The 249,903-nt window shown below is 45.2% G+C and overlaps 8 protein-coding genes across 14 annotated transcripts; 6 read left to right on the forward strand and 2 right to left on the reverse strand.

The window, feature by feature from the left end:
- The first annotated feature begins 670 nt into the window (after nt 1–670).
- Nucleotides 671–21,325, forward strand: SAV1 (salvador family WW domain containing protein 1). Its single transcript, XM_075104377.1, has 5 exons — nt 671–948; nt 2,807–3,253; nt 12,313–12,583; nt 13,586–13,729; nt 20,070–21,325. The coding sequence occupies exons 1-5, from the start codon at nt 855–857 to the stop codon at nt 20,269–20,271; spliced, it is 1,158 nt and encodes a 385-aa protein (XP_074960478.1). The 5' UTR covers nt 671–854; the 3' UTR covers nt 20,272–21,325.
- Nucleotides 21,326–21,845: 520 nt separating this feature from the next.
- Nucleotides 21,846–53,505, reverse strand: ATL1 (atlastin GTPase 1). 2 transcript variants are annotated; one of them, XM_075104374.1, is made up of 14 exons: nt 53,333–53,470; nt 42,123–42,370; nt 41,627–41,761; nt 40,736–40,840; nt 39,935–39,985; nt 38,027–38,083; nt 33,816–33,908; nt 32,765–32,903; nt 30,691–30,818; nt 29,958–30,014; nt 29,114–29,185; nt 27,648–28,079; nt 25,280–25,294; nt 21,846–22,650 (listed from the first exon to the last, which is right to left on the reverse strand). In XM_075104374.1, the coding sequence occupies exons 1-14, from the start codon at nt 53,364–53,366 to the stop codon at nt 22,540–22,542; spliced, it is 1,677 nt and encodes a 558-aa protein (XP_074960475.1). In that variant the 5' UTR covers nt 53,367–53,470; the 3' UTR covers nt 21,846–22,539. The 2 variants fall into 2 exon arrangements, with proteins under 2 accessions (XP_074960475.1, XP_074960476.1); XM_075104375.1 differs by lacking the exon at nt 25,280–25,294 and having other exon boundaries at nt 53,333–53,505.
- Nucleotides 53,506–62,884: 9,379 nt separating this feature from the next.
- On the forward strand, nt 62,885–134,389 carry MAP4K5 (mitogen-activated protein kinase kinase kinase kinase 5). 3 transcript variants are annotated; one of them, XM_075104372.1, is made up of 33 exons: nt 62,977–63,089; nt 63,436–63,649; nt 87,273–87,330; nt 101,347–101,437; nt 102,609–102,673; nt 103,805–103,860; nt 105,112–105,159; nt 105,254–105,296; nt 107,017–107,089; nt 108,028–108,159; nt 108,667–108,729; nt 110,051–110,132; nt 110,759–110,875; nt 111,234–111,312; nt 112,378–112,436; nt 113,465–113,529; nt 116,298–116,342; nt 117,048–117,090; nt 117,550–117,760; nt 118,533–118,630; nt 118,732–118,773; nt 119,386–119,470; nt 119,561–119,640; nt 123,214–123,274; nt 124,327–124,441; nt 124,576–124,634; nt 125,981–126,084; nt 126,478–126,655; nt 127,621–127,689; nt 128,370–128,462; nt 130,321–130,391; nt 131,108–131,163; nt 133,600–134,389. In XM_075104372.1, exons 2-33 carry the CDS (start codon nt 63,542–63,544, stop codon nt 133,685–133,687), a joined length of 2,637 nt encoding a protein of 878 aa, XP_074960473.1. In that variant the 5' UTR covers nt 62,977–63,089; nt 63,436–63,541; the 3' UTR covers nt 133,688–134,389. The 3 variants fall into 3 exon arrangements, with proteins under 3 accessions (XP_074960474.1, XP_074960473.1, XP_074960472.1); XM_075104373.1 differs by lacking the exon at nt 63,436–63,649 and having other exon boundaries at nt 62,885–63,089; XM_075104371.1 differs by lacking the exons at nt 62,977–63,089; nt 116,298–116,342 and having other exon boundaries at nt 63,439–63,649.
- A 4,106-nt stretch (nt 134,390–138,495) lies between these two features.
- CDKL1 (cyclin dependent kinase like 1) lies at nt 138,496–156,736 on the forward strand. Of its 3 annotated transcripts, none has more exons than XM_075104378.1 (9): nt 138,496–138,777; nt 144,690–144,811; nt 147,149–147,221; nt 149,495–149,585; nt 150,355–150,555; nt 153,153–153,235; nt 153,765–153,821; nt 154,538–154,693; nt 155,630–156,736. In XM_075104378.1, exons 1-9 carry the CDS (start codon nt 138,610–138,612, stop codon nt 155,735–155,737), a joined length of 1,059 nt encoding a protein of 352 aa, XP_074960479.1. In that variant the 5' UTR covers nt 138,496–138,609; the 3' UTR covers nt 155,738–156,736. The 3 variants fall into 3 exon arrangements, with proteins under 3 accessions (XP_074960479.1, XP_074960481.1, XP_074960482.1); XM_075104380.1 differs by having other exon boundaries at nt 153,153–153,208; XM_075104381.1 differs by lacking the exons at nt 144,690–144,811; nt 147,149–147,221.
- A 912-nt stretch (nt 156,737–157,648) lies between these two features.
- On the reverse strand, nt 157,649–162,426 carry DMAC2L (distal membrane arm assembly component 2 like). The gene is given in 6 exon segments (XM_075104382.1): nt 157,649–158,222; nt 159,840–160,011; nt 160,864–161,031; nt 161,034–161,071; nt 162,142–162,254; nt 162,411–162,426. Coding segments are annotated over 5 exon segments (603 nt in total). The 5' UTR covers nt 162,252–162,254; nt 162,411–162,426; the 3' UTR covers nt 157,649–158,107.
- A 120-nt stretch (nt 162,427–162,546) lies between these two features.
- On the forward strand, nt 162,547–178,369 carry L2HGDH (L-2-hydroxyglutarate dehydrogenase). The gene is made up of 10 exons (XM_075104376.1): nt 162,547–162,659; nt 162,884–162,999; nt 164,835–164,986; nt 166,895–167,026; nt 169,194–169,356; nt 169,908–169,942; nt 171,437–171,604; nt 173,516–173,673; nt 174,895–175,026; nt 175,993–178,369. The coding sequence occupies exons 1-10, from the start codon at nt 162,577–162,579 to the stop codon at nt 176,186–176,188; spliced, it is 1,335 nt and encodes a 444-aa protein (XP_074960477.1). The 5' UTR covers nt 162,547–162,576; the 3' UTR covers nt 176,189–178,369.
- A 1,785-nt stretch (nt 178,370–180,154) lies between these two features.
- On the forward strand, nt 180,155–235,934 carry SOS2 (SOS Ras/Rho guanine nucleotide exchange factor 2). The gene is made up of 23 exons (XM_075104383.1): nt 180,155–180,435; nt 193,084–193,209; nt 196,446–196,577; nt 198,414–198,578; nt 199,250–199,453; nt 200,955–201,098; nt 205,433–205,543; nt 208,309–208,407; nt 214,458–214,585; nt 214,974–215,629; nt 218,467–218,548; nt 219,233–219,355; nt 222,775–222,878; nt 224,091–224,310; nt 225,288–225,407; nt 226,127–226,289; nt 227,213–227,330; nt 227,937–228,109; nt 229,736–229,852; nt 231,351–231,612; nt 232,543–232,584; nt 233,665–233,774; nt 234,140–235,934. The coding sequence occupies exons 1-23, from the start codon at nt 180,349–180,351 to the stop codon at nt 234,647–234,649; spliced, it is 3,996 nt and encodes a 1,331-aa protein (XP_074960484.1). The 5' UTR covers nt 180,155–180,348; the 3' UTR covers nt 234,650–235,934.
- Nucleotides 235,935–240,093: 4,159 nt separating this feature from the next.
- On the forward strand, nt 240,094–247,999 carry VCPKMT (valosin containing protein lysine methyltransferase). Of its 2 annotated transcripts, none has more exons than XM_075104384.1 (6): nt 240,094–240,355; nt 240,548–240,658; nt 240,867–240,939; nt 241,874–241,993; nt 243,526–243,630; nt 247,433–247,999. In XM_075104384.1, the coding sequence occupies exons 1-6, from the start codon at nt 240,144–240,146 to the stop codon at nt 247,643–247,645; spliced, it is 834 nt and encodes a 277-aa protein (XP_074960485.1). In that variant the 5' UTR covers nt 240,094–240,143; the 3' UTR covers nt 247,646–247,999. The 2 variants fall into 2 exon arrangements, with proteins under 2 accessions (XP_074960485.1, XP_074960486.1); XM_075104385.1 differs by lacking the exon at nt 247,433–247,999 and adding an exon at nt 244,214–244,671 and having other exon boundaries at nt 240,103–240,355.
- Nucleotides 248,000–249,903: the final 1,904 nt, after the last annotated feature.

A 249,903-nucleotide genomic window follows, 5' to 3' on the forward strand; every position in this document is an offset into this window, starting at 1 on the left:
ACTCAGCTTATTTTCAAGCACACCTTCCCCTCAACTGAAGTCACATACCTATTCCTGGAATCACCGAATCATTAAGGCTGGAAAAGACCTCTAGGACCATCAAGTCCAACTGTCAACCCAACACCATATCTCCTAAACCATGTCCCCAGGTGCTACGTGTAACACCCCCAGGTGTTGACCAGGTGACTCCCCCACCTCTCTGGGCAGCCTGCTTCAATGCCAGACCACTCTTTCAAGAAAGATATTTTTCCTAATAGCCAATCTAAACCTCCTCTGATGCAGTTTGAGGCCATAAAGGCCATTCTTCACCTTTACTTGGAAAGTATTGAATGCTTCTTGTATGCCTCTCTTTAACCTTCTAAAACTTCCTCCTTTGGTAACAGGTGTGGAAGGTGGGGCGGTGGAAGCACAAGGAGCGCCTCAGCTTCCCCCCCGCTGGTGAGGCAGCGCTGCCACCCCGCCCCTGCCCGGCCAGGTGAGGGGCCCCAGTGCCAGCAGGGCGGAGAGGCCGGCGGCAGCCCCCCTCAGCCCGCCGGCACAGCCCTGAGGCGGCTCCCTTCCCGCCATCCCCGCCCGCGTGCGCCCTCCCGGCCGCGCGGGGGCGCTGTGAGAGCCGCCCCCCCACCGCCCCGCGGCCTCTCCCCGGAGGCCGCTTCCCACAAGCCCCCGCGCGGCGGCCCCGCCACCTCCCCTCAGCGCTGACACCCCCCACGGTCCCGTCCCGGTGTGCGGCCATGCGGGCGTCGAGCTACCGCCGCCGGGCCTGAAGGGGGTCGGGCCGGCCGGGCCCCGCACCCTCCGGAGCGGGGAGAGGCGCCGGGCATGCGGGCGGTGGTAGCGGGGCGGGAGGTGGGATGCTGTCGCGGAAGAAGACGCGAACGGAGCTCTCCAAGCCGGGCGAGGTGCAGGGGAAGTACGTGAAGAAGGAGACCAGCCCTTTGCTTCGCAGTGAGTGGCGGGGACGGGCAGGGAGGACAAACCCGAGTCCTCCCGGGGACGGCGGGGGGTTGTCCTTTGTGTGCTGGGACGGGGGGCCAGGGGGGCTCTGGGGGCCTGGCGCCGCTTTGGGGGTCCCCTCCCCTCAGGAGGGGGGGACACTCCTCCTGTGAGACCGGGGAACTGTCAGAGGGAGCTTAAACCTGCATTAAAGGCTGAAATAAAAGGTAGCCCTACGCATAATATACCACCAGGTGCTGACGATCAACAAACTTTTGGGGTTTTTTTTGGTCTTCTCAGCAGCCGTTGCTCACTTTTCCACAGGTAGGGCTTAAGATAGTCTCCAGACAGATATCTTTCAGCCGAGCAGGACAGATCACCTCTCTCTTTTTTCCAGAAGTTGGTGGTTGTTTTCCCGATCTAGGCTGTGTATGCTGCCAAAAGGTGTGTGCTTTGAAAATGAGATAACTGTACATAGACGGTTGCATAAAATCCCTGCGGAAGCAAGTGCTCCAGTTCTAAACCATAAATCAGCTCGATGAGGTCACCACTATGTACCTTGGATGCGCCGGTCTTCGTGTGGTTAACCTGACGCCGGTGCCACAGCCCTGGTTTTGCTCGGACTTTACAGAAGGCTGACAAAACGCACATTGAAAGAGCGCTTGGGTTTCTTGTTGTTAATCTCGGAAAACAACCTGAGGCTGAAACCTATTGTGTTAGAATTGCAGGATTAACTTGGAGACCCCAACTAGCAGCAACTGATTTACTGGCGGGAGTAGGCACTTGGCTTTTCTGGATGAATTTGCTGCACGAACAGCTGGTTCCCCAGTCAACGGGCAAAATCATTTAGTAGTCTGATTACATTGACCTAGTCTTTAAAAAAAGAAGAAAACCTAGAACCCACAAAGTTTTTTCAAATTAAGCGGTAGGCGTGTCTAAGGGGTTAACACATGCTATTTGCCATGATGTAATGACTAGCCATTACATGCCTGCTTTGTAATGATTATAAATTTACCAATGACACCTTCTGGGCTGCACTGAATTTTTATGCTAAGTTATAAGAGTTTATTAATAAGAAGGAATTAACAATAGGCATAACCTTGTCCTAAATGAAAGTCGTAGTTTCTGTTAACTCACCTGGAGGGAAACGACTTACTTATATCATGTTGAAAGTAATAGTAAGGAGAGGAGTAAGGTATCACTTACGGAAGGGAGGCAGTGAAATTTTACAAATAGGTGTCACTGTTCATGTGCGAAACCTCTTTAGGTAAAGGAGAAAATGAAATATCTTCACAATAATTTGAGAACTTAACGTGTGCAGAATAACAGCGTTTTGCTGGCTGAACTCCATGATTAGTGGCGAAAGCATGAATTCTGTTTCTGATTCTGCTGTGGATTCCTGTGAGCATGTAGGCATTAACATCTTCAGCTGTTCTGAGTTCATAAAGGCAGTGGTCCTGATGAAGTGGTAGGGTGGTAGCCAGGATACTTGGATTTTCTTGACCCTTCTAGGAGAGGGGTATGAAGCCTGGTGGATGCAGCCACAGTGCAGTGTGGGGTGGGTTTGGAGGGGTGTTTTGTGTGGGTTTTTTAATGGGTTTTGGGGTTTTGTTTATTGTGGTTGCAGTCAGACTGGCAAAACTTCACTCTTTGGCAATAGTTTGTTGCTGGCAGAGGGCATGATTGTTTCTGTTGCACCAGTGCAAACTGCAGCAGTACCATTATACTTGCATATGCATTAGAGGTGACTTACAGGGGTTCTAGCATTTGGATTTCCTCAGTTCCATGGTGTAAGTCAGCCTTGTGGGTGGCCAAGTGCTTCATGTGTAAGTACAGCCAAAGGTCTTACTTCTCTTTCATGCTCTATCAGATCTGATGCCTTCGTTTATCCGTCACGGTCCAACCATTCCAAGACGAACTGATATCTGTCCACCTGACTCAACTTCTTCTGCGTATGCTTCTGGTGGAGATGGAATTGTTTCCAGAAACCAGAGTTTCCTTCGAACTCCAGTGCAGAGGCCGCCTCATGAAATAATGAGACGCGAAAGCAACAGACTGTCTGCACCTTCCTACCTTGCAAGAAGTTTGGCTGATGTCCCTAGAGAGTATGGCTCTTCCTCCCAGTCCTTTTTAACAGAAGCTAATTCTGTTTTGGAAAATGGAGATGCTGGTGCCCGTTGTTATTATTACGATCATTTTTATGATGCCCAGAGAAGACGTCAGTTAAATGATCGCCTACATGAGGACTACAGGTATTATGAACACAACAGCGATCTTTTCCAGAGGATGTCACAGAATCATGGGAGGCACACTTCAGGTAACTATTGATTAATTGCTGGGGTTTTAAAATATGTTTTTGATAAGACTGTAGGTGCAGAGGTAGAGCTGGATGATCAGGGTCATGTTTTCCAGAGTTAACGCTGCATGGGACAGAGCTGCTTTTTAATGACATTCCTGTGATCAGAGGACACAACGTGTTCATGTTTCTTATGGAGTTTGACCACATGTATCCAGAAAAGAAAAAAATTATACTTAAACCGTGATTTATTTATTAAATAAGTGGGGTAAGGTTGAGCAAGTTTGGGTTTTTTAATGCCAAGCATATATGCAACTCCTCATGACAAAGTTGATTCAGTTGCCAACTAGCAAGGAATTTGATTCATTAGGGGACATCTACTGTTTTCATGATGTAGAGAATAACCAACAGCTCTAAATTACAGCATTGCCATTTTATTTTATTACGCTATAACTATGGTTGTGTTATTGTTTAATTTTATTGTGTTAATTTGACCTCAATAATTAAAATAATTTATTATAAATAGTCAAAGGGAGGGACGGCTGCTTTTTGTAATTAGCAAACTGACACATAGTGCAGAAATTGACTTCTGAGTCCTTGGGTGTTTTTTTCTTTCAGCTTCTAATAGCATTTTTAAATATTCCTGTTTCCTCCTCAAATTCACTGGAACTTGTCTTTGTTTTCTAACGGAAGAGCAACATAAGAAAGAAGAACCCATTAAATACTACTTTTTGAAATAGTTGATTATATCTGTGATGACACTGGGGAATAATTCTTTGGTGCAGTGTGCTGTTGTAAATCTGTCAGTGGAATAAAAAGTCTGGGATTACAATATCACCCATGGAAAGGTGACCTTAAAAGTAGTAAATTTGGCTGTGTTTGAGCACTGTATATACTACAGAAACTATGTTCAAGGAGGAGTCTTTAAAGGTCCCTTCCAGCCCAAATCATTCTCTGATTCTGTCATTTCAAACCTGTAAATAATGTACCTTCACTATGAAATAACTTGCTGGTTTGTCATTACTTGTAATCTGTAAACAAAATAGTCTCTAGTAAAATAAATCTCCTGTCTAGAAAAACAAATCTGCTGGGAAGAACATCAACATTTAAGGCTGCTGACCTTGTTTATGGAATTATAACCTGTCAATGCTTTGTGAGTTTTTCTTACTACAGAAACATGTCAATGAAAAGTGACAGAAGAGTAATGCTTCTGTATTACTGCTGCCAGCCAGTAAACTCTGGAATGCTGAGATTTAGGACTTGCTACTTTATCCTTGTTTATTCTGCTAAATGCTAATACATCAGATGTACCTAGATTTTGCGTGGCAGCCCTGCATCTCTGTCAGCTGTTGTTTGGCCGGCAGTCATTAAACATTCACCTGGTCCAGGTAACAAGCACCTGTTAGCGTGTGCGGGGTTTTTGTGGGGAGGATTTCATAAAGCGATCCATCAGTTTAACATTCAGAATTTCCACGGTAACTGTGTATGCTGAGGAAGACTTCAAAAATGGTACTGCTGCTGTGCAGAACTGAAACAACGTTAGGTGGAAATGGAGCTGTAGCTGTTAGTTTAAAAGTAGAGTTTAGCAAATTTTTAAAACAAGCTAATAGTAGGGCTTTACAGCTGTATTTTTCTCAATTGTAGCAAACATGGATTTCTTTCTAAAAATACTTTTTTTCCAGTTTGTCTACATGGCCCCTTAGCCACTGGAAGTCATAAAGGAGCTGCTGATATTTGGTTGGTCTTTGTCATTCACTCATATTTTCATATTTAATAGTTTGAACAAATTCTACACATTTTATAATGGGTGAGTAGTCAGTCTTATGCATTTGTAGGGAGAGACAAAAAAAGGTGAGCCCTTTGTCTGCCAAAGTGTTTCCCTTTTTCCTTTTTTCTTTCATCTCAGCATGAAATATGAACTCCTAAATTCCTCTTTCAGTTTCACTGCAATAAGAATACTGACCTCTGTCCTTAACTTCTGTATATCATTTCAAGCATTGCTGTTACTTTTTCTCAGTAAAAGAACTATGTGGCCAAAAATAAGAAAACCTTTGATTTTCTTACTTCTGTCATCTTACCATTAAGCTGCTTTTTATTTGAACCATCCATTGTTTTCAAACCTGCAGTGTTTTCCTTGACCTACACTGATCTTTTTGTAATTTCTGGTTCCTCTTGTCCTGCATTTCCAGAATACTGACACAGGCCTTTTACTTTCATTGTCTTTGTCTAAATTACTTTTTCCTTACGTATCTCCATTGTTGTTTCCAAATGTTTCACCTAATCAAAATTCTTCATCGAGATAATGGATGACAAATTGCCTAATACCTACAGTTTCAACATATAAGTCTGTTTTATTAGCTAGAATCTGTAAATGCTGCCTTCTGCCTTTCCTCCCCTCCCACCCTCCCTCAGAAGGTCCCCTCAGTCGGTTCTGTTACGGTTTGGGTTGATTGCTGCAGAAATGTTGCCTGATGAGCACAAGGTACACTTGCTGTGGGTGAGCGATGTTTTGTTCCGTGTTGGTTACACCCGAGATGACATTTGAGAAGCAGTGATCTGGAAGTGGAGAGGTGCTTGTGAATTCCAGCTTTCATTTAAAATACTCTCCTCTATATAATTGGGAGATAAAGTCAAAAAAGTGTTCTTACTGAGATCTTCATGCTCAAAGTGTTCAGCAAAGTATTTTAGAAAGTCCCATGATTTTTCAGTGGTTGATGTTGACAGTGTTGATATGTTCTTTCACAGGCATTTCTCTGAAGTCATGTTTTCTCTCGCAGTATGATTCAACTCTACCATGTCCTCCTTTTCTTATTTTCATTAGAATTGTTTTTAATTAGCAACCTGGTGCTGCTGGGTTTCCTGAAAAACGTCTTGAGTTGAGATACTTCCTAGTTTTGTATGTTTAGCTGCCTTTGTGGCATTTCTTGAAAGTTTTCTTTAGTGTCCATTTCAAACTTAATTCTAAGAGACTTTACCTGTCTTTCTTCGACATCTCTTTCCTGTCTTCTAGGTTAAAGGTTTGGGGAGGTCTGTGGTTGAAGTTATATCTTCAGTATAGGTTGGAACTAACTTGTAATCAAGACCTCAGAGTTATTTGTACCTGTTTGAGCGGTAAGCTAAAAAATTCTTACGTGTATGTGAAAATTGCTGAGATTAAAATCACAATGTAAAGGGACTTTCTGCTGCTGGATTGTAAAGCAGTTGACTGCAATGTCAGAGGAGAAAAACGATTGATCCTGCGAAGAGAGCATCCAGTGCGCTTTAGCGAAAGTAGGCTCATCTCGTGTGAAATTGTACCCCTTAAAAAAAGATAAACTGGTGTTCATATTTAATGTAAGAGCAAAATAAAGAAATAGAAAATATTAAATGAAACCTATTTAGAGCTAAAGTAGCAGGGCTTTTCTTTTTAGGTGTGTACACTTTGCTTATTTTTAAACAAATGGCAATTCCTGCCCTTTTCTTCCTTTGTGCTGATTTTGCAGTAATTTCTTTGTCCTATACTTTTTGAAGCTGTCAAAGTATTTCCTGTTGTTTCCTTTTGTGAATTTATGCTTACTTGGAACGCCCCGTTCCCTCTGACAAATGAGGTACTTGGGCTCAGGCAGTACCTGCAGATGCTTTGGAAGGGGTTAGGAAGGCCTAGAACCTGCAGACCTATCTAAACAGGGTAGTTATTGGAACTTCTTTTTGCTATTTTATTGTTACTTACTCCCTTAAAATTAAACAGTTTGTTCGTCTTCTCTTCCCATTCACCATCCTGGTTTGATGTGGGGAAGGGAGAGGATTTTGGCGTCCTGAAAAAAGGTTCTCTAGACAATTGACCTAATTAAAGACAAATATGAAGGCCTTTTGTTTGGCTAGATTTCTTCTTCAACACTTTGAAATTTGGTTGAAGCTGGTTGAGGGGAGTTTGTAGGCTCTGAAACTTCTCTGCCTATATCAGTGCTGTATCTAATAAACAATGTGAGGCTTTTGCTTCAGTGTTTTTGCTCTTTTCCCTTTATGCTGGACTGCTCTGGTGATACAGTTTTTCTCCAGTGCTTTCTACGAGGCAGGCTGAAAAATTGCCCTTTGCTGACCTGGAAACCTTTCCTCCTAAGAGTTTGGACTTCTTTCCAGGCAGAATGCCTTTACAATAAAACAGCCTCATTGGGCTGTGAAAGCATTAGCACATACCACTTATGGTTTTCTTTGTTCCATAGTAATGGAACAAACCAAACAGGACTTCCCTGATCAAAGAAGATACTACATATTTGTCACGTTTGTGATATTATTAGCTTAAGATATGTTTTTAAGAGAAGAATATTAAATGAAGGAACTCTTTGCATTGATATCTCATAATGCACCGGAACGTGGTGCTCAAAGTTAAAGTTTGGCTTCTGCTATTGGGACACCCTATGGTTGGAGATGTCGAAAATAAGACTGAATATAGGGCCTGGCCTTACTTAAAACTCTGAGTATTTTAAATCTTGTTAATACTAGTAATAAGTGGTTGCTGTTCCTTTGTACTTTCTTTTTTCAAAGCATCAGGAACATACACAGTGATACTCCTTAGCAAACAAACTGCATTGAACAAGATTTTCCTTTGCTTTGGAAGAGCATATAATGCCTCTTGGCCTGGTTGACGGTTAGTTCAAGACCTTAAACTGAAGATAAAATATTTTACAAGAGAAGAAAGAAGGCAACCTGGAAAGGAAAAGTTGCATAAATTTAAGTTCATTGTTGACCATTCTTGAGATTTGATAGTGCCACTTGGGGGTTTATGAAGAACAGTGCTCATATTTAAGCAGAGGAAAGGAGACTTAACATTTGGAAGAAGCAGATAATTTAAACAACTCTGTTCCTTGGGAAAGCAGGAAGAATGAGAATTTCTGTCTTGTCACAGATGAAAGTGTGTGTGAGAAAGAAAACCCTGAGTAGTTACAGTGAAGTGGTTCAACTAGTCTGCTTTTGCTTATCCTATGATAGAGATCATACCCTCCATCAAGAGCAAAATTGCAGGTTTTACAGTAGATGTTTTGATAAAAATGGTTCAAACTGCAAGTTTGGGGGGTTTCTGTAGATATTTGGCATTGTGCTACGTGCACCTGGTACCAGCCCATGGTTCAGGGAATATCCTTGGTGTGTGCAGTAGGATCCTGTGTGAAGCTTTGGGCTGCTGCAAAGATGCTTGAGGGCTAAGACCTCACCTGAAATTTAATCACGTAAGAGTATCACACTGGGGCAATATGACACAGAAACGGTGGCGTTCACAGCAAAGGGTTTTAGGCTGTCTTGTAACTTTCTTATTTGGTTTATACTTCTTTGGCAAAGATCACATACGAATTTACTCTTGGAAATGTTGTTCAGTCTTATTATTGATACTTACAGGTGTGTGTAGATATGAAAGTCAATTTTAATCTTCTGGTATTGCTCAAAATTGTAGCCAGAGCTATTTCTCTTATGTGTGTATCCACTCTGCCTTGAAGGAAGCATCCTTTATAAGGATATAAGTTTTCCTTTCTAAAGAAAATCAATATACAATTTCTTTTGTTCTCTAGTAACTCTACTTATATAAATAAATTTCTAAATTGTACTGATTGCCAGTTTGAATGCCATAGTGGGTTGGTGGTTGTCAGACACTACGAATATCGCCTGACATATTAAAACTTTCCGCACACAGAATATTCCAGTGTGTTCTGTGATTTTAACGGGAAGAACACACATTGAGACTATATGTGACAGTCTACAACCCGGCGTGTTTACAGCCCTCTGTTTATGAATTTAGCTTTTGATTTTGTAATTAGAGCTTGCTAGTTGTAGAGACTTGGAACACTTTGAAACTGGTAACTGCTGCAGCCGTGGAAGTTTATCTTAATGGTATGGCTCTGCTGCTTCACGTACAAAGTCAAAATGGTAAAAGGAGTGTGTAATGGATTTGCGGTCTGGTATTATTTTTGTTCTTTGCCTCTTGGAAATTAAAAAAAAAATAAGCTGGCATTGGGAGAAACCACATAGCTGGAATTAAATGACTGTGCAAACGCAGAACTGCCGGTGTTGCCTTTCCATTGGGTACAGCTTTACTTTTTAGCGTGCTTTCTCTACGTAATCAGATTTTGGTTTTCCTTTCTACCTGAGTCCATCTCCCAGTCTTCTCTGGCTTTTGTACAAAGACATTGTGTCCAGAGAACTTCTGGTGCAGAGGATGGCTTGTGCATCTTTTAATACCAACTTCCAAATGTTAGAAAGAATTAAGCTTTACCCCAAGGGATAAATATATGTGTATTTGCTGCTGGAATCATGCGAGAATTTAAGTAGGAAGAAATGTAACAAAAATACAGGCATGTGCTGGTTTTAACAGTAAGCAGAAAAATATGTTTATGCCTTTGCAAAAGTTCTTTTCCCCCCGTCAAGTGTGTGTCCCCAGATCTTCTGGAAGTGGTGATTTAATAGTCACTGTTTATACGTACATGAAATTATAACACAGCGGTCCAGTTAATTGGAGCAAATACTGAATTTGTTTACTCAAAGTGCAGTATTTTCAAGAACCTTAAATGCTTGTATTTTGTCATTGGAATGAAAACAAAACCAGTGACATAACTGTAGCTAGGGTCTAAAATAGCGGTACTGGGGCAGGGATGCTAAAGGTCAGGAAGCCTCTAGGATGTTTCTTCTCACTGGAAGTAAAGGTCTAGGTTGCTTAATCCTCATGAGAGATGGGAGCTATCACATGAACACAGCCATCAACTTTCCTTTATAAAGCTAAAAAAGAGGTAAGTACTGTAACAAGAGGCAAGAAACGCTTTAAGGCCAAATAGTTCAGGACGTGACGCGGCTAGAAAAAGATCTGTAGCTGAGCACAGATGTTTTAAAGAGCAATACTAAGGAGGAAGTTTGTGAGAATCTTTTTAGTTTATTTTTTATTTATTCAGTTGCTTTGGAGCCTGCCCATTACTTTCTTGTTGATGACTGTTATCTTGTATTGGGATGAGAGCCTGTCCAGTTTTCAGTAATAGGTAAACAAATGCTTAAAGCAGATGACACCCCTTGGCTAGCATGCTACATTGAAACGGACTTTTGCCTATGTCAGCAAACGAGTATGAAATCACCTCAGAAATATAACAGTTTTGCTGCTACTTCAGTATTATTGTTGTCTTTTGGAGTTAATGACCACACCTGAAACCTCTTTATAATAGTATGCTTTATATGAGATAGACTCTGCCTTTTTCTTCCACTCTTTCAAAAAACCAATCACACAGAAATGTTATTTCTGAAAAACAGAAGGGAAGGGGTGTATTCCCCGGTCAGTGAACATGGTGCTCGCGATGGAGTCACTTTCTGACTTTGAAGAAAGTGGAAAAAGTGTCTCTCATCCCCTTCTGGCTATGGGAAATAGTAACACACACACTCTGGTGAATACTGTGATAGAATAGATGCATTTGATTGTGGATGAAAAGGTAATTGGAATGTCTTTAAAGCCAGAGACTGCTTAACTGTAGAACTGTGGGTAACTGAAGGTAACTTCTTAAAAGGCATTAAAAAAGAGAGTTGAATTTTGGCCAGCACATCCCATAGATAGTAGGCTTCCAAGGAGTGGAAGGAGACCTGCAAAATTCTTGATTATGTCACTTGGTTTTTGCAGTTGGGGTTTTGGATTTTTTTTTTTTAGTTGTTGTTGGTTTTGCTCTAGTTTTCTGTAATTATTATTATGGCGCTTATTTCAGTTAGCTTCCTAAGTATCCATAGCATAGAGAGGGAAGGAAAAGATGAAATTGGAATTAACATTTCTTCAGTGCATCTCTCAGCATCCAGCACGCTAATTTTTAAAATGTAAAAACTGTGTGCATGTTACCACAAATCACGTATTTTGAAATGCTAGTGAACAGTCTCTTAAATCCGCTATTTAGTGATAAATCTGAAATGTGCTGTGTTTCCAGGGTGGAGGTGGGAACTCTATAAACTACTGATTCCTGTCAGTTCTCCTACCGCCAGTGCACCTAACCTAGGCTTTAGCTCTCCGCTGGAGAAGCCCTTCTCCTAGTGCAACCCACAAGGAAAGCTGGAAATTACTTTTTTCCACGTGCCTTTTGAGCGTTATGAAGCATAGGTGCTCGGGTCTAGAGAAGAGCAAGATGTAGAGCCTACTAGACAATGAAACTTCCAAGATCTGTGGGAGGGAGGAAGAGGGTGGAGGGGGATGCAGAGAAGAAATGAGGAGATTTTGTTCCTCACTCTGAACAAAAAGTCTGTAAATCTTGTCTGGATTGCATTCAGAAGGCCTGACTGTCCCACCCAGCCGTGCACATGAACTAGCTAGTCTGACAAGCGTGGGTAGTTTTAGCAAAGAAGACTTGGCAACGTCATCTTCAGTTTGCACAGGATGACTGTGTTCAGCAAAGGGCTTGTGCGGGATCCTGTGTGGAGGCAGCTTTTCCCTTTGTCTTGTTACTGATGACGCTTTCTGGCTGTGGTTGCACGCACTTGAGTAGTAACAGTCCGCGCAGCACAGTGCTAACCTTCCCTGTCCCTCCCCTCTTGGTTTACTGGGTCCCGTTACTGTTCTTGACTGGAATCTGAAAAGCTTTGTTAGTATTCAGTGATTGGTTTTTTTAAGAGAGTTGTAATTTCTGACTGTAACTACAAAAAGAAATAGCTATGGGTTTTGGTAGGTAAATAGTTTTGATGCAGCTATAATAGTGTATTAACAGAAACTGTCATTTATGTGAAGCTTTAACACTTGTAATCATGTCAGCTCGCTCTGCTCAGCAAATTGAGACAGGAATAACAGCTTCACCCCTGTTATGTATGCTAATATATGTCTCTAACTGAACAAGCAAGGATGCTTTAACTGTCTCTGAAGCTGTCTGGTGAATCTGGAGTTGTGGGAGAGCAAAACAAGTGAGCCTTAAAAGGGAATAGCTGTCTTGACTTGATTGTGCTTTTTCGCTCATGTACGAGGGCCTGCACCACAAACGCCATGGTATTGCTCAAAGTCCATCGAGTGCCTTGGGTGGGGGCCGGGGGGAAGCTGACTTTGTACAGAATGTTGGGTTTGGGTATTCTCAGTTCAGCTAAACGTTGCTTTCCCTGGTTTTTTTTAGGCATCGGTAGAGTTGCTGCTACATCTCTAGGAAACTTAACAAACCATAGTTCTGAAGATTTACCTCTTCCTCCTGGCTGGTCAGTGGACTGGACTATTAGAGGCAGGAAATACTATATAGATCATAACACTAATACAACTCACTGGAGCCATCCCCTTGAGCGCGAGGGGCTGCCGCCAGGATGGGAGAGAGTCGAGTCAGCAGAATTTGGAGTGTATTATGTAGATCACATCAATAAGAGAGCTCAATATAAGCATCCTTGTGCTCCCAGGTAAGACATCCACCTTCTCTTCAGTGATTGTTCTTTTTCCTAATCTGGTTTAGAAAGTGGAACTGTTTTTTGTCTCATATATAACATGCCAAAAACTCCTTATTTTTAGAAGTAAGCTTTACTGGTTCTTGACTCAGATTTTTAGAAGAAGTTGTAATTGTTAGGGTTTTTTTCTCATCTGTTACTGTCTTAACTTTAGAAACAGGATATTGTTCCTAACTCCCTAAAACAAAGCAGCTATTCTCTTCAGCTGTCGGTAAAACAACAAAGTTGCTGAGAGGAGAATTGAATTGTAGACTGAAAAGAAACTTGATCTGATGTTCCAGGAGACTGTCTGGACAAACAGCACATACCATCTGCAGCATAAATTAAGTCTCCTCTAGAATGAAAATCAGTATTTTAGCTACCCATAAATTAAAGGTAAAATAAAGTTAGTATACTTTTATAAGTATATTTATAACATAAATTAAAGGTAAAGAAAGTATACACCAAATCTACCAGTTACTTTCTCCTACTCGATCTATTTTGCTGTTACCCAGGAAGGGAAGGGGTTTTTAACATGTGGCACAAAAGATAAACATATGAGGATGTCCTTTGTCATAAATGGAATAACTCTTATCAGCTGCTGCCTGAATACATTTGTTCTAACATACTAAATGGTGGATTATTTGGATGAGTCAATACTTGCCTTTTTAATCTTTTGAAAACAGATACCATTTTTTGTTCTGCTTTGGTATCCAGGTGGCAGGCACTAGGTGAATAGGGCTAAGGTGAATTTTAGTGTGCTAGCAAATAGCAGCACCGCTTAGAGTCGTGATTGAAGCACAGGAATAGCAACAGAAAGTTGCTCTCAGTATAGGCGTGCTGAGGCAACGCTCCGTCTGTGGTTGCATCATCAACCTTTGCATGTATTAACTTGCCTATTAATGTTAACGATTTAATATCGATATGTCCAACTTATTGCTTGGAGGTTACGGGCTTTGTCTGTCTTCCTTTGTGCAGCGTTCCCCGTTACGACCAGCCTCCACCCGTGACTTACCAGCCGCAGCAAGCTGAAAGAAGCCAGCCTCTCCTCGTCCCTGCAAACCCCTACCACACTGCAGAGATTCCAGACTGGCTGCAGGTCTATGCCAGGGCTCCTGTAAAGTGAGCTTTTGTGTTTTGGTTTTTTTTATTCCCCTGTTCATTTCACACCATGCATGCCTTGCTTAGAAGGAAAACAAATTAATTTTGATGACGGAAAGTAGAACTCTAGCTGGTATCTTTATTCTTCCACATTATAGAAATATTTCTTTATTGCATAAGAACTATTGCTGACAGCGCATGAGGAAGTTGTACCAGATACTCAGCACATTAGTTTGCTTTGTATTAGGCATTACTTAAAACCATCACAGGAATTCTTGCAGTTCATGTGACTTGCAGAATGATGTAGTAGAGAGCTGAGGATGTGACTTACTTTCAGTGTACGTGTGAGAATGGTACCACGTGGCTTATAAAATATGTGAAATATTTTAGGGTGTTAACTTCTATAACGTACATCTCACTCCTTTATAAAAAAGATATACAGGTTCTTCACAACCAAGAATTTTGAATACAGACTGAAATCTGTATTTCTACTCAAGAACTTGAATTAAAAACTCAGTGGTAGTAAAAGGTCTTTTTTTTTTTTTTTTTTTTCAAAGAAGCAGTGCTGTAGGAGCAGGGAGTCTCCTCCAAGATTTGAGTCAGCATAATGAAACAAATTACATTTACTAATGGGTGCAGCTCTGCAGAAGAGTAACGCTAAATAAAAAAAAAAAAATGCAGATATGTTTTAATAATTATGAAATAATGTGCTTTTTCATAAGGAGAACATGGAGAAACTTACATTTTACAGCTATAAGCAGGTCAGTCTGTAGTTGCAAATTTGGACTGTGTGTGATGTTCAGCGACTTCCAGCTAAAAAATCCTCTCTTTTTTTTAGCTGCTTCTAGTAACTATAATTTGAATGGATTTTATTACTCCTTGTGGTTATTGGGCTTGCCAGCCGCCCATAAAGATTTAAATTGGCCTAAAATCCACCAGTACGTTTACGCACCAGGGACGTGCTAAGTTCCTGTAACCTATGGGACGACTTCTTTCCTAGAAATACTTTTAGGTTTTGGCTGCAGCTGCATTTCTTTATTTAGGTCTTTGGCACATCTGGACAATGTAGTTTTAAATTTGCCATATGTATGGACTCTTGTTGGTAGTTCTCTTGAAACCTGAGAAACAAACTTAAGACAATTTAAACAATTTATCAGGAATTTCTTTATATCTAGTAGGCTGAGGCAAAGTAAAAACAAAAATTTATTCAAGCTGTTTGAATAGAATTTACATTGTTCAGAAGAATAAAAAATGGTGTATTTTCCAGTATCCTTTAAGCCTTCTGTTAAAGTAGCGCTGGTGATAATAGGAATTTTGTTGTAATTCTCAAACACTTGTGTGAAGAGGTAAATTCAGGTTTATGCTGATGTCATATTGGGAAGGAAAGGAAGAGCTGTAGCAGCTGGCTTAGTGTCACCTCATCTTGAGGACGTCTTAAGGAACAATCATTTTCACTGTTTAAAAAAATCAAGATCACTTATATATTTTCAATGTAATTTTAATAATGAACCTCTTCTCTGTTGCCATCCAGTAATGTTACATCCAGTAATGCCTGTAATTCCTTCAGTAGTGTTGTTCAAAAGCTGAGTATGAGAACTGTACGCGTATCCTCCTGTGTTCTGGGGTGAAAATGCAAGTAAGTGGGCAGAATGCTTTCGTAATAGTAGTAGAGGATCTTTTTACAACCTGCTATTTGAAATATAGGGTAAAAATTTGTTGACTATCAGTACAGTTTTGCACAGAAATGATTGTGGTGTATTTTGTTACGATTTGTTACTTAGACCTGACTCTGTAGCTCGATTTGGCTGACTAAAGGCCAGCGGTTTTTGTTGAGAAAAGTAGATAATGATAGCAAAAATGGATAATGTTAGTAAGTTTCTCTAAAGGATAAGAATTCTGCCCGCTGGAAGAGTCTAATGGAGCGTTTAGTAGGTGTTAGCCATATCACTTATCTAATTTCGTGAAAATGGTCCGTTAAGATAGAAGATACTTGGCTCACTAAACAGTGGAGAGGCTTTGATGACTAGTTTGATGACAAAGAGTGTCAATGGAGACTCCTTGATGACTAGTTATAACTTGAGGTAACCATTTCCAATATCAAGGTATTTATGGTACCTTGAAGCATCCTTTTCCCCTCTCTTCTGGCATCTGTCAGGATTTGTTTTGAGAGCCTTAAGTGTGGGTATGGGAACCTTAGCATGGGGGAATCGAGACACCTGGCTTGCGTTTAACCCTTTGCTAGACTCTAAACATTGAATGTTTCTCCACCTTCCAGGTTAGGTAGACCAGGCAGGTAGGTGTTCCCACAGCATGCCAGACTACATGCATGGGACTTTGACGGTGAGGAGACCAAAAATGCCTTCCTTGTATAAGAGAGAACGGTTCAGGCTCTTCCCCCACCTCTTTGGAGCCAGGATTTGAACCCAGGACTTCCTTCTTCCAGCCCTAACCAATAGGCTGTAAATATTCGGGGCAGGTCAGTGTCTCTTGTGTTGAAAGTGTCCTATTTTCTATCAAATACTCATTATCTACTTGGGAATGCCCTCGAGTCAGGGCATTCTGGCTGTGTGTTCTGTCTAGTAAGCTCCTGCTTTCACACCCAGGAGGGAAGGCTCTGCGCTTTGCAGAATTCTGTAGAAACATGGTTTTCCACCTTAACTTCTGGTTCTGTGATTTTTAAAAGCGCCTGGGGAGTCTAGGTCAGGTACTGGTTCTCTGCGCCCTCTCGGCGTCTCTGTGGTGAGCGTTCCTAAACCTATGACCTTCTGGATTTGAATGAGCCTGTTCCCGTGAAGGCATTGCTGATGGCTTAATCTTTAATTAGACTTCTTCCCCCATTCAACGCTGCTCTTGGCAGGTGAAATGAAACTCTCGCGCTCAAGAGCAATCCTGATGTGCTGCTTTTGTTGAGAAACTGTCAGCGGTGACAGCTTCAAAGAGCTAAAGAGCCATCAAGGTTTTAGCAGTCTGTGGTGATGCTTCAAAAACTCAAAAAGCTGCAGGCTCCAGAAGACCTGCACACGTTACTGCATGTGATGGAGCTTTGTATGCTTGTATCACCACCTTAATGAGAAACAGTCTTTCCATCAAGGATCAGCCTTGCTATGGAGTGTATTTTAATAAATGCCTTTGCCCCAGAATGTTTGAAAGGATACATTGGTGCAGGGCAAGCCAGGGGAAACCCACCTGCAGTTGAATTCGGTTCATGATGAGTGGGAAAGGAGCTGACATGGAAAGGTGTCTTTCCCTGAAACTCAGTAATCAAGTGCTTACAAAGATATTTGTACTCGACAGACCTTCAAAAACAGCAGCCTGCAGCCCGCCTCTCGCTGGAGCTTGACTGGCAAACAGCTGCCATTCAGTTTTTCTCGCTTTTGGGGGAAAAGTGACTTTTAGCAGTGCAGCCCTGTCAAGACTTGGGATGACTTTAATGTAGAAGCTGTTATGAAGCTTACAGAAGCTGTGGTTATTTAAGTTCTTAAAATTCTTCAAAAGCCTCTTTGGTAGTCATCTGCATGTCTTGGTGCTTCTCTGATGCATTCAGTCTTCTGCATATAGCTTTTCAATATGTAATGTCGTTTATCTGCATAAACTCTCTGATATTTTGGCTTCAGCCTCCACTCAAGTGAATGTATTTTCTCATGTAATTCAGTTGGATCAAGTAACTCTGTTTATTGTATGAGTTTCTTCTATTCTTTTAATAACTGTGGTAGTCAGCTGTCTATTTCCAAGTTAAGGAAACAGGTAAATCGTATGTCTTTAGAAGCACTGGGAAAAAGCAGGAAATGAAGGGGTATGGCAGAGATGACATAACTGCATCAAGGCTTTCTCTTATGAAAATAAAGTAGCGTTAAAATGCCTGTTGCAGGGCAAGACTTGGATCAGACAAAAATCAAGATTAAAACTGGGTTGGGAATTGCTGTCTTCTCACCTTGCTTAGGAAATTCCGTGGCTTGTCCCACTCCCGGAGCTGGCCAGGCCCATGCCAGGACACTCCATGCTGTTCAGGTCCCCGTAGCAGGGGCAGCATTAGCACCCCTGCTTGTTTTGGGGTGAAACTCCTGAAGTTCTCTCACACAAGTCTCTTCAAGCTTAGGGTAGGGTTAGCCCAGATCCTCCCACGAGTGACAGCTGTGCTTACGGTCACATCACGCGTTGTTTCTGTGTCCCGTGTTCCCCCTGAGCCTTGGGAAGCGTGTCTGTTCCCGCAGCCAGCAGGTCTCCTCATGGCTGCTAGCTCATGTGCCCCTGCCAGACTTCTCCAGTCATCACGCAGAGGTGGAAGGAGGCCATCAAAGACAACAGCCTGTTTATTTTAAGCTTTGGTATCAGTCTAGCCATCCGAAGTCATTGTACCACTTTATTTAAGCGTACGGGGGTAGGTCTGCGCTGTGGGCTGTTAACGCCCAACCGATGCACTGACTGACACAAGCCAGATCCCAGTCAGTAACCACTCGGACACGTGGGCTTTGGAGCCCGACCTAATGTTCTGTAAGTCGCTCACCAAAACAGTTTTCTCGCTGTTGGCCCAGTGTCCTTGAGGAACACCCCGAATGCCGGCGTCTCCTGCTTAATGTCATCCTGCAGCAGTTGGCCCGTGGGATGCGGTGGTCTGTGCTGGGTGCCTGGCCACGAGCCAGTGACCTTTAATCCCATCTCCCATTAGTTACAAGTGATAGGAGGAAAGGAAATGGCCTCAAGCGGCATCTCAGGGGAGGTTTAGATTGGGTATTAGGAACAATGTCTTAACTGAAGGAGTGGTCAGGCATTGGAACAGGCTGCCCAGAGACGTGGGGGAGTCATCATTCCTGGGGGTGTTCAAAAAACATGCAGACGTGGCACTTGGGGCCATGGTTTAGGAGGCCTGGGGGTGTTGGGTTGGGGGTTGGACTTGAGGATCCTAGAGGTCTTTTCCAACCTTAATGATTCTGTGATTCTAAGGGGGCTTACACACAGCCCGGCTTTGTTAGGTGACTCCCCCACCTCTCTGGGCAGCCTGTTCCAACGCCTGACCACTCTTGTGAGTAGAGAAATTGTTCCTAATACCCAATCTAAGCCTCCCCTAACGCAGCCTCGAGGCCATTTCCTCTCCTCCTATCACTAACAACTGACGGGAGAAGAGACCAACCCCCACCTCACTACAACCTCCTTTCAGGAGCACCTTTTTTCTTTTTCTTCTTTTCAGGAGCATCTTTCCTTTCTTGCACCCGTCGGTATTTTCTCAGCGAGCTTTCGCATTCCGCGCTGCTGACTAGCATCCATTTCCCTCCGCAAGGAAAAAGCGGTGACAGTGCGGGTGGTGCTCTGGTGACCCAGGCTGCTGTGTTTTGCCTTGCTCAGCCAACAGCTCCTTGGAACTGGTGGAAGTGGGAAGAAATACAACAGTAACTGGTTGACTTTGCAGCTGAGCTTGTTCCCTTCTCACGCCGGGAGCAAGATCAGCTGTACCTAAAGGGGGAGTTTGGGGTGGCAGCAGCATGTTCCAGGCTCGTGGCACGTGTCTCCAGGACCCCCCAATGCCCAAAGCAGCTCACTTTTTCCAGTGCAGGGAGTGAGAACACGTAGGATAGGTAGCTGTTGCCGCTTGTATCGCTCCCTTGACGCTCCCCCCATGGCACATAGCTCGCCACCAGGAGCTACAGGGTGCTAGGATGTCCCTTGCTGGTGTGAGGATTTGCAGCCATTAATTAGGGCCTAATTGGATTTCCCCCCCCTCAGTCCTTGCTGATGCAACATGACACCCCCTTCCCCAGTCCGGGAGGGGGTCCAGCACCTGCTGTTTGAGAGATGCTCATGTAGGTTATTGCTGCTAATTAATCAAGGGGGAGGGTGTCCGAGAGTGCTTGTTTGGAAACAAAAGTCTGTTGTGAGGGGAGGTTTGCAGGATTCTGCCTTCTGGGAGGTGCTTGCTGTAACAGGAGCGTTAGGGTAAGCTGTTGAAAGAATGCCTTTTTTGTGTGTGTGAACTTTTCTGTGCTTAATTTTAAAATATGTTTTACGACTAAACCGTCACGGGTTGGTGAATGGAATTGCTGTTTTAATGCTTCCAAAATGCAGTTTCTCCGTTGGCTTATTACAGTCAGTTAATAGGATCTTTAGTATTTCTAGAGTTTATCTTGAAATATGACGAGTGATTCTGCAGTTTAGCTGGAAGTGCTGTTTCTCCGGCTCGCTTTGAGATGCGGCTCCATGTCTTTTGGTGTTAATTACCGTAGTTCTTCACACAAAACATGCTAACGTGGATTGCCAGAAACCTGATCGGTGCCTGCACAACCCTGAGGCTAGTTTTTAAGAAAATGCGTAAAACGCCTCGTATTTGCTTGCGGCGGCGTGTAGATAATTATCTTTTCTACCAAACCAGATACGATCACATTCTGAAGTGGGAGCTCTTCCAGCTGGCGGACCTGGACACGTACCAGGGGATGCTGAAGCTGCTCTTCATGAAAGAACTGGAACGGATCGTTAAGCTGTACGAGGCGTACCGGCAGGCCCTCCTCACCGAGCTGGAGCATCGCAAGCAGCGGCAGCAGTGGTATGCCCAGCAGCACGGCAAGAATTTTTAAGCTAACAACTCCTTTATTTTTTTTTTAATAGACTTTCATGAGGACATTAAGAGCTTTAAACGGTTTTCACACTTAAAACTATGAAAAAGTGCTTTTGTTGAAAAGGCAGCTTATTTTTGTTGACGTTGCACCTTTGTTATTATCCTCTTTAATATTTTTCTACATGTATTATGTATTGTTTATAAAAATGAAAACTGTTTGTTAATCTTTTTTCCGTACAAGAACTAGTTTATTATTCTGAAAACCAGCACAGAGTTTAATCAGAGACTTGATTCTGGTATCTTTTTCTAGCCGTCAGCTGTATTATTAAGAAGCTGACTATATATTTTTAAAGGGCAATAGATGCAACTATATGAAACATCCTGGATTCAGAACATTGTTACGATCCAAATGACTATTTCTGTATATTTCCCTCGGGATTTCCTCTCCCTCTCTCAGGAGAGGTCTGCTCTTTGTTTACAGCTTTAACGTACAGAACACGGGCGCTGTTACTTTTCAATAACACCCAGTGCTGTAACCAGACCGAAGTGGATTTCTTCCGTCTAAACCACGTGCTTCGTGCAAGTGAAGCCCGAGTTGCCTTATTTTTTTACTTTAACGCATGACTACTTTAGATTTACTACTAGTTTTCACAGAAATTAGTCAGAGGGGAAATACTTGTACCTTCTTAAAGACCAAGATCTCTAAGCAAAGTTTTCACAGGTTTTGAAATCCCAGGTGAACCGCGTTTCAGAAAACGTGACCCAGTCTCGGGGGAAGGTGTCTAACCAGCTCGGCGACCCGCTGCACCACCCCATGGGAGAAGTTGAGAAAACCAGGGATGTAACAGCATTTACTTTTTCTTTTAACGAGCCTTTGTCTCATGTTGAAGCCTCCTTTCTTGGGCAAAATTTTGAATTGTGCAGTTACCCTCTCCAGTATTCTCATTTGGTTCATTGATTGTCCTGAAATGTTATTTATGGATTCTTTTTAGTGCAATAAACATTGTTGCAGACAAAAAAATACATTTCTTGTAAATCCTATTAATTCAATAAAAATCATTTTGTTTAATGAAGGGTTGTTCCACTGAATTTTCTTTTTTTGGGGGGCCTTTTAGAGGGTCAGATAAGATGTTCTTACAGCCAATAAAAAGATCTAATGGGGGTGGTGACAGTCGGCAGCTCGGGCTCCCGGCGTACCAGTGCAGTTCCGATGCTCTGGGCGTCGCTGACTCGGTGACGGGACACGGACCCGGTTCTGCTGCCAGGGCCCTGGCGCACGGGTGCCCCTCCAGCTTCGGCCTTGCTTTGCTTAAGCAGCTCTTCCTCCTCTGTTAGAAGCTGGAGACTTTATTTTGTCTGAGACTTAATTTCGCCAAAGACTTGTAAAACCCAGCTCTACCTTCGGAGTGACAGAAGCACCTCCCGGAGCTCACCCCCGGGCAGGAGACGGGCCAGAGTATTTTCCAAACACCAACTTAGCATTAAACCACCCATTCTGAAGGCCAAAAGGAAACCAAGAGTGTTAAAAAAACAACCCAAGAGGAGAAGCTCTCGCCTCGTTAGCCAATAACCGCCTCTTGTATAACCAACCTCTTAGGAACCGAAAGCAAACTTTAATAGTTCTGACGATAAAAGAATAGAACTGTTGAACACACTTTCTATGCACTATAATGGCGATATATACAGAAATACAGTGAAACTTTCTCCAATACATCTACAAAGTGATACTTTGTGCATCGGTTACGAACAGAAAAGTACGCTTTCCATACAGGATCGTTAATGTACCATAGCAGGAGTGCCCTTACAGTTCCCGATAAAGCAAGTTAATACATTCTTTATTATGTTTATGTAATTAAATAGTTAATCGAAGAAAAAACTTGGTTACATGTTCAACTTGTTCAAGTGTCTGAAAAGAAGTTGGCTTTTGAATAAGCTACGGTCTGGAAGATTTTTTAGTTGCAGTATCATGTAAATTATGAGTTCTTCAGTGACTTTGTAACTAATTAAAGGGAAAATAAGGCTTCATAAATTAGCTGGGAAGTATGCTGGCTATTACAAATTAAAAGCACTTTGCATTTGCGGCAGTACCAATATGTACATATTAACAAAACGAAAACCATGCCGACGGCTTCCCGTCGAACAAACACACCGAACCACCTTACACGTGACTTGTTCTCCGCTCTCCCTGTTCCACGGCGGGAGCGTGCGATGGGTACGAGGACGAGGGTACTGCACCGGGGAGGAGGCGGCCGCGCCCCGTTCATGCAGCGACGGGAGCGCGCCTGGCTTACACGGTCTTCCTCTCCGAGCCCTCGGCGGGCTCCGCTTTCTGTGCGGGGAAGGCGTGGTGGTACAAATGTCTGTGCGTCGCCGCCGCGCTGTACAGTTTGTACAAAGCCTGGAAAAAAAAAGAGACCAGATGGTCACGTCCCCCTCCGCACGTACGGGCTGTGCTTTCGCAGGTTCCAACCCGTCACGGCGCGCGTTTTGTTTTGCTTTGATCGTGTCAAGTGTCCAACAGGGAGAGGAATCGAGGTCAAGAGTTGGCAAATCTTTCAAACATCTCGGCTATGAGAGGAGCGCTCGCGAGTTGGAGTTAATTAAGGGCTACCTGGAGTATGAGGAAGGGACTTAGGTTTTTTCCTACAGGTTTCACATAGAGGTTAAATTTCTGCATCCTCAGCGTTTTGCTTTACACCACCAGGCAGATACAGAGTGCGTCATACGGAGGGCTTTGCTGTGGGATGGGTATCTGGTTTGGCTCTCTTATTTTTCTGCAGATTAAGGCAGGTTTGGTTTGTTGCCGTCTAACTTTACCATTTTCCATTTGTATCCTGGTGCTTTTTTCCCATCTGCCAGAAAAGCCTGGCCTTCACAAACAGCAGCACCACAGCGTAACACCTGTGTGTTTCTGCAGAGCCTCAGCATGACCAGGCGTGGGGGGGGGTTGGGGGGGGGGTGGGGGGCGGGGGGGGGTGTCAGTGCGACAGCTAAACCCCCGGCGTCAGCGGCTGCGGTGCCTGTACCCACACAGCTGAGGTCGGTGTGCACATGAGCTGCGTCTCCCAGACAGACCCAGCGTCGGTGCAGGCGCAGGGCCAAGGCGAGGCTCTGAGCCCAAAGAGCTGCTGGTACGTGTGACTGGCAAGCCCACCCTGTCCCCTGCCCCGCGGTGGGCTTTATATAGTGAGGGCAAATGGCACAGGAGAAGCCACGATACAGGGTCTGGCTGCACAGGCTTTGGCAAAACAGCTGTCACAGCGCTGATGGTTCGATTTCAAATGGGTTTGTCATTTTGGTGGGGGGAGAGGGAAGCAACCAAGCTCCCCCCAGGCTGCTGCTGGGGACCTGAGGGCTGTTGGTGAGCCAGGATTAGCTCAGGACGGGGTGGGAAGAGGCAGACTGGCAACTGCACACTCACGGCGTGATGGCACCCTCAGGTGGGTGCTGGATGAAGCAGGCGGGGTGAGAAGACGCCAGGGGTGCTCAAGGCAGTGCTGACCACATCCCAGTGGGGCCGCAGGAAACGGCGGTGGGGCTTTGCCTGCCAGGGTTTTGGGACTGGTTGGGAATGTAGTGGCCCGGTGGAGGTGTGTTCGTGCAGCTTCCCTGAGTGTCTGTCTTGAAAATACACTTTCAAATCCTACCTAAGCGGCCTTGCAGCATTTTGTGCTCTGAGGCTTTTTTTTCATGCCTAACTAGTCGCCCAGAGCTGGCTTTTACATGACAGGCTTTGTTCAAGCGCTCCTCAATAGCACAGACCGTGTTCTGCCACTTGCTGTTGCGCGAGCCAGAGCAAAGCCCACGGACCCAGAGGTCAGCAAGCTTTCAGCTGCTCAGCACGTGTGCCACAGTGAGGTACCGAAAGGGCCGGCCTGCGCTGGCCGCTGCGGGAAGGAATGGTTTTTAACTAGTTCTTCTTTGAAAGGTTCTTTTGGACCTGTGGGAGCTGCTTCAACTTTTTCTTTTTTTAGAAAGTTTTAAGAGGAACTCCCCACAGTAGCTGAAAAGCGTGCCGACACTGACCGCCGGAGCCGTCGGGCTTTGGCGACATCATAGAAGATGGAGCTGGCTTTTGTTAGGCCTGGGCCGGCACGTGGCTACAATGCAGGATTAACAATAAGCGCGCAGTAATACCAACTTGTAAGGGTGCCTTTTTTTGTTGTTTGTTTTAATTAGATGCTCACAAGGCTTTGCCTAAACAAGGTCCCAGTCGCCCTCGGCGCAGGCCTGGCCAGCAGCTCGGTGTTGTGCCACCGGGCAAGCGGAGCCACGACGCGCCCGGCATGCGAGGGCTGCTGCCGGGGCCGACCCAGGTTTCCCTGCAGGTCTGCACGGCGAGCACCAGGCAGGGACCGGCTCCTCTTGGTGCAGTTCTCATGCCATTATGGGTGAGGGGCTCTACTCAGCCTGCTGCCCCAGGAAGAGGCTGGGGAGATAAATGTGCCTCCCAGGCTCTGCATTCGGCTTACTCAACGGGGTATGGGGTGTTTTCGCCCAAAACACAACACACGGCACTTCTAGCGGCACAGAGAGGCCTCGCCAAGTACAGGGGCTGCTCAGCTGCCGGGGCAGGAGCCCTGCCTGCGCGCCACCTGCACAGCTGGTGCTACAAACCAAACTGGTGGTTCAGTTTGATCTCTCAGCACGACAGGAAAAGCCCCAAAGAGAACCAATGGGAGAAAGATGAAAATCCCCATCACAACAAACGCAGCCCCCACCCAAACCTCTCCCCCACTTGGCTTCCAGCACCGCCTGGAGCGCAGCGCCCACGTTTCACCCCCTTCCCCGGGCATCTGGCTCGCAGGGAACAACCAGAGCCCAGCCGCCGGGACGTGCCCTGGTGCAGGGCCAGGATGCCAGCGCTGCCCAGAGCCCTCGCAGCTCCCCCGCCCTCTGCAAGCCCAAAGGCAGCAACGCGGCTGAAACGTGCATGGGGGTCCGAGATGCTTTTCCCTGGGAGCCCATGGCCCAGCTGGCCTGTGGGAGCCAAGTGATGCCACATGCGGAGAACAAGAGCCACTTACCTCATTCGTGCTTCCCTGGGGAGAGGCATTGGGAAAGGGGGAGACAGGAAAAGAAAACAAAAAAAAAAGTATCTCTGTGTATCACGCACGCCCATGGCAGCGCACGACGCTCACGACTCTGGCCACAGTCGCTTGCTGGTGCCACCACGGTCGTCTGTTCCCCAGGGGGCTTGGCCCACAGAGGCTATCCCTCTTGCAAGACCCCTCACAGCTCCGTCCACCCCTCCTGCAGCCGGTCCTGCTGCCACAGGACACCGAGTGCTGACATGGGACAGAGCCCCGAGGGCTTTGAGCCCACCCGGGGCACTCGGGCACCAGCCCTGTGTACCACAGCGGGCAGTCACGCCGCCCGAGCCCCAGTGCCTGCAGCGGGGCTAGTGCCACCCATCTGCACAGCTCCTTCTCAGGGAAACTTTCCCTTCAGTTGGAAAGCTGCGCCAGGCAGCCTGCGGGGCCAGCCAGGCACCGGGGAGCAGCTGCAGGCACTTTAACCTCTTTATTTTTCCCCAGCTGGGCAGGTTGCAAGCAGGCAGCATCTCTGGCTTCCTGCTGGCTGCATCCTGTCCTTGCTTAACCCCCCCCACACTCCCTGGTTCGTGCACAGGGATGGGCAAATGCTGGGCTTAAACACACCAGCATCTCCCAAAGGCACCCAGGAAGGGTCCCCAAGCAAACGGCCGCGGCACAGACCCTGGCAGGGGGGTTTACTGTGGATGCTGAGGACAGGGCAGCCCGGATGAACCCACTGGGACGCAGGCAATGGGCTGCTCTTGCTCACAGGCCACCTTATTTTAAAGGCAGCCTGGCTGAGCAACACCGCTGCCCAGCTCTGGGATGAAGGAACTGAATAATAAATGCTTCCTGTTCTTCCCCCAAAGCTGCAGGTTTCACTCCAGCTGCAGCTCTCTGCACAGCTACGGGAAGCAGGCAAATGTGCACACTCTTGATCAAAGAACTCGCTGGTGGTTAAAAAGCAGGGGAGGAGCAGGTAAAGCTGTTGAGAACGGCCCTTTCCCCCTCCGAGCACTACAGAAATGAAACCCACAACTGCGGCTGGTGGCTTCTGAGGGCCGAGCAAACAATGAGCTCGCCCCGGCTCTGCCTCGGGAGGAGCAGGAAGATATCGCAGCACTTTAAGTGTTATTTCGGCACACGGGCCCACAGCTGCGGCTGCGTTCCGGTGGGCTGCTCCCCTGGCCAGGGCGAAGCGGGGCAGCGGGAGCCTGCAGGGTCCGGGCTTTCCCCGGCAGCTCTGCAATGGGGAGAGGAAAGGGCTGCTGCAGAAGGGGAAACAGGAAGGACTGAGTGTTAAAAATACTGCAGCCGTGGGCTGTGAGATAACCCTGCCAGGGCCGGGAGCCGCAACGGTGCCGTTTGGAATGCAGACAGAGCAACACAGCAGGGCACAGGGGGGTGGTTGCTCACTGTGACCATTTTTAAGATTTTAGAGGTGTTCTCTTTGACATGGCGGCCCAACCAAGACCTTCCCATGTTGTTTGGAAAAGAAAAAAGAAATTTAAAAAGAGCAGGTGAGACCAACTGACCCAGCACAGCCGCGGCTGTAATGGGGAAAGCAGGGCCTGGTGCCAAACAGGCAGAGGCAAGACCTGGCCTCGGTCTCCAGCAGACCCGGGGAGCGCCAAAATCCCTGCCCTGAACCGGGAGAGATGTACGGGTCTGTTCTTTTTGACATACACAGCAAAATGCACACAAAAGCCACGCACACAGGCTCTGAGAATGCCTCGCCGGTGGGACCCTAGGCAAAGCTGCACCCCTCCCACTGAGGCATTTGGTGATGGGTTACACAAGAAGGAAAAAAATAAATGCAGAACAAAATAGCTTGCTGTGAGTTTTCTCATCCCCAGCCCGGATCTACATGGCTTGTCTTTCACACTGGGCAGGAGTCAGAGGCTCGGGCTCGAGCAGGGGAAGGGGTGGGGTGGTTCCCAGCTCCAACCTTGCAGTTCATGCCTGCTCTCCAGCCCACCTTGTACTGCTACGACCACAGCGCGGTCCCACCCAGACCCACCTCCGCTCCCTACGATACCTCCCCCTTACAATCAGCTCCACAAACTGATCTGAAAACATTTCCTCTGTCCCCACTTTCCCCACCTAGAAGGTCTAAGGAATGGCCTAAAACTCGTTGTCCTGCTGACTGAAGAAGACAGGGCACAGGTCATCTCTCGCTGATCACAGCACAACCAGCTCAAGCAGCTGGATCTACCCAGGCAGAGCATCTAACAACCCTAAATGCAAACGCCATTTAAAGGGGAGGAAAAGCCCCAGGAAACTCAGCGCTTAAGAACTTGGTGGGGTATTTTTGTTTGACTAGGTTTTTTTTTTTTAAATCAAAAGCTCTTTATCCTACCTGGTCCCATAACGCTGCAGCCACTTGGTCTATTACTGCGCCCAGTTCTCTGTACTCCCCAGAGTATCTGATATATGCCCAGGTACACAGTGTGATAAGTGTCAAGCCCATGATCATGTTGCACAGACTGGCTATGATGTCCAAGCCAATGAAGCCGGTCACTCCAGCTATCACGTAAGTGATGAAGATGACCACGAAGAGCGTGGCGGGGGTGCGGGCAGCGTGGAAGATGTTCTTGCTGTCGTTGTGCTTGATGTACTGGATGTAGAGCTCATCTATCTCGTTCTCCAGCTGCTGGAGGTAGCGACGGCTGAACTCCTCCCCACCCATCTTCTTCACCCCGCGGAACAGCTTCACAGCCTCCTCCTTCAGCTCCATGTGTTTGGTCTGGAGGTCACTAGGTGCAAGGAAGGGTTTGTCCCCACCACAGACCTGCATGGAAAACGCAGTCCAGTCACTCCAGAAACCTCAGCACCCACAGCTCCTGCGCTCTGCCGTGTAAACCACTGGAAGTAGGGCTCTACTGGCTCCTGTTTGGCACGGACCACTACATCGTGCAGGAAGACCTCCACGACTGTGCTGTCTATCTGGGACAGCTCTGCAGGGTGCAGGTTAACATGGGGAAGTGGGTGTCTGCACTGGGAAGCTGCAGCCCACAGCTCTTACTCAATTCACTCGCAGCCTAAGCCAGAATCTCGGGCAACACTGACAGCTGAGCTACACTGACCGGCAGGACCCTGAACCCCAGCATTTTCTAGTGCTGGAAACTCTGCGGCATTTTTCTTCTGCTTCAGCGTACGGACACAGTAGTTTTAAGGCCCAGGGCAGACCACAGGCAGCTTGGTTACGCAGCTCCATACCTTTTTCCTGCCAATAGGCAGTGATCTCCAATGCTGATGAACGAGTGGGTGCCTGGAAGTGGCCGGAGACAGGCTGGGGTCTGAGCTTCACCTTAAACCATCACAACCATCCCCTCGCCAGAGCTGAGAGATGGGCTGACAGGGCAGGGCATAGGTGAAAAGCCAGTTATAATGACTTTATCCCCTAATTAGCACCAGCCGTAGGACAGGTTGCACGGTAACGCAGCGCTGCCACCCCACCACATCACATTTTTGGGTTGCTGGGGAACACTGGGAAGACGATGCAAATTCAGCAGAGGCCACGTGGTCTGCAAAAAGCTGCCATAGGATGAAACAGTGACCATTTGTCAGTCACCCTCCCCTGTTCTGCCATGGTACCCTGACCAGGCATTGCTCTCCTCCAGCCTGCGAGTAAGCCCCTTTTCCACCACCAAGAACACAGGTGAGACTCTTTTTGGGACCCTGGATGTGCAGCACTGTAACCAGTCCTGGCCAAGCCCATGCAGGATGTTTTCTACCAGGAACCCAGGCAGGGAAGTTTCCCCACGAGGACAGGAGAGCCAGGAGACACGAGTGCTGTGAAGAGACGCGCTCAGCACCACCTACCTCTTCCATTCTCCTGCTGTAGGTGTCTTTGGCAGTGGCAACTGCTGCTAAATTGTTGGCTTCTGCTGTGGCCTGCAAGAAGAGTAAAAAGGGTACAAAGTTTAGCTGCAGAAAGACAGGTTTGCAGAGAGTAGCAGCCACTGGCTGCCTGGGTGCCCACAGTCCACACGTGTATGCAGCCAGGACACGTGCATGGTACCCTGGTGCACATGCACAGAATTAAACAGCTCCTTTGTCTTAGCCAAGTGTACTCTCCCCAGCCTCTGACCAATGCCAAGTAAGATCATCCCGTATTTACAGGTCCAGTCTCCTCAGTCCCTCCAGGCAAAAGCCTGCATGAAGAGAGGATTCCTACCCTCCAACTTTGGCTTCGGCTGTGGGAAACAGCAAGAAAACAGATAAAAGGCTCAGTCATATGTAAACAGCTACAGCTGCAACCTCCCGCGAAGCCGCCTGGCTCAGACAGCAGAGCTGCAGCCCAGCAGCCGCTGCCCGTGTGTGGGGACACATCACCTCCATGTGCGGTCCCGCCGCAGCCAAAGACGATGCTGTTTACCTGCAGGGGAATAATTTCAGCTAAGCTGGCTGACGCTACGTGCACAAACACCACAGTCCAGCCGAGATGCACAAGCCGTGCTGCCACAATTGCTAAGCTATATCAGACTCATGACTGCCAAATACTTCCAAAAGGGCTGTTTCTTGGGTGGTTGCACTAAGGCGTTTGAAATAACATCACAGAAGACCCAATGTGCTGCACTAGCTGGACCCCTCTGACAATTAACTGGAAATCAATGGCAATTACAGTGCATGAATGCCCACCAGCTCATAGCTCACACTCACGTACCTGCAGCATTGACTTTGGGTGTGGCAATTCTTCCCCTTGGTAGATCTTTATGTATGCCTGCAAAACAGTGCACAGAAAATTACAGCGCATTCAATACTGCATTCACGAGCAACAAGCAAACACCCCCACCCAGTTCCAGACACAGCTTTAACAGGATGTTAAAAGCACAGAGGAGGAGGACGTTCCTGGCACAAGACGGCTTCAGCAGGGGATGCTCTGTCAGAAAACGCTACGGCTTGAGTATGGCTCGAGGTCGACTCCTTGGGTGGCCTGGGTCAGTCACTCACTCAAGACTCTCACTCCACCACTTACGCTAAGTATCTTTACCATTGGATTTGCACCTACCTCCGTCCTTCAGTGAAGGAGAAGGAGCCAGAGTCAGGTAGCCCTGGAGAGTAGGTGGTGAGAACTACTCACTTGTGTTAAAAATGTCCCAGTAGTCATGACAACAAAAATAAGCTTTTTCCAAAGGCAATGGGAATATGGCCCTCAGCCTATCTCCCCCTGGTCCTCAGCTCTCCACGGGAGGAAAACAGCCCTGCCCACTTCTTGGGCTTACTGCGCGGTCAAATACGTGACCGTGAGGTGTTTGCTTTCTGCAGCGATGTGAGTCAGGGCTATTAGCTAGACCGAGAACATTTCCTCCAGCCATCAAGTACTGGCCTGCCTGCTGCTGTTTTCCCCTTTAATTACACCAAAAGTGCGAGCATGCCACAGACGAATAAGCCAATACCTTAAAATACTCCACAAGGCCTCGACAGGTGATATGGTTTCCATTGATCTCCTTAACATCCAGGCTCTCGGGACTAAGAAGCCAAGGAATCAAAATCTTCAAGTTCTTGATGAACTCATCGTCTATTTCTGGAAACAAAACCAATGTCATCAGTACCAGCCCAAGGTCAGACTCGCGCTTCGGTGTGCACTCACATGAAACAACAGCAGGAGAGTCACGCCAGAGGCTCAGGCACCCTATAATTTAGTGAAGTGAGCACTCAGAAATGATTGTGGCCCCAGTTAAGTTGTTACTTTACCCACAGACAGAATATACAGCTGTGCATATATCCACAAACCAGCTTCATGGCTTCAAAAATACTTGTGCAAACACAAACGTGACTGCAGGGGAAAAGAAACCTGCTTTTGCTGGTAATGTGCACACATCGCTGATAGCCTGAGAGCAGCATCTTCTTGCCTAGACACATACACTCTTTGCAAACCATGACCTTTAGTGTACAGGGCACAGACATATGCTGTGTCTTCCCTTTGCTCTGCTCCACAGCCCCCGTAGTGGAAATCTTCTGCCAGGGCTTTGGCTCTCTGGCTCTCAGCCCTGCCACCTCCTGTGCCAACAGTTCTTGGTCATCTACGAACCCATATGTGAAATTCTCTTTGCCAAGCATTTTAAAGCTTCTGCAAACCATGAGGCGCTTGGTACAGGTACACTAAGGACTCCTGCAAGTGACTGTGCGTTTACATTGCACCATTGGCCACCCCTCGGCGCAGGTACCAGGAACAGGCACAATCTCTGCTCCTACCAGCCCGTCCCCTTTGCCAAAGCACAGAGCTGGCACATGGCGCTGTTTCAGGAGTCCATGGGCTGCTTGTGGCACTTCAGCAGAGGCAGACTCATCTCCCAGCAGTCATTCTTGTGGCTTCATAATGTCTGACATCCTGCCATTTATATTAAACCAGCCATTAAATTAAATTAAATCTCTGACTGGAGACAGAAAAAAAACCCAACACAACATCCAGGCATTTGGAAGGTAAGGAGAGAGGGGAAGTTTCCCCACATTTCTTCCATCAGAGCACAAAAAGCTGAGTACAGCTCTGAGGGAACAAGAAAATGGTGTCAAGAAGCTGCTGCTAACTCCTGTACCAGTTCTGCACACACCCCTTGTTCAGGACTGCTCAGCACCTGAAATTAAGGGGGGAACTAACAGAGATCAGCTCAGTTTCCACCAGCACACCTCCCCACCGCTGCCTCGCTGTCCTGCTCGCTGGTTAGCATGGAGTTTGCCAGAAGAACAAGTCTTATCACTAGCCAGACAAAACCAGAGAAAAAGTAACAGTTTTCTGTCTGCTGATTTATTTTACGTGACTAACGGGCCACTTTATGGCTAAGATTGCAAGCAGCCTGTAACCAGCGATGCTGGTAAGCAGCTGGTTCACAACAAACAACTAAAAAAAATCCACAGCATGTGGCTCCTTTGAGGGTGGAGAATCTCACCATGGCTTTTCATCCTTCCCCTTTTTGTTTTACCTGTTGAACTAAGTCTGCCCTGTAGGGAAACCACTGATCAGATAAATCAGGAAGATTAAATACTCCTTGGAAATCTTTTCAAAGTGAAAGAACATTCCCTTGAGAGCACGTGTAACCAGCCTTCCACCCTCCACAAGCACCAGCCTGCCTTCCAGCAACCAGTCCTCACTGCTCTGCATCTGTGCTGAACTGCAAGTGAGGCATAATTGGTTAATTACAGGCTTAACGCCGTGTCCATAAACTTCCTATCTCAGCCCTGCCCTTCCCCAGATGCCTATCGGCCATCTGTCCTGACAGTGCAAACTGCCAGCGGCTCTGAGTCCTTTTTGGCCTCCACCTCTGTCTTAGGTTAAAAGCATCCTGCAACAAACAGGCAGCTGCTGGACTTGGAAGAATGAACGGAGCGTGTGTATGTCACTGGGAGGAGGATCCAACTCCTCTCCCAGAAGTTTCTTCATGGAAAACACTTATAGAGGTTTCAGGAATCAGCAGGACAGTCTTCCAGGGCATCTAAGGTATCCACTTAAATAACAGACCTTTGCCTTCGTACCTTTCAGTTTTCCATCGAAATTAGGGTTGGTGGCGACTTTCAGGCCCGGGTGAGGTAAGAGGAAGCAGGAGATTTTGGTGAAGCAGGAATGGATGTGCTTTCTGACATTCTGCAGCTCTTCATGCTGATTTCCCGAGACCTGCGAGAGACCAGTTTGGGATCAGGGGGTTTTCTTCTGATGAGGACACCGGTAATGCTGGGCCAGCAGTGCTGGCAGGAGCACGGGGCACCCCACACTATGGCTGCTTGCAGCGGGAAGAGCAAGCCAAGGACATCCCTCATGAGGACAAAGACAAGGCTCCTCCAACAACCAAGGAACTAGCATATCTCTGACCACACGCCCTGGGCATGTTATTATCATTTTGAAAATGTGCATGTCCATGTATGACTGGAACAGAAAAGCATTTGGGATTTCCCACTAGGGCCTTTCTTGTCTCCCCTTTAATTAGGTCTCTCCACTACCAAATCACCCATGTATTTCCTGATTAATCCCAGTGGAGCCCTTGCCCATGAGTTTTACTGTACAACTACCTATTACTAAAACATCATCCCTGGTCTCTAGGGAATCTGCTGACTCCCACCTCTAACGCCTCTCCCAGCTGCTTCCAGCAAGAGAAGCCCCAGAGAGCCTGGGCTTGGGCAGAAGCCTAGCACAGACGGCCTCAGCCCTCCACTGAACAAGGAAATTCAGCCTTATAAAATGCCTCTTCTATGATTTTTAAGGCACAACGTTTGACCATAACCACCATCTCTGTAGGCTGCAGGTCACACCTAACAGCCAGCACCGTGGCCACCAAGCTGAACCCTCACCGGTGCCGGTGCTCTGCACCCCATTCCCTGCTCCCTGCCCAGGATTACGCTCGCCAGAGTCGGCTGTCCCCCAGATCAAGGTCTCACCCTCGTGCCCTGCGTGCTCTCCATCCGCACAGGTGATGGCAGCGTATCATCCCTGGCTCACAAGCCAGATTTGCCTCTTTGCCCTCCATCACCCACGAGCGTACACCCAGGCTAGCACTGCTCATTAAACAAAGCCCGGTCAGGAAGAACGCACCTTCAGCCGCTTCTCCAAAAATCTTGCACCACCATCAGATCCGTAGGAAAATTCATAGGGGAAGCTCCAGTCACGAACAAGGAATATAAGGGACTAGAAGACACAGAAACACAGTGGGGTCAGTGCCACACCATGACGCCCCTGCCCTGAGGCCAAGTCACCAGCTGCTCTAGCTCGGAGAGACTCATCTGTTGCTCTGCTGTTTGCTGCTCATCGCAGGACGAGGAGTGGCTACGTGAGACGCGTAACTCTGCTGTATGTTATCAAAAAGGGGTTCACAAGGCAGTTCTGGGCCTCCTTCCCCACTGCCACTGCTCGCAGCGGCTGACCACACTCAGCTGTCAGAGCCTGCAGTGATTGCGGGACCCCCTCGCCAGCACCCTCGTCCCCACCGTCATGCCGCAACAAGACCTGGCCCTGAGACTCTACCCAGCTCCAGCAGCAACTCATACCTTTACTGGTGGAAATACCCCTCTGTGCAGGGCCATCCCAGCGTGGTGCTGAGACCACGCAGGCTCGCTGCACATGCGGCTGTGTCCTACCATGGGGAAAAGGGGGAAACAAACCCTGGACTGCTGTATGGGTTTGCTGGGCGGCAGTTCGATTCCCTAGCTTGAAGAATAGCATCAATTATTTAAACTGCAAAACAAGAAAGAGATTTTTGCTAACCAGGACAAAAGGCAATGAGCTCCCTAATTCCAGCCACATTTAGTTCCATCCTATGGGAATTTTACAGGCTCATTTTTTCAGCCTTTTTCACCGGGCAGCCTTCCAGACAGACTTTTAATGAGAAGCAGATGCAGGATTACGAGGCTGAATAAGAAATTACTGGCTTTTGTAATCTTTATTGAGGCATTCAAAGCTCCTATGCAATAAATAAATAAATACCAGTATGGCAAACTTTTAATGTTTTAAAAAAAAAAGTTTTCAGAAAAAATCCTGTCTCCAGTGTCTCATCTGTGCAAGAAACCTGTGTCCCATATAGCAAATACATGGTTTGGAGGGGGAAGCCCTGAACGCCAAAGGCCAAGGGGGCCTGTCAGGGCTGCCAGGGTTTCTCTCATGCACATGAATAAGCAGGTCAGCAAGTGGAATGCGTTTCACTGGAATTTCCCTAAAAATTGTCTATGTTTAGAAAAAAGATTTAGGGGAGGGAGGGAAAATATTTCCCCTCCTTATCTCTCTTCTATAAAACATCAGGAAAAGGAAAAAAAAATAGAGAAGAGTGAGTTGGCCATTCCTAACTGCATGACAAGCCACAGCAACTGCACCCAGTTAGCTGTTACAGGACACGCTGTTCTAAGACTGTGAGATGCTTAGGAGACATGTCCATGTTTAGGACTTTTCCACAAACATATCATGCATGTCTTGCGCTGTTTGACTCAGGAATTATTTTCCTTCTTCTTAACCAAAATTGTTCCAGCCGTGCTGCCTTCACCACGCCTCATGCCCATGCTCAGCCCCTCCAGCTCAGCAAACTGCCAGGTACCATGTGCAGCCTTTGCGAAGGCATCACGACCACAACTGGCACCTGGCGAGGGCACATGGGGCGGCGCAGGCCATTATGCTTCAGCGCAAGTGTGAGGACACACCGAGGAGAGGAGGGAGCCAAAGGGCAATGTTAATTTTCCACTGCCAAATATTACTTCCCTTCCAGCAGGATCAATGCAACTGCCTCGCTATGGACACTTTCGGTGCTCTCCCTGCTTGGCAGCATTTTCCTACAGGAGCTGGTTTCCAAAGCCTCCTTTGCAGATTTGTATATTTAAGGACAAAAGAGGTTCAGCTTGTTTGACTTACAGGCCTGGAACTTCACCCAAGAAACACAGGCTGTAGACTCTCTTCTGCAAAGAGAACTGTCTTGGTTTAAAGCCTGCAGCTACCAGAGAAGCCCCTGCATCTCTCATTAAGCCGCCCTAACCATTAAATTGCCCCCTCGCTAACAGCGCGTTCCTCATTGCTAGTCTTCGTCCAGCCTCAGCTGCAGACATGGAGCTGCACGCTGCCACGTCCTCCCCACTGGAAAAGTAGTTCATTTACCATCTCCCTTCTCCTGCTTCCTCATCAAAACGCTTGGCTGCCTTTAGAAACTGCTTTGCAGGAACAAGCCCACTTTGCGATGTGGACAGGAGAACTCCATTGCTGACCTGGACACATCGCCATTGATCCTTCTACCAGATTTTATCACATCCACAAGGGTTACCACCAGTCGTTTGATATTTTTCCCCCGATCGTTAATGAAGATGACAAGGAACCAGGGAGACCCTGGGGGGGGCCCCAAGGAAACACTTCTGAAGGATGATGATTCCCTATTAAAATTAGTTCAATGCACTCTGTCATCTATCAGTTAATGAGTTTTTAATCCATTGTAAATGGATTAAAAAAGACAATGCTGACTTCGTATGTTGTTCACTTGCTTTTAATCAGCATCGTAGGGAGATAAAGCTTACAGAAGGCAATGTATCATGGTGATAGTTACCTTTATCAACTGAACTCTTGGTCTTTTAAAAATTGTTAATGGGATTGTTTGACAAGACCAGCTACCCACATATCTGTGTGACCTGGCAGCAATTACGGTCTTTGGTAAAATCAGAGCCTATTATCCAGTCCTAATGACTTAAGCATATTTAAAAGTTTCCCCTTACAGCCTCCTTTTTACAGATGGAGTAGGAAGTATTTCACTTTCGCTGGAATATTTGGCTACATTACCCTGATAGCTTTTAAATAAGGAACAGGAGTATTTATTTAATGTCTGGCTTTTTTCTGTGCCATGTTACAATCTTCTCCTAGCTCTTGCTACTACGTATTTTTACTGGTAGCTTTCACATCATTTATCAGTCATCTGCCCACGCCAGAATCCATATAGCCTCAAAGCTCCCCAAAATCTCAATTTGTCCATTTGTTGTATTTTTTTACCTTTTAATTTTATTATTTCCACTTCCTGACCACAGACACCCTATAAACCCCGTAGACCTTCCAGGATGGTGGGGAAGACGGCAGTTCTCTTTTTATTTTTGAAGGCAAAAGTAAAACACTGTAACCCATTCCCAACTACTATTTGCATTTTACAGCATGTTTTGCTCTCTGCTATTTTCCCCTTCGGGAGGCTCACAAACCCTCATCCAGCTACCACCTAACCTACCGTGAATGCCAGCTGGGAGTTGGACCAAGCCATTGGGACTGCCAAAGGACATCTGGCTAAAGGAACAACTTGTACAGGATAAGGCCAGAGCCCCACAGAAGGTGTTTTCCTTCTATCTACCACCCCGATCATGCAACGAGCCCCGCAGCTCCACTGCAGCGTGAGAACACGTGGGACTCCACAGCATCGCTCCCTCCACCCCCTTAGGCCCTGCTCCCTGCCTCACACCTGGTCCCAGACCCCAAAAGCTTCAAAACCTGTTCAACCACCTTCCCAGCCTCCCAGGTGCACAGGATTCGGTGCAGCCATAATCAAAGCCACATGAAATCGTTACTTGATCTGTTAAAGGACTGGAGCTTTAGTGAGCTGCCACAGCCATGTCATGGGCTCCCTCTGCCCCCCTGCCTTCTGCTTTGTCTCTTTCTGTTCATATTCACTTTCCTATGGGAAGGGGCTGTCACAGCCCACCATCCTCCCAGCTGCTCATTGCTCTGGTGTCCAGAGCAAGTTCTTGTCTGCCCAACACACTTTCTTTTTTGAATGCCAGGTTTTCACAGGTTGGGAAGCAGCAGGGCGAACAGATGTCCCCTATTTGAAGTTAAAACCCCACTTAAACCGAGCCTTCCCACAGCCCTGCTGTTACTTGCAAGAGCTCTGAGCTAATCCTCGTCCTTTCATTTTGCCAGGAGCAGGGATTCCTGGGGCAGGCGGGTTCAAACCTCGCAGAGTGAAGGCTAGGCCGAGTCCCCAGGTAGACACGTGACAAACCTGCTGCAAAACCCGACTGCTTTCCAAGCCTGGCAGGACATCTGGCAGGACAGGACAGAGCTCTTGGGACAGCAAGGGTTCAGAGAGGGAAGAATGAGGGACGTTGGATGTATTTGGAAGCCTCTCTGGGGGCAAGGAAGCACAAAGCCTTTCCTTCACACAGCTGAGCCGGTCCCTAGGCATCCCCACCTCCTTCCCATCCTGCAAACTGCAGTGACACCTCGTGGTGAAGCCAGCCGGCCCGGGGCCAAGCCACCTCTGGCTGAGGAGGATGTGTGCTGGCCAGGACCCTCAGACTCACCTGGAAAGGTTTCAAGAACGTCTCCTCCATGGCCAGGCGACCATACTCAGTGAAAAGCTGGAAGGAGAAGCAAAGAACAAGAGGACTGTTAGCTTGTCAGTCTGTGCAGCCGGGCAGACAGCTGCGGGCCACAGCGAGGGATGGTTGTTGACTTAGGGCTAACAGCACCATTTGCAGAGCAGGAACAGAAACTGGCTGGCTGTGTGCTTTCGGTTCACATCTGAGAGGCACACGGAGCTGTTACAGACAATCACTAAGCTGAGCCCTCATGTGAAATACCTCAGCCTGGAATTTTTGGCTGCCAAATCTGTGAAAAATGGCTCAAATCAGCCGCTTGCTGTTGCTTTCATACCAACCAGAAACTTCACGTGCTACAGGGGACTGTTGGAGCCCCGCTCTCTTTAAACACTCCAAGAAGCGGAAATGAATTCAGAAATAAGTACTTTCCCTGCAAACCCCTACTGTGCAAAGACTGTAACATCAGCCTCCCAGCAAGATTTGAAGGCTCTCCAGTCTCTCTGGACTGTAATTTCTAACTGAAGGCACAGTAATGTATTTCACAGATGCCTAAAAATGGGTCAACATGTTAAACAGTACTGGCTTAAAATCCAAACCAGAAGATCAGAGTTGCATTGGGTAAGTTCTATGTTAAAAAGGTGTTATTGTTAAAAATATTTACTGACCGAAATGATACAAAATTCTTCAAATGCTGATTTTGCCAGCTGGACTTTTGCTTTTTTTTCCTTTTTCTTAAGATCCTGGAAGAACCTACCTAACCAATCAATCAACCACCTAAATAGGAGAGAAAGCTAGAGGTAATACCAGGAAAAGGGCAGGACATGTGTGCCACAAAAATCCAATTAGCTGCTTGTCTTCAACAGTCAGGGCTGCAACTACCCTTAGGGGTCACCTGTATTGAGCCAGTACCAGATGTCAATATCCAGGCTTATAAACAGCTACCCAGTTTCTTTGGGCTTCTCCTAATAACCCAGAGATCCCATCCTACAGCATGTATAGTGCAACTTCAGCCTTCAGCTTCCCTATCACCTACGTCAAACGATCACTTTTACTGCCCCTGCTCATGGAGCGCTGGATGGACACTCACAGCAGCAGGAGTACAGCCAATACAAGGTTAACCCACCCTGGATCCCTCCCTATTACCAGTCACTTTAGCCCCTTGCTGCAAGACACTGCGTGATTCCAGCCCCACGGGTCAGTCCCAGCCTCTAATGGGTCTCTCCTCCCTGGGGAACCCCAGTATAATCCCATGGAAGGATATACAGCGTGAGCTGTATCCAGACTGTTCCTGGCAGACCTGTGATGGGTACTCCCTACACAGTCTGTTTGATGCTTCTCTAACCTCACCATTAGAAAGTCAACTTAACCCTCTCTGACTGCAGCACCACCCGTGACAACTGGTCCTGTGCACTCTCGACATAAGAAGGGATGCTGCCCTCCACTTTGCAGTGGCCTCATACACTGCTGAAGACCATCACCACCTCCTCTCTCAGCCACTTTTGTCTCAACAGCATTGGTTCTTTCAGCCTCTCTGTGCCCTCCAGCCACCCACTGCAGCACAAAGCACAGCCATGGGCCATTTCCAGCTCCGCAGGTGATCAGCCTTGAGGAAGGCACACATCCCAGAGACACGAACAGTCCCTCCTGGCGAGTCTCCCACTGACTGCCCTGCCAAAGGACCCACACCACACTACAAGAGCATAGGCAAGACAGGTTTCAACCCAAGTGACTGATCCTCCACACCCATGAATGAATATAAGCATTGGAGAACTGAAAAACCCTTTTATGGCCCCAAATGTAAAACTGCCTTTCCAGAGCAACACAACTGGCAAGCACAGAACGTAATCCAGGCACACCAGTGCCGTGGAGCAGCAGAAACAAGGGTCTTACCTGCAAGTGCTGCAGATCATCCTCCTGCACATTCTGGGACAAGTTATAAACCTGCATTTAAAAACAAAAGCTTCAGAGCACTCAGAACAGCCTGTCCTTTGGGCCAACATGCGGGTCGGTATGGTTAAAGCCTACGACATTACCATGGGGACACAGCCAAAGTCCCAGCTAGCCTGTGGTGCCGGTACAAGACAGGCCCCAAGCACAGCTGTACGGCTGGACAGACTCACACTGTCAGACAGGCAGGCACTGCTGCTCCCTGTGCAGCAAAACACTCCCCATGGGAGCACCAGGGGCTGTCATGTCCCAGCCTGAAAGCCTGTCAGGTGCATATAATGTTCCTTCTCCATTTTTATGATGTGCTGAGCTCTGAACCAAGACACAGCCTCCCTCCCATTCACACTGTCCTCCAAGAGCAAACGCCAGCTGTCAGGAAGGGAAGCCCTAACAAACAGTCCATGTGGTTACTGGTGTGTGAACACCTCCAGCCCAGAGGTTTCTCCAGCAGCATTGAGACAAAAGGACACCCAGTTCCCCAGACCAAGGTTCTTTCCTCTTTGGTAGCTGAAAGCAAAGGGCTGCATCTGCTGCTGGCCTTGCGCTTGCTGTGAGATGAGGAGATGAGACTGTTCCCTGTGATGGCAGTCATGTGTGAATCCTGCACTCAGTGCAGCCAACGTGATGGCCTTTGCCTCTCCCACCAAAGGCCCTGGCTAACTGCTGTGTTAGGCTGGTGCCAAGCTACAGGGTTTTTGCCACCGCCTTTTAGGAAGTGATGCCCGGAGACATCCCCCTTCTTACCTGTATCGAGCTGATCATTGTGCTAAGGGCAAACACGGTGGCTGAATCCCGCAGGGTGGACTGGCTGTCAAAGGTCCCCTGCGTGTCCATCAGCAACACTGCAACCTGAGAGGCAGAAGGCTCCATGTCAGCTTGGACACGCCCGTTCAGCATCTACATCCAAGCAAAACCACTCTCAAATGCCAAAGGGGGGGGGGTTAAATGTCAGCTGTGTTATCATGCTGGGAATCTCACTGCTTCTGCCTCAGACTTAAAACTGGTGGAGGACAAAGGAAAAGAGCAGCCCCAGTCACTCCTGACAGCATGATGACTCCAGCAGGCAGCGAAATGCATGTTATGCAATGCAGAGGAGGGAAGTGCTCTGCTCCTCAAATACTTGCTGTCAGTGCAGATGCGTCCTGCGTCTGCGTTAGCTTCACGTCACAGAAGCCAAACACAGCAGCATATCGCACCTCTTTAACCCAAAACACATTCAGTCAGTATTAGAAATCACACTGTGAATAATTCAGTGTCACTTTGGTGTTGGGCTCTTCATTAAAGAGTAGATGAATACAAATATTCCTGGCTATAAGCTGAACTTGCAGGATACCCCAAAATCCACTTTGCATTGTATCTGACCACCCTGAATGAAGACACTCCATTTTACAGCTACTGCTCTAGGAAAGGGGAGTAGTTTGCAAGGACCTTAGATTCAAGATCCCTGGGAATAGAAGAGAAATAAACCGTGAGATGCCCAGAACTCACTGCACTAAACCCATTCATGCTAAATTAGGGATGCAGTATTGAAGATCTTCTCTAAACTTGCACAGGCATTTCAGCCACCTAAGAGAAGGCAGAAAAGTCTTATAAAAGCTGGAAGAGAAAAATGACCAGCAACAGAGAAGCACATACCTTTTTACCATCAGGCTTGTCCACCAGGAAAACCTCGCTCCATATCTGAATGCCAGTTGTCTCCCGCTCAGACCCTCCCCTCCAGGAGAAACCAGTCAGAGGCTCATTGTAATCTCCAACCCAGTCCACTGCCTCCTGCAGGTAGGAACAGAAGAAGTTGCTGGAGTTCTTGTTTCACTTTGGTTTTGCACTTATCCTCTGTGCTGCCCCCACCCCAGTGCCAGAGGGGGGCAGCCTCAAAAAGAGAGGTTTCCTACAGGGCAGCAAATGTGAACATCTCTGCTCCAAAGTCAAGAGTCCACTAGAGACCCACTGGTGCACAAGGCTGTGGAAGCATCTGCTCTATTTTATTTTGTGAAGCCCATGCTAATGAGAGGCTTGAGCATCCCTAGAGCACCAAGCCAGTGTCCTGTCCAGCTCATCCCTGTGTGGTACATGGGAGCAATGAGCAGCAGCACCACACCCCTGGGAAGAGACACCTGACCTAGAACCGTACCTTATTGTACATGTACCGCAGCATGAAGTCCATCAGGAATGATTTTCCTTTCCTAAAAGCTCCAGCAACGGACACAGCCACAACCTCTTTATCTCTGACAGCCTCTGAGAGAAGGATGCGGTTCAGTGCCGCTTCATCCAGTTCAAAGGAGTGGTCATCTTTGACAATGAGGACTTGCACTGGTCCTGCCTTCCTCACGGACTCCTCCTCCTCCGAGCTCCACTCGTAAGTCTTCTCTGCAAAACTACCTGTGTAAACAAGTGAAAAAAAGAGCTGTTAGGTTGCTTCTTCTGCAAAGTGCAGAATCACAGACAGCCAGGCTGGACAGGGTGGTAACAGGCCAGCTAGCCTAAATATCCATCCCAAAACAGCATCTTTCAGGGCAGATGTCTGTTGTACCTGTCCTCAGACATCTCGATGGAGACTCTGTGCCACTTTGGGGCCATCTGTCCGCGTGCTCCCTGCAGGCAGAGAGTTCCCTGCTGGAATCTCCCTTGACAAAACACACCCGTTACTTGTTGTCTTAAAAGAGTTAACATAGAGAACAGCTCACTCCCTTCTTGCCTGCAACAACTTCTTGCATACACAAAGACTGCCATAACACCTCCCTTAGCTTTTTCTATGCTAGAAAAAAGAAGTCCAAGTCCCGCGACCATCCCTTGCTACCATGGCATCCAGGCATCTGATTGCTGTCCTCTGGACACTCCCCACCAGGTCCTTCCTGAAGGCTGTCTCAGAAGTGGATGCAGCATTCAAGCTGAGGTGTCTAAGTACCTCATGTCTCTATCAAAGGACACTGCTGTAATGCATCCTCTGCGACTGCTGTTTCTGTAGCAACAGCAGAGTCCTGCTCCACCTGCAGCCTGCACTAACGCTCGAAGTGTAATATGCTGCTTCCACCATCAACCTCATCGAGAGTCTCCCCCGAGACAGCCCCAGCAGGAACCAGGCCAAAAAGACACATGCCCGTCCTGATAAAAGCCACTTCTTCACTCCCAAGTGGAAAGGGTATGCAAAGCATGGGCACTGCTCACTTTCCCACTTTGAAATGGCAAGGTTCCCTGCGGGGCTGCTCCCCGGCACAGAGGTGAGAACTGCCCAGGATGCGTAGCGTCCAAGGGCCTTACAAAAGGGTCTCACCTCCCTGCCGGGACAGGGGACAAGTGACAAGCACGATGCTGCAGCAGGAGCCTTTGGAGGGGACAGGCAGGGACCCAGCGTTTGGTCACTGCACCCATGCTCGGCAACGGCAGCGTGCCAGACAGATACGTATCGCCTGCATGACCCTCCAGGCCAACGCAGCTGAGATGATTGCAGCTTTTAACGGCCTCGTGGTCCGTTTGGGCTGCTTTGCGTACCTGCCGCGATACGGGAGAGGGATGCGTTTTAAGACCTGCCATCCACAGACACCGCAACCCTGGTGTTTGCAAAGAGCAGGCCAGCTCCAGTAATTTTCCTTTCATTGTCTCCAAACTTCCCAGCACAGGAAAGAGATGCCAAAAGTGATTAATCATGCCAGTCAGCTCACCTACAGCCACATGAAATCTCCTCGCCAGGAGGGAAGGAAGCGTGTGATGGAAAGTTCCCCCACACTTCTACAAAAACTTCCTGGTTTGTTGGCTCAGGCTGCAAGTTTCTGAAGATGGGAGCCTGAAGTTAAAACTCCTCGGTCTCTGTTTCAGACTCTGACCTCAGGGACCCAGTTTTCAGTCAGTCCCAGCTGTTTCAAAGCACAAGGACTATGTGTGCACGTGCTAGAAGGCAAGCTATAAATACCAAGAGGAATGGGGTTTGCCCATTCTGGGCCTCTTTATAAAGAAGCCCCCAGCAGCAACTTCATATTTTAAATAACAGCAGTGCTTTTGTACGAGTTCCTGATTTCCTATGATCCTGCAATGAAATATCAGGATCATTAAGCCTGGTTGCTAGGGGATTTCTGGTGGCTCTCAGACATATACTACGAGCTTTCTTTGCTCACAGTTGAAAGACAAAGATCTTTTCTTCCCAATGCTTGGAGGTTTTTTAGCAAAACAAAAGTCCCAAACACTCTCAAAAGCTAGATTCTCCACCAGACTGCAGCAGCCGGGCACGAGCAGCACCAAACTCCCTTCAAACACCAGCCCCTGCCCCATGTCACAGCTTAGGGGCCTCCAGGAAAAAATACCCTTCCCATCCCAAATACAGAGACCCAGGATCCAGGCGCACATCACCAAATGCCTTGAAAAATGAAGGCCTCTGAGAGCAGTCAGTCCTCTTGCTGCACACACCAAACACCATTTCCAGCATTAAGATCCTCGCAATGCGTAAGTATGGACAGGTGCCAAAGGGCCACAGGCTTGCGTGCGCTTTTTAAGCACTGCCGTGCTGCAAGTGCCATATAAAGTCTATGATAGGAAATACCTCCTCTCCCACAGTTGCCCAACACCCTGCTCAGCTGAGTCCAATTTTTTTTCCTTTTTACAGCTGCACAAAAAAGGACAGTGCAGGGATCCTTGTATAGGATGTGACTCATAGTGGAGGCAGGAAAAAAATTAGTAAATCAAATTAAATCAAAACATTTCTGGCTCTAGCCAAGCCATCAGGAGTCCAGGTGAAATAGCTGTGTCACCTCCCCAGACCAGACAAGTCCCACCTCCGGACATGCAGAGAGAGGGAGAGGGGAATCAGCATTTTAGTCATGCCACACTAGCAGTAATGGGAGCTGCAGCCAGAGCGCCCAGCTGGGTACCAAGACAGGCACAAACCCTGCTGTCTGTGGGCTTCAAGCGTAAGGAAAAGCAGCACGATGCCCCCAGCTCAGGACAGCTGGATGTCAAGGATCCGAGCACCAGGAGAGAGGACTGAGGATAATCCCTCCTATCCTACTACCAGAGGGACAGTTGGTGCCAGATTCCCTCTCCTGCTGCTTCTGGTGCCTAGAAGGGATTCTCCAGGTCTTCCACTCCCTCCAGTCCAGCTGCTGGGAAGAGCAACAACCAGCGTAGAGGTGGAGAGATGGTGATGTCCCTTCAAAACATCAGAGTCTGTAAGGAGCACAGGGCTTTTTTAGCAGGTATTGACAGATTTTGGGAGAATGTCTCTGGACACAGGCATGTAACCATACAGCCCAAAGTGGCCACGGTCTCCTAGGGGATGTCCTTGCTTCCATCATCTGGACGCGAGGAAAGCTGGGCTGTTTGCACAACACGGGCAAAATACAAAGTATTATGAGCAGGATATGTTGACTTCCCAGTTCACTGGAGATATCAGGAGAAAAGGCATTATATTAAGCAGGTCTCTGAACTAATTTCAGCCTTGTTATCTCTGCTTCTTTCATGTATGTCACCTGCAGACAAAAACCTGCCTTTCACATTTATTCCCATGTGATGAAACGTCCATGCCCTCTTTATTAGATTACACTAGATCACACTGGAGAGGCATTTTATAAGATGGCTGTGCATTACTGGAAAACAATTATTTTAATTGGTCTTTCTGGCATAAATTAGTTATCTGCTTTGAAGGAAGTTGTACCTGGCAATGACAAAACATCATGTGGCCAACAAGGAAAGAAAGGAACGCTAAGCTTTCCTAAACACACTCTTGTTTTCACTCATTTTCTAACTTGACTCCTCCTTTTTGTTGGCTCTCTCCTGGCGCCTTGCAATTACGTCAATTCTCAAGCTGCTCATTCAGAAACTACCAGGATACAGTTCCTTTTCCCCATTTCATAACAGCTCATTTCCATGACTCTAAAGCCGGGTGGAATCTACATCTCTTTTCCATATGGTGATTCAAAGCGGAAAGGTGATGGAGATCAGAATTTGCCTTCACACATACTGGGCTGTTGGACAGCAGCAAGGAAATGGCCCAATTCACGCAGACAGCCCCATAACATAAACATACAGCTCGCTTTATTCGAGTCTAAGGGAAAAACAAAGCATTCTTCAACTGCTTTAGGATTTATTTTTGGTTAAAATTAAATAAATTAAAACAGTATATTTCACATTGTGCCTGTGTATGGAATGACAGCCAATGTCTAATGTATCTAAGCTCCTACAGAAGACTAAATTAGCTAAATTACATGTCACTAATTATGCAACGTAGCTTTGGTGAGTGCTTGCTTAAGCCTGTTCTTCCTTAGCTATGGAAGAACAGGTCACAGAAACGCTGACTGCTTTCCAGACACCAACTAATAAAGTCAGTTTTTTGCTTAAAGGAATTTGCACAATAAATACATTTCATTCCAGAGAATGAAATGCAGCCATGACCCATGGCATCATCTGTGCAAACACAGGCTGCCTAACCAGACCCTGAGAAAGCAAATTTGCCAGCCCAGCTCTTGTGCTCCCTTGGATCCCAGGAGCCCTACCTATCCAAGCACTGCCCATGAAAAGCAGGGGCTGCCGCCTGGGCCCCAATCCCCCCTGCTAAAATACACAGCCATCATGTGGTGCTGCTGTTCTGACGGTGTTTGAACCAAGTTACTTTACTGCATGGGAAACCAGAAACTACCAAGGAGAGAAAATACAGGCTTGATGGGAAGCTTTAACTTGTTATTTCCCTGGAATGGAGCATCCCTATATCGACCAGGTTAGGTTGCTTATCAGCAGCCCTCTAGGGATTAATTCGATCACCAGCATAGCTGTGCAGATCCTTTTTGAAGCTGTGTTCACCCCAGCTGTTTACATTACAAAAATACTACGGTGCCACTGACAATACCACGAGCCAAGCGCTGAAAAGACCTTACAGTCAGGCTTGATCCCTCTGCACATTCTCCAGAGAGTTTCAGCTTCCAGGAAGCTTATCTGGCCTCCGCAAATGGCACCGGCAAAGAAAGACATCTCTCTCCAAGCTGCAGTCACCCATCACATTCAGTGCGGCTGCCTCTGTGACATGAGTTCTGCTCACTCTATTCATGCTGAATTACCTCCGCCACACAACAAGGAGCCAGCAATCATCAACAAGGCTCTGAGGAGGCTGGGAAAGGCAGCATCGCTTTGAGCATGCACCAGACACCCTCTCCTCCTCTCTGAGACAGGCTTGTGCAGAGCTCTGCATCTTATCCAGCTAATAAGGGAAAAAGAAGAAATAAAGCATTGAAGCAAAGTGTATATACTGGACAACCAGGGCAGAGGGGATGCTATAGAGCAACAACCTGTATCGATCCTGCACAAAGGATGCATGGCAGGGCACAGCTGCATCTCGAGGCGCTGAGACTGCCGCGGGAGCCTAGCCTGGACAGCTATGAGTTAGCAAATTCCCTCAGCACAGGGCTGCCATAAGGTGTCTAGACTGAGCTGCTCCTGGGAGACGGTGTCTTCGAGAGGTTGAAGCAGGGAAGCCTGACTGGGTACAGCCCTCTCTCACACCCATCAGCACTCTGCAGCCTTGCCTGCGCCGTGCTCTCAGAAGGTTCCCAGCCAGCGGGTCAGAAAGCTTCCCAAGCTGGGTTTAACAACACATGCACATTCACCTCCCCTTTCTATATCCTACCTGCACCTCCTACGCCCAGGGCACAGCTGACCACACAGCCACATGATGCTCCCTCCACCCTGCTCACACCTCTGTTGGTATTTCTGACACCCCACAGAGACAGAGGACCCCAGGACCCAGGGAGGGGAAATGCCCAGTGCTAGCCATCAGTAACACCCACCGCCCAGAGCCACCAAGCCCCTCTGAAGCCACACATGTACCTCCCTCACACCCCAGCCCTGCTCGCTGCCTCCTTACACGTGGGGCTGGTGGCCTGGAATGCAGCCGTGAACGGGAAGGCAGCACCAGACCTTCTCGTGCCCAAGTGGGAAATCACTTGCACCTCCCCAGACTGGATGGACAGATGTAATCACAGCTCTGATTCATGTACCAAGGTGCAAAGCAAGCTCTCGATTTCTGTGGAAATGATGGGTAAGTGGCACAGCCCACGATGAACATCTCCACCCAGGGAGCTACAGGGCATTGCTTAGAAGCAAGTGAAGAAAACCATCATGTTAAAAATTAGCCCTGTCCTTCCACAATCAAGAATGGCAGTTAAAAGGCCAGACTTGATAGTCATCTGGGGTCTCACTTTGTGATCCCAAGCTATCCTCTCCAAAGTCAGGGCGAACTCTTATAACCCAGCTGCAGAGCAGTGCTAACACCTCTGCCCAATGCAATCCGCACTCCCATGTGCTCCTGGCGAGCACCCCACTCTGCACCCCAGGACGCTTGCAGCAGGGAAGCGAGTAGGGTGGCTAATGCTGCCAGGCTTGGTACTCATCCTTGGGGTTTTTTTGAGCAGTGGTAAGATGTAGAGTGCACCTTCTCCCCGCCAGCCCTGAGTCATCCAGCTGGCAGCACAGCAGCTTCAGCTAGAGCGTGGCCAACTCAGCCCCTTTTCCCTTTGGCAGACGAAACAAGGAGATGAACGATTATGCTGATAACACGAGTGGTTTGGGACCTTCCTGCATAAAAGCTTGCTGACAGAAACAAGAGCTTGAAGGATTACTGGCCACCAAACCTGTCTGTTTAACAGACACATCTCAAATGCCAAAATCCAATAGGAAACTTCTTAATGAGGACACCTACTACCACTTACATGAAGCTATTGTGCCTTAGCTGGCTCTGAAACAGCAGCCGTGCCCGCTGCTGTGAAATTCCCAGGCTGAGCTCGTTATTAGCATGCTTCAGAGACACAGGCATACAACTACCTTGAGAAGAAAGCAGATCAGGCAGAGGTTTTTCTAGAAGTTTTTCAGGAAGTCTGAGGTCACATTAGACAGTTATGTGGTTACAGCTGTGCCAGTTCACATGCCAGGATGGGTTGACTCAAAGGCAAGGTGGGCAAATCCCAGAGGGAACCTTATTCTCACCAGTGTGTGTCAAAAGACCATCATAAGAGAGCTCTACCAAAAGGCAATTACCTATTTCTCTATATTTGAAAATCCTGGGCCTGCTCACTTACCCACACTTAAGCCTAGCCGGGCTCAGGTGTGACACTATGACTGAGATGCATCTTGCACGAATGCATCTCCAAAAACCCTCGCTTCACCCCCAGCATGAATTTTCTGCATGGTCCTTCATCCACTCTGTCAGCAACCAGCCTCCCTCCACCACCAGTATTTGATTTAGTCATTTCTGACATGAGATTCTTTTTACCCTTCTGTTGTTACAATTGCCTGAAAATAAAGTTTGGCAAATGTGCCATGAAATCCTAGGATACAGCATGAAAAGCAATTATGCTCTGGAGAAATGTTTATATATTATTGAGTGCTTCAAATCCGTTTTACTGGCTTGGCAGAGTTCAGCGCCTTCTCTGGAGCCTCCACCCCATTTGGGAAATTGGTGTTCAGTCACTTTATTGCTGTAACACTTAACCTTCCTTCAAGTGATAGCAAATGTGAGTGTTTCTGGCAGGACCAAAGGAGCTGGGGTCCATCTGGAGTGAAGTAACCCTTTCGAAGGTGATCTATGGGACATCCCGTGCCTCCCAGAACACGACAATACCTGCACCAGACACACTCCCCTGCTGCAGAAGGTTCCAGTCCATGATGCAGGGGAGTTAATATAAGGCCCGCTGCCTATGAACATCACCTAGGCCCTAAACAATACTTATGCATGCTGTTTCTCACCCATGGGCTCAGCAGAGAAAATGCAGCAAGATACAGCCAACTCCATACACCGCTTCCCCTCCCATTAATCAGGCAGGCAGCCAAGGCCGAAGCCTCTCGCGGCACGGACACGACACGAAGCACGATGAGGGCGCCGTGTCACCGCTGCGAGGCAGGCTCAGGGCATCTCGGTTCTCCCCCCGAAAGGAGAAAGGCAGGCCGATCTTGCTCCTGCTCATCTTGTAATAGATCAGACCAGGCTATTCAAATTCCTTGTACAATGCTGCCGCCTCAAAACCAGAGGCACAAAGACCAAGCATCATGTTCAGCGATTTGGGTCTCTAGCTCGCAATGTTGTCTCGTCTCTTCTTTCAAGTCCCAACGCTTCATTTTCTCTTCTCATTTACAAGCTAGTAATCTGGTTGTGAATCTTCTCATATCTAGTGGCTTTTTGTGTAAAGGCCCGCCTGTCTGAAACATCTCAGCTTTCACTTTTCAGGAGGTTCCCAGCGTTTGCAGTCACAAAGAAATGCCACTAAGTGGAATCTGAAAATCCACCATAAAAGGTCAGAAACCAAATAACCAACAGAAAGGATGTTACAACTATTAGTTAAAAAAAAAAAAGACTATCAAAATCATCTTTTCTTTCCAGTTTAACCCTTTGCTGTGCAGTCTGAAAGCATGGTGATGATGATCTCAGCCTGGCCCATGCTGGAGAGGAGTCCCTTCTCCCCGAAACAGTCGCTCAGCCCTTCCTGGCAATCAGGCCCCTTCAAGAGCTCTCGTGAATCTCACGTCCAATTCAAAAATCCTGCCCAAGAAGTACGTATAGCCTCTGTAATCCCTTCTACAGTTTTGAAACGGAATTCTTGATGAGCGAGTCATTCTTATTACAACACGAGCCACGAAAGGAAACATGAGAGATTTCACACAATTTGTTCCAGTCCGTGCTGTTTACATGAGTGACTGGGCGCAGAGATCTCCAATGGCTTTACTGTAATGGGGGAGCAGGCTGCTGAGCATCTGCAACCCCCCAGCACAAAGAATTTCAGAAAAAAAAATCGGTGTAACCTACAGCAAATCTTTGTCAAGCTGGCTGGACTTCACCGATCCAAGCAGGATTTAGACTAACAATCCTTATTTCGGGAAAATTATACATCTGCAGCTCCCTAGGCCATTCACCCAGCAGCCAACAGCAGTTGTGAGGTCTATGCACCACTTAGCACGTTCAGTACGAGCATCTTAAATGATGCATAGCCTTATGCTGACCTTCTGCCCAGGGCTAAATCCTACGCTTGATGCGCTACCCGCCCCTACACGAGCTCCCGGGGATGTGTGTATGTGACAGTAACCCAGCTTTGACAGCTGACCGGCGGCAATTTCTTCTGGGTGTCTAATACTCACCCTGATTCGCTCTGTGATCTTTAAAACAGCAAACTATTTTTATGAAACAAAGGAGAAGGGTTGCACTAAGCAGTTGCCTGTTTTCAGGCCTGACTAACCAGACAGTAACTAGGACAAAGTTTGATCTCTTTCAAAATAGCGTAATATTTTTAATGACCCTTAAGCCCATTTTTAGAACAGAGCGCAGACTTTCTGCCTTAGTTTGAGTAAAAGCCTGAGACTCCTCCTTTGCCAGCAAGGCTGAAAAACGTAGCAGTGGAAGAGTCACCCCACGAACTGATGTCTCACCAGACAATGCTGCAGTCACTGGATGTAAACACATCTTTCAGGGCAATGAGGTTCTGTTGTATAAATGCACGCTTTTATTAAAGGGCCATTTTTTTCCTAGTAAAAAATACAGGTATTTTCCTCCCTAATTTATTACCTGCAATGTCAACCAGCCTGGTAAAGCACTGGGAAATAATTCTAGGAATACGTAAACCTCTGTGGAAGGCAGGGTATGATTTTGACCCGTGGACGGCTTGCAGCAGAAGGTGGCTGATCCCAGAGATCCACTTGGGTCCACGGATGGTTTCAGATTCTTGCAAAACTTACAGAGGGAATCTAAGGAAGAGTTCAGCAAACCAGTGACACATCACATTTCACTCCAGTAGGGCTCAGCAGCACATTTAGACAGAGGGATGTGCTTAATTGGCTCGCTGGACCAAGGCTGTACTTTCCATGATGATGTTCTCTCCATTTATATCTGTTTCGGCATCATTTGCATTTTCTTCTCATGCTATCAAGATCTGATGGGAAAACACCAGCGCATGTACGTGCGTGCAATCCTCAACGCACACAGAGACGGGACTGACAGCTCTGCGAGACAAAGCTGAGAACGGCGGCATGTTCACTGGGAAGTTTTCCCTCCAGTTCACCCAAGGGTCTAACGACCTTCGTCAAGAGCCACAGCTAAAAATGGCACTGATCAAATGAGCGTTGCTCATTTTCTCCTCGCTGTCTTGCAACAAGACCGCCACCCGCTCCGTTTGCTCAAATCCCGCACTCCATTATCCAAATGCTGCCACACACCCGTCCCTGAACTGTTAATCATTATCATGGGAAATACTACGCTCGTCTATACAAATTAGAATGCAATTTGTGTACCTAAACATCACAGCTCAGGTCAACCTGTTCTGCGTGACGAGACAGGATACCGCGAGCACCAACGGGCGAGTTCACACGGAATGCAACTCGGGGAAAATGACAAATTAGGCTCCTCAGCCACCTCAAATAGTGGCAGATGGCTGTATAAAACCTGATTTTCTACAAAACAGGCATCATGTCGGTGGACGCCAGCAAAGCGATAGATGGCTGGGCGCTGGTCACAGGAGGCTCGGCCACAGCCCTGGCTGTACCCGTGGCAAAAGGCACCAGGAGCCCCTTTGCTTGCTCGGTGCAGCCCACCCGTGGGACCTGCTTTGGCTGCCGTGGGGAAGCGGCTGCCGGCGGATCCAGCCCTGCTGTGGGCAGGTGGCTCTGGAGGAGAAGGGAATCCTTGAAGGAAGCCACCACAGAACGTCCTCCTCCCCGAGACCCCGGCGATGCCGCTACCAGCTCCCCTGGGCTCGGGCGGGGTGTGTGAAGTGATGGATTTAAAATGGCCCCTCTGCGGAGGGTCTGACACACCGACAAAGCCCTACAGCCCCCCGAAAAGTGACGCAACCCGCCGGGGGAGGCCGGCGGCTCCGTCTGAAGGAGAAGGTGGGGTGCGCGGGGGTCCTTGTCACCGCCTGAGGCGGGGTGGTGGCCGAGGTGACACCCCGCACCCGCTGCGGGCCTGAGGGCTGTGCTCTGGGGACAGCAGCCATGGGCCGAGCCGTGGGGTGGGGTGGGGGGGTGCCGTGCTGGAGGTGCCCCCCACAAGTTATGGGGGGGGGGGTAAATGACGCCCGTGCGGCCGGACGGAGGGAGCGGGAAGGGCCGCCCTCCGCCCCCGCAGGCCCCTCAGCCCCTCCCGGGCCCGCCGAGCCCCCCCCGCCCCGCTACCGCCTCCCCCCGGAGGCCCCTCGCCCGCCGGCAGCACCGCCCCGTCCCGGCGGCCCAGGCGGGGCCGGGCGCTCCCCCAGCCCCGGCGGGGAGCGGGCCGCGGGCCGCGGGCCGCCGCAGGCCCGGCATTGTTCGCTGCCGCCCAGAGCTCCCGTCCCGTCCCGCCCCGCCCCGCCCGGGCTCGCCGCCCCCCGGTCGCCCCCCGCCGCCTACCCCAGCTGCTCCTCTCCCGGCGGTTCCGGGCCATGGCGGGGCGCGGGGCTGCCCGGGCTGCGGGAGGCTCCGTGCGCTCTCCGAGCCGCGCTGCGTCTGCCGCGGTGGCGCGGGGCGGGCGGGGGAGCCGGCGGCAGCATCCCCGCCCGCCGCTACGGCGTGGCACGGCACGGCACGGCGCGGCCCCTGGGGCACCCGCCCACGGGTGTGCACGCCCGCGGGTGTCCGTGCGTGGGGCATCAGGCGTGGGCAGATGCGGGGCACCCCGCTTCCAGGGGTAGCAACACACAAGGGGTGCCCCCACACCCAGGGCACCCGGCACCCACCCACGCGGCGGGGGGAGGGGCGTGCGTGGGGGAACCCAGCACAGCCAGGATGCACCCACACCCTGGAGGCATCCCCAGCTGGGGCGTTGGGTACCCACACGGGCACTCACCCACGCGGGGGGCATGTGTGGGGGACCCAGCACAGCCACGATGCACCCACACCCTGCTGACTTCTACCCACTGTGGGAGTAACCACGTGGGGGTCATCCACATCTGGGGAGCACTGAGCGCACTTGTGGGCACCCTGGGGGCATCCCTACCTGGGGCATTAGGCACCCACCCACGGGGAGGGACCCAGCACAGCCAGGATGCACCCACACCCCAGTGACTCCTACCCACTGTGTGGGTACCCACATGAGGGTCATCTACATCTGGGGAGCACTAAGCGCACTTGTGGGCAGCCACACCTTGGAGGCATCCCCACGTGGGGCACAAGGCTCATCTGGGGCATTGGGCACCCCCACGGGCACCCACCCACGCTGGGGCACTGTGCACACAGCTCCCCACTCAGCCAGCCCAGTGTGGGATGAGCTGGGGTTCAGGCACACACACCTTTCCTGGTGGAACCCATGCACAAACACCGACCCCGCTGGGGTCACAGAGCACATCGGTGGGACGCACACCCCAAAGCAAAGCCACACACACACACGGCACAGAGTTCGGACACGCTACGCACCCTTCCCAGAGCACGCGGCAGAGTGCACAGGCACATGTGGGCTGAGAAATCACCGGAGGGATCCTGCCCAGGGGTAAGCCAGCTCCCGCCCCTGCAATTCCACCTGTGCCAGCAGTGTCTGCAGGCAGCAGGAGATGCACAGTATGAAAGATGTAGCTCAAGAACCTGGGCTTGGGCACCCCTGGGGAAGATTTAGCTGTAGGACAACTGATAACATGCACCTTCCCTCCAGATTTCCCTCTTACAGCAAGCGCTTGCCCCTTCGTATTTGGGATTGATTCAGCGCTCTGCCACGTGAGACCGTGATTCAGCCCAAGCACATGGGAATGCCCAGGTGCAAAACTTCAGCAGGGGAGCAGCGGCACTGGCCCCGTGCCCCAGCTGCCCCGAGGTGCCCCTTGTGCCCTCAGCCAAAACATCCCACCTGGAGGGACACAGCGATCACGTTCTGATTTCTTTTTATTTTGCCTTCCCGCGCTCCCCCGCCAGCTGCAGCCTCACAGGCCTGTGTTTATTGTGCAAAACCAGGAAAAGAGTCGAAGCCTTTTGCAACACCGGCCACAGAGAGCTCGCCCACTCCCACCCGCGCACCACAGGCTGCCATGCCAGTGAGCACACTTGTCCTCAGCGTGCCAAACTAATGCTTGTCCTTACTTTTAATGCCAACAAGCTGCTGGTCAATTCATCTGAAGCTGTAGCCCTGTGCTGCTCTTTGGAAGACGCACGGCACAGTGCTTGAGGCATGATCTCCAAACTGGAAACATGGCAGTCGCCAGAGGTTTGTACGGACCCCAATCTGGAAGGATGAGAAGGGAACTGAGCCCCAGACTGTAAACTGCAAAAGGAGATTTTGGGAGAGTGCTGCTCATTTCTGCACACTGGCCTGCACAGGTCAGGGAAAGCCAGTGGCCATCCAGCCTTGTTAGATGCACAGGAATCAGCAGGATCCGCTCTTCATTTTTGAAAGCAAGAAAAGCATTCAAAAGTGAACTGATTTTCAGTTCCAGGTGGCTCATCCATGCCAAAGCCATGTGTTGTTGCACTCCCATTGATAGGCTGATACTTAATTTCTAAGTGCCTTCTCCAATACTCAGCAACTGCCTCCTGTTGGCTTCTTCCCTGTGTTTACAGCATCAGAGCGAAACATATAATTTCAGCTCACTGAAGTGCCGGCTCACGTGGCAGGCAGCTGAATCCTCCTGCCCGTGGCTGCCAGGCACCACGACCATGAGGAGCTCAGCCGCTCATGGCCTCAGTAGAAGCTTCCTTATGATTTTTATAAATAATCCCTAAAGTCGCACGTGCCTGTTGTTTCTTCGAAGCGGCAGAGAAGCAACGGGCGTTGTGAGCAGGGATTTCTTATGCTGGTATCTATCAGAGGGGTTCACATAGGTTGAAAGGGGAGATTAAAAGAAAAGCAGCTGGGAAGCGGAGAGGAAAAAAAAGGAGGATGGAAAAGGAGATCTGTTAATTTGAAAGTCTAATTAAACTGAGATGGGCTCAGGTTCTGCCTTCCTCATACCCTTTGAGAATTGCTGCTTAGGTCAAGCTTGTACTGCCCCATTTACTGGCATTTTTTTCCCTCTCCCTTTCCATTATGGCACGTGGCATCAAAACGGAAAAGGAGCAGAGAGGTTTGATCCTGTGCTGGGGGGATTGTCTGTGTGAACTCCCACGGCTTTTTCCTGCATTATTTCCTATGACCCCAAATCAGGGGGGTTTGCAGATGATTTCGTTTCAAGGGTGTGACTCAGCATTTCTTCATTTTCACCCACCATCCATCCCTTTGCTCCACTGATTCATCCTCCCTTTATTTCTCCAGTTGCAAACAGCCCTTCCTAAGAAGTATCTTTACATTCCTGCTGCCCAATTTGCCAGATCACAAAGAGCTAATTTCACAGCAGACATGCTGAACGGCACGCGATAGAAGGGTTCTTGAGGAAAAACTATGCTAAATGGGGGAAAGGCAAAAAGACAAAATACCCCGCAGAGAGAGACAGCAGCTGGGGGTCCCCAAGCCAGTGCCCCAGGAGATGCAGTGCTGAAGAGGCCCCAAAATTAGGAGAGAACCTGGATTTATATCCATCATGTGTACCGCTCACTTGCAGGGGCAGTTTCATAATTCACCTTGATTCGGCTGGCCCACTTACCCAGGCAGCATTTACAGTTGCTTTTCATATCCCCAGCCCTTTGCAAACAGAAACCAGCCGCATTGTGCAAAACTTACGTAAGAGGTGGGAAAGGGACACTACAAAACCTCTGCTCTTTCTCAGGTGCCACCAAATACTTGCCAGGGCTTGCTGTTGAGGGAATCTCTGCTATTCACGTGAGTTTTCTTTGCCATGACACAGACGATGCACTGTCTTAACCCCAAGTGAAAGATCCATTCTTAACGGTGGTTATAGAAGGTTCTTGAACATGTTTGCCTCTTCCCTGCAGTTATTATTATCACTTCTGCCTTCTCAGTCTTCATTCTCTCATTGCTTCTGCTTAACTGCATGGGAAAGTAAAAGCAACATAGATCTCAACTGTGTTTGAAGAGCAGGTGACCTCACCCAAGCAGTTACACTCTGCGGCTGTGATTTGTCATCGCTGTTTTAATTTCTGTACCTTTATTCTTGGGTTAAGAGGCCACAATTCCTGGCAAATATCAAAAAGTGATAAAACAGAATCAGCTTTTTCCCCCACTCTTCTTGAAAAGCTGGCGCCTTCCTAACAACTTTCTGCTTTTTTCTTACTGGAATATTTTTAAGTGAAGCAGATCTTAGTTGCTTAGGAAATCCTTCTATTCCTGCTGCTCCCGTTTCTCACCCCGAATAGTGTTATGACCGCCTACGTTTACATGGGGTTTGCAGCCCGAGGAATTATCTTTGCTGCTGCTGCAAACATGATTGCACACTACGGCTGTAACAGAGCCATCGTATTTCAGTCATAGAGGAGACAGAATTGCAGCGGTTCATTAAATGACTTGTTTAATCAGTCTGTGCGAAGGTTCTTCCTTCTGGAAGATGCTCTGTAAACTGAAGGAACTACTTAAGAATACAAAAAGCCATGTAGGTAAAGAGCCCTCACCCCAAAACTTCAACCAAACCAACCCCAGCATGCATTCAGAGACAGGCTTGGTTTTTACCTCAGGGGCTGCCTTTGCACCGCCAGCGTCTGGTCAGCACTGAGCACCCAAACGACAAGAAATTGCAGAAGAATAAAAAACTGCAACTCTTCTAACCTGAATTAGACTATCAGACCGGTTTCCAGTAGGTTGCTCACCCCAGACAGTATCCTCAGGACTCTGGCAAGGTTTTGCTGGATTTGAATAAAACACCCCAGTCTCAGCTGTGGGTTCAGATAATACTGCAGACCCATCTGCACGTGCCTTGGTGCTGTATCCAGAGCCTCGCTGCCTTGCAGCCCCAGGTTTTTCCCTTCTGTCACTAAGACACACCAGCATTGCAGGACTAAAACCTTCTGAGATTTCTCTTCCTTCCTCTTACTTCTCTTTAGAGGTCAGTAAGATCTCTTCTAAGCCCAACTTCCCACCTATTCCCAATATAGTCTTTAATTTGTTCTTTCCCTCCTGCACTGGCAGGCAGATGGACGCTATATTCAAAACATCCTTCCTCGCCAGTCTCTTTTTTTGCAATGTGGCTTTAGTAAATCCAAGCCAAAATCTGTGCGTGCCAAGTTTGTTTCTAGGATTTCCCCCTGAAGATACACCTCATCCAGGGAAAGGGTTCCAGCTCCTCTTGCATCTTGGCAGAAACAACTGAATCCACCTGCCTGCGCGATTCAGCAAGACGCTTGCAATATGTTCCAGCCAGGTTTGTGCACCTGGAAACAGGGGGAGCAGCCGGCTTTCCAGGCAGTGCTCTGAAGTCCCCTTGTTAATGCTGGTTTTAATTGAATGGTCACATTTTCCTGCATCCTCGTGCTGAGCTGTTACTGTCAGTGGAGCTGCCTGCTTCACCTCTGCCCTCCTGTGCGTGCACGTGGGAGGGAAGGGCATCCAGCTAGTTTCCTTCCTTTGAATGCAAACACCATAATCAGCTGCAAAGTCTCCTGAGGTTCATCTACATAAACAGGGTGACACAAAAATAATGTATAGTCGCTAGCACTCCTGTCCCTTCCGTGAAAAACAAATCCTTGCACAAGGACCTCACTTAAAGCTGGCATGAGGGTCTCAGCTGTATCTTATTTAATTGTCCTGCTCCTGCAAGGGACACAAGTCTCCTCACAGCCTGAAAAGGCTTTGCTCTCCCTTAGTGACTTTTCTCCCTTCCCAGAGCATTTCAGCAACAACCCCTGGAGAGATCCTCAGTCTATGGCAGACTGATGCTTTCTTGAGCAAGTACGTTCCCACATCGGACATAAGAAGCATCTAACAGGCCACATGCCATCTTCTCCTTCTTCTCTTGCCCAGAGCTACTCCCTTGGCTGTGTTCTTGCATCCGTCTTGCCAAGACCTCTCCCTCTTTCTGCTCTTGCAACAGAAATAGCATGTTCCCTTCAGAGCCCCTTTACCCAAGTTCTTTAGTTTCTTCCAGGCATCTTTTGTACTTGTCATCGTATGCTTGCAGCAACTGCCACCGCAGCCGCCCTGAAAGGGCCATTCCAGCAGCGAGAGACCGCTCTGGCCCCTGTGAAACCTGCCCTGTCCCTCTTCCTCTGGGTCCCACTAGCAGAGCTCTGCAGGCAGGTAAAGCGGCACTAACAGCACTGAGAGCGGCCGAGGTGACACCGAGAAGCTTTAGCAGGTTCAGCATCCTCTCTGTCGCAGGCAGGATTGGACTCGGTGGCGGGAAGCTGCCCACAGAGAGCCTGGAAATAGCTCCTCTGCAGGCCTCTCAGTCATGGCCACAGACAGGGTGTAGCAACAGTGTGTGTTTCATCAGGGAGGAAAACCAGCCTGAAAAACCCAAACCACAAACTTAGAAAAAAGAGCTACATCTCAAATCATAGGCAAGACGCTGCAGTGTTTCTTGAGAGCGTACTCTGTCTCCTCAACAACGAAGGTGGGTGTAAAATACAGTGTACTGCAGGAATCAATGAGCGGGAAAAGCTGCGGGCCCTCGAGTTGATTCGTGAGTCTTTGGCCTCAGCATTGCCCTGCAGCTGATCTATTTTATTATTCAAACACACCACAAACATGAAGCAATCCCACAGAATGGTTGTGAATACCTTCCGTGTGAGATTGTTAGACTGTGTGAAATCAAAGACATTTTAGCAGTCTGATAAAAACTAGGGCTGAAGTATTTTTATTCCATGCTGCTGTTTCATAGCTCAGAGTTTCTGAGCTTCTGTTATTTTCTGCTATATTCTTCCATTCTAATAGTTTCTACTATTCATTTCATTTGACAATGAACATGCATTCACACGCATGGCACATTCCGCTGCTTTTAAAACCACCTTTATTATATTATTCAGTTAGAAATTTCTACAGTGTCGCATTTGCTGTTACCAGATGAATCTCAATGTCTCATTAAAATAACCTTGGCTGTTCCTCCTCTTAAGACTACAATGCAAACAGATCACATTCTCTAATCCTACGTAATGCCTCATGTAAAACCACTTAACATTCCTTTTAAGGCTGGGACTCATCCAGACGAAAGATGCTGCATAAAAGCACATTCCTTAACATGCTTGACCAGAAAAGCAACGTGGTCTAGGGTGGAAAATACAGAGTGGGAATCAGCGTGTGTTCAAGGGTACATGCCTGGCAGCGTACAGCGTCGGGCCATGTCTTGCACTGTACGCTTCGCACAACTCATTGACCTCCATTTATCTAACTGAAATGGCAAGAGTAATACAGTCCTGGTGCAGCTATTATTTACGTGCACTTTCCAGTAGTGCTTCCAGCTGGGACTGAGACCCAGCTGGGGAAGGTGGACTCGAGCTCGGATCACGAGGCAAGCTCTGAGAGCTCACTCTTCACCACTGGCTGTATGGGATGGGAAAATACACCTCCAGGTGGGAAACGAACCTTAACCCACCCAGAACAACATAGTGGTCAATACAGGAGCCTTTGCATTGAATTGCAGTTGTTGGACAGCCCTTGGATCTGTAAGACGTTCTAGGAGGCCAAGTCTTAATGCACCATCTGCTACTGGAAAACAAAACGGCCTCTTTCCTGTGCTGTCATCTGATGGGTTGTCAAGAGCGGCAAATCAGCAGAGTGAAAAGCAGTGTTTGAACGCTCAGCTGAGGAAGAGAAAAGGAAAAATGACACAAACAGCTCACTATCAGGAGTGCAGGAGGCTAATTGATGGGGGGAGAGGTAATTGTTTTGTTAAAAATCGCTTGAGGAAATGCAGCTCCCTAAAGGGTAAATACTTCCTTCTTTATTTGCTGGGTGTTCAGGAAAACTTACGTATTTATGTTGGAGTGAACACACAGGATGTAGAAGGCTTTCAGAGAACAAGGGGAAATCAAACACGAACCTCTTTCAGTTAGCAGTCCCGGGCTCCCCGTCTCTCTGGAAGCAGGGCAGTTTACATTTTGGAGCCTGCTTCAGACAGACACCATTTCAAACGAGCCCATAAATAAAAACACAATAAAATCAAATGCCACTATGCAATTCCTGAGAGTCTGCATACGTTGGCTTTGAGTTTAACCTAAAGCAACATGTCAATCCTAACGAGTTATGCTACAGAGCCTGCGTTTTGAAGGAAAAGCTTATGCCACCAGCACCGCTGTTTCAGGTGCTTGCATGTGGGATTTCTAAATGTGCTGGAGTAAGCTTAGAACCCAGACTCCATTTTAAACTGACAATCAGTATCCAGCTACTTTGTCAATAGACTATATCGGACCTGCATGGGCTCTCTGACTGCCAAAGAGGCGGATTCTGTTCTTAAATAACCAATGCAGAGTTCTGAACACCAGAGACTAGTACATCTGGCTTTCATTTAATTTTTTTCTACCTAACTTCTGCAAACATATTTCCTGCGTTGAATATGTGGTAGTTTTTGTGCCTAGAAAATAACACCTCCTTTTAGGCCTTAATGATTTTACGTGCAGCGAATACTACTGCTAATTCCAGCGTTCTTCTATTCCGTATCCCCCACCTTTGGGTTTTTTAAATTGGTTAGCACTCATTTGAGAGAGCATAGGTGAGTTTTGCTCAGAATTCTAGCTGCCTTGCTGAAAATAATAATTCTCCATTGAGAAAAAGGCAGGTATAGAATACTTCCCATCTTGCAGTTTCACAGAAGCCTTTTTGACATTAGGAGCCCAAGGAGACGAGTCCCAACAAGTCCAAGTTAATTAATGTGACTATCATTGCACTGGCTGCCCATAAAGCTAGATACTGTGGTGCTTGATTAGCGCACAAAAAGGATTACATGATGCGGCTGCAAGGTTGCAATCCAGATGGCAAAGAATGAGACTAACTGGCCCAGGGAGTCCTACCCAGCCCGTGTCCCTGTTCCCCCCAGCTGGTACATCATCATCCCCCTCTTCTCTGGGAGCAGGTCAGCCGCCAGTGCTCAGCTCGGAGGGAGGCTTTGCCCTGGCAGCTGTGATAACCCCTACCAGGATGTACATGAAGGAACAGCTCTGGTATCAAAGAAGGAAAGCTCAGCCTGGTGTTTGGCAGAAGCATGCATATGGATATAAATATATCTAATATATATGTGGTGTAGGCAAGCTGGGGGCTTCCCCTCTGCCTCAAACCAAGGGGCACAAGCCAAAAGCCATGCCTGTCCCCACACTTGTCTCTCCACAGCAAAGACATGGACTTGCTGGAGCTGGTCCAGGGGAGGACCCCAAAAATGATCTGAGGGATGGAACAATTCTCTTGTGAGGACAGGCTGAGAGGGATGGGGTTGTTAAGCCTGGAAGAGGCTTTAGGGAGACCTTATTGTGGCCTTCCAGTACTTAAAGGGGGACTATAGGAAAGATGAGGGCAACCTCTTTAGCAAGGCCTGTTGTGACAGGACAAGGGGTGATGGTTTTAAATTAAAGGAAGGTAGATTTAGGCTAGATATAAGGACATTTTTTACAATATGGGTGGTGAGACACTGGCCCAGGTTGCCCAGAGAGGTGGTTGATGCCCCATCCCTGGAAAACATCCCATGTTGAGCTGGACGGGGCTCTGAGCAACCTGATCGAGTTGAAGATGTCCGGGCTCATGGCAGGGGGTTGGACGAGATGGCCTCTAAAGGTCCCTTCCTGCCCAAACCGTTCTATGGTTCTGTGGCTCTGTGAGGCGGCAGCCCCAGGTTCAGCACCGTTACCGGCGGGTGATGGTGGCCACCCCCGGGACAGGCAGTGGGCCCTTCAGCCCCGCCGGGACCTACCGGCGCCGGGGCTCTGCCTCCACCGGGCACAGGGACCTCCCCGCTGCCGGGCCCGCAGGGACACCCCGCCCCACATCCCCGGTCACCGGCGCCGGGGCAGCGCGGCCTTGGGGCCCGGCGGACACCCTGCGGTAGGAGCCATCGTGACACAGGCTTTACTAACGCCGAAGGGCGGCCCGCGGCCGAGGCGGGGCGGGCGTGGAGGGAAGGGCCCCGGCGGTGCTCTCGGCCGCGCTGTGGCGCTGCGGCGTCGCGGAGGCCCGTTGCTGTCTCGTCTCGTCCCGTCCCGACCCGTCCCGGCTCGGCTTGGCCGGGCGGTGTGTGCGTGGGGGCCGGGGCCGCGGCGGGCAGCGGGGCCGCGGCCGGGGCGGGGGCAGCGCGGGGCCGCCGGAGGAGGAAGAGGCGGCGGCGGCAGCGGCGGTGCCGCTCCCTCTCCGGCGGGACAAAGGGCTGTGGGCGCGCAGGTAGGAGCCGGCCCGGCCTTGCTGCGGGCCTGGCTGCGGGCCGGCGAGCTGGCAGCTGCCTCGGCCGGCGGCGGGCGGGCCGCGGCGCCTCCTCAGCGCCGGCGGGACGGGACCTCCCCTCTCCCTCCGTCCCTCCTTCCCCACGGTTGCCGGGGCCGGTTGCTGCCCGCCGGGTTCGACGCTTCCCCGTTACCCCTGGGGAGCCGCCGCGGGCTGCGGAGGGCGCTGCCGCCGGGCCGCCAACAGCCGCCGGCAGCCCGCCTTTGTCTCGGCGGCCGCGGCCCCGAGCCCGCCCCGGCAGCCCCCCCCGCCCCGCTCCCGCCTCAGCAGGCGCTTTCCGCCGCAGGAGCCATGGACCGGCTGCCGCGCTAGGAGCGAAGCCTGGCCGGAGGGGCGAGGGGGAAAGCGGCCGCTGCTCCCCTTCCCCCGGCGGGGGCGACGCGGGGCCGGAGATGGAGCCGGCGGCGCGGCCGGGCGGGGATATCCTGAGGAGGAACCCGCAGCAGGACTACGAGCTGATCCAGCGGGTGGGGAGCGGCACCTACGGCGATGTGTACAAGGTGAGAGGCGTGAGGGGCCGCGGCGAGGGCCCTTCCTCACGGCTGAGCTCAGGGCGTCCAGGGCCCGGCCCCTGAAAAACCTTTGCACTCGGGGCATCTCTGGCAAAGCTTGACGTTCCCCCACCCCCCTTTTATTTAGAAGGATTGACTTCTTGCAGCGTTGGAGAAGGGTCCCTTTTCCTGGCCCCCTCGCTGATTTCTTAGAGGTTTGAATTAGTGAATATTGCAGGTGATAGTTTCCACCTCGCTGCTAAAGAAGGTGAGGATATCTACTTGCTGTACCCGTTTCAAGAGCGCATCATCTAAAGCACCTGATTTAAAAAGGTGCAAGTTTATCCCTGAGGTTAATAATAACACGCAGGAGGCAGAAGCAGATTAAAGCTCTTCAGAAGCTGGAACGGAGTTACAGCTCGCGGTAGAGTCAGCGTTGCAAGTCGAGTAGATGCTCTTGAAGCGGTGTGTACTGGTGCTCACATTGCCAGAGCCACGGGAACCCAAAGGTGTAAGCAGGGCACGTTCCCCTCCGTGTGCATCCCTGGGGGGTATGAGCCCCTTCCCCGCACCTCAGGGATGCTCGGCAGCATTAAGGCTTGGGTTGCTTATAAAGAAAACCTTAAAGTTTTCGGCCTCTGTTTGGTTATCTGCATTTTCAGCTGCATGGGAACAGCATCTCTGATGTTTTGCTTTGTAATGCTGTTGAGTGTGTTTTAAAATAGACCTGACACAACCAACTGTACAAGAAAAGGTGTGTTACTCTGCCACATGAAAGGCAGAGGTAATTGCTCATGCTGGGGGAGGGCTCTTTGCTAATGTTCAAATTGAAGTTTTATAGATGGATCTTGTTCCCACGACCCCTTTGAAACGGTTGCTTATGGCCTTGGGGAGTTATTTTTAAAAGTTTTCATGATGCATAGTTACCTTCCTTTTTTCTTGTCTTTTTTTTTTTTTCTTTTTGTAATCTTAGAGTGCTGCCCACAGATCGGTCAGCTTCTTTGCTAGGGAATCATAGAATCATCACAGAACGGTTTGGGTTGGAAGCAACCTTAAAGATCATGTAGTTCCAAGCCCCCTGCCACGGGCAGGGACACCTTCCACTAGACCAGGTTGCTCGGAGCCCCATCCAGCGTGGCCTTGAACACTTCCAGGGATGGGGCATCCACAGCTTCCCTGGGCAACCTGTTCCAGTGCCTCAGAGTGAAGAATTGCTTCCTTATATCTAATCTACATCTGCTCTTTTTCAGTTCGAAGCCATTCCTCCTTTCCTATCATTACATGCCCTTGTAAAAATCCTAAATCCTTTAAAAGAACATTTCAGGTTTCATAAATCTGAAACTCAGCATTATGTTGAGCTCATTTATTCGGGTATGCCCGCATAGTACAGGGCAGAGCATGATAAGAAATAACTAGTTGCGTTGCAGAGAAGTCCTTTTGTGTCATCTCTTTGTGGAAAAAGAAATATTCTGCTTCTCATTATCCTGGTAATTAGTGGAGAGCTGTGCTGACATGTCACACAGCTTCCGTTTCCGGAGCTGGTTTGAATGCATGGCTCTGCTCTGTGCCATGTAAACATATCTCCTTTAAAAAAAAAAAAACCAGAACCCTCCCCCCGCCCCCCCCAATTCTTTGGGTAATGAAAAATGTGCCTTCTGTTCCTGAAACAGTTCCAGATAGGAATAAACCCAAACCTTCTCACAGTGCAACCTGGCAAATCTAAATCAAAGTCTCTGGCAGTCTCTTTCAGTGGTTGTTATGAGTCTAAAACAAGTATAAAGTTAACGAGTTTAAAGTAGTTTGAGAGCCTACATTTGTTTCTAGGTCATTGGTTTGCTCTCTGTTTTTACAAAGCCCTGCAACAGGGAGGAACTGTATCGAGGGAATACCGCGTCGGATGGCACCGGCTGTTACGACAAATATGCAAAGCAAACTTATTTTTTAAAGTCATTGATGTTACGTTAATTTTAAAAGTAACTAAGGTAAACCTCTTCTCTTGAAAGGACTTGACGTGTAAACATTTTACTTTTATTTTTCTAAGTCTGCTCTAAGTCTCTTCTTCGCACAGATGGCACATCTTGTCCTTGCTGAGGGCTGTCAGTGGTGTTTATAAAACGCATTTCTTAGTGAATATCCAATTGTTGTGTTGCAGAGCTTGGGCAAGGTTTGCTAGAGAGCGCTCTTAAATAAAAATGGAATTTTCCTCTCACCTCTCTAAGTGGTTTCTCTGCTCTGTCGCTACTAATGAGTCACCACCGTCTCCAGCACAGTTGTTTTTAGGATGTCTAAACGAGACAGCCTTTCTGATTGTGGGAGATCTGCCTCTTCCTCAGATGCTTTTTGGTGGTGGTGGTTCATGCCTCAAATTCTTCTCAGGGCGTTTGGTAGCTTTTAGAGTAATTAGTTCTTTTTTGGATGTTGAAGGCTGAGGTTAAGCAAATATTTGTGTTCACTATTAGGTTACAGAAGAATATTTAAGACCTTTCTAAAAAATCTCCTACCCACTTCGCTTTTCATTACTACTATGGAAGCTTAAAACTGAAATGTGTTTTCTTAGTGTTTGTGGGGTATTTTCCTCTTGTCTGTCACATGGCACACAATGCTTGATTGTGAGGTTGCTTGTAAAAACTGGATTGTTGATGATGTTTTAATTTTTTTTTTCCCAAAAAAATGCATTTCAGGGTAGGGGAGAAACCATCTGTAAATAAACTATTTTCTTACCAATTCACACCATAAGTAGATCCAAGTTTGGGTCTGCCAGTCTTGAAAGCACGCTTTCCATTATAATCCTAATGTGTTAGTTGCCTCATCTGTGTTGGGAAAGCTTTTTTTTATTTTTAATAGAAGTTATTACTCTTAAGCCAATTCTAATTCGTTGGAATAATTTACCTCTCAAAGCATTGTATCAAGCTATCTTAAACTGCTGACTTCTGAAAGGGGCTGTAATAACGAAGATTGGGTACCCACCGGAACTTAATAATAGGCTGACAGTATTTTTGTCGTCCCCTCTCTCTGTCAGGTGGTTAGCATCCTCAGCATTGTGTCCCTTAACACTCCGAAGGCAAGATCTGCAAGAGTGAGGTTTTAATTTGCCTTTCCCAGCAAGATTTCTGTTTGCCCTCCTTGGTCATATACATGAAAGTCTCAAAGCAATATGTAAAAGTGATGTAAGTTTGTTCATGTGTCTGCACCATTGTGCTGAAATAGACTTTGTGTGTCTGGTTAATGCAGAAACATCCAGCTGACCGGTGTCTCAGGGCAGAAAATTTAAAAAGCCACTAGGAACTGTAAAAGGAATTTAATCTCCAGCACTAGGAATTGTTCCGTCAGGCCCTATCCCAGGTAAATTCCCACAGTGTGGTTAGATCCCGGCTCTTGATGAGCTGTCAAGGGTGCCAGCATGACTTTGTCAGTGAACCTGCAGCTTTTCAGTAGGGCCTTGAAGTCTAATTCATATAAGGCTGGTTTTGATAACAAGTTCACATCGTTGGCTCTCTAAGCATGTGTTTCTGCAGTCCATGTTATTTTCTGGAAGTACTTGGAATAGTGTGAGACCGGCCTGTTCGGGTTAGCTCGTGGGATTCGGTTGCATCGGAACAGCAAGTCATTCAGTGTTACATGCTTGTAGATGTTGGTGTCCTGATGGGACTTAGAAAACAAGTGCTGTATTAGGGCAATAATTTACTCTAGCTGTATCTTACTGGGATTTCCTGCATGGAGCTTTTATTTGACTATTTATTAATGACTCAGAATAGGTTTGGTGGAGAGATTTAGGGGAGAGAATACCCTATGTTGTGGTGAGAGATGCGGGGTCCCCAACCCTTTCACGTAAATGGGAATTTAAAGTCTTATACATGCGTGAGTGCCTGTTGACTCTGCTGGGGAACAAAAGAGTTCCACTCGCTATTACCTCCTCTGTCTCCTTCTCCCGCAGCTACACAGGGCTTGTACTTTTGTGGTTTTTTAATGCAAGTGCCCCAAATAGAGTTTTAACTAATCTTTGAGTTTGGAGAAGGGGAACAAAAGGATGGTTTATGTAGACTGTCTTTTTGAATGCTCTTGTTTGGCAGCTGAGCTGAAAGATTGTGTATCTGCCCAGCCCAGCACCCTCTGCAGGCTGCTTTTGCGGGATGAATAGCTGGATGTCTTCCTCACTGAGAGGCAATGATCAAATATGATCTTGTGCAGCAATTCTAAAGCTGTCTTGTTTGGGTTTTTCCAAGCAGGATTGTGAACAGTGCTGCAGCAGCTTTCTTTGAAAGTAAGCACAGGGGGAGAGAAATGTACCAAATTAATAGCATTAATACAGTCTCTGTAAACAGGAGTTGCATTTTTATTAAATATAATGGAAATTTCATTTCTTCTTGAGTCACCTGCTCAGTCTTTCTTATTCTTTTGGGATTTTTTTTTTTTTTAATCTCCTGCACCAGGTAAAGGCATTAACTTAGAAGAAACCTGTACTGGTTTGCCACTGGTCACTGCTGCAGGAAAACAGGGAGCAGTGAAATTAGATAGTAGCAGACAGAGACTTTTGCTCAAACGCGGCTCTGAAAAAAAATATATCTTTTTTTAAAGGTTGCCATAAAAGTGGGAGTTTGTCCAGTCTGAGTCAGGTTTCAGCCCCGCCTGTGTGGTCAGTGCTTTATTTGTGGAGCTCTGGGGTATAATTCCTGGTGAAGTCAAAGGCTGTTGAGAACCTGTATTTGATATTTTGAAAATAATTCTTAATGTCGGTCTAATTTCACAGATCTTGAGAACTTACCGGTTAAAGCGTGCTACTACTTAAAGTCAACAGGTTAAGAATGGAGTATTAAGGCTGTGTTTTAATACCAGAGTACAGTTAGGGCTATGACAGTGTTTAATCACATACTCCCAACTTCATACAAATATGTTTTGGCAGCTGCAGACCAATTGGCCTGGCCACCCCTGATTCAGCACTTCTGTCCCTGGTGAATATACATTGCTTGCACATATAAAATACCATAACACGTCTGTCACATCGGGGGATTCCACTCTTCCTCTCCAGATCAAACCCGTCTGGTTAGCAGTGTTTGCTGTAGCCATGCCTGAACTCTGCGTACTCTTGTTTTTCCATATGAAGGGTGTTTAGAATGGCATCAAACCAGAGCTGTTGAGTTTCTTCTTGTTGCTGTGGCATCTCTCTTCTGGGAAACGGCATGCTTTTCTTTTAGGACGCAGTCAGTAGGATATATATATATATAGTGGAGAACTAAAGTGCTCGGTGGCTTATTGACACCTTCTGATAGGATATTCAGGAGTTGGGGGGAAGCCCTTGCTTTTCCATTTGTAATCTTGTAGGTTTGTTGTTTTGATGTTGTTGTTTTATAAAGTATTTGGTGTTATGGAACATAGAAAGCTGTTTGGCTTTTTTTTGTAATATTTAATTATTATCTCCTGTTGCTCAATTTTTCTGTCATTGGTAGGTTATGTGATGGGAATAGTGTCTCTCCCTATATCTGTTTTTTCATGTCTCGTACATTCAAAAGCAGGTAGTCCCTAAAATCTTAAAAATAAGGTCTGATTTCTTTTGCAGCTCTTTTGAAGAGTGGTGTCCTCCTGGGTTGGGTCCTCAGAGGAGCCAAAGAAAGAGTGGTAGCAACTTTTCAGTGTGCTGCCATCAGCTAGTACAAGGCTGTACCCAGCGTCTCTTAAGCCAAGGAGGCACTGAGAGTCCGTTGTATTGAGTTTAATGTTCTGTTGGTACCAGTCCTGTCTCTGATGTAGTCTTCAGTTGCAGTCTAGTACTGATCCTTCAGGAGACGGTCTGCTGCATAGATGATTTTGTTATTCCTCATTTATTCGTGGTACAATCAGCGAGGGAGGCTGAGGCATCCTGCGGACTTGCACAGGAAGGGGTTAACCAGAGCATGTTCTTTAGTTCCCTGCATGTTGCACCCATTTTTGGAGACCAGTCTCGAACTCGAGAGGTGCTTCACATGAGCTGTGCCTTTTCTGCCTTCCACCCCAGAGCTCTGTTTCAATGCAAGGTACACATTCAGAGGAAGTGAATGGTGCAGTTCATACACAATTTGAAACGCACACACTACCCACCCCCTCCAACAGCAGAGGAAATCTCTGAGAAGGAAGAACAGATCAAAAATCAGGACATTTGCATACCAGTGTCTACTTTGTCTCCAGAAGATGCAACGGTTGTTTGCATTGCCAACGCATTTGGATAACTTTGAATGCACCCAAGATTTATAGCATGAGGTGTCTGAGTGATTCCCAGTTCCATCAGCGGAGGTGCGTGGTAGAAATACGCAGATCATCCATGTCAGAGAGAATAGCTCTTCCTGTTAGTAAGGCCATAACAGAGTTTGCCAGCATATTTCGCTGACACCAGCAACTGTCCATCCGCTCTGCAGCTGGGAAAACAAATATGCTTGCTGCCTTTACTCATGTTTGGCACCTGGCTTCTTGGTTATGGCTGTGAATGAAAAGGCAGCATCAGCCCAAGGTGATGCCATTTGGGAACAATGCAAAATGGGTAGGTCTCCATATTCATAAAAGTTGTTCATCAGCTCAAGGCAACCTCAGTGCCTTACGTTCTAGATTGCCAAGACTTTCTCACACTTTGCCATTTTGTTAGGATTTCAGATTTTATATTTCTTCAAGGTGTTGAATAGTTTTTTTTCCCAATTTCTGAAGGATTCTTAGCAATAGGAGCACTGAGCAAGGTTTGCTGGGCGCAGCAGCCTTTGGTTTGTGGTTTATGGCAGTTTTGGTGGTCCTGAGTGTGTTCTGGGATTCCTATTAAAAAATCAATGGCAAGGGCAGGGTATTTTGTTCAAGATTTTGCATTTGTGATCTGTAAAGCCAGAGGCTACCTTGTTTTTAATGGGAGTAAGTAAATAAGGCAGACCTGACGCTGACAGTAGTTAAAAATAGCAAAAGACAATTTATTCCACCAGGCCTTCCCAGAATCTCCTTGGAGAATGTACCTGTGGAAGAGGGATTGCAGAAGATCATTTATCTGAACTTCCTGTCTAGCCTCACCAAGTAGCATAATCTTTCTGACAGGTTAACTCAATGTGTCTAACTATAGTGAAGGGGTTTCTGTATTGTGCACCACCATGTTTTTCTCCAAGCTGTGGTTGCTAGACTGGAGAGCATGTTTACACAGGCTGCATCGTATAGCATTATTTATTTTGCATCTCCCATGCCCTTTCCCGTGTCTCATTTAGGGAACCTGTTCAAGAGTGGGTTGGCTAAAAAATTGGAGTCCCTTCTGTTTATCAAAATACCAGAGAAGTGCCACTGAGAATGAAATGCCTTTTAACTCTGTTCCCAACCTAACCAGCTCTGCAAAATCAGTATCTTCATTTGCTGGATAATTTTGAGACCCAGACCTGCCTGCTCATGTGTTCCCCTGTGGCCGGCCCGTGGGAAATGTCTCCATCACGTGAAGGTCTGAGCTGTTGGGATCTCCTCACATACAGAGGCTGGATAAACTGCTCTTCCTTTCTGGATTGTCTGGGGGAAAATTTCAGTGTTTGGCACAGAGAGGTTTCCATTCTGCTCTTCAGCTTTCTAAATTCCTTCACCCAAGCGTTAGAGTAATTCATTTTATTCAGCATGGTGGACAGTGTCTGCAAGGAGCTTCTCAGCCGCTCAAAGAGCCAAAGTTTACCTTCCCCTGTGGCAGATGGAAAATGCTGTGCCGAGAAGCTGCAGCTTCACTGTCTCTGGAGCTCTCACACTTGGTGCAAAGAGCGCACGGGAGGGTGAGCAAAGGAATTGCTTCCTGGCTGCTCTTTCAGTTGGGACTGGAGGTCAGGGGCAAAGCTGTTTTGTGGGTGCTGTTTCCATCCTGCCCCTGTCACATCCCAAGGAAAGGGATTCAAGAGGAGCCTTGCCTACATGGAAGCATTGCGGGGGGGAAGCATTAGGGAAAGGGCTAAGTCCTTATTTCTGAGTCAGTGACCACTAACAGAGCCGTCGGACACAGGATGGTATGTTCCTCTCCACTGTGTCAAGAGCTAGCCAAATTATGGGACTAGTGATGTAGTCTTCAGGTGCTGTATTACTGTCTAGTACTGATCCTTCAGGAGATGGTCTGCTGCATAGATGATTTTGTTATTCCTCATTTATTCGTGGTACAATCAGCGAGGGAGGCTGAGGCATCCTGCGGACTTGCACAGGAAGGGGTTAACCAGAGCATGTTCTTTTGTTCCCTGCATGTTGCACCCATTTTTGGAGACCAGTCTCGAACTTGAGAGGTGCTTTACATGAGCTGTGCCTTTTCTGCCTTCCACCCCAGAGCTCTGTTTCAATGCAAGGTACACATTCGGAGGAAGTGAATGGCACATTTAGCACCACAAATCTCGTGAAGCAGCTCACTTTTGAGGCTGCGGGATGCTAAGATGTGGTTTGAGCAGACACCAGTCAGTGTATCAAAAGCAGGCAGTAAAAAATCTGAAATTTTTTGCAACAGAGGGCGAATAAGAAGCGCCAAGGCTTTTGTTTAAAAGCCTTAGCTTCTTCCAGTACTTTTCCCTAGTCTGTTATCCTGTGTGTTGCTGTATGTGTTTCTGCTGACTTCTCTGCTCCTGAAGATAGTAAAAAGATCATGAAGATGCGTCAGGGATACCCCTGAGAAGTTTGAGCTGACCTGTGGTCCTGGTGGCCAGAACCACTGCATTTACTGAACTGATCTGTCAAAACGGTATCTTCAATGCCACATTTGGTATTTTGGCATGTCGGAATTACTCTTCTCCCAAGTCTGTTTTTGTGTCTTTCACATGAATATAGCATATAGAAGGTTCACATTTTCATAGAGATGAGGCAGATTTGGCTGGATGTTTCCAGAAAGCTGAATAAAACATATTTTCAGGTGAATGCAAACAGCTGGATTTTTTGCCTGTTGAAACGTGAATTTTGAGACACTCCAGAAAGGCAGGTGCTGTTTGTCTTCAGAGAGTGAAGAGGTCATTGCAGGGAGACTCTGCTGGCTTGTTGGTAAGAAATCGTTCTTGAACTTTCTTTGTGTAGCTCTTTCCTGTGCAGTATTATGGGTTATCTCATGGGTTCATGAAAGGCAGGTCCTGTGTGACTAACTTGATCTCCTACTATGACCAGGAGACCCACCTTGTCATAGTTGGGTAGGTGAGGGAAAGGCTGTGGATGTGTCTGCCTGGGCTCCAGCAAAGCCTTTGGCACCGTCTGCCACAGCACCCTCCTAGAGAAGGAGGCAGCTCATGGCTTGGACGGGTGAACTCTTCGCTGGGTAAAAACTGGCTGGATGGCCAAGCCCAGAGAGTTGTGGTGACGGAGCTAAACCAGGCTGGTGGCCAGTCACGAGCGGGGTCCCCCAGGGCTCAGTGTTGGGGCCAGTCTTGTTTGATATCTTTATCAACGATCTGGATGAGGGGATCAAGGGCACCCTCAGTGAGTTTGCAGGTGACACCAAACTGGGTGGGAGTGTCGCTCTGCTCAAGGGTAGGAAGGCCCTGCAGAAGGACCTGGACAGGCTGGATCGATGGGCCAAGGCCAACTGTATGAGGTTCAACAAGGCCCAGTGCCGGGTCCTGCCCTTGGGTCACACCAACCCCAGGCAACGCTCCAGGCCTGGGGCAGAGGGGCTGGGAAGTGCCCGGCGGAGAAGGCCCTGGGGGTGCTGGCTGACAGCCGGCTGGGCATGAGCCAGCAGTGCCTGGGTGGCCAAGGAGGCCACCAGCCCCCGGGCTTGTGTCAGCACTGGTGTGGCCAGCAGGAGCCGGGCAGGGATGGGGCCCCCGTGCTCGGCACTGGGGAGGCCCCACCTCGAATGCTGGGCTCAGGTTTGGGCCCCTCGGGACAAGGAGGCCCTTGAGGGGCTGGAGAGTGTCCAGAGAAGGGCAGCGGGGCTGGGGCAGGGTCTGGAGCACAAGTGTGCTGGGGGGCGGCTGGGGGGGTTTAGCCTGGAGAAGGGCAGGCTGAGGGGAGCCCTTCTCGCTCTCTGCAGCTGCCTGAGAGGGGCTGGAGTGAGGGGGGGGCTGGTCTCTGCTCCCAAGTCACCAGTGACAGGATGAGAGGAAACGGCCTCAAGCTGCGTCAGGGGCGGTTTAGATGGATGTTAGAAAAAATGTCTTTACTGAGGGAGCGCTCAGGCACTGGCACAGGCTGCCCAGAGAGGTGGGGGAGTCACCATCCCTGGAGGTATTTAAAAGACATGTAGACGTGGCACCTGGGGCCATGGTTTAGGAGGCCTGGGGGTGTTGGGTTGGGGGTTGGACTTGATGATCCTAGAGGTCTTTTCCAACCTTAATGAGTCTGTGAGTAAAGGCATCATTTCTCCTTATGTGTAATGTGATGGCCGACCCCAAAAAGCTGTATTCTTGTTCTGGTCTCAGCTGTGTGCTATTGAAGCAGTATAGAATTGTGGTGCAATTGCCTTAACTCGCTGTTTAATGTACAGACATGCAAGATAATAGTTGAATTATAATCTTTAGACTCCCAAAGGCGTTTGGGAAATGTAGTCATTAATCTTAAGGAAAGATAAGTGGTAAAGTCTCTTGCACAGGCATGGAAATGTAACTGTGGTAGGTAGAAAGAATAAAGGTGTGGCTGTACCATCTTTTATAGATGTACTTTTTATTGATAGAACTTAAGAGTTAGAATTTGACAGGAAGCAATGCTTGATGAGTGTTCATTGCTCTCCAGTGATTAACAGCTGCAGGTATTTGTGTTGTATTTATGAGGGGTTTGAAGACAGCAGCAGCTGAAATTTTTCTTTTGATGCACTTTGTCTACGGTGGGGTAAGGGAGAATATTTGATGTATCCCTTGCAGGTACTCACAGTTGCGTTGTCCGTCAGAGGGAGGCTGTTAATTTAAATTTAATGATGGACTCTCTTAAACAGCTGAGATGCCTTTTCATTTAAAACTGTTCTGGTGAAAGCAGCGTTGTTGTTTTAAACACCCCCTGCCTTAAGAGGATGATTTCCATTGCAGGGGAGAGGACGATTCTATGACACATGGAGGGGAGGCAACTGAACTAGGCTCAGCTACACGGGCATCGCTTTCGTAGCATTAGCAGCTCACGAGGGGTGAGGGTTTCTGAGGCTTGACGGAGTGTATCTGCGTAGTCAAAATACCTTCACCAGGTATTTAGGAGGAGTCTGGGTCAGTAGTTGGACAGGATAAGCAGTTTCTGATAATGCTGTTTTGTGTCAGGCATGTCTGCATTTAAATTTAAAGCACTGTTTGAGTTCTAACCCTCTGCTGCTTGTGTAGTTGTGAAGAGGCATGACTAATGTTTTCATTAACATAGTGCCTTTAAAACTTCACCAAACAGTTCCGGTCTAGAGAGTCTGTTTTTAAATTTGTTTCACAATATTAAACCTGGGACAAAGGGAGTTATGAGGATGGGTAGGGAGATCTTGAGAACGCTTTATGATCTGCCATTGCTTCAACTAACTGCCAACCACCTGTTCAGGGTACATGAACATAAATTTTTCCTTTTTATCATTCTGTGGGTGTTGAGGTTTGTCTAAATCCTACGCTGGGATGTCTTGAGTACAGATTGTGCTGACCTGAGCAGCAAAGTTAGCTCCTGTAGGGGTGGAATGTGAAAGGAGGAGGAGAGGCAGGCAAAGAGGAACAAGGCAAGATGGAAGAGGTTCTTTAGTATAATAAAATTGAAAAAAAATTATTTCTTCAAAATTCCAGTTGAATCATCAGGCCTAATTTACTGTAATAGTCTAATTTCCGTAGCATGCGTAGTATTCAAGCAGTGTGGTTTTGGTCCATGTTTTAAAGAAAGTTGAACTGGTAAAGTGAGGAAGTCACTGGCCAAGTGCTTGAAACTGGGCTACTGAAGTGAAACCAGTGTTCGACACCTGTAGATTAACTTGTAGAAAATAATGGTTTCTTCTTTTCAAGTTATATAATTTAGATGAGTGGATGAGTCAAAACTGAGAAAACAATTGAAAAAGAAAAAAAAAGAAAAAAGAACTGTGTTTCCTCTCCTCCATTCTGGGTAAAAACAAGGTGTGAAGAGGATAAGATAGCTGTAAGATCGTGAAAGATATAATGTGTAATGAAATGGCAGCATATTTCCTCTCCGTACTTAATCAGCGTAAGTGCAAAACATACATGAGAAAGGTTAAGTAGAACTTTTAAATGTGCGAGATAATTTTACATTTTAGTAAGTTTTTAATGAGGAAAATTATATTTCTATTTATTTCAACAGAAGTCCAGGCTGCAATTTTGCATTACTTACTGAATTAGAAATATTACTGATCACTACTTCCTCATCATCAGATACGAAATTAAGATTGTAAATAAATATTGGGTTTTATTCTAGTGGAAACAGCTGAACAGTGGTACCGTCTCCATAGTCAGAAAGAACCAGGCATTGCTGTAGAATGCATATACATATACACAAATGAAATGGAGAGGAAATCATTGTGTCTTACTCATCTTCCACCCCAAGAAGGTGAAAATTGATAATAGTCCAGGTGCAAGCCAAAGCTTAATCTTAGAACAGAAGAAGAATCTCACTGCTCCTATTTTAAACTATTTTTTTTAACTTCTTTGATTTACACAGCTGGTTTTTTATTCATTCTTTCTATTCTCGTTGCTGTTTTAGTTGACAATAACAACAACAAAGAACAAAACACCCAGACCTGTTTTCTTAATGAAGACAGCTTTATGGCTTGTTCCTTTTAGTTTTGTAACTTAGTTCGTTTCTGAGGAATTGAAATTTAAGGAGGCAATTACTGACCAGCTTTGTCAGATTTTTCTACTGAAATCTACATTTTTCACCTGCGCCTGTGTAGATTCTCTCAATTAATTTACAGTAATGAAAAGGAGTCGGTACAGACTTGTACCCTGTGTTTGGAAGGCTTGGTACTGCAGAAGAGCCTGTGTATGACATGAAAAACTCAACAGGTTTGCCCAAACACTTGGTCGTTAAAAGTGAGCTTGCACACACTGCTGCGTTACAGCGTGAAGTACTGCAATTCTAGGCAAAACAGCTTCAATAAAACAAACAAAACCCCCAACAAATGCAAACACTTGGGTGTTTTGTTCAGACTAATCTGGAATTATGTCCAAAAGTGTTTCTGGTGTTTTAGGAAGTTGCATGCTGATAGTGACAGTATAAGAGTTGCAATCTCTGAATTGCAGTTTCTTCTCTTTAGGATGCCGACAGCGGTTCCTCAGTTCTGCCTTTCTGAAGAGACACATCTTATTGTGTGTTAGCTCACGGCTGCAAAGCAAAGCTGTAAAAAATTTCTTCTTTGGTGTCAAAAAAGTGAAACGATGGTCTTAAAGTTCTCTAATGCAACAGAAGTGGCTTAGTTAGAAGGAAAAAATTTTAAAAAGGCAAGCCATTGCCTTTTCGTTCAGAAACTTCTTTTTCCTCCCTGCCTAGAAAGCCAGATTCCTTGCAATGGGAAAGCACAGTCCGGTGCTTTGGACCCCAGCCATGGATTTCCTGCGTGACTATGACATATTGCTTAGCAGTTCTATCCTTGTTACATAAAAAAAAGCATAAGTTCTTCATAGCTTCCCTGAAATAAAAAAGTGTTGGTGTCTTCCATGTGAGTCCCTTATGTATGACATGGTTTTAGTGGTGCTGTCTTGACTTGGTGGGGGTGTCAGCAAAGCGAGTGCTGTCTCTGATCAACTCACTGATTTTTCTTTCCAGTGGAAAGAAGAGACATAGATGCTTTGCTCCAGCTATTTTGGTTGACATATTTCTTAGTTCTTTCATCTCTAGGGAATAAATAAATTCCCCTGCAGCTGATACAATGTGTGATCTTTTAACGCTTCTTGATTTTTGTACTCCATAATACTGTGGGGTTTTTTTTTTCCTGTGTCGTGATCTATGCATTCAACGTAGGAGTAAAATAAAATTGTCTTACATTTATTGTTCCTATCTTCTGGTGAATAAACCCTTTTAAAACCCATCCTGTTTTTTTAGTGTAATAATGTGTTTGAAGGTATCTTTATTTTTCTTTTTTCTTTTCTTTCCCCCACTTTATACCGTCGCCAGTAAAGCTGTCAGACAGCTGCTCAGCTTTAAGTATGCTAGCAGCTTCGTGGGCATTCTTTGATTTGTGTGATCTTACATTAAAAACTGTGCATGATTCCTCAGGAAAGTGAGCTATTTCTAGTAGCCTTTCAAAACAATCTAATGCACATAGTTGTAACTTGAAATGGTACTTTTTTGTTTTGGTTCTTGCCAGCAGTCTGCTCCAACTGAGTCAAAATTGGGCTCTTTTTTTTTCCTCACGTGGTATTTGTTTGTGTCTTCTGTGCTGCATTAGTTGCTAAACAGTACTTTTGTGGTCAAGGTCTGTTTCTAGCTTTAACTTTTCAATTTTGGAAGGATTGTGCCAAATATTTTGCAAATGATGACCTGCCAAGAAGATTTCATAGGAGAATAACCAGACTCTACTTAGAAGCATATAGCTGACTTCCCGCCCCCCCCAATAAATGTTGTGAAGATGTGCACTGTCTTTGCTTTGTTATTCTTGTTGCCCTAAGTCTTTGTTCTTCAGTAGTTACTGCTGGGAATGAGAATTAAATGTTTTAGTGGCCGCAGAGATCTGTAGCAGAACTGTAAAGCCACTTTGCTTATACAAATCCTTAGTCTGGTTTTCTGTGTGGGAGTAAAAGGAGTTGGCCTAACATCGTTAATGAGCTTTTAATCCCTTATTGCTTGAGTTAATTGGCCTTGAGTAAGAAAGTGTCTGAAGTCTGTGAGCGAAAGGTGGGTTCCCCTCCTCCCAGTTTTTTCTGCAGCAGATACACTATCTAAATTTCACCAACTGCCAGCAAAAGTAAATACATTTAGGCCTTATTTGCAGTATAGCTATGCTTAGCAGTGCCAGTCACAGATCTGACTGCACTGGGTTCAGGTTTTAATGTGGTATTTAATTAAACCCTGGTACTTTCGTGTATTCTAGGTTCTGCTCCTTCAATAAGGCAAACTGCAAGTGCTGTATATGTGGAAATAGGGAGTGACAGCTGTGAAGTGTGCCTCCTGCTTTGTACTGTTGCCTGCTCCTTGTCTGAAGGATGAGAAATGGCAGCGTCCATCTGGAGAGTACCCACAGAATCAATATTTGTCTGTGTACAATACTGAGATCTGAAATCCAGGGTGATGGCTCTCTTAGTAGTGCCACTGCGGTGCAAACTAGCTGACACAAGGAATTCAGAAATACATATAGAAAGTAAAATTAGCATGTGAATCTTTATTTTTGGTTTATCCCGAAAGGTAATAACAGTGATGGCTGTAAGAGACAGTTCTCTTTTGGTGTATTGAATCTATAAAGTGTCTGTTAGGGAAATGGTTTCTGAAGTCCTCTGTGCCCTTTGCTATAAAGGAGCCTGGTACTGCTCTCCCTCTCAGAAATCCAGCTGGAAGGTTGCGGAGTGAACAATTGCCTCTGGGTGTTTCTGCCTCCTAAAAGACCAAGAGCCCTGAAAATTAGAAATTGCTGTTAGGTATTTTTTTTTTTCCAGAAGCAAAGACTAGCTGAACACCTGCTTCACCTGTGAGCTTTCCTGGCACAGCTCGGGGGATGAGCGGAGTGTTGTGAGGACTCAGGACGGGAGGGGCAGTTGTTCCTGTCTAGCACAGATCTCATCCCATTCAGTAAGATTTGTGTTAATATTTGAGAGTCATCCCACTTTTTTTTTTTAAACTATCCTCTTTTGTTCCTTCTACATTTTTAACCCATCCATAAACCTTCCTGCATGAAGGCAAAAAATGTGCTCAGCATCTGTTATGGAGATGTGCTTGGTGCTGAGCAGGGGAGCCTTTATTCAGTCCAATACTCCTTTTAGGTTTTCTCGGGATGGGGCTGTGGGGAATTTTGGGTAGATTTCACTTATTTTGTTTTATATAAAAGAAAAGAAAAAAACCTCACAAACCTCTGCAGTAGCTACACCTATGTGGGATTGGTACATGTATCTATCCAAAGGTAAGATACAGGGGAATGCAGGAAAAAAATACAGAGGTTGTATGCCATTTCTGCAAGTTGTTTGAGGATGCTTGTGGGGGGTGCTGCCTGGTACTGGGACCGGAACCAGCATGCTCTCGACTCAGTCTAAAGCTAGAAAGCAATAGTGGGAGCTACTACTTTTGGCAGGAGCCCGGGGAGAGGAGCTCTGAAGCTGCTCTGTGGCCTGTACAAGCAGTTCTCTCCCTTGTGAACATCCTGACACCAAGGCCTGCATCTGCTCTGAGCAAATGGCAGCCTTTTACTCTCTTTGCAGGGTGCTGCTCAGGGGAGTGTTTCAGGAGATCCTGTTCAGCGGTGAGCCGTCAGAACTGGCCACTCTGCTTGGGTTAACCTTTACCTGCAAATTTTAAAGTATTTTTTTCTCAGAGCTTTCAGAATCCCAGGTTGGAAGGGACCTCAGGGATCATCTAGTCCAACCTTTCTAGGAAGAGCACAGCCTGGACAAGATGGCCCAGCACCCTGTCCAGCTGAATCTCAAAAGTGTCCAACGTGGCTGAGTCAACCCCTTCCCTGGGGAGATTATTCCAATGGGTGACTGTTCTGACTGTGAAAAATTTCCCTCTCGTGTCCAACCGGAATCTCCCCAAGAGCAGCTTGTGTCCATTCCTCCTTGTCCGCTCCATGTGACTCCTTTTGAAAAGGGAATCTCCATCATCTTTGTAGCTACCCCTTAAGTACTCGTACACGGTGATGAGATCCCCTTTAAGCCTCCTTTTCTCAAGGCTGAACTAACCTAGTTCTCCCAGGCTGTCCTTGTACAGCAGGCTTCCCTTTTCAAAAGAAAGTTTGATTTCTTTTACAAAAGTGGTTTTCTAATGTTGTACAGGACTGCAAAAGGTTGCAGTATCCTCGTGAAGGATAGCATTTCTAGGCTCACTCAGTGGGGATTAACTCTTGCTGCTTTTAAGCTGCATTTTCTGAGAAGCTTTCTGGTTATGTATTGACCTTTAATTAACACCCAGCTTTATGGTTTGGGTATTAAACTCAGCTGGTAAAAAGATGATGTTTCGGAGTATTTTAAGAGTACGTCCAGCATTGCTGGTCTTTGCTTTAGCTGCCTGATAGTTTTCCAGCTCTATTTGCAGAGCAGTTTTTAAAAGTGACAGACTGGCTTATGTAAATCATAAGAGTAAGGAAAATTGTGTAGCTAATTATGGTGTGTAGTTATTATGATAAACACTAGGAATGCTTATTTGAACTTCTGCATTAGGACATAATTCAAGTTCTGGTGCAGACCAGCAGGTTGCCATCCACCAAGACCTAATTCTTCTCTAACACATCAGTTGCTGCGTATTTGAGGGATAAAGGGTGAACTAGCACATCAGAAGCCTAATTCAGTCTGGCAGTTCCGGTCAGATTTAATACTGCATCTTGGGTGCTCATTTTTAAGAATGTTTGTTTGTGTGTTTGCAAAAAAACCCCAAGTAAATGATGAAACCCCCAAAAGTTATTGTTGTGTTAGAGTTACCAAGGCCCCTTGAGGACTTGCTGTCCTTCATGGCTGGCCTCTCTGTTGAGGCTGCAGCGTAGCATGAGACCTCAGGATCCTGGAGTTGGTCTTGAGGGCTTCTTCTTGTGTGCTGGGAACAGCAGTGGGGGACCGTGGGTTTCGTCTTGAGAAATAAGACCTTCCTTTGCAGAAATCTTACGTACAAGAATGTGGTGCGTTCATGGTAGCATTTGTATTGTATGGGAGAGGGATACCACACCAAACAGTGAAACTGAAGTCCTCATGTAGAAAAGCTCGCAGCTGAAATGTTGCTGAAAGGGCTGGTGGTTGTGCCAACCTGTGGCAGTTGTTCACTTAAGTTTTACTCCACAGATGGGCAGGTTCTGGTGGCATCTTTGAGATCCCACCTTCTGTTTCAAGGTCTCTGTGCACCTGCCTTCTGGTACATACATGCAAGAGTCTTGGTTTGTTTCGGTATCCTGTTCTTTTTTTATTCCCCTGATGCCCGTAATGTTTTGAATTCTCTTTTTTTTTTTAATCACAACTAAAATACTTACTGTGCTTCCTGCATGTAAGAAAGGAATCTGTGTTCATGGATTTAGAGCAGCCCAGGTGAGAGACGTTTCTTTGGGTCACCTTAGTTGGCTGAGAGCTCAAGGCAGTGGTAGATGTGAATTCAGAGATGTAGGTAGGTGAATTCAAGGGTCTGCTTGATGATACTGTGAGATATGGAAAGAATGATGCAGCATAATGGGAATTTCAAAACTGCATAGAGCAGGTTAAGAGTTATAAAGTGTAAGAGGTCAGAAAGCAGATGAGAAACTTCTGTTTCAGTCGCTGGGCAAGGATGTCAGGGTACCTTTTGACGGTATAGGCAGTAACTGAGGAGAAGAAGGCAGCACTTGAGACAGCAAAACGTGGTCACTGATGAGTGAAGCTTGGCAAGGAGTGAATAAGATGGGGACGCATGGGAGGGTTGCCACAGGAGCTGCAATTATGATTAAATTAAATGAAGACACAGTCAAACAAACGGCTCTTCTGGTCAATTGGGCTGTTGATCCAAGGCTGGAGACGAGACGACTATGTTGGGGTGAGGAGGGGATCTCACTGTGGAAATTGAAAACACTAATCTGGAGGCTGTGAGAGTGGTATTGCTGTGTGAATCTTCCCCTTCTCCTCCTCAGTGTTGAAGGAGAAAGCGGCGGGATGAGGAGACTGAGCACGTAAACTTGCATTCAGATGTCCAAGTGAAATGATTCTCCAATTTTTGTCCATCTCACACAGCTCGGTGCTGCGGATGCCCTGGGGTGGAATTGTCTGGCTTGCACTCTTAAAAATAAATGAAACAAAACTGCAGAGTGCACAACTGGTTCTGAAACCAGTTTTCTGTGTTATTTCTGGTCATTAGCTACAGAAAGTGTCCTACCCAAACTGTGCTTTCTCACATGTATTGTTTGGGTGTGTGGTGGGAAGCGTTGTACCCAGGGATTGCCATGGGTGTCACGTTGGGCTCTACTGTCCCACGACAGGTTTTTGATGCAGCTCTGAGAAAAAGTTCAGGCTCGGTGGGAAAACCCAATGATTTTTTTTGTGTGTAATGTCATAAAACTCTCCCAACTCCCCCAAAACCCCAGTCCTACTAATAATGCACCTCTCATTTTGGAGTGCGGCGTTGGGGGACACAACTGATATTGTGCCTAGGTTGGAAGAATGTGTGTTGCTCCTGGACTGACAGCCTAATGCAGGCTGTGTCTGCAGCTAGTCCTTGTTGCAGAAGGCACTGTGCAGATCCTGATGCCGTTGCTGGGAGAGTGCATCAGGAAAGCGTCACCATTTGCTTGCTCAGCTCTTAACCACTTTCTGAAGCACCTGCTGTTTGAGACAGGACCATGGATTTAAAGGAACCTTTAATCTGCTCTGATACAGGTGTGGGTATGCTTCAGGGAATCTGGGTTGCGGTGGCTGGTGCCGACATACGCTGGGGAAAAAAGTGTGCTGATTATTGTTCCATCACATTAAACTAATGATGTGTAATCTCCAAGGTTGCTACTACTATGCAGTGGGTTATTAAAAAAAAAAAAAGGGTACTTGTGTTTTGTTTTTATTTTGAACACAAACTCTGGGATGTTCTGTAGCATTAGTATTTAGCTGCTAAACTATTCTGGAGGAGCTGCACTGAGTGGGATGCTGTCACTCATCAGGCTGTAGGACAGCTGAAGAAGAGGTGACCAAAAGACTACTACCTAGCTCTTCTTTCTCGGTAAATATACTCTGTATATGGCATTGAGCAAATTAAATTTGACTCTGTGGCTTACCTCGTTCAAATATACCCTTGTTCTGGTCCCGTTCTTGCATAGGTCAAGTTTTCTGTTGGAGCTTTGCAATCCTTCTGCCAAAATCCTATAGTTTTAATTTTCATTCTGAGTAATGTGGGACGTAATTTTCAGTTTTGAGTCTTGTGAACTAAAATTAAGATCAATACTAACATAGCAAAAGCTCTGTCTTCCTCTTGGGGAAAGTCTTACAGCAAGTCCCCTGGTCTGCCGGGGAAGTCGGGCTCCACTTCTGTCACGTGGGAACCAGACCTCATTGCTGATGGGGATGTGGGCTCCAGTGATGGAGGGAGCTGTGCAGATGCTGAGCTTTGTCTTTTAGCCTTTAGTGTCGAGACGAGTTCTTAAGAGACTTCCTTATGTATTGAAGGAATCAAGACCAGCAGAATTAGAGACAATAAGAAGTCTAACAGGTTTTATCTTTCATTAGACTGAAATATTAGAAATATTAGAATTCAGAAGAGATTATCAGAGTTCATGATATGTATGTCATCTTTACGTGATAAATGCATATAAATGGTAATCTGCTATGTCAGTAATAGCTCATGAGGTACTGAGGAGCAGCTCTACTTGTTAATTGGCAGGTCTGGATTATAGAATCATAGAATCATTAAGGTTGGAAAAGACCCTTAAGATCACTGAGTCCAACCACTAACCTATCACTGCCAAGTCTACCACTAAACCATACCCTCAAGCACCATGTCTACCCTTCTTTTAAATACCTCCAGGGATGGAGACTCAGCCACTTCCCTGGGCAGCCTGTTGCAATGTTTGACAGCCCTTTCGGTGAAGAAGTTTTTCCTAATATCCAGCCTAAAACTTCCCCTGGATTACTGGGTGTGGAGGGGAGAACAGCTCCCCTGGCCTCTGGTTGCTTTCAGCTAATCCTGAATTAAAACTTGAAATACTGAGGAAATTTAAGGAGATGGGAAGGAGGCAAGTATTTTGCTGTTGGGCTTTAAAAATGTAAATAAGATGACTAGGAGAACTATAATTTCTTAGCTTTACTTCAATTCCATCCCCTCAGTGAAGAAGTATATCAATACGACAAATTGATACATCATTAACTAATTCTTCACATTGGGGAAATTATGGAGAATTTCTGTTTTTGTCAAATATCATTTGTAGTAAAGTTTCAGGTTTGATTCACAAAGCCAGCAATGTTGAGGTGGTGCATTCCTGTCTGTGACACTTCCTTGATTCTACACAATCCTTTTTAAAAAAAAGTAGAATGATGCAAACTGTAGTCACCCGTAGGAAATGAGAACTTCTTTGACCTGTCTCAAAATGATTTAGGAATCCTTATTTGATAGTTTTTGTATCTAGGTGTGTACCGTGGAGAACCAGTTTTTTAGCCCTCACCTTACATTTTTAATGCTGCGCGAGATAACAGTAATTCATTATTGATCAAGTTTTCAGCTGACGGAAAGGTGTGGAAAAGTTTAAAGAACAAGAGTGACAGCAGAGAGAGATGTGCATAGCCATGTAAAGCTGGTGCAATCCAAGAAGAAGGAACAAAAGCCATCAGTTGCTTTTGCAGGCAGGTGACAGCTCTTGGGAAGCAGTTTGGGTAATTTGCTGCATGCTTGCAAGATGATGTCTAGACTGAAGATCTAGCACAGCTGTTGTATCTGCGAGCATCCAAGCGAGGATATTGAGGATCAGGGAATACTCGGCATTTTTGCCTTTGGTGCTGGCACAATAGGGGTTAAGTAGCATGAGTGGTCCTGGTATCATCAACTCAGGAATGTGTTTGGTTGGAAGAATAAACTGTAGGACCAGAAAACTGATCTTAGGGAGAGAGGCTCAGATAACTTCACATGTTTAGTTCATCAGTACCAACCCTGTGGAGAGCTTTCTGCTCCAGCAAAGTTCAACAGTTGAAACATGAAATAGTCCATGTCCAGGCTATAGACCACATGCAAGAACTTAATGGTAATAGTGGATAGGAGCAGGACACAACTTGGTGAAGCTCTATGGCCTATTGTGTGTGAGAGCTGAGAGCCAGTAATCGCAGTGATCATCTCCGTCCCGAACCTTTGAGCCCCTGCCAAGCAGTCTGCATACCAAAGAGCTTTTGCAGACTGCATCCATTCCTTCAGGCTTCAGCATAACAGTAGCAGTGGCAGTTATTGCTTATATGGAAAGGGAATATCTGTAAGGGATGTGATCTTCTTTGTACTTCAGAAATGAAGCTGATCTTCTGGAAACCACGCAGTCTCCTTTATCTGAGCAGCGTAGCTGCTTGTGGATGGGTAGTGGATTGTGGATGTTCCCTGGCTTCACCAAGATAGTGTGCTTGGTCTTTTGTGGGAACATCTGTGTTTCATAACGGTATTGTTAGGTGTAAGTGCCAGAGAGGTCCTAATCCTTTGTCCGTGCTTGGGTGCATGCTTCTTCTGGACATTGAAGAATACCAATGATTTTTCTGTGGTCTGAAAACACCTCTGGAATGAAGGTGCTTTAAGTGGTAAAGAGTTTCCTTTGTCGTTAGCAGGTAATGATCTGTTTCTGTGTTCAGTGATTTGGTCTGTTGGCTTCAGATGTTTGATTCTGTTGTACAGTCGTTCAGGTTCTCCTTGACTTTAGTTGGGTCATATTTGTGTCCTTGACATGCATTTTGACACCCACCTCTTGGCTGAGCACTACAGGGTTTGAAAGGCCAATTATTGTCGTTTGTTTTTGGTTTGGTTTTCTTTTTTTCTCCTGGCTGGAAAGCCTTTCCCGATTTGGAAGCTTAACTAAGTGTTGACAAAACTGAGGGGTTCATCTTTCAAGTTCTTGCTCTACCCGTTGTTAAATTAAGACTACTTCTTGTCCATACGCAAGAGAAGAGTGTTTGGTCTGTAGTGGCTTCCTTCGGTTGAGGCCATGGGGGCAAATTTGCTTTGCATACTCATCTTAAGTAACTGCCCAAATTGCTTTCACCTAACCCAGTTTTCTCTCAAATTTCTATAATCTGCCTCTTAACCAGATTTCATATGTTCAGAAGACTCTGCATGTTTGTTAGGGAAAGAATGAAACAGTTGGGTTTAGGCTCCTGTAACTTCTGGATGATCAGCAAAAGGGGAATGCCACAGTGCCTAATGGGATCAGGTTGTGTGTCAAAAATAATACAGCTTATCCCTGGTGATGGTGCCCAAGTGATTTAGAGCTCGTTTTACTAGAGTTAACAGTGTTAATGAAATCCCCTCTTAAAACTTTCTATATCTGATGTTCCTGTAACGTTTTCCTCCAGCACTGAATTCTCGGTGTGAAGTTTACGCTGTACCTGGAGAGGGCAGTTCTGTAAAGGTTTAATTGGAGCTCCTTACCCTGTTGTCTTCTCGAGGGTTCTGGGGACTGCTTGCCTCTGACAGGATCTGCTGGAAGGAGTTTGTTTGCAGAGTTAAGTTGTTCGCAGGGAGCTGCGACTCATCCGTGCTGCATCTGCCCCTCCACCTATCGGTTCCAGTTTCAGAGCATGCTGAGATTTAGCACCATGAGATGGGTGGTTGAGCACTGCATGCTCTGACAGTCTCTGCTGCAGCACAGCACTTTCATACCACCTCAGCGAGCATGGATAGCATAAACTTCTCCGTTTCAGCAACCCTTAGAGATGGTGTTTGAGAGGCACGAACTCTCGCTTCCTGGCAGATAGCTGGGGTTTTTTAAAGTCTTGAAAGAAACTGCCAGTAATACTTTACAACTTCAACTAGGTTGGTGCTGTGCTAATACCCAAACCAGAAAATCCTCACCCAGGTTGCTCTCAGCTAACTGCGTTGTGCCATATTTGTAACACATGACATCATAGCGAATCTTTTCAGTTTGTGAGATGGTGTGAGATGCCTTTGCAGTATAATTAAATATGTCTTAACTCTCTTGTTTCAGGCTAGAAATCTTCATACAGGAGAACTGGCTGCTGTAAAAATAATCAAGTTAGAGCCGGGTAAGTTTTACATCCATTTCTGTATTTTTGAATTGTGTTTTCATTTTTACCACATGTTTATTTTCACACGGCTGTGAAGCTCCAGACAAAAGAATTATTTGGGCTTTTTTGTAGTTTCAGCAGTTAGGTGACAGGAAGCACTACAGGATGTACCATTACTTTTGGCTATGTCCTGCTCACTGTTTCCTTGTTTGTTCTTATCTGCCTTATAGATCTGTTGCATAAAAAGATGTTGCCGTTACCGTGTGTTGTTAGTACAAAGAGAAGATTAAGGGCAGATGGTAAATTGTGAGCTCTGCAAGCAGGGAGCTGTGTGGTTGAAAAGGGGGAAGGGATCAGGCAGTGATGCTGATGCCCACCAAAGGTGCACTGGAAAAACAAGAGTCCTGCGCTTTTTATGTGTCATCTTTTTTTTTTAACCTGTTCTGAGGGAGGGGGGTGAATCATACTATCATTTCCCCATGCGTTTTCTGCCACTCCTCCTAAAAGCAGGAGATGCAGGAGAAGCTCACTTGCTGCCTAAGAGATTTGCTGAGTGGAAGCCTAATCTGTCTCCTGCATAGAGAGCTGAAATCAGAAATTGTGTCCTGAGTGGAAGTGAGGAGAGGAGCTTTTTATCTCCTCAGTCATAACTCAGTCCTGCCTGGGGATATGGTATTTGTTCAAAGAAGTAATCTCTCATTACTTGGTCATTGGCATACCGTTCAAATCCCTCCTTACCATAGTCCTCTTCTGTGTCTCTGTGGCAGTGGTTTGCCTGAACTCCTGTGCTGTGCATTTTCAGGGTCCTGGCACTCTGGGATGGGGTGACAGAGGCTCCTCCTGTGAATGCATGCTCGTCCAGTGCTTGTGGAGTAACACAGGTAGCTTATGAAGCAATTAAGGGACACTGGAAATTAGTGTACAGTCACAGAGCTAGGAAGTAGTAGGATTTATGGAGACACGATGAGGTAGCTTCCTTGAATGGAGTGCTGCAGGGAATGATGCAGGGAGTCGTTTAGGCAGGAAAAAAGGAGGAAAATCTGGTAAGACACTTGATATAGGAGAGGCTGAGAGAACTGAGTGTTTTTCAGTCTGGAGGTAAGAGGTACTGAAGAGGGGTCTAACCACTGTCTTCCATGATGGACTGGCAGAGGAGCTGGAGCCTGACTCTGGTCAAAAGTGCCCAGTGGAGGGGTGAGAGTTAGCTGGCGCAGGCTGAACCAAGGGAGAGTCCAGCTGGACGTGGGGAAAAATCTTCACTAGGAGAGTTTGTGCTCTGGGGCAGGGTCCAGGGATGTGGTGGGATCTCTGCCCTTGAAGATTTTTCTGAAGTTGAATGGGCAAGGCCCTGAGCAACGTGACCCGACTCTGAGGTTAGCCCTGCTTGGAGCAGAAGGCTGGACCAGAGACCTCTGAAGGTCCCTGCCAACCTGTCTCCTATGATCTTCGGTTTTGGTGACCAGTAGTGAAATGTCTCTGGTCCCTGAACACCAGCATCCATTTGTGACTGGCCTGGTGAAAAGACTCATTTTGATGAGGAGCTCACAGTGTCAGTGTATTGCGAGCAAGTGAAGTGGATGCAGTCTCTTCCTCCATCCTTCTTAAGAAAATACATTGTCTCATTTGCTTGTCATTGCTTGGGTCTGTTCAGTCACTTGGGTCAAGAGGCATCATGGGCGCTTAAACACGAAGGGTTTGCTGATATTTGTAGGTCTTTGACAAGCGGAAAGGCTGCCCTCTCTTCTCCTGGTCTCTCCAAAGCTGCATCCCTCAGGAATTGAGCCCTGACCGATGGCTCTGCCCATCCTGCTGTTGTATTTTGTAGTTCCTCCAGCTTTATGTTAAATCTGGGCTAGCAGTACTTTTTCATATCTATGGTGCTTACCCAAATTGTCTGACCGGTTTGAGCACCTGTAACTCCCCATTGAGGACTGCGACTTGTGGTATATATAATAATCAGAGAGTCAGTCTCAGAAACGATATGATTTTTAAATTTTTATTTTAGCCATATGAATAAAGTTTCAGAGAAGACTGTTTTTAAATAGCGTAAGTAAGTTCATTTTTCATAAAAGTTTAGTATTGTCCAGCTGACTTCTAGGCCAGCTAAATTCTTCCAACATGTCTGTTACCCTTGAATAATAACTTTCAAACCTTTGATGGGAGGATCAATGCTTAATGCCTGTGCCTCACCCCATATTTCTTGGTTGTGAAATCCCAGATCAAAATTTTAAGGGAGGAGGGACAGTGTCTTTCCAGCTGGGTTTTTGGTCTTCCAAAAATTCCTTAATGTCTGTTAAAAGATAACAATCTTCCATGGAATCTCTCAAATTTTTTGTTCTGTTTTGTTTTGCTATTTCAGCCATTTTGAAATGGTCAAGCAGCTATGCATGAATTCAGGCTAACTCACCGAAGTAGTTTTTATCAAAACGAAAATGGGGTGCAGGAGGAGAAAAGGGCTGGGAGTGTTTCTAAAACGGAGTGCTTTAGTGGCTTCACCCCATCCCTTGGTTTCTTCCTCTCGAGCTCGATTATCAGGGAGACTGAAGTGCTGGTTATAAAGTGGGAGAGGAAGGCAGCGGGAGTCCCCGCCTATCACGTGGTTAGAGAATATAGGCAAAGAGCAGTTCAGGTCTACCTTTGTCTTATTTATAACGAAGACCAGCAGTTGCATCTCCCTCCTCATGGGATGTTGCTTTCCCTACTGCCCTATGCCTCTCGACCCAAGCAACTGAACAGGTCAGTACTGACCCTGCTATAACGCGTTCCAAGGCGGTTTGAAGGATTTCTGCTGAAACTTTTCATATACTTTTTGCTTTTTAGTATAAATTAAACAGGAATTGATTTAGACAGCACGTGAGAGTGACTCTCTTGCCTGGTGTTCAGGGTGATGGCTAGTCTCTTTGGTAAAACGATCACAGAAAAATCAGTTTGGGGGTTTCCACATCCAAGAAAAGTATGTTATCCTCTGGACTGCTTGGTGTAAGATTTCCCATGAGACTAGTGGTTCATTTCCAAGCGATTTTTTTTTTTAATGGTTAAAAGTTCCTGAAATCCGAACATTTTTTTCAGTTGGAAAATTTTGAAAAATTCCACTGAATAAATTAAAAGAAAGGCCTAGATTGATTCTTTAGCTTTTGTTTTCCTTCTTTCTTTAAGTTTCCACTGAAGTGTACCAGCACAGGTAAACAAGCAAAGAGCAGCCAGGCAGTGCTGGTGTTACCGCTGCTTCTGCTGCGGCTCTCATCGTCTAGAGTCAGCAAGGTCTGCAAATCCAGCTTCATGCACGCAACACAGTTCAGGTGTTGGTGGCTGTGGCTCTGTCCCTATTAAATAAACATCCTGAATTTCTGAACCTGCCTACTCACACCAGAATTAATGGCTGTATGACCTGGAGCATGGTGGTCAGCGGGCAAAACCTCAGGCCTGGCCTTAGCTCCCACCAGTGTGACCTCTACAAGCTATTTTGACTCCTTCAGCAGTCCTTTCAATCCTCAGCTGTTTGATCTCATTAGGTGGTAACCCCTTCAGAGCAGAACTGCCTATTGCTCAAGTCGTAATTATTTGATGCGGTGCACAGCATGGGTTTTCCTCTTGTTTGGGGATTGCTTGTATCGACTGAAATGCAGTACACAGCAGTGGGCAGGGTAGTTCACAGAATCACAGAACGGTTTGGGTGGGAAGGGACCTTTAGGGGCCATCTCGTCCAACCCCCTGCCATGGGCAGTGACATCTTCAACTCGATCAGGTTGCTCAGAGCCCCGTCCAGCTTGACATGGGATGTTTCCAGGGATGGGGCATCGACCACCTCTCTGGGCAACCTGGGCCAGTGTCTCACCACCCATATTGTAAAAAATGTCCTTATATCTAGCCTAAATCTACCTTCCTTTAATTTAAAACCATCGCCGCTTGTCCTGTCACAACAGACCTTGCTAAAGAGGTTGCCTCTGTCTAGTCCCCTTTAAGCACTGGAAGGCCACAATAAGGTCTCCCCACAGCCTTCTGCTCTCCAGGCTGAACAACCCCAACTCTCTCAGCCTGTCCTCACAGGAGAGGTGCTCCAGCCCTCGGAACATTTTTGTGGCCTCTTCTGGACCAGCTCCAACAGCTCCATGTCCTTCTTGTGCAGATAGTTCTCTGCACGCTTCATCCTATTGCCATGCTAACTGCGTCCCTTGTACCAGGGTATGTATTTGGGTGAAAGCGGATGAGGGGACTGAGCTAGCAGCGGGTTTCTAGGGCAGCTGGTGCAGTGAATGGATGGTAGGCTCCGAGCAACAAGGAAATGTGGTTTTTCTCTGCAAGATCTGTGAAATTGCATTAAGTTGTGTTACATAGGTGCAAAAAGCAACTGTACAAATTTATGTGAGAGAAAAAAATACATGAAAGACTATTAAATGCAATACATCTGTGACTGAGAAGTTTTTCTGAGCCATAAATCTGTGGAGGTGGGCAGGGTGTTTGGGAGAAGCATCCCAGTGTGGTCTGTTTTTTAAATACTTCCTTGGCATCCTGTGTTGGAGACGGGAAGCAGGACTGAAGGGCCCCGTACCTGCCTTAATGCAGGGTTAATTTTTAATTCTTGTTGGTTCTGTGATCACACAAAAGAGATATTTTTGAAGACTGAAGGTGGAAGAAGCTTGGGAGAGGCTCGGGGGAGAAGCTAAAACCATTGCCTTTGGGTGACTGGGACTGCTAACCTTTCTTTAGCAAAACCATTGCCTTTGGGTGACTGGGACTGCTAACCTTTCTTTAGCAAAACCATTGCCTTTGGGTGACTGGGACTGCTAACCTTTCTTTAGCAAACCAGGCTGTTTTTTATGTATGTGGATTGCAGCGATAAGGCTAATTAGGCAATGTTAAATGCAGTGGAAACCACGGCAGGGATCCCTCAGCCCCTGCTTGGCAGTGTGTGAAATGCTGTGGCCAGTGTTTGGGGCGGTGGTGCTGGGGAGAGCGAATTGCTGCTGGGTTTATCTCCCAGCGGGTCTATGTTGGGGCAGAGCAAGGCCTTAATGGCAGAAAAAGGATGGCATTAACCCATTGCTAAGGCAGTGAGAGGCTTCCTTGAGTGTTCATGTCTCTGCACCTGATCCAAATGAATTAGGTCTGTTTTCGTTTGTGAATTTGAAGAGCTGCTTTGAAAACTGAACTGAAGCAGAGGCCGAATCCTCCGCCGTTAGAGCTGAGGGAAGAGCAGGAACCATCAGAGGCTGAGCAGGCCCTACCTTTGCCTGGTGCCGCTTAAGCGCTACGGTGCAAAGGGCAAGGCTGCGGCCCAAGGTCACCACTATTGAGAACCATTTTAATTAGCACTGGTGACCATGTCTTATATGTTTTATTACATTGTTGGTCTGACTTACCACAGGGGAGCGATTTCTTCTAGGTTGTTTTTCGTTTGTTTGTTTTTAGTACGTCTTCTTTTAAACATTGCCAACCTGATCTCCATCCATCGCATGTACACCCACAGCCTCTCAGCAGAGATCTTGTTGGGGGTGTGGTTTGTTTTTAAGGAGGGTTGGCAGCATTTGTTTGTGTATTTATTTATTTTTAGTCCTCTGGGATGTCTACTGCCTCTGCAGGGTGGCTGGACTGTGCAGCAGCTTACTGTCTTTGCAGGAAGGCATGGCTGTTCCAAATCTTCCATTAAAAAAAAAAAAAATATTAATGTCAGCTTCTCCCTGCTTCAATGTTCTGACTAATTTTAAGCGTTCTGAATAGCTTTTTAGGACTATACTTGCAGGACACCATCAATTCCTGGACCAGGCCAGTGTCAGAAGCTGTAGCAGCGGTCTGTGGTGGCCCCCTGGGGAGTGCGGCCCCTTCGAGCACCAGCATAAGCTCCCGTCAGTCCATAGGGCACAACTAGGAAACGATTGGTAATGATTCAGTCACTAGAGAAATAGGCTTGTGAGTTATGTACAGCATCTTACGGAGAGGAGGAGCCTCACAGATAGGAATTAATTAGCAGATGGAAAAATAGCGAGCTTCAAACTTAATACTTGATTAATACGTAGATGGGGGAATTGGGAGCAGAAAACAAAAGACTCTGAAGCAAAGAGTGCTCCAGAGGAGGTGAGGAATGTGTTGAATTAAAGCTGCAATAAACTGCACACAATAAGATGGCAGTATTTTGGGCAACCTAGCAAAACTGCTGAAACGGCAGGCAGGGATGAACTGTGGTTTGTTTCTGTTTCTCTCTCATCTACGGCAGGTAGCGAGTGAGTTGGTAGGCAAAGAGACTCCAACTTGCAGCCTAGAACCCAACAGGAATACGGATTTTATTTCATCTCCTATTACCTTCCTTTGTTCTCCAGAAAAAAAGAAGTAAACTCTCTACTTAGAAGGTTACTGTCATTAATTTATTTGAATTTTAGGGTGGTACACTAAATCTGCTACCACAGTTACTTAAGCTGGGCTGCTAAGATCAAAATAGACAGTGTTTTTCACTTTTTTTTGGCGTAGACTGTGGAGAGCATTAGGCAAAAGTATTATGGCACGCTAATGACATTTCCCAGCATCCACTGAGTACAAATGCTTCAAATAATTTGGGAGCCAATTCTATTTCAGAAACTAATCCAACTGTACTCAGCAGTGTAGAAGCCAAAACCATCTGAAACGCTAAAGCCACTTCCTTCTATGGGTTTAGCAGATGAATCGAGGGGAGTCAATACAAAGAGGTAACTATTTGCCAGTGGAGTTTTCTGCCACAAAAGTTTCTTCCTGGGAAAAATGTAATAAACAAAATATTTTAAAATTTGCTAATGTCTATTGTAAATACTGCTGTAGTGATAAATAGCGCCCTCAGAGACCTTTGACACCCTGAGGGCTGGCAGTAATCTGTCGTGCTCTGTATCTTTTGCAGTTTGCAGAGGAATCTCATTGCTGGTTTTCATTCGGTCCGATGTTTGTGCTTTCCGTGTGAGATCCCTGTAAAGGGCAGAAGTAGCCAGTTACCTGTTTCAGGTTGGATCTTAAACTGGAGGTAGAACTGTTCAAGAGATTTTGTACAAGGGAAAATAGTAATCCAAAGGTGTGCAGTACCATGCCCAGTACATTCAAAGCCAGGTGTGGTTTGTGACATTTGTTTTGTATCTCATGGTCCAGATGCAGGTTCCCAATAGGAACACAGCCATGGGGCTGAGTCAGGCTGCGATGGGGGTTTGTCCTCTCTGGACCATGACTGCAGCACAGCGGAGCTGCACTGTCGGTCCAGGGCATTTTGGCGACTGAGGAAGGGCACTGCAGCAATGCAGCGTTACTCTTTGTATAATAAATTCCCTGGAGATGCTTTGAGCTATGAAGAGCAAGCCTAAGGCTTATTTAAACTAAGCCTGCAGGGATTGAACTGTTGTTGGCAGCACCTGGAGTTGAAGAAATACAAAAATAACTTCTCAGTACCGCTTACACCTTCACTGCCTTGTGTTGTGTAACCTGGTCAAGCTTGGGATCGTGTCCTTTGTTCATGGCCATTTAAATAGACTCAGGTTTTGTGTGCTGAGCGGCAGCTGGTCAGACACTGCCAGAAGCCCTTGCTTCCGATGCCTGTGCTCCTTTGCTGGCTGCCACCTCCCGTGGCATCGGGCTGGCATCACCATTGCCTGGGGGACACCAGCACTGTTTTATCTGGGAGAGTTGGGTGTGCAGCTCGTTCCACTGTCGCTGCGTCTGTCTAGGAGTTCCCCAGGGCTGAATGCCTGAGCTTCCAAGTGTGCCAGAGGCATTAAAGCCTGGACATGGCCTTGTGCCGTGCCTTGTCCTGAGTGGTACTGCCGCAGACTCGCACAGCTGCTCAGCCTGCCTGTGGCGCGTACACAAGGCACAACAGAGACAGCGTGGTCTTCTGATGTAGAGTGCCCAGCATTTTAATTAAATTTAACTCCTTGAAATCTGGTCTAATTTTATTTTGCATACTTATAATGCATTTATAATCTGCTGTTCTTCTTTTAGACATGTATGTATCCAGAGCAGGCAAGCACATGTCTCCATGTACTGTAAACTTCCGCTTACAGCACAGAGTTTCTGGATGAAAAAGGCCAGAAGTAGGGGTTGTGGTGGGGGATTGGAGGTATTATGAGCGGGAGAGAAGCTGAAAGATCACACATCTTAGTTGGAAGGTAATTCAGAGTGTGACACCTGGGGTGAAGGCAGGTTGTGAAGGGCTGAATTAGGGGGATGCGTCATTTGACGAAATACATAAAGAAAAATAGCAGTAGTGAGGTGGCAGTGGTGAGAAGGGAGAGTAGTGGTGGGACCATGAAAGGCTGAGCTGTACAACAGTAAGTAGATATGGCAAAGAGAGAGGAAAAGTGACGGAAGCATCAAAAAAATAGGAATATATATTATATGTTGACATGGCTGCTCATAAATAGGATCCAAGCAGGGCAGAAGAGAACATACACAGGGAAATTGTTTCTAGTGTTAGGCCAGTCACTCCAAACACTTGTGTGCTACTTACTGCAGGGCTCATGCTGCTGTGCCAGTGCATCACCATCAGCGATATTTTATATCAGTTGAGAGATGATCAGTACCATCAGTGGCTAGCAGTTGGCAGCTAGATGCCTGGCAATAAAATTCGCTGGTGGAAACGTCATTGTTTCCAAATAGCTGTTTCCTGCTTGGAATCAAGCTTCTGAGCTTCAAGTTTGGGGAATTTAAATTCCTTCTGTCAGACTGACAGGGTTCCTTGAATCTTGAGAAAAGAGGTATGGATAAAACAGCTCAGATGCTTGAGTGCAGTGTAAATGATTCTTCTTTTTAGATGTGAAACTTTGAAAACTGAGAACAAGCCTTTTAAAATCGTTGGTAAAGAGCAACGCAGGCCTGCAGGGTGGTGAAGAAAGCAGGAGTTTTATGCATGTCAGAGCTAAGGGATGGGGTGCTACAGTAATGCCTTGCATCCCCTCCACCTGCTCAAAAATATTTTGGGGCTGTTGTTCAGTTGTATTGTGTGTCAAGCCATCTAAATGGGGAGTGGAAAATGTCTCAGGAGTTAAACTTACTGAGGATAGAGGGGAAGGACTAGTAGCAAAACTCCAATCTAAGCAAAAACCTGTCTTTTGGGAAAGCCATCCCTTTCATCAGCAGAGACTGAACCCTCACGAGGTTCAGGAAGGTGGTTTGGAGTGAGTGAGTGATTGAGAGGGGAGCATAGGGATGTCTGGGAGTCAATGCAGAGCAATAGTTGCTTCTGCTAACTCAGGAGGTGGGTGTCTCTGGGGTGAGTGGCACAAATACAGTGAGAGCATTTGGGCTCATCAACGATGGTGTGACCCTGCTCTCTTTGTTCTTCAGCGTTCTGTACAGCAGCGTCCACCAGTCCTGTTGCTAAACAGCATCTCATTTCTAAATAGCAAATGTTAATTAGAGTGTTAACAGTCCCAGGTCTGCGAAGTACCTGCAGTCAAGCTCCCCAGAGAGGCTTGGCGGGAAGGCTTTGGAGTGCTCATCACACCTCCTGCCAGCCAGCCTGACGTGTCCGTCTGGCGTGTTGGGGCCTGTGAGGGCTGCATGTTGAGGGCACTAGCTCGGGGCAGGAGTGCTGGCAGGCTGGCTGGCACCTTGAAGATCTGGCCTCTTAGTAAGTGCTTCTGTCCCACCCTTTGGTGACAATGTGAATGTCTCCAAATGCCGTCAGTCCTCTCCTCCCAGTTGTGTGCGAGCCCTGGACGCTTCCTGTCTGTCCCTCCCTCTGTTCCCGCACAGCATCAGCCCTGTGATGCAGCACTGAAGTAATGCAGAATAAACCAATTTAAAACAGTAACTATGAATTTCTCCCCTGAGAAGCCTTTTGGACAATAAAGTGATTCACAGCTGACCCAGGAGAAATTGTGAGAAGTGGCTCTGGGTCTTTTTGCAGGATGGGGCCATTCAAAGCGGTCAGTGGAGCACATGAAAATATGACCAGGAGTAAACTTGCTTAAAAACCACCAAGGTCAGGCATGCTCAGAAGACTTAATAGCGCTGTGTGATAGGCAGCAGAGCCTTCCCATGCTGCAGAGTGGGGTATGTGGATCCAGCATACACATGCTCTCCACCTAGCACAACTTGGCAGGATATCTGTGCCAGTTCCACGTAGGTGAGAAGTAGCATCTGCAAGCAGAGTAACTCCGTAGTGTTAATGGGCTCTCAGTTTTCTCGACGATCTCCCATTTAAATAAGGATTTATTGTGAATTTAGCAGGCCTTACCTTGCTTAGCTTCTGACATCCGATCTGGTCGCATCACACAGTGATATGGCTGCAAGTTTCAGCAGTCTCCTCCCTGCCAGCTGTGCTGGAGAACAAGCAGCTGGTTGTGCCAAGCAGAGCAGACTCGACCGCTGGCTCTGATCGGAGGAGAATATTCCATTGTAACACTGTATTGTGTCCTGTGTGTCTCGCTGCAGAGGTAAAATTACATAATAGTAGCAAGCTGCAGTGACTCACCACGCTGCTCGTGTGATTTACAGCAGCTCCCCAAACGACGTTTTTGCTCAGCGTGCCACATAACCCATAATTGCAAACATGTGAGTAGACAAAAAGTACATTTTTCCAATTCCATGTTATTTAGCATCGAGCAATCTCTGATGACTAAAACAGATGACAATCTCTTTGTATGGATATATTGTCACCTTTGATCTAAGTCTTTTTATCTTGCTGTCTCCCTCTTGATGAAGTATTTTCTACAAATTTTTTGCCTTGCTGTTGTCTTTTTTTTTTTTTTTCATGCTATCCAAGGATACTTAATTTTTGCCCTATTCCAATGTCTCTTGCCAAGATTAATACTGCAGCTGCCTGGAAACTCTGAATTCCTTTGTTTTGAATTCATTCTTGTTGTCTTTGAATGACTATACATCTTCTCTCCTATCTCTGTGTCTGATCTGTCAGAATCATTTTCTACATATTTTAGCCCAACTTTTCTCATGGATATTTCTCCTCTTCTTTCCATCTGTTTGCTACTTTTCTATCAGCTCCCTGTCTGTATTCAGCCTGCACCCCTCTTTCCTCTTCCAAATCCTTTTTTTTTTTTCCTTTTTCTGTAGGTAACCCCATTTCTTGCATAGATTTTTCATTTATTAATTGCAGTCAGGAGGTCATCTTTTCTGTCTCCCTCTGCTGCAGGCAGGATCAGCCTAAGGCACTCCTGATATGTACTTATTCAGTGTTTTCTTAATTGACTTTTTTTTCACTGGTGGGAAATTTCACAGCTTCGCATCCCTTCGAGTTCAGTGCTGCAATGTTCCTCTGGTAGGAAAAGCTTTTCATCTATACAGGGAATGTAGGTTATTTAAGGGAATTTAAAGGCAATTTAAGCCTGTTACTAATTGTCCTATCATAAAACTGGAAGATTATCCCTTCTCCCCCCTTCCCTTATATCTTTGGAAGGTTATCTTTTCTACTGTCTGTCTTTTTCTAGCCCAAATCACTGTATTTCCTTCAATTTTTCCCCATTAGTCACGCTTCCTACCACTGATATTCCTGTTGCTCCACACGAGGCAGCCCTTGTGGTATCGACAGGCAATTCCAGCTGCTGCCTACAAGTTTTTGCTGGTATGGAAAAGCTTCTTGATCATGATTTTTGCACATTATGGTATCTGGCTGTTCTGAAATGCTGCTTCTGACATATCCAAGATTGCTTGGTTTGAAGATGGCAGTTTAAGAAGAGAGCATGGGTATACGGCATTCGATCTTCCAAACTCATGGACAGCTAGTGGTGTTAGAGAAAGGCAGCACCTTCTTTGGTGTGGGGTGGGAGGCTTTTGCCTTCAAATTAGCTTAGATTTGAGTTTCTTGAAAAAAATTCTTTAGTTTTAAAATGCTCCAGTTAGTTATCTGTGAGCATTCAACAATTTCCCTTCGGAAGTTGTCACGGGAATGGGAGGAATGAATCCATCTGATTCAAACTCAGAAATACTTTGTTCATAGTAATCATTTATAGGCAGGGTGCGTGAATTCAAGCAAAGTAGTAGCTGAAAGGTAACCCATAAAGCAAGCACAGCGTGAAATCTGTGCTAAATTTATGGAAATCACATTGCCTTTTCTTTTTTGCATTATTGAAAAAATACTACTTATGTGTAAAAAAAAAAAAAAAAAAAAGACTCTTGACATTTGAAACTCTTCTACTAATGTTTTCATGCCCCGGTGAAGTATTTCTCCGTACAATTCAAGTTCAAGCAGCTCAGGATTTACTGAAATCAGTCAGGGCGGTATTCATACAAGTGTGTTCCCTTCTGCCTTTGTGTTTCGTAGTTATTTTCTTAAGTAAAAGCTTGGTAATGATTGCGACATAAAGGTTGTGATCATTTGGAAATCGTTATACCAAATTGGCACTTCTTTTACTCTGTCTGTAAACATCTGCTACGTACCGGTGCGTGTACGGAGAGCCCAAGGTTTCCAAAGGGATTGTAAATGCCGTGGGGCTGTACCTCAGGACTGGCTGCCATCCGCGGGCTCCTGCGGGTGCCAGTGGCACCGTTGCTCAGGGAAGTTGCTTCAAAGCACAGCAAATAAAAACATCTGTTTTTAAAGAGGTTATTAAAAATATTAGCTGTGCTGTTTACTTGTTAAATAAACACATGAAGAATCCAAAGAGAATCTACAGCAGTTCTTGAGACCTCTTGGACTTGTCAAAATGATATAAATTAAGGGGAGCAGGTCAAAGCAGAACATGGTTTCTGGGTTGTACATCCCTGACTTTGGTAGTAGGAGATAACTTTTACTAGTGAAACTTTAAACAAAAATAAACATACAAAGCAATTTTTTCCTCGAGAGAACGTTATAGCTACCATACTGTCTGGAGCAGCATTTTATCTAAAATCCCAAACCTTTATCTAAATTCTAGTCTTTCATGTCTTGCAAGCTGTTACAGAAGTTTTGTTTGTGCCAAAGGAAGAATAAAAGTAGTAATGTGTATATATGCACGACCACAAAGCAAGCGCATGTCTAGGATGGCCTAATAGGCTGATTTTTGCGATGTTGCTCTTCGGGGGGAGGCTGTCAGGCTGTGCTGAAGTTATCTGATACGTCACTGCTGTTCGGGCTGTCCTCCAGAGCCAACTGATCTGTGCCTCGGTGGGAGCCCCAGCGCCGGGCTGGGTGTAAGCCTGTCCTGAGCTTCACGGAGGCAGAGCTCTAGATTCTGGGGAGAACATCCCCCGCTTGGAAATTCTCTCAATGGGATGTAATAAAAGTATAGCAGTATTTTTCTTAGCTCTCAGATATTTCAGTTTGCTTCATTGCATCCATAAAAATGATTTCTTTTTTAATTTATGACAGTTTAAAGAGGCAGAAACGTGCTAGGCTATTGCTCTGGCCATCATATATTTTTCAGTAGTTTATTTTTCCAAAGGATATTTAGGATGTGCAAATGTGCTTCTGTAGCTGTCCTCCTCCAAAACCGCACTCATAACAAGGCAGTCCGTGTTGAGGACTCTGCGCTTCTCTTCTGAGTCAGCGGTGGCTGAGTGGGTGTGCAGGCCATATGCTCTGTCAGAGTCGTTTTGAAATGAAATACTTTTAATGAAGAGGCTATGGTTTTTGATCTCTGCTGGTTTTGGGTAGGGGACTCTGGAATGAGTTTGCAGAGATTTTTTACTTTTACCACTGGGACCCTTGTGCTGTGAGCATCGTGTCCCCATAAAGCCAAATCGGCTCCAGCTGCGACGTCTGACAGCTGTAGAGGGGCTGCTCTGGATTTTTCTCCTGTGCTCCCATCCTACCGTGGGATCCCTTTGTGTCCTTTTCAAAGCACTCTCAGTGCATGCTGAGCTGTCTTAACTGATGGATCATGTTCAGGCCACCAGGCCAGCCCTTCTCTGTTGGTCTTCAAGAAATATTGGTGTCTCATGCAAAGCACATAATAAAGAATGGAAACTGAAAGGATGGTGTACGTAGATAACTCTTGCTCAACAGGCTGGTGTGCTGGAAAGCCCTTGTGAAGGGCTTAGCAATTATCCAGGTCCGTGGCTTGTTTTTATGAGTTATGTGCGTAGCTTCAGATCTCTTTGAATGTTCAGTTGTGTGTGATGTAACTGTGGCTGCTTCCTGTTTTTTTTCAGGAGATGACTTTTCATTGATACAGCAAGAAATATATATGGTTAAAGAATGCAAACACTGCAACATAGTCGCCTATTTTGGGAGCTATCTCAGGTAAACGCCACTTTATACCTGCATTTCTGCTGGTTCTTTCCTAAGACAATGCTCGGTCTGGTTTAGTACTTCTGTCTGTCTTCTCTCAGTGTTCTTCTGCAGCTTGAATTCCCTTTGGTTCCCAGTTGGCTTAAAAAAAAAAAAAAAAAAAAAAAAAAAAGCAAAGTGACTAATACTTTGTTTTCTCTGCTGGCCAAAAGGCTGGAATATTTTTATCACTAGGAACAGAAAGAAACTTTTCCCCTAGAGACTCTTGCAACATATCCAATCCTACTCATTTACAGGGCAGATTTTAAACATTTATCACTTCTAATATAAAACTAGCTTATTATTTCTCTATGGCAGAATTGCTTTTAGATATTTTATTTAATGTTAGCCTTGTGTGCTGTGAAAGTATAGCCAGTGAGTTGTAAGAGCAAAACACTAAATCTGAGCTGCTGGTAATAACATTTTTCCTAATTCTGGTATAACAGATGCGACGTACTGAGAGGCAGAAACAAGGTGATGCCAGCTGGCTACTTCTTCAAGTGCACACGTTAAATGTTATACAGAAAGCTGGGGAATATTTTCCATTTCTGTGGAACTCTGTCATTTATTAGTTGGCTCTGTGGGAATATGTATCACTGCTTTGCCTGTTTGGTCTTTTCTTACGAGGCTTCATCTCTAGATTTCTTGGAGGGCTGCATTTTTTAAGCACCTGTACAGCCCAAATGGACTTACACTGGGACAAAACGGCTAAATTTCAAATCCCCCAGTACCGTTTTTGGAAGCCAAAGAGTTGTTTAAATGTAAATTAGGTAATTTCAATTTAACACACTAAACCTGCAGTTCCAGTCTTATCTAATGTCACCTTGCTGACAGCAGATAAACCTTGGGTGTTTCCTTTGCATGATCTTTGTTGCAGTTAGGAGGTCAGAGTTAAAGCAACACCTTTTAGGTCTGATGATGTTTAAAGACTTCTCAGTGATTTTGGCATAAATTTTTCATTTTGATAGGTGAGAATTTATATTGAGATTATTAATAACATGTAAAATATGTAACTGCTAGTCATGTGTCTTTATCAAAAAGTGGTCGAGACCAATAGAAAATACTTTAAATAATCATTATTAACTCTGTTCTGTATACAGATCAATCAGCTTCTGATGCCTGTGTTTTAACTTTCTTTTGATAGCCGTGAGAAGCTGTGGATATGCATGGAATACTGCGGTGGGGGATCCCTGCAAGATATTTACCATGGTACTTTGAAACTTATTTTAACATCAGTACATTTTGGAAATTTTCTGCCAAGAAAAAAAATAAATAATAAGCAAACTAACAGGGAATGGTTGGTACTGGCTGAGCACTGCACGTGGTTTTCCTTAGGGCATGAACAGTGGGGGGCTTTTTAGCTACAATCAACAGATTTTGTTGAGAGCACTTCTCAAATATGGTGACTGCCATTTTGGGCTAATACCCTGTCGTTCTAGGGCGGAACATGCTTTATTTTTTAATCATCACACTGCTTATTTTTATCCACGATGCTTAGGGGACTGACCCAAAGAGCTTGAGCTGTTCCGGTGGAGAGCTCTTCATAGCTGCAGTTGCTGTACGCTGGAAGCTCGCCTGGGTCTTGGCCTTTCTCAGCCCAGGTCTCCGAATGCCACATGCATTCACAGCCAGAAGTCACACTAATTGGGGACGGTTACTGTACATGGTGTGAGGAAGCAGTTTTTACTGGGAAATCTCTACATTTGATCTTTAATGGGTAGAAATGCCTTGTTGTTCTTGCTCCTGTGCAGTACTGGACCACTCTTTTATTATTATTTTCCCCTCTGAGGTTTCATCTGGAGTTGTTGATTCTGTAGACGGATTTATTGGAGTTGTGGGAAAAACAGTCTGGGGGCTTGCCCTGCCTTTAAATTATAACATGGAGTTTTTGAATACTAGAGCTCTTTTTGCTTTATTTTTTTAGCCAGTTAGTACAAATAGCTTTAAAACAGTTCAAAGTCTTGTAGGCCCCTAGTATAGAACATTGCCATTTATAATATTAAAAAGTTAGCAGAAGTCACTTCCATTGTTTTTTACCTTCCTCAGGGTACAGGGTATTACATTACTATGAAGTCACTTGTTAAATGATAATTAGATTTCTGTCAAAACAGGTTTTCTTCGCTCTGTGGGTTTTATGTTCTGTTATTGTGCTGGTTTTCTTACAGAAAGCCTTTCTGTCAAACAAGCAAACAAACCCCGCTCTTCCGCTCAGAGTAAAATACAGTTCATATAAAGTCGGTCTTTAACTTCTGCATGGAGAAACTACTTTTTGGCTGCCTCACAACCTTATTTCTGTGTTGTATATTGTAGACTTACACGCTTTTTAATCTTTGTTTTCAGTAACAGGACCTCTGTCAGAGTTACAAATCGCATATGTATGCAGAGAAACTTTACAGGTACTGTACTTCCCCAGGTGTATGATAAAGTGTTTGCTCCATGTATAGAAAGTAGATACATAAGATGATTTCAGAAGGTGCTGCAGTACCATCACTTACCTTTGTTAGCACAGGGAATCTAGCTGAAACCAATTAACCGGGGTTAATCTGTGCGCCTCCATATCGTAAATAAAAATTAGCAAGAAACTCCAGTAGCGTAGTGCAAACATCTGCTTAAAACCATTGTCAGAGCGGTGCTGCCTCTGTGCTGTAATTTGCAAAGGAGTTTACGGAAGAGTAGCCGTCTCTCTGGGTCCCACTGCAGGACCGAAATACTGAACCTCAGTCCTGCTCCTGTTTCTTTCATCAGACATCAGACACCCTGGTGGTGTCAGGGAAACTGTGGAAGACGGATCTGTGCAGGTTGTGACCACAGTGTTGTGTGGGCTGTTTTCAGCCGTTGTTCTAACACAGTGATTCAGTGCAGCAGTTTAGGACAAATTTTTTAATCTTGTTGCAGAAAACAACTAATATCTAGAAAGCAAGGGTAAGCAGCTGAGTAATGGAAGAAAATTTAAAAAGGCACATTTTAAACTGCCTGCTCAATCTGTGGCAGTAAATACTAATAATTTGCAGAGGAAGACTACTGCAACCAGATGACTAAAATTAGTTTTCATTTTGTGATTGCTAATAACTGTACAAATCCAAGATAAGATGGTGCAGGCAGCTTGTTTCTTAAAGGAACTTTTCTCTCCCTGCTCTGTGGATCCGTGAATAATTACATGAGAGAATCACGGGGATGCACACCTTTCCCTGAAGCGGTGGCTGAACTGGTCACAGCCAGAGGCAGGGGTGTAGACCCGTGAACTAATCTGCTCGGCAGTTGTGGTCCTGATCCCTTCTTACTGCAGGGACTTGTATTGCTGGAAGGGCAGCTTAAAGGCTAAACACCCGCTTGTTGAAACCTTCACAACTTCAAAAATATAGTTAATTTTAGTAAAGGGAAAACCTGATGTATCTGGAAGTTTGTTTTGAAAATACATGTACATTTGTGTAAAATGTTACACCATAAGTGGTTTAAACAAGTCTTCACATGTGCTAGCCGGAGCTGGGAGAGATGAAGAACAGAATCCAGCCTACATCTTATCTGCAAAGCTCAAATTTCTCCACTTTCAAATAAAATACACAGAGTAATTTAAATTTATTAAATGGGACTAGCTTTGTAGTATGTTAACAAATGGCAGAATGATGTGTTGTGTCTCTTATTTCCAGGGTCTTGCTTATTTGCATATGAAGGGCAAAATGCATAGAGACATAAAGGTAACTTGGAACTTTGCGAAGCTTATCTTAAACTTTCTAGTGCAGAAAAATATTCCTGATAAAGATTTTTAACTTCCTATTTATTATGTTTTAGGGTGCAAATATTCTACTAACAGACCATGGAGATGTCAAGTTAGGTAAGTTGCTTGAATTTAATAATAAGACAGAAAGCAAATGGGAACATTTTAAATTTGATCAATCAAAAGCTACAGTACCAGCTGGGAGACTTTAATTTAGCAAATTGCCTTTTACTTTTATCATTCCATTAAGATAAAAAAATAACCAGACTGTAGAGACCATGCCACCCAGGAAGAATATTCAGCTTTTGTAAGGCTTTGTTTTGTGTTGAACAGCACACGCACAGCAAAGATTGAACTTGCTACAAATGATAAAGCGTAACACAGCACATCTCCTTATTGCAGTTGGTTTTATTAGATACTGTTGTCAGTGACATGCACCTTTTGGTGTTGTACTGTAGGATGTTCTTATTCTTAGTTGGGGCATTAGTTGATGATAGAAACATGTATCCATGGGCTTTTGTACATAGGAGATGAGAAGTTTTGCATTCTGTCAGGAAGTTACAGATAATTTCTCTTTTCAACCACCAATCCTTGAAGCCTCCCTGGACTTTGCCAGGTTGGAGTTACCGGGATATTAACTTGCCTGTTCCCAGCTGGAATGGCAGTTGTCCCTCAGATCCTCCAAGGATCCACTGTGTGAGACAGTGGCAGCCTATGGAAAAGTGGGGTCTGATCCTGGCTGTGCCTCTAGACCGGTGTATGACGTTGGGCATTTCCATGCGGGTGGAGAAGAGGAAACTCTCCTCTCTTGCAAGCGCTCTGAGGTCTGCAGATGAAAACTCAGAAGAGATCTGTATTTCTGGCTTCCTCCAGTGACGCTTTGCAATTAGCGTAGCACAAACAGGCTGAATCTCTTGTTACCAGAGTGCGCTGCCTTCAAAACCCCTTCCTGCTCATCTGATGCCTCGCTTCACAGGAGCCTACATGTAGTTAGGGCTCTGCAGGAAGCAGGGAGCCAACATCCTGAGAGAAGGAATGGGATGCTCATCATCTTGCTGTGTCCTGTGTTGGACTCGGGGCAGTTGTGCATTATCTGCATTGCTGCTTCTCAGAAGAGCTGTGTGGTTCAACACATTTACTCCCCTGAGGTGAACCAGGAGTGCATGCCTAGGAAAGTATGTTTTTTTAAAGAAGAAGGGGAAATAAAGAGTAAAACCTTGAAACTGATAAGAGATTCCGCTAACTGCATTAAACTTGGGTTATGGACTGATACCTTCCTTTTGCCTGCTAAGCTAGTTAGATCTGCCCACAATTATCCTCCAGCTATCGTACCTCAAATGCAATAAAAATAAAAAGGACTTAAATGAGTTTTGGCTCTGCAAGACCACCTGATTATCTGCAGCTTGGAGAGTGAGGGATTATTGTCCCCTAGACAGAGCCTCCACAAATGAGAACAGATGGCCCCCCGCAGTTCCTCCATAAGTAATACAGAAATCGAACCATTTCCAAAGCATGATGCTATTTTTCCTCTTGAATATTAAATTGAATAGTCACTAAATTTTGCGAGGTTGCTTGGTTGCTGTATTGCGAGACAGAAAAACAGCTAGGGGAGGAACAGGACCATGGGTGAGCTCTATGTAGAAAACGATCTTTTCAGTTTGGAGTCCTGTCAGTCAAGGCATTAGCTGATCTCATTATTAATCTTTAGCTGTTGAGGCTTAAAGAATTTTTAATTTGGAGAAGAAATGTGATTGTTCTTTCATAATATGGCATTTCCTAGAGTAGAATTGAGGTCTTAAAATGAGATTTCTAAGTCTACCATAATTTTATTTTCCAGCTGACTTCGGTGTAGCAGCAAAAATAACAGCCACCATTGCGAAGAGGAAATCATTTATTGGTACCCCTTACTGGTAATAAACTACTGTGATTGCTATGACTGCCTGCAAAGCTAAGTCTGTATTTATGCCAAGAACACTAAAATACACACACTGAAGTGCACACAAGTATTTTTAAATATATTTAGCAATTGCATAAATTCCTTTTCTTCCAAGCAAAATACCCAATGGGTAGAAGTCTGGGAAGCACTGACTGTAGCTGACCTGTTGCTGTAACACAAGCTACCTGATAGCTGAGGCAGGATTGCTGTTTCTCCCAAGCTGATTAATGCAGAACATTCTCCCCATTTTCTGGATACGTAATGGTCGTTCCGTTTCTCGGCAGCGTCTTACGCTTTTAGCGAATTAACTAAGCAATGTCTTTTCAATTTCCATGCAGAACGAAGGGTGAAGTTTAAAATCTGTTTTTCTATCTTTTAATAATCTCCGCTGATAAATGTCTGCACAAGACAGCATTTAATATGCAAATATATCATTGTTAATCTTGAGCTGGATTATATATGCAAATTTAACTGCTGTTGGTTTCTCGCATTACTGTGATGTAGCTGAGATGCCTGGGGCCGTATTCTTGGTATAACTGAACATGTACATACAGCTTAATCCAGACAATGGCTTTTAATTGTTTGCTGCCCTCTTTATCCTGTTGGAGAAGGAGGACTGAGGGCAGGAAGATTATCTGGTCATTAAAGCATTTCACCAGGAATCATGAGACCGGTTCTATTCCTAGTGCTGCTGTCCAGCCCATGACCTCGGGCAAAGCACATCACCTCTGTGTGCTTCTCCGCTCCCCTGATGTCGGGTGAGGGGAGGGGGGACCTCAGGCTTTTCCCTGATTTACGCTCTTTGCTGGGGTTTCTGCTCTAGGGTTATGTGACGTGCTTTGTGCCTCCTGCGTGCGGGCACTGTTGAGAAGCGGTTGGTGCTCTCACTAAATGATGCCTTTGCTTTTAAAGGATGGCCCCAGAAGTTGCAGCGGTGGAGAAGAACGGTGGATATAACCAGCTCTGCGATATCTGGGCGGTTGGCATTACAGCGATTGAACTTGCAGAGCTTCAGCCGCCCATGTTTGATCTTCACCCGATGAGGTCTGCTGGCTGGGGAGCTCGCTTACCTCCAGGGGCCCTTCAGTCCCAGTAGATATAGCTTAACCTTCTCCATAGCTCAGACCTAGAAACTCACACTAGGATTCCTTCATTAAACATCTACTTTCTGTGTGAGTTGTGTCTGTTTATAAGACATCGGTCTGAAGCTACAGGCTTAAATTTAGAATTGAAATTCATCGTTGAAATTTTTAATTTAAAAAAAAATCCCAAACAACTTTGTAGTGTCAACAACAACTGTGACTAAGAACAGGTGTTGTAAATCACTAGAGAAGCTGTAGCCTTATGTTTAACAGGATTATGCTTGGTGATAAAAAGAACTTATTTAAAGATAAGGAAATCAACAGCTTTACAGTGTCTGTCCTCTGACACAGTATAGACTATAATCCAGTTTGATTCTTGTTGTGAAGTGTTAATTTGAAGCGTTTAGATAGTGGAATGAAATTAATTATTTTTTACCATATAATAACATTATCCTTCCTTTACCTTTAGGGCTTTGTTTTTAATGTCAAAAAGTAATTTTCAACCGCCAAAGCTAAAGGAAAAAGCGAAATGGTAGGTTAAACCCCTCCTTTGTTCAATATTTTGCACATAATGTAAAAACAGTACTTGTCATTATTGAAGAAGGGAGGCAGTGAAGAATAGTGTGCGCTAGTTTTAAACTCAGGAACTTGAGAGGTGATTTTTCTTCCAGGAAGTTTCACTGAGAAACAACTAGTTGTTTTTTATATGTGTCTGAAAGCAAACGAGAAGGGGTTAAGGTCCAGAAGCAGACATTTTCTGACGTGGCAGAAAACTGGCAGTAAGGGACAGGACAGCCCTACCTACGTAAATTTGTCCCTGCCAGGGACCCAGAGGGAAATGAAATCTCCCTTCTTGGATCCTTTTTGTATGTTCTAGGAAGAAAAATTATTTTTATCCTTTCCCCTTAATTGCCATTATAGGGTATTTGCCACTGTCAATGAGACAGGTAACCATTTAATCCTTTCATGATTTCTTTAATCTGTGACACCTTCCTAGTGCCCGCAGGATTTTGTTCCACACTTACTGACATTTTATTTATGCGAATCAGAACAATTCCGGTATGCAGGATCTTTTGCTCATGATGCTGCTGTACAATCTTTTTACTTCGAGGTGTTTGGGTGGGCAGATGTGCACTAGAGGAAGGGAGTTAACGCCTCTAAGTGCATTGAAACTGCTCAGTGTAACCTCAGCCAACGCACTTTACTTCTCTGGTGCCACCTTCTCAGTTGCTAAGGCTAGAAGAGGAAATGTGTTTTGTAACGTGATTTGAAAGCAAGCAGACTTGGGCTAATATTGTCCCCAGAAAGGCATACTAACATGAATGCAACTGTGAGAAAAATGCTTGAAAAATGGTAGGTCCAGTCATAACATCAAGTCATAATTCGCATCTAAAAAGAGGTGATATGACACAGTCACCTAAGTTGTTCTGAAAAGAGCAACAAAACATTCTGAAGAGTAGGTTGAGTCTCTGTATAGAACTTTGTATTTTACCTTCCTACCTGTAGCCAAGAACAGTGAAATTTGCAGGTTTTCCTAGATTTTGAGGGTTAACTGGGTACATAATTCACAATTTTTATTTCTGATACCTAATCCTCTAACAGTTGAAACTGGAAAAAGTTGAAATAGCACCATACATGTTTGATTTATTTCTATACCAAAATGTTTTCCATGTAAGTTCCATGAATCAAATGGGTTTTTTCCTATTTCGTTGATGTAATTATTCAAACCTGAGATGAGGTACCTGGATGACATTCTAATTTAGCGCAGCCTTTTGAAATCTGTTTAGTAACTGCGTTAAAATCAAAAATATCTTCTTGCAAAATTAAACATAAACCCTCATTTTTCTTTTAAGGTCATCAACATTCCATAATTTTGTCAAAATAGCACTTACAAAAAATCCAAAGAAGAGACCGACAGCAGACAGGCTCCTTTCTGTAAGTGACTTGGATCTCTCAATAAGAGATCTCTTGCTTCAAAGTGAGCAACAGATCAAGAGGAAACCAAACTGGAACAATTTTCCTTCTCTGACCATATAACATGGGTGGTAAAATCTGAAGGAGAGAGACATTGGTCAACTGTAGGAAGTAGCAAGATTTTGTTCAGTATCAAGATTTTCATACAGTTTTTGGTAGGAACAATTAAGGAAATTTGCTTCATGTCCTACTTTCAGCCTTGTCCTTTCTGCAAGCAAATGTCAGCCTCTTAGATATAGCTGCATACATGTTGCCCTTCCTGTCATCCAAATAGAAAATGGATTTATTTAGCAGTTGTTCATGTATCTGTTTCTGCCTTCTTAAACTCGATTGAGCCACTCATGTAAAAAAATGGAGTTAAGGTGTAACTGTTTGACTCGGAGTTTAATTTCCAATTTACAAGTGGCCAAAAGTGTGGTGTTTCCATGCTCATGGAGGGGTTAGAAAGTCCAGCCATTAAGGAGTCTAAAGAAATACACAAGCCCCCAGAAAGCAGGCAAAATTCATTAACGTTCTATACTGGAAGTTTCTTAATGAAAGTTACGTATCAAATGCATGTTATAACTTGTTCTTTTCTGCGGTTCTAGCATAGCTTTGTAGGACAGCCTGGTCTTTCCAGATCTTTAGCAGTCGAGCTGTTGGACAAAGTTAATAACCCTGACAACCATACACACTACGGTGAAGTTGATGATGATGATTTTGAGGTGAGAACATCTTTTACTTTCTGTCTTTGGGTAAAACTAGGGTCTGAATACCCTGCTTTGCTTTGGGTATGTAAGATTGCAGCTTGATGGGGGCCCTGCCCCAGCGTCTTTAGAGCTCCATTTGTAGAGTTACCATGCAGGAGAAGCCAGGAAATACTGCCACAGCGCTTGTCACGCTTATGCTGTGGGTGACGGAAGGATCCTGTGCACGGGCTGTGCGAGGCTAGGACAAAGGTGGTGCATGCTGCAGTCTGTGACTGCAACAGCTATTCTTTCTCCTTGTTGGTTTGATTGCTGGTTGAGATCCAACAGAAAGCCATGCAACTTTTCTCAGCTTTTCCGTTTATAACCCTTGCAGCCTCACTCCGTTATCCGCCACACAATTCGTTCTACGAACAGGAACATTAGGGCAGAGAGAACGGCGTCGGAGATAAACTGTAAGTTCCTGACCTGCTTTGCCCATTTTGTGCTGCTGGTTTGCTGCTATCGATGGCGGATAGCGGCGGCGTTCTTTTGCTGTGTGTACTCTGGAAGGTCTCTTCTGCTGTTGGCACATTTGAGAAACAAAACCAGAAGAAACAGCATGCGCATATGAATCTTCAATAGTATTTTTTCTAAACCAAAATTAAAACTTGCAAATTTTTCTGCTGTTTCATTCATTCCATCTCATTGCTGCATTGTAATGTTTGTGTGGAAACCTTGCGTGACCAGCAGAGCCGTTCAGCTCTGTGATTTCTGTCAGACCACGCAGCTTTACTTAAAACAGCAAACACACTAATAACGTGCAAACATCGAAAACCGAAAGTGAGTTGGTAATTAGGAGGGCGACTTTTCACATGCATACCTTGGGTGCCATGGTGTGATGAGAAAATGTAGAAAAATCGTGGCATTTTGTGTTTGTCTGCACATTTTTTTCAAGTTCCTAAGTGAAACCTCCTCTTGACCCTGATGGAGTGCTTGTGATTGCAATAGCTGGCCTGACCTGGGTGCATGTTAACAGACTGCATTTTCTTTGATGTAACCTTTTCTCTTTTTTTGAAAAACAATATTAATACACCGCTCAGGTGGATCTAAGTTGAAATTTTGAGGGTAGAACCGGATGTCTCTCCAGGTTTGGAGAAATAGCTTCCGTAGTGTAAACGGTGTCTGCTCCTCTGCATCACGTACATCACGCTTTTAGGAAGCTTGCTGTGTAAAAAGCCTCTTTCTTCTCTTTCACATGCATTGAAAGTAACATGTGGTTATGTAGATACCTTTTAGCGCACTTTCATATAATGACTTGGTATTTACTTTTGGTCTGTTTCTTTCTTGTGGGTTTCATATTTGCAAATTCAAGCATTTAGACAATAGTGCTGATATTTAAGTGATGGTCATATTTTATAGACAGGTGTTGTGTACATAATATTTAGCTCTGTTACAACATGAGTTTCGCTGTAGTAAGCGTTGAAAGGGCGCTAGTATAATGTTGTGTGTATTAAACTTGAAAATGTCATGTTTTGTAGTTGATAAGCTGCAGTTTGAGCCCCCTTTACGGAAAGAAACGGAAGCTCGGGATGAAATGGTAAGGATAAGTTTGCTTTTTCCTTCATTTATTAAAATCGTAGTGCCTTTGCTGTTTGTGGTTCATCTCTTAAGTAATATGACTCTGAAGTATAAAGTCATGAGAAGACCACTCTTGGTCCCCAGACAATTGCTGCATTTTTAAGAAAATGAATTGCCCTCCACGCTTTGTGCGGAGAGTCACGCTCAGATGAAAAAACCGACATGTGCCTATTAATTTGATAATGTGAAGAGGCCGTTCCGCATTTGAGTCGCCGATCTTCCCATCGTCGGGGTTTATGTGCTGCTTGTTTCTTGGAAGGCCGCCAGCTCGCGTGCAGCCAGTTTTGCCCCCTGTGAGCTGCTGCTGTTTGTTCCAGCCCTCAGCAGTTTGCTGCAGATCAGCTAATTAACGTTCTTTGGGATTAGTGTGTGCCTGTCTACACAAGGGCTCCATTTTATAATAAGTGTTGTGAATAGTAACAGCTGCCGCTAATTTTGATTCAGAGACATCCGTGCTCAGCACTCCAGAAAAATCCCATTCCTGCTTTTTACAGCTGTACTCCACCAGGTAGGTTGGAGTTCGTCTGTTTTTGAACGTGTCTGATGAGGTCTGTACATGTTGTTACTGGTGAGGTCCCCTCAGTGCCATGCCTAGTGTCAGGAGTGCTCCCAGCCTCTGCTGCTGATATCTTATATGAGTCTGGAGGTGGCTACAGCATGTTCTCTTGCTGGAAGAGTGTCTTGGAAGTGCCCTGAGTGGATAATATGAGTTTTCACCATAGGTTTTGGTTTCATGTTACTTATTGCCATTTGATACTGGCATTATACCATTTCCAGGTGCAGCTTTTAAATCTGAGTCTAAGAAGATAGCTTCTCAATAGTTGCTTTATAATGAGATTGTAAAACATTATTTCACTTTGGAATTTTATTTTACTGCTTATGGGTCATTCTGCAGGGTTTGGGATTCTCCCAGGCCTCTTCATGTGCTGTGGATAAAGTACTTCAGTTTGACGGGGGGGATAAAAAGGAAATTTTCTGCATCTTCAGGTTGTGGCAGCTGGCACTGACTTCGCTTCGCATTGGAATCCTTTTGTTGATGGTGGAAGCAGCAAGTAAGTACCGATCTTAAAATATCTTTTATTCCTGTGACTTAATATGAAAATACACTCTGAAAGAAAAATTAGAGGTATGGTGGAAAATCAAACCATCAGCCCTAATCCACTTTACTATTTGTAAAGTTAGAGGAGATTTTGGCCAGCATCCTTCTGCAGTTGGTTGGTCATTCTCTTGGGGAATAGGTTTTGATCTCTTTTAACCACAAACAGTGGCTTGTTTTAAAATTGTTGTAGCTCCCCAGATGTAGACAGGAAGTGAAGTGTAAATGTACGCCCAGCACGGTGAAGTAACACGGCCGAAGTCAATTTTCTGAAGCAAGGCTGGTAACCTTGGAAGGGCTGAGTTTAGGGTCCCGCGCTGGCCTTGCACTTCTCTGAGCCACGGCTGTGGTTGTGACATCCTGCAGCAAAGCATGTTCGCTGCCCTGAAGTCGGGTCCTTGTGAGAAAGGGAAGGAGAAACCAGTTCTGAAGCTTTAGTTTTACCAAGTTCAGTACAACAGCACAACTGCTTCTGCTGTGGGTGTCTGATCGGGGTAGTCTGTAACGCAGTCGTGCAGGGTTCTGGGGTGAAATGTTGTAGGTAAAGACACGCTGTAACTGATTTGCCCTGGGATAAAGCAGGCCTGAAGTAAGGGAGCACAACTCTGTCCAAGTTAGGACTGAGTTTATTAGGTGTGTTGTTTGCTTTTGCTGCAAAATACTGGATTCTGTCTTTAAAGGCAATCTGTGAATTTGCAGTGAAGAATATGGAAGTTTGGTAATACTGACTGACGGGAAAGGTGGTAGTTTGGTTGAAATAGCTGCTCAGCTAAAAGAGCGTATTTCCCATCTTTATTTGGATCTGAGTAGCAGTCTGTGAATTTTATTGGCTTTTTTGCCGATAAAGTCTTGCATAAACTGTCAGCTGACATTATGGCCCCCTGGATCACTGGCCATATCACGGAGATTGCCAGTGTTCGGCTCTTTTTAAGTTCAACCTGGTTTTTTTCTGTTCTCACTCTCACTGTAGTAAAAGTCTGGGGTGGCTTTCTAGGCCTTGCCTTTCGCCGTCCAGTAACGACAGTGACTGCTTTCCTTCCTCTCTCGGTTTGTTTGTGTGACCCTGATGAGCTGCAGATTGAAAGCCTTTCTCCTCGTGAGTGCTGGCGTTTCTGCAGACAGCTGGAATCTGTGGGGTCGAGGAGCAGGGAGGGAGGGAAGCTTCTCCTGGCAAAGGGACGTAATCATTTGATTCTGTTTCTGTAGCATTATTAAGATGGTCTATACCAGGCTGTATTAAAAGCAGGATGAATGTAGCCATAGCAAACATTGCTAGGGCTATAAATCGGTGAATAGATACAGAGATAGTAGCGAAAGGAGGACAGGCATAAAGTTACTGGATGGTGAATCTGTGCTCCTTACTTGGAAACCACTTCCAGTTTAAAAAGATAAACAGGAAATGCATAGCTCCTCTGTCCCAGCGATTCTGAGTAATACCGGGGATGTACAGAGAGGATGTGTGCTGGGGGGTCCTCGCATTTCGTGCCCTTTGGCTTTTATCAGAGTGAATGTAATTGATACCTTCGACTCGGGAATACTTGACTGGAAAGGGGAATACCGGAATGTGTGCCTGATGACTGAAATTATTTCTGGTTTTTTCATCCTTATTGTAGCATTTTAAAATTACTTTTTTAAAAAAAATTTTCTCTATTATGGAGGTAGTTTTTGTTGATGGTTGGACTTCTTCTCTTTTAAATTTTTTAACAGTTGCCATTGGCAACTGTCTGCTGCTTTCCCTTCAGAAGTAACTTGCAGTGAAATTTTACGTTAATCCAAATTTGGCTGGGTTAGTTTTTGTATAATATGCTTTTGTTTTCCTGTTCGTTACCCCTGTGGTCATTCCTCAGGGGGTGATGGGGCGCGTTGTGGAACATGGAAGGATGGGTGAGTTGGTGGGCTACGGGGGCGCCTGCTCTGCAGGCAGAGACTTGGTCTGCACTGGACTCTGCAGCCTGAAGAAGCCTGTCCCTGGTTGGACACCGGGACAGCCAGCTTCTGAGCTGCCTTTTCCACCTCGCGACTGCTGAATGCAGAAGCCTAGACTTCCCAACGCCACAACAGCATACTGAGGAATGCTTTTTATTGGGTTTAGGTTTATGGTTTAGATTTTTTTAGATTTAATACAGTTTAATTTTTTTTTTTAAGACATAGCTTGAAAATTGCCATCTTGCAAAATTTTATCAGCGTTTGGTTGTTTCAGGATTATATTTTCAGTGCGGCTTTGATCCTCTAGTCACAATTTCTTTTTTAACCTTGGGGTAGCTTTCAAACAAAAATTCCCACTGTAATGGGAAACAGTCTGTGTCTTAAGTGAATAACACTACAGGAGGACACTGCCCTTTGTAAAGGCTTTTCTCCATTTGTCTCCTGGTAACTTCCTATGCTCTCATCTCTTTTTTTTTTTTTTTTTTTTTTTTTTTCCTTTATATTGCATCGTTATTAGGCATTTCAACAATATTTAAAATACCAGGTAGGGAAATGAAAGATGAGTTGATGGTATCTGGTATGGGAGAGAGCTTCAGTGATTATTGGGGGGTGAGGAGAAGGGAAGGAAAGGACTGTACTAAATGAACAAAGGCTCAATGCAGTGAATAAGAGAGAAATACTTTGGTTTGAAAAGGGCTGGGAGGTGCTTGTTATGAAACTAAATGACATCACCGATCGGTTTAGTTGCACGTGTTGAACTCAGAGCAGAGCTCTTAATTTTATAAACATTTTACCTAGGGGACTGCTTACAAAATTTGGCGATGGGAGTGAAGATGTTGAAGAGTGAGTGGACCTCCTTTGCGTACAGTTGTGTTTATTCCGTGCGGCTCTCGCTAAAGCAGGCAGTTCTGGCAAAACCTCTTTCTTTAAAATGCTGCAGGCAGCTTTGCCACTCATAAATAAGTGAGGGCTGGTTGCACTCAAAGGTCTAACGCACGCTTGACTGTTTATCTGATCGTCAGGAGAATGGCCGCAAAGCAATGCTTTCTTCCCTTGCTCTCCTTCCTGAGGTTATCTTAGAGTCCATATGGAAGTGCCTAATGCTTTAAAGCAGATTTTGTGTTGATTAATCAATTACGAGCCAGGCCCGGTAGCGACAGGATGTGCAGATATTCCTGTGGAGCTCTGGTGGGGTAGGTGCAGCTCCTCGTGTGCCCGAACGTTTGTCTCATCCAGAGCGAAAGCTGCAAACTGCACCCAGCTAGTCCCTGAACGCATATTTATTTGCTAACTTCAAATACCCTTCACCACAGAATGCTCTATAACATCGGCATTTATGAAAGAACATGACTTTATCAAAGAACAACACTTCTAATAAGATTAATGTGCTTTTTTCCTACTCTTGGACTTCTAGTTTAACCCTGTTCCTGCAGAGCTGTGACCCATCTTTTCTATGCATCTAGCTTGCCTTATTTAGTCTGTGTTCTCAAGTAATTCTGTTTATGTTGTTGGCTTAACTAAGATGACTCCTGCACCTTTTCATTGTAGATCAACACTAAAGCGAGCAGGGCCACCTCCGCTACCTCCTAAGGTAAGAGATGGTGTTTTTTAAGAGTTTGACGTGGCAAACTCCACTTGTGCAGCCTCTGCAGTGCTTCTCTCTGCCCTCAGTAGGTTATAAATTCTGTTAAATACCATTTGCTAGCAGAATTTGTGCACCTTCATATTTTATGCTGACCTGCGGACTGTATGGTCTCAACAGTGGGGACTCCTGGCCTTGTATGCTGCCCTAGAAAGTGACTTGTAGGTGTTTTCTCTCTAAAGAGAGCATGCTGTGTGGGATGTCCTCGCATTCAGCACTCCGCCTGCTGCTGTGATTTTCCATCAGGAGGAGTACCTCTTTGATTATTTTGCTGTCTAATGCCTTTTTTCAAAGGCTGAGGTTTTTTTTGTGTGTGTAGAAGCAGTCTGACTCAAATTAAACTTCTCTGAAGTGTATGCTTCCAGGTGCCATTTCCCAGGTGATCTTCACCTCTTCTGTTTGTTGCAGCCGAGAATAAACAGTTATCCTGAGGAGAACCTTCCAGATGACGAGAAATGTCAGACAATAAAACACTTCCCAGACTCGCAGAACAGAGCCCCACCAGCTCACAGGAGACAAAGTATCCCTGTTTGTGGGCCTCAGACTGATCCTTCCCCCGTTGGTATGACCAGCAGCATCAGCAGCCCAGGATTGCTCACCGCTAGATACAGCGACTTAGGTAAACGCATTACATTCCCTAAAGGTGACTTGCATCCTGTAAAAGGAAGTCAGTTCTAGTCAGCTATTTTCTGCAGATAACTTATTTAATACAAGCTGATCGTGAGGTGCAGCTTTCCTTTTCCCACGTGTGCTGGTTCTTATTAGAAGGTGGAGGTTTAAATTGGGTATTAGGAAAAATTTTTTCACTGAATGGGTTGTCAAGCGCTGGAACAGGCTGCCCAGGGAAGTGGTTGAGTCACCATCCCCGGGGTTTTTTAGAAGATGTGTAGACGTGGCGCTCATGGTTTAGCGGTGGGCTTGGCAGTGTTAGGTGAACAGTTGGACTTGCTGGTCTCAAAGGTCTTTTCCAACCTAAACGATTCGATGATTCTATGATTAGAGCCACGGTCCGTGGTGGAAACGTTCTTCCCAAAACAAGGACGCTCAGCCAGGCAATACTATTCCTGCGTTGCCTGCAGGAGTAGCAGAAAACTAACAGACGTACCGTGAGGATCATCTGCGAGGACCTTGCCACAGCTTTATTCTCAGTTGTGTTTGGCCCAGGGTCTGTTTGGATAATGGAAAGCCTTTATTACTGTGTAGCTTAGCAGGCAGAAGAGTGGCCAGCTGTCCTTGGAAGGACTCAGCTACCCGAGATGTGTGTGTCTAAGTTTCAGAGCCCACTTCTCCACTCCTGCTAGACACAGGGGAGGAGAGAGAATAGGGCAATAAAATATTTTCTATTTTATTGTGTCAAGTGAGCTACAAAATATGTCTGGGTTTCTTTTCAGGAAATGGGGATGGCATGCTGAAACTCATTGAAGAAAATGCAGAAGGGCCCGGACAAATCCCTCAACTGCCACGTAAAAAAGAGAAAAGAGATTTTCCTGTAAGTATTGTGACTCTCAGTCTGATTTCACTGTCATGTTAGCTAGCTAGATCTATATCAGTGCGTGGGAGGTATTTTATGATCTTTCTTTCTTCCCACAGAAGCCAGCAATCAATGGTTTACCACCAACACCGAAGGTGCTGGTAAGAAATCTCATTTGCAGTAGGCGTTATTGGAAGTCTGCTGTCATGGCATCTCTCTAGTGTCAGAAGGTTTAGGCTAGAATAAGCCACCAGCTCATCCGGGGTGATTTTCGGTATTTCACAGCCAGTTACTTTTTGTGTACTGAATCCACAATTTTTCTCAAAAACTTCCTTTCGGCTTCACTCTGGATGTGAAGGGTTGGAGGCTTCGCTGGCTCTGTGGGTTGTGATCTCCAGTGGCAGTCTCTGCTTCGTAAAGAGAAAGGGGGAGATGTGGGAGTGATGCGAGAGGGTGTTATTACTTCAGCATTTCTGTTTGTTTTTCCCATCACGTGCCATTTGTACAAGCGCTCAATATCGTTCTTACCCAGTAGGCACTTAAAACTGTTCATACCATTCTGATCCCTCTTTGTGCTTCTTAATGCATATGAAACCTATGGAAAGGTTAGAAAAGCTGCGTTGTAGCTTTTGGGGAAGATAAAAATGTTTTGCATCAAAGCATATTAGAGTAAGTTTGCGTCTGGTGCGTGTACAGGTGTGGAAGTGGCCGAGTGCCTGATCAACACTTTATACTGTAAACTTGCTTCAGGTTTCAGTTTTGGTGTCTTTCAGATGGGAGCGTGTTTTTCCAAAGTCTTTGATGGTTGTCCTCTGAAGATTAATTGTGCAACATCATGGATACATCCAGATACTAAAGGTAAAGTTATTTTGGCTTTGTATTTTAAACCGGCCTCTTGCCAAAGTGGTAACGAGCTTGTGAAATAATCCATTTCTCTTAAATTTTTAGATCAGTACATCATCTTTGGCACGGAAGAAGGTATCTATACTTTGAATTTGAATGAACTTCATGAAGCAACAATGGAACAGGTGATTTTTGGTGATTTGGGGATACTAGGAAGCAAGAAAGCTTGATATAAGATGGGATAGATGGGATGCCAGGCTTTGTGGCATAAACTGATTTGCATCAAATCAAGCAATGCCAGTCCTGAAATTAATAGTTCCTCTACCTACCTGATTTTTTTGTTGCTGCTTATGTAAGATAGCTTTCAAAGGAGTTCTCTACTAAAATATCTTTCTTCTCCTTGGAGAGAACCGATTACCTGCCCTTTCTCTCCATTTGATCTCCACTAGATGGCATATTGCTTCTCCACGGGATGCTACCAAAGCCCTTAACCATTTAATTTAGCTGGCATTGTTATCACCAATAAATACTCATTTGCTTCTGTTTTCTTGGGCTCTCTAACCTTTCCAAAGCCACTTTATGCAATCGTGGTATTGTTACATTTGTTTTTTTCAGAATCAGGAGTAGCAGAGTATTCTTGGAAGGGAAGGGTTGGTGGGTGCCAGTAATGAGATTTATACCTGTAGGTTTCTGAAGCAGTTCACAAAGGCACTTCAGGCCTCTACAGCACATTAAATTCAGTTGAGATGCAGCACAGGTCAGAAAGCAGAGGTGGCAGGGTGGCTGTATCTGTGAGTAATAGTGAGAGAAAGATGATTTCACAGAAAGGGCATTGCACAGAGATCTGTGCTTAAGAGGGGAACGTCCTCTGTTTCTTGGGAGCATCGTGCTAGGGGCCAAAACTCCAGAGCGGCAAAAGAAAAGGGGAAGCGGTTCAGCAAGGTCATGTCGCTGGGTAGTTTGGCACAAACAAAAGCGAGAGAAGGTTATAAAGGGCTTGATGGTGAGAACTGGGAATTTGAATTCAATACACTTAGAAGATCCTTTCAAGCTAAGAGAGCTGAGGGTGCACCTGGGTGCAATAGGATAGAGTTGAACATGAAGTTGCTTATCTTTTTGTAGCCTCAGTAGACGTGGGGAGCAACTACTTACTTTTATAATAAATTTCTAAAAATTGGGGTGGCAGCTGTTGGAGACCTCCTGGCCTTCTTACCTCCATTTTCTCTTTACTCTGTTAGTCAAAGTAGCCTCTTTGCTTGTACATTTTCCTAAATTAATTAATGTAACAGTCCTCTCTGGACTCTTCCACATCCCTTTTTTTATCCCATTGACAGGTCAGACATGCCAGTGGTAGGTAGGTAGAACTTGATTTCTCCCCACCAATCGAACATTTTTAACTGTTTCTCCAACTTCTGATTCTGACCACGTCTTCCCAAGCGTTTGCTGTCTCTCCAAGGTTAATAACTTTCAATTTCAGAAGTATACTTTCATTCTGTTCTTAGTTTTTCAGTGAAAATATTGAATAGAACCAGACACCATATATCTACAGGCTGCCTTTTCCTTCAATTAAATAGCAAATTGCTGAGAGATACTCTGTTTTTATGTCCAACCGGTTGTGTGCTTTCTTTCTGCAGTTTCTTCTACCCCATATTTTCTTATTTTGCGTGCGGAAGTGGCACGCAGGACAAGGTCCTTCACATATGTTTCACATCTTACTGTTTCACTGCCCCCAGCAGGGCAGTTATTCTGTTAAAGAAGGAAATTCAGATGTTCAAATACGGCCTGTTCTGCACAAGTCTGCGCTAGCTGCTCCTCTTGTGCCTTGGTAATTCAGAAGTATGTGCTTGTTCCTGTGCTACTCTGGATATACAGGGAGGCAGGCAGGCCGTTTTGCAATTCCCACCACCCTTTTTACTTGGCATAGGTGCTGTGTTTGTCCTTCCTGAGGTCCTTGTTCATGCTCCATCAGTTCTTGAAGGTAATCGTTACCGAGACCTTGGGGTTTGAGCCAGTTCTCAAGTACTGTAAAGTAAACTTTACTGGACCTGCTGACATGAGCATATCTAGTTGAAATAGTGTGTAATGTGTTCTTTTTCTGCTTCAGGCACAAGTTTCTACCCCCATGGGGACCCTCGGGTGGCAGTGGCACTCTACCCTAGTGCTATTAACCATGCAGTCTTTCTTTCCTGCTAAGCAGTTGGCCGAGCATTTCGTTTTCCCAGTTACTACATTTATCGACTTCTCTTATGTTGGTAACCTCATTTGCATCTTCACCTTTCTTATGTTTCTTCCTTCGGACTTACCTTGTGATTGCCTCTTCGTCCTTGGCGCTCCGTCCTTGTTTCAGTTTTCTGTATTATGTATTTGCGATATTTAAGGCATGAGGGGGAAATAAAAAACATTGACCCATCTTGGGGTGGCTTGGAGACGGTTAACAGGGAACAACTATTCCCCTTCCCCTCCAGTGGGACCATTAAATGGAGCTAGTGGGAACCAAATTAAAAATAAACAGTGGATAGCTGGCCTGGGACTCTTTGCTGTGGGGAGCTGCAAATGCTGGGAGTTACCCGCATTTGGAGGGGAGACTGGACAAATTTATGGAGTATAAATCCATTGAAGCTCCCTAAATGCTTGAAGCCTGTATGTGATTCAGCAGGTTTCTGAGCTGAAGAACTTGGTGTCTGGCAGAGGATTAGGTGCAGTATTATATATATTTTTTCCATGTTTTCACCATTTTTAGGAGACGTTGTGTCATTTCATGGTGACTCTTGAAAACAGATTTTAGGTTAGATGGACGTTTGCACGAACCAGTAAAATCATTCTTTTGCAGAGCCTTGATTCAAGCACCTTCTGCTGTGTTTTACAACAGCTTCCCTCAGTGGACCAGTCTGCTGTTGTCTTTTTTTTTTTTTTAAATATCCTTCAGAAACAGCTTAACCTGTTGAACTCCCTTTTTTTTTCCTTATTGGAAATTTTTTCTTGAGGGAGGACCTTACCTCTGAATACTATTCAGTAAATTTAGTCTTGTCGTTTGTGTTAACAAAATCCTTGTCCTTACTCTGTTGTCCTTATTCCCTTTCTTGAAACTCCTGAATGCTGTCATTTGCCATCACTTTTATCAAAATTCCCGTCAGGTTGTCAAGAGGTTCTTCTTAACTTTAAAATCTTCTCAAATCTATACTAGCTGCCCCGTGAGTCACTTCTTCCCTCTGAAACGAAAGTAAGTCCCAATGCCTTCCGTGAACTGTCTGTTCACAAAGCAGCATGCTAACATAAATAGCCAGGCAGGTAAGTCCCACAAAATACAGGATTTTGTGGTAACTCAAGTTGCTCAGAAAATACTAATGCCTTTTCCCCCCCCCTTCTGACTTTGGTGGGGTTTAGTACATTTTTTGAAATAACGTTATCTTTCTGAAAGAACGTTATCTTTCTGGCTTTCACTCCTTAACAAGCTGTTTCTTTCTATAAATGGTATCTTGGTCTTGCCAACTGTCCCACTTTGGCTCTGTGCTGCTAATTAAAAAATAAAGAAAAAATGAAATTTGAAAGTTTCAGGGGTAGAAGAGGGAAGGAATGAAAACCGTTTCAGACAGAGAAAAGGGGTAAGCAAGGGCCCGAAGAGTCAGTTAAAGGGGAAAATGTAGCTGCAGCTGGGACTTTGTGCCTGCAGCAGCGGTGTCAGAGCCCGAGCAGGCACAGACAAGCATGGCGAGAAATTCCAGTATGTTTCTATTAATGGAAATATTTTCTTTCTTCAGTTATTTCCCCGAAAGTGCACCTGGCTGTATGTTATCAATAACACCTTAATGTCCTTATCAGGTATGTATAAATAGAGGGAAAATTAATAAAATTATTTATAAACATTTGAAGTCGTAATTCAGTACCATGTATTTCGATTGTACTGAGGTAGAAAACTGCGCATCGCTTCTTGTCTTTGTGTAGGAAGCTTTGCTTCAAGAGTGTTCTAATGTGTGAAAGACTTTCAGAGATGCAAGTGGACATTTGCGAGCAGCAGAGCCAATAGTCTGCAGCGTCCCAGCGTATTTTATTTATTTTGGTTTTTTTAGTTACTTTGGAAAAGCTCGGCACTTGGTATTTGTCACGCAAGAGTTGCCTCTACCAAGGCTACAATTTGAGTGAAAGTACACAGAGAACCTAAAGAGTGTCCTCTTCTTCGGTCCCTGAGCTAGGAGAGTCGCCATATGGGTGGCTTTCCTGTGTCAGAACAGAATTAGGAGGGGATTAACATAGGCGCGTTATCAGAACGCAGATGCAGTGTTTGATCGTTCGCAGTGTGTTGCAGCCTGGCAGTATCTTTGTGTGAACCAGAGTCAGAAAATAAATCCACCCTAAAACAAAACCAGTCTCAATTTAAAGGAGAATGAGGTGGCTGTGCAATACTACTAATCCAGCAGATTGATTCTTGAAAAAAATATCTTTTTCAGCAGTTGTCCCAGAATAGGACGTCCTAGACAGGAAGGAGAGGCACTGTGGCACGCAGACTAATTGTAGGACTGTGCTTTTAACCATGCAGGATTTTGTGTAACACTACTTTTATTGATCTATAGATAGAGAAGATGTCCTGATATAATTAATTGTTCATGTACAATTACAGACTTCTAAAAATGCGTACATAAAATTTAAGAGCTGCTTTAGTGCTACTGAAATGAACTTTGAGTTGAATGCCGTGTCTTCTCTATGTGCGTTATTATTGTTGTCTTGTTTTATTTTTCTTCACGACCGGACTTACTATCTGACGCACGTGCTCCGTTTCTCTAGAAGGTAATTTTCTACACACACGTTTTTCTAAAAAGCGCAGTTCTCTGCTGGAGGCATGGCTGCGATATCAATTGTGCTTTTCTCTCTTACAGGGAAAACATTCCAGCTCTACTCCCATAATTTAATAGCTTTGTTTGAACAAGCCAAAAAAACAGGATTAGCTGCTCATATTCAAACCCATAGGTTTCCTGACAAAATATTACCAAGGTACAAATCTTGCGCGTACAGACAATTATTAACCAGTGAAAATTCCCATAAATACTGTTTGTGCTGTTGAATTGGTAACACGAAGGGCCTTTGGCATCTCTTGTTGATGCCTTTTTTCATAATTGTTATTCCAGGAAGTTTGCCTTAACGACAAAGATCCCTGATACAAAAGGATGCCACAAATGCTGTATAGGTGAGTAGGCGTTCAGTTTTGCAATGTTTTCCTGGCCTGTGTCGTTGGGCATGGCGTGTCTTAAACTTACAGCTATCTCGTTGTTGAGAAGACAGTATGACTACGTTATTCCTTAACACCGTGCCTAACTGGTGCGTCGCTTTCCTTTTAATTAACGTGCGGGTCTTCATGCTCTTCAGTGGAAAAGCATTTTTCATGTCGGCTCTTAACCTCGAAACGGTGCTGTCTAGAGCAAGATCTGAAGGGAAACCCTGGAGACTGGAGAATGCCAGCGGCACACAGCTGACGGGTGTCGCACGCTCTCTTTCAGAGCTGCTGAAGCTCTCAGCGAATAAGTCGATGTTTGGGATCACTGGCTTCAGGCTGCCGCCCGAGCCAGCGGGTTACTGTGACCTGCAGACGGCCTGCGAGCCTAACGCTTGTTACAGGATCCCAGACTTGTCGCACATGCGCAAATACCCTTTCTGCTCTGTCAGTTTGGCTCGAGCTTTGACCTGGGTCCAACTTTCACCAATGCTAACTTGAAAAGAATACTTTCCCCAAAGAAAAGGCTGGACATGAATAAAAACTATGTCAGCCTGGGGAGGAGTGAAGCCATCACTCAAGTTCTAAGTGCTCAGAAAAGAGTTAAGCTTGTAGAGTTACAGATTTCTTTTTGGCTTTACTGACTTTCAGAAAGGCTTGGGTTTCCTACAGAATACATGTCCTTTCGAAAATCTGGCCCTAGTGCTGTTTGAAATTGTACCTTTACACTCTTAAAAATGCTTAAGCAGAGTATAAGGTACCTAGTTTCAAACTTGGATATCCTATTTAGCTCATATAAAGTGTCTACAGTAGGCCTATCTACAAATGATTCTTGAAGTCAGGCTAGTCTTGTATCCAGCTGAGCTCAAAAAAAAAAAAAACAACCAAACCCCAAACCCTTCATCATATTATTGCACTGGCTGTCAGAGTTCACAAGAAGTTATGGGGTATCTTCACTGCTTGGAAATTTCTTTTATTTAAATCACAACTTGACCTGGACCTTTCACTCCCCCTGCTCTCACGGCCCCAGGAAGAAAGTGTTAGGGCTTTGGCCACTCAGCATGTGGCCTCTTTACTGGGACTCCAAGAACGCTAGCGGTTGGTGATGGTAAGTATAACTGAAATTGTCTGGAATGTATCACAGTATTAATCCCTGTGTGGATATTTGAATGGCAAGCCAGAAGGCCATTATCAGTGTCAAACTGACACCGTTTCTTAAATTATTTGTAAAGATATCTGCAGGGGTTTTTTTCAAGTATGCACTGAACTTCCTGGACTTAAAACATTTGGGTTTGTTTTTTCTGTTTATTTGTTTTATATAGTACGAAATCCGTACACAGGACATAAATACTTGTGTGGTGCATTGCAGTCTGGAATTGTTCTACTACAGTGGTATGAACCAATGCAGAAATTCATGTTAATAAAGGTAAGTTTTCACTTTAGTTTGGAACATTTAAACTTAACCGTTGTGCATTTGTTGAAATAACCTTTCCAGAATTTGTAATGGAAAGTATATCCCAGGGAAGACCCATTCGTGGGTTCTGAGCACTTGAAAATCTGGCTCGATGCATTTTGACTAAGAAAATCTTGTGACGAAAGTCGGTCAAGTGTTGGATCGAGCCCAGTACTAGCAACAACAGAGTAGCATATACCTCTGCACAACATAATGTTGCTCACAGCTCATGCCATCTTAAAAAGAGCACTCTTAGTGGCAGTGAAAAATTCTTCTAGACCTTTTATACTTTGTGCGTGTTGTTTTAGGCTGCATATTTCCAAGCTAAAAGGAAACTTTACCCATGCCTTGTTATGTTTGTTCCAGCACTTTGATTTTCCATTGCCAAGCCCTTTGAATGTGTTTGAAATGCTAGTGATACCAGAGCAGGAGTACCCGATGGTCTGCGTCGCTATCAGTAAGGGTACTGAACCAAATCAGGTGGTTCAGTTTGAGACAATCAACTTGAACTCTGCTTCTTCGTGGTTTACAGAAATTGGTGCAGGTAAGACTGTTGGTCCGTCTGGCAACCCTTTCATTGTCTGGTAACTGTTGGATATCCCTTTCTCAGGAGTCATGTGGAAACCTGTTAGGCCAGGCAAAACGAGGCAGCTTCTCTACCTGAAGCATATTGAAGCTGATCGCAGGTTCTTGTGATGACCTGCCAACTTCAGGATAGGCTTTCTTTCTTAAAAGACTTCATTTTTAGACACATCTTTTATTTTATAAATTTCCTTAAATAGTAATGCAGACCCTGCTGATGGGGTTCTCATTTGTGGTTGCATACTTATTCCTGGGGTCAGGCTTGCTGCTCTTTTCCCTTCTGTGTAAAGACTCACAAAAACGCATTCTTGTCTGTCCTCCAGCCCTTGGGGGAGGCTTGTCATCTTCAGCTGCCGATTAATAAGTAGAAGATTTTGCTTTATCTTCAAAAGCTACTTGATATCTTGCAGATGCTTTTCTCTGCTAGCTCTTTTGGATATACTTTTTTTTTATATTTAAATACTGCTTTTTAGCAGCTGTACCAAGAACTTCATTAATAAAAACTAGAAAAACTATTAAATCTATCTTCGTATCAGCACAACAATCTTTCCAGATGTGGGTTTATGGGAAAAGAGCATTTTTTTATTAGGAGCAAAGATTCCCTTGATGAATCCTTTTTTTCATGAAGGAAGCTGACTTGCTGTGCTGAACCGTAACATAAAATGTATTTTATGCCCATAAACAGTAGTGCTTTCATATTAAATACATGCTTTGAACGGATCGGTTTGTCCTTAGGCCCTGTACTCCTCCCAGAACATTCTGTGATCGTACAGCCTTAAAAAAATTTGAGAGTAACAAATATAGTAGATTGCAAAAGGCTCGTAGCATACTGAAAAGGCTGTAACAATTGGTGAGGGGTTGAGGCGAGGGGAGGCTGAGATCAGTCTTACGATGTGTTATAAAATAATCTGTTTTCTTTTTCACAAGGCAATCAGCAGTTAGATGCCATCCATGTAACGCAGCTGGAAAGGGACACTGTCCTAGTCTGCCTGGACAGTAAGTAACACGTCTCCGTTGGGCAACTTACTACACCCTGTGCAAAACTTGTTTTGCCACAGTCGTTGCTTTTTAACTCTACCCCAAGTTAATTTTTCTCCCTTCATTACTAATTTGTGTTGTAATATTTCCTAACAGATACAGTTCAGATAAGTGGGTTTTCATTTCCCTCTTCGTGTGTGTATTATTCTTGTTTCTTTTCAAAATGAAATGTACCGCAGCATTACAGGTCAGGATTCAAATAGATGCCAATCAGAAATTTTCCAAATTTACTTGGAAAAGGTGACACTTGCCTGTCGCACACACAGCTAACGCTCCCATCGTACGCGGTCGTTACAACCGTAACTCTCACGCATCAGAGGTTAATGCCTCAATGGGAGCTCTGGATGACGTAGTCTGCCTAAATTTCCAACCTTTATGTTGAATTCCCATTTCTGCACTGTTTGTAATTTGCAGAAAGGCTGTTAGTAGAGTCTGAAACCATACAGAGTGTATACAAAGGTTTTCTATATTTATTTTGAAAGAAATAAGCTCTTGGATTCATTTTAGGCAAATACTGTAGATGTTATGTTTGGGCATTTTTTTGTGCCTGAAAGATGAAATTAGTATTTCATACTTGAAGGTGTCAGTAATTCTTTTCAGGAGCGTGTTTTAATTCTTGTGTTTGTCTTTTTCTTGAGAATTTGTGAAAATTGTGAATTTACAAGGGAAATTGAAGTCAAGCAAGAAATTGGCCTCTGAGCTGAGCTTTGATTTCTGCATTGAGTCAGTGGGTAAGTGATTTGCTTCTCTTGTCTCGTAAGCACTAAGAACTTAAAGGAGTGAGTGTTGAAGGGGTTTTAATAATCTGGACTGGTTTAGTGCACCCAGTGGGGCCTGCCACTAAAAACTGTGTCGGGATATTGTGAGCTGTCCCTTTGTCTCCACTGACATGCTGAAGGAAGTCAGACGGTTGCCAGGTAGTGTGTCAAATCTGCACGTGTTTCTATCTGGTGTCATTTCTGGTTTATAAGTAAGATGTATCATGATTTGGTTGAAAAAAAAAAAAACAAAGGCTGACTGGTTTCTGGTCATTTCCATAGCACTGAGAAAAACCTTTGGGGAGGAAGACATGTTTTAGTAATACATAAATGTATGTTAGTCTTCTAAAAGCTAAGATTTTATTTAAACCGATAGCACATTCATTTTTAACAGTCAAGGTAATAGTATTTGAATCTAATTCTTAGAGGTCAGGCTGCCATCTTTAGACTACTAGGGGACAGCAGCCTTGCTTCTAAAACTTCAACTGTAATTGTCACGCAAGTATTTCTGCTGTAATTAGCTCTCAGAAGTGTCTAATTAACATAAGTTTACTAATTCTGTATCTCAGAAACTGAACTTCTTTCTGGAATCAAAACCAGTAAAGACACAGCTTGGTTTTGTTAGGAGTTCTGCCCAACTTGCGTTTCTGGGTTCCTCGGGCATTTTCCCTTCAGAAGAAGATTCTGGACTAGGTATTTTGTATTTTAATCGCTGTTGGTAAAGCAGTGCATGTTCTTTTATACAGCATCTCTATTTAGATATGTCAGACCTGTCCTGAAGGAAGATATTTTTAATCAAGCCTGTGATGCTTCCCTAAATTCTGACATGTTCTAATTAACTGCTGTACTTGTATCGTACAATATCTCCTGCTGACTCGTGCATAACGTGACTCGACCATTGCCTTCTCCTTGAACTCTGAAGGAATTCATAGGCAGAAGCGTTTATCCCAAAGTTTTGCACTTACTGGCTGACACTGAATAATGTGAGCGGTTCTTTACACTTTGAGTGGTCTCTTGGGAATTCAGGGCATTAAACAACTCTTCATTCTCTGATCGCAGGGCAGAGTGGGGAGTAGCAGGTGAAGATTAGTCTAAGTCTGTTGAGAGAAACATTGCTGTGAGGATTCTGCGGAATGCCTCTATTCTGTGTATCTAGGACATGGCTACTACTGAGCAGATACAAAATGCGACTTGGAGAAATAGCAAAGGAAAACAAGTAGGATTTAGGAAAATAAAACAGAGTGTAACGTATGTTTCTGTAACGCTGCTTAAAGAACAGCAGGCTCTTCATCCATGATTTTCAGGAGTCTGGTAATTAATTCATTCAGAGCTGGTAGCTTTCTCTGTTCTTTCTTTGGCCCTGAATGGAAGACTCCTCCCATTTTTTACACTCGCATCTATTCTGACGTAAATATAACAACTCAAATGATCTCTAATTTCCAGCAACCCGCAGTGTTTTGTTTGGCAACATATTTATACACTTCCTGGTGCTTTCTCCAGAATCATTAGGAAAACAAAGATCCAGAGAATAGACGTGAAAGGGAGAAAAGGCAAAACCAGAGATGCCTATCTTGTCCTGGCAAACAGGGAATGTCTGAGTAGTGTGTTTTGAATTGCACTTTAAAAAGTAATGTGCGTCTCGGATCCAAAGTGTCATTTCAATCCAGTTTTTCTACAGTGACGTTGGAGTTTGGTTCTTCTACCAGGAGTCCCAAGTCTCACCACGTACTTTTTTCCACACACTTCCCATTATCACTGCTGGTGAGAAATCGGGGTTCCTGTGGTTCAGATTAGCCGCGTTTGGGTCTGATTTTGCGTTTCTCCTTTGCAGTGTGCCTTCAAGACAGTGTGCTGGCCTTCTGGAAACACGGCATGCAGGGCAAAAGCTTTAAGTCAGATGAAGTAAGTAATCTCCCAGCCTCTCCAGGTTTGATTTCTTCCTGTTCCCTATTCACCACTTGATCCTTTGGCCCCTCTAGCTGCTTCCCTAGCGATAATGCTTGTGCTCCATGTTGTCATTGCTTCAGCTTGCTGATTGCTTTCCCTGACTTGCCTGCGTGTGTTGCTCTTGGTAAAGCTCACATGCACGCTTTAGCCAGCTCTGTTTCCAGGAAGATCAGTCAGAGACTCCTGAACTGGTTCTGCACAGTGCAGATCTGGTGTAAGCAGCATTTGAGTTTCTTGGATCTTGGATTAAAAGCTCGAGTTGGCAGCATCCCTTTTAACAAAAAAGGACACTTTTTTCCTTTTTTTATATTCCTTTTTAAAAGGGCCTCAAAAAAAATAAAAGTGTCTGTTCTTTAAAAGGAACACGTCCTTTTTGATGGCATCTTCTGTGAAAGCTAGTCAGTCAGCCTCTGCTGACAAAGATTGGATGAACATACTCCATCTGTGCCACCCAGTCATCTAGACTGATAAGTCTACAATATAAAAATTATCTTAAAAATTGTAAACTCTTTTTTGCTTAGCATCAATTTATCTGATTCAGTCCTGTAATTTGCACTAGATTGTATTTGAATTTTTTAAAAGACTGATTGTTTTTTTTTTTCCTTCCAGCTCAGACTAATAAATTTCATTTTGCCACTGAAATGGACCTAAATGTCTCCATTTTTCTACAGGTTACCCAAGAGATCTCAGATGAAACCAGGGTTTTCCGCTTACTGGGATCAGACAGGTAATCACGTTGACGAAACATAAACCTTTTATTTAAACCAGATTTCTAGCTTCAAGCTGGAACTGGCTTCCAGCCCACCACAGACCTATCTGTAGGCAGTCCTGGGGGCGGCAGGAACACTGTTTCTGCCTGCAATAGCCAAAAATTTAATCAGCTATTGCAATTGCATCCAAAATTATTACAAAGAGCCCCTGTGACCTCCCCCACTTCTCACTGCCGAGACAGAGGTGTGAACATAAACGCAAGAGTACAGAAATACAGCGTGAGGAGATAAGCCACAGGGCACGTGGTAAGCAGGGTGCCCAGTGCACTTCTGGAAAAGCCCGCTTCTGGCATGGATTTTGCTGGTTAACTGGTGAATTATCTTGGCAGCTAGTTCCTTAAAAATAATCTTCGCTGTGCTGGACCTTGAGGTCTGGAAATTAACCTCAAACTAGATCGCATACAGGTTTTAACGCACCGTGGTCTAAATTCACCCATTACACATAACATCCAGGTGATTCCTTTCGGCTGCAGAGGCTGGGAGGAGGTGCAGCTGCCTCCAGGTTTGAAGCCTTGGCAGAAGCTGCCCCCATCTCTGGACTTGGACGTGTGCACTTGTGGTTTCTCAGATGGCCAGAGTGCTAAACGCAGAGGTAGATAGTAAGGAATCAAGAAATCATTTCTAAACCCTGATCTTCTGCTCCCTCATTTGGTCTCTGGGAAGCCTGGCCCTGACTTCTGTAAGGAACCCATCATTTCATGTACATACGTTCTGGGATCCCCAGTCCAGAAAGAGAGTGAGAGCGCGTTAGCTCTTTTGAAGAGGAGGGGTACTTTGCACCTGAGTCGCCGAGGTCCCACTGTACTTGATCGCTGCAGAGGGAACTGAGGATCCTTGCCGCTGCGGACTCTCAGATCTCAAAAATCTAAACACAGTGCAGCCTCTGACAACGCACACCCTGTTATCCCCCTTGTGCAGGCAGGCGGTGGTGATTTCCTTCCCTGTTACTCCCAGCCGAGCAGGGGGGATTTTATTGCAAGAATGAGCTTTGCTAAGGCCCGCCGCAGTACGGGTGCCATATGTATTAGTCCAGGTACGTGCTGTGCCACCATCAGTGAGCCTTTCTTGCGTACTGGAATTGGTACCTTTAAAGTGCTCATATTTCTGTGTTGGGCTGGTGAACACGGGAACATCCTAAACACACACCGGGGTGGGAAGCAGCGTCTCACCTGGGTCAGCTTGGACTTTTATCGCAGGCATGCATATCTGAATAACAAGTTAGTACACAGCACTTCTTGGGGTTGGAGATAAGGTTGAAGTCTTGCTGCTGCTGCGGTTTTGCAGAGAAGCCATTTTCTTCCATTCTGATCTCACTGAACTGCCAAATCCATTGTTTTGTATTTTTTCATCTTTACAAACGGAGCAGAAACCTTTTCTATCATTCAAGCGAAGGAGATGTGGTAGCACCCCTTTGGCTTGGGTCACTTAAGATCTGCTAAGTTGCAGAAGTGAAGATGAGGGGCAGAGGCTGTTAGGCGTGAGACTTCACTGGAAAACCCTCTGGGGAACGTGACGTGGGAGGGGAGTGTGTGCAATGCTAACCCTGAGAGAGGCTCCCTTTGAGAAACCGAACTCAGAGTTCAGGTGGCACGCTTGGCTTGCTTGGTAACGCAGGTTAAAAACAAAAAGAGAGAAGTTTAATCTTAAAAATGACAGGATATTGTCCTAGGAACTGGTGCAGAGAAATGCAGGAGCGAAGCAGTTGGAAGGGAGAGGGGAAGTCAAAGGCCCGACCGTATCAGCTGCTGAGGTGACTGTCGAGGTTCGGTATGGGACAGATGTGTAAAGGCAGCGCTCGGCATGCCAAGGCAGGGAGAGGCAGGTTTTCCAGAGGAGCCTACAGGAGCATGATCCAGCAGGACAAAGGCTGAGGTGGGGTTGCGTGCTCCTTGTGAACCCATCGGCTGATAAATATTTAGAAGGGAGGGGAACTGTTTAGGTTAGTGGCCGATGCATATGGCAAGATGTAGGAGGTATAAACACACTCGGCTGCAGATGATAGGAGGGTTGCATCTCCTCACACCACTCTGGCTGAGATAACTTCCCAGTAGAAGCAGAGGATGTAGCTTGTTTCAAGGTGGAGGATTTGCGTTTGGAAGAGGTTTGTAACACCCTGCATGTGCCCATGGTTGAGAGGGGTGGATTCTGGTTCAAGAAGCAGCGTCTGGTCGTCTGTTCCTTGCCTATTCCGCTTTAATGTTTTAATCAGAAGTGATGCTGGAAAATGAGGTAACTGATGTGAAGAATAAAATACCCAAGATATTTAGGAGAACCGATATCCCTCCAATCTGTAGAAACCTGCAAGCAGCAAGTTTGTTTATCCTCGGTCATTACACCGTGTGCTTCCTGTTTTGCCACTAACCATTTCGGACTCTGTCTGTGTTTGATTGCAGAGTGGTAGTGTTAGAAAGCAGGCCAACAGAGAATCCGACTGCACACAGCAACCTCTACATCTTGGCCGGACATGAAAATAGTTACTAAGCAACAGTAACCCAACGCAAATAACAGAGTGAATTTGCCACACGAGGAACGAAGAAGCATTAGGAAACTCAGTACAAGCAGGACTGTGACTTACTGTTTCTTTTCTTGACACCTAAATGATGTTGGTTTAGGGTAGAAATCAATACATTTTTGCAGCTGGGAACAGCTGGTTCTGTCTTGCCACTGTGTGGTTGGTTATATCGAGTTTGCTTAATAAAAGCTATGAGATAAATAGCCCTTTACTCATTAGTCATAGGGAAACAGAGCCTTTAAAAAATGTTTTGCAGTAAAGGTGCCATAAACTGTTAAATATTTGACTTCCCTCAGATTTTCCTTTACTTTCTGTAGATATAGATATAGTGCTGGCTGTTGCCCTGTTTTATACTGAGTCTTATTCTTAATAAAAAAAGATTTGTGTAGGAAGTTAAAGTATCTGCAGAGCTTTTGGGTTTTAAATCTGCCATTCAGTATGGCTTTGTATAATAGACTATTTAATCCTTATTTATTAATCTGCTGCTAGAATGGTGTAATGTTATCTAACTTTTAGCAAAGGAAGGTTGCAGAGCAGCTTACAATTTTTTTTTTTTTTTACAATTGTATAAAGATTTGATTATTCCTTTTCCTTGTAGGGATGTAGTGCATTATTGAGGGGTATGTTACAATGTTGGTTGATCTTGTAAAAATGCAGTTTTGTACAACAAAGTATTTTGTATTGATTTTTTTTTTTGCCTGCAGAATTGCCATAAAAGGGATTTTCTTATTTACTACTAGATGTAGGGTGTGTGTACACAAACTATAATATTGATATCGGACATGTTGCTACTGGGTGGGTGTGTACAATATACGTGTGTGTGTGTGCATGGGTGTTAAGTTGACCGGCAGTGTGTATTTTTTATATATATATATATTTATATATATATAAAAATGTACAAAATATATATGCTTTATTTTCATAAATTAGGGATAAGCCTTGTGACGTGAAATGGAAATTGTACCTGGTCATCATCCTTAATGAATGAAAGTATCATGTATCGAACTGCCCATGACGTACAGTTTATTTATACTATTCCAGGGGGAGCCTATAGCGACAGCTGCGCTCGCGAGCCTTTTCGTTCGTACAGCCGTCCAGCTGTTGTCAGTCAGGCAGCCGTCTGGAAAGGGTCACTCCCCCAGCTGTGTAGTATAAGTAAATATGGTAAGAACCAGTAATCTGTATTAAAGCTTTCGATCACTTTTTCCCTTTCCCTGTTTTGTCACCTGCATTTTTCTTTCTCTTTTTTATTTCTCCATTAAAGAGTCACATCGGTTCCTTTCGTCTTCCTCATTAATTACAATTCTTGAGGTACCATTAAATATAAATATAGACTGATTACAGGACAGCGTCTGGTTTTACTACCTCACATTAACCTGCTAGCTTTGATGTCAGTAAACACAGTCCCTAGGCAGATGCAGCAGCAGTTCATAAACATTTGAGCTGAGAGGTTTTTAAATGAAATCCTGCTACGTACTGCCGCCCCTTCAGTTTCTGTGACCCGCTACCCTAGGCAAGGCAGGTTAGAAGCTTCACACATCATTTTAATAAAGCAGAAAAGGTAAGTGTGTTACAGCGGCTTGGCCAGTCCGACGGCGCTGCTGACGCAGCGGAGCCGGAGCGGTTTGATCTTTAACTCGCAACCTGAGGAATGGGGCGCTGGGTTGTCTGCCTGGGCATCAGGCTACGCGATTCATAATTTAACATTGACGGAATTAACTCAGCACACGTGATGACTCAGTGAAGTCTGTCTGTTACTAGGTACAGCCAGGGTCTTACGTTGTTCTGAAGGTCTGGAAGGAAAAATAGACTTGCACATAATTTAGCATTTTATCCACTTAGCATTGCCATTCAAAACTAATTCTTGTTACTGACTTGATATTTAAACATCAAGCAAAGCTTTTCAGTTCCGAAACTGTATTGAAGTTTAATAAACAGTAAGCGTACAGATAAAACTTACAAATCAGTTCACATCAGCTGTAATGGGATCAGCAGTATTAAGAGGGACATGTAATTTTTGTGTTTTAAAGAAATCGAGTTCTCTAGAACTGAAATTACTTCTCCATAGGTAACAGTGATTGGTGATTAACCCTCAAATGGTATAACTCCTAGTCTACAAACACCTTAAAATGAAAATGAAGACAAAGTGAAGCACCAGGTGTAGATGTTGTAGAGCAAACGCTTTTACTTAATTTACCTCATCTGCTGCAAAAGGTAATTTTGGCTTCATCTTTGAAAACACTTAAAGAAGACCTCTAAAAGACTAGAGAAATCTGTAAATATAATATTTATGGGGAGTAACTGGAGTATGGACCCTATTAGGTCATGACACTGTCATGCACAAGGAATGAACTGAAAGTATTTTTCTTTGAATGACATGAATGCCTGGTGATTTGCTGAAATATAAAAAATGAATCTAGGAAAGTCCTCATTTAATCAAACCTCCTTTTTTAGCTGTTAAAGCATTTCTAACAGCATATTCTGAAATGCTTTGTTTCGTCTGGTTTTATAGACAGTGACAGTTTTGGCATGATCCGCAAGATACTGTTTCCTAGTGTAAAACCTCATTTATTACTCTTAGCGGAGTATAGCACAACAGATTTGCATGTTTCATAGCTGAACTGGCCAGTTTCGGTGACTCTGACTAGTATAATTTGTATTCGTTAGACTGTTTAAGTTAGTCTGGTATTGTCTGTATCTTTGTATGTTTTTGTGACATTTCAACCAGGGTTGAGAAAGCCTAGTGTGTGGTTTTGGAGTTTATAAAGCAAAAAAGCTTGCTCACCCCCTCCTTACCCTTTTGACAGATATCAAGTATGAGTTATTTGATGCACAAGGTTCATGTATTCAACTTGAAAGCCTTAAAAGAGGCTCCCAGAGCTCTTTGAAGTGCAAACAAAGCAGCCTGTAGATTAGCCTCTCTTGATTTCTTAACCAAATTCATTGTAACTGAAAAATACAACTGTAATTGTGATGACATCTCTTTAAAAGATGAAAGGTACAATGCATCAGTGAGCCACTGTGTCTCTGAATGAAAAGGACAAGACTGGGAGAATTTCTGAAATGTACTTTTTACCTTGTTTAGTCATTAGATTGTAACTGAGACTCTAACTGCACTCGATCCAGTTTGTGTAACTAGGCTGTGTTCTACGTAAATCTCTGTTGCAATTCATTTCAGTCTATGCCAAATAAACTATGCTTTATTTGATACCTAGACATGGCGTGGTAGACTTGCTGGGAACGGTAGGTTATCGGACATACCTTGAAGGAAGTAAGCTGGTCTCCGGGTTTTGTGGCAGTCAGTGGGAAGGGCCTGATTTGGGGTTGGCCACTCTTCCCAATCCTACAGACTGCCTGGGAGCCACACGACATCTCCCACGTACAGCGGATCCACTGGAGGAAAGGGAGGTCTGGGGATAGCGCAGAAATCAGAATCATAAAATCATTAAGGTTGGAAAAGACCTCTCAGGTCATCAAGTCCAACCACCAACCCAACACTCCCAGGCCTCCTAAACCATGTCCCGAAAAAATTAGAAATCAGAATAGCAGTGGCAACCTCCTCCCAGCTTCACGCTACCCAGCGCTCTGCTCCAGCACAGTCCTGCTGCCAGCCCCTGGGGTCACCGCAGAACCACTCGGGAGTTGTCTGGCTTGAAAACCAAGGGCTGGCTACCTTGTGCCCGGTTCGTCGGGCAGATAGCAAGGTGGCTGGTGGGCTCTAAAGGAGGGTTGCTTAGAATAAGAAAACATGAACAGGAATATTTGGTATTCCACCCTGGACATAGCTCACTCAGCAGGATCTAGAGCGGTTCATACAAGCCTTGCTCTTGCACGTTGGCCATTGGCATACTGTAAGTGGTTCAGCCCTTGGTCCATCTGTACCCCAGATCTTCAGGGGTACAGATCTGCTGAGGTAGAGAGAAAAGGGGATTTGTGAATGCACCTTTGAACACAATCATCAGTTACTGGTAAAATAAATACAGGTAAATATTACTCCTCTGCAAAGATTGTTACCACTGTGGGTGAATCTCCGCATCAGCCTGTACGTGTGATTACCACCATAAAGGCCATCTGTGCCAGGGTGCGAGGAAATGGCTAAGGAGCTACAGACCTAAACAGGTGCACGAAGAAAGATGAGGCAAAGGTAAGACTCTTAGTTGGAAATGCTCACTGGAAGGCTCTAGATTCTGACGGAAGCTCATAGAGGGGACAGATACTTCAGGCAGTTGAACTGTACAGGGTGGAGATACCCCAGGGAAATGCAAGGTCTCCCAGGCCCCACAGCAACGCTGGGGCACGGATGTCTGTGTGCCAGCCTGGGCATCCCACATCTGCCACCCCTCTTACCAAGGCCTCCCTCGGGAACGGCATCCCCTCCTCTCCGCTACTGCTGCTTGGAGACAGGGCTGTGGGCACTGGCTGAAACCTGCCCACCTGAGGGGAGGCGTCCCCTCTTCCTCCCAACCCTGTGGGGAAATGGAGCAAAAACCAGGGATCCCCGTGGAAAACCAGAACGCGGGAGAGGGGGTTTTGAAGACAAAATGGGGCTGCGGGCCTTCACGTCCAGCCCTGGGGCAGGCGCGCGGGAGGGGGGGGGGGGCAGGCTCTGCCGCCACGGCGGGCCCGTGGCACCCCGGGGGCGCCGGGGACCCCCCTCACCCCTCCCTGGGGCCCGCCCCGGCTGGTTTTGGTGTACCCCTGGGGCGGCTCCTCCACACGCCTCGCCAAGGCCGTCCCGGCCCGCCCCGGCCCCGCCGGAACCGCGGGGAGGCGGCGGAGCACGGGCGGGGCCGCTCCCCGCGCCGCGGGGGTAACGGGGCCGGGGCCGCCGCCGGGCCGCGCTGAGGCGAGGGAGCAGCGCCGTGGCGGCCCCGGTGCCCGGCCCCGCGCCATGGAGCGGTACGAGAAGCTGGGCAAGGTCGGGGAGGGCTCCTACGGCGTCGTCTTCAAGTGCCGCAACAAGGACACGGGCCAGATCGTGGCGATTAAGAAGTTCCTGGAGTCCGAGGAGGACCCGGTGATCAGGAAGATCGCCCTGCGGGAGATCCGCATGCTGAAGGTGGGCGGCGGGCGGGCGGCCGGCCCCGCTGGCTCTCCGCGCCCCTCCCGCCGCCTCGGGGGGCTCCCGGGCCGGGTGCGCGCCGCGAACGGCACCGCTGCCGGCGCGGCTGCGGCGGCGCCTGCGGGCTGTGCCCCGCCATTGCGAGCTCGGCGCCGCGGCCGGGGAGCCTGGGGAGACCTGAGAGAGCTGCCAGGGGAGCGGGCCGGAGGGAGAAGCGAGGAGACCGGGAGTGGTGGGAGCCGTGAGGAGATGGGCGGTGTGAGGGGAGCCGTTGAGGAGGTGGGGAGAAGTGAGGAGATAGGACATCGTGAGGGGAGAAGCAAGGAGTTGGGGTGTGAGGCAGTGGTACGTAAAGTGCCCAAGTCAGTCAGTTTCTCTGGGAGAAAGCCGATGTTGGTAAAAGTCCGACCCATTTGGCCAGGGATGGACATGCCTTGGGACAGAGGTGATCTGCCGCAGCCCAGGCTGTCACTGATCAAAGAGGGTTGGTGTAGGGGGGAGCCGACACCTGGCAAAGAGCAAACTGCAGGGTGCCCGTAGATTTCTTCTCCGTTGGTAGTGGAGGAGCATCACCAAAGGCATCGCTGTGCCCTTTACAGAGGGACTGATCCAGTCTCTGGGAGTCGGCGATGTGCTGGCCGATACAGGCACAGCCCTGCCCTTAGCGCACGGTCAGCACTACTTGCCGGTAGCAGCCCCCTCTGCATCCACCAGATTCCCCCCAGAGACAAGGACTGTTGGAGCTGATGGTAAAGTACATGAGCCAAACATGATCCTAGCTAGCACGAGGTGGGGGACGGCCGTGGGGCGCAGCTGTCCTCCTAGCTCCCTGCTTTATAATCTCTCCCCGCTCCTCCTTCAAATGCCCTTTCCGACCCCCAGTTGTGGGGGATCCGCAGTGTCAGAGCCTGATGTGCAGGTGGGATCGAGCCCTGTGTTGTTGAATGCCAGGGGCTGCACAGGCTTAGTGGTATCCACGTGTGGAAGCGACTGCAGAGCCAGCACCTGTGAGCCATGGCAGCACCTTGCCTTTGCTGATCCTTTCTTGACTTCTGTGTGAGAGCTCATCCTTGCATAGAAATGCGTCGCTTATTCAGCCTCTGTGTTTATTTTCCTGATGGAATAAAAGCACAGGAACGTTTCCAGTGAGTCACACCCCAGGGCCATCAAGCATGCAGAAATGAGGAGAAACCCGGGAGAAGGAGGGAGAGGGTGGGGTAAGGTTTCCTCTCACATGCCCATCTCCTGGGCAAAGTTTCTAGAGCCAGAGGGTGTACCCATTGCTTCGTGCCTAGCAGACACCCATAGACTGTTGGGAGTTTGTCCCATCTCTCTTTGATCCAGTGCATTCATTTGGTCTCCATAGCATCCTGAGGCAGTGAGTGCCATGACTTTAGGAATGTGTTGTGTGAAAAAATATTCCATTTTATTTGGTATAAACTTGCTGCTGGGTGATGGCATACAGCGCCCTCAGTTGTGTGTTACAAAAAGCAGAGAGAGTTCTTCCCTTTTCACTTTCTCCAGGTTACTCATGATTTTACACACCTCCATCACCTCCCCATCTTCAGCTTTCTCTTTTCTGTGCACAAGAGCCAGGGCTTTAAAACACTGAACTGATTAAAGAACCATACTAACAGCAGATTGGCTCATTAGAAATTTTAAAATAATGACTTCTAATGGGACTTTTTTTACAAGAAACATGCCATTCAGACTAGACACAAAGCATTCTTGTAGACAGTCAATGATTTAGGACTTTGGAGTTAACAAAAACATATGGAAATTGGCAGAGAGAGATGTTCCATTTTATTTAAAACTTCTTTCCCCAAATCCATAGTGCCTTGGTCTCTGATTTCTGGGTGATGTCATTCCCAGACTTCGCTGCCTCTTGGTGTTTGTGTAGCAGCAGTCGATGCTCATTGTGCTCAGTGTTCCTTTCCTTCTTTGGAGTTACCTTAATTTGCTTGCTGGGAGCCAGGTAACTTTCAGACTTGCAATGAAGTGCACAGTTTCAGCAGGTTTTGATATTTCTGGTATTTCCTTTCCCCAAGTCTCTTTTGTGCTATCAGCTTGTCTTTTATTGAGTATTTATATATAAATAAGTGGTGGAAATGTTATTGTAAAAGGAGTAGGAAAGCCTGATTCTCTGCCCGCTGTGAAAAGAGGCAGAATCAGCCTTGGATGCCATCCTAGGAGAGCCATCATCTAGGAAAAAAAGCCTATTTATTTTTCAGTTAGATTTTGGGGAGAAGCAGGCCAAGTTTTTCTCTTATCTGAAGCAAAGAGATGACATGTAGCTGTCTCTTTTCAGTAAACAATGCTGGAGATGCATTAAGATTTAAATGATATTAAAGATCTGAAAATGAAAATAATCATTGCAGAAGTCACTTGCGATGCAGACGGTAAATGCATCTCGTAAGGGCCCAAAGCCAACAGCACTGCAGCTAGCCACGGCAGGATCTGTGTCGGGGCGCTGTTGATTTTAACAAGTGCAGACCTGCTTGACTATCTTCTGAACTTTTTCTCTGTAAATAGTAACAGTTTGTTTGTTTGTTTGTTGAGGTACTTCCTGGCTTAGGCAACAACTAAGTGTTTGTGGAAGATGTAGTGAGATTGTGTTTCATCAGTAAAAAATGTAGGGCCTGATAAATTACTATTCTGCACAGGAAATACCTTGTAGACAAAGGGCTGTATATGGCCAGGAGCCATGGGAGGTGTGGTGGGAGAACGGGGCAGCATGCAGAGTGCTGAAACACACTGCGTGATCCCCAGTCCATAGGAAAAGCTGGAAATCCATGAAAACAGAGCGAGTCTGTGTAAACCCCATCTGTGGCTGTAGAAACCCGATGCCTGCTGTTCCAGAAGGGTGTTGTCTCCCCAGCCTTCGTGTGGAGGCTGACACAGTTCTTAGCTCTGACATTGCGAAGATGAGAGAAAAATGCAATGCAAGGCTGTGTTTGTATGAAAACCAGAAAATATTCCCTATCATCTTAGCAGGGGAGCATTTATAACTCTGGGGGAAAGCCCACACAGGATATCTGACCTGTACGCAGAAGGTGACACGCGGCCTTGTCACCCAAGCAGGGGGCAAGGAGGGGAAGCCCATCCCACTGTGGCCAGCAACCATCCACCAGCAGCACTGGTAGCCTTAGAAACTGCTCTCTGACATGCCGTGCCGCCAGACTGGGACGTTGTTAGTGTCACTGGCAGATTTACGCTGGCTTTGTGTGCACATCTGTGTGCACGAGAGACGGTGGCCCAGTGAACCTGACTTCCCGGAGAGCCCTGACTGTGGAGAATGGCTGTAAGCAAGGAATGGGGAGATGCCACAGCAAGACTGCTCCCAGGGGAGCCTCTCCCCGCAGGTTAACCCGCTCTTGTGTGTGCAAGAGCTTGTTCACACAGCTGCATCCCCTCACAGCGTCCCTGACTCAGCTAGACCGCGCGCTCGAGGCCAAGCTCACTCTCTTCAGAGACCCCAGCTCCACGCACACATGACGATGGCCAGGCCAGACTGTCTCCCGGGCGTGGCCTGCTCCTGTGAAAGTGGCTCCTGAAGGCTGACTTGTGCAACCCAACCAACCTGTAACTGCCAGAGGTTTTCCAGAGATCTCAATCTATTACTGACAATTTAACTTTCTTAAACACTGCAGAGATGGTCTCAATCACCTCCTTCCTGCTGGCAGGCTTGGCCGTGGTACCCAGCCTAGTTGCTGGAGGCCCAGCTTGCTCTCAGGTGTCTCTGTTGTCACTGATCTCTGAGAACATAATATGCCAACACACCGAATGCATGGAAAGGGAAGGATACACTTTACCCAGTCTGTCAGGAGCTGCTTGACTGGGGAGGGGAGGAGCCATACCAGAGCCACTGCAGCACTCTGGCTTTCATGGTGGAGTCTGAACTGGTGGACTGGGCTTTGCCTGATGTGCGCATGGCAAGTAGGTGCTTCTCTCGATGTGGCTGTGCTCAGTGGGATAGGTGGGGTGGTATGCACACAATTCCTGGGAGAACTGCTGTCATTGCTGGGATTTTCAGCAGTCTTTCAGGCCATTCTCTGTATCCAATTGTCTTGCAAGGTGGATAAGGAAATAACAAGAATGGAGATGCTACTAGATAAACACCAAACTTGAGAGGTGTTACAAGCCTCCTCCCTTGTGGTTCAGTACTTTCACTAACAGCCCTGCCATGGGAACTGAGGGTGTGCAGAGAAAGTCTGTCCGTTAGGCGAGGTGAGGAGAGATGGCCAGGGCAGAGAAGGTTGCATGGACAGTGCCTGCTGATGCTGTTGGGTGCCTTGTGCTAGGCAGGGAAAGCACTTGGCATACATGTATGCACAGTGCAGGACTGTGGAAGTGGTCAGATCTTCGTTGTGTCCTAGGTTTGATCCAGATGGGTACGAAGGTCTCTGATGCTGGCGGATGGTTTGCGTGGTGTGGGCAGGATTGGAGGAACAAGACATGTATGTGCTAAAAGATCCGTTTAGAAAGATCAGCTCCTTGCCACCAGTTTGCAGGACTGGGACAGCTGCCTTCTGCATGCTGATGGGGACCCTGTAGGTTGGCTTTGGGCTCAGTGTAGTTTGGGTTCAGTATAACGTCCCCCAGTGGCAGTGAGCTCCCCAGAAGGTCTCTCTTCCCAAGGAGCTTTTACAGTGATATGCTTGAATAAAATGACATTTTGCAAAGGGTCCCATAGTGCGCCATTGGAGCACTGAAATGGCCCCTGCCATGTCCCTCCTACTCGTGACAGGCTGCCAAGGTATGGTAGGGCAGTCTTCTGCTGAACTGCTCTTTTACTCAAGCTCACCGGTTAATGCCAGGATTCGAGTCGTGGATTTCAGTGATCCTTCACCTTGGGGTTAACTGGGTGCTTCCCAAAACAGCTGCATTCCTCAGTTGAAGCCCTTTACTGTTTTCTCTAGTCTTGACTCTCCGCTTCCTTCTCCTTTGAAGGCTTTTCCAGGTGGCTTAGAGGCACACTGGAAGATGGGGTTAGCGTAACTCCTAGGCAATGCCCTTTCCAGCCTCCTTGCTTCGAAATGCATTTGTTCTAAAGCCTCGATCAGGCAAAGCCCTCACGGATGCAGGTCCCCGCAAGCAGAGGGGATGGTGCCATGAGTCATCTGAAAAGAAGTAACATTCCTGAGTCGTGTCTGGCTTTTCTTTGTTTCCTTTTCTGAATGCTGTGTTGTGCCCCTTGGTTCAAGCCCTCTCCCAGCCCTCCCTCAAAAGGTGGGCAAAAGAATAGAAAATGAGAAGCTCCAGTAATGTCCACCCTCACCTCTTGCAAGGTGCATTTGAATAACCCTGCTGTGCTCAGGCTTTATGTGTGGTAAGAAGCTGTCTGAGCTCCCCACGAGAGGAAGCCCCAGTATGAGCACATGAAGTGGATTGAGAGAAAGAGGAAGAAGCAGCAATAAAAATTCTCCTGATTAACCCATCCAGATTCTGACAATAGCCTGGTGACACTGAGATCACGTGCTTTACTTATCCGAAGAGGTCTTAGTTTCTCCTAAATGCATGTTTGTCTGCTACAGGCTCTTACTGTGTGTGATTTCCCAAGCTGTTCTCCAGGGAGAGCTGCTTTTCATTGCAGCACAGTCAAAGGCTGGATGCGTACAATGAAATGCGCTGCCGGAATAGCTGTGGGCACCGTGATGAATTCTTTATCTATGAGCATCTTTTCTAAGAGGCACTTGCTGAAGCCAAGCTGACTTGTTGCCCTCGGTCAGTTCCTAAAATAACTACACCACGGGCTGAGCTGTAGCTGAGCTGCTTCTTCACGTCATGCTGTGCTGGTATAAAAGGTTTCAGCTTAAGGAACTGAGACCCTCGTGGGCAAAAGCACTGTCCCCCCTGCCTTTACCCCACTCCTCATGCAGTAACTAACCAGTCCATACACTGTGTTACAGCAACTGAAACACCCCAACCTGGTGAACCTGCTGGAAGTGTTCAGGAGGAAGCGGAAGCTGCATCTGGTCTTTGAATACTGCGACCACACAGTTCTCCATGAGCTGGACAAGCACCCCCGGGGGTGAGTGGCCTGTCTCTCACTGGGAGCTTTGAGCAAAGGAGTTGGGGCGTCTGTGTCGTTGCTGCTCTGCAGAGTTTCCAGAGGAATTTCATTAATTACAGGAGAGGTTTCTCAGCCCGGTGCCCAGGACTTGCTCTGTTACTGTGGTTTAGCAACAACATCCAAAAGAATTGCGTCTGAGCCTGCCTGCGCTCCTGCACAGCACCGCTCACCAAGGAGACTTGAGTGCTCAGCTTGAGCGCTCGAGTGACCTGTGGCTGGCTCAGCAGCAGCAAACCCAAGCGACATGGGAGGAGCTCTTGTGTCTCACTGTGAAGACATTAGGGCTGCTGGGGGATGTGGGCAGGTGGGCTGGGGGCACACAGCCCTCCTTCCTGCTGCTCCCCAGGTATGTTGCATGTCGCTGTGGGATGCTGTGCAGACCCAGGCTGGGGACACTGGGACGATGTCGCTGATCACCCAAATATACAGCCTGTAGTGATGTCACTGACGACTGGTGACTTCTAACCATGCTGTTGTGCTAAGGAGTGTGTGTTGGTCAGCAGGAGTTACCAAGAGCTGTGCCTGCACCTCTCTGCACAGCCCCAGTGAACTCCCAGGTCAGACACCCTCATCTTCAAACAGGCGCTTGCACAAAGTGTGAGCTATGCGGGCAGAAGGGACGTTCTCCAGGACAGGGTTTGTTCTGGTGACACATTATAAATGACACTCCCACTAAATACATTGTCCCTAATTATTCACAGTGACTCGGTACTGTGGAAATGCCAAGCAGAAGTTCATAAATCATTTCACAGACCTGGAGCTAAATGAATTGCCTGCAGGAGACTAATTGGGGGTTGAGTAAACAAGAGCCTGTTATTCTCTTTCTCCACGATGCGGAGTTCTAGAAGAAGAATGGAGCACTCTGATAGCGAATGGCTTTGTGAGCTGGTGAGCAGCTTTCACCCTAGTTTGAACCTGTTCACCTCGAATCTGAAGAGAGGATGGATAATCCTCTTTGAAGAAAATGCTTCACATTTTCTTTCTGTTCATCAGCACAACTCCAGTGTGAACAGACACGTAACGCCTGGTTGCATACTTTGCTTTTGATCTTTGCTACGGCAGATGGTCAAGTCTTTCATGGTCAGGATTAAGATTGGTGGGCACACGCCTCTTTGCATCATGTTTCCAGGTCATTTGACCAACTTCATCCCCTTGTCAGGCTGTCAGTGCCGCACTCCCATCATTCTAGGATGTTTCTGCAAGGAAACTCTAGCGTTGCAACAGCAGTGTCTGCACAAGACCTTCAGCGCTGACAGCAGAAGGTTCCTTAAAGCTTCCTGCATATTGTTTTAGTTTAGTTTTGGGTTTTTTCTTTTATGATGAATCAGAAGCTTTTCAGCATTAAACACATTAAATAAAATTGGGTTGCAGCTTGAAACTGCCAAGGTTGTCACCTGTGCCTTTCCTGGGGTTGTTGAAGACTGTTGCAGACAGCCAAGGAAGTTTAAGAACTGTTGCACAGTAACTGAACGAGAAGAGAGGAGGCTGGATCTTTAACAGAGGTGTTCTTTCTCTGAAGTTTTTGCCAGCCACTGGAGGGAAGGAGAGAAGATGCAAACCAAAGTAGAGCTTTGTACTCTTGCATGAACATCCTTCCCCGTCCCATTTTCATCACCTCTGTACGCTGGATGATCAATGACGTGACAGCATTGCAAGTCAGAGCATACATCCATGGCATGGATAGCCCACCACCTCCAACTCTCTGAGCAGTTGCAGAGGCAGGAACGCCTGCTGGCATTTCAGGCTTGCCAGGAAGCATGGATACTAAGCACAGCCACAAGACAGGATTTGACTTGGACTTGCACATGCTGATGTGTGGTCACCAGTTGGCAGGCCTCGTGCTGGCTGTGACTGAGTGGTACCAGACACCCTGGCATGCCGTAAATCCTTGTGTCTTGTTGCATTGACTGGATTTGGAACTGGTGCTGACGTTCCCTTTGATGCTCCTGTGATGCATGAAGGGTAACCTCACAGGAGAGCATTGCTTTCTGCAGGGAGGTGCAGGCAGAGCCCAGCCTCAGCTCTGAAGCATGGGAAGAGGTACCACAGCCCAGCATGACTTGTTCCCTGTAGTGGAAGATCAATGAACTGAGCATTATTATGTATTTCTTGTAACCTGTTTATAGCAGGAAAACACACCTGGTGTTTTTATTCTCAGTTTTCTGACTTGGTCCCTGATGGTTTTGCTCAGAGATCCCTGTACAATGCTAGCACTCAAAGGCCTCCTCTTCCTTTTTCCTGTAATAGTGAAGTTATTTTTAATGGCCAAAATAAATATGTGCTTTCTTAAAACAGGGTGCCGGAGCATCTAGTGAAGAGCATAACCTGGCAGACCCTCCAAGCTGTGAACTTCTGCCATAAACACAATGTAAGTTCCCTAAACAGCACTAACGCTTGCTGTAACACAGCTTTGGGGGAGAAGGGGATTCTGTTGCCATTTTCATGGGATGAAGTTGGATGAACTTTCCTCTTTTCAAGGGGAAACGTGTATCTCCAGCAGTAGTATATACCCACAACAGTTGCATTTACTGTCACACAGGTCCCTTGGGTTTGCTGTCAAGGACTGATCTGCGCTAATGACTTTAGACAAGCTTCCAGGCTGACCAGAAATCTTTGTGTGTTCCCTGGGCCATGCATTGGAGAGTTTTAAAAAACTGGCTTAACATCTAATCACCTGAGACCTGAGCAAACTGCTGTTGATTTTCCAGAGAGTCCTTCTGTGGATAGTCATAGGCATTGAATGGTGTTACCAGTTAAAAGGTTTCAAAAATTAGATACAGTAAACCACTTTTACAACCACTCCTCTGCTTTCTGGAGGGAAAAGTGGATGGCAAATAATTTGTAGAAAGCAGTGGGGATGCTTTAAGAAGCCGGGAAGGAAAGGAGCCTTCTGGAGAAGTTCTTTAGGCAAACTTGGCTGGAATTGTCTTTGGTTTTGTTTATCTGCCAATGTTTGAGATTTAAGAGTCAGGCAGGAGATCTCTCTGGAATGGGTGTTTTGTCTTTGCTGGGAGAATTATGTCCAGTTGAGCCACAGGAACTTGGCCATAGGTCTGTCCCGCTTCCAGGATTTGTCGTTTTTCTCCTTTTTTTCTGTTCCCCCACTCAATCTGAAAGATTCAATGGAGCTTTAAAGCCAAGGGACAATGAGATGCTGCCGTCTGACCTGCTGTAGATCACAGGTAATGAGGTTTTATGCAGCTGCCCTTTTGGAACTCCATGGCACTGGTTTAACAAGCAGCGTTTCAGTCCTCAGGAGGAGACACAATAATTTGCCACCATCTTAAATAGGAAAAGTCCAAGATGTTTGTGCTGAGGTGATGATAGAGGAGGCACAATGTGAGCTAGGCCCTGGTGATTTCAGTAGAGCACACCTTTCACACATAGGCAGAAGAAATGAAGGTCTCTGGTAGTTTGATTAGCATAAACTCTTTCCCAAGCCCAAATTCAATCGTTGTGAACCTCCAGCAAGCATGGGGACTTCTCAAGAACCACAGAATTGCTGATGTGGGAAGGGATGTCTGGAGATCATCTAGTCCAGCCCTCCCACTCAAGCTGGTCAGCTAGAGCTGGCTGCTCAGCAACTTCTCCAGCCAGGGTTTGAATATCTCCAAGGATGGAGATTCCACAGAGTCTCTGGACAACCTCTTTGGGTGTTTGGCCACCCTCACAGTAAAAAAAAACAAAAAATTGCTTACATGTAACTGGAATTTCCTGTGTGTTCAGTTTGTCCCCATTGCCTCTTGTCCTTTCCCTGGACACCACTGAGGGAGCCTGCCTTGGTCTTCTTTACGTCTTCCCGTAGGTTGTTCATAAATGTGGATAAGAGTCCCCCTAAGCTTTTTTCTCTCCAGGCTGAGTGATGGTCCCAGCTCCCTCATCCTCCACTTGGATGTCACGCACCCAGTCCCTTAACCATTTTAGTGGCCCTTCACTGGAGTCACTCCAGTATGCTTACATCTTCCTTCTGGTGAGGATCCCAAAGCTGGACACAGAACTCTGGATGTGTCTCACCTGTGCTGGGCAGAGGGAACACCAGGTGTGCTCTGGCATCTGCAGGGATAAACTCCCAAATCTAAACCATAGCCTGGATCATCTCATCTCTGAGCTTTGCTGGCAAAATAATTTGCTTGTCTACTAGATTATCAGTAAAAACAGTTCATGGACTTTGTCCAAGAACTGATCCCAGAGGACTTACGCCCCTCTCATTAGGATCTCCCCATGTATTCATAAAACCGAGTCCCTTATTAGGAGTGTGTTACACATAGCTGTATCAAGTGAGTTGCATTTGCAGACCCAGGTTAACAGCAACCCTTGCTCTGCAAACCTCGCTCCTCCTGCTAGCAGATTCCCAGCTGGTTCTGGGGAGCTGACGCGGTGTTGTCCAAGTGATGCGGAGCTATGCAGCTGAAGCTGGGAGCCTGCACAGTGCCTCACCCCGCAGATGGGGTATAGGCGGGGTAATTGTCCTGCCCAGCAGGACACAGCTTTAGCTGCTGTGAAGAAACCCTTTAATCTTCTCTTTCAGCAGGAATGATGGCCTGGCACAATGTGCAAGGGGTATGTGACAAAATTAAGAGGTTCTTTATCTGAGGGCCAGGTTAAATACTTGCTTCTAACTTCATTTTTTTCTGTTTCCAGTGCATCCACCGAGATGTAAAGCCAGAAAACATCCTGATAACAAAGCACTCGGTCATCAAACTTTGTGACTTTGGATTTGCTCGCATACTGAGTGAGTGCCAACTTGCTGCTTAGACAGATTGTTAACACTAACGCGTGAAAACTCAAATGAAGTGTAGGATCAGGCTTTCAACTGCGGGTGAGGACTTGCTTGTCTTTGTCTGATGCACGTGTAAATAATCCGATATAAAAGCTGGCGTGTTTTCAGAGAGAACCTCTGCTAAAGGCTGGGTGGGGATCCCCAAACCAGCTTACAGGGAGCTAGCCCAGCCAGCATGGTGCCAAGTGCCTCTGTAACCAAACTCCACCTGAGCTTCCTGCTGGGGCAGCTGGTGGTGCTGGCGCTGATAGATGGAAGTCAGCCTTGGGCATCTTGGAGCTGCCCAGCCATTGCTTGTGCAAGGCTGGAAACACAGCTGGAGTTCCCTGGCAGGAGGAGCCCCTCTGGCAGAAGGCGCTGTCTCTGTAAACAATGGCGTCACATTTTCCGTTGTAAATAAACCCCAATCTGGTTTTTTTCTCTTTTTTAAGCTCTTGTTCAGTCAAATCACGTGGGCTTTGAGAACTGACCACTGGCTGGTGCAGGGCCCTGCTGTGGAGCTCTGCGTATTTTCATTTGGAGAAAAATATGGTCTTGATTTTTGGCAAATCTAAAATGTTTCCAAAGTTGGGTTCTGCTAGTAGCCAGTGACTCATCCTGTTTCTGTAGCTATTGCCTGCCCAGGAGGTGCCCCAGCATGTGCAGCAACTGATGGTGGCTCAACTGCATCATTCTGATCCCATGTTCCTGTTTGTTTCTCTCCTTCCTGACCCCAACCTAGCTGGTCCGAGTGATTATTACACAGACTATGTGGCTACCAGGTGGTACCGCTCTCCAGAGTTACTTGTGGGAGACACCCAGTACGGCCCTCCCGTGGACGTGTGGGCAATCGGCTGTGTCTTTGCAGAGCTGCTCTCCGGGGTCCCACTGTGGCCTGGCAAGTCTGATGTCGACCAGGTGTACCTCATCCGGAGAACCCTGGGTGAGTGTCCCCTCCGCACTGGTCAGAGCCCCAGTCTTCCCGATGCCTTTGGCAGGACTAGAGTTTACCCAGGAAGAGCTTCCTCTGTGGTGGGAATTAGGATTAGCCAGGAGGTGAATTTACCCAGTGGATCTCTCCCTGTAGTTGGTGCTGGCTTTATTTCAGGTGTTGCTGTCCTTGAAAGGGAGCTGGGTTTTCCTGGCGTGGCTTACACACACACACATCTTGTTAGGAGATTGGGGAGTTGGAGCAACAGATGCTGCTTCAGGTCCTGGCAGGATTTAGGGAAATGAAGTTGGCATCCATGTGGGTGGTGACTGTTCTTCAGAAAAAGATCTGTGGGGCAGAATTGGTTGCAGCGTGTAGGAACCAGCAGTGCCAGGCTGTGGCTAAAGGGCTCACAACGGACAGGGCTGCGTAAGCAGGGTCGTTGCCTGCAAACAGGGTCTGGTGCTGGGCAGTTTAAGAAGGATGCGGGATGTGTTCAGTGACCAGCGGCTGCCCCTCCTGGTCCTTCAGGGTGGCTCAGTGACTACCTGGGCGTGGGGAGCACAGGGCCAGCCCCCAGGAGGCACAGAAACACTGGCCTCTGCTCCTGTCCTTTCCATGCCTTCAGCTGCGCCACACCGACAGAGAAATGAGAAAGGAGCAGGAATGTTTTGCATAAAGGTTTGAAAGATAGAGGTGTTTTTCAGGGTTTGGTACCGGGTATCAGTCCTTGCTTCTGGGTAATGAATAGCTGGCTTTAGTTCATCACAGCTTTGGAGGTCTCGTAAACATTGTAGGTGCCTGTTGATGGCTGTGGGCTTGGAAAAGAGAGTGGGAACACTGAAGTTTGACTGTTCCACCTGTTTGTCTTTATTCACCAAGGCATTGTAGGAGCCACTCTGGATTTGAAACAGAGGTTAAATAAAAGAGCCATTATCCATGTAACAATTACATTAATCTAGTCTCATTGATTCTATTTGATGTTGGTGTGTAACATCTGATTTCTTGAGTGGAAAGGAACAAACCCCCACTTTTAATTGAAATTTATTGGAACGAACAGACAATTGTCATTTTTACTGAGCAGTTTATAAAACTATAAAGGTGACTAATGGCTTTAAACATAAGCTCCTTAGCTAGAAAAATAGTTCAATGTCATTTGCTTCATCCTCCTGAATACATTTATGCCAGCATTAGGTAAGCTATAATTATTTTTAATGATAGGGTTTCAGCCAGAATAAATTCCCTTTTGATCCAGGTGATAGACTGAGGCGGCGTTTACAGAGACAAGCTCCTTGGTCAGAGCTGTGCAGGTGTTTTGGTTACTATACTCTTGCATTACGGATTTGATTTTAACATTTTGCTCGCTCTGAACCGCCCTATGCTTCAAAAAAGGGCCACAAAGTTGCACAGGGGAAAAGCTACAGCATATTCCTGTTGGTGTCGTGTTTCGGCTCTTTTCTATACAACGTCCTCAGGAGTGTACAAAATGAATTTCACCCAATATGAGTTAAATGCTAATGAAGCTGGAACACTTGTGGTTAGCCTGTCCCCTTCCAGCAGTCAGAAGACACGACTGTTTATGCAGACGGGCTGCCTCTCAGGAACCCTTTGCCTTCGAAAATGCTGAAACGCGGCACTAGTGCGGAGAGGAGAGGAGAGCAGGCCAGCAGAGCCCTGCCCACCCTCCCTCGAACAGAGCACACCAACAAAGCATGCCCACGTTGCCACTGCCGTGTGGCCACCTCCAAAACAGCCAGTGGCTCCTGCTAGTTGCTTGTCGGAGACCTGGGCTGGTCCACCGTGTCTGATGCAAGCAGGGGAGTTAACTGCTCCTCTGGACCTTGTTTAAAACTTCGGGAAGGGTCCCTGGCTGAAGCTCAGTGCCGCGGCATGGCTGGAGTTTCAGGTCCTGGTAGGTGTTTGCACAGCACCCCCTAGCTATGATGCTGAGGCACATTCCCCCACTGAACGACACACAGATCTTGAGCTCAGCCGGCACACAGTGGAGGTACCAGTGCTGGCGCAGAGCAGACACGGTTGTGCAGCTCAGTGCCTTGCCCACCTCATTCCCTGCTGTTCTACCAAGGGGTCTTTTTGCTAGTAGAAAGCCAAATTTGCCATCACCCAAATAACACAGTGGTAGGATCTAGGCATTTGGCATGGGAAGATACATAGAAATACGGATTTTTCAAGGCCCCAGGCTATAGCAGCCACTGTTTGTAAAAGCCACTCTGCTGCACAGCAGAGAAACGCAGAGCTGGAAGAGGCACAGCAGCTGAGTACTCCTGCCCCAAAAACTGCTCGCACCAGCTGAATTTCTTTGAGCTATTTACAGCATGAGGCCCTGGGCAGTTGTGGCTGCAGGGAGCTGGAGCTGTGTGGCCCTGCCTTCCGTTCAGCCCAGTCACACAGCCATGGGTTCGCTGATGTCCTAGATGGATGCGAGTTTTCACAAAAGAACTTGTAATTGGCTCACTCAATGCTACTCCATCTCTTTAGATGTTCTCTCAGATGGTGTCAGTCTTGTTAGAGGCTGTAAGCTTGTTCAAGGCAGGCGCTGTAAAAACAGCAAATTGATCTGACTTTGTTTTCTTTATTCTTGGTCAAAGGGGACCTTATTCCCAGGCACCAGCAAGTGTTCACCACCAACCAGTTCTTCAGCGGGGTAAGAATTCCAGACCCAGAGAGCATGGTAAGAGCTCCCTCCAGATGCACTTCCCCTGAGCCCAGTGCTAACCAGCAGTCTCTCGGCAGTGCTAAGGAGACATGGTGTTTGGCCAGAGACATGTTCCTGCTTCATTTTACCCAGAGTACGTGTGCTATCCACTTTGGAAGTACAGCTGGAAAAGCCTCGCTTGCGCAGCTTGACCAGTCCTTTGCTGCGCAGGACTTTTTCCCTGTCTAAAAGCTTTGCCCTCTACTTCGCCAATGTACACTAGAATATTCTTTGGAGGTGGCTGAACCCCTCTCGTGACGTTTTAACCAATACCCTGTGTAAAAGCAGTCAAATGCTTACTCTCTGCTCCTTCTCCCCACTTCTGGTGGCACAGCAGCTGGCCTACCCGCCCCTGGTAATGCCGGCAGCTCCCCTCTAAGCACACAAAGTGACAGAAGCATTTTGTGAGGTGCAGGCCATGTTGCTAAGGAAAGCTGGTTCTCCGTACTCTGACGAATGGAAAGCTTGCTAATATCAGTACACTTGCTATTTTTTTTCCCTCCAGGAGCCGTTAGAAATGAAATTCCCAAATATTTCATACTCTGCTTTAGCTCTCATGAAGGTAAGAAAATTACAGCTAGTGGAGGAGCTCAGCACTGAGACTTAGCAAATGCAGTCTGGTTTGCTTATCAGCTGCAAAATGGTTTGAGAGTCCATCTCTGAATTATCAGAGATGCATTGAAAAATAGAGCTGGAGGGGGTTTGGAGAGGGCTGTTAATCCTCTCCTTTCTAATCCACTCATCTTTACCATGGAGGTGGAAAACATTATTCCTTTATTAAGATGCAGGGGATGGAAACTGTGAGGATGGAGACGTTAAAAAGAAGGTGCAGCTGTGGGTGGTACTGGCTACACTGAACACTGGCACAACACAGCCAGTGCCGTGGTGGATTCCCCTGGTTAAGAAAGTTGTTCTAGTCCAAATTAAAATTATGGGCTTAACTGGTTTTCCTGGTTTTGGCTGGGATAGGGTTAATTTTCTTCATTGTAGCTAGTTTGGGGATGTTTTGGGTATAGCTGCAACACTGGTTTTTGAGGCTAGGCCATACAACTGTAACTGTCCGTCTAGCCACAAATTTCTGTTACTGCCCGTGGCAATTATTCAGTATGAGCTGCTTTGCAAGCTTCATGCCGACTGAAAGTCACTCTTAGAATCCATTAAAAAAATAAGATTAACACGTGTATCCATGCAAAAACTCATTCATTGGCTGTTGTGAGTAGCTGGAATTGCACTGTTTAACGAGCATTTTGAGTGATCTTTTACTTTGTCTTTTCTAAGGGTTGCCTTCGCATGGACCCTGCAGAGAGGCAGACGTGTGAGCAGCTGCTGCAGAATCCCTATTTTGACAGCATTAGGGAGGCAGCAGATCTGGGGAAAGAGCATGAAAAAACGGCTCGGAAACCAGCCAGGCCGACTCGGAAGCACATGCCGGGGGTAACATTTTCATAGTAGTATTTAACAATCTGTGCCTAAGGAGGGGAGCGGCTCTCTCTGTGTGGCTCCTGGGAGGTGGGCTCATGCTGGCAGTTAATGGTGAGAGCCTGCATTGGACCGATCTTAATTTTAGCCCAAGGAGAAAATGAACCTTCTGGCTAAAGAGTAACGCGGTACAAACTGAGTTCTCCACTGCAGCTCCATCTAGTCACTGGGGATAAGCTGCACAGTGATGTGAAAGATCAGGTTTATCCAGGAATGTGCATTCCTGACAAAGAATAGCAGGAGAGCTGCACAAACTGAACAGGCTTGCATGGGTGGTTTAATTGGAAGGTCTCTGGGATCTGTTTGGTGCTTTTGAATCCCAAATTATGGAGACAGCAAAAATGTCCAGTTCCATTTGTAACCACTGATGGGATGGGATCCCTCACTCAGTTCCAGACGTTACACAACACACAGGGTGTTTCTGCAACTGGAGTTGCCAAGCAAATGTCTCCCTGCCGTTTCAGTCTTTCCAGACTCCTGCCCAAGTCTCCAAATCCAGCCTCACGATGGGAGTCATTCAGCAGTTCTTTCCCCATGAGCCACGCTCCCCATGACAGCTGTAACACTGAGCTGGTAACACGCAGGGGAGTTGTCGGTGCGGGATGGAGCACTGCTACGGCGTATGAATTCCTGGATCAAACTGATTTGCCTCTTCCACTTCTATGACAGTGGATATAACAGTAATATTTTTCTTGCCCTGGGTGACTGAAAGAAATACCTTTAATGAGCCGTTCTCGTTGCTCTCCAGCTGTAGAACACCAGATCCATGGCTCGTAGTTTGAAAAGTACAGGGTTACAGTATGAATAGTTTTATAGTTTCCGTTTTGAAAAATGAAATGCATGCATTACTCTCAATTAACACAAACCCACACCATATGACTTTTTTTTTAGATACAGTACCTGCCTCAGTTAACCAGCAGTAATGTTCTGCCAGCTCTGGACAGCAAGAAGTACTGCTGCAAAACCCGGAAATCAGACTACCATTTCCCCAACATCTAATGGGATGGCGGATGAGAAACTATTTATTTTCCAAAGTTCAAGTCATTCGGAATTTATAAAAGGAGGATATGTGGTGGAAAACTAAATTAATAGATGTTATGACATCCACAAAAGTGGTTTGTAAAGTAGTGTAGTTTGGGTCACTGATGGAAGGTGAGTGATGCACAGGGCGAGCTCCAAGTTCACGTTCGTCGGTGTTCTGTGTATAAAGGAAAATACATTTGTTTTGCTTTAATTCGTGATTGTATACTGGTTTGTGGTTATATACTGGTTTGTGATTGTATACTGGTTCAGAATTACTGCAACCCACTGTTTACAGCGTGAATTTAGAAACTCTGTTGCCCGTCTACCACCTGTATTTCAGACTTGGCAGAAGAACTGCGACCGTGCCAAATAAATGCAAGTCCTGCTGTGTCAAAACAGCAATACTGCTTTAGAATGGGGCTAAGTCACTGATGCCGCAAGGAACTGTAAACGTACAGCTAGTGCAAGTAGAAGACAGATGTATGTGTTTATGGAGCCGAGCCTGAAGAGAGGCTGCCTAACGGCTCCAGGTAGTTATAATCCTGCAGAAATAGCACTGCTTTAAAGATACGTCTGTCCTAGGGACTGCATTTATAGATCACAAAGTATGGAGAGTTCTGGCAGCAGCTCAGACTTAATGGAAGGCTCAGCAGGCACTGTTACCAGGAGGAGAACATTTTAATAGTAAAACCTGTTGTTTCTTTAGTCTTTTCAGAGTTCCTCCTGCCTGTTTCTTCCTTGCATTATGAGGCTGGTTTTATTTGCTGTTTCTGTCAATAGTGAAGTCACTTGCCTGTAGCGTTACAGAAATTCTTTTATCAAAAATAATTCATGACTATCATTTATAACATTGGCCAGACACAGGCAGGAATTCTACCTAAGGGTACATATTGGAATGATTCTTGGGTTTTGTGTAATCTCAGGATGTAATATTGTGTTGGTTTTGAATAAAAGAAATGTAGCTTGTTTTTCCAATGTGTTTTACTGTATCAAGTTTTACCATTGGGCGAGGAACATCCTCTTTCTGCTTGAAACCTACAGCAAAAATGGTTTCTTTTCCCAGTACCGTTCTGTGTTCAACAACAGTAAAAGCAGTTTCGGTGGGACAGATGCCATAGCCTTTCAGTGTGCCTGTCTACCTCTTATTTCATAGTATAATTTAGTATATTTTAATCTCGTTCATTGTGTCCATAGGTAGCTTTGGTTACGCTCAGAAAGCATTGGTGCTCCTGTATTTCCTGTGTGGACATTCAGCCATCTAACCCCGCAGAGGTGCGCGGTATGGCAGCACCCCGGCGCTGCCTGAAGCCGTAGTAGCTTGGCACAGCCCTGGGCAGCGCAGGCCAGAGGGAACGTCGGTTCTGGGCACTGTTCCTGCCCACTCTGTGCTAGGAGATAGGAGGAAAAACCAGCCCCGTAGTACAGAACGTTGTCCTTAGCAGTGCTTGGCATCATTTCCTTCAGAGGACAAGATGACAATCAGGGATAAGAAAACAGATGCTCAGGTACGCAGAGGTAGCCATGATTGAGACATCACAATGAAATCTGCTTTCTTGGCGTCATCGCCTACTGCTTGTCTCTCCCCTACCACCAAATCTAGGAATTTGATTAAAAATTCAGTGTTCTTCCTCAGGATTAATCATTCTTTTATTTAGCAGGAGGGATATACATACATGCATACATAGATACAACTAAAAAGGTACGCAGAACTAATTTAGTCCCTGTCTGCATACAGCAAAAATGTCCACAAGTGCATACCTAAGAGACCCTGCTTCTCTTCAAGTACAGCCGCGTTGAGTTCATCAGCTCAGTGTTTATGGGAAGGTCAGACTGACCGTCTGTAGATCACTCCATTTAAAAGGGACAGAGGCTACATGAGGCAGAGCATGAAGAGCAGAAAAAAGGCCCATAAGGTATTTTATTAAATCGTCACCTGTTGATTGGCGAGAATCTCACAGTAAACAGCTCTCATTCCCACAGCATCAGCAACACATGGTAAAAGCTACAGCCCTGCTGTTTCACAACACCGATGTTCTCCCCGCTGTCATTTTGCACAAGAATTTCTGTGCACTAAGATATCTGAAACCTTCTAACTGATCTATTAGCAGCTTCCTGTAAAAATAGGGGAAAAATGACTGTGCACAGAAGCCTGCCTGCCTTCCCTGGTGTTGATTCACCATCTAGTTTAAGTGTAATAAACTCTGATTGCATACAGCTTTTAAGGCTGGATTGGGAGATCCAGGCTTATTTCCATGCCTGGAAATACAGTAGTGTCCACAACTTAATTTCTACAACATATGATAAATACTGTAAAACCAAACACACCTCAGTTACGTGCAGTTGTGTTTATTCTAAATCCAGCTCCAGCTCGAGGTTTGGCAGTGCCTGCTGAAGGATGTGAGCAGTAGTTTCTTTCTGTCTTATTCCAGGAAGGTCACTCAGAAACAAATATTCAAGGTTCCTATAAATATTTAAAAAGAAAAGTCAGCGACTACTATTTAACTGTTGACACAGAAATTAGACAAAGGATTATTCTACCATAGTTATTTGGAGTATTTTAAAAGGTTACTGGTTCTAATGGAAGTTTTTTTTCTTAAGTGGGTGCTTAAAGCTTTTAGCTCACCGTAATCTCTGTCCTATATAGCTTAAAAAGAGATCCTGGACCCCACACATCACGAAGCTTCCTTTATATTCAATAATATTTAATAATTTCAATAGTGATTTAGTGAAAGTTATTTTAATGTAAATAATATAGAAAGTCCTTAACAATAACCTTCTGTAGGATGACATCCAAGTCACCTCGTCACCCATTTGCAGATGGCCATTAACTCCATGTAATACCAAACAGCCCTGAGTTACGGATGTGCTCCAGAGCCGCAGCGGCGCAGTGCCTGACCCACGCTGCTTCCCATGCCTGAGCCCTAGGAAACACCACCACCCTAAGACCTTTCCGGCTACAGTGAGCACGAGACAACTGAGTGACAGGAAGCAGTACAAGGTGTAGAAAGGCAATAAAAGTTCCAGGACACTGCCAAAGCCTGCTCTGAAAAGGAACTGCAGCAGGGGGGTTGGGTAGAAACCAAAGCGATCATTAATTACTCATTCTCAAGCAAAACCCACGTCAAGTGCTAACGTGAAAGGGAGCTGTATGCATTCACTACTCTTGCAAAAGTTGTATGTCAGCAAAGAGCATGTGTCCTGCTCTAATTTGTGCAGCAATCAACCTACGCTATGTAAGTTCCTTCAGGTGAGAATGGGAGATGCTGTGCTCAGCTCCAAAGGCAGAAGCGCAACTATGGATTCACATACTGCAGCAGAGGATTCTGGCTTTCTCAGCTGCAGGCCTCAGTGCTACACAACTCCCTGACACGGCCTTAAAAGGCCAGTGACTCATAGAATCACAGAATCATTCAGGTTGGAAAAGACCTCTAAGATCATCAAGTCCAACCCCAACCCAACACCCCCAGGCCTCCTAAACCATGTCCCCCAGTGCCACGTCTGCACAGTTTTTGAACCCCCCCAGGGATGGTGACTCCCCCACCTCTCTGGGCAGCCTGTGCCAATGCCTGACCGCTCCCTCAGTAAAGACATTGATCCTAATACCCAACCTAAACCTCCCCTGATGCAGCTTGAGGCCATTTCCTCTCATCCTATCACTAGTTACCTGGGAGAAGAGACCAATCCCCACCTCACTACAACCTCCTTTCAGGCAGTTGCAGAGAGCGATAAGGTCTCCCCTCAGCCTCCCCTTCTCCAGGCTAAACAACCCCAGTTCCCTCAATCTCTCTCATAAAACCTGCTCTCCAGACCCTTCACCAGTTAATTCGCCTGTCTTTCCAGAGCTATCCACAACACTGTGTCTTCAATCACACTTGAAGAAACATCTCCTGCAGCAGCAGTGCCATCCCTCCCTCCCAGGCTGTCATGCAGGTCAGTCCCCAGACCCAGCCATTCCACAGCCCCACATGCATCTGAAGCACCCCAGAAATGTTGGGACTTCAGCCCTCCAATCAACACAATCCCCAAACCATGGGGTGGTAACCGCTAGGGAGCAAGAAAACCTCAGCAGCTCGCATACGTCAGCTTGTGCAGTGCAATGATGCCTTTATCTGTGACATTCCCACAGGAAATTATCTTCAGCTGGAGGAGGGTCTTCTGTAGATTCTTCGTCTTGCTGAGCCTCTGCAGACACTCGTCCTGTATGTAAATACACTTCTGCAGCGTGATTTCTGTCACATGTTCGAGACCATCTGGAAAGACCAAAATGAGTACTTCCTTCAGAATACCAGGAACAACCTGTTCTTGTTCTCGCTCGCCAATGTAGTAACTGCCTCCAAAATCACACAGCAACGTGCTCCTCTAAACAGTGAGGCCATAACACACAATGAAGCTCCAACGTCCCTTTATGGGACTTAAAATATATGAAAACCCCCAGGGTTTGTATCTTTTTGGTAGGATCCTAACAGCTTTGATGTGGGCAAGTAGCAAAAAAAGCTTTACAAGCTTGGGAGATAACGATGACTCTGAATTAGGAATGCAATAATGCAAAAATTCAAGGTCCCCTGTCAATAAAAAGAAAATAATCTGTTCCCCATTTTGGATTTTTTTATTTAAAGGAGACCTGAAATAATCTCTTTTTTATTTTGTAAGAAACTGAGAGCTTGCTCCTTTTTTTTTTTTGTCTTTGAAGACATCATAAATGCCTGAAGAACAAGCAGTATTATGACTTGACAGACACCAAAAACATCACTTGGTTTAAAAGAAAAAGGATATTTAAAGTAGTGTTTTTGGCTACTTAACTATGAACTCAGTGAAACAGCAAATCTTTGTTGCATTTCCTTAATGCTACTGTCACTTCAGGTAAGGGCTGATGAAGTTCCCCATCTCTTTCTGCTTCACAGCACACCTCCAGCAAAACCTTGGGAACTGCTGAATATTTGTGGAGCCATTTTAAGGGAAAAAAGAAGAAAAAAAAAAGATTTCAAAAGATTTCTCTCTGTCTTACTAAGGAACAAGACAATGACCTGGTTATTCATATTTTGATGCAACTGAAAGAACTATGACCATTCCATATAATCTTTGCACAGCTGTGCCTACATTACCCAAATAGTCAAATCCTCTGTACATGATACAAGAGTCGGTGGCATTAATTGCTTCTATCTTGTATTTCCCCAAGGGCCCCGTTGGGAGACCGTTGTAGTCCTGCTGCCATTTCTGATGGCCTTGGTAGCGCACCAGGGCACCGCATCGCAACAGCCATTCCGACGCTGCCTGTCGGGGCCAACGGCTTCTATACGTTCGTAGTCCACTCTGCCAAGACAGAAAGAGAGTTAACACAGTTTCTATAATGTGGCAGATTTATTGCCTTTATGATAATAATACTGTACCACAAATATTTGGGTATATGCATGATGTCAGAAAAGTAGGAATATGATTTACTGGAAGTCATTTACGTATAATTATTTGGGTTGTGCTGGTTCTCAGTCTAGCATAAGGGTTTTTAAAATTTGTTTTAAATGGCAGTTACCATTGGTTAAAAAAAAAAATGAAAAAAAGAATACAAATGCAACTTGACTTGGCATGTGTTAACCCTTCTAATTGGTTGTTTCCTTCCACGTATGAGATAAAAAACACCTTTCTTTACCCAGAATAAGGCTTTACAACAATTGCAAATCTGTCCTCCAAACATAGTTTTATTATATAAAAAGAGAACATTGCCTGTCAAATGTATGTCATTCCTGAAGCCTCCTTCTCAACAATATTTCAAAAAGGCACACCTCAGCATGGACCCGTTCCATTAAAGGATATCTTATTCTGGTAAGCGATGCTGAAGACAGAAGCAAGAGCCTCTTGTCTGGTTGAGCTTCCCGCCCATCACAGCCATCAGCCACACCACACGACCCTTTCCACAGAACTAGAAGACATAAGGCAAAGCTATCCACTACTGGCAAAAGTTATGGGGCAGACGAAATTTCTGAGAGAAAGGCTTTATATTTCTAAAAACAAATGTGAAATCCTTGTGTGGCTGAATCACATTTTAAGTGATGGGTTGGTTAGATGCTTTCCTAAGTAAAGGGGGCATGGTTGTCTACGGGCTTAAATGCAGTCAGGGGTCAAAGGCAGACCAGCATTTAGGGAGAGAATCCACATCAAAGCTTGCCTTGGCCACCCCAGGGAGGGACCAAGGTGCACACCTTCCTCTGGAAGGCCTGAGCTTTCTATCTGGAAACAGGCAAGGAACGACCCCTGCCAAGCATGCACATGCCATTGGAGGGAAAAGAAGAGCACCGGTAATAGAGGATGTTCTCTCCAGCCCTGGGACCCACGCAGCGGGTACGTGGGACCCGTTGCTTGACCTGTGCGCCCCGAATCACTCTTACTTGTTGAACACGGCATTCAGCCATCCCCAGAAGTGTCTGCAGGCGCCCGGCGGCGGCGGCAGCCTGCTCAGGCTGCACACCGGCTGCACAAGCTTCCCCAACAGCATCATGTTCTTGAAGAAAAGGAGAGAGGGGAAACGGAGACGTTATTTGGAGTGTCAAGGCCAGCTCCCCCAGCAGCAGGACGGGCGGCCTGTACCCGGCTTCTCCTCAAGGCCTGGCCAGGTCCGTCAGCCCAGCAGGAAGGACAGCCACAGGGGAAGCCCCACCGCCGTCTCAGGGCTCGCCCCGCCGCCCTCCCGGGATCCCCTCCCAGCCGCCGAGCAGGCGAACCGTGCGCAGAGGCCACCCCAACCCGTCCCTCCCCCGGCCGCCCCTCACCGCCGCCGGGGAGCGGAGGAGGAGCCCGGCCCGCCGTGTATCACCGCCCCTAAGATGGCGGCGGCGGCGCTGCTCCGGCAGCGGGCGGGTGGCTGCGGGACCGCGGCGCTGTGGCGGGCCCAGCGCCGCCAGCGCAGGTGAGGTCGTGGCGCCGGTGCGGGGGGCGGCCTTGCCTTAGCCCCGCCGCCGCCTCCTCCTCCTCCTCGCCGTGTCCGCGGAGGGCCCTGCCCGCGCCCCCTCAGCCCTTCCCTCTCGGCGGGACGGGGCCGGGCCGGGAGACGGGCTGTCCGCCGGGCGGAGGGGCGCGTCCCCGCGGGAAGGCTGTCGGGGCGAGCTCACGGCCCTGTCCCTTTCCCCACAGCACCTTCGACGTGGTGGTGGTGGGCGCGGGAATCGTGGGGCTGGCCTCCGCCCGGGAGCTCGTCCGACGGCACCCCGTACTGGCTTTTGCCGTGCTGGAGAAGGAGAAGGAGCTAGGTATGGTCCCGGTGTGCCTTCCCCAGCCCGGTGCTTGGAGTTACCTGTAGTCAGTCTGTCAGAAATATTTACTGAAGCACACACTTGCCAAAACCTCAGTGTTTCATGAACATACCTGTAAAGGGAAGCTCTGCTTTTGGGTGGGTGAGCAGCTGTGGAGGAGCATCTGCCCTTGTCTCTGAAATGGGTGATGGATTCCAAACCTGGGAAGAGCATCTCTGTTTCCAGGCACCACTGGCTTTGCCCTGACAGGGGATTTCTTCCTCCCTTCACCCAGGGATGCATCCTTCAGTGGAGAAGCAGGGCCGTCGTCAGCCTGTGCTTCACTGTTGGGACTCACAAGTTAGAACTTTAAGTCAAGAAAGAGTGAACATTGCCACTTCACTGTTTGAAAGCGGCAGGTCTTACTGGCCTGGGGCTCCAGCAGCAGCAGGGATTTTGGGGAAAAAGGCAAGGAGGGTGAATGACTCAAGTGAGGAGCAGTGCAGATTGCAAAGGGACAAGGGCAGGGCTGGTTTAGTGCTGTGCAGAGCAGGAGGCAGAGGATGAGCTGAGAAATGGTGCCAGGACGGCTTTTTGGTGGGGCATGAGGAGAAGAGTGAACAGCAAACAGTCGGGAAGTAGAACTGCTTAAAAATATCTGGGAGCTGCTGGCCTGGGCAAAGTCCACGCCTGTCTGTTAATTGCCAGAAGTGTAAACCAGAGTCACTTGCCCCATGTTTCTGGATATCCCTGTATATGGTGTGCAAGGTGCTGTCATGTGCATGGTAGGTTGATGGTAAAGAACTAACGGGGATAACTGGAAAGATACCACTGGTTACTGACCCAGCATTATCCAGGGTAAAATGGCACAGCTCCCAGTGTTGCCTGCTTACACAGGAAATCTTGAGGCACTCTGCACCTCGGCATCTGGCCTGACTTTGAAATAAGAAAGAACGAGCCCTGTAGTTTCACTGAAAGCTTTTCTGGCTCGTTCAAGTACAAGCACAGGTTCATGGTAAGCAGTCTTTTCACACCAAGTGCTTACGCGGGTACGTAGTCACTCAGGGTAGGTAGGAGCAACCCCAAGGGATTGGATCAGTGGCTAACTTAAAATAAGACCTCTGAGCCCAAGCCCTTTCTTTAAATAGCTCCATCAGCCAGGCTACATGTTGCTCTTGATGTTATATGTACGATATGAAGTGGCCTTTTATCCCCAAGACGGGACGTACATGCAGCCCTTAACAGTTGTGTGAGTGTGAAGCAGGAATGACCGCTGGGAGTCAATGTGTTAAGAGGGAGAACTTGCCTGAATTACTTCAATTAAAAAATGTTATGGTATTTTTCACCTCGATTTTACTTAATTACAAAGGGGAAATAGCAACCTAATCCACTTCAGAAATACTTGAATAAGCCTACCAGGCCTGCCAGCACATCCAGAGAAATTGACGATTGCACAGACATTATGTTAGATGAGGCCTTTAAGTGTGCCTTTTATTTTAAAAATTGAATTTCTTAAATTTAACGTGTAGAAAAATTTGATTGATTGGCCTGCAGTTGTAGCTCTTGGAGGAAAAACTTGTGATTTTTTTTCTTTTTTTCTTTCCCTCGTTGATTCAACACACTGCAAGCTGTGATGGTTTACTATTAACTAGGTCTTGCTGTGTCAGTATTTTTCTAGCCCTTTGAGACTGAGGGAGGAATTGTTTGCTGTGCATTTACCTTATTTGAGCATCTCTTATAATGCTGATCTAGGGCAGGACCTCAAATTGCTCACTCCTGTGACAGCTGAAGTAATTAAGATATGAACCAGTCATGAACATGTATTTTTATAATGTATTTTTCTTTCTCTTTAGCTCATCACCAGAGCGGACATAACAGTGGTGTGATTCACAGCGGAATTTACTACAAACCCGGATCTCTGAAAGCGAAGCTGTGTGTGCAGGGTGCAGCCCTCTGCTACAAGTACTGCGACCAGAAGGGAATACCATACAAGCAGTGTGGGAAGGTACAGGAACTGCCGTGTGTTCTTACTTTACCTTTGGAAACTGAGACTGTGTAATGTATGTTACAATATATAGCGCAGGCCTGGTTGTGGTGTTTCTCCTGAGAGATGAGTTTTGGCAACAGTTACCACCTTCAGGATGAACTGCCTTTTTGTTTTCTTCTTTCCAGCAACTCAAATCAGTTCCTTTTCTGGGCCTAAATAATAATTCTCCTTATCTGGAGGCTGAGCTGAAGTAGCCCAGGTAACAGTGGAAGCCAGGCCCTGTGGAGGGGCACCCATGTAGACCCACTAGCTCCAAGGAACACAGAGGCTCTCAGTATGTGCATGCCATACTTCTTGGCATATCAGGCTCTGGAGAGACACGGTGACTTGAAAACAGCTCCAGATGTACCCCTGCTACATGCATTTATGCCATGTTGCTTCCAGCTAATGCAGCCTGAAATGCTGAGGACAGAAGACCATTCAGCCTGGGGTCTGCCCAACCCTATATCCTGTTTCTGGAAGCGTCTATAAACAGAAGCACAGGAAGGAATGAGAGCAGGACAAGCGAATTATTAATTCTGCCAGCTTCCAACTGTTTTCAGCTCAGGTTATTTTCTGAGCCTGATCTGCTTTGTCTGTAGTGGCTTTCAATGGATTTTTCTTCCAAATGTTTTTCAGTTAAAAAGTTTTGCATCACAGCGTGCTTTGATGAGCAGTTCCAAAGACCTGAACCACTTTGAGTCACTGTAAACCATCATCTGCCTTTCTCACCTCCCTGCCCCTTTCCAGGTTGCTCTTAAACATGTTGGACAGCATGAGCCTGTCTCTTAAAAGTGCAGTGCAGACCCTGTCTGATGTGACAAGCACCACTTCGAGGTCTCCTAGCTCAGCACCCACTGTGAGCTGGGTGCAGATCTCTCCTAGCTCTGGGATGCAGAGCAGAGATCTCTGGCCGTGGCAGTGTTGGGCCCCGCACCAGAGTGACTGGGCTTTGCCCTGGCCTGGCTGTGCACGGTGCAGCATTCCTGCTGCGCTCCCTGCACTGCAGTGCTGGTCACAAGATGGCACTGTGGATTTATGCAGTGATATGCCTGAAGTTAGAAGCCTGCTCTCAACTCAAAGCACCAAGACGTGTGATGCGCTCTGTAGGAGTCAGTTTGGGCTCCGGCAAGGCTGGCACTGACCCTGCAGCATTGTTGGTCCTTGGCTGGCATTGAATTTTTGTACTTATGCATCACCTTCCCCAGCAGTGTTTATTCCAGGGAAGATGATGTTGAGGCTGTTGAGGCTTTACAGCTAGTTTTACATAAAGCAGCCCCAAGCTCAGAGAATTTAGTGCCTTCTCAATGCAAATATGCCTGTGTTACCAGACCTAAGTTAGGCCTGGAAACAGTATGGTCTGTGCAAACCCAGCCCAGAGAACTCATAGTCTGGATAAATCCCTTGTGGTAGTTGTGAGCTAGCTACATGGTTAAATGAAGTAAGGATGGTACAATTCAGTTTAAACACCATGTCAGAACATGTCCTTACTCTCTTATTGAGACTGTTTGAGATTTGTACATCTTGGGTTAAGTTGAGTTTTATTTTTGAAAGTATCCCAGTGCCTCTTTAAAATCATATTATCTTCTTTCATATTCAGATTTGTAGTCTCATGGTACTTTTAGCAAATATTATCTATTGATAGTAACTTAAACTACAGATTAACGTTTATTTTTCACTCTCCTGAATATATTAGTGCTTTCTCAGTAATAACAGGTATGGATAGAATCTTGTGCAACTAACGGCACACACCACACTTTTCCCCCCTTGAAGTACAATTCACTGTTCACTCATTCGCTATCGCTTGCTTGTTAGCTTGGGCTTGATGCCAAACCTGGCTTTGTGTATTTTGCTCACTGGTGTGCCTTGTTATCTTTTTTTCTGAAGCTAATTGTAGCCGTTGAACAAGATGAAATTCCAAGACTCAAAGCTCTGTATGAAAGAGGGCTGCAGAACAATGTCCGAGGTCTGAAACTGATTGGAGCAAAAGAAATACAAGCGAAAGAACCCTTCTGCAGGGTAAGGGATTTGCTTACTTTTATTTGGCATATAAGGCCTCTGTTTCTCGGGTGACGTTATTTTTTAATTTAACATAAATACATTTCTGGCCTCATGGTAGTTTGCACGAGTGGCAAGTTCAGAAGAGCCTGAAAACCCAGAAGAAATACAATTGTCAACAAAAATATATGTATCCATTTATTTCTGGAACTTTTTAGCTCAGCCCAATCCTTCCCATGCATTGCCCATTACATACACATCAGACCAGGTCTAACACAACACAGGGTGATCCTGCAGAGTCTTTCTTGGTGACACTTTCACCTCAGGTTTCTCCTGCTCACCTCTTGCTCGTCAGTTCATAGTTCATCAGTTCTCCGTGTTCATTAATTCTCTTGATAACTTCACTCATCAAGAGCTGCTGCTGCACTCATTGCAAATTATGTGCTGGCTGTTTCATACGGGCCAGCATTTGCAAATTAGGGAGCAGGTAATCCATCTCACTTGCAGCCTACAAAAGGAATCAGAATTATTTGAGTCAAAGTAGGAGACTCTGTAGTCCCTTAGTCCCTGCGCAGGACTGAAATTCTAGGCAAATGGAGAGAGCCTACAAGTTGTTCCAACTTCGTCCTTTTGCCAGCTTTACACAGAGGTGTCCTCCGTGACATATATGCTCAGGAACAAAAAAACCCAGTTCTCCCACCACTTACAATGAGATTTGTATTTAATTTTTTTAATCTTTAAAATTTTTTCCTCTTCTCCTTGCAGGCACTTGTGTGTTTTTGTGGTTGACAGGCAGATTTCCCTTTGCCCAGGTTAGAGCTGCTATATCTGAGTTTATGCTGAGATGATTCTGCTGCTTCCCACTACAGCTATTTCACTTACAGTAAAGCTTGAGAGTGCAGCAGTGAAAATTCCTTCCCATCTGCAAGTGTGGATTTGGACGGAGCCAATTTCAATCCAGTTGCTTCCTGCACATGTGATTGTTAGGTAGCACTGTGTGGATTTTCATAGCAGGAGAAATGTGAGCAGTTTAGGGAATACAGACTTGTTGTTGTTTAGTATATCTTTGATTGAGAGGGAAATCTGGATATAAATTCCCTGTATTCTTTCATCTGGCAACTTGCTCTTGGTGTAGCTGCATGACTGCTTGCTTATGAGTGGTTGTAGGTACAGACAGAAATTTCCTGGAGAGGAATCTTTATCTTTTTTCTCGTAAACATTTTGTATCTGCTCCTTCAAACATTTTTTGCATGTTCAAGATCCAGCTAGGCATTTACTTCTGCAAATGAGTAGATTCAAATGGGTCTTACTTCATTTGCTTTGGTTTCCTGAGCGGAGTCCTTTCCTCGTAAGCAAAGAGAACTTGAGTGATGTTACCAAACATTGCCCTGTGTATCAAGTGGAGCGGAAGGTTTTGTGTAAGATAGTTTTACCAACCATTCTGGTTGTCTTGGGCATGTAAATGGCCCCTGCTGTTGTAGTATCTGAGTGGCTGGCAGTCTTTTAGTGTAGTTACACTTGCAGCATTCCTCAGAGATAAAGCAGTCCTACTGTCCTTATTTTATAGCCGGAACTAGGAAAATATTGTGATGCCATCTAGCATGATAAAAATTATGTGAGAAACGATGCTTTTTGGTATAAGGATAGTGAAATGTCTCTGAGAAACACTAAAAATTCCAGCTACGTGCTGGACTCGAACCTTGCTTTCTGCTAGGACAAGTATAGGCTGTTGTCTAATTCAGAAGGGACTTTTCTCTCTGATGTGCAATGCAGGAAGCATTGAGATGATATCTTTTAGCCTCACAGGAGGCATTGGCAACAGCCGTGCATCAGGTAGAGCTCCCATTTGAAGGTGGAATTGCATAGTGCATGGTGAAAACTAAGTACTAGCTGAAGCCAAGGTTAGGTAACCTGTTTTATCATTAAGCCCTGATTAAGACTTGTTTGTGCTGTAGTTACACAGTCACTTAATCCACCGTAAGTAGTTTTTGCCATGTTAGTTGCCAGCAAACACGAACACTGGAGCTGGCATGTGGAGAGACTAGGAACAAGCAGCCAGGGATGAGGAGGCAGTGGCATTCCCTTCTCCATGGCAATGCACATTATTCTAGGTGAAATATTCACTGTATTAAAGACCAAAGCCCACATACATCCTTCATGGTCCTTCTGTATCTTGATACTGTTTCAGGGTCTGATGGCCCTTGATTCTCCCTATACCGGCATTGTGAATTACAAACAAGTAGCCCAGTCCTATGCTGAAGACTTCCAGGAAGCAGGTGGGACGATCTTGACTGATTTTGAAGTAACGAACATGGAGATGGCTAAAGAAAGTTCTTCAGAAAGTGAAGATGGTAAGGCAGTTTTTTTGCCCTCCATTTACTACAGCCCTGCCAAAGATTTTGTTCAAAAACTCATTTGCTTTAACTGAAATCACATTGCCGAACCTTTCTGTCTCATAGGGAAGAGACAAAAGGCAAAATTCTGTCTGAGCATAGAGCAAGCTCACTTTTTTCCCCATGGCCCATCACCCTTCAGCTGAAAAATTTAATGCTGATGAATGAAAATGACAGTAAAAGAGAGGAAGTAGGTTGTCCTCTCCTATTAAAATCAGATTTAGCTGAATATTGCATGTGTATTCTTGTGATAGTGCTTTTGTTTATCCTGGAAGGCAGGTTGGATCAGTGCTGGTACACATACAGAAGAATTAAAAAAAAAAAACCACAACACCCTATTAATTCATAAATACAGTTATGACCAGCAATATCAGTTATTGTTAACAGTATTTGCTCCATAGCTGGGAGATCTTCCAGTGCAAGAACACTTAAGTGTGACAAGTTGCTTGTTCCGTCAGTTTTCTGTTATGTATTCTATTAATTCCTTCTCTTGGCCAATTCTGTTACAGGACTGAAATACCCAGTCATTGTTAGGAACTCAAAGGTAAGAACTAAGTTGAAGATTTAATTGTTTAATAGGAAGCTATTTCTCCTTTTCTCAAGAATTTTTGTTGAGTCCTGGTGGATTAATCAGTGCTCTAAACAAAGTTTAAAAGCTGCTGTTCAGTAACATGGCCACTGTGATCTAGGACTGCTTTTATAAAACAACTGCAATCAAGTCTTAACAAAGCATATGAGCATGTTCAGATTTTACTGTGTACTGGGAATAATAATGAAAGTGTAACTTTCTGCTGCCTGACATATGCCTGACTGTATATATCCCTTCTACATTTGCACATTCTTATGCTTGTTGTATCCAAGGTGTCCGTTTGGTGAGAAACACCTGTTTTCATGTGTGCTTTTGGTCTTTGGCATCTGTAAAAATGATAAGGAGGCATTTAGTATCACTTTATCTTCAGAAAGGCACAAGGTAATGTAGTAAAACAGGCACAAGTCAGTTAATGCTGCACAGGAAATGTAGTTGTAACCTTTTTGCCTTCAGGAGGGAATATCTGGACTCTTGGGGGGGGAGGGAGGGGGGAGAGACAAAAAAACCCCAGCCTCACTCCCCCCACAATAGTTTTTAAAGTTAGTGCTGCTGCTTTCTTGTTCTATTTCTGCTCTTTCATTAAAAAGTAGCTTTCAAAATCTGTTAGATTCTCTCACTGATTTCTTAAAGATTATTTCATTATTTCTATGGAACCATTTTTAGTTGAAGAAAAACCCCATAGTATTTGAAAACAAATACTGTGAGCTATATAGATAGATCACATGTTGTGATATTATTTATTTATTTAGATGGTAAGTTGCCTAGATATTTAACAGCTCTCCATGCCTGTGTGTCATGTGAACCTGCGTAGTTTTCTGGATAAACTACCGTTGGGTAGTATGACCACTCCTGGCGCGTGGGATGAAATCTGTTAACAGCCTTATTTAACCAAATGTATTGCAGTTACTTTGCTATGCCACCTGTCACACACCCTCCGGCAATGCAAACCCGGCCAGGGCACTGCGGGCTGGCCTGGGCCTGGCATCGGGGCTTTGTAGGGTGCAGAGATGAGGGAGTGCTGGGGGGAGATGCTCAGTTGGAGTACAGAGCCTTTGGCGCTGATGCGCTGGGCCTCTGCCGGGTACAGTAAGCCTGCATGGGTAAGGCATGAGGCTCTGTGTCCTGGGAACTGAACCTGAAGGTAGGCTGAGAATTGAAGACATGTTTCTTTTTTCATTCTGGTTTTTTTTCCCCTTCCCGCCCCTTTTCTGTAAAGATTATTCCAGTCCTACCTGCCCAATGAATTGCCATTTTAGGATAGTTGTCCTCCAGTGAATAAAGGAGAATATTATAAAGAATTAAATGAAACAAATGTTTCTGCCTCCTTTTGAGGATATAGTTGTTTTTCTTTCTCATCTTGACTCTTTTTTCTTTCCAAGGCTTATAGGTGATGGGTGGTTCTTCAGTAGATATGTTGAACTTTTGTGTGTTTTGGTTTTTTTTCCACAGGGTGAGGAAATCTACTGTCGGCACATTGTCACCTGCGCAGGACTTTACTCAGACCGCCTGTCTGAGATCAGTGGCTGCAGCCCTGAACCTCGTATTGTACCCTTCCGTGGAGATTATTTGGTGCTAAAACCAGAGAAGTGCTACATGGTTAAAGGAAATATTTATCCGGTACGGACTCTTGTTTGTCTCTCACAGTGTACTCTAAGAACTGCTAAAACTACAGGAAGAAGGGCAGTATTACGTGGTTATCTCTGTTAGACTGCAGAGAGTGGTACACGAAATGTGGACTTAGATTCAGTAGCTTTCTGACAGGACAGCTTGTTTTTGTTAATTCTTGAGGTAGGAGGTGCTACTACTTCCTACTACTTCTACCTACTTAGGGTAGAAGTACCATGTGGGAAATTATTGCCAGTCAGGGTTTTTTTGTTTCTATTTTTGTTTCTTTAATAGGAACATTTAGCATGATAGCCACACGCCCACAAAAGCCCGGCTTCTTTCATTATGTTGTAAAATAAATCTGTAGGCAGGATTCCAAAGTCAATGAGGGACAAGAGTAAATAACAAATTACTTAGACGTAGGGTTTTATCTTGTGTGCTAATACCCAAAGCTCGGATTTAGATATTTGTCTCTCAACCTCATCTTTGAATTAGCCTTACTTTGTATGACAAATAATAGACACAGGAGGAAAAGGACAAGCTTTCTACCATCTAATATAGACAAACAGCGTGATGAAGAGAAGCAACTCCAGACAGAAAGGGAAGATAGCAAGCAAGAAGAGAGAATTCCTAGAGCAGCATTTTAGTTAATTCATGCAGTATGTTGAAATACCACCTTTCTGAATATGAGCTTACATTTGCCTGCTAAACACTGGAGCAGGTCACCCTAAGGAAATTGTGTATCCCCGGGCATTGGATGTTTGTCTGACCTCTCCTCACCTGGGAATGACTCAGGATCCTGTCTTGGGATGGGAGGGAAGAACTGGCTGGGATGTGAGGGTACTCTCCAGCCTTGTTTCCTGGCTGTGTGAGGATAGCTTGTACCCTTTGAAATTTTTTGTTATGGCAAATACAGTATTAAGATTAGAAAATTGCATGACTCTTCGTGATGTATTACTAGAAATGTCATGTAGTTCGTGGGGTAGTTGCACTAAGCTTTGAAAGTATTAAAACCATATTTTTAACAGGAAAAACAGTGCACTGAATACAGAAAAGGAACATATCTCGAAGCAATTTTTAATCATAACAGTACTGTTTTTTGAGAAATACCCAATACTTGGGTATTTTCAGACTATAAGAGAGTCACCTCTGTAGTCACCTTTTCTAAACAGCTAAAGATCTGGAAGTGCCAGCTCATGAAGAGGTGTGCTTATTTAATACTTGTATCTGCATATAGACAGCTTATTTCTGTTCCAGCCTTTGCACACAATTACACTGTAATCTATTTGCAAGCAAAAAAGAAACTGCAGGTACTTATTATTAGCATTAATCAGGCTTGCATGTTTTGAGCAAGACAGGAATGGTGAGGTTTTCCTAATATTTTATAATCTACTTTATTGCAGTATAATTACTACTGGTGAATAGCATTAGTGTGTCATTGGTTTTTTTGTGGGTTGATTTATATCCTGAGAAATCACGTGTATTTTTTTTTTTACTCTGTTGTTTGTTTTGTGTTTACCTAAGATGCAGTCTTACTTGGCCCTGCTCTGCTCTTGAGTGTTTTGAATTAGTTACGTGCTGTAACGGCACAATTAACAAGCAGAAAAACCAGCGCAGGAGCCAACTGTGTGGTTATATGACTCAAATTTTGTTGTAGCAATTGGAAATAAAGAGGCACATTTACTTCCTTTTTCACTTGATCATTTAAAAATCGTTATTTCCATTTATCGGGAGGACAGCTCCTTTATTGTGTTTTGATTTGTTTTGTTCGTTCTCTCACACAATAAACTGTAAATGTCCATACTTTCCTCCTTGCAAATGTTTTCCATGTTTCCTGGACAAGTTTGTTGGCTTGAGTGGTTGCATGGCTGTTTCTCTGATCTGGTTTGTAACTAGTGTAATAACTGTTGTATCCCGCTATAGGTTCCCAACCCTCAGTTCCCTTTTCTGGGATTCCATTTCACCCCAAGAATGGATGGCAGCGTTTGGCTTGGCCCTAATGCAGTACTGGCCTTTAAGCGAGAGGGCTACAGATTGTTTGACTTCAGCACTGCAGACTTTTTAGATGCTATAACGTACAGGTAACATCTTGCCTTTTTGTCTGCTGAACGCAGTTATTTAGATGTCGGTTTGGGACTCCATGGAAGTGAGTTCTTGTCAAAAAGCCTGCTTTTGCCAAGTTTTTGGTGTGTTTAAAGACAGTTGTGCTGATAAGGGTGGACTTCTCCAAGACACTTGACTTCATGTGATCTAATATGTGAATTTTCATAAACTACCAAGGCACGTCTCAGCTGGTCTGAGAACGTGGCTGCTCATCGGAAGGTGCTGCTGAGCCGTGTTGCTACTCGTGGAGCTCTTCCAGGACTGGTTTTGGTCCAATGCACTGTAATATTTTAATCAACCTAGACAGTGTGATTAAAATACCTGCAGAGGATGCTTGGAAGAGAGAACACAGAGTGGTCTGAATTGCCATGTTAAATTTTATCAGACCATCAATATACGTTTAAAAAACATCCAAGTGCAAGGAGGTATGTTAAGAGCCACGAATGCAGGCTGGGAAGCTGTCTTAGCTTGTCAGGGGAATTAGGAATCATTGCTAAAATTGCAAACATAAATGAACAGAATATCTGTAGAAGTTGAGAGAAATCTTGCTTCTCTATGATGGGCTGGACAGACCATTACCAAGTGCTCAATTTTAGAAATTAGACTTGAAAAAGAATGTGAAAATATTGGGGAGGATCCAAGGAGAGGCTGAAAATCAGGTCAGAGAACTGGAAACCAGCTTTCTGGCAAACAGCTCAACTTAATGCAGTTTATTAAAGAGTTGAAAGCGTCTTGGTCATTGTCTATAGATTTTTGTACTGGAAGACTTGAGGAAAGCAAAACAAGCAAGTAAGATTTGCAAAGACATAGCAAGATTCATTGACTGAAAGCTGGGGGGGTTTAGGAGTGGTGATCTTTTCAGAATGATCTGACTTGCACCCCTCGTGCATGGGGGTTTTCAGTCTCTGGCCATTTGACTGGACCAGAGAAAGATCCTGGACATAGGAAGGACTGGAGTTCAGAGTTAGTTCTCAAAGGAAGAACGTAAATGCAACACTACAGCCCTGTAAACAAGGTTTGTTGAAGCAGGGAAGGACAAACATCTATTTCTCAAGTAGAAAGCATGTTTGGATTACCGATGTTGGGAATGGGAACTTTTGCCATGCAGTTGCATTTGCCGCCTTCTTAGACAGTGTTAGACATGGCTGCATTTATTATGGAAGAATTGCTCTTACTGCAGTTATTTTCTCTCTCTGCAGTGGGTTATGGAAGCTTGTGCTGAGAAACTTGTCTTATGGACTGAGTGAAATGTACAGAGCGTGTTTCCTTAGTGCGCAGGTGAAGCAACTTCAGAAGTTCATCCCTGAGGTTACCATCAATGATGTACTCAGGTAAAGAACTCCTCTTGTTAGTAACAGCAGGTGGCTTGTTACATTTCTTATTTTTAACAGTAACAAATGTGGCATTAGCTTACTCCCCCCACCAAAATGTGCTATGGAAGCATAGAAGCATTTAGATACTCTCTACAGGAATGCCTTTTATATTGTGTTTGCTTGTGTGTAGGCAAGTTTGATGAATGTTTGTGTGACTTTCTCCCTAGGCTGAAAATCACAGTTTTGACATATTCACTAAAAAGAAAGTCTGTTTATCCTAGTGACACATTCAGTAGCCTGAACGTAATCTGAGTTCACAAAGAAAGCAAAACACTAATGAAGTCCAGAGGGGAAGCCGGACTGAGAGTTGCTACAGAGTGAATATTGACTTAGTTTAATCATCTAAATAAAATTGTATTCAGCTCCTTACTGTGTGGAGTGAGAAACTAATTCAAAGCAGTTTAGAAATGTGAAGGAACTGAAAAGACTTGTCAGGAACAATGAGGGATTTCACTACATGGAGGTGGGTTTAGCTGTCCAGACATCTGCAGGGAGAAAATCCACAGTAAGGAAAGCTTGAGCATGGTAGAAGGGAGTTATCCAGCTCCGGCAGTATGCAGTTGGCATGAAATTCACGTTTGACAAGGCTTGCTGTTTCAAAACAAAGGGTTTCCTTTTTGAAAAGATGGGGCGTGTGTGTGTGTGTGTGTGGAGGAGAGTAACTTCACAACCAGGAAGGATACAGAAGATCCTCTGCTTGGCCACCTGCCCTTGTTTTATGGTAACGACTGCAAGACATCTCCCACTCTGCCTCACAAGCATTAAACTTCCCTGTGCTCCCCCAGAAGCCTGACTGGGGTTTGACTCCACAGTCTGCCTTCCTTACTGTTTCCCTGGGCACCTTCATGAGGTCAGAACAGAACTGATTTTCTGACTTCAGAAAATGTTTTCTTTCTCATGGTGAGCTCCTCCTTCATTTTGCAGGGGTCCATCCGGAGTGAGAGCCCAAGCACTGGACAGTGACGGAAATTTGGTAGATGACTTTGTATTCGATGGAGGCAGTGGAGATATTGGAAGCAGGATACTTCACGTCAGAAATGCCCCTTCTCCTGCTGCTACCTCCTCCCTTGCCATTGCAAAAATGATTGCAGATGAAGTGAAGCGAAGGTTTGAATTGTGAACGGTGAAGGGTGTAGTGTGGTTTTACCCCTCTTGTATATGTAGCAGCTTGTCTGCATTGAATGAACTCTGCAACCTTTAATGACAAAGATGAAACAGGCAGTGCTGGTATAGCTGTGCAGTGCAAAACCAGCGTTAGAAATGTTCGCCTTTGCCAGCCCACAACTTCTCAGCTTTACGACTAAAGGAGTTACGGTGCCTGGTAAGACCCGCTGCGGTACTGCCATCTGCAAGGGAGAAGCAAACAGCCCTGTCTGCAGTAAAGGTTTGTTCACCTGAGCAGGAACCACCTGTGGAGGGGCTGGTGCCAGACACAGCGTGAGGGTCTCCCATATGGTAGTGGGCCATTAGGTGGAGCAGGAAGAGCCTCTGTGGTGGGGTTTCCCACACAGACTTCCCATTGCCTCCTCCTCGCACTCTGGAGAGGTGGTCGGTCCTCTGACAAACCACGAGCGTGGGGTGGCTCTCTGTCTGCTTTCTCTTTGACTCCATTTAAATTGGAGTCTGCAGTCCCCTAGCATACATTAAAGTAATGGAGATAGAAGGATAAGCCCTGCTTAAGAGCTCTGCTGATAGGGAGTTAAGGGCTTTAATAGAGACTGAAAACAATATTCAGAGCCTTCTACATGAATGTAGAGTATTTCAGAGAAAAATAAGCCTAACAAGGGATTACCAAATCCAAGTCAATTTAGATATGCAATTCAGATATGCTGTCTGATTGCTGACTCTATTTTTTTATAGAGCTGAAATTAAATTGTATACATAAGCAGTCATTTTTCATTTAACTTAAATTTGGGTAGTCAGCACTGATCAGAAACTACTTCAGTGGTTTTGGGGTTCAGGGTTTTGTTTTTTTTCCCGTTGAATAATGGTAATGCAAGAAGAGCTTATCTTCATACAGCATGTTGAGCAATCCAGTGAAAATGGTCTTTGTAACAGCAAATGTGAAGGGAGGGAAACTACAGAAACCTGTCTTAATTGAGTCATGTTGCGTAGTGCTTCCCTTGGAGCCCAAACAGCAATGAGTCAGGAAGGCTTCCTATTTCCCACACGGCTGGCAAGAGGGGAGCTTAGAAGGTGCTGGTTACTCTTCTGAACTCTTACTGATATTTGAAGTTTTGTCAAAGGTGCGCCTGGAAGAGAGTCTGTGTGGAGAATGTGCTTTAAACTATAGAGAGATGTTAAACAAGGTTGGTACTAAGCTAACTGAGTATCTTGGTGTGTTCTGTATAATTGCTACAAAAAAGAATTATGTGGCCCCAGGGACAAAGTACTTGAGAGTACTTTTAAAGCAGATGTTCACAGGATGTTGGGTAATACAGATAATTGTGGGTAGTTTGCTACCAGGCAAATTGCCATACTCTTTTTTTTTTTTTAAGTTACTTTCTGTACTCTGACATGCATGAGGGAGCGCGTTAGCAGAGGAGGTCAGGTGTGCTAGTGATGTTTTTACTGTACAGAGCTGAGCTGATTTTGAGAGAGAAAGGGCTTAACCTGTCTTGTCGTCTTTTTTTTTTTCCTGGTGACATCTACTTTACCGGAAAAGTGACTCCCATATAAGGGCAACCTGGAAATTAAAATAATTAGCCATTCAAAGAAAAGCTTTGGTCATTATTCGTAGCCACAACAACACTAGACAGAGATTTAGATATTCCAAATGCTAAAATACCATACGGCTGGGTAAAAGTTATATCTTTACAATGGAACAATCGTATCTTCATTCCCTGCCAGAAGTGTTGCCTATCAACAGTAAATACTACTAAAGGATTGCAAAAGCAACTTCCTCCCACGTGAGGTGTGGCCCTAACATGTATTAACAGAATAAAGAACATTAAAATGTAAAGCAGTCATATACTATGGTGAATCTTAAGTCAGCACATTTACCTGTGCAGCCTGCTGTGTTTTTTACTCTCAGGAGGTGATTATTTCAGGGTAGAGTTTTACTGAAGCTTTTAACTTATGAATCTTTATGTAGCATTCTGTGAAATATTTCCATTTTTAGAGTTACAACCCTTTTTTAAAGGAATAACTTCAGAGAATTATGACAGCGGGGTTCCATACGTAAATCCTGTTGCCCACAAAGTGTGAAAACATGTTAATATATTTTCTAAAACGGTACTTGGATGGCTTAATAACTGTGCCTTTATTGTGATTAAAATAGCGTGGTGGTTTTCTTTTTAAATTGTTTAAGGTCTGTGTATTTCTCCTGACTTTGGGAAGTTTCACTGCTATTTGCTAATTCTCACCTGAATTAGACAGGATATAGCTCTACATAATAGGAATTACTTCATTTAGGGGGGAGGACACATGACCAAACTTGTCTTCCTAAAGTACCTGTATCTTATCTACGCTTATCACACTTCACAGCTTCTTCTCACACAGGTGGTACGCAGTGAACAGAACTAGTCTTAAGCCTGATCTGGACCTGTAATGGCATGGGGAACGGTAATTCTTGAAATCCTGAATAAATGCATTAGGACAGCTTTGAACAAACAATTTATTCCCCCAAAGTATCCCATTAGGTTAGTCCTAAACTCTAGGAAGAGTATGGTGTGTTCTTTTTCAAAATGTTGCAAAGAAATAATGTAGTGCCGTGCGTCATGGCTTACTGGATGGCCGCTCTTGGGAAAACGAGCTCCTTTAGGGCACTTCATCGCATCCGGTCACCACTGCCACACCTTGGAGCAGTTCAGGCTCTCTGGAGAAGAGAGGAATGTCACATCCTGAAGAACAGGCGCTTTGGGGGCTGCGGAGGTGGGAACAAGGGGTTAGGTGAGGAGCTCACCCGAGCTGGCATGTCTACTTCCAGACCAGCCATCCCGGCTCTCCAAACTGCAGCTTCGCAGATCTCACCACAGTTACCCTAAAGTTCCACTCGGGATTACCTTTTTCCTTTTGCTCACAGTTTGGGCTTGACAAACAAGTGTTTTCCTACAGAAATATTTTGTTGGAAACCTCCCAGGATGCTCTGACGGCCGCGGGAAGGGTAAGACCACAGAGCAAAAGGAGCTGTCACTGCCTCTGCAAGCGCCCGTCTCCTCTGGGAAATCTGTCAAAACAAAGGGTCACATCTCTGCTGGCAGAAAGGCACTTTCTTTTTCTGATTTTGATTTATCTACTCCCTTTGTAGACAAGTCTTCAAAGCGGGGGGTGTGTGTGTGTGTGTGTATATAAGGCATTGAGATTTGAATACAATGCCATCGGAAGGGAAATGAGGGAAAGTTTGGCTGGAGCGGTTGTTGGGAAGGAACAGTGACAGCCCGTGTTCTCCGGGGTAGGCTGGAAAACTGCCTCTGGGTAGGGAGGAAGAGACTCTAGGTAGGGAGGAAAACTGCCTTTAGGTGAGGAAGAGGCTCCAGGTAGGGGGAAAACCAAGGCTCTGGTAGGGAGGCTGCTGCTGGCAGGTTGCAGAGTGCTGCACCGCAGCTGCTGCTGATTCCTTCTCCCAGGACGATGGTTCTGGTTGAGCCTCCCCGCAGGACGAGGCCGTTCCCAGTAAGGCGAAGAGGGAAGGACCGAGGGAGCCAGAGGACAGACGGGACGGGGGCGAGCTGCTGCCAGCCTTTGCCGCCGCACGGGCGGGAGGTGCGACAGGGAAGGGTAGCGTCCGCCGTGGCCGCGACAAGCGGCTCCCTAAGGGTTCGGGGTCGTAGCGTGGTGCCACAACTCGGCCCAATTCCAGCGGGACTAATTAAACCCCAGCCAGGGCTGGCCCGGTCCCGGCCCCGTCCCGTCCCCGGTCCCGTCCCCCCCCCCGCCCGGGGCGGCGGCGCGGCCGGCAGGGGGCGCCGCGGCAGTGGGCGGAGGGCAGGGCAGAATGGTGGCGGCGGCGGCGCATGCGCGCCGAGGGCGGCGGCGGTAGCGGGCCGCGGGGAGCGGGGCCGAGGGTGCCTCACCCGCCGCCCCGTCAGCGCACGGCGAGCGGCCCCGAGCCCGGCCCCTCCCGCGCCGGATGTGATGGCCGCCCGGGCGGGGGGGTGAGGAGCGAGCCAGCGGCGGCCGACAGCCCAGCGCGGCGCGCCCCGGCCCTGACGAGCGCCGGCGGCGGCTTCTCCTACCCCCCCCCCCGCCTCAGCGCCCCCCTCCATGCCCCAGGCGCCGTAGCCGGCGGGGAGCGGCGAGGCGGGCGGTCCCGATGCAGAGGAGCCGCCGACGGGCGCCATGCAGCCGCCGCCGCAGCCGTACGAGTTCTTCGGCGAGGAGAACGGCCCGAAATGGCGGGGGCTCTTCGTGCCCGCCCTACGCAAGGTCAGTCCGGCGGCGGCGGCGGCGGCGGGGGGGGAGCGGGTGGCACCTGCGCCTCAAGCCCGCCTTGCGGCCCCCGGCAGCGCCCCTTCCCCCGCCCGCAAGCCCTTCTTCCCGGGCTCCCGGTGCCCGTGGTGGGCCCGTCCGGCGGTGGGTGCCGGTGCCCGCACCGCCGTTGCCGGTGCCCGTACCCCCGGGGCGGAGCAGAGCTCGCACGGTGCCGCTGTCCTGCCTGGCTCTTGCGGGACCCCCGCCGTCCCTCCCCTCGCCCCGTGTGCCCCCCTCTCGCAGCTCGGGGATGGAAGGGGCCCCCGGGGCTCCTCCCGCTCAGGCAGGGTCACCCACCGCCCGGGGCCACCTCCCGCCGCCGGCGCTTCTTTGTGCGGGGATGCTGTGCCTCGCACACCCTCCTCCTCCTCTCAGAGCCTTCTCCTTCGCCCCTTCACCGGCACTTGCCAAAAGTCCCGTCCTCCCTTCTTAATTGGGCTGCTCGCTTTGAGGCCGCTGATGAATATTACTGATTTAGCTTCTGAGAGGGGCCGTGGAAGCGCAGCCTTCCATCCCTTCCCCGCGGCGTTTCTCCAGAGGGCTCCTCCAGGCCCCCTCCCGAAGCCAGGGACACCCCCCCTTGCTGCCCCCCGGGTGAGGCGCCGCTGACAGGCGGCCCCCTCCAGCCCCGTTTCTGTGAGGGAGAACGCCGGTGGCACAGGGTAAAGTCATCCTGTGTTTTCTTGCAAGAAACAACTACCCACTGCATAAATGAGATAAACCGTGTGGGAAACCGCTTAGCCTGTCATGGGAGAGGAATTTATCTTTTTATAACGTGTTTTGCCATAACAGGGTGGTCCCCAGCGCATCGCCTGTAGGTAGGGCACCCCCAATAGCGCAGGGAGTGGGTTATGTTGAAGCTGGTGGGGCATGGGGGGAGCGATGTGCTCTTGCAAAGGTTGAGGACCATTATACAGTTCATAACATAATGGCCTGCTGATCTGGTGCTGGGCAACACTGTGATACAAGTAATGCAGGCGCTCATGTGAGTCGTGGTTTGTCTCTTTTTTTTTTCCAAGAATAGATTTAGCAATGGTGTTGGGTAATGATTCTCTCTCTTTTCTTTTAAATTAAAAAGAGAATAAAAGATTTGCATTTGTTTTGGGTCCCTATGTCACTTGTATGAAAAACCGCCAAAGGCAGCTAAGTAGTCTTGTGGCTGGCATAAAAACCACTAATCGCCTGTCTGAAGAGTCCTGGGTTTTCTTCTCTCTGCTCTCCAATCTCCTCCTCCTCATAGTAGTTGCTTTGCAGCCTGTCCGGGGAAGTTTAGAGAATGCCATGCTGCTCTTTTCCTGATCGCTGGAGGTTGACATAAAACAGCACCTTGACACCATCCAGCACCCACCCAAACGTGAAGTACAGCTATATCAGTTTGACCAAAAGGATGTCTTTAAAACTCAAAAGGTGTTTTCATCATTCTAAAATACAAGTGGTGTAAAAGTTGGTGGATTAACGCTGCTCTTACCAGTTCTTACTGTCTCCTTACGTTTGGTTTTGGTGGAAAGAAATGGAGCAGGAACTTAGACTTTCTAAACCAGAGGAAATAGTCTTGATACCAGTGACTGCTTGTAAAAATTTGTAGTTGCTTATAGACAGTTTTTTTTCTTCCTGGGAAAGTTCCTCGTCTGCAGTACCCACCCTTTAGCATGAAGCAATCGTACTGTAATGTGCATTTATTTTATGAACACGCAGTATCAGTGAGTCAAAACAAAATTGTATCACTGTAACAGTGACTGCAGGCAGGCTATTAGGGAGACACTGTCAGTTTTAATATATTTTTTTAAAAAGATCAAATGCCCTAATATGAACACTGGAGATTTTTAAACCAGAACATTTTAGAAAATTTATGGGTTGTTTTGTTTATATCTTGCATTTTCCCTTCAATAATGAGATGAGAGCATTTCTGTTACTCATAGGAGAGCTGAAGAGCATGGCGCTGAATCCAAAGTGCACCAAAACATCAGATTTTGTGTTAGTTGCAGAATTTACAAAATGTTACCACGGTTTTCAAATAGTTTGCAGTTTTGTTCTGAAGAGGTTTAAAAATCCGCTTGTCAGCCAGTTTAGATATGATCTTTTCAAGCAGGTTGCTTTTGCGATGAAAATTTAAAAGTCTGACCTTCAGAAACTTTCTAGTTAAATGCCCGGAATAGAGAGGTTTTTGACCTTCTAAGCTGGGTTTCCATCTCAGTAGGCTATGCTGCAAGTGCAGAGAGTATTCTGTTTCCCATTCTTGAAAGCTGTTCCTTTTAATGGATGCTTCTTGAAAAACTGGCAATAGAAAAAGAGGAAAGTGTTTGTGTATGTTAAGGTGTGAGAAATCAGAATTCTGAAATACAGAAAGATGTGGAGCTAGATAACGAGCCAGTACAGTTCACAAGTAGTAGTATTTCCTTGCTTCTTGAATTTTAAGTCGATAACATGCTTTGAAGAGCTCCGGTCTCTTTCATTATGCATTCAACAAGTTTAAGGTCACTTCCTTTTATCTAACCACTTTTAAACCCGTGCATTTACTTCAGTTCTAAGCAGTTGATGCTTAACAAATCATGCGTGGGGAAAAATGGTAAAATACATCAGTTCTTACTTTAATATGTGAAAAAAAGATGAGAATCTGTTTTTTGAACAATGTTCTGTATGCATTTCAGTGGTAGTACTTAGCGTAAGATGAGTAGAGAGTGCTAAATTGTGCCTACCCAAAAAAACCAAAGCTAAACAGCAAGCCATCATTAAACCAGATTTTTTTAAAAATAGGTTTTTTTAAATACTGCTATCACCATTTCCTTAGCACCGGCACCTTGGAATCTAATAAGTTGAAAATTATAAAGCACTTTCATGTACTGCCTCTCTTCCAGCTGGTAGATTTACAACCATGTCCTTACCCTAAAACATTTTACTTCTGTTGCTGTGCTGGAAACCTAAGTAGGAAGGGACTATAATGAAACTCGTTATAAAAGTCCTGTCAGAGTAAATGAATCGGAAGAAAACAATATTCTTTTTTAATCTGGTCACTTAGGTTATAGTTCCTTGAACTGCTGTTTGTAGCAAGTAAATCACTTCAAACAGGTCTACAGTCTAAGCTTTATAAAGGCTTTTAATCTGGGAGCTGACTTTAGTTATTAAAGGATCACAATGTCTCTTTGAATAATTCTCGAAGCGTGCAGGCAGCTGTTCCCGCAGAAATCACATGCATTTCAAACGCCCCGCTGGCGGGGTTGGTTGGGTTGGAATCCTTGGGATGTTGATACTGGCAGCATTATTAAAGCTGGTGCTCGACGGGGCAGTGCCATTCTGGGGGGCTGCGATGAGGGGCTTTTCTGCTCCCCCCTCCACAGCTGGCCAGATCCTCCTCCCGTGAAACCAGGACCTGCCGTGGAAGGGGATTTTCTCCCATGGGTGCCAGAGGGGAAGGCAGTGTTGGGGAATTTACTCTCTCCCCCTTTTTCATTTCTCCAGGTGTTTTTTGTCCAGGTTTGTTTTGATTTGTTCGGTTGTCAGCTGTTCCTGGCCCAATGGTCTTTGTGCGGCAAGACGTCAAATTATGAAACCTTTTTCTAAAGCTGGCATTTCAATTTTGTAACCGGGTTTCCTAGCACACATCCAGTGCCAAAGCTTGTTCTTGCTGACTGTCAACTTTCTTCCAGATGAAACTTTCCAGAACTTTCCAGAAAATTGATTTTCCAAGTTGATATCGATGCTTTGATGTTATATCTATTAATCTCAGTCTGGGATTACAGGGGAGCCCAAGAAAATTATGCGTGAGTCTCAGTGGTAGCAGCTGAGTGCCTAGCGCCCACTGACGTGCAGAAAGTCCCGGTTTTAACGTAGTGAATGTGCATTGTATAAATAGTTTCTGGGAATTGTAATTGAAAACTTAATTAATGCCAAATATCTCCCATTGCTACCTGGAATAAACTTCTGTTCCGGTTACTTGGAGTAAATTTTCAAAATTAAGCAGGTGAAACTGTAGAACTAGTGTGTATTTTTTAAAATAACACATAATGTGTTGTTGGACATGTATATATGGATTTACTTGCCCTAAAATACTCTTGTGTGTGCATTATAATTTGTGCGTGCTCTTACAAATCCACTGGCAAATTAAAAATCTATTTCTGTAAACAAGAGCTGTGTACTCAGTTGCTTTGTTCTTTCACTCTGCTAAATTTAATTCACAAGCACCTCACAGGTATTATTGTTTTTATTTTCTCCATTATTTGCAGATAGAGACCATTAAACAGTTAATACTCACATTTCTGCGGGCACGACACATGTTGGTGTAATCGTGGCACTGTACACTATTTGCATTTTCTAAAACAATTCCACTATTGCTCTGGACTACTCATCAAATATCTAGAGCATGACTAAAGGGTTTATTCGTAGCAAATGTTGCATACGGAAATATAAAAGACCATTCTGAGGACATTTTTTGAAGTTTACATTAATGCAATGCTTCATTATATTATAAAACATATGGGAGTTAATATACAACGACATGGCTCTTGTGTAAGGTTGCGCGGTTAGGGTAGGTGCAGGGGCTACCCTGTTTTTTTCACTGCTCCATCAAGGTAGTTTGCCTGCACATTCCCCATTGCAGGATCAGGCCCCCATGGGTTAGAGTTATTTAATGCCTTATAGCATCATTATAACGGGTTATGATTTAATGCATTATAATTTCAGCTGTAAAGTTGCTTGTTATGATGTTTTAAAATAGTAGTGATGTTCAGTTTTGAAGTCTGTTGGGTCATTTAGCTTCTAGTAACTGTATTTGAGCTCCTAAGCCTGGACCTTTGCAGACGTGCAGTCGCTACAAACACAAATGCCTCTGTGACGTTCCGCTGGGGAGAACGGCAAATGAGGGAAGTGCTGGTGTTACTTAATTACCTGGGAAATATGTAGACCCCTACGAGTTTGAAGGATGGACCCGGCTGTTGCCTCACAACACCTTGTTCACAATTGAGAGGTGGCTGGAGGTGTGGAAAGGAACAGCAAATCCCTGTGGAGGCTACCAAGACTTCCATGAACAACAGGCTAATTCCTCCAGTCCTCCTGTATTCCTGGTGGTGGCTGGGTATCGTTATAGGTTGGCTTTAGTCCCTTACAAGTGAGTAGACTGGGGTGGGGTTTTTTTTATGTTCTTGCATAAATTTTCACTGTTGTAAATAATTTTTGGAACTAAAGGGACTGGTTCTTTTATTTAAATGCTTTTTCTTCCCATGTCTATCTTTTTTTTTTTACACTGTTTAGCTTAAGTCCTGTCACTGGAATCTGCAGGTGGCAAATGGCAACTGGAGAGTTTTCTCAGCCAGTGCCATGAAATGAAGGTAGTTTTAAATCTAAGACGTTTAAAAGTAGTAGGAACAGTGCAGTTTAATTTGGCAACAGTAGCAGAAGAAACACTTCCTACCTGGGTTGTTAAAATGGAACTTGGAAATTAGCATTTGCGTTGGCTTAAAGACTTGCCAGGCTGACTTGTCACAGGAAGAAAAAACAAACTGAACCCTTTGCTGCTGTGATTCACCTGACTCTCGTGCCCTTATTCCCCTCACAGGTGGTCATCCTGCCGCTCCTCTGCGCCCCGGAGGTGGGCACTGGGAGAGGTGGGGAGCGGGTGCTTCTCTGGCTCTCCCTTCCCCACCTCACACATGCTCTCCCGCTGGAGCCCCCTCACCTATTCGGGTGTTTCTTTGTCTCCTCTCCACCACCTCTTCTGCTCTCCCAAGTTTTTCACCTCTCTTGTCCTCTTTGCACAGCGCAAGCATTATCTAATCTCCGAAGAAGCTGTCGAGTCTGTTATTTGCTTTTATAATTGCCTCGCTAGTTCCCTTTCTGCCAGGTTTTACAGATGAGCTGTGTGCTGCCATTCCTTGAGTTCGGCAGGTTAGTCATGTAAAAAAACATGCTGAGGACACCTTTTTCCCCATATTTATGGCCTCTATTCTCCTGACACTTCCTCTGATTTTTTAATGTAATATCAATGACTATCTGGTTCACAAAGACATGACTCTAACAGTATTCACTGTCTCCAAATTTAAGGTTTGGCCTTTTTTCTTTTAAGCAGTACGTGTCTTTGCTTTTTGTCATTTCTTGTTTCTTATTGCATTTCCACATCTGTTCGCTTAAAATATAATCTCAGAGCTCAGTCTGCAGCTCCCAGCTCTGCTGGCCTGTGTTGCTCCTGAATTAATTTTTCTTTTTAAAATCTTCTAAAGACCTGATTGAAAACTTACTGGCCTTTTCACATAATTCAGTCTACCTGAGCAAGCGGTTCTTCTCGGGAAGGGTGGGACGTAAAAAGTGGGGAGAGGGAAGCCCGCGGGTGCTGGGTTCAGAGCCCAGAGCAGCTTTCAGCTCTGGGAATTGGTGTGTTGAAGAGTTGGGCGAGAATTAGAAGCTGTTAATGTTAAAGACAGACGTGTGCACAGCAATCTCTGAACTGGCTGTGCTGTTTTCCTTCCATATCGCTGTGCCTAGCTCATTCAGGGTTTATCTCAATTTAAACAAGGCTTTTTATATGGATGGATAAAATCCAAATACTTAATTTTCCATCCATTTTTAAGATTAAAATATATGTGGTTGTGTATGTATAAACACACACACATTTTAGTTTCTCCTTGACTGTATAAAAGGACACAGTCAGCTGGAGAAAGGAGATTTTTATGTGTTTGGGTAGAAAAGCAGAGACTCTGAAGGTGTTGTGAGAAACCAAATATGAAATATAGGTGAGAGCAGATACAGCAGAAGTGAGGCATGGTGGGGAAGTGCCAGCAGGAGAAACTACTGGCGTGCGGCTCTTCGAGGAAACCCATCTGTGCTGTCGTTAGCAGAAGCCTGAAGTGGGTGCGATGGGGGCAGGATCCAGGCAGAGACCAAGCCTTGTGCGGCTGCGCTGGCTGCTGCCACAATCCACCAGCGCCTTCCACCACGGGCCGTCGAGGTGGCTGATGTGCTACACAAAAAGACAGGAGGGATGGTGGTCTGCGTTTGGTTTGCAGTTTGTCAACCAACTGTGCATCAGCTTAGTATCATTTGTGGCATTATCAGCGTGGTTTTTCTGTCTGCACCGAGCAGGCTTCCCAGTAACTCTTAGAACCGCCTTCCATGCTATTTCAGAATGCAGAGCCCTGTCTGCACCACCCATCGTGAATCTCCTTCAATTCACCCTCCCCTCAACCAGCGTATACTAGAGGAGAGTAGCAGTACAATAGCTAAAGATGGAAAAAAAATAGATTTACTCTAAAGCAGTGGTGTAGGATGACTGTTTAGTCACCCCTGTACGCGGTCACTTAACAGCAGCCGGTGTTTTTGAGGTCAGACAGCTGACAGACGATCTGCACCTGAGATGCTTTTCATAGCTCCGTTACTGTGTTACAAGAATATTTTATTTTGCTAACCATGCCTCAAATGTTTAGAATTGCCGTGAAAAAGCTAAAATGCTGTATGTAGATAAAATACGAAGTTCTGTTTTGCTTAAGAGACTACTTCGTATTGTTCCTCTGTCAGGATTTCTTAGTTTGATGTTAGAAAGACAGGCCATGTAGAAATTGCTGTACTGGAAATAAAGTAAGAAATTAGTGTAGTTATTTTTAAAAAGTTGACAGTGTGTTTTTGAGATATCTCTTCAAGTATTTAAATCTTTCTAGTTCTTTCTACAGAATTATGCTGTAATTATGCTTGAAAATTGAGAACGTCGAAGCTATCGTCTTTCACGGAGTAAGAGCATCACAGGCCTTTAAGTTACTCCCTCTGGTTCCCCTCTTCTTCTCTAGTATCATCCAGATGAGGGATTAAAAATGCCTTTGGAACAGATGTTTTATGTTTTTAATGGCAGTGTTATCTTTAGAAGAGAAAAGATAAGAAGGAATAAAAACAGTAAGCTTTGAAATGCCGTGTTTCATGCTAGCAGATTTTGTGGTGGCATTTTTTAAAATTAGAAACTTATTCTGAAATCTCAGGTAATATTGGAATTCTCTTTTCTGAAAATAAAGTTGTTTTGAATGAAAATAGAGAAGCAGGATATTGTCGTCTAGTCTTTCAGGAATATGAATTTATGTGTTTGATGGTACATGCTGTCTAAAGACTTGATGTGCATGTCATGGGCTTGGGGTTTTTCTCTTGTTTTTTTTTCTTTTTTTAATGAACAATCTCTTGTTCTGCACATGTGCTTACTGGTAAACAACTGGAGCTTTCTAAATGTGTTTTTACTACCAAAATACATGTATTACGTAAAAACATATTTAGGCAGTATAGCCGAATTGCTGGTTTGTCTCATTAGCACAGGCTGAAAAGATGTTAGTTGCAGTTTTATCTCCAGTGTTTTTTTTCCCTCAGCTTTTTGTTGTTTCAGAAACAACCCTTTGACAATTACTTTTATACTCAGGACTTCTGAATTCCCCCAAGTCCAGATGTTATTGATATTCAGACTTCATGCCAGATCTCCTGTGGTTCAAAATTAAGCTTGCCCTTATATTAGTTCTAAAAAATAAGATCAGTTTGTTGCTAGTCCTGATAATGTTTGTCTCCTTGAAAAGTTTTTATCCTCATCTTAAGACGTCTTCCCAGGGGCGTGTAAGGACTGTTAGAATCTCACTGAGAAGGAATTTTGAGCTTGACTTCATCTCTGCAGCTGCCTGTTTTCTCAAGAAGGTCTTGTGGCATGGTGCAGGGCCTGCCTCTTGGAAGGAACTAGGGGGAGCATCTGAACTTACCTTTGAGGGGTTTTTCAGTCTCCTCTTGAGCCACTGCTTGTACAGATACAGTTGAGCTCTCAGCCCTGCCAAATCCACTGAAGGCTACAGCCGTAGAAAGGAGACGCCCCCGTGAAGTCACAGCTGGATTTTCATCGAATATGCACGTGTTGGAGGGATGAAAGACTAGGGAGAAGTGAAGAGGAGCAAGGGAAGGAGCAGTTTAGGAACTCCCATCTAAAATTAAAGCATGTCCCCCAGAAAGGCCTTAAGGCCACGTTTAAATGCCACACTTAAGGGACTCATAGCTGGTATTTCATTTCTATTCCTTGGAACAGCTTGTGAAGGAATAATCCTATGTGAATGACACAGTAAAAATTAGTTAGTCCTGCTAATCTTAATCTACCTCTTTAATGGCTTCAAGCCCTCCACTTGGGTTGTTTCAGAGATAAAACAGATACAAAAATCTGGTTTCTATGTTACCTTCAGCTCAGAGTTCTTGCAGCAGAGCTCTTGCCCGGTCAGTGCAACACATTGTGGGTTTAAGTATTTTGACCCTTAAAGGAAGCAGTTACAAGTCAGATCAAAATTTAGCCCTGTGCTGGCTATGGTGTATTATTCCATGCCAGCTAATGCAATTGAGCTCACATACTGCAGTCTGAACCTGAAATCAGTGAATGTGCCTTCACGAAGAAACACATCCTCACTAAATCCTCTTGCTTTTTTCCATGCATTAAGTGTTCTTATCAGTCTCTCCTTGTTTCCCCAGTCCTTGCAGTCAGGGCTTAGGTGAATACTGTAAAGGGTAAGTGTTCTCTCCTTGATACAGCACCATCTGATTTGATCAGCCGTGCACAGCTTTTATAACCGCCTTTTTGTTTTGCTGTGAAAAACAGTGTCTTGCTATGAAATTGTTTTTTCTCAGTAATGGCACTTACGTCAAAATAACTTGTCTTAAAGCCAGGGAGTGCATGAGTACTGGTGGGACCTTTCTGTGATGCTGCAGGCAGTATCATTTCAAATGGAAGCTGTTTTCTAAATCCTCTGGGAAGGGTTGTCTCAACCAAGAAATGCTGGGCTTTGTGGTTGGTTTTGCTCCTTTCGAAGCAAAACTGACTCCAATGTTTGTGTTTATGTTTGTGTTCGCTGTGTGAAGCTGAGATTCCCTGCTGGTGTTTGAAGAGGGCTGCGTGCTCTTCTGCTTGTCCTCAACCTTGTTTAGGTATCCATGTGCTCTTGAGAAAGCTGGGGAAAGTCTGACGTGAGCTGTTTTAGACCTGTGAACTGAGGTTAGTTACAAATGAAGTTTGGTTGTTTTTTTTTTTGTGGCAGTGACGTCTGTTTTAAAAATGAGTGACCCTTGTTGAGAGGAGGAGAATGGCTGCGATCTGATACAGTAAATGGGAGTTCCCCATCTCCTCTTCAGGGGAGCACAGCTTCCCTTTCTCATCTTCTTACAGCTCCTGTTCTCATCATTTCTGTGGAGCATCATTAAGGGTTCAGTGTGGGGGCAACATCGTTTCATCTTATTTCCGAGTGAGCTAGCTAATGCTTTTGCTCTGGTAGCGCTCGTATAAGAGATACCTGGTGGGGCCTTAACTCGACACTTCCTGGTTTTCCATTGTTTTGTGAATTAAACTCTCATGCTCAGGAAGAACATGGAATGCACTGACTATTGTTGAAAACCTGTGGTCTTAAGTCAGAGTTCTCAAGGAGTGGTTTTGATTTTCTTGAGGGTTTTTTTTTCCTCTTTCTTTCAGTAGTACATGATCTTGTATACACGTCAGCAGTGCGACAGTTACATGAAGCTGAGAAGTATTCATGTTTGAGGTGCAGAAGACTTAATGATATGTAAAGATCTATACAAAAACTCTAGAACAAAACTGAAGGGCTGGATCAGAGTGGAATGTGTATTCCTTTCTTTCTTGGTATACAGTTGCCTTATTAATGTGTTCCTTCGCCTGTGCCTTTTGAGGAAGGGTGCCAGTGCAGAATTAAGCACTAGATACATGCATTGCTGCCCGGGAGGGCGTCTCTCCTTGGGAGCCCCCAGGATTGGCAGTGTCTTTGTGCTACCACTGTGTAATAACTTAATTATCAACTCCAACACAATCAGCAACAGGTACATTTTCAGGGTGTCCCCCGCTTCCCACTCCCCTGAGACAATCGGCTTCCCATCGTTGATACGTGTGGTCCCTGTCTGTGCTACCCTGTCTTTGAGCAGCGTATTGGTGGACTTCATCCAAGTCATCATTTCTGCTTCTAGGATGCTGAAGGTGTACGACAGCAGCCCCTTCTAGTGGTCCCCTCTGTGGATCTTCACCTTTTCTCCCTACCTGTTGGTTGCCCTGGCTCTTCCTCTCTTCTCATGTGGAGGTGTGGAGACGAGGCGCAGTCCTGTTCCCCCAGTTCTTTCAGGCCTTGGCACAGCAGGAGGTGGAGCAGGGAGCGGTTCCTGGCGGTGGCTGCGGCTCCCGGGCAGCTCTGCCCACCTTCTTCTGCGGCCGGCAGGGAAGGAAGCCAGCCAGACACCTTACTTCCTCGTTGGTCTTGTTGCACGACTTATGGGGCTGCAGATTGAGTGCCCCCAAGGTACTGCTATGAAATTATTAGTTACTTAATTTGGAGGAAGCCCTCAGAGCCCCCCAGTGTCTGTGGACTTGCCTGTTGTCTTTGGAGGGGAGGAGTGCATGTATCTCAGAGGATTAGAACTGACCCAAACATGTTATTGTCTTCCCCCAAGACACTACTGATCCGTTTGTCTTGTGTTTGAAACCACGTACAGAATGCCAATGTAAGTATGTCAGGTTACTTTTTTGAGGTGATTAACCTATAATTTGTATGGGGAGAGTAGGGAATTTCCCTGGATTGTATTACTTACGAATCTTTGGCTATAGTTAAGATCTAGGTAGCGCTTTCCTGATTGAGAGGCTGCCAGGGAAAACTGAGTATATAGACTAAGTCTTGAGTGCCTCTTTTTCTTTTTTTTTTCTTTTTTTTTTCTTTTTTTTTTCTTTTTTTTTTTTTTTAAGGTGGGGCTGTTTTTGGGGGGATTTTTGGTAGGAAAACATCCACGTTGGACCAGGGCAAGTTAGTTGTGGCCCTTTAGCTTGTGCAGGCACATTCTGAGGTTGCCTGTTTCAGGTTGTCTGGTCTAGCTTAGCCTTGGAGACGAAAACTGTGATTAATCTCCATGAAGTGAGATAAAAGGCATTATCCTGCCTTGCATTAGAGGGAGGTGGAAGTCAGCTTTTTTCACAGCGCATTTCCTAGTCTTGACACTCTTGTATACTGACTTATGCTTTTCCTTAGGTCTCCTGCTCCATTTTAAGTACTTCACAGCTCTTTCTCATGCCTCAGACGACGTTTCACATTCTAGTTAGGTTTCCAGTTCTGAGGCACCTCAAAGAGTTGTTCCAGCCCTTCTCCAGTGTCTTTATATTGCTACAGGTTTTAACAGTGTATTAATTCAGTTCCCTGCCAGACTGCTTAGTTCTCTTATCCTGGTGTCTTTGCTTATTAAGTCTTTTGCTCTAGTGTGTCCGTGTTCCTCCTCTGTTCACAGTCACCCAGTACTCATTAGTAGGGTTAGTAACATAACTGTATGTTACTCATTCTGTGGATGAATAACTGCAGAATTACACACAGTGATTGTTTTCACTGCATCGTTGGCAGAAATCTGGCTTGGCTTGAAATGTCTTCCCCACCACAAAGGCTAAACAGTTTTTAATTGAATAGAGACACCAATTTTGCAGGAGTAGGAATTGCCATCTTAACTACACAGGAGAACTTGGAGGAAATCACTGGAAGTGTGCGAATTTGTAGCACTGCGGTACAGAGTTACTCTGCTTTTTCCCAGTTCTTCCTTCTGTACAGCTTTTAAAAGGGAAAAACCCACTAATTCTAACTCTTCTGCCAGGTTCAGCAACAGGTTCACCCAAACCTTTCAGCAAAAGAAGATTCCCTCTATTACATTGAAGAGTTGATACTTCAGCTGCTAAACAAACTATGCATTGCTCAGCCACGGACTGTCCAAGACGTAGAGGTAAGACTAGATCCTGGAAAACCAAGTGCTTGCTTGCAGAATCACTAAGGAGCAAAGATACTTTGAGCGGTGCAGGTTGATGTTAAACCGAGGTGAATCCAAAGAGCAGAGCTTGTTAATGCTGGTTTTCTAAAAGATTATACAGCATTCAGATTTCACAAAGCAAGCTTAATTGGAAACTAATTTTTCTATTCGGGGCCTCAGAATAGAAATGTTGGGAATTTTTTCTTGCAGCCTTATCTTTATAAATACAGAATACTTTGAAGGATTTTCTGCTGCTCAAATGCACCTTGGACTTAAGAATGTAAGGATGTTGCAAGTTTCCCTACTCTTTGACATAAATATACAGAAGAAAAGTAAATATTGGAATGAAAGGTTACTCTTGTGAGGCCTGGATTGTGCAGCTGAGGGGGTAGGGTTGTATGTTCCTGGAACTTTATTGAACTCACTGAGGCTCTTGTATTATTGCAGCTGTCTGCTTTTGTGTCATCAGTTACAAAATGAGGGCTTTAATGGAGTGCGCTTCAGTATACAGTCTAGAGGGAGAAAGTGCTTTCATGTAGCTGTGGCCCATTACAGCTTTGGCGAGTATTGCTTTTACATCAATCTGTCTCTAGGATTTTCAGCCTAAAACAAAATGAAGTCCTCATCTAATATTCTATATATGTGTCACGGAAATAAAGACTATATATGTATTTACAAAATAATTGCCTGAAGGATTTTATTCTTATTAGATGCAGCAATCACCCTTTATTCAACGCTGAGTTAATTCATTAGTTATTAATTTTGGTTTATGATTAATGTATTTTATAATACTGATGCATAAAGATTATAGTATGACTAAATAAAAGCAACACTTAATAGTCACTTAATAGCTCTCAGAATTGTTACTACTTTGAGTCTGGATTTGAACTTTAGATGTGGAGCTGAGAAATACCATATTCTTTCTCCAGTTCCCAGCTGATCAAACCCTCCAGCACACAGGACGGTTTGAGATAGCACTGATTATTCTACACACCAACTCCAGGGTTTTCTGCTTCTGAGTCATGAGATGATAAAATTACCCTGTGTATGTATGAATTGATAATTTTCATTGGCTACGTGTATGCTCTACAAATTGCTGGGTGCAACACTGCACACAGTACAGCCAGCCCTCTGAGGTAACTGACAACTCTCCGAATTGTGGTTACGAATATCACAGCAGACACTAAATCCCACGTGTTGTATTTTATATATACCTGGCATTTTAAAGCTGTGAATAATAAAGCATCGTTACGCTTGGCAATATAAGTTATTTAATTTTAAAAACACAGAGCTAGGTCTAAATAGTGGTAATGGATTCCCCAAAACGTTATTGTTCTGTAGGTCAATAAATTGAGACTCTTCTGGAGCAGGGAAAGAAGAATTCAGTTTTATGTCACGGGTTGTTGGTGAGATTGCGCTGCCAGCAGGCATATGAGATCCACGAATGAAGGCTTTTGGCTCTGTTCCTCAGCTGTTTTTAGCTGTTAAGAGAAACCATGAGAGCTGTGATCTCTAAAGTTTATCATACAGATACATACATAACAGCCTGGAGTTAATGGAGCTATTTATTGGATAATATACTATTATATATATTAAAGGGGTGCATAATATTATACTTAAGTATTTGCAAGATCAAGGTCTAAGATCTCAAATTATAAAGGTTTTATAAATATAACAGGCCCTTCAAATTATTCCCAACAGAACACTGGGAACCAGCAAAGTCCAAGCGCAGGAGGCGTGTGTTACTTGTGAAGTGTGCCGTTAAGTTGAAGGACAGCTGAATGCCATGTTACATCCATTTTGCATGTGATCTCCTGGTAGAATCTCAAGGAAAGTTCGTTTCGATGAACGAGGCCAGAGCTTTAGGCTGCTGTCCAAGAGGGAAGGTCACCGTGTGTGTACCTGGCACAGGCAGCTGACGCAGAAAGCCGAGCGTGCAAACATTTGAAAGCTACGTCTAAGACAACCTCAGGCCTCCTGTTCAATTTCAGAATATGCGCAAAAATCTTTTTATCAAAGGGACATGTAGATTTCACCATTTTTCTTCAGCTCATCTAGAAAACATCTCCTTTAAGGGTTATCACCCATCCAGGCCCCGTTGTGGCCCAGGTCCAAAGCAGAGGTCGGGTACGGCACCGCACCGCATGCTGTGCCAGCCTGGCAGTGCCAGGTGGAGTGAGGGCATGGTAGTGGCTTGCACGGCAGGAGGTGATCGCTGCTACTCCCCCCTGAGAACAGAACAGAGCCGTGGCAGTCACAAGTGTCCTGGAAGACAGCGCATGTGCCTTTTGCATTCATTATGGAACAGCTATCTAACCTAGAAAAAACAAACAACCAAACAGAAATAATCTGTGTTTTCCAAAGTCACTTAAGAAGCAGTCATCAGAGTTCAGATTAGGTTCATTCTACCAGCGCTGAATTCCCCAGCTCACGGGGGCTGCAGAGGGAAGCCCAGAGAATTTGATGGAAAGCAGGAGTGGGGTCTTGCGCACGCATAGCTGGGGGCTGCTGAAGGGTGGCACTGCTGCCCAAAGCAGTTTGTTCTGTTGGGGGGCCCATCTCGCCTGTTCCTACAGCAGCTGTTGAAATGTGAATCTATATAAAAGTGACCTGAGGTTGCATACAGTTTGCCACGGTAGCGGGGGCTGTAAACTGCAGCCACTGTGACTGTCTGCGCAGCAGGATGGTGCTCCTCTGTGGGCTGCTGGAGTCCAGTGTTATAGCCAGCCTTTTTCATGAATCACAGCGCTCCTCCTAGCTAGAGGATCCTGAACTTGATTTTTAATTTCTGCCATAAACTTGATCTGGTACAGGACAAGTTACACTCTGGACTTCTATGAAATAGGAACAATACTGACTTGGGTTTGTTTTTTTCATTGAGACTGTAAACTGTTCAGTGCTTCCTGATGTTGTTTGTATTGGGCTTCTTGTCTCAGCTGAGGTTTCTTGCTGCCCTTATGAAGAAAAGATCAGGAGCAGGAGGTTTGAATGAGTTCTTCGTGCTTAGGGAGGGGAGGTTGTTTGGGATTATTGAAAAGAGCGAAGCTGAGTTGGGTAAGGAGGAGAGAGCAGTTAGGAAAATGTGGTGCAAGCACTGAGGAGGAGGATAATTGTCTATACTGCAGGGGAAGTAATTTGCCGTTTGTTTTCTTTTTTTTTAAACTTCTCTCTGATTACTGCGGTTAATCTAAGTGCACTCTGTGTTTGGACAGGAGCGTGTTCAAAAGACATTTCCTCATCCAATAGACAAGTGGGCGATTGCTGATGCGCAGTCTGCTATAGAGAAACGAAAAAGAAGAAACCCTCTCCTGCTACCTGTGGACAAAATACATCCTTTATTAAAGGTACTTAAACCAACAGCCTAATGACTGCTGCTTCTGCCCACCACCCACCCCCAGCTGTATTATTGCCCTCCAGCATAACCTTTAAAGCATTTCTTTAATTTGTGTGAAATTAGGTAAGTTTCTCATATTGGCTGAAAGAGTAAAGTCGCCATAGAACAGGATGAATATATTATAGTACGTAATAAATGTAGATACCTAAGTTCATCAAGTTCTAGACATTAGTGTGTTAATGTTACTCTAGTTTGAAATATGACTAGTTTTTAGCATAAATAAAACCCAAACAAACTCAAATACCTTACCTACTTCAGTAGAACTGTTTTGATGCCTTTATTTGTTTCAAAATGCTGCAGAAGCCAAAATAGAAGAGGAAAGAACAAGTAGATCCTGTTCCTTGTATACTGTCAACTGAGATGAGTATCAGTGTCCTTTCAGTTACTGTTGAATGTCACTGATGCCTTGGTTTTAAAAGCGATAGATCTGCAACACTGTAACAGAAGACCAAATGCAGACTTTATTGTTGGTGGGTTTGGAGGAGGAGAGTGGCCATCTCAGTTCTTAGATGCCACGTTACTTATAACAGCTATAGAGCTCCTTGCTTACACGCAGCTGTTAGTGTCGCACAGGAAGCATGTCTTCATACCGTGCCCCTGTAGAGGGATTTTTAAAATGATAAATTAAACAAAATAATTAAAAAATCTGATTTTTGGATCAGTGTTTAATCACTTTTAGATCAGTGCTTAATCTGTAGATTCAGGCTGATCCAAACACTGCTCTTTTTTGGTATTTCATTTTTCTATCAATTTTGCTTTATGTTCATAGCTTAAAAAATGCTTTTCTCCAGTGGTGGCATTGTTGCACCAGAGTTTCCAGCTGCACTGAGGAAACATTATTCAAGCATAAGCAGAAATTACAGCACTTTTTCAGATGTAGTCACTGTGTTCTTATAAATAATGTGTCAGTTTGTGACAGTTTGAGAGGGGAAGAGATGTTAGAAGAGAAAGCAGCATTAGATAAGATCTTGCTAGACCACACTGGTTTTCTTTCATGAAGTCTGGTTTAGAAGTGTGTGGACATAGGCACAGAATCTGATTTTTAGAAGATGCATCAAAATACGATAAGAACAAGACTACATTATTCAAATGCATGAACTTACCTATACGTATTCTTGAGGGCCCTGTCACCGTGCGGTGTGTGCTCTGGAGACCATGGAGCATGTGTTACAGGAAGAACATGCAATGCCCATCCTGGGTTTTCCTCTGTTCAGACTTTAATAATTAAAGTTTAATTATTTTATGTAACGCAAGGGTACAGGTAGCTTAGTTCAGCCAAATGTAAAGGATGGACTAAAATGAATCACAGTACATAACAGGTTGAGCATATAGTCTGTGGTTTCACAAAAGACAACTTTGCCCATCAAGAACAATTCAAAATGGAGCATGCTCTTTTCTCCAGAGTCCAGATTAGGCCAGAGTCCTGCAATAAGCATAGATAGAGACTAAAACTGAAGTACGGGAGTGGCTCCAGTGAAGTCCCTTCCTTGAAGGAACCCTATTTTTAGGACTGTCATTTTTAGAGGAAGGATTATTGAAAGTTCTGTAGCTTTTCGTCTATTCATATATGGCAAAATAGCACAAGGAAGTATTTGCAAACATTTCCTTTGCAGCAACTGATCAAATTGCTGTCTGTTGTCCTTTGCCCTGCCTGTTACATTGCTGTAAATATCAACACAGACAAGATCAATTTCATTAGAAAACTGAATGTGTTAGTTGTCATCCCAAACTAATTTCTGGAATAAATAGTGCTTTTCCCCCCCCCCCTCTTGTTTTCAATTTGCAGGAAGTCCTAGGTTATAAGGTAGATTACCATGTCTCTCTGTATATTGTGGCTGTCTTAGAGTACATCTCAGCTGACATTTTAAAGCTGGCTGGAAACTATGTTTTCAATATACGACACTTTGAGATCTCCCAGCAGGACATTAAAGTATCAATGTGTGCTGATAAGGTAAGGAGTTGGGATGAAAATAGTCTTTTGGACAGATACAAAGGTGGGATTTTTTGTTTTTTCTTCTTAGAAGATATATCCAAACTAGGATAGGAAGGAGAGACCGGTCTTATTCAAATGCAGAAGCTTCTCTCCTTATTCATGCCAGACCTGTCACAGTAAAGACTTAAGTTTAAGTTAAGCCTGTTAAGTTTTGGAACAGTAGTAGTTCTTACAAAACAATGTAAGGACAGAAAATTATGTCCTTTATTTCTCAGCTGTGTTGCTGTCCTCCTGTTGCTTTGTCATGACAGCTTTTTCCTTCTTTGTAATACAGAAAAGACATTTCATTTTCATCCTCATAAAAATGAGAAACATTTTTGTTTAATTTTATCTTTAGCGAGAGGGGTTTGTCAAAGGCTTATGCAAGATGCCTTGTTTTCAAACTTGGTTCTGCATGAATTGTAACTTGTTTTCTAGGTCGTACTAACTTATAAAGGGGAAAATGGCTTTGGCAACTGATCCAGCCTTCTGCTGCCAAAGTTTAAATATTACTCCCTTGTGAAAGTGATCACAGAAAGTATTGTATTAAAAACTCAAAGGATTTCTCTGAACACATTGAAATAGCTGAGCTTGAGCCAAGTGTAAAAATCAGGCTTGTGTGTAATTTTTTTTTTTAATTTCTTTGCTAGGTTTTGATGGATATGTTTGATCAGGACGACATTGGTTTGGTTTCTCTGTGTGAAGATGAGCCCTCTTCTTCTGGGGAACTCAACTACTATGACCTAGTGAGAAACGAAATTGCAGAAGAGAGGCAATATCTGCGGGAGTTGAATCTGATAATAAAAGTATTTCGGGAAGCTTTCCTATCAAACAGAAAACTGTTCACACCTAATGTAAGTCCTTTAATAGGTTATTGACGTGTAATGCTAGTTGCTCCATTAGCAGCCATAATGTATCAATATTACATTCACTGTGTTGGAGGTAAAATTAAATTTGATTTATTGTATGTCAGTGCATAATGAGTGTCGACTGTATATGAAATATAAAATGGAGGAATTGCTGTTAATAGTATGAAGAGTGCTGCTCTCAGAGTGAACCGTAATGGACACGATTGCCTGTCGGATGCCAGCAGTAGCTGGAGTCACTTGGTCATGTACGTAATAGTTACACTTTTGCTCAATACAAAAATGCATACACTGAATGCAGACGAATGCCTGAATTGACGTTTGAAGTCTACGCCAGGGAACCCCTATCTGCAGAAACTACAAGTGAAACAGCCCTTGGCTTTGGATTCTGAAGTGTGTGGCTGACTGTGAAGGGAACCTCAATGTGATAAGCAATTGGAATATTTGATTGAAATTTTATGTGTGGCAAATACTGTTTTCAGGATGCTGGAGCCTAAAAAGGAAGCACAACTCTTGTAGAAGAGTAGCAATGAGAGATTAGTGAATCCTTCCTGTGGGAGGAAGAAGGGGACTAGGCCAGCAGATCCTGACCTGGGATTCATAGGTGATACCAGCAAGATAAGAAGAGAGGCAGCAAGAGACACTCCCATTATGGCTGGGTGTGGAGGTTCCTCAGTAACTGACAGGATATCGGAGAATTGTGCAGATGTGGGGACAGAATTCAAGCAAAGATGATGGGAGGAGAAGGGAGCGATGTTTTGGAGCTGAGGAATATTCATCTGTTACATGGGAACGGCTATGAGAAGTTTTGAGATTGCTTGTTCCCACGAAGAGATTGCCATGGTCTGGGCGCTGGCAGGAGGTCAAGCAAGCTCTGCAGTGTTAGGTTGGGGCAGAGAAGGCTTCCGAGAAGCGTGTTTCAGAGGGGTCAGAAGAAGAATGCAGGTCATTGGAAGGGGCTGCCTACTTGGGTGTGTTTGTGGTGTGTGGATTTGAAAAATATAAAAGTGTAATTTGGAAAGGGAAGCTGCCGATTCCTCCTCTGTACCTAGGTGTAGTGTTCTGCTGAAGTAGCCAAGTTGCTGCTTTAGTTTTACCTGTGGTTTAGAGGATCTGACCTTGGAGCTGCTTTAAATTGCCTCTTTCCTGTTGTGATCTGAGAGACAAGAATCAGCAGAGGGGAAAATAACAGCTGTGCATTGTGGCTGAAAGGGCCAGGAGTTTCTGTCCAAAGCACTGAACAGCCTGTACTGGGACTGCTGCTGCTCCGGCCTGGAAGGATGGTGTGCTGGGGTGAGAATTGTGCAAGGCTGGATGTGCCCAGACAAGCCTGCAGGGCTGGGAAGACCACATAATTTAACTTTCTTCCTAGCTTTTTGTTGGCTCCTCTCCACTTACCTCTTGGTTCAGACTTCACAAAAAATGCTCCGATATTTACATGAGCAAAATAAATTGTTTTAAACTCTACTAAGATGCATTTTATTTGCAGGATATCGATGTGATATTTAGCAACATTTCAGATATTCATGAGTTGACGGTGAAGCTTTTAGGATTAATTGAAGATACTGTTGAAATGACTGATGAAAGCAGTCCTCATCCGCTGGCTGGCAGCTGCTTTGAGGATCTTGCAGAGGTACAGCGTTTTGTTGTTCTTTGGGGTTTTTTTCTTAAATCACTGATTGTTTTAGTTTCTTAGTAAACTTTTGGTCATTACTCTGATATCTCCGATAAATTTGCAGCTGTAAAAAGTCCTTTTAATAAGTTCTGAACAGAGATCTTCCCTACCTGTTCCTTAGTAGATAAGGTAAAGTGTGTTTTTTGTGGCAGAAATGGTATCAGGCAGGTAAGCGCAAAACTAAAATCTTATTTCAGAGTGGGAATGAATTGCTACGATCCTACAGGGGTGTGGATTTGAAAAGTAATTACTTGGGATTGCTTATTGAAGGAAGGTGGTGCTTCGATTTTTGTAGGCGTTGGTGTCAGGCCCAGGCTACCCAAAAATCACAGCCGTTGGACATAGATCCGCAAGATGAGTGACTTGCGTTACCCTGGACAGTGAGTTAACTCGGACAAAATGTGTTCTTAATTCAGGCAAATGCATTTTGTATGTCTGGAATGGGAAATGTCTCTGCAAAGCAGTAACTCTGGGAAGGAATGAAGTATCAAAACAGATGTGCAACTGAACAGAAGCTTACTGTTCAGTATCGCAGCAAAAAGTGCTATTGATACCCATTCACCTATAAAATAGATATTAAAGGGTAGGAATAAGGGAAGACACTGCATGTGGATTTGGTGTGGCTCATACTGGAACGTTATTAAGTTACTTTGTCAGGTTGGTTTTTTATGGGCATCGAAATACTGGAAGGACTACAGAGGAGAGTCACAAAAATAAAGTTTTTGAGAAAGTGCTTTACAGTGAGATAGCGCTCAGCTTAGTCAAAATAGGATAGGTATATAGGTACCTTCGTGACCTGAAAATAGAGTACAAAACAACTCTGGAATTCAGCAGAGAGGTGCACAGCAAAAAAGCAGTATCTGAAAGGCAAGAGGACAGTTTGGCTTAGAAATACACCACACCTTTTTAACTGTGACGGGAGCTGACTCTTGGAACAAATTACCGAGGTAGGTGTGGAGTTTTTCCTGTCTTTGGCCGTGTTTAAATTGAATCTGCTTTTTCTGAAAAGGTGCATTGAGCCCAGTTTTCTGAACCAAAACGTAATAATGTAAACCATGTGGACTGTATCACAGAGGAAGTCAAATGAGATGCTCTGGCCTGAGGGTGAGAGAAAGTATCTCAGATGAACCACATAGTGCATGTGAAGCTTATGCTTTTTCATCTTAAAATTATGTTTTATCAAGAAAATGACAACCCATAATATTTCCATTTCACTTTTATGCTCATTTTTTGAAAATCTTGGGACTGTCTGAACACACCAGTAGCGTCAGGAGAACAGTTATATTTCTGTGGCCATGAAGAATATGGGTCCTTCAGCGCATGTGCCACTCACTCAGGAATATACCATAAAGATAAATTTTTGCTGGCGTTACTTCAGTAAGCCCCCCGTGACGTATCAGTAGGAAAGTCCAGCTGACTAGGTCTCAGCTCTTAAGATGGCAAAGTGTAATTGCTTACATAATGATAAGGAGAAGCATCTGAACAATGAATTATAGTGGCTATTACCTTAAGATTGAAAAAAAGACTTAATTTCAAATAGTAGAGCACTATCCTAGAAAACATACATATCTCAGTTTATTGCAAAAGTTACTTGTAGGCGTTCTGTCCTTTAAGGGAAACAAATCCTTTCAATGAGTAAAAATATCACTTGATTTTCATTACCTGAAAAACTTAAATAGGAGATGAAGAAAAACAGATTATTCTTCAAACCTCCTTTTTACACAGGCAGTATATTTGAATTTAACAATTCAGTTAATATGGAGCAAGACCTACTTAATAACTAGGTTGTTCATTTGATCATCTCACATGTTGAGCTCATCTTTCTGTGAGTATTTGCAAAAGGGATCATTAAAGAGAGAAATGAAAGTGAAGTGTTTATTTGCTCTGCCTATCTTACTGCCAGGCTTGCTCGCTTAGTGTTTCCATTATAAAGGTCTTTCAACTTATTTGGAAGGGTAATTAAAAGCAAACAACCCTTGCAAGCTAGAATCTTCTTGCTGTGTCTGTTTTTCTGCATGTTTTCTGGAAGGTTTAAACATAAATATTGTAGTGTTTTTGAGATAAGGAAGTATGGGGAAAATAAAACTGGTGTGGAGAAAATTCAGAAACTTGATGCCTGACACACAAGTGGGAGATGGATATTTGTTAATATGCTGGTAAAAAAATCTTACTTGGTAACTTTTACAATTCTGACTACAACAACGTATTTTAATGATTGCCTTCGATTAATCTCTTTAGTGACGTTCAGCTAGTGGCAGGAGGACCTCAGAACTGAGGGCTGGGTGTCTCTGCGCCTAGTTTGAAGCCTTGTCAGAATGCAGCTAGTGAAGGGAGGTTGTTAGCATCTAAATTTGTTATGCTGGTATTTACGTTTCCATAGGAGACGTTTTTGGTATCCACAACGCAAAAAAGTTGGAAACCAGTGCACTATAGCAAACACCAATCCAGAACTGTGTGCTGCGTTAAGATAACTTACGTGGGCATCAAGTTAACGTCTCCATATTTGTGCAACATTTGCAACATTACATGTGTAAAAAGTCCCTTTTTTTTTTTTTATTAATCTCTTGGGGAAGCTAGCTAATGCAGTTTGTTTCAATCTTGTGTTCAAAAAACAAAACCAAAACTTTGAAAGACTGATTAAAGTCTGAGTGGAAGAAACTGAAAACCCTTCTAAAATGCAGTAAAAAGTTTAAAAAGACAGCACAGAATAAATATGTGTTGGTGTGGCTCCCCCAGTAGATTTGCATGCAAGATTACATTTTGAGTAGTAGTTCCAGCCCTGCTCTCTGTGCTCTCTGCTTGCGTCCTGTGGCGTGGGGGACCTGGCCGGTGGAGCAGCTGCAGCCATCTGTCCTGTCCATTCCTGCTTACCAGCTCTGGAGCAGCCGGACCCCCGCCCCATGGCTGATTTACTGCTTCTGCAGAGGTTTTTGTTCATTTTTTTCTTGGTTAGTATGGCAAAGAGAATCTGGATATGCAGTGTAATTGTCCCCCGTCTTTAGTTTCGATGTTGTAAAATAAGACCCTTGTGTTGTATGCTTGCAGATGGTGGGCAGGCGTGGAGTAAACAGAAAAACAGACAGGGTGTACCCTGGATTCAGATTCTGCTTAAGAAAACCAGCCTGGTCAGTTAGAGTGTAATAATTTTTCTTCAGCTGCCGCTGCTGAAGTGCCAGACGTTCCCCCCCCCCCTTCATCCCCCTTCCCAGATACAATCTAATGTGAGTGGACAGCGATGATTAGAACTTGATGAGGAGAGTTGAGAGTGTTCATTATAATTTGCATGTGAAAAGAGAGTGCATTCTGTGCCTCTCCTCCCGGCAAAGGGTTTAACTGCAGCTGCCCCATGAGTAAGGTAGGAAATCCCCTGGACCCTCTGCAACGGAAGATTTGAGGCTTTACCTGAATGTTCAAATGAGCCTTTGTGGTGTTTGGTACTCCCAAGTTCTGCAGCCTGTATTCTGACAAGCACTTCTGCATTCAGGTGAAAAGAGGTATGTGCTTATTCTGGGCATCGTGCCATCAGCACCGGATAACCCGGTGATTCATGAGTGATTCAGCCCAATGAATCTGCAGAGACTCGGGAACAGCCTGATGACAGGTTTTGGAGCAGGTGATCTATGAGCAGTCATAAATTAGTCCTGCAGAGATTCATGTACAGTCAGGTTTTTATCCCATCCTGCTGTAGCTGATAAACAGAATCACAGCCAGGTACTCCATCCAGAGTCATAATTCTTGCACCTGAAACTCTTGGTGTCACTCTGAGACTCTTTCAGACTACCTGCGTTGTCCCGGAGTGAGATATTTTCCCAGCCTTATGGCATGACCAGAAAAGGGTGCAGAAGTCCAGTGCTTAGGACTGACCATTCTTATGTGATGCATCCTGAAGTGGTGGTGGTACAATAATGCCTCCTTGTGACAGTCTCCAGAGTTCATCTTTACCTCTTTCTAAAGTGTCATTCTTTATTGACAGAGGGGGGTAAATTGCCGCTCTAGATGAAATGTGGGTGGACTGAAAGCAAGAACTTACCTTGGTTCCCACTGCTTCAGTAAAAAAGTTTGTGTTAGTGATACGTATGGTGAGATTGAGGAATGCTGAGAAAATGTTGCGTGCGTTTAAAATTTGGAAGTGAAAAAGGTTTGTGGTTTACTGAATATTTGTTTTGCAAAATTGATCTTTTCTTGAAAAGTTCCACTTGCGTATCAGCCTAATAAAGGAATTAACTGTACCAGCTGGGTCAGAAATATCTTGCGTCCTTCATGTATGTATATAATTCTCTGTTTTTATTTAGGAGCAAGCCTTTGATCCATATGAAACCTTGTCCCAGGATATTCTCTCTCCACAATTTCATGAGCATTTTAATAACTTAATGGCAAAACCTGCTGTTGCTCTCCACTTTCAGGTGAGTGCAAATGAGAAATACCGAATGGCTTTAGTTCTCCTGTTTCAAAGGTTTGGATTTTGTCAGTAACTCTGGACTTTCTACGGAGGAAGAAATCCTCTAGATTCTGACCTTTCTTCAGTGTAAGATATTTGGACTCTGCTTATTCTTCTAAAACTGGACACAGAGATCTGACCCATCCGTGAATCTTTTGCAGTTTTGGGTTTTTTTTTAATTTCCTCACATCAGTCTCTTGCCTAGGAATAGAGAGTGACCTCTCATACCTGCCATTTCTCTTTCTGTTTTGCCTTTTAATGCTAAACACAGGCATCCAGGCACAACATTTTCACTTTCTTCCTTACACATTTCGGGCCCCCTTGTTTGGCGTTGAGGCTGGGACTGGCAGTGTTTCTTGAGTCATTTCTTTAATAGGACTATCCAGCAAGATCATCTGTGATTATTATTATTTTTATTATTATTTTTATTACTTCCTGCTGCCAGCATGGCAGATCTATTAAAGACTACTGTTCAGGAGACTGAGCTTGTGTTCAGAAATGCACTTAGAGAAGCTGCTGAGCTTCGGTCAGTAGTGCTGCCAGCTAAACCCGTTGTAGTAGAGCTTAGTTTGTACAGTTCACTGGGGCCCATGCCTCTGCAAGCTGAGATTCCTCCAAGCCATTCCTTTGGGGTGAGTGTTTCTTCTTCAGCTCTGAGCGCTTGGTAAGCTGGATCATCTTGCTCTTAAATATGACTTGGTGAATGAAGTAAGGCCCTTTACCCACCCCTCTAGGAAATATAAAGCCCAAAGCCCTATTCCAGATTAAACCGGTGATCAAGTCATTTGGCAGTGCATCTGGCCTACTTTCTGACTCTCATCATCATAGAAAGGTTTGGGCTTTCCTAGGGGATGTTCCTTCACTTTTTCTCCAAGCTGTGGGGTAAAGGCAGAGGTCCAAGCTCTGAGCTGTGGACGTATATGAGCTGTCTCTGACAACTGCAGAGAGATGCAGCCGGAAGTCTTAAACGGGGGAGAGGTCATTTCCAAAAAGGAGATCAGGTAATTCAGTTTCTGTTCAATAGTTAGCTTGGTATGTGTGCTGGTTTTGGCTGGGATAGAGTTAATTTTCTTCAGAGTAGCTAATACGGGGCTGTGCTTTGGATTTGTGCTGGAAACAGTATTGATAACACAGGGATGTTCTAGTTATCGCTGTGCAGGGCTTGCACAGGGTCAGGGCTTTTTCTGCCTCTCACCCCACCCCACCAGTGAGGGGGTGGGGGGACACAAGGGGTTGGGAGGGGACACAGCTGGGACAGCTGCCCCCAACTGACCCCAGGGATGTCCCACACCATAAGACATAGTGCTCAGTATATCGAGCTGGGGAAAGAAGGAGGAAGGGGGGGGACGTTGGGAGCGATGGCGTTTGTCTTCCCAAGTCACCATTACGCGTGATGGAGCCCTGCTTTCCTGTGGATGGCTGAGCACCCGCCTGCCCATGGGAAGGAGGGAATGAATTCCTTGGTTTGCTTTGCTTCTGTGTGCAGGTTTTGCTTTACCTGTTAAATTGTCTTTATCTCAACCCATGAATTTTCTCGCTTGTACTCTTCTGCTTCTTTCCCCTATCCCACTGCGGGGGTGGGTGGGGAGGTGAGGGGGTGAGCGAGCAGCTGGCGGGGGCTGAGTTGCTGACTGGGGTTAAACCACAACATGTGGAAGATGGCAGGGGTTTCACCATCCTTTTGGAAAACCACTCATCTTACAACCTGAATTATTGTGTTAGTTAACTGCTGGGGATGGGAAAAGTTTTCTAACTAATTTTCTAAGTCACAAACTTATGATTCTCAGTTTCTGCGAGAAAGGAGATACTAATATTAATTTCTTCAGTACTTGATGAGACCTCCATATTTCTGTGGTATGTTGGATGTAAACTGAAGCACAGTGTACGTAATTGGGAGGAGAGGACATGAGTGAAGTTGGTGACAAGTTTATTAGACTGTATGGGAGTCCTGGCTGGTCTTTCACATTCCAGTGTTTTCTTTAAATTCTACAGCAAACTGTGGCCCAGGGTAAACCATGTTCTTTTGGAAATGGGTATGAACTGCTTTCAAAATGTATTCAAGCATTTTCTGCATTCTGTAACTGTTGACTGGGCAATAAGGCCTGCAGCATAGCCATAGACAGTGCATTATTTCTAGGTGGTGTCACCTTGAACTAACGCTATTGAGGTGGGCAGACAGTGCTGAAATAGAAAGGCACTGGTGATTGCGATGTGAGCACCTCTATGTGAATTAAAGGATGCTTAGAAAATGACTTGAGGGTAACTTGGTCCTCTAGCTTCTTATGTTTAATTTACTACTGCTGACAAAAATATGGACTATCCAGCTGGTTACCATTTGAAGGAGGAGATTGCGCCAGCTTCTCTTAGGGGATTCGGAGTGTTTTCAGATCTATGGGTTCCCTAGTGCATATGCATCAAAATCCACCCAAAGCTGTTGATGGATAAGCGTGCTTGCAGGACGAGTGTGTTTACAGGTTCTGTTTCCTTGATGTCAGAGCATTTATGTGTCTCTGAATCTTATAAAGAGTCTCATGAGACAGAAATGTTTTTGCATACTTTATTGTCCTCTTCTACTACTAGATGTAAGAAGAGAGTAATATAGATCGGAGGGGACAGCCTGGATGTGTCTGGCACAACCATCTTGCTCAAAGCAGTGCTAACTTCAGGGCTTTGTCCAGTTCCATTTTGAGTATTTCAGTGTAAGTAACCCTGTTTATTTTTCCTTTTCAGTCTACTGCTGAAGGGTTTAAAGAAGCTGTGCGATACGTCCTCCCACGACTGATGCTTATCCCGGTCTATCATTGTTTGCACTACTTTGAGTTACTACAGGTAAATGAAGCCACGCTCTTGTTTCTTGCCAAAAACATGTCTTAATGGGGAGAATCTGAGCTTTTAAACAGGCAGCTAGATTTTACTTACTGCTTCTGAAAATTCAGATATGAAAACAGTAGTCTGACACCAGTTAGACTGAAAAGTAAAATAATGTAAAAAGGTCTTCAAAAGCATCTGTTGCTCTGATATGAACATTTTAAGTAACTAGATTTTATTAAACCTTATTGAACTTGAGTTCTGGTATAGTTAAAAATGTAATATGCAAATCTGATTTCTTCTTTCCTTGAGTTCTGAATTTTTTGTTCGCTCAGGAAAAGCTAAGCTTAATTCAGTATCCTCAGCCTTAAGTCATGCTCCAGTTGCAGCTCAGCTGATCCTGTTTTGGGGGTTGGGGAGGTGCTTCCTTTCAATGGGGTCAGAATAATCCATTCTTAATGTTCAGCCATTTGTCCTGAGTCCTAAATGGAAGAAATACAGCAAAACCCACCATTTTTTGTAGCATACCACACTTTTCTCCATATTGAGCAGGAATGAAGATAAGCACTATTATTTTCTTACTTTCTATCTTCAAAGAAATGACATTGATGAAATGTCAGGCTTTATGGAATTCTGGTTTAGATGATAAAAAGTTATTCCTGTAGGGCATAACTTCAGGGGTCTTACCGTACAAGTTGTTTAGGTTGGCATCTAGTCCATATTTATGAGCAATTCTGCCTGTTGAGGCATTACTTATTTTAGAACAGCCTCTATTGGTTTGACCACAGATCACTCGCACATATTTTATTCTGATGTGCGCTAGCAAGGTGGTTCACATCAGTAGATACTTCCCTTGGGTATAACAGCTAAAAGCCAAAAAATAACTAAGCATGTAACTTTTTGCTTACAAGCAAATGTTTTTGCTGTGAGTTATGAGAAGAGAGGCCAGCAGTCAGCAGAAATTTAACATCTGAAATTTATAATAAGCATTCTTGAATAAGAAGAAATAACATTGCTGTAGAAAATGCAGTATCGTGAAAAACACTTAGATTGGAGGTTTTTTTAAGTAGCTGAGGATAACGTAAAAAAAGGTTTCTATTTGCTCCATTGTGTTGGGGAAGTTCGTAATGCTTATAAGGGTAAGTGAATTATTAACTAACTGGGATATACTTAAATTAAACAGGTGAAATATCCTCTGGCTATAGCTGACATTTTGTTAATAGCAGCAGAAATTACACTTGCAAGTTCTCAATGTGAAAAGTCATACTAGCAGTGTTGTACAGGCATGTCATGTGTGTTGTATGTATAGTATTCCTTTGTATTTCAAAGGATTTACTTGTATGAAGGAAGAAAAGGAAGCTTTGCAACATAGAACTTACATATAATACAATAAAACATTTTCTCAAGAGTCTCAATCCAAAAAATGGCAATTGTTTTAAGCCCAGGTCTATAGTTAATGTCTGGCACATATTCCTTTTTTTTTTTTCTTTAAGTTTAGTCTTGTTTTCATTACGTCTCCTGTGATTTTACGCGTATCCTGATTTAAACAAGTGAAAATGAGGATGATTTATTTTGACCCATGAACCACACACCCCCAACGTATGGATGACCAATATTTCATATAAAGGTTTAAATCCAAGTGGTGTCAATAAATTCTAAGCCTCTAAGCATTTCTATTGATAGTCAGTTTAGAAAAAAGTTAATAAAGCTTAAAAAAAAAACCCCAACCAACCCCAAATAACCCGAACTTCAGTGAACTTTTCTCTAGATTACTGCGCTGACTCTGTTGCAGACAGAAACTTTACATTGTCATAGTTGCCTTCATAAAGCTTATGTTTTATGACATCTTTAAAGGACATCTTCCAAAAGAAAATAAACTGATCAAAGAACTAAAGGCTGGCAGCAGAAGCACGGCAGGGTTCTGCCAGCCTTGCTGTGAAGCGAGCACTGATAGCTTCGTAAATATGTCTCTCTCAAAATAGTGGAGCTTCCCTTTCTGCAAGGGTCAGTTGCATACGATAATGGTCTGGAACTTCTTAAAATGTTCTTCTTTCACGTTTAAAAGACGTAATTGGATTAGTGACCTGTATTATGCTGAAGGTCAGGCTAATTAATGACCCATTGTGCCTTAAAGCTGGGAAGTGGAGTGCATCAGTATGAAATTAAAGAATGAAATCATACGCTGCAGCTTTGGGAGACGCTAAACATTTAACTGATTTTACAAGCTGTGTAGTTTTTGTCCGCTTTTTAGAGAAACATTAATGTTATGCCTTATTGAGCAGTTTAGGGTGTTTTCAGAATTTAAGATTAAATGCTTTGCATGTAAACTTCATAATTTTTTCTTCAGTGACAGGAAAGGGTGGTTACTATTTATGTTTTAAACCATGGCACAGAGAAGATAATTTGTTTTTGATAGCCTGTCTTAAATCTGTAGTGCTGCAGGAGTTTTCTGTCTCTTGGGAGCTCTGAGCCTGCTCGTAACTCCAGTTAATATTGATAGGATCAGGTTATACATGTACCTTCTTAAAATTGCCTTATATCTTTGAAGAATGAGGCCTGGCAGACAGCGCAAAAACACTTAGTTGTTTCTTTTATTTGTTTTGAACTTGGATAACAACACAGCAGGACGCTGCATGACATATAATATAATACAATACCTTTTGTAACGAGGGAATTTTTAGTTGTGAAAATGATTAAATACGAACTTTATCCACAACATACAAGGTTTCTGAATAGAATTAGAATTCAGCTGCAGAGGGTGACACTTGGCTGTCTTGAGTCTTTCTAACCTTGTGAATATAGAGCAGAGCAGAGATCTTCAGTATCACACTGTAGTGAATAATAATAAATGCAGAATCTTTAGTTGTGATCACTTCAGTTGCAGGTTTAAATTTGAATTTTTTTGTTGTGTTTTGAAAACATCTTAAATTTACAGCAACGATTTTTAAAAAGCAATGTCTTTTAGGGATAGAGAAGGTATTTATTCAACAATATTAATATATTATAAACTGTTGGTACTGCTTCCTTGTTACCATTGTATTTGTCTCTAGGAACCTTGATTGAATAAGACTTAATAAAAATGGAAGCAGAAAAGCAACAGAATACTCAAAATGCTTTCACGCTTCAGTAGGGAGAGAAGCTGAGACTGTTGCTCCTAAAGAAAGTTACCCAAAACCCTAGTGAATTGGGAGGTAAATAAAATAATGATTTACAGGAGCGCAGGCCTCAGTGTTTGCTCTTTTGCAAAACAGCAAAACTAAAGTGAAGGAAATTAAAGTGTGAAAAGCCTGAAAATTCTTTCAGGGTCCAGAACTTTTCCCCTTTGTGCAAAAATTCATTTTTGCAGCCTCTGGTGCTGGATCTGCATGAGAGACTCTTCCTTTGCCGAAGCAAGAGGCACAGGGGTTGGATATGCTTTTGAGACCCCCTTGTTGCATTTGTTTGTTTTGTCTGCTCTTCATTAGCAGCTGTGTAGAGGTCACCAGGAAATAGCCTTTGAACACCTTGAGTCAGAGGGCATGCCCTGATGTCACTTTAATGTTGATCGCTTGTTCAAGTATTGACAGCAAATGAACCTGCTGTAGGTAGTTTTGGAATGACCGATGATGGCAAAGGCTGAAGGAAGTCACGCTAATGAAATAAAACTGTCTTGTAGGAAAAAAGTGGTAGTGATCAAAAGTTGGTAGATCTTGCAAACGGGTAACCCAAATATATTCTGATTGTGACATCTTTAATTGATTATCGGATTATTCGGGTCTAAAGCACTATACTTGACATTTCCAAGCATGAGCACCTTAATGTTGGCAGTGTAGAGGAGAGCTTAGCGTTCCATCAAAATTTCAAGCTCCAGGTGTGTGTTCATAAATGTCTCTGACACCAGAGTTCCAGAAATATTGTTTGTTGAACGCAACGCAAAGAACTCGAGGGGTCGTACAACCCATCCAAATCCTGAGCATGGTGCCAGTTAGATATATCATAAAAATCCTGAGGGTAAGCAGAGGTCTGATCAAGTCCAGGAAGGCTTTCCTGTGCTGACTGTAGAGTATATCCTTCCTTCTCATGTGACTTGCAGGCAGATTATTGCCCCTAATTCTTGCATGTGACTCACTATGTTGTTATCAAGTAATCCAAAACGTATGAAATTCCACCTTTTGATCTTTCCCGCTGTTACCTAATCATTGACAGCCATTGACTGAGAGAGAAACCCCAGTCAGTATCCCACCGGATCACCATGATATAGTTTTTTTAAGTGAACGGTGTTCTTCATTACTATTCTCTGACAGATTTCTGTACTGAGAAATTAATATTCTCAGTTTATCATCACTGGTATTTCAAATATATGCAGCATAAGCAGGACCTCCTTTTCTAAAGATTTACATATTTCCTCTGTCTAGCAAGTATGTTATGCTTTTGTATCTGCTCTTTTAATTGGAAAGATGCTTGTTACGAACTGGCATTTGGAAAAGCAGATGTTAGTCCAGTGATTACAGAGAATGAGATGTGCTTCAGGTAATCTGCCTGATCTTCAGGGATCTATGCGTTAAGGTGTAGAAATGGGTTAATTACTTCCAAATATGTGTATTTTTTCTTTTTTAATACAATAAAAGCAAAACATGCCATTTGGTGTCTGTTAAGTGCCAAACACAGCTCCCTTTGGAGGGAGGGTGCAAGAAGTTCTGCACAGGACATGTGAGGAGAAAGAGTATTTTATCAGACTTAGTAGCTTTTCTTACCTTCAGGATTTTGCATTTGTCATCTTTTCACACCATTTTTATGTTCTTTGTGTTTCTGTGGCCGATAGTAAATAAAAACAAGGATTTCCACAGAGGTAGACATTTTTCCCTTCCCTGTACTGTTCCTCAGCTCATAAACTTCCCAGAAATTTTTGGCCATGAAACTTTCATTTCTCTAATATGCAAGATGGAGGTTGTTTGGGCATGTGAAAAATAAAAATTTTAGGAATTTAAATTACATGAAGAGAGTGGACCAATCTGGTCAAATCCTGTTCTCTCAATTACTTTTAGAGGAAGCTACATATCCTTGCTGAGGGAACGTAGTGGGGAAAGGAAAAGAAGGCTTCTGCCATGCTGAGTGATTGTAAGTAAGATTTCTCTTAAAGTATGTAGGTAAAACAGAGTTTATCCAAAACTGCGTGGCATATTGTCTTGATTTTGCCCAGCAATCTGTTTGCTTAAATCTTCTTTAAAAAAAAATCATACTATCTTTAAGATGAAAGGGATTAAAAAGAAAAATCTCTCTTGCTTATATCAGTAGTATTTTAGGAGTGATCACCTTAAAGAACCAAAAAGAGGAACTCCGTGAATAGGCTTTGCTCAAAGCATAATGGTACCAAGTGTATGGAGATGACATGAAAGCCTGTTGAATTTCCTAATTCAAGAAGTTTCTGCCTAGTGGTAGAGACGGATCTAGTCTTTATAAAAGGGAAATATGCTGATTCTCACTGTCTTTACATTTTGCTATTAGTAGCAAATCTTGAATTTCAGACTTTTTTCTTTTACTGTGTTAGCCTGCAACATGCAAAAATGACATTTCTTGAAATAGGTGGGTTTGCTGAACATGGCAGAATTTAGAATGGTAAGAAGCAGAGAGGTTCTTGGACATTCTGACTTTTAAATTTGCTCTAAAATGTTAATTGACTCATTGAAGGAATATTACACATAGTTATATAAAACCCCATTTAATTCTCGCCTATTTCAAACTTCCAAACAATTTAATAAAATCGGTGGTGAAACAGGACATTGTTGGAAAAGAACAGGAAAAACAGTGTCTGACAATTAGCATTGGCTCTCAGCGAAAGGGTAAAGCGTTATCCTTCTAATCTGCCGCCTCCTCTCTCCTGTTGAGTATCTACTGACTTTTCCTGAATATCTGACAAATATTTTCAGTTACATGCATAGCTAGTTTGTGCTTCTAGTAATAACTCTTGCATTGACTTGAAGTCACCAACTTCACTGAGTACTGCAGGTAACCCTGTGTGAGGATGTTTGTAAGTCTTCCTACCCTTTTATAAATTAGACAAATCTGAAACAAAAATGTTTATTATGTCACAGCAACTGCAGGAGTGCAGTGAAGATGAAGAGGATCGGGAGTGCTTAAAACAAGCCATTACTGCTCTTCTGAATCTGCAGTGCAGCATGGAGCGCATTTACAGCAAACACTCCCCAAGACGTCGGCCTGGGTAATCATCCACAGAACTACCCTGGTTTCCCAAAGTTGGCAGAGAAGGAGATAAATGATGTGGAAGGAATTGTAATTTTTTTTTGTTAGATAATGTGTGTATTTCCTTTTCAAGGCATGTCTTTATCCCAGTTTTCATTGTAAATGAAGTAGCAGCCCAAAACCGTCACAGTCCACTTCTATGAATAATGGCAATATCTTGTTCTTTCCCTAACTAAAGCAGTGCATGTGGTTTATTTGGAACAGTAAACTTGATTGGGGCATATTTAGAGCAGATAAATAATGATATAAACAGTTACTTTAGTTGATTTTTTTTTTTTTTTTTTTGGTCTCTTGGGAAGGCAAATGTGGAATGTGCCCATTGTGACTTTTTCTTTTATTCCTTCAAGGGAGCCAGTCTGTCGCTTCTATAACCGACAGATAAGAAGCAAGCACTTGGCCATCAAGAAAATGAATGAAATCCAGAAAAATATTGATGGCTGGGAAGGCAAAGATATTGGGCAGTGTTGTAATGAATTCATAATGGAAGGTGGCTTGACAAAAATAGGAGCCAAACATGAACGCCACATCTTTCTGTTTGATGGTTTAATGATCAGCTGTAAAACTAATCATGGTCAGTCACGGCTTCCTGGTTACAGCAACGCAGAGTATAGACTGAAGGAAAAAATTATCATGAGGAAAATACAGATTATTGATAAAGATGACACATCTGAATACAAACATGCTTTTGAACTGGTGTCTAAAGATGAAAACAGTATACTGTTTGCTGCCAAGTCTGCTGAAGAGAAGAGTAATTGGATGGCAGCTCTGATTTCCCTCCAGTATCGCAGTACTCTGGATAGGATGCTTGATTCAGTATTACTGCAAGAAGAAAATGAACAGCCACTAAGGTTGCCCAGCCCAAGCGTGTATCGTTTTGTAGTGGAAGACTCAGAGGATAACATTGTTTTTGAGGACAACTTGCAAAGCAGGAATGGCATTCCTATCATCAAAGGAGGAACAGTTGTGAAATTAATCGAAAGATTAACGTACCATATGTATGCAGGTATCCTGTACTTTTGTTTATATATATATGTATATGTTTCTTAAGGTCATGCTTGTATGAGTGATGAAATTAATCCTTTTATCTTTTGTTTGTTTGGGTTTTTTTCTGTGTATAGTTAAATGTAAAGCAACATTTTCAGGAAAAAAACCCACCAGTATCTGTTATGAAATCAACTGGCTTTGCTGGCAAAGCTGTAAGAAAACTCTGGGCATACAAGCCCCCCTTCCCACCCCAACAACAAAAAAAAGTATCAGTGGTCTAATAGGAGCCACTGGTGTATTTCCTGAGACCATCATGCTAAAGCAGTGGTGCAGTTACAGGCTGAGTGACTGCAGAGGAAGAGAAAGGTTGGAGGTTATGTTTATTATACTTCGACCGGCCGCTTTGTGAAGTCCCTCAGTAGAAAAGGACGCAAATCACAATTGGCATTCCTCAGACTTTCCTGTGAAATACTATCTTAAAGCCACAGAAATGAAACCTTAAAGTAGTTAAGTGAAGTGCTGATGTTGATGAAAATGTTAGATCTTTGGTTTCAGGTGAAAAGAATGCTTGAAAGGGGCAGCAGTGAAGCTGACATAAGGGTGCTGGTGGAAGTGGAGCATGATTTTTTTAGAACTTCTCAAATAGTAGTGATCTCCTTTTGTGCTTTTTACAAAACTGCCTGGTATTTAAGTGAGTCTTTTTTGTAAAACTAAGCCTAGAGAGTGAGGAGCTGTGTATTAAAAAAAAAAAATAATTTAAAAAGATCATTTCCCCCATTGAAGCTCAGTATTGATGCAACTGGTTGGTATGCAAGTGATCTGTACTTGTGCTCTCTGAGAGTCCCAAGTCATCTATTTCCAAAAACGTGATGTAAACTTAGCTTTTTCCTGAATGAACTGGTGTATTTGAGTATTAGTTGGCTAGCGTAACTTCAGTTTTTATAGCACAAGTACTTGCCACTTTGGCCTTGGGAATCTTCAATGAAAGCGTTGCCTCTTGGGTTTCTGTGCGCTTTCTCCAAACAGTGTTTGGAGCCAAGACTAACAAAATCCTTTCCATCAGCCTCCACAAGGGCATTTTGATGACTAACAGCATGTGGGGGGACTCTCAGCAGATCTTGGTGATGCGTTTTGTTTGTATTTAGGTCGAGATGCACTGCTTTTTTTTTTTTTTTTTTTAAACTGTCAGTTTATTGTAGGTTTTCATTAGTTTCAGATTTGCTGCAGTGCACAGGCTCTGCATTTGCAGAATGACCTCTGTCATGTCAAGGAAGTCCCCAGCTGATACCAGGATACCATGGGAGGTAGCAGATGCAGAGTTGTTAAAACTCTGGAACTTAAATTGTGAGCCACTATTCGTAGTACATTGCTTGTATTTTCTATTTTCTTGAGAATTACATTTACAAAAATAACTTTTAAAATAATATAAAGGAACCTACACAGATTAGAGTAGCAGCCCCCATTTTAAGAGAATCACAAATCTTGCCTGTGGAGAAGAGATACTACCTGCCTGTTCAGTGGTAGGAGGAATATTTACTTTTAAAATGTCATAAATAGTACTGAAGAGTGAAAGTAGATGTGATGAGGAACAGGCCAGCGCAGGACTAGGGTGCAAACTCAGCAGCATTATCACAGAATGAGAGCACTATTACTTTCAGCTTGCAAGCACGTTCCTGTATATGGATCCCCTAAAAATGTTGAGCAGTGCTCTGCAGGGAATTTAAGCCTCCTTAAAAGCAGTGTTTGTCTTAATCTTTTGTGGGCTTATTGGAAGAAATTCCCTGCCCACATGTTGAAGACTGCTGGTGTAAGCTACCTGCACTTAATGCTGACAGATTCAAGACTATTTACAGAACAGCAAGAAAAAATAAACTCCCACCAACCCAAAATCCACAATTCTGAGAGAGCATATGCACGTGCACTTCTCTAGGCCTGGTTTTCCTGTATTGCAGCATTCGTTTGCTCCCAGGCAGCTCGGGAAGCTGCTGCACAGTAGCAGGGTAGTGCTGCTTTTACCCTTGTGAGGGGGTCTGCTGCAGGGGTGTCAGGATTAGGACCAGGCGATGACCCTTTGTGGCTCACAGTAAAGTGATTTTTTTATCAGCCTGCTTATTCACGATCTAAGAAACCCTGTACAAGAGAGGAGAATTGAAAGAGATTACAGGAGCAATATTTTTCCTTTAATACTTCTAATATAGCAGAGTGGGCCCAATAAAACCCATGGTGGCTTGCGGGGTGGGCACGTCTCGTGGTAACGCACCTACTGTGGCGGTGAGAAACAGCAGGAGGGAGGTGCGATGGATTTTGGAGGTGCAAGGTCTTGAACTACTGCAGGTATTTGCTTCGTAAGGCCTCTGCTGCTTGTCTTGTTTTCCTTGCTGGCTGCTCTGCAGAGGGTCGTTGTGTGCGGCAGTGGTGTGGCTGGGGCAGGTGTGCAGTCCCCGCTGCTGGAGGTTTTTTAAGAACAGGTAAGAAACGTTTTGTCGGGGCGGCATTGGTATTTTTGATGTCAAGAGAGTAGACAGCCTAGTTCTACCATGTTTTCTTTGTCTTTGTGAAACTGTGGAATAGCTGCCTATTCATATTCCACGTGCCAAGACTGAGACACAGTTTTTGAGAGAACATACTATGTGCAGCTGAATACTGTTACAGGGGAGATGCATCAAAGAACTAAGTGAAAATTTCACAAGCAATCTTATTTCTGGTATTTTTCAAATTACAGTTAAGCAACTTATAACCTTAGTGTATTTGCTGCACTCTAAGCTTTTTCTGTGAGTATATATGTATTTTATTTCTGATATTTTGCAATTGGATAAAAAAAACACTCATTATCATTTCCTTATTCTCTGTTTACAGATCCTAATTTTGTACGTACTTTCCTTACCACATACCGTTCCTTTTGCAAGCCCCAGGAACTGCTGAGTTTACTGATTGAAAGGTGAGCAGTGGTCATCCTTTTGGAAGACCTTGAAAGGCTTTGTGTTCATTCACCTGCTCTTTTTCTGCTCGGGTTCTCTGTGCCATGTGGCGCACATTTTAGTGAAGCTCATGAAACAGTAACTTCTAAAATGGGATACAGTGATTCAAGTTTTTAATGCAAGCTTCCTTTTCGCAGTTTGTCAAATGAGTTACCCGAATTATTAGCTAGAGCACTTGGGGTGCCTCAGCTGTGGGGTGGTAATGTTTTGAACTGCTTAACTTAATCATGAGAGTGTATTTGAGTATGCCTAAGCCTCGATGCAAATAAGAACGGAAATGTTCTAAGCAGTTTGTTTGAAAGGTACAGACTCTTGATGTAAACAGCATTTTAATACAGTGTGATAAAGCCGCTCTTAAGCTTTCTTCTAATCTTCGCTTAATCAAGGTAGCAGGTAGTTAAAAACCTTATATCCCAGTCTAGACATCTTGTGATGACCAGAGAACCAGCGAATTACCGGGGCGAGAGCTGGGTGTGTTAGCAGTACATAGCCAGGGGAGGAGGGAATTCCAGGCAAACTGGGTATGAGTGCTTCAGTTTCACCGCACTGAATTTTTTTAAAATGCAATTACTCTTCATGTCCTGCATAAAAGGTTTGTGTTTTTATCTTAATTGCCATCAGTTTTTTGGTACTTTTATTCATAGGTTTGAAATCCCGGAGCCTGAGCCTACTGAAGCAGACAGACTGGCTATCGAGAAAGGAGAGCAGCCTATCAGTGCAGACCTTAAGCGATTTCGCAAGGAATATGTCCAGCCTGTGCAACTCAGGTTTATTTGCTTTTAAATTTGTTCTGTTAAAGCCATATTTTAGTTCACTGATTATATGCTGATGCTGGAGACAGTAATCTCTTTTGGAGACTGCTGTGCTGTCAAGTAGGGACTTACACTGTCTGCAACCAGGCTAATATCCCAAATCATGTTCTGATTAGTCATACTGACTTCTGTTGTTGTTGCAACTGTACTTCGGTTCTGTGCCGCTCACAGCTGTGATCACCGCCCACAAGAACGCTGTATGGCTGCTATGTAAAGCGGGTGTGGGTGAGAGATGTACAACTGAAAGTGTTTCTGACTGCATTTTGAATGGATTCCTTGTTAACAGGCCCTATGAAGATAGTTTCTCTGTTTCCATTTTTTTCTATGCTGCTGGTATTTTACTCCCTTTCCCAGCCCCGTTGATGTATTTGCACGCAGACAGGGAGACTCTTGTCTGTGCTGCACATTGCAACGGGCTGCAGTGAATCTTCAAGGTCTTGCTGACCAAGCTAACTTGGGGAACAATTAAGTGTTTCTAGCATGAATGAGGCTAATTGTTTCCCTGATGGGGGATCAAGTCAGGAGGAGGCACAGATCACAACCAATATGTGCTAAAACAACTTTTATTCATTAAACCGTTTTTATTAGTAGCATCAAGATGTTACTATTAATGGCAGATAACTATACGCACCATACACTCAGTTGTTGCCTTACTGCCCACAGTCATTCATAGTTAACTGTTTGGACAAACAGCAGTTTACCCAAAGTGAAAGGTCATACTGACATGCCGGTACCTGCAAGGTTCAGAAAGTTAGGAGTCCCATTTTCATCATATACCTGTGTGCGTATATATATATAAAAAATACAAATACGTATGTAATACTGTAGCATTTGTCAATGCATAGCTGCCACCACCTTCTTGGATGTAGTCCGAGTTATACAGCCTCAGTGTAACCTTCATAGTTGTGTGTGTTCATGGCCTTGTACAGATTTGTCAAGCCCTTGGTGTTCTCTGTTTATCAGCTCCTCTGGGCTCAACAAGACCACTAGTCCCAGGAGTTATCAGTTCCTGGGAGAGCTTCACGCGCTGCCTCTCAGTGCATACTTGTCCTGGTCTCAGCTTGCTGTTTTCTGGTGACTGTTTCTGCATCCATCCACGTAGGTGCCTATAGAGCCCCTTCACAGAAACTCACACAGAATGGGCTGTTGTATTGCTTTTGATGCTATTTTTTATCGCCTCCTCTACTAGCTAGGCTGGAAGTTGCTTGGGACCTCCTCACGGTGCCCCTTTGCTTGGTACAAATGTAACTTCCTGCAGCACTTTCTGACTGCGTAGCTGAGCAGGGCAAGTGCTTACCAGTGAACTGGAACCTGTAGAAAAGCTTGAGGCAGCAATTAGCCATGTTTCTTGCTATTCATTTCCAAAATTGATTTAGCACTTTTGCCTTCATACGTTATATTTGAGCTGTTTGAAACCTGTGTCGTGTTCCAAAGCTTCCAGGGTCTTTGGTTTTGATCTCTGGTTTCTTCCCTTGTTTGAGAGATACCTCCTATTGTGACAGCTACTCTTTGCTATCTAATTTATGCTATGGTTGGTGAGCTGAGTCCATTTATGAGTGCCTGCTCTATCAGAGATGTGGTTTAAAGCTGCTATTTAACACACACCCTTCTGTGACTTATAGTTAATCTTTCAGTTGAGGAGGTTCTACGTGTTTTAGTAGCTTGAAACTCTCAACTGTGTTACAGTTGAAAATAAGTGTCTGAATTTGAGCTGCTAGGTTGATATGCCCAGCACTTTGTAATTTCCAGTATTGTTAATAGCATTGACCTTTAATTCAGAGAGATCTGAGATTAGGGAAGAAGGTGGAGAATGTGAAGATACTCATCCCCCCCTTCCCTCCCCTCCCTCCCCAGCACTTACTCCCCATCTTGTAGAAAATGCTGTAGACGTGCTGTGCAGTGCACAGGCGTGGAAACGGTAATGTCTTTGACTAGATGAAATGCATGTGAGGTCATGAGAAAGAGGAGGTGCTAAGCTGGAAATGGAGTCAGCAGAACCAGGCAATCTTTCTTGCTTTTTCAGTGTTCCTACAGTGATATCTCCAAGGCAAAGACTGATTAGATAAGATCCTGCGTTACTGTTACTGGGAGCTTGTGTCAAAACATCACTCCTTTGACAGTTAGAAGCCATCATGAATTTCCAGCCTAAATGATCTGTTTGGGTAGCCATTCTTTCATGGGATAAACCTTATTCTTTAACTTACACACTGGGGAGAACTGTTTACTTCTCCATGTATTCACATAGAGCACACTTCATCTGATCAAGCTAAACCAGCCAGCTTCTCTAGTGCTCTGACTCACAACGGACTGGCAGATTACAGTCAGGTGTCTGCCCTGTCCCACTCAAGATGTTCTCACCCCAGCTTTTGAGCCACAGCAAACAGGAGTCTGATACGCAGTTAGCACTGGTTTACCTTAATAGCCTGAGCTCTGAAGAGTGGGCGAGTTCAGCAGCACTCTGCTTACAGCCGAGACACTTCTGCAAAGGCGATGGTGGAGGAGTAACCACATCTCACTGTAGCCGTCTCCTCTGAGGCAGTCCGCTCTCCTTTAGCCCCATCATCCTGTCCCACCTCTCTGATTGGCACTGGGAAAATCTGTTGTAGTAGCTGATGTAGGAGATTTTTGCTCTCTCTTCAGGTAAGGTGATACGGTGCACCCCAATAAATCAGAGTTTTGAGGTATGAGCTCAATTTGTTTACCTGAAGAAGAGGCAAACCAGTTTTTTTATTCTGATACATCCTAAGAGTAGAAGGCAGAAGAGCAGTTGTAGTTCACTTTTAGAGGCTTGTTTCTGAGTGGTCTGTTAAAGACAGTGTAGAGAAAAATCGAGAGTTTAGTGTTACCGTTAAAGGAAGTACTGGATCTACTATGGCCATTTGTGTAACTAAAAAGTTGTAAAAGTAGGGCAGTACACTTGCAACAACTTCTAAGCTGAAATTTGTGTTTAGGAAAGAAAAAATTAAAAATGAGAGACCCTAATTAGCTTTTTAAGGGTTTTTTAGTTTAAAAAAAAAGAGAAAATTACATGAGAAATACCAGTTTTATTTGATTTTGATACGTTTTCTCCTCTTCTGAAATGACCTCAACACTAGCATTCTTTAATTAAGATTTCCAAAAATGACCAAACTATATATATATATATGCTGAGACTGGAAAATTAGGTTTTAAATACCTGGGGACTTCTGTGGTCGTTGGTGCCATGCCTAGTCTTTGTTCTGCCCTTTTGTCTCTATGTATTTTGATAGTAGTCAACTGCATGAATCTGGAAGTCAGCTTTTGTAGAATTGGATTTATTTAGTGTTTACATGGGGTGAGCCTTGGAAGTCCTTAAAAACAAACATAATATTTTATTTTTTTCTCTCTTTCCTCAGAATATTAAATGTTTTTCGTCACTGGGTAGAGCACCATTTTTATGACTTTGAAAGAGATCTGGAGTTACTAGAGAGATTGGAGACGTTTATTTCCAGTGTAAGAGGTATGGTAGTCGGTGGTCCTGTTGTTCTTCCACATTTTGGTACAACCTGCTGGTCTAATCCTGACAGGTTGTAGGCATGAGAATATCTTTTACACACATGAGTAATTTGAATGCCTTTAATTGAGCTGTTTATGAGACTCTCCTTTACATGAGCAAGCTTTGGCCTGGAGCCTAAACAACTACCCAAAATTACTTCAATCATTATGATATTTACCTTCAGTGTATTTACTTCTGGACAGAAATGTTCATCCTTGCCCGACTCTGTAATTCAGACTGTCACCTTCCTCCTCCCCGTGTTGTATTCGTAGAGAATTCTCTCCCTCTTGGTTACTGAGACTAGTTTTTTCCATCTTGTTCTTTTCCCATTTATTGAAAGTTCCAGCTGAAAATCATTATCCATTTAGGAGAGGATACCTGGCCCGTTTGGTATGGCTTCCTCTAGAGCAAGCCTTTACAAGCTAGCAGATTTTTTTGGCAGCCTATGAGTGCAACAGTGTTGACATGTCAATTTTAATCATTATCCTGGCAATTCTAGACTTTACTCTTCGGATTGCCAGACCATATGTTGGGCAATATAATTCTGAGACAAACTTAAGAGGCTGGTAGTTTGTCTTTTACAGAGGTCTCCATGCTAACCAATTCTGAACAGAGAGGAATAAATCAGTTTAGTTACTCTTAAAAGGTATTTGTCTTAAACTGCTGAAGGTACTTCCTATCTTTTCCACATTTTGTGTACTGTAAATGTTGGACTGATGCTGTGAATATGTATTTCTCTAATCTTTTTTCTGCAGTGCACTAGTACGGCATGGTGCAAAGACCTCACTTAAAGCTGCTTGCTTACTTTTTTAGTTCTCCTCTAAGTAGATGAAGCTAGCAGTCAAAGTGGAGATGGCTGCAGCTGAGGGGAAAAAGTAAAATACAATGTATACAGGGTCACTTTTTTCCCCCCCATTCAAAAGCTGTCAGTAAATGTGGTTAAACACAACTGAGCACCCAAGAATTCGTTCACATGTGTCTGTATTTGCCAACTGATACAGGTGCAAGAACCCATAAGAAAAAAATAGGGAACTACAAACCTAATTAATTTGCATACAGAAATGCAGAATCTTGCGTACATGTACAATTTGGGGGGGGGATTAGCTTTATTAAATTATCAAAAGTCAGTTAGGATGGTATTAAAAAGAGGTGGGGGTTAATGGTTTCTGTTTGCAGGAAAATCCATGAAGAAGTGGGTGGAATCAATTGCTAAAATCATCAAGAGAAAGAAAGCTCAAGCAAATGGAATTAGTCACAACATCACCTTTGAGAGCCCGCCTCCCCCAATCGAGTGGCACATTTGGCGTGTTGGGCACAGCGAAACGCTGGACCTCATGACTCTGCATCCTATAGAAATTGCTCGACAGCTGACGCTTCTTGAGTCTGACCTTTATAGGTAGGCATTGAACTGATACATGTCTTTTTGAGATTATTTGAGCAAGAAAGAGTCCTATTGAGTAGAATCAGTCAAAAGTACGTCCCCTTGACTTTCAGAATTTATGGAAAGAGGTTTTCTTGCCACCTGATCAATAGCAAAATACGCAAGGAAAAAAAACGGTGTTTTAATCTCCATATTAGACCGACAGCATAAATAAGTACCAGGAAGGACACTAAAATATTACTTGTATATAATACTAACTTGTAGTGTCTCCTTGCTAAAAGCAAACTCAGTGTTACATTAATAAGAAACGCTTGTTACGTCATAAAAAGAGAACACGATTGTCTCTGGACCTTCCCTTTAGAGCTGCATAGCAAAGGCCCAGGTGCTATAGGCATGTAACCCCAGCACGGGGACGTCAAGGTCCTCCAATCTATTTATGAAGAGGTTTTTTTTGTCTGGTGCCATAAGTATTCTGCTGTTTCCCAGCTCTGTTGTTACCTGTGATAAAGAGAGCTAGCCCTGATGTGAGACATAGGTTTTGATGGGTAGAAATTCTTTGAGGTCTTGCAAAACTCGAAGGTGAAGCATCCTTTAATGCTTCAGTGACAGCAGATTTTCTATGGGAATAGGCCACTTCAGGTTGCTCAAAGTACTTCAGCTTCCTACTTTAAAAAAAAAAAAACAAACCTCTATCTGTCTTTAAGATCCTTTCTTATGCTTTCAGGAAATTAAACTCACTCCTTTGTACTTTTCTTATCTGAAAATACTTATGCAAAAATGCCAGTTTAATTAAGATAAAAATGTATTTCCTCCTATAGTCAAATACTCGTCAAAAAGTTACTTTAAGTAACTGTTTTGCTGTAGATTAGTTTGGATTGCGTTTGTGAAATATCAAGTGATTAAGGGAAGAAATAATCTTTTAATGCAAACACAGAACATACAATTATTATTTGTATTGAGCGTTCTTCTGCATCTTGCTTTGTCATTACCAGGGCAGTACAGCCTTCTGAACTCGTTGGTAGTGTGTGGACTAAAGAAGATAAGGAAATTAACTCCCCAAATCTATTGAAAATGATTCGTCATACTACCAATCTTACTCTTTGGTTTGAAAAGTAAGTACAGGTGGTGATAGCGTAGTGGCATTAACTCCTACTGAAATTCAGAGAGAAACATTACTTTGCTCTTTGATTTCTTGAGGTGGCTGTAGGGTGTTACAGTAATTTCAGTTTCTGGTTCAGGGGTGTGTGCCATGCCAGTCGTGTATGCTCCCTCTTCCTGAGACTAGAAGGTATTTTTTTCCAGTACATCCACTTCCTCAGCATGGGTCCTACTTGCATTTCTACAGTACATCAAAAGGTGTTGAAGGCAGTGCAGGACTCGGCACCACTTTTCTGCATCTCCGATGAAAGCGCTGTTGTGGCTGTCCCCTTATCTTAGTCTCACTCCCTTCTCGTATGAGATGATTAAGTACTTCTGAGGACATGGCCGGTGCCGTAGTCAGAAGGGTGTAGCAGTTTTTGTGTTTACCTAACCTAGCCAATTTAAAATGCTACTGTAGATACAGCAGCATAAGAGTCACCCTGCTTATCCTGCATCTCGCTTGGGGTGTGCTTCGTTATTTTACAGGATATGCCAAAACCTTTCTTGGCTTTCCAACTCGAACATATGTAAGATGTGATTATTTGAATTTGTACTTGAGATTCTTGAGAGCGAGCCAAAATGTGCATACTGGATGTACTGTACAGTTTCTGCTTGGAAATTTTTTATTTAGTAGCTAGCAAAATGTCAGGTTTTATTTATCAGTGTTTCTCAAATTATGTCTTTTGATTAGGTGCATCGTGGAAACCGAGAACTTTGAAGAGCGAGTGGCTGTGCTAAGTAGGATTATAGAAATCCTGCAGGTTTTTCAAGATCTGAATAATTTCAATGGTGTTTTGGAGATCGTCAGTGCAGTCAACTCTGTGTCAGTGTACAGACTAGATCACACATTTGAGGTAAGTTTTGGGCATTGCTCTTGGGGAAAAAAAAATAATAAGAATCCAGAAATATATCTCTCACGCTTCTGACGTGAAATCCACACTATCTATATCGCACTTGGAAGAAAACAAGTGTGAAATGTTCAAAGCTATTTATGAGAAAACACGGGAGATGGGCTGGGTATCTCAGAGGGTTTGTAATGTGAAGGGGAGCTTTTCAGCGAATGTTTTCTCATGTGTATTTAGCCCAAAAAGGGGAAACACCATGGCCATTCGATTGTTGTGCATTAACCTGTCTGAAATGAACCTGTTGCTTCAGTCCAGCATTTTAAAGGGTATGAAAGAGGAGGATCCTGGGGCTGAGAACGCCGGACTGGAAGGCTTGAAAGGCCACATTTCCTACCTACACAAAATATGTGGGGGTAGAAGAGCATGGGAGGGGGTAGCTAAAACTTGGATTTTAGTTGATTGCAAGAACTTCTCCTGGATGAGAGAGTCAGAAAATTCAGACTGTCACAGGCAAAAACAAACAGCTGCTGCAATGGTTTAGATGGACAGTAGGAAGAGAGGCTACTACACTGTTTTTCGCTTGCGAAGGAAAAGAAATGCCTAGGATTTGGCAGCAAAGCCTCCCTTGACTCAAATAGGAAAAAATAGCGTGCGTAAAATGTTCTGAGTTTTGTATGTCTTTGAAAGGCAGTACGAAGCCTTTGTTACGTGCAAAATTAATAGTCTGTTTACAAGTAGCCTCATGATTCACGCGACTAAATTGTTGGACTGATAGTGCAGTAGTCCAGAGCAAGCCATTTACAAAAGAGGTTCTTTCAAATCTGAATTTCAGTTCCTAAGTTTTGCTAAGAGAGCTAGGGAACTGCCTTGTTTCTGCTAACCGTACTATTGCGAAGTTTTGCATCCCTATTTTTTTTTCTTTGACAACTTAGGCACTACAGGAAAGAAAAAAAAGAGTTTTGGATGAAGCAGTAGAATTAAGTCAAGATCATTTTAAAAAGTATCTAGCTAAGCTCAAGTCAATCAATCCACCCTGTGTGCCTTTCTTTGGTAAGTAACACCAGGGCAGGCTAATATTGTGTGGTGTCAGTCTTGAGTTTGATGCAGATGTGTTGTTATCGCTTTAAGTGTTCAAGGTTGTGTTTGGCTCTAAAAAAATTTGACTCCTGACCTAGGTTTGTAATGTTTTTAGACTTCATAGAATGGTTTGGGTTGGAAGGGACCTTAAAAATCATATAGTTCCAACCTCCCTGCCATGGGCAGGGATACCTTCCACTGGATCAGATAAAAGACTTAATGTCTTCTATATAAAATTTATTATTCTAGTTTAGCATACGGATTACTGGTATTATATGGGTAAGAATATTACCTTACTTTGTTTAACACTGCCTCCACACTGGCAATCTTTTTATGGCGATGACCTGAAGGTGTTTTTTTCTAAACTCAGGATCTCATGTGAAGGAAATTAAATCTTTTATTTCAATAATATATTGTGCCTATGTAAAATGCAGACTTGATTCATTCTTGCCAATGAATAAACTGTTGGAGTGTTAAAGGGAATGGTCTGCCTATGCTAAGACTTCTTTATCATTCATTAGAAAGAATGAAGCCAGCTCTTGGAATGAAAATGAAATTCAATACTTCTCTTTTTATCAGGAATATACCTAACAAATATTTTGAAGACAGAAGAAGGGAATCCTGACTTCCTTAAAAGACAAGGGAAAGAATTAATTAACTTCAGTAAGAGGAGAAAAGTGGCTGAAATTACAGGAGAAATTCAGCAGTATCAAAATCAGCCTTACTGTTTACGGATAGAGCCGGAAATTCGGGTAATCCAACATTAAATATCTGGTTTGGGGATAGGAAAGGGAAAAGAACGTACACAATAAAAAATTGCCAAATAATCTTCTAGTACTAGACCTAATCTTGTGTGATCAGTGACCATCAGAAGAGGGGGGAACAGCGGCTGGTAGACAACAAAGTACCATAGCAAAGGACAGCTAGAAGTGGGGATTTGTGTACTTGGATGCCGTGTTCTGGGTCTTGTTCATCCCATTCTTGTTCTGCAGCCTGGTATCAGAGAGGGTTTTTGGCAACAAAACAGAATAAATAAGACGTACTGACTAAAGAGTAGAACCTTTTGGAGAAAAATCAGTTGCCTTTAACCTAAAACGCTCTGTACGTGCCTGGTGCGTTTAGTCCTTCAGACATTCTGTAATGGCACCTGTGACCAAAGCCCCTGGACCCCGCTAACACTCAGAGGCATGTAGTTCAGCACAGATGCCAACAGTTATTCAGCACAGCAGAAGCTAAGCAGATGTGGAGATGCAGCGCTGTCAGCCAGCATTATCGTTAGAACCGAAAGGATGCTTGAGTGGTTACTTAGCGAAGACAGACTAGTGAATCCCAGATAACTTAAAGGAATTTAAAGGCAGGTGCTGAAACAACGAGCCAGGTAAAGGTAGGTAGGTGGTTTTATATGGAGGGAATAATGATTTAAAAGAATAGCTTGAAGTAGCCAGCCATACTCCCTAAGTGCACAGCTAATTGTAACCTTCCCAAAAAAACAGCAGCGTGGACACCTCTCAATCTCAGCTAGGGACCCGCAGCAGGCAGGAAGCAACAACAAAGCTGGCTACCTGAAGAATTAAATGGGCAATAATACTGCTGTTTAAAATGTTGTTTGCAGTGTGTATTTAATTGCTGCGGACATGTCTGGGAAAGGCTTAGGAGATTGACTGTATTCCTAAGCCAAGAAGTGCATTAAGTTCAAGGGGTGGCAGTATTTTTGCTGAAAAAAGGAACAAATGGAGAATGCTGTGGCTCACCACCAGACTCCAGCTGCAGCAGGAGCAGCTTTCACAGGGCTGTCAGGCGTTTGGGGAGCTTGGTGCCAGTCCTGTCCTAGCCATGCCTTCCCTCCAGTCCTTGTGCCCTAGCGCCATGCTCTGTCCCTGCCTCTGACCTTCCTACTTTTGTCCTCTGTCCCTTCCTGGTCTTTGCTAATTGATCACATCCAAAGCACCTCTACGAAATGGCATTAGCGTAACCTTTGCTTTCACTACTGCGTTGTCTGCAGTCTGCTCCTTCCCTGGTCTGTGATGTTAGCTTCTTAAGGCAAGCGGATGCTCTTGCGTGGCCTTCAACGTTGCTGTGCTGCACGTGATTCAGTGGTCAAAAATATTAGCAAACAATTTACAGAGACTTCATTTACCCTATCTAGTTATTTGAAGCAAGGTCGTCCTCTCATGTCAGGAAAATTACTGTGAACTTGATTGTTTCTTACATTTGATGGTTCTGTATTTATTTCAGGGAACATTTTACTCCATTTTTTCTGGAAATAAGCTTCAGAATAGTGAAAAGCTAGATTTTAAATCAGTGAATTACAAGCATTTCAATAAAAGTCCATGTATGTGCTTATTTTTTTAAATATTATTGATGCTTGTTTCATTCAGAAATTCTTTGAAAATCTCAATCCTATGGGGAAGATACCAGAAAAAGAGTTTACAGATTATCTTTTCAACAAGTCATTAGAAATCGAACCTCGAAACTGCAAGCAACCACCTAGATTTGTAAGTCTTGTCCTGCAAATGAAATAGCTAAAAATCCACTAGCCACTATGAAAAAGAATGTGTAGCTCACTCAATAAGCCATATATATTTCCTTTAGAGTTCTGTATCATGAGATGATGTTAAAATACTTCTATTTCAGGCATTTGTCGCTACTAAAACGTACTACTTTTGGCATATTTTAGGATGAACTTTTTTTCCCAAAACCTAAAATATTACAGCTTAAATGTGGGGTTCTTAGCATATAGTCATTCAATTGAATATGTAATAGCATTTAACATCTTTCATTTCACAGTATCAAAATCTTATAAAATATTCATATTAATTGAAATAAGGCTTTTGTACATAATTGTGTTAAGTTTTGTTTAAGTAGAAGTTTATTTCTGTTTGTCTGAATGTTTTGCATTGTGCAAAAATAGAAGCATACCACAGAACTGATAAGGTGCAACCTTCTTGCTGATCAAAATATAGTTCCGTTTAAAGGAGTAGCAATCTTGTTTTTTAAGAAAATAGCTACCGGAGTCCAGAGCTCTTTTTTAAGCAGAAAGGTTGCTCTCTAGAACGCTTGGTTTTTTAATATGTTGTAATTGTACTTCTGAGTAGCTGGAGACATCTCTAATTTTGGGGAGAGCTATAAATCATTTTAGCAATCTCCTGTTAGAGGAAAGAGTAAAATGATATTATGAATATGGCAAGAAAACGACAAATTACTGTTGCAAAAACACTGCTTGCAGTAATTTCTTGAAAATATTTTCTAAAAATAGATATCCATGCTGCCAGACTCAGTCATCTGGGCATGAATTCTTTACAGTTCATGTTTTCCAAACTAGACATTCTTATTGGAATTTCAGGAAAGTCCAGTTCTGGGTACTGTAATGTGGTGGAGTCGTGCATACCACCGTAGGATGGGAACGTAATTCGTCTTCAGAGAATCGGCTTTGATCTCTGCTGTGTTACACCTGAGTCTAATGAGGCTTGTTTCAGTCACACCAGTGATGTGTGTACAAGAATTTCGTACTGACTAAATCAGAGGATGTAGACAACGTGCATCTGAGCGCGTCCTTGGTCTTGGCTGTGTGTAGGGGCCTGGTGACCTTCTGTGGTATAAGCACAAAGCGTGTCTTACGGTGCTGCAAGGAGGCTCTTCTGCAGGCCTGGGGGGGGCACTTGAAATAACTCTCTCTGCCAAGGTTGTGACTTGCTCTTCCCCATGTTTTGTCCTGACTGGCATGCATCTGAGACGTGGCTCTTCATTCTTCATAGCTCTTGGGAGGGGGGTGGGGGATGGAATAATAACCTGGGGAAAAAGATTTGTTAAGCTGCATCCATAAATTTTCACTAAACTGCTGTACAGATAACAGCAGACTGTACCTCAAGTCAATTGTAGCTGTAACACTGTTTAAGGTGTATGTGATAAGTATCTTATTTTAAAATATCTTAGAGGCTTGGCAATTTTGTTGTCTGAAATGTTAGCAGTACTAACCAGCTTCACTTTCTGCAGCCTAGAAAAACAACATACCCCCTGAAATCTCCCGGGATAAGGCCCAATACTGGCAGACACGGCTCGACCTCTGGCACCTTGAGAAGTCATCCATTGCCGCTTGAAAAGGAACCAAGTAAGATAAGTTTCAGTAGAATCACTGAGGCAGAGCATGAATCAACCGTATCAGCACCAACTTCTCCAAACACACCGTCTACGCCACCGGTGTCTGCTTCTTCAGAGTTCAGTGTATTCTTAGATATCGATCTCAACAGTTCCTATGGTAAGCGTGCAGTATGTTTTAGTAGTTGTAATTGTCCCTCAGGTTTCCAAAAATATATTGGTGTGTATGCCAGCCTTTTTTAAGAAAAAAAAAAAAAGTTGCAAAATCTAGTTGTGGACTATGAAGTTCCTGTGTCGGTGTTACATGTACTACGGTTTGGAAATCCCTGCTGTAAGTAGTTAACTAACATGTGACATTTTCAGTCTTTTTGCCTAATGGAGCTGAGGCAATCTCTTATGGGAGATGTCCCAGTGAGGCAGGGGCTACGCCTCCTTTACCACGTATGGCACATCTGTAGAGCAAAAAAGGTGCTGAGGACCTGGCATCCACACCAGTGTGTGTTCCAGGAGTGGTCCTGCGGACTGAACGCGCTCACTAGAGTGAATTTCTGATTCTGGTTTAATTTTGAAGGGAATCAAGTCTGTGTGTTTTGAGATGTGAACTGAAGTGCCAGAAGTGGGGATGGTCAGGGCACTCACCCCAAAACACAGTCTTGAGTAAAAAAAAAAAACTACATTCTGAGTTCAGATACACTAATACACGCCCCAGCTTTGCTTGTAGTTGTGAGCAGCTCCGTAGTCTTGAAAGCAGTGTGTGACAGGTCTGGTGGGCCTGCAGGCCTGGCAGGCGGGTTAAGCCTGACAGGGGGCATAAACAACAATCAATTTTTATATGGCAAATGCTGAGGGGGTTTGGGCCGCAGGGGACGTGAACAACAACACGGTGGTGTCAGAACAGAGTAGAATAACGAAGTTATTCTACTTAGAATCTCTAGTTTAGGAAGATTTTACATAAGGAAGTTTAATTCGTGTTAGCAGTAGATCAACTTGGAGATGATTGTGATCTTTGAGGTCATTCGCAAGCATACATTATGTGCTGTAGTGCAGTTGTCCTGCCTGGCAAGTCTCTAATCGCTATTTCATTTCACAGGTAACAACAGCATCTTTGCTCCTGTCAGTTTGCCACAGTCGAGTGAGTACTGTAACTCTGTTAAATGTTTCACATAACTCTCCTTTTTCTGGTTTCAGGAGAGGCAAATAGGAATTAAAATCTGAACTCTGGCATGAAAATGTGGGTTGCGTGCATCAGAGTTCTGAGGGGATTTTTTAAATAGGTTTCAGATCAAGTGTTCAGTAAAGCTGTCTGTAAAGTCTAAAAACTGTCTGGTTTGGGTTTGTTTTAGGTTTTTTTTGCCCAGGCTCTAGCGTGATTTTGCTTCTATTTTGAATGTTCTTGATTATTTTGTTTGACTAATGCTACAAATGAAGCAACCAGATAATTTTGTATTACCACATAGTGAAAATAATTGTTCTGTTGCTGGGAAAGAAGAGGTACTTTTCGTACCACAGCTGTGAGGGATATCCTGTATTCATCTGTGGTTTCAGCTTCTCTTTTTACTCCCTTATTACACAGGCACATATACTTTTTCATAACATGATACAAATGTCAAACTGGAGAGCACAGGTGCCTAACATACTGATACAGAGCTAGCTCTGTGCGCTCCTAAGAGAAAAAGCAAAAGTCACAAATACAGGTCAGGGCGTTATTTTGATTCTTAACTTTGAGGATTCCCTCACCCCCTGTAAAAAGGAAGGACTAGAAATGTTCAAAAATGCTGTGAGAGTTAGTCATCTGTTCTGCTCGGTGTATCGTTCTCCCGCTTTAAGTGTTGCGGGCCTGTTAACGAAGCCGCTAAACTTCCAAATTTGAAGAGTGTACCCATACGGCTGAAAGACCAAACTTCTACTCCAAAGTGTAATTGAGGCGTGCGGGCAAACTGCAGGCACTGTGGTAAATTCTGCAAGACAGAGGATTGCAGAGAAGGTTATTTAAGTGCTCGCTAGGAGTTCACTGTATTTATTTTTCTGTCCTTTAGAATTGCCTGTTAGCTGTTGACAATGCATATCTTTGATACAACTGAAGTTCATGGTTCACGTTGCCGTTGAGCACAAAGATCTACTTATTTGAGTTCCTTCTAGTTTGGCTCAACATTCTAGCAAAGGTTCCTCAGATATTGCACGAGCAGTAAAATATCTGCTTTTCTCTCTCCAGAGACTTTCTTCAGCTCGTGGGGTAGCTTTCCTAAACTAAGCGATGAGCCTCAAAACCCTCCTCCGCTTCCTCCACGAAAAAAGATGGATCAGGATGCTTCTAATACTAAGGTATTTCTGTCCTATATTGAATAACTTTACTATTAAATCAGGGAACATCTAGAATCGTAAAATCATTTAGCTTGGAAAAGGCCTTTAAGATCATTGAGTCCAGCCGTCTAGCCAAGCAGGACTTTGTTAGTCTAAAAGACTTCCAAATGCAGTGATCCACTTGCCCTTTTGAAGTTTCAGGCTCCTCTGCTAGCCACTTCAGGAACATAGTGGTCGTGTTCAGATCAAAGGTACGGCTACACCAGTATCCTGTCTCTGACAGCACCAGTAGCAGACGGCGAAAGAATTCTGCATCAGTCAGAAGATACGCTCTTTATCTGAACACCTACATGTCTTACAATGTCTTTGTCTCTGTAATGCTGTAGGGAAGTTTAAAGTTGGATGACGATCCTCCAGCAATTCCTCCTCGGCAGCCGCCGCCTCCAAAGATACAGCCTCGTGCTCCTGCTTACACTAACCCCTTTGACCAGCCGCTGCACAGTCCTCCTCCTCCGCCCCCGCGGGATCCCCTTCCTGATACTCCACCACCAGTACCGCTCCGGCCACCGGAACACTTTATCAACTGCCCTCTGAACCTCCAGCCGCCACCGGTGGGACGCTTGCACCGAGATCCTGACTGGTTGAGGGAGGCGAGCACGGGCCCCAGCTCTCCCGGCACTCCCCCCAGCACGCCCTCTCCCAGGGTACTGCGCCGCTGCTGTGTGATCAGCGCGAGTCACAACAACCTGGTCCACCCGCCTGCGCCCCCGGTCCCACCCCGGCACAATTCGAGCCCTCAGTTACCAAAACTGCCACCAAAGACTTACAAAAGGGAGCTCTCCCACCCTCCTTTGCACAGACTGTCTTTGCTAGAAAATGCAGAAACTCCTCAATGACCTTAGCCATAGTAGTCATTGACACTGGAATAGTATTTGTAAAGTTCCTTTTTTTTTTTTTATTTATTCAAAAAAGGCAGTGTATTCTAGTACTTTCACAAATTATGCTCTTAAAGTGCTGCTGATCAAAAAAAAAAAAGTTTAAATTGGAAAAATAAGACTACACACGCTCTAGCCTGCGTCTGTTCAACAGCATTACCCTCAGGTGATCAGCAGCATTGCCTTGTTTCACATCCTCAGTGCCGACAGTTATGCCAGTATACAAAATGTATCTTTTGCACTGTAAACTACACTAAATGAATTTAAACTGACATCATTTAATTGCACTGAGCCAAAAAAAAAAGGTGCGTCTGTGGAATTTTTTTCAAATTGGAGCACTAGTGGCCTTTTTGTTTTTAATTAAAAAAAAAAAAGAAAAAATAACCAAAACCCAAACCAACAATGGGATGCCGACCCCACACGAGGATATACAGTGTTACCAATCTTAAACCTCTGCCCGCTTGCCTCCTAACTTTGTGTAAGCTTGGAGGTTGGTGAGTGACAGCTACTCTTCTCGATTATTTTAATGCCATGTCTTAATTGCCATTGATTTGCTGCTGAAGACAAGAAAGAACAATCGGTTGAAATCTAAATACCAAAATGCTGATACATTGATTTATTTTGAGAAAGGCTGGACAAGGACTACCTGTCTCGGATATTGGAAAGGATCCCTCGTACATAGCATGCATCTTGTTCAGATGTGCCTTTTTGTTTTGGTAGGCGAAGATGTCTTAAGCTAAAGAGTTGTCTACTGTTCTGGAGAACAAAGCTATATGCCGTGTATGTACAATTGTTTATATTGTATATTTACAGATAATGCTAATAACCTGTATAAATTTAAGTGACTTGAGGCCTATAATACAGTCTGCTACTCTCGCAATCCTCTACGGTCAGAAGTGTTTCCTCTGGCTTAGGAACAGTCTTGCCTTCCAAACCTAATAACTTTCTTTACATCTCACTGAACTTAATCATGAATCCATTTTGGAAATTGGTAGCATTTAAACCAGCAAACACTTAAAGCTTTATTAAAGTTTTTAAACTGATAAGTGAATGGAACTTTTATTTGCCAGTTGAACTACGTGTTTGAACTGGTGTGAGAGTGAGTCTGTTTTACTGGTAGTACTGTGTAGCAGCATTTATAAAGTGGCCAGAAGCCACATTTTATTTACTGGTCTGTGGCCTTTTACTGTGCTTTGTATCAGAGTTCTTAACAAGATTAATAAATCACCCCAGTCTTAATTTTTAAGAGCTTGAGCGGTGCGTGTTCCTTGTTAAGGACAAGGTTGGGAATCAGATTTAGTAAGTCTTTGACGATACAAAATGCCTTGATTTTCTGTGCTGCTAGTCTCAGCTTCGGTTGTCCTTCAGTCTGCGGTTGGGCCTGACACACAACAGCTCCCGGGGAGCTCAACCTTTCCCTCCACCTACTAACCTCTCGGCTGCTCCGGCCCCTCTAGGTGGAGATGCGGTTTCCATCTTTTCTGGCTCCTGGTGGGACTTGAGGCGGCTCAAGCTTTTCATCAGACTGCCTATATGGCTCCCACTGTCTTGGGCATTCCCTCTGGGAAAGGAGATAAGCCCAGGGAGAGCTGCTAATTTTCTTCCTCTGGGAAGATATATCTTGCCATCTGTCTCTTGGATGTTCTTCTCCTGCCTGTCCCCTTGATGCTCCTTTCCTGAGGAAGAAGAGAGGGGTAGCTTCTGTCTCACAGGCGACACCCCAAAGGCCATTCATGCAAGCAGCAGAACACACGTTATAAAGGAGAGCTGCTTCATTTTGCAGAAATAACATTCAAGAAGTCCCAAGTTTGAGATGTGTGAACTGGGAGTGCAGGAAACAGACGATGCCTTGATCATGGTTTTTCCCTCTGCAGTAAAAACACAGCTCGTAAGTCTTTTCTGTAAGTTTGGGAAGAACTCTCCTATTGGTATCTGGTGGTGAGATTCTGCTCAGGGAGTGCTCCACTGACGCGGCTCTACGTAAAACAGGCAGGCTGTCTGGTTTCACTGTGCCGGTGACCTGCAGAATATGCTGAACAAGTGAAATTTTTTACTTAGTTCCTTGTATTAACTCTTTTGAATCCTCACCAGCAGCTATTGCTAAAAGATGACTAATATTTTTTCAGACTTTTACATTTTGTGTGTTGTTGAAGGGGAAAAAAAATCCTCTCCCAACTTTCAGAATATATGTGTCAGCTTTATACCTTCCTGTACAAGTGCTTAGACCAGAAGTATTTTCAGTATCCCTTATTAAAATAAAGCTTTATATTTTGGTCCTGACTCAGCAAAGCCCTCACCAGATCATTTCAAGCTGAGCATCTGCTGATTAGTAATGGCTTCCGTATGTATCAAGGTACTTCCCTCCATCAAGACCTTTCTGAGGTTCTGGTTTGTGATGCACTTTGAGGAGACTGTAAGCTTGTGGAAGCAGGAGTGTACATTTACCAGAGTTAACCTTGAAATGGTGCTGTGCCATGGTGCCATTCTCCAAACAGCCCTTTTTAGGTGCCAACTTAAGCCTACAAAAATACCTGGGGGGCTGTGAAACACTTTCTTCTTTTAACTCTTAAGCCTGATTGTGAGTGAGTTTGGGCGGCAGTTCTAAATTCCACAGCTGAAGCCAAAGAAGAAATAAATAACTTTCAGTGGGGCCCAGAATGGTTTGATTAGGAAAAATAGTGATGCAGTTGAAGTCTCAAGCCTTGGTCATTGTTCTCCGTCAGATTAACATGGACAGAGAGGGGTAGGCATTCCCGCAAATGCCTCTCGCTGCTATCTGGGGCTGTCCTGGGCAGCAAAGGTCCTGTTAAGCAAGTCCCAGACACCATCGCCTCTTCTCCCCCAGTGCCCCTTCAACTGTGCCTGGTTGTGCTCTGAACTGGACATAGGAAAAAGAGCCTGTAGGTTTTTTGCAGGTTGGGCTTGGAACATCACCACACATGACTGATTAACAGCAGCGCTGGGACAGTAAAGCTCCAGGAGGATGTGGGGCGAGGAGAGCAGGAACCTCTTACATGAGATCTTCCAATGGGAGCAATAATGTGAAAACGTGAGGTAGTTGCGTGTGCGAGAAGGCAGCAGCTAAACAATGTTCCCAGCTGCATCTTCCATGCGTAAAACATTACTCTTAACTTTACGATGCCAGTTCTGGACTTAAGCCGAAGTACATAAATCACAGCGTGATTCAGAAAAGGGGCCTTGCTTATGGATAACTAACCACACAATTAAACTGTTCTTCAAACATAACAGGAGCTGGAAAATACAAAAACAAAGAGCCATGCCAGGGCAGGGCGGCAGCAGCGATGCCAGCAGCATGAAATACGGAGAGTACAACAACGCACGTTCCCAAAGCAACTATTTGGCTGTGGAAGTGGTCGAAGGCAGTCAGATTCCCACCAGAGTGGTTCAAGGGAATGCCGAGAGAGCAATAAATTAACATCTCGGTTACTTCGTAATTAGAGGGGATAGATAAAAAGGGAAAAAAACCCAAAAAGCTAGAGGGGAAAAATGTGAAATTGCTGGGTTTGAAGTTGGCTTGTGTGGGAAAAGGCAGTTCCCTCAGAAAAGTGCAGATAAACAGATGGAATGTGAAGGCAGTTACCAGCAAAAGAAACATCCTTCCAGTTGTTTTCCGTGACCCTGTTCTGCGTTATTGAGTTCTAGCATTTATTCCTGCTCTGGAGCCAGAATAACGTCTTTGGGTGCTATGACTAGAACAAAAACAAGGAAGGGGGGAAAAAAAGAACCATCTCTTGGTTCTTTTTTTTTTCCAGATTTACTCCGATTTTCAAAAATACACCACAGGTCTGAATATACCATTCACAACCCTAGCAAATGCAGTAACTCCTGCCTTGGCAGGCAGTGAACATTAGTAAGAAATGATAAAAACTTTCTTCCACATATACAAGGAAAAAATCAAAAGCCTTTGCCATTAAAAAATGTTGATGCACAGTCAATTCGATTCAGCTTCTTTTTTAAAACCTTTTTGTAAGTTTAAATTTTGGATGAGGGTCTGCAACACCCATGATTTCTAGCACTCTTGTGGCTTTACACAGGACTGCGTGTCCACAGCACTTAACAGGCTGCACTGAGTAACTTGTGAAGTACATTTTGAATCACCTTGTGTTAATTTTCAGCTAGTTCACATGTGGAAAATGTTCTTCATAGCTCTTTCCTCTAGCTGGTGTTTAATGCTGCCTTTAGTCTGATGGGCTAAATGGGGAAGGTCTGACCTACTGCCAGATGAGCTCCTGAATGTGGCCTCCAAATGGAGGTTTCTCACCTCTGAGGGAAGTCTGACTATGTGGCAAACGTGCCAAGGCTGCAGCACCCAGATGAACGACGGCTCCTGACCTCCTCTCCTGCAACAACCAGGCTGGTTAATGCAGCAGCTTTACTTTTGCTCCTATGCTGCCAGCAAGCACTTAAAAACAACTAAAAGAAGCTGCTGGAAAGCAGCTCTGCTGAGAAGGCCCTGGGGGTGCTGGGGGGCAGCGAGGTGACCCTGAGCCAGCACCGGGCCCTTGGGGCCAAGGGGGCCAGCGGTGTCCTGGGGTGCATGAAAAGGCGTGTGGGCAGCAGGGCGAGGGAGGTTCTCCTCCCCCTCTGCTCTGCCCTAGTGAGGCCACATCTGGGGGGCTGCATCCAGTTCGGGGCCCCCCAGTTTAAGAAGGGTGTGGAACTGCTTGAGCAAGTCCAGCGGAGAGTTACCAGGATGCTCAGGGGCCTGGAGCATCTCCCTTATGAGGAAAGGCTGAGAGACCTGGGCATGTTCAGCTTGGACATGAGAAGACTGAGGGGAGATTTCATAAATACCTATAAATATCTAAAGGGTGGGTGTCAGGAGGATGGGACTGGGCTCTTTTCAGTGGTGCCCAACGCCGGGACAAGGGGCAATGGGCACAACTTGGAACATGGGAAGTTACACCTAAACATGAAGAAAATCCGCTTTCTTTTGCAGGTGCCAGAGCACTGGCACAGGCTGCCCAGAGAGGCTGTTGGGTCCTTTCCCTGGACACATTCACACCCCACCTGGATGTGGTCCTGAGCCCCCTGCCCTGGGCGTGCCTGCTCACGCAGGGGGTGGGACGGGATGAGCTCCAGAGGGCCCTTCCAAGCCCCACCGTTCTGTGGTTCTAAAAGTACGTTTTCTGTCAAGCCAGGGTAGCTCAGAATACGAGGGGAGTTGGTCAGGAGGGGTTAGGGAGCGGTCTACATGGAGCAGCTTCCTCGGGGATTTGGGCTGCTTCAGGGGAGAGGCTGACTCCGAGCGCGGCTGCCCGGGTGGGCGGAGGGACGGCAGCACCGAGCGCAGCCGGGCAGCCCCGGGCGCCTCACGGGCACGGCTGAGAGGAGGTTCCCGCCAACGACCGCCATTTTCTCTCACCGCGGCGCCGGGAAAGGCGCGGGCGGGGCGGCCGGGGAGGAGGGATCGCGCCGGCTCAGTGCCGCCGCCATGGCGGGCTTCGTGCGGGAGCTGGAGCGGCGGGGCGGGCCGGCGCTGCGGCTGGAGCAGCGGGTGGCGGGCGGCGTGGGTTGCGTGGTGTGGGACGCCGCGCTGGTGCTCGCCAAGTTCCTGGAGACCGGCGCTTGTCCCCTCGACCGCCGCCACGTCCTCGAACTGGGTGCCGGTACCGGCGCCGTGGGCATCATGGCGGCCACGCTGGGGTGAGCGGCGCAGGGGGGACAGCGCTGGCAGCCGGGAGGGGCAGGACCCTACCGCCCGTCTCTCCACCCCTCACCCCCATTTATTGTATTATCTACCTGAAATCTTTTAAATTCTCGCAAAACGGGGTTTTTGTGCGTGCGCGCTGCGGCGGGGGCCGGTGCGTGGGTTCGTGACCCTCCCGTGTGTTACAGGGCAAACGTGACGGTCACCGACCTGGAGGAGCTGCAGGAGTTGTTGGTGGTCAATATAGAGAACAACAAACATCTGGTGACGGGGTCGGTCCGAGCCAAGGTACTGAAATGGTTTGTATGATCCTTCAATGTTTCTCTTCAGCTTTATCGGGGCTTCTGCTTTTGCTTTGTTAATTGCCAAATATACCTGAAAACACTGCTGTGAAAGGGAACCTCGACATAAGAACACAGTCATTTAACTTCATCCCCAATCCTTTAATATGTGTTGTATTATTACCGAAGCTTGTTTTAACTTTTTTTTTTAACTCTCTCTTTTTAGGGGTGAAGATGTAACAGAATTTCAGCCTCCCCCTGATTATATACTAATGGCTGATTGCATTTACTACGAGGAGGTAAATGAGGACTTTGCAAAACCCCTGTAGAAAGCTTCCTTGGGAAGGGTGTGGGTTCAGCATGAGAAGTGTTCAAATAAATATTGTGTTTGCATCTTGGTCCCCATGGGTTAGAGGAATATGTACAAGACTGGAAAAGGCGTTTTTAACACACTCAAACCTGTTTGAGATTCAACCAGAGACTTTGTGTTTAAAAAAGCCCCAAATTTAATATTTGTGCTCCCCCCCCTTTTTTCTTCACATTGGGATTGAAACGTGAAGCAAAACATTGCGACTGATAGTTTGTGAACTGTTTAATGCATTGGTAAATGAAATTTAATAGTGCCATATGTGCACTGTTTGGCTTCTCTTCACCCTTCCCTTGGGAAGGCAGAAGGAGAAATCATGCTCCAGCTAAGTGGTTGTAGTCTGCCCCATCTCCTCAGCTGGAGCTCTGTAGGGTGTGCACAGACAGCTGATGGAAGTTGCAGGAAAAGGGAAATGACCTGAAGAATCCTGTGTCCCAGTGGTCTTACAGCCCCTCACATTGGCTCCCTGCACATTGGTCCCATTTCCATATGTAGTGGTCTGGATCTGAGCCGTGTTCCAAGAATAGCTGAGAAAACTCACTTTTGAAACATTCCAAGAAATAACCATTGTAGTGTGCCTCAAGGAAGTGCCCACTCAAGAGTGTGGGATGCTTTTGGCTTTGATGCTAGTTCAGTTTTCTTGGTCAGTCTATGAAATTCGTCTCCTGTGCAGACTCCCTTTCTCCTCTGCTTTCCAGCTGGCCCCCATATTCCTATTTGTCCCAGTTAAAGTACTAAAAATAACTCCCTGAAAAGCAAAACTGGAAAGTTCTCTCTTGGGTGAAGACTTTCTCTAGTTGGAGGGTATCGTACCAGTAAAATGAACTTGAGATCTAAGTGGGAAACACTTAACCTCTTTTGGGCAGTCATTAGAACCATTATTGAAGACACTGAAAGACCTTACTGGCCCTGACACGTGCGTCTTGTGCTGTTACGAGCAGAGGACTATGGGAAAGAATCCTGAAATTGAGAGAAAATACTTCGAGGTAGGTGTTTTTAACGTGTGCTTTTTGAATACTAGGAAGATAGCCTGCATACAGGCAGCCTTTGTGTTGGATCCACTGAACATCAGTGGCAGTTGCTACCTGTGCAGTTTCAGGTGGACTGCACAAAGTAGAGTTTGTAGCAGGAGAAGCAGGTTTGTCTTTACATAGGGCAGAAAATTTGGATGGTGACTCTTGAAGTTACCGTCCAGCTTGCCAGTAGAGAGTTTCTGGATACTTACTGAGCTTTCCTTTCCTCAAAAGGTCAAACTAACCTTTCTTGCCTTACTGATCTGAACTGTATTGATGCTTTTGATCCAGGCAGCCAGACTTGCATAGGATGTTAAAGCCTCTCTAGCTTCTGAGTTTCCAGGTTTGCAAAAGGGCCACCATACGTGAGGCAACATCTGTCAAAATAAAAACAATTGTTTTTGTAGGAGCAAGTGAAATAGCGGTCAGTTGCTCCCTTCTTTCTGCAGTGGTTGTCTTGACGTTACCAGAGGTTATTGGGAGGTTATTAATTAAAAATTAATCTGGTGAAAATTTATTTTCCTTTAGCATGTTCCACTGAAAGCAGAGGGAAAACATAGGTAAAATTTTCCAGAGTAGCTCAGGAGCTCAAGACTCTGCTAAGTGATACTGCTGCTTTTGCAAAAATTTTCCCCCTCTACTGACAGAGCATTAATAGGTGGTATAATTAAAAAGTCCAGCGGTATCTTCTGTAAAGGTGAAGAGGAACATGGGTACAGCTGAATCCCTTCTAAGGTTGTGGGGATGACTGTCAGCACAGGATTTAACTCTGCACCTGCGAAGCCTGCAGAAAAGCAGCCCTTGTGCAGTACTGGATGATACGTAATAATAATACTACAAAAAAGGGGAAGGGCAAGTATTACAGGGCGATTTGTACGTCTTAATAAAAGCACCTCTTTGATAATTAGCCATGCCTCAAACTCTTGTGGGGGCCTGCCTGTGAGGAGGGTTGCTGTAATTGAGACCAGCTCTGACAAGGTGCTGCTCCCACAATAAACTCAATAGATGTAGGTGTTTCTGGATGATTTCTGCTTTCTTGTAATTTATTTCCTTCCTTAGCTTGCCAGGGTTCAGCCAAGTTAATCTTCTGAGCACATTGCAGAGTCGATGCTGGGGTGTTTTTAGCCTTTTTTTTTTCCCCCTCCCCTCCAGCTGAGGAGGCTGGCAGACAGGCAGGTGCTGTGGTTTGGCTTAGCACTTTGGAGACTGGAGGAAGCAAAATGTTTTATCACAAGCTTCTAGATTTTTCTTAAATGTTGCGAGATGTCTGTAACTTTGAATTGGTACAGGAGTAGTTAAAATGAGGGAAATACGCTGCTTGGATGGAAAATAGCTTGCATGTTTGTAGAGGCCTTTAGTGCAGTGACCTGAGCGTGGCGATTCCAGCCTCCTGAGGCTTCGTGCCCTCATGTGGGTATATTGTGGGACCTTTTTAACTGGACACGCTTAGTTCGAAAGGGCGGTCAGTGTCATTTGAATTGTTTTGTGTGTTCTCTGATAACCAGCTGCTTCAGACGGACTTTGAGCTGGAAAAAATTCCCCTGGATAAGCACGATGAGGAGTATCGCAGCGAAGACATTCATATCATGAATATCCACAGGAAACAAACGGTAGGTTAATTTAACTGGCGCAGTGAGCGCTGCCAGGAATTCACAGAGCTGCTGTTTACTTGGCACAGCGTGAGCGTTCCAGGGGTGAAGCTCTAAACTGACTGTGAAATACCATTAGAGACTCTGTGAAGCTGCAGAGCAGAACCGTGCTTGTACAAAGGAGCTCCTTTGTTCCAGAACCCAGCGCTCTGCCAGGTGCCAGCCTTTGTCTTCAGCAGGGCCATCTTTGAGCTGCACGCTGACTTTCTCTTCTGCTTCCACACTAGCGCAGTGCCATCTCAAAACTGGAGTTTTTCGGCACCAAAGTAATAAAACTAATACGCCCACTGCTGCTTTTAGTACTGTGCGCTCTGCTGTACAGCCCTCTCCCCAAAACCCATCTCTGGAGGCGCTACTTAGCACCTGCCAGGGTTGGTTAGATGATTTTTCAGTTATTTGGTGGGGCAGACAGTTATGCATGAAGAAAATATTTTGCATATTGCGCTGACACAACATGCAGGTCCAGCGCTTAAAAAAAAGGTATCACTTAAAAATCTGTACTTTTTGTTGTGTTGTTTTTGTTTTTTTTTAAATCTATTTGCAGAGTTTTCCGTCGTGAGATCTCTGACCACAGTAGTTGTCCTCTGGCAGCTGTCAGAACTCTAGAGAAGAGGGAGAGGGTATAGAATAACACCACAGAGGGACTGTCTCCAGTGCGGTTTGTGACTCATCTACAGAGTGGCTTCTTGGTGATGGACTTGGCCTGAGGCACTAGAAGTGGGCTAGTTAGACTAGATCCACTGACAGTGCCTTCCAGGAGGGCAGATGTGAGCTGTTGATGTCTGCAGGCTGAGGCAGAGGAAGGCAGAAAACAGAACCAGGGCTTCACCCAGACCAGCGCTGGGCAGTTCTGGTTACCTCTGCTGGGCAGCCGCTTGTTAGAGCAGCGGGCGGCTTGCCGAGTGCCCACGGAGCAGATCCGAAGGCTCTGTGAGGAGAAAGCTGCAAGCGGGCTCAATCACACAGCCCCACGTAACCAGTCAATAAAACTTCTGCACTTGAGATGGGTCTCGGATGGCGGGGTTGTTTTTTTTTTCAGCCTGCGGTTTCTGTGTCGCTCCTGCATTGCAGAGGCCTTGGGAGGCTCGTTCCGGGAGCAGGGCTTTCTGGACCTGCCCGCAGCTCGGGCTCCCTTTATCTCCAGGAAGAGCATTCCTTGCAAACTTCACACTTCATAGAACACCGCCCTGGCTTGCGAAGCACAGGTGGTAGGTGCTGTACCGATACACCCTGCAGATGGTCCTCGCGCTTGCGCAAAGCTGTTCTACCTTTTAATTCCAGCTGCGCTTTTCTGGTATAAAAATCTGCACTGTTAAAGTTTGATGTCTGCAGACGATTCTGGTGAGCAGGTTCGTTGTGGCTGTTGGTATTCCTCGCCAAGCTGCCTCTTGTTGTTGTGCAGAGATGGCTTTGAGATTCAATTTCAAAGGAAATCTCGCTTCTGCTCTGTAGTGGAAGCGGCCACGGCTGCCTGCGCCATCCTGCAGCCCTGAGCGCGTGCTTTGAAAATAGGTCTGCTGCAGCAGAGGTGCTGCGCGGCGTGAATTGTAACAGCCTGTTCCCTGAGCCTCTCCTTGTTCATGCTGCATGCAGCGTGACTCGTCCCTGCTTCAGAAACCTGAATACTTTGGCTAAATCTGCTGAGTTTTCTCAAAGCCTCACCTGTTGGTTTTGGAGGGAGCCCTATTCACAGGCACCCGGACGCTCTCTGGACCTGCCTGGAGCTCAGGCTCCCCTTATCTCCAGTAAGAGCATTCCTTGCAAACTTCACACTTCATACAACACCGCCCTGGCTTGCAACCCGGAGCAGCGATGGTTAGTGAATACACAGCAAAGCGACAATGTAATTTGTTGTAACCACATATGTTATTTCTTAACTTGTTATGAAAAGAGCTGCTTAATTAACCAGTGGCCTGCAGGAAGGTATTTACTGTTGTGTTTACGCCAGTGTCACTTCTCTGGTGGAGATTCTCATTCAGAGCTGTCCAAAGGTGCGCTGTCAGGGTTGTGCGAGAGCTGTGCTGTTCTTTGGTATCAGCTCCCTGTGGACGCAGCCTGTTTGCTGACCGCAGACCCCGGGGAAGGGGGGAACAGTGTTTCTCAGGGGTTTGATGCCAAGAGGATAATTGTATTTTATCTACGGGGCATGTGATTTCAGCACTTCCTTTTATATACGGGCTTGGATCTCCCTTTCAGAAGAAAAAAGGATGTTGTGCTTTTCTCTCCCCACACACAGCCACCGGCTGCTTCTCCGTGCCCTCAACTTCATGCCTTGCAATGTTCAAGTTGTGAACGTCATCGGGCGAGAGGGACCTTGTGTGTGTGTGTTGGGGGGTGGTGGCTGGGTCCCGTCACCCCCTGCGCCACCTCCCCATCACCAGCTGCACCCGCTGCGAGCAGGGATGTAAAACCCAAACGCTTCTGCTGCCGCTGCTCCGTCTCTGCAAAGAGGAAACCACCGCTAACCAGGGCAGCGGGGAGAGGGACGTCACGTGTGTGGCGGCTGCTGCCGCTCTGCAACTCATCCCTGGAGCCACCAGATGAAATGCCTGCTATTTTTTTTTGGGGGGTGGGGGGGGGGGGGTGGGGGTGGTGGAAAGGGCTTTTAGAAAGGGGGTTGAGATCCTCCTGCCGGGGCTGAGCTGGGGAGGGGGCAGCTGTAGGGCAGGTAGCTGCCATGGCACGGGGATTACCGCTCTTAACCAGGGGCGGGAAAATGGAGTGCAAGGGAGATGCTGGTCCTGCTTCTTGCCAGCCTGCCCACTCCCTCACCTGCCCCGTTTGTTCCCCGTTTGTTGGCTTTTTATCCCGACCCTGTCCCCTCGAGGAGAGCGTGTGTCAGTGCTGATCCCATAGACATGGGGTCTCTTCGGTGAGGTTTGGCGGTGCCTGCGCGTGGCTTTGCCGGTGTCAGGCTCTGCCTGGCCCCTGGGGCACAGCAGGCGCTCCTGAGCACAACTCCTGTCCCTGCCAACACCACCGCTGCCGTGCCAGCCCAAATCTGCCCCAGCGCTCTCCGCTCATCCCTCCTCAGCTCCAGCGGGCCCGCAGCTGCTTCCAAGGTGGCTGCTGCAGGAGCTGGCAGCACCGAAGCCGCAGTGTCCAAGCTGGGTACCCATCCTCTGCGTCATCTTGCCAAAACTTGATTACACCCTCGCAAGAGAGCGAGCAGCAAACCCTGTGCCGCAGCTGCGGGAGCTGGTTCGGTGCTGCCGGTCGCAGGCAGAGACATTTGGGAGACTGAGACACTGGGTGAACATCACGCTTAAATAATGGGTAATTTTCTGGAATAATTTCAGCACCAGCTCGAGTGATGGGAACCACACCGTGTGGGTTGCGGCTGCAGAGGTCACGCGTGATTTCCACGGAAGAGCTGTGATGCTCGTGTGCCGGGGTGGCATCGCCTCGCGCTTGGGTCAGACCGCAGCCTCGGCAGGTGCCTCGTTCCCGCCCGGTCCCTCTGGCAGCACCCGCATCTCAACGACACCGATGGGGGTGCCGCCGTGCTGTGGTCCCGCTGGGGCTTTGCCGGGCCGCTTACGCTTTGCTACGACAGCCGGTGTAGCTTTTTGCTGCCACTTAAATCAACGGCGAGGGTGCCTGGATGCGGCTAGGGCTGAGCGCAGCGCTTAATGCCAGCTCAGCACCAGCCGCATGAATCGCTGATCGCTTCCTGTCGCATTAGTCACGACGCAGCTCAGAAACCTGCAGGACCTCAGGATATTCACCCTTGACTCTCCATGGTTATGTTTTTCTTTGCTAGGAAGAGCACAGGGCACGGGGCAGCTGCTGCAGAGTGCACTGGCGTCTGAATCTGGCCATCCACGAGCAAGTCCCCTGCGTCCCCTGGCGCTGCTGTAGAGCGCCCCAGGACTGCGTGGGGCCGGGACCTGCGCCCACGCATCCCATGGGGCTGGTGGCTTCGCTTGGGAACTCTGTCCTCCGCAGCTGTATAATCATTTTCCATGGCATGTAATCCTGGACAAATGGATTTTTCCTCTTAGAAAATTACACTTCTTGTCTGTGGCATTAAGAGCTAGTGTTAGGAAAGGCCTTTTTATTATGGCAGACCTGCTCCTGCTCCCACGACTGCAGTGGGTCCTCCGTAAATGGGCAAATGGCTCAGTTCAACTGTGTCTCTCGTGCATTTAGAGGGAGCAGATGCCCCCGAGCCTGCAGATGATTGCTGCCGTTGTGCCATTTCCTGAGCCTCAGCCGAGGAACTGCTGCAAACAGTGCTGCAACGCCGTAACTCGCCCACTCAGCAACAGGAGATTACGTACAGGGGCTCCCATCCCCGGCTGCGCTTGCCTTTCGCCTCGTAGGTGCTTGAGAGGTGGGTTGTGCCCAGCTGAAGGAGAGAATGATGAACACAGGGTCCCCGTTTGCACATGCCCCACCTGGAAAAAAAAAACACAACACCCAAAACTGTAGCAATTTTGCCTATTTTCTGCAAAAGGGCTGGGTGAGGCTCCCTGGGTGCTGTGGAGGGTGCGGCGCCACTGGGTGACCGTGATGCCGGCAGGGAGGCCGCAGATAGCATCTGCTGGTCTAGTTAGCGGCATTTCAAACGCCAGGCGTTTTGCCATCCTGACCTGGGGGTGCTCGGTGGGGATGGTCCTCCGTGGCGGCGGCCGCTGAGTGGTGCCGATGTGGCTCCTTGACCCGGCGCACGCTGCAGGCGCCGTCCCGCAACCTTGCGGGCGGGAGGGTTTCATCGGCGCCGTGACATTTTGTGGCTGCCGGCACGTGAGATGCAGGGAGAGGCATCGCAGCCTTCACCTCCCGAAACAGCGTCGGTTCAGTCTGCCGAGGGCTTGCTGCTGGTGCAGTGCCCTGTCTTCCCCGGGGCGGGGAAGCCGTGTGACCTGCATCTCGTGGTCCAGCAGTTATCTCCTTTCACATCCTGAAACAAAAAACAAAAAGTAAGTTGATTTTCTGCTGATGAGCAAACAGTGATGGGGGGGAGGTTTCTGCAACAGAGGCCGCCGAGTGTCTGTTCCTGTGCTGGTGAGCAACCGCAGCCATGGTTTTCAGCTCTGAGTGCGAGTGTTTGTGTGCTCCCAGCCCTGGGGAGTGACCCGGGGCCTCGGCAGGGTGATGGTGCAGGTGGTCCGCGCTGGCGTCCAAGTTCAGTGACCTCTTCTGAGTATCACCTTCTCTTCCCGGACAGCGTCCTGTGGGAAGGAGAAGGAAGATGCCGATGAGCAGAGAGAGCTGTGGCTGCGATTCCAGCAAACATTTTTTGGCTGTCGGAGACAATTCTGGAGGATGCTGCCTGCTGCCCCTTGGGATGGATGGCTGAGCCCGCCCCAGGTTTGCTGGGGAAGGTTTCTCCCATTGCTGTGGGACCTGCCTGCCAGAGGCTGTGTGGTCCAGTCAACATCACCTCTGTCTTCACTCCTGCAATTAGTGTGTGCCAATTATTTCTGCCCTTATGAGCTCCCACGCGGGACATGGAGGCAGCCAAGTGCTTTTTGGGTTGACTCAGAGTGGGTGTTGATACAGGGCTCCTGCTTTGGCTTCGTTATGTTTTTATTCCTCTTGCACTTCTGGGTTTGGTCTGCTGGTTTGTTTTGCTTTTTTTTAAAAAAAAAAAGGAAAAGGCTGCGTAAGGGAGAAGACAGCAGTGGGCAGGAGGGAGGTGAGGACGCCTTGGGGAAGCAGCAGGGCTGGAGAGGGCTCATGCTGAGCTGGGATGTGGTCCCTCGTACCCTGCCAGCACCAGCTGGGAAGTGCAGGCAGCCCTGTGCTGGTGGCTGGTCCGGCTGCCAGCAGGACGGGGAGGACACATGGCATGGCCCTCTCCACGCCCGCTGCCATGAATTCACCCTCTTCCTCTCGCTGCGACCAGGTGGGCAAAAGCCATGTTTCTTCCCGCCACTTCTGTGCCCTGGAGGAGGTTTTGCTCATGGCAATGCAGCACGCGGCAGCCTTGAGGCCCCATCCCGGCACGTCCCATCCCGGCACATCCCGGTCCCTGCTGAGCCCGCGCTTCCCATTGTGCCTGAAACCTCTGACTCATCCATCTCGCAGCCAGCGGCCGGGGCTGAGCTGCTCTGCTCCGGTGCAATCCCCAGCATGTGTCGGGGCGGCCACCACCTCCCCAGCTCCCCGGCATGTCTGTTCCCCTCTGCAGGGGCAGCAATCGGCCACTTCTCCTCCTGCTCTGACAGCCTCCAAGCCCGGCCCTCCTCTGGCTCAGCTTCAGCTGAATACCGGCCTGAGGGCCTT

The sequence above is a fragment of the Phalacrocorax aristotelis genome, chromosome 9 (assembly GCF_949628215.1).
Source record: "Phalacrocorax aristotelis chromosome 9, bGulAri2.1, whole genome shotgun sequence".
Classification (NCBI taxonomy): domain Eukaryota; kingdom Metazoa; phylum Chordata; class Aves; order Suliformes; family Phalacrocoracidae; genus Phalacrocorax; species Phalacrocorax aristotelis.

Bases quoted from the DNA above. Each gene is read 5' to 3' on its own strand.
- SAV1 (XM_075104377.1), top strand. From the start codon at position 855: ATGCTGTCGCGGAAGAAGACGCGAACGGAGCTCTCCAAGCCGGGCGAG. The intron at 949-2,806 runs GTGAGTGGCGGG...ATGCTCTATCAG, and splicing joins GACCAGCCCTTTGCTTCGCA to ATCTGATGCCTTCGTTTATC. The intron at 3,254-12,312 runs GTAACTATTGAT...GGTTTTTTTTAG, and splicing joins TCATGGGAGGCACACTTCAG to GCATCGGTAGAGTTGCTGCT.
- ATL1 (XM_075104374.1), bottom strand. From the start codon at position 53,366: ATGGCCCGGAACCGCCGGGAGAGGAGCAGCTGGG. The intron at 42,371-53,332 runs GTAGGCGGCGGG...TTGTTTACACAG, and splicing joins CCGGGAGAGGAGCAGCTGGG to GTAGTTTTGCAGAGAAGACT. The intron at 30,819-32,764 runs GTACGAAGGCAA...TTTTGTTTCCAG, and splicing joins TTTCGATGGAAAACTGAAAG to AAATAGACGATGAGTTCATC.
- MAP4K5 (XM_075104372.1), top strand. From the start codon at position 63,542: ATGGAGCCGGCGGCGCGGCCGGGCGGGGATATCCTGAGGAGGAACCCG. The intron at 105,160-105,253 runs GTAACTTGGAAC...ATTATGTTTTAG, and splicing joins AAATGCATAGAGACATAAAG to GGTGCAAATATTCTACTAAC. The intron at 110,133-110,758 runs GTAAGTGACTTG...CTGCGGTTCTAG, and splicing joins CAGCAGACAGGCTCCTTTCT to CATAGCTTTGTAGGACAGCC.
- CDKL1 (XM_075104378.1), top strand. From the start codon at position 138,610: ATGGAGCGGTACGAGAAGCTGGGCAAGGTCGGGGAGGGCTCCTACGGC. The intron at 149,586-150,354 runs GTGAGTGCCAAC...ACCCCAACCTAG, and splicing joins TGGATTTGCTCGCATACTGA to CTGGTCCGAGTGATTATTAC. The intron at 153,822-154,537 runs GTAAGAAAATTA...GTCTTTTCTAAG, and splicing joins CTGCTTTAGCTCTCATGAAG to GGTTGCCTTCGCATGGACCC.
- L2HGDH (XM_075104376.1), top strand. From the start codon at position 162,577: ATGGCGGCGGCGGCGCTGCTCCGGCAGCGGGCGGGTGGCTGCGGGACC. The intron at 162,660-162,883 runs GTGAGGTCGTGG...CTTTCCCCACAG, and splicing joins GCCCAGCGCCGCCAGCGCAG to CACCTTCGACGTGGTGGTGG. The intron at 164,987-166,894 runs GTACAGGAACTG...TTTTTTCTGAAG, and splicing joins CATACAAGCAGTGTGGGAAG to CTAATTGTAGCCGTTGAACA.
- SOS2 (XM_075104383.1), top strand. From the start codon at position 180,349: ATGCAGCCGCCGCCGCAGCCGTACGAGTTCTTCGGCGAGGAGAACGGC. The intron at 215,630-218,466 runs GTATCCTGTACT...CTCTGTTTACAG, and splicing joins AACGTACCATATGTATGCAG to ATCCTAATTTTGTACGTACT. The intron at 232,585-233,664 runs GTGAGTACTGTA...TTCTCTCTCCAG, and splicing joins TGTCAGTTTGCCACAGTCGA to AGACTTTCTTCAGCTCGTGG.
- VCPKMT (XM_075104384.1), top strand. From the start codon at position 240,144: ATGGCGGGCTTCGTGCGGGAGCTGGAGCGGCGGGGCGGGCCGGCGCTG. The intron at 240,659-240,866 runs GTTTGTATGATC...CTCTCTTTTTAG, and splicing joins CGAGCCAAGGTACTGAAATG to GGGTGAAGATGTAACAGAAT. The intron at 240,940-241,873 runs GTAAATGAGGAC...TCTTTTGGGCAG, and splicing joins ATTGCATTTACTACGAGGAG to TCATTAGAACCATTATTGAA.